A 288,358-nucleotide genomic window follows, 5' to 3' on the forward strand; every position below is an offset into this window, starting at 1 on the left:
TTGATGATAGCACACCTCCAATTTTATGTCAGTTGCCTTGTATCCTTTTTTGAAGTAGGTGGAGGTATAAATTAAAAATAAATAAAATAAAATTTCAATGTCAGGCTCCAGCTGTCCTCTGTTTGACATAAATTCAAGTGCTTAAAATTGCAAATTAACTTTACCTACATCTATACTAGGGAAACTGAAATGCCAAGTATCTTTTCAATTCATAAATACTTTAATCTCCCTGAACCCTTAATACTTTGGTATAATCTATTTTAAGTTTCACCACAAACTTACATTGACATAATAATACAATGGTTTATTATAACTTAATATATATTGAATGTTAATGGCATAGTAGATGCTGTCACTTGGGTTCACAGTCCAAGTTAATTACTCATGTTGATATTTGTGGCATCTAAATGATGTATAATTAGGGACAATCTAATTATTGATAGAAGGGACATGGCCAATTGGCTGGTGGCCCAGAAGGTCTGGGCTGAGGTGGAAGGGTATATTTATGCCAGGAACTGCCCAGGGATAGAGACAGTTCTGAGATGAAAATGCCAGGAATATAAATGAGAAAGACTAAGTGAAGGTCCCAGGAGAAAATAGAGGGAAAGGGAATAACTCAGCCTATTTTCTGCTTCTGTGCCTGAGGGATATTTAAAGATCAGGCTTTGTAGGGGGTGGGGTCTCATTCAACCTTTCTTGTGTGTTCTCTTCCCCTTGTCCCAGAGAAAGAGTTGACCTAAACAGTTTCATTATTTTTATTATTATTATTACAGCCAGCATAAAACTCTTTCTGTATCCCTGGAGAGCAAGGGTTAAGGTAAGATCTATTCTGGAAACTTCTTCCCCCACTCCATTCCCTCCCCCTCCCTGTGTATTGAATTGCCATGTTTCCCAGCTCCACTAATGTTTTACCCCGAGTCACATGTTTTTTTTTTTTCAGGACCTACTCCAGGGGGAACACACTTATACACAGTATCCACTTTGAGGCGCAATGAGTTCTAGAAGGACACATCGTAGAGCATCTGACCATAGGGCCAACTCCAATTTAAGCCTGTGCTGTTTCCTTCCATTCTTTGAACATCATCAGCGGAGACCTGAGAATCTGGTAAGAGCATCTAGAAACAAGGCTTTGGGTTTTATTAGGCTGTGACTAAGGGGCAGAAGAGTGGGAAATGTTGAATGTCTTAGTGTTGTGACTTTGTGCAGATCTAAATAGATGTACCGTGTTTGAGACTTTCTCTAAGGAACTCATACAAGTCCAAAGAATTCTGCCTTTGTGGGTGTGGGGGATTTGGGAGGTGGGATAAGATTGGGATTCCAAACAACTTTGACAAGCTGAAGTGGATAAAAATAAACAAGGCAAGTCTATTAAAGGCAAGCTCACTTAGGGAAGAATACCAGATTACAGAAATGAGTACAGGATGGTCCTGGATTGGTTATGTATAAGTATAGCAAATAATTGCCTTAGGACTGTGGGAGTCATAGGTCAAAAATGCCAGTAATAGAATGCCATATGGTTGAAAATGGTGAGCATTATCTCATAGATAGGTATAGATATATAGATATATTAATAGCATGAAGGGGCTGGGATGTAATCCTCTTGATATATTCTGCATTAGTTAGGTTTTAATCATGTCTTCCATGTGGAATAATATATTATTTCAGTTACTATGGCTTAAATGAGATGTGGAGTATTTAGAGAAGGACCAGGATAAGCTAGCCAAAGTGATTCCGTTGAAAGATTTAGAAAATGCCCCTGTAAAAAAATCATAAGAGAACTGAAGGGTTAGCTTAACCACAAGTCTTCAAATAGTTGGAAAGATATGATATGAGGAGTGGAAGGGGTGGATCAGGCAGCTGTTCAACATATCCACTCAAGTCAGACCAGAGGAGATGAGCTTTAATTACAGCCGGGCAAGTCAGAAGTTCGTTTTTACGTAACACTTCCCTTCACTCTACAGACTGAAAAAGTAGAATTCTTTGAAAATAAAGATAGATCAAAAAATTTTCCCTTTGAAATCTCTCTGAATAGGGCAAACAGCTAACTTTATGAAATGACTTTATTGCATATTGGCCATATGCCAAAGTGGATCTATAAGTAGACTTTTAGAAAACCTTTTAAGTAATAGAAGTCTGTGAAATAAGGTTCATTCACCTTGATATAAACAGTTTAAGGGGGAAAATTGTATTCGTAAACATCCATTTTGTTTCTCATTATAATTTTGATAGCATTTACCCTCAGGGGTGTTTTTAAACAGTTTCATAGACTTTAAGATTTCCCAGACCTCTTTTACATTTGTAAATATTTAACAACAACCTTTTTTCCGGTTCTCAATGTGGCTACACATTTGTCATTTGTTTATCCTGACTTTCTAGGCCATGTTCTAGCAACATAAAAATGATATATGTGAAAATATTTCTAGTTTGTCAGATTATTGTAGTTCTTTGTTTTCTACCTCTAGAATTTTTCTCCATGTCAAAAATAGATGTTTATGACAATTGGCTGAAATAAAGTGATCCACTAAGCTGACTCTCAATTCATTTTTTATTCTCTACTGACATAAATTCTCATAACATAAACTTATTTCAAGAGATAAAATGAGAAATTGGAGAAAAGTAAGAATTTTTAATGTGCTACTGATTCACTGAGTATATGTGATTGAGCACTGTGGTAAGCAGGGGATGTTTATTTTTCTTTATTCTAATTTCACCATAGCTGTATCTAAATGCACCAAGGCTGGATAACCAAACAACTGGTAATTTCAGGCAATTAACAACTCTTTGGGGCTTAAAGACACTCAATACTGGTTTTTAACTTTATTTTTCTCTCTGAAATTTTCAGTGGAAATTTCATCCAATTAGTTGCTTCACCCACAGTGAAGTGGAGGATTGGAGCAATTATCCACATGATTTAAACAAAAAGATGACCTCTTTGACCTCAATTATAGTAACTGAATATTTTAAGCAAAATGTAAGTTTTGCTTGAGAACTGGAAAGAATGCTGGTGTTAAATATTTACAAATGTAAAATTTCTTCGGAAAACTACCTAAATCCTCAGCTTCTGTGTTGGTTTATGTGTGTCTGAACATTAACTGCAATAGTGCTAATTAATGCAATGCGTAAAGTACTGATTCCTGATAAGAAAATCATTGTTTGAAAACAAATAGCAATTCTAAATTAGCCTTGTGAGAACAAGTTTGTTAGGAAAGGAGAAAAGATGACAGAGATTCTAAGCCGTCTCTTGTAGTTATCAGTATGATATTGTACCAAAAATGTATAATAAGATAAAAAGAAACTCTGAAATTAACATTTGAAATGGCAGCAAGTCAAATAATACAGAGCATACTAACAAGTGGTTACAAACAGTGGTGGCTGAATAATTAGAGGGTCTTTTCTCCATGACAAACATGCTTCTTTACTCCAACATCAGTTAATTGAAACTATTAGCAGAAACAAGGCAACAATAATCTTTTACTCCTGAACAGTGCTTTAAAGCAATAGAAAATGCAACATAGTTTATCATCATTACTTAGCAAATCAGGAAAACAAGAAAGCAATAACCCAGATAATGTGACTATCGAATAAGTTGTAGATTCAATGAATTTAGAATTTTGAAATTGAGGGTGTCTGTAGAACCACAAAAAACAGACCACACGACTATTTGAATTTTTGGCCCAGTGTGATCAATATAAATTGGTGACAGAATGGACATACATTTGCAATAATTAACTATTAATATGGCACCCTCCATTCCCATCTCCCCCCTTCCAAATGCTAGTAGGCATTTTCATACATTATCTTTTATAGTCCTCACAACAACTCTACAAGATAGGCTTAATTACATAAATTTAAAATTTTAGGAAATGGAAGTTAAGACAGCTTAAGTAACTGTCCCAAGGTCACAGAGCTAACATGTGGTACAAGCCATCATTTAAATCCAAGTCTGTCAGAAGCTACATCACGTTGCTACTTGTTGATGAGAGAAAGGATATTTAAATAGAGAAGTAGCCATTAAAACAACTGCCAGTGAATAGATGCCACCATTTACAAATATATTTATTATGTTATGAGGGTTTATTTGGAATCCAATTTGTAATATTTACTAGCTGTGTGACTTTGGGCGAATCTTTTAATCTGGGCCCAATTATCCTCATTTATAGAAAAAACATGTAAATCTGTGGAGCCTTTCTTTGGCACTTCCATCTATAGCATGTATGTAATTTCGTCAAAGCTTTTCTGCTTTCAAGATAGTATAAGAAATAGACATGTACACAGATAAGTGCAATAAAAGGGATATGTACAAAGTAAAGAGGTGACACAAGCGATCAACATTTATTCATCCAAAAATTAGTTACTGAGCCTTTACTATATGCGAGGCACTGTGCTGGATGATGGAGATATATAGTGGTGAGAAAAAGCAGACATGGCTCTGCTATCTTATAGCTTACATTTTAACAGGAGAATCAAACAGTAATAAAATAATCTCACAATAAATGTATGTATAATACAGAGTATAAGCGCCATGAAGGAAAGACACTTATACTTGATGTTATGAGAACAAAAAGGAGAGGAATTTGACCTAATCTGTTGAGTTAAGATGGCTTCAGTGAGGAGGGGTTGCTTGAACTAGGCTATGACAGAAATTTAGGAGTCATTTGAGTAGATAAGGAGGGGAAGGTAGAAGGTACAGAAATAGCTTATACAAGGACACATAAGCTTAAGTAACATGGCATAGGGAAATATAAGCTATAAAAGGGAAATTATCAGAAGATGAGGTTGGAGCAGTATAAACATAACAGTTCATAAAGGGGCTTGTATGCTACTGAGTTTAGATTTAATTCTGAATATAATACGCAGTCACTGAAGGTTTTTAATCCAGGCGATGGCGTGATCAGATATATGTGTTAGGAAGATCATCTTACCCTTCCTTCAAAGTCTAACTTAAATCTTAAATTCTATGAAGCCTTCTTTGATTTTCCCATCTTCTAGTAAGAATAAATCTTTTCCTCGTCCATACTGACAGCAAACAATCTGCTTTCTATCAATATTACTGACATATGAGTCTTTCTCCCACATTAGAATTTGAACTTCTGAAGGTTAGGAAATATCTTGGTCTCCTCTGTAGCACATCTGCAGGGGAAAGATGTGTATAAGGAGCCACAGAGATGAAACAAGAAAAGTCTCAGAGGCCTTACAAGCTAGACTCCCAGCGTAGTTCAAGAAAGCAAGTTAAGGAGACTACTTGGAGGCTCTTGAAATAGTCCAGGTAAGAAGTGATGAGTGACTAAACTGAGACCAGTAAAAGGAGAAATGGAAAAGAGAAAACAGATCTAAGAGATTCATTAATACATGCATTAATTCTTTCACAAATATTTATTAAGCACCTTCTATGTGCCAGGAATCAACTTAGCCGTTGAAGGTACAGCATTGAACAAGACAGATATAGTTTTTGTCCTAACGAAGTTGGATGCAGTATAATATGGTGGTTCAGAGCACTGGCTTTGGAATTCTTGGGATTTGAACCCAGGTTCTATCACTTGTTAGTTGTGTGACCAAGGACAAATTACTTAACCTTTAGAAGGCTCCCCATCTATTAAATAGAGATACAAATATCACCTGTTTCACAGTAAGTTCTCAACAAATATTAGTAAAAATTATTATTAATAAGTAATACAAAAGTAAAATAGACAGAGTGTGTTGATAGTACTTGACAGGAGAGTCTAATCTAGAGGAAGAAGTGGAGTCAGAAAAAGCTTTCCTAAGGAATGGAAGCGGGCAGTTACATTCGGCACTCATGGATGAGCAGGAATTAGCTAAACAAAATTTGAGGCATGTAGAAGAAGATGGGAAAAGGGTCAGTGTGGCTAGAATTTAGTAGTAAAATGAGGCTGAGGAGATACACAGAGCCTTATAGGCCATTGAAAGGAGTTTGGGTATTATTTTAGGCACATTGAAGGTCCAGTGAATATTTTCAAGAAAGGAGATCACATGGTCTCCTTTACACAGAACTGACTGAACTTGCCAACTGGATGTGGGAAATGAAGATGAAGGAGTTAAAGATAACTACAATATTTCTAGCACAAATGACTGTGTGCAAGATGATGTCATTAACAGAGCTAAAACACAAAAGACCAATAGTAGGATTTTTATGATGGGGAGAAATAAGGAATTTGGTTTGTGACACACTAAATTTGAGGTGACTTAGGAATTTCATCTAAAGATGTTTAGCAGGCATTCAGTGATTATATTTAGAGCCCAGGAGTGTGGTCTGACTGAAGGTATTGATTTAGGAGTTATCAGTGTATAATGGAATGGTTGAAGGTATAGGAGTAGATGATTAATGGGAGGAGAGAGAAAGAGAGAGAAATGAAAGGAAAAAAATGTCTGTAGCTTTAGAGGTGCTTAGAGAAAGAGGAGTCATTATAGAGGACTGAAGAAGGGTCAGAAAGTTGTGAGGGAACCTAAAGGGTACATTGGGAGAAAAGCTAAGATGAAATATAGTAAACCCCAAACATATTTTATAGTCTTTCAGACACAATCTGAAATGGATTATCCTGTTGAGTGCTTGATATGAACACTCTTGGCATAAACATTTATAGTACATTTTTCCCTGATGAAGTCTGTAATCTCCAATTGTCTGGAATCTTTCAAAAGTCAGTCCAGCTCCAAACTCACCTTTCATTTGTTCTATTCCGGGGAATGACTGTTCATCCTTGAGTAAATAATTTATCTCAATAGAGTGCTAAATATTGCTAATTTCTATCATTTAACTACCTGGATAATTACATGTGGATAGAAAAACACAGGGAAAGGGTAGAACAGGTGATCTACCAAAAGAAAATGGTCACATTGCCAGAGTAAATTCAATGGATGTGAGCAGAAGAGACAGCATTGTAAATCCATACTTTTCAGAAACATTATATATCACACATATAAAAGTGCACACACACATACACACAAACTCACCTTTGCTCCAACACAAAGAAACTATATTCAGTTCCCTCAAAGCAGCAGGCTTTCTCATGCCTCAGGACTTTTGCACATGCTGTTTCCTTACCTAGAATACCCTTATCTTCACTAACCTTCCTCTCTCTCTGCTTTCCCTCTCCTCGTCCTCAGGATGCACACGTACCATGTCAACCAAATTCCCATTTTCCCTTAAAGACTTATATCTGAGAAACTCTCCAAACGTATCTCTCACTCAGCCCATCCACTAATTGCCTCAACGCTGAGTATTGTGCCGTTTTCTGTACTCTTAAATCACTTTACACATACTATTTAGATTACAAAATTTATCACACAGATGTCCTTTAATTTATGCATTCTCCAGTATTCTTCTCCCACTAGACTCTTTCTTTTTTAATAAACTGTTTTAGTCTGAAACAATTTTAGATTTACAGAAAAATTGTGAAGATAACACAGAGTTCTCATATACCCCATACCAATTTCATCTATTGTTAACATTTTACATTAATAGGTAAATTTGTCACAACTGATATTGATACATAATTACTAACTAAACTCTGTAATTTATTCAAATTTCCTTAGCTTTTACCTAACATTCTTTTTTTTTCCAGGTTCCCATCCAGGATATCACATTACATTTACTAGACTGTTTATTGACATGAGCTACTATGTTTCGTCCATTTCACTATCACCACTACCTAGTAGAGGGCCTGTAGATGCTGAGGAAATATTTTTTGGATCGATAGAGGAATGAAAGAATACATAAACTGGTGAATAATATTATGGAAAATATCGTCAGGTATAGAGTGATTCTCTCTCTCTCTCTCTATATATATATATATATATACTTTATATATACACTTTCTCTATCTCTGTCTCTCTCTGTCTCTGTCTCTCTCTCTCTCTCTACCTCTCTACTACTTTAGAAAAGAGAGTCAAGAGGTAATATAGTCTCCATCAAGGACAACTTTTATCTCTCCTGATAGTGATATAATTAGAGCATAGATTTGTGACTTCAACTACACCAAGATAAAAAAAATGCAGATTTCATATTACACCACACATTATTAAATCTCCAATTACAAAATCATATATTCAAAATGACTATGAAGACCAATTAGAAAAATGATCTATTGAAACAGAAAATTAAATAATTAAATAGCATAATAATTTCTTGTATTTCTGTAATACTTAATTCTTTGCAAAGCTTTTACACATGTATTATTTTACCTGAGCTTCACAACAACGCTGTGAAATATCTGAATACTAAATATTTTAAAACACTGTTGCCAAGAACAGTGCTGTGGTGACACAGATTTAATAAAATTTACAACTGTCGGACTAACATAACACTGCCCAGTGGGAGCTAATTAGTATCAATTATGATAGAGAGGCTCAAGTGAATTGAGGTGAGACTCTTAAGGATTCCTCTACTTATGCACACTTAGGACATAGTGACAGGAAGATCTCGTAAATTGTGTGGCCAAAACAAGGCTTTTGGCAGCAAATTTCTATTTCTACACAGAATAACTGTGTAGTTATTGATGAGATGGATGAGACAGGCTTGCACCCAGGATGAGGGATAGAATCTTCCCTGTGGAATTGGTCCCAAGCTGTGTCAAGAAAGGGGATAACATAAATGAATAATCAAAAGTAGTAGGTTAGATAGAGATTAGGTCTGACAGACATTAGGTCTGGAGGGAACAAATAGTAAAGGAATCTTCTGTGGCAATAAGGTTTTGTGTAGGGAAATGGGCAGGAAGTGAAAGTAAAGAGATGAAGCATGGGGTTTGGCAGAGATATGACTGAGTTTTTTGCAGAAAGAGCAGCTGATCCTGGACCAAATGTTACAATGGGGGAATTTTCCGAATGGACTAGTTGTGCTGACAGAAGTTTGTAGCCAAATATTTTGGACAATGGGATAGTTAAGGCCTTTCCTCAACATACTATGCACAGCGTGAGCTATTCTGCCTTTAAAGACTCCTAGCCTTGGAGTTAGATCAAGATGGCAGAGTAGGAAAATCCTTAGCTCACTTCCTCCCGTAGATACACCAAAACTACAACTACATATAGAACAACTATCACTGAGAATGACTTGAAGACTAGCAGAACAGATTTTCCACAACTAAGGATATAAAGAAAAAGCCACATCGAGATGGTTTGGAGGGGTTGAGACATGGCCTAGTCAGGATCCACACCCCTGGCATGGCGACCCACAAGTGGGAGGGATATCACAACCTCAGAGGTCCTCCTGGACTAGTGAGGGGCCCCAGCCTTACATCTGGCTCTCAGCCTGGGAAACCTGCACCAGGAAGACAAGCCCCTATAATGTCTGGGTTTGAAAACCAGTGGGGTTTACATCCAGGAGAGCTAGAGGGCTGTAGGAAGCCGGGACTCCAGACTTAAAGGACATGCACACAAACTCACTCACTCTGAGTCCTAGTGCAGGGGCAATAGTTTGAAAAGTGCCTGGATTATACATGAAGAAGATTCATTGACTAATTTTAGAGCATGTGCCAAAGGGGCAGGGACCCAGTGGAAGTTTCCATGGGGACAGAAGCACCGGTGGGTGCCTTTTTTTAAATCTCTTTCTACCTAGCTGGCCTTGCCCTGGTGGGTGCCATTTCCAACACTCTCCATCTATGTTGCTAGCGCCACTTGCCTGGCTTCAGCATTCCCCTGAAGACTTGTCCCTGCCAACATCCTTCCAAAGTGGCTTCTACCCCACCCCACACGGCAGGTGGCCCCAGCCAGCACTGGAACCCCTCCAAAATGGCTCCCACCCTGGGGTGCCAGACGTGGACACCAGTGTGCCCACAGCAATTGCAACCCAGGCACAAGAGGAGAGTGCACAGCCTACACAGGGGACACACCTAGTGCCCCTGGCTCTGGTGACCTGGGGGAATTGTGCTACTAAGCCCCACAAGACACCTTCTATATAAGGTCACCCCTTCAAGACTGAGAGAAATAGCTGATCTACCTAACACATAGAAACAAACAGAGAGTTAGGCAAAATGAGGAGACAACGGAATATGTTACAAATGAAATAACAAGACAAAACCTCACAAAAAGAATCAAACAGAATGATGATAAGCAATCCACCAGATAAAGAGTTCAAAGTAATGGTCATAAAGATGCTCACTGAACTCAGGAGAAAAATGGATGAACACAGTGAGAAATTCAACAAAGAGAAAATATAAAACAGAACTAATCAGAGCTAAAGAATACAATAACTGAAATGAATAATATGCTAGAAGGAATCAATAGCAGATTAGATGATGAAGAAAAACAGAACAGTGATCTTGAAGAAAGGGTAGTGGAAATCACCCAATTGGAACAGCAAAAAGAAAAAAGAATTAAAAAAATGAGGATAGGTTGAGTGACCTCTGGGACAACATCAAGTTTATTAACATTCACATTATAGGGGTCCCAGAAGGAGAAGAAACAGAAAGAGACAGAAAACCTACTTGAAGAAATAATGGCTGAAAGCTTCCCCAGCTTGGCAAAGGAAGCAGACACCCAAGTCCAGGAAGCACAGAGAGTCTCAAATAAGAAGAAACCAAAGAGACTCACACCAAGACACAGTATAATTAAAATGTCAAGTTAAAGATAGAGAATCTCAAAAGCAGCAAGAGAAAAACAACTAGTTATGTACAAGGGAACCCCCCATAAGAACTGTCAGCTGATTTTTTAGCAGAAACTTTACAGGTAAGAAGGGACTGGCTCGATATATTCAAAGTGCTGAAAGGAAAAAACTTACAACTAAGAATACTCTATCCAGCGAGGTTATCATTCAGAATTGAGCGAGAGATAAAAAGTTTCCCAGACAAGCAAAAGCTAAAGCAGTCCATCTCCACTAAACCAGCTTTACAAAAAATGTTAAAGGAACTTTTTTAAACATAAAAGAAAAGGTCATAACTAGAAATAAGAAAATTATGAAAGAAGAAACCTCACTGGTAATTCTAAACATATAGTAAAGGTAATGGATCAACCATCTATATAGCTAGTTTGATGGTTAAAGGACAAAAGTAGTAAAATCATCTATTCCTACAATAATTAGTTAAGGGATACACAAGAAAAAGATGTAAAATTTGACATCAAAAACATAAAATATGGTGGGGGGAGTAAAAGTGTAGTGCTTTTAGAATGTGCTCAAACTTCATTGACCATCAACTTAAAATAGACTGCTACATATATAGGTTATTACATATGAAGCTCATGCTAACCACAAACAAAAAACCTATAATAGATACACAAAAAATAAAGAGAAAGGAATACAAACATAACACTAAGGAAAGGAATTCTATCAGAAGTGAAGAGAGCAAGAGAAGAACGCAACAGAGAACTACAAAAACAACCAGAAAACACAACGAAACGGCAGTAAGTACATACTTATCAATAATTACTTTAAATGTAAATGGACCAAATGCTCCAATCAAAAGACATAGGGAGGCTGAATGGATAAAACAACAATACATAATATATGCTGCCTACAAGAGATTCACTTCAGATCTAAAGAGACACACAGACTGAAAGTGAAGTGATGGAAAGAGACATTTTGTACAAATGGAAACAAAAAGAAAGCTGGAGTAGAAATAGTTATATCAGATGAAATAGACTTGAAAAGAAAAGCTGTAACAAGAGACAAAGAAGGTCATTATATAATGATAAAGGGATCAATCCAACAAGAGGATGTAACACTTTTAAATATCTATGCACCCAATATAGGAGCATCTAAATACATAAAGCAAGGGCCGGCTCTGTGGCTTAGCGGTTAAGTGCGCGCGGATGCTGGCGGCCCGGGTTCGGATCCCGGGAGCGCCCGGAGGCACCACTTCTCCGTCCAACGCGAGGCCGAGTCCCGCGTACAGCAGCTAGAGGGATGTGAACCTATGACATACGACTATCTACTGGGGCTTTGGGGGGAAAAAGCTGAATAAATAAAATCTTTAAAAAAAAAATAAATACATAAAGCAAATATTAATAGACATAAAAGGATAAATTAAAAGTAATACAATAATAGTAGGGAACTTAAAAATCCCACTTGCATTAATGGATAGACCATCCAGACAGAAAAACAAGGAAACATTGGCCTTAAATGACACATTAGACGAGATGGACTTAATAGATACGTATAGAACATTCCATCCAAAAACAGCACTATACACATTCTTTTCAAGTGCACATGAGACATTCTCTGGGATAGATTACATGTTAGGCCATAGATCAAGTCTCAATAAATTTAAGAAGATTGAAATCGTATTAAGCATCTTTTCTTATCATAACAGTTTGAAACTAGAGTTCAATTACAAGAAGAAAACTGGAAAAAACACAAACACCTACGTGGAGGCTAAACAACATGCTCCTAAAGAGCCAATGGATCAATGAAGAAATCAAAGAGGAAATCAAAAAATATGTTGAGACAAATGAAAATGGTAAACACATTTCAAAACCCATAGGACACAGCAAAAGCATTTCTAAGAGGAAAGTTTAATATAAAGAACTCATGCATCTCAACAACAAAAAAACTACCAACCCAATTAAAAAATGGGCAAAAGACCTGAACAGACATTTTTCCAAAGAAGATATACAGATGGCCAACAGACACATGAAAAGATGTTCAAAATCACTAACTATCAGGGAAATGCAAATCAAAACTACAATGAGATATCACCTCACGCCCGTCAGAATGGCTATAATTAACAAGACAGGAAACAACATGTGTTGGAGAGGTTGTGGAGAGAAGGGAACTCTCATACACTGCTGGTGGGAGTGCAAACTGGTGCAGCCACTATGGAAAACAGTATGGAGATTCCTCAAAAATCAAGGATAGAACTACCATATGATCCAGCTATTCCACTGTTGGGTATTTATCCAAAGAACTTGAAAACACCAATTTGCAAAGGTACATGCACCCCTGTGTTCATTGCAGCCTTATTCACAATAGCCAAGACTTGAAGCAACCTAAGTGCCCATCAAGGGACGAATGGATAAAAAAGCTGTGGTATATATACACAATGGAATACTACTCAGCCATAAGAAACGATGAAATCCAGCCATTTGTGACAACATGGATGGACATTGAGGGCATGATGCAAAGTGAAATAAGTCAGAGGGAGAAGGTCAAATACCGTATGATTTCCTTCAGTAAGTAGTAGATAATAACAACAATAAACAAACACATAGGGACAGAGATTGGATTGGTGGTTACCAGAGGGGAAGGGGGGAGGGAGGAGGGTGAAAGGGATAGTTGGGTACATGTGTGTGGTGATGGGTTGTAATTAGTGTTTTGGTGGTGAACATGATGTAATCTATGCAGAGATAGAGGTACAATGATGTACACCTGAAATTTTTACAATGTTATAAACCAATGTTACTGCAATAAACAAAAAATTAAAAAAAAAAAAAAAAATAAGAGGAAAGTTTATAGCAATGCAGACCTCTCTCAGGAAACAAGAAAAATCTCAAATAAGCAATCTAATCTTACACCTAAAGGAACTACAAAAGGAAGAACAAAGGCCAAAGTTAGTGGAAGGAAGGAAAGGAGAAAAAACAGAGTGAAAAATAAATCAAATAGAAACTAAACATAATAGAAAACAACTGGAAAACATTCAGCTGGATACATCAAGAAAAAAAAAAGAGAGTGCCCAAATAAATAAAATCAGAAATGAAAGAGGAGATGTTACAGCTGACACCACAGAAATACAAAGCGTCATAAGATATTACTACAAACAATTATAAACCAACAAATTGGACAACCTAGAAGAAATTCCTAGAAACATACCATCTTCCAAGACTGAATCAGGAGGAAATAGGAAATCTAAACAGACCAGTTAGTAGCAATGAAATTGAATCAGTAATTAAAAAACTCACGAAAAACAAAAGTCCAGGACCAGATGGCCTCACAGATGAATTCTACCAAACATTTCAAGAAGAGTTAATATCTATTCTTCTCAAATTCTTCCAAAAATTTGAAAAGGAAAGAATGCTTCCTAACTCATTCTACAAGGCCAGATACTAAAACCAGACAAAGACACTACAAAAAAACAAAATTACAGGCCAATACCCTTGATGAACATAGATGCAAAAACTCTTAACAAAATATTAGCAAATTGAATTCAACAATACATCAAAGGGATTATACACCAGGGTCAAGTGGGATTTATCCCAGGGATACAAGGATGGTTCAATATCTGCAAATCAATCAACATGATACACCACATTAAAAAAATGAAGGATAAAAATCATGTGATCATCTCAATAGCTGCAGAAAAATATTTGTTAAAATTCAACACCCATTTATGATAAAGACCCTCAAAAAGTGGGTATAGAGGGAACATACCTGAACATAATAAAGGCCGAATATGAAAAACCTGCAGCTAACATCATACTCAATGGTGAAAAGCTGAAAGCATTTCCTCTAAGATCAGAAACAAGACAGGGATGCCCAGTCTTGCCACCTTTATTCAACATAGTATTGACCTTCTCCCTCTGACTTATTTCACTTTGCATCATGCCCTCAATGTCCATCCATGTTGTCACAAATGGCTGGATTTCATCGTTTCTTATGGCTGAGTATACCGTATGATTTCCTTCATTAAGTAGTAGATAATAACAACAATAAACAAACACATAGGGACAGAGACTGGATTGGTGGTTACCAGAGGGGAAGGGGGGAGGGAGGAGGGTGAAAGGGATAATTGGGTACATGTGTGTGGTGATGGGTTGTAATTAGTATTTTGGTGGTGAACATGATGTAATCTATGCAGAAATAGAAGTACAATGATGTACACCTGAAATTTTTACAATGTTATAAACCAATGTTACTGCAATAAACAAAAAATTAAAAAAAAAAAAAACCAAAAAAAAAAAACATAGTATTGGAAGTTTTAACCACAGCAATCACACAAAAAAAAGAAATAAAAGGCATCCAAATTGGAAAGGAAGAAGTAAAACTGTCACTATTTGCAGATGACATGATACTATATATAGAAAACCCTAAAGACTCCAGCAAAAAAATATTATAACTAATAAATGAATTCAGTAAAGTTGCAGGATACAAAATTAATATACAGAAATCTGTTGCATTTCTGTAGCAATAACAATCAGAAAGTGAAATTAAGAAAAAAAAATCCCATTAGTAATTGCATCGAAAGGAATAAAATACCTAGGAATAAATTAAACCAAGAAGGTGAAAGACCTGTACTCTGAAAACTATAAGACAGTGATAAAAGAAATTGAAGATGACAGAAATAAATGGAAAGATACACCATGCTCATAGATTGGAAGAATTAATATTGTTAAAGTGTCCATACTACCCAAAGCAATCTATAGATTCAATGCAATCCCTATCAAAATTCCAATGGCATTTTTCACAGAACTAGAACAAAGAATCCTAAAATTCGTATGGATCCACAAAAGACCCTGAATTGCCAAAGCAATCTTGAGAAAGAAGACAAAGCTGGTGGTATCATGCTCCTGGATTCAAACTATACTATAAAGCTATAGTAATCAAAACTGTATGGTACTGGCACAAAAACAGAAATATAGATCAATGGAACAGAATAGAGAGATCAGAAATAAACCTACATTGATTTACAGCAAAGGAGGCAAGAATATACAATGTGGAAAAGACAGTCTCTTCAATAAATGGTGTTTGGAAAACAGGACAGCTACATGCAAAAGAATGAAACTGGACCACTTTCTTACACCACACACAAAAATAAACTCGAAATGGATTAAATAGTTGAATGTAAGATCTGAAACCATAAAATTCCTAGAAGAAAGCATAGGCAGTCAGTTCTTTGACATCGATCTTAGCAATATTTTTTTGGTTCTCTCTTCTCAGGCAAAGGCAACAAAAGCAAAAATAAACAAATGAAACTACATCACACTAAAAAGCTTTCGCACAGTGAAGGAAATAATCATCAACAAAACAAAAAGGCAACCTAGTAAATGGCAGAAGATATTTGCAAATGATATATTTGATAAGGGGTTTATATCCAGAATATATAAAGAACTCATACAACTCAATATCAAAAAAACAAACAATCTGATTAAAAAACGGTCAGAGGACCTGAGTAGAGATTTTTCCAAGGAAGATATACAGATGGCCAACAGATACATGAAAAGATGCTCAACATCACTAACCATTAGGGAAATGCAAATCGAAGCCACAATGTGATATCACCTCACACTTGTCAGAATGGCTATTATCAAAAAGACAAGTTTGGTGAGGACATGGAGAAAAGGGAACCCTCACGCTCTATCGGTGGAAGTGTAAAGTGGTGCAGCCACTGTGGAAAACAGAATCAAGCTTCCTCAAAAAATTAAAAATAGAACTACCATATGACCCAGCAATTCCCCTTCTGGATGTGTATCTGAAGAACACAAAGATACTAATTCGAAAAGATATATGCACATCTATGTTCATTGCAGCATTATTTACAATAGCCAAGATACGGAAACAACCTGTGTCCATTGATGGATGAATGGATAAAGAAGAAGTGGTATATATATGCAATGGAATACTACTCAGCCATAAAAAGATGAAATCTTGCCCTTTTTGACAACATGGATGGACCCTGAGCGTATTATGCCAAGTGAAGTAAGTCAGACAGAGAAAGTCAAATACCATATGATTTCACTCATATATGGAATCTAAAAAAAACGAAACAAATGAACAAACAAAACAAAATTAAAAAAAACTCATAGATAAAGAGAACAGATAAGTGGTTACCAGAGGGGAAGTGGGGAGGGTGGGTGGGAAAAATGGGTGAAGGGGGTCAACTGCATGGTGATGGATGGTAACTAGGCTTGTGGTCGTGATCACTTTGTCATGTATACAGATGTTGAATTATAAAGCTATACACCTGAAACATGAACGATACCAGAAATAAAATAAAGTAAATGCTTGATACCTAACAAAGTCATCACATGCTATTTACTGATGACAGATAATTACCTTAAAGCATCTTTATTTTTTAAAGGTGTATTTATAGATTTGTTAATTTTAGTTTTTTGTTTTTTTTTTAAATAATGACCATGGACTCTTCTTAGGCTTCTTTGCCTACTGCCTTTCTCATGATAAATAAAAATTTCTTGATGGTGGTCACCAGAGGGGAAGGGGTTGGGGAAATGGATGAAATAGGTGAGGAGGATTAAGAAGTACAAACTTCCAGTTACAAAATAAACAAGTCAAAGGGATGTAATATACAGCACAGAGAATATAGTCAATAATATTGTAATAACTTTGTGTGGTGACAGATGATTAGTTGACTTGTGGTAATCATTTTGTAATCTATATAAAAGTCGAATCACTATGTTATAATCTGAAGGTAATATAATATTGTATGTCAACTGTACCTCAATAAAATAAAATAATAAAAACAAAGACAAAAAACCTGCTTTTGAATACAATTCATTCCTGTTGTTTTTGCTAAATCAAATAAAGGCTTTAAGCCAAAAAAAAAAAAAAGACAAACATTTCTAGTCTATGCCTTCTTTAGTCTAGGAGTTCCTGCCTCCCTTCCCCCTCTCCAAATGTGTTTTAGTAAAAAAGCATTGTGGAGATTTTGACAGAGACTGGAAGGGAGTTGAAGGACCTGGGAGTTGTCACTCTCTGATTTGTCCTTTGGGGTCATGCAAACCTCCTTGCAGCACTGCATTTGACCATGATACTGACAATTCAGGCTCAATGGGGAAAAATACTGGTAATGTCAAACAAGTTTTATATTATGATATTTTACTCATGATTTTCTTTCTATAAATTATCTTTATTTATATTATTAATTTAGTTCTAAGACAGACTAAAGCAGGAAACAATAAGAAATATTTTAGCTATAAAGTTCTTTTTCCCAATGATTGAAAAAGAAGGCCTGCCATAACATGTGTCAGTGATGATACACAGTTCATTTTTATGATGGTTATAAGGTCAAGTTGATTAAATATTTTCTGGCAGCTTGATTTTTATCTCTGAAAGCAAGATTGAATTATTTATCATGATGAATGAATATTTCTAAATCAGCATCTTTATTCAAGTAAATGCGGTACACCATATACAATGTATCTAACTCTAATTTATCCATTAGGCATGTAATTCAAAATGCAGATTATTTTTAAAAGTACAAGTAGAAAAGTAAAAGTAATCTGCTTTTAAAATTGCAAGCATATTAGCTTCTATGCTAGATGGAGATGATCTAATCTAAGCAGAGCCCTGGCTTCTGATAAAGGTTTTAGTGCTGATTCTAATCAAGTTGAGATCAATAGCGCATTGTTCTCTTTCTATAGTACAGATGAAATAAATAGGTGACATTAATTCAGGCCTGGGTAGATGGATAGCCATATCAGAGCAAGACAATTAGGACTAAGAAGTATCATTATTTGAAGAGTTAACACGGATACAAGAACTGAATAGATAAATTCTAAAGACTCCACTTAACAATTTAGACATTTGTGTAGAGTTTACCAAAATAGCAACTGATTGAAATCTCTCTGTAGTAAGAGAGAGATTCAGCATGTAGGAAGAAAAGCATACTATGGGTAGGTAAATGAACTGAGCGTGCCCTTTGCCCATAGCAGATGGTAGCCATGGGTGGGCCATTAAGTAGGCCTAATAGTCTGACAGCCCCTGCTTATTTGCTGATGGCAGGATTAAAATTTGTACCAACTACATGTACTGTACGGACTCTTTAAGGTTACTAGAACTCAATATTGCAAATACAAATGATTTACTAGAGATTTTATGATAACCACTACATTTTCAGAGGTTTGAAGAGAGTGTGGCCCCAAGTTCTTTTTTGTTATTATTAAGACTTTATTTTTTTAGAGCAGTTTTAGATTTACAACAAAATTGAAACTCAGGTACAGAGATTTCTCATGTACCCCCTGCCCCCACACATACATAGCATTCCCCATTATCAACATCACTCACCAGATGGTACATTTTTTACCAAGGATGAACCTACATTGACACATCATAATCACCCAAAGTTCATAGTTTACCTTAGAGTTCACTCTTGGTGTTTTACATTCTATGGATTTGGAAAAATGTGTATGTATCCATCATTATAATACCATACAGAGTATTTTCTCTGCCCGAAAAATCTTCTGTGACCAAGTTCTTTTTCTGTTTACATAAATTATTGATGATCTCTATCTCTATTGAAGATTTCCATACGCAACTGGATATTGTATGAATCACTTCTTTATTGGAATTAAGAGTCTTATTGGGAGATGTGATACATTTTTCTTTCAAATTCCTTATATTAAAAGCATGTTTGTTGGTCAGCAAGGGAATATTATTTCTACCACCTTAATAAAATTGGAAATTGGATTATTTAACATACAATATGTTCTAAATAATCCGTTATCCATTTTATTAAACATACTCAGTTGTTCTAGCATCCCATGTTTATATTATGTTTTGTTGTAAGGAGAATAGCAATCGGAACATATGACTACCACTGTTTATGTCAGAATGAGAACTCAGTCAAAAGCATGATGGGCCATATGCCATGAGAAGTGAGTAACTGGAGTTTAACACGCCAAGTGGGATGGCCACTTTGCAATAAGTTTAGATGCAGATAATAAAAAGAGACACTAGAAGGCAGGTGAAAGTGTTCAGAGGGTATAGTGGCAACTAAGAGGTGGTAATCAAAGTAGTATTAGGGAGGTCATAGATGAGTGTTCCCCAATCAGATGAGGGCCTAAGAGGAGAAGGGCTGGAGGGCAGGAGATCAGGGAAGATACAAGGAGTGAGTGCGAAGGTGACAAAGGGTTAGGGGGCTGGGCCTGGTGAGAAGGGAATGAGGTAGTAAGAAGAGAATGCCAAGGAGAGGGAAAGGGTGGGTTCTTGAGGGAGAAAGAATGAAATAAGGGGGTAGAGAGAGCGCAAAGGGGCTGAGGGAGCCTGAACATAGAATGGGGTGAGAAGGAAGTGGGAAGGCAGAAGCAGTAGAGGATTGGGAAAGGAGGGAAGGTACATTGAAGGAGATGGGGTATCGTGGAGGCAATCAGCTGGTTATTACAAGTTTGATGTATTCCAAGCAAAGAGGATAGATGGCATCTGCACATAATTTAACTTCCATTAATGTGAGTCATTTATTTAATTCCCATTTCTTTGCTCTGGTGAATATAAACAAGGTGGCTCCTCAAATTGTTTTGGGGCATAGGCAGAGTAAATAAATTATATACATAAACAATGTATTAATAAATAATTCTGACTCTTCCACTGCTAATTTAACGTCCAAAAAAGAGGTACAATTAAGATTAAGCAATGGGATAATTAGCAATATAGCTGCCTGGTTGGGAGGGGTATAGTTACTGAACAGACTGGTATTATGGCTATCCTTTCTCTTCAAGAAGTTTAGTGTTGCTTTTTTTTCCTGAAATACTTCCATTTTGAATTTGTAATAATGGGAAAATAATTGAATTTGTAATAATTTGAAATAATGTGCTAATATGATAATGAGAGTTAGTAGCATAGGCCTAAATGGCCGTTAGAAACTACAAAAGGCAGTATGTAAGAAGTAGCATTTCTTTTATTTTCAATATTGGTATTTATTAAATCTGCACATATAGCATATTCATTTCTGTGATATTGAATATGAAAGTTACATTTGAAAGGTATTGTCTTTCTCAAATATACATTCTTAACCATGTATATTTCAAACACATTCCAAAGAAAATGAATCTAAGAGCACTCAAATAATGATTTCTCTTCCTCTTATATATGTTAACTTAATGTAAGTAAAATATATTTGAGAAAAGTAAGTCATTTCTCTGCCATTGAATAAAGCAATTTAAGCTCTACTGTGGTCACATTTAAAAAACACATATAAAGTTTAAAATATCTAAATTTGAATGTGCTCCTTTCTGAGGATATCTATCAAAATTTATTTAGGTAGAGCAAGTGACCCTAGGGTACAGCATATTAGCAATCCCTCTGGGTCTCCCATTTTAGGATGCTCTGCCCTATTGCAGGGAATATGTTGCTTGCACTGCACAGATACTCTAGAAGGACAGTGACTCAGTATGTTAGCGGGAGGGAAAATCAGGTGACATAACATGCTATTGCTAAAAAGGATTTGAGCTGTTCTTATATAATCAGCACATTAAACACTCACACCCACAACCAAGGTAACAAGGCTACATGGGTCACAAAGGTTTTCTGCCCTTTAAATACTCTCCTTGGGCCTCAAAATGCCCTTGTGCAAAATCTACTCTTTGTACTTCCCTACACAATCCTCAACCATCTTAACATTACCCTCCACTACTGTTCATATTTTGTGTCTATGTGTATTTCCTTTCTTTTGGCCTGTTTGATGCCCTTTTTTATAAGTCAGGTTTTTTGAAGAATACTTTTTATACAATAAAACACTATTTTTAAGGTACAGTTCTATAAATTTTGATAAACACATACAGTCACGTAACAACAACCACATAACATTTCTAGCACCCCCCAAAACTTCTGGCTCTTTGAACAAAACATTTCCCTTCACCTCCAGCCCCTGGCAACCACTAATCTGTTTTCTGCTCCTACGGTTTGCCTTTTCCAAGATGTCACACAAATGGAACAACAGAGTATGAAACTTTTTGAGGCTGTTTTTTTTTCACTTGAAATAATGTATTGGCAATTCATCCATGTTGTTGCAGGTACCAATAGTTCCTTTATTTTTGCTGCTGAGTAGTATTCTTTGTAATGGATGTACCACAGTCTGTTTATCCATTCTCTAGTTGAAGGGCATTTTGTTGGTTTCCAGTTTTTGGAGATTATGATTAAAGCTGCTGTAAACACTTACATACAGGTTACTGTGTAAACATATATTTTCATTTCCTTGAGTAAGGTCTGGAAGTATGGTGCTAGGTTATTTGATAAGTGTATATTTAACTTTATATGAAACAGCCAAAGTGGCTGTAAAATTTTGCATTCCATTTAACAAAGTAAGAGAGTTCCAGTTGTTGTACATTCTCTTTAACACTTGGTATTGTCAGGTTTGTCTTGTTTGTTTTTCAGTCATTCTAATAGATGCTGTCTTAGTGCGTTTGGGCTCTTATAACAAAATACCATAGACTGAGTGGCTTAAACAACAAACATTTTTCACAGTTCTTGAGGCTGGGAAGTCCAAGAGTAAGGTGCTGGCAGATCTGATGTCTGGTTAGGGCCCGCTTCCTGGTTTTTAGATGGCCATCTTCTCATTATATCCTCACATGGCAGAAAGAAGGAGAGAGAGCTCTCTGGAATCCCTTTTATAAGGACACTAATTCCATTCATGCGGGCTCCACACTCACGACCTAATTACCTCCCCAAAGCCCCACCTCTTAATACCATCACATTGGGTGTTAGGGTTTCAAATACGAATTTTGAGAGAAAAAAACATTTAGTCCATAATAGGTGTTCAGGGTATCTTATTGTGGTTTTCATGTGGATTTTCCCAATGTCTAATGGTGTTTAGCATTTTGTCATGTGCTTTTTTCAATCAGTGTATCTTCTTTCGTGATGTGTCAAATCGTTTGCACTTTTTAAAAATTGTTTTTCTTCTTATTACTGAATTTTGAGAGTTCCTTATGTATGCTGGATACAAGTCCTTTGTCAGATATATGATTTGCAAATATTTTCTCCCACCCTGTGACCTGTCTCTTCATCCTCTTAATAGTGTCTTACAAGAGCAGACATTTTAAATTTTGATGAAGTCAAAGTTTTTCTGTTATAGATTGTGCTTTTACCGTCAAATCTAAGAAACCTTAGCCTAATCAAAGGTTACAAAAATTTCCTTTGTTTTTACATTATTTTTTTTAGAAATTTTATGGTTTTAGGTTTTACATTTATGTTTATGATCCATTTTGAGTTACACTTTGTATGTGCTGCAAGGAATGGATCAAAGTTCATTTTCTTCCACATGGATACCCAATTTTTACACCACCAATTGTTGAAAAGTTTGTTCTTTCTCCACTGAATCGCCTTTCTAATTTTGTGAAAAGTCAGTTGACCATTTATGTATCTCTATTTCTGAGTCTCTATTGTGTTCCATTGATCTATTTGTCTAACTTTAATAATATATTTTCTTGATTACTGTATCGTTATAATAAGTCTTGAAGTCTGATACTGCAAATCCTTCAACTTTGTTGTTTTTAAGAATTGTTTTGGCTATTCTAGGTCCTTTGCCTTTCTGGAACAATTGTAGAATCAGCTTATCAATTTCTACAAAAATCTTACCGGGATTTTTATAGATGATATTTGCATTGAATCTATAGATCATGTTGGAGAGAGTTAACATTTTAATAATATTGAGTCTTTGAATTGGGATCCATGAATGCAGTACATCTCTTCATTTATATAGGTTTTCTTTGATTTCTTTCATCAGCATTTTGTAGTAGTTTCATCATACAAAGCCTGCACATATTTTGTAAGATTTATATTTAAGTATTTGATGTTCTTTCATGCTATTATAAATGGTACAGTTTATTTAATATTAATTTCCAATTGTTTGTTGGTAGTATATAGACTTAAAAAAAGATTTTCGCATATTGATCTTATAGCCTATGACCTTGCTAAACTCACATATTAGTTCTAGTAGATTTTTAGTATATATCTTTGGTTTTTCTATGTAGAAACTCATGTTTCCTACAAATAGAGAGTTTTATTTTTTTTCCTTTCCAATCTGTATGCCTTTCAATTATTTTTTATCCCATATTGCACTGGCTGGAACTTCCAGTGCAAGGTCAAGTAGCAGTTGTGAGAATGGACTTTCTTGTTCCTGATCTTAAGGGGAAAGCATTCAGTATTTTATCATAAAGTAAGATGTTAACTGCATGTTTTTTCGTGGATGTCCTTATTCAAGTTGAGGAAGTTTTTTCTGTTCCTAATTTGCTGAGAGTTTTTATCATGAATGGATGTTATATTTTGTCAAATGCTTTTTTCTGCATCTATTGAAACAATATATTTTTTTTCTTCTTTAGTTTCTTAATATAGTGAATTACATTGATTGTTTTTCCAATGTTGGACTAACCTTTTAATTCTCTTGAGAAATCTCTCTTGGTCATAATGCATTTTCTTTTTTTATCTATTTGTGGACATTGCTTATATTTTGGTGATGATATTTGCATCTATATTCCTGAACTATAGGTCTGTATTTTTCTTTTCTTGTAATTTCTTCATCTTTTTTTTGGTATTGCTAATATTGGAATTATAAATAACTTGGAAAGTGTTCCCTCCTTTTATTTTCTGGAAGCGCTTATGTAGAATTGGTATTATTTATTAATTAAATATTAGTTAGAATTCACCAGTCAAGCTATCTGGGCCTGAATTTTCTTCGTTGGAATGTTTTTAACTATGAATTCAATTTTTAATAGATATAGGACTATTCATGCTATTTATTGTTCTTATTGAGATATAACTCACATACTATAAAATTCACCCTTTTGAAGTGTAGAATTTAGTATATTTACGAGATTGTATCACCATCACCACTATATAATTCCACAACATTTTCTTCACCCCAAAAAGAAACCCAGTACCCGTTAGTAGTCACTCCTCATTTCCCCCTCCTCTGAGCCCCTGGAAATACTAATCTACTTTCTATCTTTATGGATTTTCTTATTCTGGACATTTTATATAAATGGAATCATACAATATGTGGTCTTTTGTGCTTGGCTTCTTTCATTTAGCATAACGTTTTCAAGGTTCATCCATATTGTAGCATGTGCCAGTACTTCATTCCTTTTTTGGCTGAATAATATTCCATTGAATATTTATTTAGTCTTGAGTGAGCTTTTGTTGTTTGTTTCGTTGAAGAAATTGGTCCATTTTATCTAAGTTATTGGATTTATGGTCATAAAGTTGTTTTTAATATCCTTTTCATATATGTAAAATTTGTAGTGATATTCCCTGTTTCATTTTTGATACCTGTAATTTGTGCCTTCTCTCTTTTTCTTGATTGGCGCAGATAGTGGTTTAGCAATTTGATTCATCATTTCAAGAAGCATCAGATTTTGGTTTTATTGATTTTCTTTATTGTTTTTTGTCTTAAATTTATTGATTTCCAGTCTTATTTTTTATTATTTCCTTCCTTCTGCTTGCTTTGAGTTTAATTTGCTCTTCTTTTACTATTTTCTTAAGATAGAATTTTAGGTTATTGATTTGAGACATTTCTTCTTTTCTAATATAGGCATTTAATGCTATCAGTTTCTAAGTACTAATCTAATTTTGAGGGGACAAAAACATTCATATCACAGCAATGTTTATCTTATTTTTTTAAATATACTTTTTAAAGAAAAATTTTAGGTTCACAACAAAATTGGGAGGAAGACACAAAGATTTCTCATATACCCCTGCCCATATATATGCACAGCCTCCCCCACTATCAACATCCTACACCAGAGTGCACATTTGTTGTGATTGATGGACTTACATTAAAATATCATCACCAAAGCCCATAGTTTATATTAGGGTTTACTCTTGGTGTTGTACATTCTATGGGTTTTGACAAACATATAATGGCCTGTATCCACCATTACAGTATCACAAAGAATAGTTTCATTGCCCTAAAAGTCCTCTGTGCTCCATCTGTTCATCCTTCCCTCCTCGCTAACCCCCGATGATCATTGCTCTTTTTACTGCATCTTTTACATTTGCCTGTTCCAGAATGTTATATAATTGGAATCATATAGGACATAACCTTTTCAGATTGGCTTCTTTCACTTAGTAATATATCTTTAAAGTTCTTCCATATTTTTTCATGGCTTGATAGCTCATTTCTTTTTAGCACTGAACAATATTACATTGTCTAGATGTACCACAGTTTATGTATCCATTCACTTACTGAAGGACATCTTGGTTGCTTCAAAGTTTTGGCAATTATTAATAAAGCTGCTATAAACATCCATGTGTATGTTTTTGTGTGGACATGTTTTCAATTCCTTTGGGTAAAAACCAAGGAGCACAATTTCTGGATCGTATGTTAAGATTATGTTTAGTTTTGTAAGGAACCACCAAACTGTCTTCCAAAGTGGCTGTACCATTTTGCATTCCCATCAGCATTGAATGAAAGTTCCTGTTGCTCTACATCCTTGCCAGCATTTGGTGTTGTCAATGTTGAATATCTTTTCATGTGCTTATTGGCACATATGTCCTGTTTGGTGGAGTGTTTGTTCCTGTATTTTTCCTATTTTTTTATTGGATTCTTTTTTTTTTTTTCTGTTGAGTTTATAGAATTCTTTACATATTCTGGATGCAAGTCCTCTGTCAGATATGTGATTTGCAGATCTTCTTCCAAGATTGTGGTTTATGTTTTAATGCTCTTAATAGGATCTTCTGCAGGACAAAATCTTTTAATTTTGATGAGGTCTCATTTATCATTTTGTTCTTCTATGGATCATGGCTTTGGTGTCTTACTTAAGAACTCTTCACCTAAGACTTGTGACACTAAGTAACAAAGATTTTTCATATGTTTTATTCTAAAAGTTTTACAGATTTTGTTTTATAATATGATCCATATTCAAGTAATTTGCTGTTGCTTGTTATTTGGTACATGCTAGTATGGTGGTGGGACAAGGAGGTTTTTCTGTTGTCCTGGTTTAGCATCAGTCTTAGGCCTATGTCTCTGGTTTTCCAGAGTGGAGTTTCCTCAGTGATATTACCTCTCCTCCGCATGGCAGCCAATTTCTGCCTTGTATCTTTGGTGGGCTTTTGAGGGAAAGAGTTTTCTGCTCCTTCCCATCAGTAGAAAGGCTCAAATTATCTGGGTCTAGGACAGCTTTCTGCTCCTGTCCTAAGGAATAGAGGGATTTTTTTCTTTTACCCTTCTTCAGAAACAGTGGGCGTTCACATGTTTCTTGTGGGGCAACAGCATGTGCTGCCCCCAACTTCCCCCACCACCCAGCATTTGGTGGCAGAACTTTTGCCTCTCCTGCAACAGTGGCTGTCCCCCTCTTGCAGACCTTTAATGTTCAGGGACGCTTTATCTGGTGTTCTGCCCTGCTACCCATCTTTCTTGTGATCACCAAATGTAAGTCTGTGGAGAACAGCCTGAGAATGGTTACCAACTTCCCTTGCCTCTGCAGCTCCAAGAAGTTCTATAATATCATGCTACTCCACATTTGGCCTTTAGAAATTCATTAAAAATTTAAACTCAATTCTCCTTACTGCTTTATGGCACCTTATGTCTCTTACCCCTGTGTTCTGCTATAGGTGAATCAATGCTTGCATTCTGTCTCTCCTTGGAAGACTTATCTTTGGATTTTAGGCTACTCTGTTGACCTGTGACCTCAGCTCTCTGATGGGTTCAAGAAATGTTGTGATTTTGTTACTTATTTGCCTTTTTTTTGTTGTTGTTAGAGTAGAAGTGATGCACTTTCCACCTTTTCTACATCCTAGGCTGAAGTAGAACTCTGGTTAATATCTTCTTAAAACATCAATTTGTTTAAAGGTCAATTTGTAGGATCTCTGGGTGGTCTGTGGTCTGCTTATCAAAAGCCCTAGGTTCATATTTCACACGCCCTTAGTGGGACCAATAATGAGTTGGTTTTTATCTCCACATGGGTCAGTTAGCTTTTTTTAGTTAAATTACATGGCCACCCACTTTCACCCATGACCCTGGTTGTCCAGTGTGTGCTATTTGTCACCAGCTAAAGAAGTCAGTGCAGAGGTTTAAATATACCCTTTCCCTAGTCCTGGAAATACTCAGAACACATGCTCTAATGGTGGTGGAGCCCATCTCATCATCTTTTATGATGAACAATTACTATTTAGAAATTAGATATAGTATATCCCAGTTCCAGAACCACCAAAATATTCCCAAATATTGTGTAAATTTTTAATGCTATGCTACAATAATTGGAAATCCAGAGATACATAGGCATATAGAAAATTTCAGGCTAAAAATATTCTGAAGAGTGAAGAGAAAGCAACAATCTCTGTTGTGTATACTTTGCAGAAGACTGAGAAATTTGAGTCTTCCTCAATACCTGCCTTTGTGCTTAAAGTCATCATGTTCTTTTTTTTAGCCAAGGAAGATTTGCCCTGAGCTAAGATCTGTGCTAATCTTCCTCTATTTTGTATGTGGGTCGCCACCACAGCATGGCCACTGATGAGTGGTGTAGGTTCACACCTGGGAATGAACCTGGGCCACCAAACCAGAGCATGCTGAACTTAACCACTAGGCCATGAGGCCAGCCCCATCATGTTTTTTACCAACAATCCAACAGCCTTCTGGGCTAGTAGAAATTAGATCTAATAGACCCTGGTTACTAGTAACTTATAAAGTCAGACAATATGTCTTTGACATAGGGAGTCAACACAGAACAAGTAAGCATTAAACTCCACAGAGTTAAGTACTGACATACATTTTTATATCAGCCCACAGCTTTAACAGTGTCTGGCTAGAGTAGAGAAGTGTTGTTTGTCTATACAACATATTTATCATGTTTACTGAGCACCAGCCATATGATGTGAATGCAGAGTTTAATTCACTAACATCAAAAAGCTCAAAGGTTGCTGGTAAAGAAAGACAAAGAAGTGCTGAAATAAAGATATGGAAAAGATGTTATGGAAGTACACAGGACTGGGTGACTAATTTTCCCCAGGAATGAGTGGAAGGAGGGTATGGAGAGGGGAAGGTAGGTTCAGAGAGGCTTCATAGAGCATCAGAGTGGGCTAGAATGTTTGACATCAGGCAGACCTGGTTTTAATTCTAGATTTTCCATTTAATATCTGTGAGTTCTTAGGAAAAATCACTGAATCTTTTCCAGGCTCAGCTTCCTCATCTGTAAAATACAGATAACATAAATTTTTACAAATTGTTATGAGGGCTAAATGAATTCATGAAGAGCATGTACCTGGAGCATAGTGGGCTCTCAATAAATAGTAGTTGTTAATATTAGTTGCTATTAAGAATAAGTTGTCTAGGGGCTGGCCCGGTGGCCTAGCAGTTAAGTTCGCACGCTCCTCTTCAGTGGTCCGGGGTTTGCCGGTTTGGATTCTGGGTGCAGACCTATGCACTGCTCATCAAGCCATGCTGAGGCAGCGTCCCACTTACAGCAACTTAGAAGGATGTGCAACTATGTTGTACAACTATCTAATGGGACTTTGGGGAGAAAAAGGAGGAAGGTTTGCAACAGATGTTAGCTCAGGGCCAATCGTCCTCAAAAAAAAGAAAAAGTTGTCTAGGAAGACTGATATAGGGAAAAGACAATAACATGTGCATAGATTTGACTGGAATATGAGGTGGTAGATGAAGCTGGAAAGATAGTCAGAGGACAGATGGTGAAAACATTTACATTCAAAGCTAAGGAGTTTGGGCCGGCCCCGTGGCTTAGCGGTTAAGTGCGCGTGCTCCGATGCTGGCGGCCCGGGTTCGGATCCTGGGCGCGCACTGATGCACCACTTCTCCGGCCATGCTGAGGCCGCGTCCCACATACAGCAACTAGAAGGATGTGCAGCTATGACATACAACTATCTACTGGGGCTTTGGGGGAAAAATAAATAAATAAAATCTTTAAAAAAAAAAAAAAAAAAAAAAAAACTAAGGAGTTTGGATACTTTATTGGAGATGATGGGAATCATTGAAGAATTTTGATCACTGGGCTGCCAGTGAGGAGGATGGGTTGGAGAGAGACAGTATAAATTTAGAGTCAGAAAGACCAGTTAAGAGGAATCATTAGTATCATTAGTTCAAGGAAATATTCTACAAGGTGAACTGAGGTAATGGCAATGGGGATGCACCAGACATTTCAAAAATACTTGAGATAGAAGTAAAAGGACTCGTTAACTGATTGAAAGATTTGAGAAACAGGAGTCTACTAAAACCACTGAATTGAGGAAGGGGTTTTGATTTTTTTTTTAAATGAGAGAGATGTATGCATGTTTATATGCTAAGGGGAATGTTGAATGTACGAACATATATGAAAGTTAAATTTTACATAAAAGCAAAGGAATGCATTCATAGTGAGGAAGCTTCTTAATATAGGTGATGTGGTGTATTTATCAAAAGCACAAAACAATAGCAAAGGATGAATTTATTCATTCAGAAAATATTTACTGAGCCTCATTATGTTCCAAGCATTATGGTAGGTACTGGGAGGAATAAATAAACAAATATATATCACATGTTGATTGGTGTTATGTAGAAAAAGCAGGGTGAGGCTAGAGAATTACAGAGATTGTGTTTTAGAAAGGATAGTCATAGAAGGACTCTGAAGTGATCTTTGAGCAGCAAACTAGGTGGATTGTGGAAGTCACTAACTGCCCTGGAGAAGACTAGGCAAGGAGCAGGTTGGTTGGGGTCAAATCAAGAATCAGTTTTGTATAGTGATGTAAAACAAATCAGTGGTTGCCTGGAGCTGGGGATTGGGGATGAGGGGCATGGATTCACTTCAGAGGGGCATGAGGAACTTGTTGGGATGATGTAAATGTTCTATATCATGACTGGGGTCGTGGTTACATGACTGTACATTTGTTAAAACTGATGGAATTGGACACTTAAAATTGGTGAATTTGCTCATATGTACATTATATCTCAATAAAGCTGATTTTTAAAAAGTAAAAAAAAAAAGAATTCAGTTTTGAATAGGTTAAGTTTGAGATACCTATTAGATATCCAAGTAGAATAGGCAATTGCATGTACAAGTCTTGACTTCAAGAAAGAGTTTGAGGTTGCAGACAAAATTTGAGAGTCCTCAGCATACGGATGGGATTTAAAGCCATGGAACTGGATGGGATATGGGAATACCTAGGATGTGGGGGAAATAGAGGTTGAGGACTTAACCCTGAAGTTCCAACTTTTTGAGATTGGGAAGATAAAAGATGATCCAGCAAAGGACACTGAGAAGAAACGGCTTAACGACGTGGGAGGAAAATGAAGTGTTTTTTGGGAGGCCACTCGAAGAAAATGTTTAAAGAAAGAGGGAGTCATGAACTGCATCAAATGCTAATGAGGGGTCTAGCCAGTTGAAGTCAGTAACAGATGCTTTTTGCTAATGGAAAAGGCCCAGTAGAGGGAGGAAAATAGATGCAAAAGAGAGGGGAGAGAATTGCAGAACAAAGCCTTTGAGTAGGCAAGAAGGGATGAGATCCAATGCTCAAAAGGGTTGGCCTTAGTTAAGAACACTGTCAGTTTGGCCAAACAGGAGTTTAGGCGCGTGTGCACACACTCACATGTTTTCACTGTTTATAGCCCCATACGCCCACTACTTTCAAAGCTTTCACTTTTATATAATCATGTTCATAAAGCTCACTTTCTCCCTGGGATTTTAAGCAGAGTAGGTAGGGCGCTATTAGTGATCCTTGTTTTCAGTTCATTGCCAACCTCCGTGGTCCGCTTTACTTCGCTAGTGCTGGGCGCCAGATGGTGAAATAAATAGAGGGCATAGTTCAGTGTTTTCCGCCAGCACAACACAACAGCCCTAGGTGTAGTAGAGGGGAGGGGGTGCTGTGCGTTTTACGTCTACCCTTAGAAATCTCTTTAAGATACTGAGCCAGCTTAGTCGGCTTAGTCGCTGTTACAGTTGCTTTTTACCGCCTCTTTGAAGCATCAAAGGTGGAATAACATTTTTACTTTGGGTTCTGAAGTGTTTCGATGAGAAGGATCTTGATCATCCCCCGTGCATGACACTGTATATCAGTTATATCGCTAGTGCCTAGTACGGTGTGTCGCTTAAAGTAGCGACACAGGTTTTAATTTGTACAGTACAGGTTTTAATTTGAAGAAGATAGAAAAATGATAATTACTGTCACTACAGGTCAAATATCCTCAGAGCGGAGTAGGGGTGAGGTTAGCTTCGTACATTCTGACTTCATTGCCACAAGTAGAGTCCAATAAGTGGCGTATGTGTGTGTGTGAACACTAGAAACGCTGTGTGTAGTCAACAGCATGAAGGCAACCTAACGGAAACACCAGCGAGAGGGACGGGGGAGGGGGAGTTAGGGAGCGCAGGTATACTAATTTATTTTAAATGCATTTTCTTCCTGCCTCTGGCTTCTAGGAGGCTAACGTATAATGCACTAAAATCCTCGCCCTAGTAGTCCTTACTAAGTACCAAAATGGGCGTGGATCGGTGTATAGGACACCTGCTTTTGTGAGCCTTGCAAGCAGATATTTCTGGAGTCGTCCCCTGACGCTGACTTCTGCAACACTCAGGAGGGTCCCCCAATCCCCGCATCGTTTTTGGGTATCCTCCCGCTAGCAAGGCTGCTTCGTAGACTGGAGAGGGCCTGCTGAGCATGTGTGAACAGCGCCGCGCATGCTCCGTGGAGTGGGCAGGTTTACCAAGGCGCTAGCAGTGGCTTTTACTACTCTTCTCCCGCCTCCCCCGCCCAGCACGCCCCCCCTTCCCTCTTTCCCACCCCCCACCACGCCGTCCCCCGCATCCACCCCCACCCCTCTTTCCCACCCCCCCTCCACCCCAGGCTGGGGAATCTCCATTGACGTTCGAGTGACGCCGCTGTGCCGCAGCCGTGGGGGGTTCCAGGCGCCGCACAGGTAACGCCGCCGCTGCCGCCATATTGACAGAGCTGGGAGCGGGGAGGGGGTCCGAGGAAGCGGGGTGGGGGGAGAGTCACCGCCGAGCGACAGTCGCGGCGGCGGCAGTGGTGAGCACGAGCCGAGCGGCAGCTTTCGGAGAGGCAGCACGGAGTTGTCTTCTCTATGGGGAGTAGTAGCTTGCGGCGACGGCACCCCCCCCGCTCCTAGCCTCTGAGGGACCCCGCGGCACGGGCAGCGGTCGCTGAAGGCGGGGCTGGGGGTCTTGGCGGCAGCGGCGGCGGCAGCAGGCAAGCTCAAAAGACAGGATGCGTGGCCGCCACAGCGGTTGGCAGCTCCTGTTCGAGTGCTCCTGAAGGGGCGATGCTACCGTTCGCTCCTCCGGAGGAGCCCTGGGACCGAGAAATGGAGGTGTTCGGCGGCGGCGCGAGCAGCGGCGAGGTTAGTGTGGTGGTTGGAGCCACCCCCTTCCTTCCCTCAGGACCCTGGCCGGGGGCCCGAGAGAGAAGGGGCATGGGGCTGGGGAGTGGGGTGCCCAGGCAAGCCCCCTTGAAGCTGCGGGGCGGCGAGTCACGAGCTTCCCCAACTGCGCTTTCGCTCAGGAGCGGGCGAGGATGAGACGGCGGGCTCGGGCGTGGGGAGTGAGTGCAGCCCGGGCTCGGCCTCGGGCAGAGCGCCTGCCTCGGGGGCCACGCCAGAGTTGTGACTAAGTTTCTTCACTTTGCGACCCGAAGTGGGACTGGGGGACGCGCCAGGTACCGCGCCCAGCTCTGCGCGTCCCTCTTTCTCAGCCGCGCCCCGTTTGCTCTCTGGGAACACTTTAGGGGACAGCTGCTGACTCCAGCTCTCTGTTGAACCCCGGGTGCTTTAGGAACCAAGCACAACAAAAACACACCAAGGTGATTAAGTAACTCTGGGGACATTTGCACATAGGGACGAGTGCTCCTTAATTACTTAGCTTTCTCGGTTCTCTGTGACTTGTGGTTCTTTGTAACAACCGAAGTGGAGATTGACTGGAGGCCAGATTTCTTTATCTACATTCAGGTGATGTTTTGCCTCCTTTGCTGTCCCCTCAATTCTACCGCCCTCTTCCTCCTGCTGGTTCTCCCTTCCCCAACTGCTGTCCCCGCCCCGTTGGTCCCTAAAAGAAGACGAAAAGTAAACCCCAGCTGTTATAAGAGGAATCTTTGGTAAGACAGCGAGGTTCAACCAAAATATTTTGGTTTGCCTCTCTTCCTGCTCTTCTTACTTCTAAAACTATTCTGGTTGGGCTTTGGTCAGCTGTGCAGTGAGAACTTAGATGTACACAGGTACTTTGTTTTTATTGTTGCTTTTTTGTTGTTAAAAGCGGGCAGCATTTAAACACAAAAACGAGCCTTTTCGGATAGAAAGTCGGATCCTTTCCTCATAACTTAATTGATTGACAGCCTAGTACTGCGGTAGAGGCCACTACAGACCTCCTAAAAATACTTGAATGCCAAATTGATTCACAGTAGGATATTTTGAGGTAGGACTCACAATCCTGGACATCTCAAGGTTCAAATTTGTCTTCAAATACTTGCTCTATCCTTAAAAATACACTTCGGACTGGTGTTTAACTCGTTCTTTTTTCTTTTCAAATTTCCAACTAAACTGGGGTTAAAATAACATTTAACAAGAAATGTGGAAATAAATTTAGAAAGTTTCAAGTTGAACCCTCTCTACTTATAAGAAATATTTTACTAGTAAACTGAGAAATGACAAGATACATTTTAATAATTTACATTTCTTAAGAACAGGATAAATGACGAGGGGTTCATTTCTTCTTGAAACATAGGAATGTTTCACGCTTGCAAGAATTTTCTAGCAAGACTAATTTAGAGGAGAGGAATTTTGTTTTATTCATGTATGTAATCTATTGACTTATAGTCCCAGGCATCTGGTTTATAAAAACAGTTAAATGCTTGGATATAAGGATGGGATGGGAGGTGGGGGAGGCTTTCGCATGCCTACTATTTTATTATTTTTGTTAGCTTTGAATGCAGAAATGTTTTAAATTGTAATTACCACATATGGTTTTTTTTTATTGTTTGCAGTATGTTTTAGGTATTATAGAGATTTAACAATGGGTCTCTCTATCTCAGCAATTTGGAAAAATACTCAAGTGGAAATTGTTAATCCCTGTGAAGTAAAATGAAAGGTGAAGGTAATGTGGTGAAGATAGTATTTCTGCCTTGTCTAAAACAGTTATGATTGGTTAGATTTAACCCTGCAAGTGACTTAATGAAAAATATTCTGGGTGAAAACTAAATGCTACCTCCGAACAGATCTGCTTAGTACTTAGAAGAGGTTTGTTGTTGTTGTTGTTGTTTGTTTATAATGGTATTCTTTTGATGAGAAGGAAACCATTTTACTTCCCTAAATTTATATTTATTCAAATTACATGTATGTTGATGTTGGCTTTAGAAATGTTAACCTTTGAGCATGGGCTTTGCAGTCCTCAATCATGATAGTTTTTAGGACTGGCGTGCTTTCATCATAGAATATATTTTTTGAAAATGTGTTGGAATCCTTAAAGAAAATGTAAGTAAGAATCTGTTAACTTTAATGTCAAAGGAAATAATTTCTGTCATTTCTGTGTGTGTTGAATCCTGGTAAAATGAAAGATTATATATACTCTTATATATTACAGAGTCTTGTTCAATATCTTTTACCTGTCTTGTTTCATGGGCAGTTGTTAACCTTTGAATTATCATTCAGAAGTATGAGAATTGGTTGGTTGAGACCCTTAACGTGTTTTCTCACAGGAAAAAGTTATTAAGGTAATTACATTTTTAGACCAGCTCACAATAGCAAGGTATAATGATGAAGAGCCTAAGCACTGTTTGTAAAATTGACCTATGGGAAAATGGGTCAGAGGTTTCAAATAAGAAGTAGCTTGGTTCCAGTGAGAGATGGAGAATGGACCTGAAAAAGGGAAATATAGATTCTGTTGGCTCCTGGGAAGAGGATTCTTGGGAGAGGGGAAATAGGATAAGCGAGAAGCTTTGATTCTGAGAGCTCTTGCAGGGATTGTCTCAATTAGGTCTACTGGGAATAGGGACTTCAAAGGGCGTCACCCCTCAGGCAGCTACAATATTAGCTCTTGCTTGGATGCTCTCAGGATCAGGGAAGAAGTGTTACTTGAGGTGTGATGGATATTGATCATTCCTGGGCAAGAGTCGTAAAGAACAGCCTGTTTAGTGAAGTGAACTTTTCATGAGTTAGCACCATGTACATTATAGTTCACGCACTTAGTTTTTGTTAGTTTGTTTTTTAGTGAGAGTGCTTGCTTCCTGATGGAAGAGTTGATTATAGAGTTGCCACATTGCATATTATATCATATATCATATCATCATATTATAATTGGTACTTTTATATTATTTCTTTAGCAATACTGCTTTTGTTTAAGGAAGTTAATTTTTTTTTATTTAGGTAACATTGATTTATAAGATTGTATAAATTTCAGGTATACATCATTATATTTCACCGTCTGTGTAGACTACATCCTATTCCCCATCAAGAGTCTAGTTGCCATCTGTCACCATACAAATGTGCCCTTTTACCCCTTTTGCACTCCCCCCACCCCCTTTCCCTCTCGTAACCACCAGTCTGTTCTCTATATCTTTGTGTTTATCTTCCACATATGAGTGAAATCATATGGTGTTTGACTTTCTCCATGTGACTTATTTCACTTAATATAATACCCTCAAAGCCCATTTATGTTGTCACAAATGGCAAGATTTCATCTGTTTTTATGGCTGAGTAGTATTTCATTATATATGTGTGTGTGTGTGTGTATATATATATATATACATATATATATGTATATATATATACACACACACATATATATACATACATATATGTATGTATATATATATATATATACATATATATACACACACACACACACACACCACATCTTCTTTCTCTCTTCATCTGTCGATGGGCACTTAGGTTGTTTCCAAGTTTTGCTGTTGTGAATAATGCTGCAGTGAACATAGGGGTGCATGTATCTTTTCTTTCTTTTTTTTTTTAATTTTTTGTTTATTGCAGTAACATTGGTTTATAACATTGTAAAAAGTTCAGGTGTACATCATTATACTTCTATTTCTGCATAGATTACATCATGTTCACCACCAAAATACTAATTACAACCCATCACCACACACATGTACCAAATTATCCCTTTCACCCTCCTCCCTCCCCCCTTCCCCTCTGGTAACCACCAATCCAATCTCTGTCCGTATGTGTTTGTTTATTGTTGTTATTATCTACTACTTAATGAAGGAAATCATACGGTATTTGACCTTCTCCCTCTGACTTATTTCACTTTGCATTATACCCTCAATGTCCATCCATGTTGTCACAAATGCCTGGATTTCATCATTTCTTATTAGGGTTTTTGTGTTCTTTGGATAAATACCCAGTAGTGGAATAGTTGGATCATATAGTAGATCTATTTTTAATTTTTTGAGGACTCGCCAAACTGTTTTCCACAGTGGCTATACCAATTTACATTCCCACTGGCAGTGTATGAGGGTTCCCTTTTCTCCACATTTTCTCCAACAATTGTCATTTCTTGTCTTTTTAATAATAGCCATTGTGATGGGTGTGAGGTAATATCTCACTGTGGTTTTGATTACATTTCCCTAATAATTAGTGATGTTGGACATCTTTTCTTGCGCCTGTTAGCCATCTGTGTATCTTCTTTGAAAAAATGTTCAGATCCTCTGCCCGTTTCTTAATCGGATTGTTTGTTTTTTTGTTGTTGAGTTGTATGAGTTCTTTATGTATTTTGGATATTAACCCCTTATCAGTTATATGGTTTGGAAATATCTTCTCTCAATCAGTAGGTTGTCTTTTCATTTTGTTGATGGTTTCCTTTGCTGTGCATAAGCTTTTTAGTTTGATGTAGTCCCATTTGTTTATTTTTTCTTTTGTTTCCCTTGCCTGAGGAGACATGATATTCAAAAAGATACTGCTAAAACAAATGTCAAAGAGCATACTGCCTATGTTTTCTTTATGGTTTCAGGTCCTACATTCAAGTCTTTAATCCATTTTGAGTTAACTTTTGTGTATGGTGTAAGGTAGTGGTCTACTTTCATTCTTTTGCATGTGGCTGTCCAGTTTTCCCAGCACCACTTATTGAAGAGACTTTCCTTTTTGCATTGTATGTTCTTGGCTCCTTTGTCAAAAATTAGCAGTCCATAAATGTGTGGGTTTATTTCTGGGCTTTCAGTTCTGTTCCATTGATCTGTGTGTCTGTTTTTCTGCCAGTACTGTACTGTTTTGATTACTGTAGCTTTGTAATATATTTTGAAATCAGGGAGTGTGATACCTCCAGCTTTGTTCTTTTTTCTCAGGATTGCTTTGGGTATACAGGGTCTTTTGTTATTCCATATAAATTTTAGGATTCTTTGTTCTATTTCCATGAAAAATGTCATTGGGATTTAGATAGGGATTGCATTGACTCTGTAGATTGCTTTAGGTAATATGGACATTTTAACTATGTTAATTCTTCCAATATATGAGCATGGAATATCTTTCCATTTCTTTGTCTCTTGTTCGATTTCTTTCAACGATGTCTTATAGTTTCAGTTTATGGGTGTTTCACCTTGATGAGTTTACTCCTAGGTATTTTATTCTTTATTTTTGTGATTAAAAGTGGGATTATATTCTTGATTTCTCTTTCTGCCAGTTGTAAATGTATAAAAACGCAACTTATATTTGAATGTTGATTTTGTAGCCTGCAACTTGGCTGTGCTCATGAGTTATTTCTAGTAGTTTTTTGGTGGTTTCTTTAGGGTTATATATATATAAAATCATGTCATCTGCAAATAGAGACAGTTTTACTTCTTCCTTTCCAATTTGGATGCTTTTTATTTCTTTTTTTTGCCTAATTGCTCTGGCTAGGTCTTCTAATACTATGTTGAATAAAAGGGCAAGAGTGGGCGGCCTTGTCTTGTTCCTGTTCTTACGGGGATAGCTTTCAGATTTTCACCATTGAGTATGAAGTTAGCTGTGGATTTGTTACATATGACCTTTATTATGTTGAGGTATTTTTATTCTGTACCCATTTTATTGAGAGTTTTTATCATAAATGGATGCTGAATCTTGTCAAATGCTTTCTCTGCATCTATTGAGATGATCATGTGATTTTTATTCCTCATTTTGTTAATGTGTTGTATAACGTTGATTGATTTGTGGATGTTGAACTATCCTTGCATCTCTGGAATAAATCCCACTTGATCATGGTTTATGATCCTTTTAATGTATTGTATTCAATTTGCTAATATTTTGTTGAGGATTTTTGCATCTATATTCATCAATGATATTGGCCTGTAATTTTTGTGTGTGTGGATGTGTCATCCTCATTTGGTTTTGGTATCAGGGTGATGTTGCCCTCGTAAAATGAGTTAGGAAGTATTCCCTCCTCAGTTTTTTGGAAGAGTTTGAGAAGGATAGGTATCAGATCTTCTTTGAGTGTTTGATAGAATTCAACAGAGAAGTTGTCTGGTCCTGGACTTTTGTTTTTGGGAAGGTTTTTGATTAATGTTTCAATCTCTTTACAAGTAATGGGTCTATTCAGATTCTCTATTTCTTCTTGATTCAGTTTTGGAAGGTTGTATGATTCTAGGAATTTATCCATTTCTTCTAGGTTATCTGATTTCTTGGCATGTACCTTTTCATAGTATTCTCTTATAATCCTTTGTATTTCTGTGGTATCCATTGTAATTTCTCCTCTTTCATTTCTAATTTTATTTCAGCCTTCTCTCTTTTTTTCTTAGTCTGGCTAAGGGTGTGTCAATTTTGTTTATCTTCTCAGAGAACCAGCTCTTAATTTCATTGATATTTTTAGTCTATTGTCTTGTTAGTCTTTATTTCATTTATGTGTGCTCTGATTTGTATTATTTCCTTCCTTCCACTGATTTTGGGCTTCATTTGTTCTTAGTTTTCTAGTTCCTTTAGGTGTAATGTTAGACTGTTTTGAGATTTTTCTTGTTCCTTGAGGTAGGCTTATATTGCTGTAAACTTCCCTCTTAGTACCACTTTTACTGCAACCCGTAGATTTTGGTATGTCTTGTTTTCATTTTCATTTGTTTCCAGGTTTTTTTTGATTTCTCCTTTTGTTTCTTCATTGATCCAGTAGTTGTTCAGTCTCCACCTATTTGAGACTTTTCCAGCTTTCTTCTTGTAGTTGATTTCTAGTTTCATACCATTGTGGTTAGAAAGAATGTTTGATATGATTTCAGTCTTTTCAAATTTATTGAGACTTGTTTTGTTTCTCAGCATATGGTCTGTCTTTGAGAGTGTTCCATGTGCACTTGAGATGAATGTGTATTCTGCTGCTTTTGGATGGAGTGCTCTATATATATCTATTAAGTTCATCTGGTCTAATGTTTCGTTTAAGGCCAACGTTTCCTTGTTGGCTTTCTGTCTAGATGATCTAACCGTTGACGTAAGTGGGATGTTCAGGTCCCCTACTATTAATGTGTTGCTGTCAATTTCTCCTTTAGTTCTGTTAATAATTGCTTTATATGCTTTGGTGCTCCTCTGTTAGGTGCATATATATTGATAAATGTTATGTCTATTTGATGGATTGTCCCTTTTATCATTATATCATGTCCATCTTTGTCTCTTGTTATCTTTTTTGGCTTGAAGTCTATTTTGCCTGATAGAAGTATGGCTACACCTGCTTTCTTTTGGTTGCCATTTGCTTGGAGTATCCATCTTCCATCCCTTCACTCTGAGCCTCTTGTTTGTCTTTAGAGCTGAGATGTGTTTCCTGGAGGCAGCATATTGTTGGTCTTATTTTTTAATCCATCCAGCTACTCCGTGTCTTTTGATTGTTGAATTCAATCCATTTCCTTTTAGGATGATTATTGATATTTGAAGACTTAATACTGCCATTTTTTTAAGTAATTTATTTTTTTGAGGTGCTTTTTTTTTGAGGAAGATTGACCCTGAGCTAACATCTGTTGCCAATCTTTCTCCCCAAAGCCCCAGTACATAGTATATCCTAGTTGTAGATCCTTCTAGTTCTTCTGTGTGGGATGCTGCCTCAGCATGGCTTGATGAGCAGTGAGTGGGTCCATGCCCAGGATCCGAACTGGCGAACCCTAGGCCACCAAAGTGGAACACATGAACTTAACCACTACACCACTGGGCTGGCCCCTAATACTGCCATTTTATCTTTTGTTTTTTGGTTATTCTATATTTCCATTGTTTCTTTTTCCTTGTATTTCTGTCTTCAATTTCAGTTTGATGTTTTTCTGTGATGTGTTTCTCAGTTTCCTCTTTTTTTATGTTTTGTGACTCTGTTCTGAGTTTTTGTTTTGTGGTTACCATGTGTTTGTATAAAACGTCTTACAGATAAGATAGTCCTTTTTCTGCTGATAGCCTCTTATCTTCATTTACCTATGCCGGTTCTCTCCTTTTCCTTTTCCCCCTCTATGTTTTTATTGTCAGATATTATCCCTTTTTGTATCGTGAGTTCATTACAAAATTGAAGTGGTTACAGTTATTTTTAATGCTTTCTTTCCCTCTTACCTTTGTTATAATTCAGTGTATGCTATCCTATTCTGATACAGATTTGCAATTTCTGATTCTGTCTGTCTATTTATCATCTTGCTCAAAGCTTTGTATACCTTTGCCTTTTTGTTTTAGGTAAGAGGGCTCCTTTCATGATTTCTTATAGGGCAGGTTTAGTGTCGGTGAACTCCCTCAGCTTTTGTTTGTCTGGGGAAGTCTTTACTTCTCTTTCATATCTGAAAGATAACTTTCCTGGATAGAGTATTCTTGGCTGACAGTTTTTATCTTTCAGTATTTTTTTTTTTTAAAGTTTCGCCCTGAGCTAACATATGTTGCCGATATTCCTCTTTTTTTTCCTTCCCCAAAGCGCCAGTGCATGGTTGTATATCCAGTTGTAAGTCCTTCTGGTTCTTCTATGGGAGCCACTGCCACAGCATGGCAACAGACAGGTGGTGTGCTTCTGCGACTGGGAAGCAAGCTCAGGCTGCTGAAGCGCTGAGAGCACTGAACTTGAACCACTAGGCCATGAGGGCTGGCTCTGTCTTTCAGTATTTTGAATGTATCTGTCCACTCTTTCCTGACCTGTAGGGTTTCTGCTGAGAAATCTGCTGATAGTCTGATGGGTATTCCTTTGTAGGTTATTTTCTTTTTCTCCCTGGCTACTTCTAATATTCTTTCTTTGTCATTTATTTCTGACAGTTTTATTATCATGCGTCTTAGAGAAAGTCTTTTTGCGTTGAGTTTATTGGGTGTTCTGTTAACTTTATGGGATTGTATATCCAGTTCCTTTTCCATGTTTGGGAAGTTATCAGCTATTATTTTTTTAAATAAGCTCTCTGCTCCCTTCTCTCTCTCTTCTCCTTCTGGGGTACCCATTACCCTTATGTTGCCATATAATTCTCATAGAATTGCTACCTTGTTTTTAAGTCTTAGTTCTCTCTCCTCTTCTACCTGCATCATTTCTAGGTTTCTATCTTTGAGCTCATTAATTATCTCTTTCATATAACCTGCTCTATTTCCAATGCTTTCTAATGCATTCTTCCTCTCATTTATTGAGTTCTTCAGCTCCAAAATTTCTGTTTGGCTCTTTTTTAGAATTTCAATTCAATTTTACTTTTTTGGTAAAGTTTTCCTTCATTCATTGATTTTATTCCTCAGCTCATTGAACTGCTTTTCTGAGTTTTCTTGTAGCTTGTTGATTTTTTTCATGACAGCTATTTTGAATTCTTTATCAGTTAGATCATAATCTTCCATGACTTTGTGTTTGCTTTCTGGAGAGTTGTTTTCTTTATGTAGTACCATGGTACTGTGGCTTCTTGTGGTGCTTGTTGAGTTATTCCTCTGCTGGCACATTTGTTGTAGCAAACACATTTTTTATTTAGGTAAAACTTGGATTGCTTGGAGATTAAATGACTTTCTTTTGTTTTTCAGTAGGTGGTGCTATAGCACTAGTTTTTGGTCTCTCTCACCTGTGCTGCCTCTGGCTATATTTAAGGATCTGCACATTCCACCCTCCACTGCCTCTATTTGGGGTGTTTCTGGTACTCTTGTCCTTGCCACCTGTGCTTCTGGGGGTCACTGATGCCTTGCTGTTGCTGGTGTTGCTGCAGTCACTGGCTTTGCCACCAGGGGCACAGGTATGGCTGGCGCCTCAGCCACGTCTATGATCACCTACTTTGGAAGCTCTGCTGCCATGGTTGGGGGAGGGAGAGGGGGAGGGAGCCTGGTACATGGGGCGCCAGCTCAGCTGTTGCCTGTTACTTTGTGGTCATAGGTGCTGCTGTGTTTGGGGTGTCAGAGTTCTCTGTGCACCTCTGCTGCTACTACCAGGCTCTGAGCTGAGGCCAGGGGGCCTGGGATCACGGGGCTCCACCTCTGCTGCTGCTCTGCTTCCCTTGGTTGTAGGTGCTGCCGTGGCTGGCTGGCTGGAGTTGCACATGTGCTTCTGCTGCTGCCCACAAAATTCTTGGGCTGGGGGTGGCTGGCTCAGCCTCTGCTGCCAGGATCCAGGATCCTGGGCTCTGCCTCTGCTGTTCCCCTGTTTGGCCTCTTCTGTGTGCTCCAGTTCACCCACTTTTTTTTTTTTTTTTTTTTTTGAGGAAGGTCGGCCCTGAGCTAACATCTGCCAATCCTCCTCTTTTTGCTGAGGAAGACTGGCCCTGGGCTAACATCCGTGCGCATCTTCCTCCACTTTATATGGGACGCCACCACAGCATGGCTTGACAACTGGTGCATCGGTGCGCGCCCGGGATCCGAACCAGCGAACCCCAGGCCACCGCAGCGGAGCGCGGGCACTTAACTGCCTGCGCCACCGGGCAGGCCCCCAGTTCACCCACTTTTGTATCTATTGATGTGTGGATATTTCCAGGGTCCTGGTGTGTTGTGCAGTGTAGCCTTTGTTGGTTATGAATGTTTTATTCTCTGTAGATTGAAGGGGAGAGACAAAAGGATCTTCTCAGGCTGCCATGATGATAATGTCTCAAGGAAGCTAGTTTTGAGAGTAATACAGCTCACTGATAAAAACAGTTTGGCATTAAAGCCACAGACTTAGAAAATTTAACCAGAGTGGCAAATATATGGCAGATTGGAAAAAACTGCTAGTTTCAATTAATTTCATGAGACCCTAAAGTAATAGAGGGAAGAACATGGGTTTTGGAGGCTGATTATTCTGGGTTCCAGTCTCAACTCCAACTCATACAAGCTGTGTGATCCAGTGCAAGTTACCTAACCTCTCTGAGTCTCAGTGTCTACATCTGTAAATGGGAGAAAAGACATCTTAAAGAGTTGTTATGTAAAAGAAAAAATGAACTACTGAGTTGAACACACTTAATAAAGTGATTTGCAGTTACAGGTCTCCAGTACACAGTAGTTCCTTCTCTTTTCCCACAATTGTCATCATACCCTTTTCCCTGCCACTAAAGTCTGAATTATTGTCACCTTTATTAAAACCTTGGGATTTAGATAGCCATGGTCATAGCCCTAGCTTTCCCTGTTATGAGCAGTTTTTCTTAAGACCTTCTTTCTAGATCTGATCATTTCATCTAAGTACAGTAATCACACCCTATCACACAGATAGGGTGATTCAGGGATAAAATATGAGGATATATTTAGGAACACTTTGAGGGATAAGAGACAAATAATTTCATTTGTTATAATTGACTAATGAGGTGTTTTATTGACATTTAATTTTTAGATTTTTATTCTGAACTTTTGGTAGGTAGGAATTGGTTCAGTTCATCAAATGTTTATTGGCTACAAGGCAGCACAGTACATAGTACTATAATGTGAAATGCCTAAAGATATACCCCGCTGAGTACCACCCCACCCTCATTGGCTTTCATTCAGGTAGGCAAGATAGACATGTGCAGAAACTGTTATGTAAGTCACAAGACCATGGACAGTGAGGTGGTTGTTGTGGTGTCTTAGGGATGGATCTGGTAAGGCCTTGTAAAAGAGCTGAAATTTTAGCAGGGCATTAGGGAGTGGATAATATTTTCACAGACAGAGATGAAAGGATTATATTTCTGGTGGATGGGGACAATATAAGCACAGGCATGAAGGTGTTCTTGGAGGAAGGAGGAATTTGATATTGCTGGGATATGAGTCTGTGATGTGAGAGTGGGGGTATAGTGTGAGATGAGATAGGGAATGCACTAAAGGTAGGCTAGACCCAGATAGTATGGGGCTTTTAAAGCCAGTTTAAGGGTTCAATGTTATTCTGTAAATGGAAGGTATTGAAGATTTTCGAGGACATGAGTGACATGATCAGATCTGTACTTTGAAAAATAACTGATGGCAGTGAGTAGCATGGATTGGACTTGGGGGAGAGACTGATGGTGGGAAATACCAGCTAGGAGGCTATTGTAGTAGTTATTGGAAGTAGTAGTGAGATTTTTGAAGTAGGACAGAAGGAGTAGAAAGGAGAGGACTGACAAGAGAGACCTTGCAGAGATAAAATAGAATTTGGTGTCTGATTAGATGTTGAGGATTAAGAGGGAAGAATAAAAAACAACAGAGATTAGGAATGTGTGGTAGGATTTAAATCAACAGATATTAATGCATGCCTGCCAGTGTAAGTGTCTTTTAGCCACAGGACTAATACAAAGATAGATTTTTGCAGCATAGGGAGATAGAAAGCTAAAATGAACTTCCCCCTCTCTTTATTGTCTTGAGCAAGAGCAGACCACTCCAGAGATTTCTGGTCATGCTTGGCATGCTTAAAATCTTTACTACCAAAGATGAATGCACTTATTTCTAGCTAAAAAGTGTTTCATGCTTTTTAAATGGCCCTTAGGCCTGTAATTCTTGCTTCATCAGTATTCATCTTAAATAGTCAGCACCCCTGGGTGCAGAGAGCTGTCCTGAAAATAGTGACTAGTGCTTCTTTCTGTAATGTGAAAAAGAAAACAGGGGCATCTGTATTTCTTATATGCTTTCACCAGGTTTATTTGGAATAGAAAGTAGGGGTCAGGCCAACAGGTCCCTGGCCCCTCCCCTCCTGGATGCCTTCCCAGTTCCTCCAAGACTATCTTCCTTTAAACCTGTCTGGTCCAAAAATATTCAGGTCAGTTTCTTCAGGGCAGGGCCTCTGTATTTCCCTACTTTGATTGTTTCGTCAAGAGAGCTAATCATTACCTCACCTTTCCATAATAAGGCGTGACTTGGTGCTGTTGCTTTCTTGGGCCATATTTTTCTTTCAATACCACCCTTCTCATAGTCTCCCTCCCTCTTCTATAATTTTGAGGAGGAAATACAATATTTTTTCCCTTCTTGTAATTTCTGTCTTGGTGGATGCTGTCATTGTCTTTAGCAGCAGCTCTGAAGATCTGGTAAGCACTTGGATTCTTGAGGTAAGCCTTTTAGTACTTTGGCAGAGTTTGCTATATAATGTTTACACTTTTATGTTATTTCCAAAGGTTATTTACAATTGTTGCTGATAGCTTTTTTTCTTTGTATATTTTGTTTTCTTCTGGTTTGTTTTTAGGTGGGAAAGGAGTTGGATGGGAGGGAGATATAGAGCTAAACTTAATCTGGCTTTTGTAGATAACAGAGATGTTTTCTGAATTGCCCTGGAGGCATTCTATGTAACTTATTTTGCTGCTAGATTTTAACCAATATCTGTACTTGTGAAGTAGTTTCTGCTGTGTGTATGAGTGTGCGCTTCTGTGTGTGTGTGTGTGTGAGAGAGAGAGAGAGAGAGAGAGAGAATGTTACTCTTGCCTTGCTTCATTTCACAAAATATTTGAGATGGTTTATAGGAAATACAATCCAGTAACAAAGTATTTTGATATTCAAGATAAGGGAAAAAATAAAGTAGGAGAGCTATGGAAAGGATGGAGGATGGGGTTGGAGGATGAAATAGAACACAAGGAAGCAGGCTTTAAGGATCTACTGCACATTTAAAATATAGTTGAATTGCAAATTTGGCCTTGAATTTCCTCGGGCTGCTAGTTCTCAACTCTCATTGTATATTAGATATACCTGGGTGTTTTAAAAAAAATTTCCCTGTTAGTGCCTCACTCACAGAGATTCATATTTAACTGATCTGGTAGGGGCCTGGGCATCATTCTCCAGATGGTTATGATGTATAGCCAAGGATAAAGAACCACAGCTCTAGACCAAAGTAAAAAGAGAAATAATCAAATAGTTGTCATTATCCAACAACAAAAAAACATATAAGTTCCTAAGCTAGCAATTATCTCTAAAATAAAATTTCTGTGAATTGGGATGTTTTTCTCTATATTTTATTCTGTTGTTTTAAGATATGACTGGGGCAAAGGAAGTATTTGAACTGTCTTGTATGTTCTTGTGGTGTAGTTTTGAGGAATTTGCTTTTCTATAAGAGTAAAAACAAAATTTTAATGTCCTAGCTGATTTTGATATAGTTTAGTCTTATAATTTGGAGATTAAATAGTCTGCATACCTTATTACTAGCTAAGTAAGGGGATAGTGACTCTGTTTTGAAAAAAAAATATCCCATAACATCTCTAACAAAAATTTCAAAGGGCACATATAATTATTATTAGAGGACCTATCTGCCTCTCCTATAATGCGGTTGGGGACAGACTTCAAGAGGAAATATAGTCATTTTAACACCCAGTGTAAATTTTTTACACAAAAAGACATTGGAATCCATATATCTAAACTTAAGGGAGAAAGATATGACATTTATTGAGCATGTATTATCTCTTCAGTTTTATTTACTCTTCAAAATAGCTTGGTAAGAAAAAGGTGTGTTTTTTTTTTAACAGGTGAGAAAGAGACATACAGGGCCGGCCTCGTGGCTTAGTGGTTAAGTGCACGCACTCCGCTACTGGCGGCCCGGGTTCGGATCCCGGGTGCGCACTGACGCACCGCTTCTCCGGCCATGCTGAGGCCGCATCCCACATACAGCAACTAGAAGGATGTGCAACTATGACATACAGCTATCTACTGGGCCTTTGGGGAAAAAAAAAGGAGGAGGATTAGCAATAGATATTAGCTCAGAGCCAGTCTTCCTCAGCAAAAAGAGGAGGATTAGCATGGATGTTAGCTCAGGGCTGATCTTCCTCACAAAAAAAAAAAAATGGGGCTTTTATAAAAAAAAGAAAGACATACAAATCAGTGGGAGGCACATCTGGAATTTGAGCCTAGATCATTTTAAGTTCATGCTTTTTGCTCTATACGTTGTTGTCTCCCCCATAAGAATGATATTGAAGATAAGGAGAGGGTATAGACAAGTTGTTAGCAACCATAACAGATCAGTAAATCAGATCTGCTGCTGATTCAATAGCCATGTCTACTCAAAATAAAGATCAACAAAAACCAACAGCTTTTTTTGTAGACATAGACAAGTTTATTCAAAAATTCATATGTAAAAGTACAGGGCCTAGACTATCTAAAACAGTTTTGAAAAAGAAGACAAAAATGCAAGGAATCACTCTACAGGATATTAAGGTTTACTGTGTTACTACAAGTAATTAAGACAGTGTGGTATTTGTAGAAGGATAGAATATATTCACACAAATATGTTCAGCTGATTTCTGAGAAAAGTGCAGAAGCATAATAAAGTCTTCAGTTTTCTCATATATAAAATGGAAATTAATGTGTTTATTTTGAGAAGTAAATAAAAGTTGTGCTTTGTGTGTAATGTTTGACAAGAATAATAAAGTTCTTGTTGTTTTCAAAAAAATAACTCTTAAGATTTAGGTGTCCTAGACAAAGTACTTATTTTACCCTGATAAATAAGTCAATGGACACTTTAAACTTATTTCACATTCCCCAAGGTAGTATTTTAATGAAATTACTTGGACCTCATAGCTCTAAGAGGTTACTACAGAGGGAAGAATTACTACTAAAGAATGTGATGTATGTACACATGTCATGTATATATGTGCATTCATCTGTACCACACATAATAATGGGTATCCTTTGAAAGTAAACTTTCCAAAGAATATGTTGTAGCTCATGTGAGACTGGCCAGATGGCCAGTGCCTTAGCACTGGGAACACTTTGGAGCTATTCAAAACCATTAAAGTCATTAGCTCTGATTTCAACCAAGCAGAGTGAACAAATCCTGCCTTAATAGTAACCAGGGAAGCTGCTTTTCGATCATTGAACCAAAGTTTTAAAAACTCAAATGTTCTGTGAATACCTTCTAATGTGTTATAATATTGATATGCTTAGTTCAACTCATAGTAACCTATCATTTGTACAACTACTAGTCCTTTTTAAAGCATGATGATGCTTTGATTGGTTTTAATTGGTTCTAAATATTGTATGCATTCATTTAACAAGTGATTATTAAATGGCTGCTTATGTGTAAGGTGTTGTGCTAGTTACTAGATAGGGTTAGTTTGATTATTGCTTCAGGTTTCTGCCTTGATAACTGAAAACCACTTAAGTGTATATCTATCCATTCTTCCATAGTCACAAGGAAATGTCTGAAAAGACAGTATATTATGTGACAAAGACCAACAGATTAAGGCTTATAGAAAGCTTTTTTCAAATTTTTATTGTTCTGGGGTATTAATGTTTTAATTCCATACTCCTGTGGCATTACTTGCAGATTCACTGATAGCTCCTTCCCACTCCTTTGCCTTTTAAAATTGTTAATAGATTTCCTCCTATTCAAATCAGCTGTCAAGAGTGGAACCTCAGTATGTATGGCAGTCCAATTTGTGCCTTATTCTTGCCTTACGTACCTCCCTTTACTCCTGGCGTTCAATTATGGCATTTGGAGAGGATTATTATGTTTGGGTATATGTCCCTCTAGCTTTTATTTAGTATTCTTCAATCATTTTTGCTACATGGGAAGGGGAACTTATTGTTACTAATGAATTGCCTTTGAATTTGGGTCTCAGTTCTTTGGACTTTCTGCATTGATGTTGAAATAATGAGGTTTCTAGAGGTTGGTTTTCTGGGTTAGCAAGTCACCCTTCAAGTTGCTAGTGGTAGTTCTCAATTCAGTAACATTTTATTTTGTATATTCCACCTCCAACTTGCTGAAGTGTATGCTAAAAATGATAGAGAACATAAATGGCTATTATAGCAATAGTAGTAAAATTTTGAAATTAGGTTTCTTCTCATTTTCATAATGAGATTATTCAGAACCTGGATAGCAGGATGAATAATAGCTTATGTGACCCATTTTAACAGATACATGTAAGCAGTCCCTGGGAAACATGGGTTTGACTAGATAACCTAGGGCTGACTTCAGCCCTTTTATTTAAACTATTGTACTCTATGTTGCAGAGAGATTATTAAGAGGGTGATGACATGGCTATTTTTCTATAAATAACAGCATCTCTGAACGTAGAGAGTGATCTTGAATTAAAGTATTGTTTTGGAGACTCATCCCAATGGAATAAATTTTGTAACTTGAGAGTCATTATCTCTTTTAATTTGAGAGAAACAAGTGTCATCATAATTATTTGTTTTTACATTCTTAGATGCTACATTTTTTTAAAGCAGTGTGCTTGACTTTCTTTGTATTAAATCCCTGTAACACTTAGTATGACACAAGTAAAATACTGAAAGTGATTTGGCTGAATTATGCCAGTTCCAAAAGTGAACTAAATATTCTTACCCATTAATCTCTTATTGGAATTAACAGCTTCTAAAATCTAATGTACTCTTCTTCCTGCCTTCAGGAAGGTGTATTTCACAAGTTTCTGCCAATACAGTTCTTGGTTTCAAAAAGCATGAAAAATAAGAATCTATTCTGCTGGCCTTTTTTTTATTTTAATTTACAAGATTACAAGGTACAAAGAATAAAAGTAAGTTGAAAATACAGGTTGAGTGTTATGAAATTATGAATATATTCTGGGTGAAGCAATATTTTGTGTGTACTGCGGCAATTATAATCACATAGAGTAGATAATTTTAGTTCTTTCATTGCTAGGCCACCTTGGTACTTTTTGTGTATTTTTAAAATTTATGCTTATAATTATTAAAAATTTATATAGTTTAGACCAAGGGATGGTAAATTTTTTCTGTAAAGAGCCAGATAAATATTTTAGAGTTTGTCGCATATAACCTCTGTCACATATTGTTTTTTCCCTAGCAACCCTTTGCAAGTGTAAAAATATATATATATTCTTAGCCCATGGGCCCCAGTTTACATAAATGGCTTTAGAATGTAGTTTGCGAAGTTAAGTTTGTACTAATCCTGCTGAAAAAATTGAGGGTTAGGAACCTAACTCTGATAAAAATATAACCCTTTGAAATAATTTCCATGCAATATATGAAATATCAAAAAGTTATAAGATACTTTTTTTGAAAACAGTCTTATGAATGACCCAAGCTATATATTTTTTTATGATTTTGAAAGAGCTGAATTTCTGTTCACTGTTAGAATTGAAAATTGAGTCAGAAATGATAAGCAAAATGACTAACTGGAAATATTTTATGAAATTAGGTTTCAAAGTTGCTTTTAAATGTTTTAAGTAAGAAAATTAATAGAAAATTAGTAAAATCTAAGGAAAACCTATGGCAGTTATTATTTTTTTTTTTTTTGTAAGGAACAGCCCTCAGCTAACATCCGATGCCAATCCTCCTCTTTTTTTGCTGAAGAAGATTGGCCCTGAGCTAACATCCATGCCCATCTCCCTCTACTTTATATGGGGCGTTGCCGCAGTGTGGCTTGACAAGCGGTGCGTCAGTGCGCGCCCAGGATCCGAACCTGGGAACCCCCGGCCACCGAAGCGGAGGGCACACACTTAACCGCTTGCGCCACCGGGCTGGCCCCTGGCACTTACTTATTGTTGAAGTTATTTTTACATTTAATTCATTAAGATTACAAATTAAATCATTCCATTCCACAAATATTTTTTCTAGGATCTCTTATGTTCCAGAGAATTTTCTATATACTGAGATTACAAATAGTCATAAGACGTGATCCCGTTCCTCAGGGGTGCTTACAGTCTGATAGAGGGATGGAACAGATACTAAATAAGTAAGACAGTGTTTATGGATAGAAGTCTGTATATGGAAAGGTAGAATGAAAAAGGGAAGGTATGACATTGAGTTTTGATAAAGATGAGTTGATGTTCAAAAGCATAGGTAATCCAGAATGGTAAATACTTCAAAGATCATCCATATTTAAATTTGGACTCTTTTTATGCTTTGATTTGAACATCGGTATGTTTTATCAGTGAATTTATTTTATAGCAGAGCCTCATAATTGTTTTTAAATACTTGACTAAAGGAATAGCTTGGAGACTCTATACTCTTGCCCATCCTAAGACTGTTTAAAAGACAATTCTTTCAGATCAATTTGAAACAGAATTGTCCTTTCTTAAATCTTCCCTGAAGCAGTGACAGTGGTTAGATGGGTATGTTTCAAAGGACTAACCTATTAGAGTGAAAACAATAGGAATATTGTATAATTAGAAAGCCAGAAATGATCAAAGCAAATCATTTTAAATGACTGTTGTAGGTGCTGTCAAATTTTCCGTGAGCAGACTATAGAATTCAATCTAAAAGATTAAAAAGATAAGAAGTCTGCTGGGGAAATTACCATAACTACTAATAAACCTTTGAAAATATTTAGTAGTTTAAAACTCAGGGTACGAATTAAACCTTCTATGTGGAATGCAAAACAAAAAGACCCTTATTTTTGGAAATGCCCAACTAAAGACTGTTAGTGAAATTGATAAAGTGTTGTGGTAAAAATATACAAAGATACTTTTCACTTCTCTTCGTTTTGTGATTCTTAAAGCGAAGCGTATATGCATGAGTATGTATGTATTTTTATACGTTGGTTTGGAAGATTTCTTTTCAAGTTGACCAAAAATAATTATATCATTATTTTAACAGTAATCTTTCCACAATAGTGTGACATGTTGAAATTAAAGTTATTATGCATATGATGCATATGATGATGTGGTACGTTTTGATTCACAGATGTATATTTTTGTATACAAGTAGCATTATTCACTTTTGGTGAATTATTAACTAAACTGTTTCATATACTTTTTTCCCTGTATTTTCTTTTTGGCAGGAAAACGTTCACACATCAGGCATTTATTGAGCACGTCAGACACTCTGCCAGCTGCTTTAAGAACATTATGTTAATCCTGATAATGTCCCTAAATTGCTTATTTTACAGATGAAGAAATAGAGAGTAAGACAGTTTAAGAAACTTTTCAAGGCAGTAAAAACAGAATTATGGAATTTAAATCTAGGTCGGCTTGACACCAAAGCATTGCTCTTTTCATGATACTACTACTTTGCCGGACCCATGAATAAAGCACAGTATCTGTCCTCAAGGAGCTTTAAGTCTAGATGCATATGACAAATTTATTTGATATGGTGGAATTATTATTATTTTTATAGCATTTAAAAATTGTTATACAACATAAAATTTACCATCTTAGCCATTTTTAAGTGTACAGTTAAATAGTGTTAAGTACATTCATGTTGTTGTACAACCAATCTCCAGGACTCTCTTCATCTTGCAAAACTGAAACTCTTTACTGATTAAACAGTAACTCGGCATTCTCCCCTCTCTTCAGCCCCAGGCAACCACCATTCTACTTTCTATCTCTGTGATTATGACTGTTCTAGATATCTCATATAAATGGAATCATAAAGTAGCTTATTTCATTTAACATAATGTCTTTAAGATTCATCCATGTTGTAGCATGTATCAGAATTTTATTCCTTTTTAAGGCTAGGTAATATTCCATTGTATGTTTATACCACATTTTGTTTATTCATCTGTCAATAGACACTTAGGTTGCTTACACCTTTTGGCTATTGTGAATAATGTTGCTTTGAATATTATGTACAAATATCTCTTTGAGATCTTGCTTTCAGTTCTTTTGGGCATATACCCAGAAGTGGAATTGCTTGATCCTATGGTAATTCTGTTTTTTTTTTTTTTTGAGGAACTACCGTACAGTTTTTCATAGCAGCTGTACCGTTTTACATTGCCACCAACAGTGCACAGAAGTTCCAATTTCTTCACATCCTCCTCTGAGGTGGAATTGTTTTGAACAAGGAAATCCCAAGATATGTTCTGGCCTCAGTATACGTTGGACTTTTGTTTTCACTTTTTTATTTATTTTTTTCATTGAAGTGTAGTTGACATACAGTATTGTATTAGTTTCAGGTGTACAACATAGTGATTTGAAATTTGTATACATTAAGAAATGATCACCATGGCAAATCTAGTAACTATCTGTCACCATACAAAGTTATTACAATATTGTTTACTGTATTCCCTATGCTGTACATTACATCCTCATGACTTACTTATTTTATAACTGGGAGTTTGTACCTCTTAATCCTCTTATGCTATTTCGCCCATCCACCCACCACCATCCTCTCTGGCGACCACCAGTTTGTTCTTTGTATCTATAAGTTTGTTTCTGTTTTGTTTAGTTTGTTCATTTGTTTTGTTTTTAGGTCCACATATAAGTGAAATTATACAGTATTTGCCTTTCTCTGTCTGACTCATTTCACTTAGCATAATACCCTCTAGATCCATCCATGTTGTTACAAATGGGAAGATTTAATTCTTTTTTATGGCTGAGTAATATTTCATAGCATATATATACCACATCTTCTTAATCCATTCATCCATTGATGGGCACTTGGATTGCTTCCATGTCTTGGCTGTTGTGCATAATGCTATTGTGCATATTGAACATAGGTGTACATATATCTTTTCGAATTAGTGTTTTTATTTTCATTGGGTGAATACCCAGAAATGGAATTGCTCGATTGTATGGTAGCTTTATTTTTAATTTTTAGAAGAACCTCCATGCAGTTTTCCATGGTGGCTGCACCAGTTTACATTCCCACCAACAGTGTATGAGAGTTCCCTTTTCTCCACATCCTTGCCAACGCTTGTTATTTGTTGTCTTTTTGGTAATAGCCATTCTGACAGGTGTGAGGTGATATCTCATTGTGGTTTTGATTTCCATTTCCCTGATGTTTAGTCATGCTGAGCATCTTTTCATGTGCCTGTTGGCCATCTGTGTGTCTTGTTTGGAAAAATGTCTATTCAGGTCCTCTGCTCATTATTTATTGGATTGATTTTTTTTAATATTGAGTTGTATGAGTTCTTTATATATTTTGGATATTAACCCCTTATCACCAAATATATAATTTGCAAATATCTTCTCCAGTAAATTGCCTTTTTGTTTCGTCGGTCCTATCCTTTGCTGTGCGAAAGCTTTTTAGTTTGATGTAGTCCTATTTGTTTATTTTTGCTTTTGTTGCCTTTGCCTGAGGAGACAAATTCAAAAAAATATTGCTAAGAAGGACGTCAAAGAGCTGACTACCTATGTTTTCTTCTAGGAATTTTATGGTTTCAGGTCTTACATTTAAGTCTTTAATCCATTTTTTTTTTTTTTGGAGGAAGATCAGCCCTGAGCTACCATCCATGCCAATCCTCCTCTTTTTGCTGGGGAAGACTGGCCCTGAGCTAACATCTGTGCCAATCTTCCTCCACTTTATGTGGGACGCCCCCACAGCATGGCCTGACAGGTGGTGCATCGGTGCGCTCCTGGGATCTGAACCCGGGCCAGCAGCGGAGCACGCGCACTTAACCACTATGCCATGGGGCTGGCCCCACTTTAATCCATTTTGAGTTTATTTTTTTGTGTAGTGTAAGAAAGTGGTCCAGTTTCATTCTTTTGCATGTAGCTGTCCAGTTTTCCCAAAACCTTTGAAGAGACTGTCTTTTCTCCATTGTATATTCTTGCCTCCTTTCTTGTGGATTAATGTGGGTTTATTTCTGGGCTTTCTCTTCTGTTCCATTGATCTATGTGTCTGTTTTTCTGCCAGCACCATGCAGTTTTAATTCTTTATAGTATAGTTTGAAATCAGGGAACGTGATACCTCCAGCTTTGTTCTTTTTCACGATTGCTTTGGCTATTTGGTGTCTTTTTTGGTTCCATACAAATTTTAGGATTCTTCGTTCTAGTTCTGTGAAAAATGCCATTGGAATTTTGATAGGGATTGCATTGAACCTGTAGATTGCTTTGGATACTATGGATATTTTAACAATATTAATTCTTTCGTCCATGAGCATAGGCTATCTTTCCATTTATTTGTGTGATCTTCAATTTGTTTCATCAGTGTCTTATGGTTTTCAAAGTACAGGTCTTTTACCTCCTTGGTTAAGTTTATTTTTACATATTTTTGATGCAATGGTAAATGGGACTGTTTTCTTAAATTCTCATTCTGATTGTTATTAGTGTATAGAAATACAACAGATTTCTGTATATTGATTTTGTAGCCTATAATTTTACTGAATTCATTTATTCTAATATTTTTTGATTGAGTCTTTAGGGTTTTCTATGTGTAGTATCATGTTATCTGCAAATAGTGACTGTTTTACTTCTTCTTTTCTGATTTGGATGTCATATATTTTTTTCTTGCCTAATTGCTATGGCAAAGACTCCAATACCATGTTGAATGAAAGTGGCGAGAGTGGGCATCCTTGTCTTGTTTCTGATCTTAGAATAAATGCTTTCAGCTCTTCACCGTTGAGTATGATATTAGCTGTGGGTTTGTCATATATGGCCTTTATTATGTTGAGATATGTTCCCTCTATACCCACTTTGTTGAGAGTTTTTATCATAAGTGGGTGTTGAATTTTGTCGAATGCTTTTTCTGCATCTATAGAGATGATCATGTGTTTTTTAATCCTTCATTTTGTTTATGTGGTTTATCATGTTGATTGATTTGCAGATGTTAAACCATCCTTGCATCCTTGGGATAAATCTCACTTGATTGTGGTATATGATCCTTTTAATGTATTGTTGAATTTGGTTTGGTAATATTTTGTTAATGATTTTTGCATCTGTGTTCATCAGGGATGTTGGCCTGTAATCTGGTTTTGGTATCAGGGTAATGCTGTTCTTGTAGAATGTGTTCCTTTCTCTTCACTTTTTTGAAATAATTTGAGAAGGATAGTTGTTAACTATTATTTAATGTAAAGTAGAATTCACCTGTGAAGGCATCTGGCCCTGGAATTTTGTTTGTTGGCAGTTTTTGATTACTGATTCCATCTCATTACTAGCACTTGGTCTGTTCAGATTTTCTATTTCTTCTTGATTCAGTCTTGGAAGATTATATGTTTTTATTTTTTATTTTTTAAATTAATTAATTAATTTTTGGTGAGGAAAATTGGCCCTGAGCTAACATCTGTTGCCAATCCTCTTTTTGTTTGAGGAAGATTGGCCCTGAGCTAACATCTGTGCCAGTCTTGCTCTATTTTTTGTACATGGGTCGCTGCCATAGCATGGTTTGAAGAGTGGTGTAGGTCCATGACCAGGATCTGAGCCCCCTAACCCAGGCAGCTGACGTGGAGCACGTGGCGCTTTATCCGCTATACCATTGGGCCAGCCCCAGAGTGTATGCTTTTAAGAATTCATCCATTTCTTCTTAGTTATCCAATTAGTTGGTGTATAATTGTTTTATCCATTCAGCCACCCTGTGTCTTTTGATTGGAGCATTTAGTCCATTTACATTTTATTGCCATTTTGTTAAGTGTTTTCTGGTTGTTTTTGTAGTTCTCTGTTTCTTCTTCTTCTCTTGCTCTCTTCCCTTGTGATTTAATTACTTTTTTTGGTGGTATGTTTGTATTCCTTTCTCTTCATTTTTTTGTGTATCTGTTATAGGTTTTTGGTATGTGGTTAGCATGAGCTTCATATATAACAACCTGTGTGTATAGCAGTCTAATATAAGTTTATGGTCACTGAAGTTCTAAAAGCACTACATTTTCACTCCCCCCACCATGTTTTCTGTTTTGATGTCTTATTTTACATCTTTTTATTTTATGTATCCTTTAATTATTGTAGATACAGATGATTTTACTACTTTTGTCTTTAACCTTCAAACTAGCTAAATAGATGGTTGATCCACTACCTTTACTGTATGTTTGGCATTACCAGTGAGAGTTTTTCTTTCACAATTTTCTTATTTCTAGTTATGGCCTTTTCTTTTCTCTTCAAAGAAGTCTCTTTAACATTTTTTGTAAGGCTGGTTTAGTGGTGATGAACTCCTTTAGCTTTTGCTTGTCAGGGAAACTCTTTATCTCTGCTTCAATTCTGAGTGATAACCTTGCTGGGTAGAGTATTCTTAGTTGTAAGCTTTTTCCTTTCAGCGCTTTGAATATATCGAGCCAGTCCCATTTTACCTGTAAGGTTTCTGCTGAAAAATCAGTTATAGTCTTATGGGACTGGGAAGTCCTTTGTGCATATCTAGTTGTTTTTCTCTTGCTGCTTTAAAGATTCTCTGTATTTAACTTTTGACATTTTAATTATACTGTGTCTTGGTGTGGGTCTCTTTGGTTTCATCTTATTTGAGACTCTCTGTGCTTCCTGGACTTGGTTGTCTGTTTACTTTGCCAGGTTGGGGAAATTTTCAGCCATTATTTCTTCAAATAAATGTTCTGTCCATTTCTCTCTCTCTCCTCCTTTTGAAACCTCTATAATGCAAATGTTAGTACGCTCGATGTTGTTAATATTGTCCCAGAGATCCTTTATGCTATCCTTTGCTTTTTTATTTTTTTTTTCCCACTGTTCTGATGGGTGATTTCCACTACCCTCTCTTCCAGGTTGCTGATCCATTCTTCTGTATCATCTAATCTGCTGTTGATTCCCTCTAGTGTATTTTTCATTTCAGTTATTGTATTCTTCACCTCTGATGGTTTTTTTTGTTTTTTTCTGTCTCTTTCTTGAGGCTCTTACTGTGTTCATCCATTCTTCTTCTGAGTTTGGTGAGCACCTTTATGACTATTTTTTGTTGTTGTTGAGGAAGACTGGCCCTGAGCTAACATCTATCCCAGTCTTCCTCTACTTTTTGTATATGGGATGCTGCCACAGCATGGCTTGACAAGCAGTGTGTAGGTCACCTGGGATCTGAACCCACGAACGCCAGGCTGCTGAAAAGGAGTGTGTGAACTTAACCACTATGCCACTGGGCCGTCCCCATTATGACCATTATTTTGAACTCTTAATTTGGAACATTGCTTATCTGAGGTTTTGTCTTGTTCTTTCATTGGGACCTGTTCCTCAGTCTCCTCATTTTGCCTAATTCTCTGTGTTTGTTTCTGTGTATTAGGAAGAGCAGCTGTGTCTCCCAGTCTTAAAGGGGTGAACTTATGTAGAAGGTGTCCTTTGGGGCCTAGTAGCACAATATACCCTGGTCAGCCAGAGCCAGGTGTGTCCCCTCTTGTAGGCTGCATTTGTCCTCTTATTGTGCCTGGGTCATGGTGGCTGTGGGTGTGCTGTTGTACAGGTCTGGACCCTCCATGGTGGGAACCACTTTGGAGGGGCTCCTGTGCTGACCAGGGCTGCCCACTGGATGAGGAGGAATGGGACCTGCTTTGTGCTGGCTAGGGTCGCCTGCCTGGTGGGACAGGCAAGAACTGCTTTGGAGGGTCTCCAGTGCCATTGGGCTTTCATTTTATCTTCTGCATCTTTCATAGCGACAAAGCTGCAACACTTATAATTTATGTTCAGAGGGATAGCTCTTATGACACTGAAATATCCCTGATTGTTAAAGGAATATGACATTATGTTCTCTATACTGTGGTTATTAAATTAGTAGTTGATTTTTCAGAAAGCAGAATTAAAGGAGAAAAACATAACTGCTCAATCTTAAGTTAATTAAAACCAAAATTAATTAGGTAGCCCTATTGGTCATATGTTTTGTTTAACAGAAATTTGATTCTACTTGATTATTTTTCCTGGATTATTTACCTGCATGTAATTGACAGTTTCATGACTACCAAATGAGAACAAAGACATGAGTTTAAAAGTAAAGATATATCCTAAAAGTATTAAACTGTAAAATTTTTCTCTACAAAGTCTGTTTTAGGGGAAATTTTAAATCACTGGCACTTTTGTCCAGTAGTAATATTGATTGTATTAATTATCTATTGTTACATAACGAATTACCATAAACTTAGCAGCTTAAAGGAAGATACGTTTATTATTTCACAGTTCCTACACATCAGGTGTCCAGGCATTGCTCAACTAGGTCTTCTCCTTAGGGTCTCACAGAGGTGTAATCAGAGATTCAGCTATCCTACATTCTTATCTGGAGGCCTGACCAGGGAAGAATCTGCTTCTAAACTCCCTCAGATTCTTGGCAGAATTACGTTCCTTGTGGTTGTAGGACTGAGGACACTGCTTCTTGCTGCATGTTAACTGGAGGCTGCTCTCAGCTCCTAGAGGCTGCCTTGCTATGTGGGCTTCCGCAACATGACCACTTACTTCAATCAAGCCAGCAAAGATAGTCTCTAAGTTCTTATATAACATAACATAGAAGTGAAATCCCATCACCTTTGCAATATTCTATTGATTGGAAGCAAGACAGAGGTCCTGTCCACACTCAGGGGGATGAGGATTATACAGTGGCATGAGCACCAAGAGGTGAGGATGTTGGGGGCCCGTCTTAAAGTGTGTCTGCCACATTTATCAATTGGGAGGTTTCTTTCTTTGTTTCAATTTGTCATGGGCTTAATTCAATATATAGACATAGATGTTTATTCTAGGCAAGTGTGGACCCACTTTTAAGTTTAGATCTAATTTGCTGCAGTTATTTAAATGAAGTGTAAAAAATTGAAGTAGTTTTCTTTCCAAATCTTTCAGTGAGTAACCTGTAAACATGAAGCTTCTTTGAGAGAGAATATTTTCTTTAAATGTGAACTTCTTAAACATTTTTAACATTAGGTACTATATAAATATAGTGCTTTGTTTACTAGGTGAACTTTGGGGATCCTGGAGACTACTTGAAAGTTAATAATAGTATCAAATTTGTTGTGAAGACTGATGTATGTTTTGTTAATCATTTACTTCGCCCATATTTCTTCTCACTCACTTTGTACCTTATTCTTCCTTACTTGGTTACCTCTCTACTTCCTTCTTCAGTATATCTTTTAGCACCAAGGCATGAGCTCTGTTAATTAGTCTTGAGTTTAACACTGAGGAACAGGTGTATGCTTAATACAGTTATCATGGCCAGATAACCATTTTACAAAACTATATGTCCTTATATATTCATTTTCCCACACCACCTCCAATTCTAAGGATCTGAATGAAAAATATTTTTTTCTCAGTTCAGTTTTCCATGATAAGCTGCTTTTGTCATTAATAGTGAGAAAATGATAGGTTTGAGATGACCCATGTGATTTTCTGAGATCAGGTGAGTATAGCTACTCAGTTTATTATTTCTGTTTGCCTAGAATCTTTTGAAGTGTGATCTATTTAAATATTTTCTGAGAAAATAAAAATAATTTTAAAGAATTATTCACTAGGCTCTAATATGAGAGTCTGTTCACTTGGGTTTTGGAGTATCTGAATAAATTATTACTACCTTTATAACTGTCAATAAGCTTTCCAGAGTCTTCTGTAAGAAATTGTTTCTTTCCTATTTGATGCTTAATTGAGGGAAACATGTCTGCTTGTCTTTGCAAATTACAATTTTTGTATTTTAAATAAAGGTTTGTTGTCCTAGAGAATTCTGAAAATATTTTTGATTTTATACAGGTGAAAATGACTTCAATTTAGTAAATATCAGTGAAAACTGAGATACTTCCTCTATGGGAATTAATATTTTTATATTTAAAACCTGATACCTTGTTGAAGGTAGATTAAGTGGGAGTAATGGAGTGTTCTGTTTTTAAAGGCCATTTCTGTAGACTGAAATGATTTGTGTGATATAGTGATCTCTTTGACTCATTCAGATTTATTTTATTTCTCATTCCTTCAGACCCACAGCTTCATGATAAATTAGTCATAAGATGGTGCAAATAGGAAGTAACCAGTAACTAAGGCAACAAAGGAAAGCAGTATTACCTTTTCTTATGAATATTTCTGAGAGTCATTTTGTAATAAAATTTCAGTTATCAGGATTCTGTATTAATATTGGTTTTTGGACTATTTTGCTGAATGTGCCTCTTCCTACATTTTAATAATAAACCCATCACAGTTTTTTTTTTCATCCTCCATAGTCTGTGTGTGCTTTTGAGGTAAGATGGTAGATGATGGTGCTATTTATTGAAATTGGGAACCCTGGGAGAAAGCAGATTTGTGTGTGTGTGGTGGTGGGGGATCACTAATTCCTTTTTGTCTTGGTTATTTTTGAGAGACATGTGATATAAGCAAGTGGAAATGTCAAGTAGGCAGTTGGATATATGGATCAAGAGCTCAGAAGAGTAGTCTCTGAGTGAATGTGAGTCATGTCAATAAATGAGCTGTCTGGGGGAAGAATGTGGAGTGAGATAAGAACGTGACCCAAGTTCATTTCCTGAGGATCTATGGTGTTTCAAGGATACTGAAAAAGAGCAAAGAAATTGGAGTGAAAGAGAATGAAAGTGTGATATCACAGAAGCCAAAGACTCAAATAGGAGAGAGTAGTCGACAGTGACATGCTGCAGCAAGAGCAAGTAAGATAAGGACTGATGTGTCTGTTAGCAAAATAGTCATCATTGGTGACTTTTATTTGATTCTCATTGAGTTTTTTAGAAGAAAGATGCTAGTCAAATAAATAATGCTGGGTAATTGTTAATAAGTTTATTTAAAAATTTACATATAGTAAAACTCACTCTTTTTCATGTATGGTTTTGAGGTTAGACAAATGCGTAGAGTTGTGTTACCACTGCTGCAATCGAGATACAGAATAGTTCCATCGCCCCCCCAAAATTCCTATTGTTGCCTCTTTCTAGTGCACCTCTACCCATAGGCCTAACCTTTGGCAACTGCTAATCCGTTCTCCATACCTTTTCCAGAATGTCATATAAATGGGATCATACAATATGTAGCCTTTTGAGGCTATCTTTTTTCCATTTATGATAATGTATTTGAGAGTTATCCATGATGTTGAGTATATAAATGGATCATTCCTTTTCATTGCTGAGTAGTAGTCCTGTTCTTCTACCTCCTTCCCCTGGAAGCTAATGATATACATTCTTTCTCTTATAGGTTTGCACTTTTCAGAGTGTCATATACATGTAGTCGTACAATATTTGGCCTTTTGGGTCTGGGTTATTTCAGTTAACAAAATCCATTTGAAATTTATCCATGTTGTTAAAAGTAACAATAGTCCTTTCCTTTTTATTGATGAGTAGTAGTCTGTTCTTTCTCCACTTACCAGTTGAGGGGATATCTGGAATTTTTCCAGTTTTTAACAATTATGAACAAAGTTGCTATACACGTTTATGTATAGATTTTTTTGTTTTTGGTCTGTTTTATTTTATTATTTTAATTTTTTGTTTACTGCAGTAACATTGGTTTATAACATTGTATAAATTTCAGGTGTACATCATTATACTTCTATTTCTGCATGGATTACATCATGTTGTCATGTTCACCACCCAAATACTAATTACAATCCATCACCACACACATGTGCCTAATTATCCCTTTTGCCCTCCTCCCTACCCCCTTCCCATCTGGTAACTACCAATCCAATCTCTGTCCCTATGTGTTAGTTTGTTGTTGTTATTATTTACTACTTAATGAGTGAGATCATATGGTGTTTGACTTTCTTCCTCTGACTTATTTCACTCTGTATAATACCCTCAATGTCCATCCATGTTGTCACAAATGGCTGGATTTCATTGTTTCTTATGGCTGAGTAGTATTCCATTGTTACACCCAGCAGTGGAATAGCTGGACTTTATGGTAGTTCTCTCCTTAGTTTTTTGAGGAATCTCCATAATGTTTCCCTAGTGGCTGCACCAGTTTGCACTCCTGCCAGCAGTGAATGAGAGTTCCCTTCTCTCCACATCCTCTCCAACACTTGTTGTTTCCTGTGTTGTTAATTATAGCCATTCTGACAGGCGAGATGTAATATCTCATTGTAGTTTTGATTTGCATTTCCCTGATAGTTAATGATTTTGAACATCTTTTCATGTGCCTGTTGGCCATCTGTATATCTTCTTTGGAGAAATGTCTGTTCAGGTCTTTTGTTCATTTTTTAATTGGGTTGTTAGTTTTTTTGTTGTTGAGGTGCATGAGTTCTTTATGTATTTTGGAGATTAACCCCTTATCAGATACATGGTTTGCAAATATCTTCTCCCAGTTGTTAGGTTGTCTTTTCATTTTGTTGGTGGTTTCCTTTTCTGTTCAGAAGCTTTTTAGTTTGATGTAGTCCCATTTGTTTATTTTTTCTATTGTTTCTCTTGCCTGGTCAGACATGATGCTTGAAAATATGTTGCTAAGACCGATGTCAAAGAGCGTATTGCCTATGTTTTCTTCTAGCAGTTTCATAGTTTCAGGCCTTCCATGAAAGTCTTTAATCCATTTTGAGTTAATTTTTGTGTATGGTGTAAAGGAATTGTCTACTTTCATTCTTTTGCATGTGGCTGTCCAGTTTTCCTGACGCCATTTGTTGAAGAGACTTTCCTTTCCCCATTGTATGTTCTTGGCTCCTTTGTCAAAGATTAGCTGTCCATAGATGTGTGGGTTTATTTCTGGGCTTTTGATTCTATTCCATTGATCAGTGTCTGTTTTTGTGCCAGTATCATGCTGTTTTGGTTACTATAGCTTTGTAGTATATTTTGAAATCAGGGAGTGTGATACCTCCAGCTTTGTTCTTTTTTCTCAGGATTCCTTTAGCTATTCGGGCTCTTTTGTTGATCCATATAAATTTTAGGATTCTTTGTTCTATTTCTGTGAAAAATGTCGTTGGAACTTTAATAGGGATTGCATTGAATCTATAGATGGCTTTAGGAAGTATGGACATCTTAACTATGTTAATTCTTCCAATCCAAGAGCACGGAATATCTTCCCATTTCTTTGTGTCTTCCTCAATTTCTTTCAGCAATATTTTATAGTTTTCAGTGGACAGATCTTTCACCTCTTTGGTTAAGTTTATTCCTAGGTACTTTATTCTTTTTGTTGCAATTGTAAATGGGATTGTATTCTTAGTTTCTCTTTCTGCTACTTCGTTGTTACTGTACAGAAATGCAGCTGATTTTTGTATGTTGATGTTGTATCCTGCAACTTTACTGTATTCGTTTATTATTTCTAAAAGTTTTTTTTTGGTGGATTCTTTAGGGTTTTCTATATATAAAATCATATCATCTGCAAATAGTGACAGTTTCACTTTTTCCTTTCCAATTTGGATCCCTTTTATTTCTTTCTCTTGCCTGATTGCTCTGGCTAGGACTTCCAGTACTATGTTAAATAGGAGTGGTGACAGTGGGCATCCTTGTCTGGTTCCTGTTCTTAGAGGGATAAATTTCAGTTTTTCACCATTGAGGATGATATTTGCTGTGGGTTTGTCATATATGGCCTTTATTATGTTGAGGTACTTTAAATCTATGCCCATTTTATTCAGAGTTTTTCTCGTAAATGGATGCTGTATCTTGTCAAATGCTTTCTCTGCATCTATTGAGATGATCATGGGATTCTTATTCTTCATTTTATTAATGTGGTGTATCACGTTGATTGATTTGTGAATGTTGAAACATCCCTGCATCCCTGGAATAAATTCCACTTGATCATGCTGTATAATCTTTTTAATGTATTGTTGTATGTGATTTGCTAGTATTTTGTTGAGAATTTTTGCATGGATGTTCATCAGTGATATTGGGCTGTAGTTTTCTTTTTTTGAGTTGTCCTTGTCTGGTTTTGGTATCAGGGTAATTTTGGCTTCATAGAATGAATTACGGAGCTTCCTCCCCACCTCAATTTTTTGGAAGAGTTTGAGAAGGATAAGTATTAAGTCTTCTTTGAATGTTTGGTAGAATTCACCAGGGAAGCCGTCTCGTCCTGGACTTTTATTTTTGGGGAGGTTTATGATTACTATTTCTATCCCCTTACTGGTGATTGGTCTATTCAAATTCTCTTCTTCATCCAGTTTTGGAAGGTTGTGTGATTCTAAGAATTTATCCATTTCTTCTAGATTGTCCAATTCTTTGGCATGTAGTTTTTCATAGTATTCTCTTATAATCTTTTGTATTTCTGAGGTGTCCGTTTAATTTCTCCTCTTTCATTTCTGATCTTACTTATTTGTGCCTTCTCTCTCTTTTTCTTAGTGAGTCTAGCTAAAGGTTTGTCAATTTTGTTTATTTTTTCAAAGAACCAGCTCTTGGTTTTATTAATTTTTTCTATTGATTTTTAGTCTCTATTTCATTTATTTCTGTTCTGATTTTTATTATTTCCCGTTTTCTACTGATTTTGGACTTTGTTCTTCTTTTTCTGGTTCCTTTAGCTGCATTGTTAGATTGTTCATTTGAGATTTTCTTGTTTGTTGAGATAGGCCTCTATTGCTACAAACTTCCGTCTTAGAACCACTTTTGCTGTATCCCATAAATTCTGGCGTTTTGTATTTTCATTTTAATTTGTCTCCAGGTATTTTTTGATTTATCCTTTGATTTCTTCATTGACTCAATCGTTGTTCAGTAACATTTTGTTTAATCTCTACATATTTATGGCTTTTCTGATTTTCTTCCTATAGTTGATTTCTAGTTTCGTACCGTGGTGGTCAGAAAAGATGCTTGGTATTATTACAATCGTCTTAAATTTATGGAGACTTGTTTTGTGGCCTAATAAGTGATCAATCCTAGAGAATGTTCCATGTGCATTTGAAAAGAACGTGTATTCTTTTGTTTGGATGGTATATTCTATATATCTCCTAGGTCCATCTGTTCTAGTGTGTCATTTAAGGCCAGTGTTTCCTTATTGATCTATCCGTTGGTGTAAGTGGAGTGTTAAAGTCCCCTACTATTATTTTGTTACTGTCTATTTCTCTTTTTATGTCTGTTAATATTTACTTTATATATTGAGGTGCTCCTATGTTGGGTGCATATACAAGTGTTATAACCTCTTGTTGGATTGTTCCCTTGATCATTATGTAATGCCCTTCTTTGTCTCTTTTTACAGTTTTTGTTTTAAAGTCTATTTTGTCTTATATGAGTATTGCTACCCCAGCTTTCTTTTCATTGCCATTTGCGTGGAGTATCTTTTTCCATCCCTTCACTTTCAGTTTGTGAGTGTCTTTAGGTCTGAAGTGTGTCTCTTGTATGCAGCATATATATGGGTCTTGTTGTTTTATGCAATCAGCCACCCAATGCCTTTTAATTGGAGCATTAATCCATTGATGTTTAGAGTAGCTATTGATAAGAATCTACTTAACTGCCATTTAAAAATTTTTTTTCTCAGTGTTTTCTTAGTCCTTCTCTATTCCTTTCTTCTTCTGTTGCTCTGTTCCCTTGTTGTTTGATGGCTTTCTATAGTATTACGTATGGGTTCCTTTCTCTTAGTTTTTTGTGTATTTATTGTAGGTTTCTGGTTTGTGATTACCATGGGGTCCATATACAGAGTTGGTGGTCTCTTTAGTTTGATCTCTGTCTGAAAGCTCTAGTCTTTAACTCCCCTCCTCCCAGATTTCATGTTTTTGATATCATATCTAACCTCTTTTTTGTGCATTTGTATCCATTACCCTCTTATCATGGAAATAGATAATTTTTCCTATTTGTGGTCTTCTCTTTTCTCCTTAGATAAGTCCCTTTAGCATTTCTTGTAGTACTGGTTTCTTGGTGACAAACTCCTTTAATTTTTGGTTGTCTGGGAAACTTTTCATCTCTCCTTCCATTTTGAATGATAACCTTGCCAGGTAGAGTATTCTTTGCTGTAAGTTTTTTCCTTTTACAACTTTAAATGTATCGTGCCACCTCTTCTAGCCTGTAAGGTTTCTGCTGAGAAGTCAGCTGTTAGCCTTATGGGGTTTCCTTTGTATGTAACTTGTCTTTCTCTTGCGGCTTTTAGGAATCTCTCTTTATCTTTAATCCTGGACATTTAATTATGATGTGTCTTGGTGTGTGCCTCTTTGTGTTTATCTTGTTTGGTGCTCTCTGTGCTTCCTGTACCTGGATGTCTGTTTCTTTCCTTAGGCTGGGGAAGTTTTCATCTATTATTTCATCAAATAGATTCTCTGCCACTTTGTCTTGCTCTTCTCCTTCTCGGACACGTATAACACGGATGTTAATGCGCTTGATGTTGTCCCAGAGGTCCCTTAGACTGTCCTCACTCTTTTTAATTCTTTTTTCTTTTACCTGTTCAGCTTGGGTGATTTCTCCTAGTCTTTCGTCCAGCTCGTAGATCGTTCTTCTGTATCCTCTACACTGCTTTTGAGTCCCTCTAGTGAATTTTTCATTTCCAGTATTGTATTCTTCATTTATGATTGGTTCTTTTTTATATCTTCCATTTCTTTGTTGACATTCTCTCTGAGTTCATCCATTCTTCTCCCCAGATCAGTGAGCATCCTTAACACTCTTTGTTTGAACTCTCTGTCAGGTAGGTTGCTCATTTCTGCTTCACTTAGTTCCTTTTCTGGGGTTTTGTCCTGTTCCCTTACTTGGAATGCATTCCTTTGCCTCTTTCTCTGTGCTTTTGTCAATGTATTAGGTGGGTCAGCTACGTCTCCTGCTCTTGGAGAGGTGACCTTATATAAGTGATGACTTATGAGGCTCGCAGTGTGCTTTCCTCAGTTCTGAATGTTGCAGGAGTGACCCCTATGTGGGCTACGTGTGTCCTTCTGTTGTGGTGTGGTTGTTCTCCCTGTAGGTGCCCAGGGAGGCTGAGTTATGCTCCTGGCGAGCTCTTGTAATGCTCAGCTGCTTGTAGATGTTGTGGGCCCTTCAGTCTCTTTATTAGGTGTGGGGTGCCCCAGCACAGTTGCCTGCAAGTTCTCATACTACATTTGTGTTGCAGTATTTCTTTTAAGTGAGTAGGCCCCCAGCATGGCAGGTTGTTAGGCTCAGGGGCTTACAATTGGTATAAGCCTCCAGCCTTTAGGTCTCTTCTCAGCTTCTGAGGATTGCAGCTGTGTGGGGCTGGCCTGAGGCACAGGAGCACCCAGTTGTTTCAGGCTTTGGAAGGTGGGGCCAACCCCCTATGCGGGTCTTTGAGAAGCACAAGTCTTCTGCAGCTGACAAGCCCTGCCATCCACAGGTCCACACACACAGTCAACACAGTCCTGCCCCCTGTGCGCACCCTGAACTCCTGAAGCGGAGCCAATCTCTCCATGGTCGAAGCCCCACACACTCCACCACAGCCCCAAACTCTTCACCCGCTCCTTGTGCACGTCCTGCCCCACTGAAGTAGGCCCACTTGCCAGGCTGCTGAGAATCCCGTCACCAGTCTGTGCAGGCCCACAAGTTGCCTGAGGGCTTGTTGTTGGGTGGGGCCAGTCCCTAGGGTGGTCTGCCTGCCCTGGCTAAGCTGGATTAAATCGGTGCTCTAGTGGTTGGGGCAGACCCTGGGCTAGCAGGCCCCAGGGAGAACTCCAATGGTGTCTGCCAGTGTCTGTGTCAGCATGCCAACACCAGGCCACAACAATGGCCGCCGCCAATGTCCCAGTCCCTGGAAAGGTCTCACCTCTCACTGAGATGCACTCAGAGCCTATGAGGTGAGTCTCTTTTCACCAAAGCACTGTGCACCTTTCTGTCTGGTGATTTTGGTTGCTTTCTGAACCGGGTTTATTTGTGTGTGGGCCCTTTAAGAGCCGGTTTTAATTTGTGAGCCAGCTTTTCTAGGGCTACTCCCCAATGTTTTAGTAGCAGTCAAAGTCAGATATTATGCCACTCGTGTTGATTGTGCTGGGTCCACAGAATGCCTACAGCGGATGCACTCCCCGGCTCAGGGCCCCGCTCCTCCAGGGAGGGCTGCGTACCTTTGAGCTGCTCCCAGGTGGCCGTGAAGCTGGCGGCTTGTGAAGGTGGCAGTTTTTTCTCTCCAGAAGGGAGTTTGTGCCTCTTCCACCTCAATTAGGATTTTCGTTTGTTGCAGGAGTTCCTCTTATCCAGTTTTCAGTTCTCTCTCAGGGGTAACTTTTCCATAAGTAATTGTAAATTGGCTGTGTCCGTGGGAGGAGGTGAGTTCAGAGTCTCCTTTCGCTGCCATCTTGACTTCTCCCTGCTATGTGTGGATTTTTGTGTTAACGTAAATTTCCATTTATCACAGGTAGATATTTTTCCACTGTTTTCTGACCTCTATGATAGCTCATGAGTAATCAGCAGTTATTTAATTTGATGTTTATGTAATGTGTTGTTTTTCTCTCACTGCTTTCAAGACTCCCCCCTCTTTTTTTTGGTTTAGAGTACTTTAAGATACCTCTTGGGTTGCTTTTTAAAATTTTATCCTTTTTGAGGTTCACTGAATTTCTTGAAACTGTAAATTTATATCTTTCACCAAATTTGGGAAATTCTCAGCCATTTTTTTAGAACAGTTTTATTGAAACATAATTCACATACCATATAATTCACCCCTTTAAAACGTACAACCTGGGGGCTGGCCTGGTGGTGTAGTGTTAAGTTTGCACAGTCTGCTTCAGCTGCCTGGGGTTCACAGGTTCGGATCCTGGACACGGACCTACGCAGTGCTCATCAGGCTGTGCTGTAGCAGGTGTCCCACATATAAAAAATGGAGGAAGATGGGCATGGATGTTAGCCCAGGGCCAATCTTCCTCAGCAAAAAAAAAAAAGTATAACCTAATGGTTTTTAGTATATTCACAGGTATGGACAGCCTTCACCACAGTCAATTTTAGAATGTTTTTATCACATCAAAATGAAACGTTTTACCCTTTAGCTGTCTAAGCAACGACTAACTTACTTTTTGTCTCTATGTATTTTCCTTTTCTCAACATTTTGTCTGAATAGAGTTGCCATTATTTAAGTAATTTTTTCTATACCTCTCACTTTCTTTTTCTGGGAAGTTAATGATATGGATTTTATGTCTTTTGATATTGTTCCACATGTGTCTGAGGCTCTGTTTATTTGCTTTTAATCACTTTTACTCTCTTTTTTATATTGCTCTATCTTCAAGTTTACATGTTCTCTGCCCTCTCCATTCTTTATTGAGTTCATACAGTATTTTAAGAAAAGGACATATTTTTATTTTTACTTCTAAAATTATTTACTTTTTTTTCATAATTTCTATTTTTCTGGTGATAACTTTTTATCGTTCCATTTAAGTCTGTTTATTTTTACCCAGAAGAGTGTGGTTATAATAGCTGCTTAAATTCCTTGTGAGATATTTCAACATTGGTGTTACCCTGGAATTGATAGCTGTTGATTTTGATTGTTTATTTCAGCAGACAGTCTGCCTGGTTAGGTTTAGACTTCCAAGTTCTATCTCACCGTCTCTGGATGGTGGTTTCACTGTTAATTATGTTTTCAGAGTGTTTGCATCAGCACCCTGCATGTGCCGCTCAGTGCATGTGCTGACTCAGTGGTTAGTCTGAGGCTTGAGCAGTGGTTAATATTGGCATTTAGTTTTCAAAGCCTTTTGTTAGGCTGTTTTGATTCTGTTCCACACACAAGCAGTTTGTTGTTGAGACCAGGACTTGTGTCTGTTTGTGCACAGAATTAGGGGATCTCCTTCTTCCATTCGGCCTTTTCCATGGGATTCTCCCATTCCCTTGGGCTCTTTATCCTGGTTCCTCTGATCAGAAATATGACTTTCTCTCAGAGTGTTAGCCAATCTTGGGGTCACACAGCTTTGCGCTATTGTGGCTGCCTTTGGGGTGAAGTGAAGGAGAGAGTGAAAAAAAATAAGAGATTACCACTACACTTTTCTTATCATATGGGCCTCTATTCCTGGTTTCTCTGACCAGAGAGATAGGTTTTTCTTTTGTTTGAGGCTTGCCTTGGAGCAGGACTGGGAGTCAAAAAATTTAAAAAGTGGGAAAAACAGAAAACTTGGGGTTCTCCTTATGCTCACCAGCTCAAAAGTGCATCTTTTCCTGGTCCTCGATCCAGAAAGTGGGACTTCTCTTGGAAATTTGTTCATGCTCACTGTGGAGTTCTATGACTCAGTCACTCCTTGGGTCAAAGTCAGGACATAAAGGTGGAAAATAAACCCAGGAAACTCAAGACAGTACTGTTATTCACATTTTGATCTCTCTCCTTAATCTGCTTGCTATTTAATTTTAGGAGTCCTCAGGTAGTTTATTGTTGTATTTTGTCCAAAGTTTTTAGTTTAATCAGAGGAGAAATAGACTTATTCCATCTTGGCTGTCACGAGAAGCTCTATTTAATTTACTTTTGTCTTCATCTTCCTCTTCCTTTTCCTCCTCTTCTTCCTTTTCCTCCTCTTCTTCTTTCTCCTCCTCCTCTTCTTCCTCTCTCTCCTTCCTCCTCCCTGTCTCGCGGCTTCTCATCCTTGTCCTTTCTAAGCTTTTCTCTTCTCCCTCCCCCTCCCCCTTTCCCTCCTCCACCTCCTCCATTTCTAAATAGGCAGTGGTAAATTTTTTTTTTTCCAGACCATCTTGCTGTTGCTTAATTTTCAAACATCTTAGATCAATGGTTGGCAGACTTTTTCTGTAAAGGACCTGATAGTAAATATTTTAGGCTTTGCAGGCATAGGGTCTCTGTCAACTGCTCAACTCTGCTGTTGCAGTGAGATGATAGCCATAGATAATATGAAAACAAATGAATGTGTCTGTGTTCCAGTAAAATTTTATTTATAAAAACAGACAGCAGGCCAGATTTGGCTCATGGGCCATAGCTTGCAGACCCTTGATCTAAGTCCTCTACACTTACTCTTTCCTGAAGCAGTGCTTGAAGAGTATTATTACCCACTGAGCTTTGTATGTTGAAATAATTTTCTTTCCATGGCCACTTATATTTTTCTCTTACAGTTTATTCTTTCTTCTGTAGAGTAACTCAAAATTTAACTGAACTGAATGAAAGGAAATGAATTCACAATAGTGCAATTATATAAAACTCTTCCCATCCAAGTTTGCTTTGAATATATCCCCACAATAGATTTCTCCTGTGGCATTTTTTTCCCCTGCTCATAAATATTTGGTTGGAGACAGTCTTAATGAAATTGCACAGGTCACATCTTTAGTATATATTCGCCCATCATAGCAAAGTTCTAAACAATATAAAATGAAACATGCAGCTCTGAAATTCAAAGATTCTCAAGGACAATCTGGAAACCGTATTAATAATGTTCCTTTTCTAAGTACCTTCTATGTGTCCTTTGTCCTTTTTTGTTTCAGTAAGTGTGGATCTTGTTGATTGTGAAGGAAATACCTAGGGTTATATTTTTCTCGGTTATTACTCTTATTCTAGTACTTTTGAACTTCAGTTTTTGAACAATATTTTTCAGGTGAATGGTCTTAAAATGGTTGATGAGCCAATGGAAGAAGGAGAAGCAGATTCTTGCCAAGTAAGTACTTGTGTTATCTTTTTAAGCTACATTTTTAGAATGTAAGGAAAGAGAATAATGAGAAAGGAGAAAATCTTCTGTCAATTAAAGAAATTTATTCAGGTAAGTTAATAATAAGCAAATCCAATTATTAATAATAAAATCAACTGTCTCTGCAGATAGTGATGATGTAACAATAATCTCAGTTTTGATTAACAAGATGAGAGAAAAATGACAGTTTAGCTTTTGCAATTAACTTAATACTAATAACTTATATGTTAACTTTGAGTATAATTAAATGTAAACTTCTATCAAAATGATCTAGAGCTTTATATACAGATCATATGGATGAAGATGCATAGTAATATTTATGTTGCTAGTTTATACAAGATAAAGAGTGTAAGGAAATACAAAAGGCAGTGGGGAAGGGTGTTTTTCAATATTAGTAAAGCTACAGGGAAATGCCATGCCCTACACACCATAGGAAGAAGAAAAAAACACATGCATGTATGTGTACATGTGTAGCCAACATAAATGCATAGACCTATACACAGGGTTATTGTCAAATATTTACCTTTCTAATTTTAATAAAAGATGAATCAGGAAGTACAATTTTAATGGAAAGATAGTAAAACTATACAGTGCTAGATACTATATGATTTATATTAGACAGTCACCTTCAGTGGCTAGAAAGGGGAGTCTGAAGTTTTTCAGAATAAGGGAGCTAGAATCACTTCCAAGGATTTGATTTAGTTTGTGGCCTGAGTTATCTGGACTTAAAACAGTGTACTTTTTCTGTGCAGTGGTTCATTTTCTGTCGATTAAATGATATGGGTGATAAGAAACATTAACCATGTAAGTTTATCATCCTTTTAATGTTTTCATATATAGGATTTTTTTTGGTTGTAGTTGCCTATTCCAATGTGATGCTAGCAGCGGTGTGTTTTTTTTATGCTTGGCTTTTTTTTTTTTAAAATAATGGAGGGTTGCAGAGACTGCTCTATGATGCATAGATTCTTTAAACAGTGTTCCTTAACTTTGAACTTTAGGTATTGCCTATGTGGCCTGATGCTGTTTTGTGATTGACTGATATAGACAGCCAATCCAGTCCATCTCAGTTATTGTAGCTTTAGATGCTCATGGTCATTTGGTCTCTTGTCTTCAGTTAAAACAAGCAAAATTAAATAAAATGCTTCCCATACACCATATATATCTAGCATGCAATTAGCAAAGCTGACTTATAGTTAGTATAATTTTAATATGTCTAGATTTGTTATGAGGCATTGTTGCATTTCTCAAGACAGCCTTCACATTTGGTGAGTATTAAGTAACAGGCCACTGATAAAAGATATCTCATATCACATTTCACTACCTAGTCCCCGCCTTCTCCCAACAATGTCCAGGTTAGAAAAAATATGTTATGATTTTTCTTTAGTAGATGACTGACGTGAGATAATTTTTTATGCTGTCAAAATAAGCATAGATGTCTTATATTTGCTAGTTTATGATACATTTATATTTACTTTTAAAGTTTGTATGAAATGGTTGTTATTTCCTGAAATAAAATACATCATATTTTTAATGCTACCAATATTTTAGGAATTTCAAAAGAAGATTCACTTAACAATTATATATTTTGTTGATTCCATTAGCACAAGGTCAGCAATAGGTTTAGTCTCTAAATTGATTTATATTTTTATTACCCAGAAATGTAAATGTCACACTTAACTGAAAATGTACCTTGAAAGAAACAAAACTGATTTCCTGAGTTTTTAAGCCCTAAGTTTTTAATTTTAGAAACCATTCTTGACATATGTCTCTCTTAAGAATCCTTTTAAAAATACTCTTTCACAAGTGTGTTTTACTTAAACTTGTGTGTAGCCTTAAGTAGGGAGTATTTTAAGCTGGAGGGCCTGCTTCATGTATGGTGGATTTTTCCTTCCTATATTTGTCTTTCCATTCTGATGGACATTTATCCTCGTTGTGCTTCAATATTTTTCTTCCCTTGCAAACTTGGTGCTTATCTCTGCTTTTTAATCGTTTACCTTTTTTTTTTAAATTTGGAGCCCTTGTACTACAGATATGCAAAACTCTTAGATAAACAGTTATTGTTCAACAAAATATTGATGTGCAACCACTGTAAGGCGGAATTGTATGCTACACTAGAGGGATGCAGAGATAAATAGTATAAATAAGTTCAATAACTTGAGTTTTTATTGATGTTTTGTGGTTTTCAAAATTCTAAGTTTACTCATAACTGAGATCTGAAATTGATAGGGCGGGTTTTATTCCCATTTTATAGATGAGGGAACTAAAGTGCTAAACCCTAGTAAGTAGAATAAACCAACCCAAGTGGGAACTAGTTTGCCACCCTTCTTTGACAGTTATAAATACAAATTGATACAATTTTGCAAGTTTAAATATTCTGCAATTCCTTTCTAATGTGTACATCATTTGGTGTGTTTAGTTAACCCTAGTGGTGTTTTGACATTTATATTATTATTACTGTTAGCCTTCTTGCAAAGTATGCTGATAGGTGGCTTGGTTTTCAGTGACCCTGGATTATTCACTGCATGCGAAGGGTACATCAAGCTGCTTTTCCAGATCTCTGCATGTACATTTTAACAAATCCACAACTAAATTCTTCTTGGAATTTCAGGGTGATCAAATTTGCCTATCTACCCACAAATAAAGCAAATGTTTGAACAGATGGATGTTGCGTTATTACATAAAAAACAAAAACTTAGGCTTTAAAAATCCCTCTTCTTTTGTTTTGACCTGTTTTCTAGAGATATCTATGCTTAGTTCCACAGTCCTATGAAGCTGCGATAATAGAGTTATATAGTACGGTTTCCTAATAGATTGTCATCAGCTCTTGCTCTTTCTGAGTAACAGGTGATTTCTTCCTCCTAATCAAATCAGTTGTCAAATGAATTGAGCAGTGGTATATTTGGCAGTTCGTTTTGTACTTTTACAGTATGTTTTTCCAGTGTTACAGCATTGTTGACCCCTGAATTAAAAAGATGATCACAGATTGTAGTGGTCAGAGCATACTATTTTGGTTGTGGTTGAACCTTCATAGTTTTTCTGTTTATCAACAATTACTATGACGTTCCAAAAAAAAAAAAAAAACCTCTAACTCAATCATTCTTGCCTCAGATTTGCTGTTTGATGTTGGAAAGAGTAGTGGTCCCTATTTCAAAGTTTGGTGAAACTAACTAGAATAGAGTACAGTTGTTTCCTAGCTCTGAACACTTTTAAAAAAACTGATGTCATTATGACCCATGTTTGTAATGATGATCTTAAACATGGCAGAAACTGAAGTGCCTTCTTAAACATAAAGATACTGTATTGTGTTCCCTATAGAATGATAGACTTGGAGGGGACCTTAAAGACCTATCTAACATAACTTGTTTGTCGTGTGAGAACACTGAAGTGTAGTGGTTTGTGATTTAGCCAAGGCTGCTTAGCTTATGCATGGCAGAGCTAGGAGCAAAACTTAGTCTGTTGACTCTTCTACCAGTGTTCTTTCCACTGGAGAAAATTTCCAATAAGTATGTTTTTGTTATATTCCATGTTTTAAAGACCAGTACTGTATTCATAATATGTGGTGAAAACTCAGTTAACTATCATATTAATAACAGTATACAATCTGATGTTGCTTTTGGTATACATATATTGCAAAGGTGCATACAGATATGCCGTACTTTAATGTAATTCCAAAATGTCAGCTACAAAGCATATGTATTTGCATTAAAAAAGTTCTTGACTTTTTAAGAAAAGATCCCTTCAAAAGGGGAAGCTAACTTTCATAGCTACTTAAAAGGGTCTGGTGAAATACTGTTTTGATGTATAAGAAACATCCACGAATATACTTTCAGAGCTGATTCTTCATTTCTGACTGATTAGTGATTGTTAAAACCTAAAGCTAAAATTTCTCTGCCTAGATATCCCTCTTGAGAGAGTGAATGTCTGACTACCTAATGTTGTAACGTGGAAGTTATTTTAGCTGCCATGAAGCCTAGCTTACTTGGGACTGTGTTTTTGCCCAATTTGGCCACAGTCACCATTTATTAATCAATTAAAAGGTGAATTGATTGAGAACCTTCTTGCCAAACCAGTATTAATATGGTATAATGGAAAGCTACCAAGACTTCTAGACATTGTGATTAACTAGTCATGTGAACTTAAACTCTGTGGGTCTCAGTTTTCTCCTTTATTAGTCAGAAGATTGGATGATATATCTCAGCTCTTGTTATTTTGTGATATGTAATACATCTGAGATTTTTTACATCCTGGCTGCTGTGCTTTTGTAGCATCTAGAATTACCGCTTACTTGAGTGTAGTCTTCACAGCTGAGTAGAGTCCTACATCAAGGAGCAGAAACACTTCCTGGGTGGCTACCTTTCTGCCTGACCCAGGTGGTAGGAAATCTAGTTCATAATTTATATACAAAGTTTCAATAAAAGTAGGGTCATGTCCTGGAAGCATTGATTGGGCTTCACAGATTTTGTTTGTCTATGCCAGTTTCTTTTTCAATTATGTGGCTAGTTGGACATTTAAAATATTTACTTATCACTGACTACTTAAAAGGGTATAGTGAAATACTATAAAGAACTCTTGAGGTTCACATTTTTTGCCGTGCCCTATAACTTACAAGGTTTTATCTATCTCTTGACTTTCTCTGCGTCCACCTCATAAGTCACACTCCACTGAGGATCTTAAGACTCTTGGTTGTTGATGTTTTTCTTCTTTCGCTACCTAGTTGGAAGAGAAGGCTGAAGCATGGATTTTATATGCTTCTATTTACTTGAACTTATATAATAGGGGTGATGGTGGTGGTATATCTCTGTGTGTTAGAAAACAGGGAAATGGGGATATTAGTAGCCTATAAAACTCTGTGCTAGTTTGAAGGAGGTGGATATTAAATTATTTCTGGTATGATTTTTGGTTCTAAATGCAGTTAATCCTAAGATACTGCAACTGGACTTGAGTATTGTTTGGATTTCTTTTTACAGGATGATGGAGTTGTTAAAGAAATCCCTATTACTCATCACGTTAAGGAAGGATATGAGAAAGCAGATCCTGCACAGTTTGAGTTGCTCAAGGTTCTTGGTCAGGGATCCTTTGGAAAGGTAATGAATTTTTTTTCTACATTTTTTTGTCTTCTAAACATTTAGCAAAAAGGTGTACACATGGAAATCTGATAAACGTGCCATTTCTAAACTTGTCAAAGGATACACACAAAGGTTAAGTCTCTAGTTTTACTCCTTTTATTTCTGTTGTACTTTTAGTCCCATTTCCTTATACTTCTCTATAATAATCAAGGTTTTCCGCTCCCCTGAGCTCATTGATTTCTCTAGGACAAAATATAGCATGCTGTTTATTAGCTGCCTAAATCAGGGTAGTTTGATTTTTGTAAAAAAGATCTTCCATGTTTCCCTGTTCACATGCTGGCATGATTACAGCTTGCTCTCTCCTGGTGATTGCATCTATATTCCTTACCTCTGTCACAGAAATCAGAATGTATGTAGCAATTCATGTATGAATGCATGATTTCATCTATTATCTGTTAAAGCACTATGTGTATAAAGTACAGCAAGGGTAGGTAGTGGGTGACATATGGATTATGTGAAACTGCTGCCTTCAAGGGGCTTAAATTTCAAGGGAGAAAGCAAGATTGAGAAAGATTAATTCTAACACCTACTAGTAAAACTGTTTATTAAGTATTTAATGGCATATGATTCTTGTAAAAGAAGTATATAGGTCTGGTTCCTGACTTTTGTACACCTAACATCTAGGACATGAAAATTATTACATACACATAGTAAGTAACAGCTTTAGGAAAGCAGAAACAATTTAAGGGTAGAAGGATAAGGAGAAACTACTAATTTCAGGGTGGCTGAGATTTAGTTTCAAAGGAGAAAAGTAAGTCAATTGAACAGTGATTATTTATTATGTTCTGAATCACTTTAAAAGAAAGACATTCATTGAACACTCAGTGAGTGCACAGCAGTTGTAAAAGCAGTATTGGTGACTATAAAATAGACGTTAATTGTTTTAAAGTAGGTCAGTGTCTGTGCTGTATAGAATATAACATGTAAAATATAGAGAAACATTTTCAGGACAATAAAAGGACAAACTAGGGTGGATTATGGTTTGGCAGTGAATTTGGTACAAGAGATATATGAAGACAAGGAGAAAGGACTTGAATAGTTGTGCTGGGGAGAGTAAAACTAGAAGGAGCTTTTAATAGATTGTTTTGGGGGCTGCTGTTTATAGAACTGACCTGTAGAGTAGGCATGTGCATTCTACACCTTTATTTTTTAAAGTTTCTAAAAGTTCTTTTAGAACAATATTCTTTTTTTTATTGCGGTAACGTTGGTTTATAACATGGTATAAATTTAAGGTGTACATCATTATACTTCTATTTATGCATAGATTACATCATGTTCACCACTCAAATACTAATTACAATCCATCACCATACACATGTGCCTAATCATCCCTTTCGCCCTCCTCCCTCCTCCCTCCCCCTCTGGTAACCACCAATCCATTCTCTGTGTGTTTATTCATTGTTGTTTTTATCTTCTGAGTGAGATCATACAGTATTTGACCTTCGCTCTCTGACTTATTTCACTTAGCATTATACCCTCAATGTCCATCTGTGTTGTCACAAATGACTGGATTTCATTGTTTCTTATGGCTGAGTAGTATTCCATTGTGTATATACACCACATCTTCGTTATCCATTTGTCCCTTGATGGGCGCTTAGGTTGCTTCCAAGTCTTGGCTATTGTAAATAATGTTGGAATGAACACAGGTGTGCATGTATCTACGCATTGGTGTTTTCATGTTCTTTGGATAAATACCCAGCAGTGGAATAGCTGGATTGTATGGTAGTTCTATACTTAATTTTTTGAGGTATCTCCATATTGTTTTCCATAGTGGCTGCACCAGTTTGCACCAGTGTATGAGAGTTCCCTTCTCTCTACATCCTCTCCAACACTTGTTGTTTCCTGTGTTGTTAATTATAGCCATTCTGATGGGTGTGAGGTGATGTCTCATTGTAGTTTTCAGTTGCATTTCTCTGATAGTTAATGATGTTGAACATCTTTTCATGTGCCTTTTGGCCATCTGTATATCTTCTTCGGAGAAACCTGTGTTCAGATCTTTTGCCCATTTTTTAATTGGGTTGTTAGTTTTTTTGTTGTTGAGATGTATGAGTTCTTTATATATTTTGGAGATTAATCCCTTATCAGATACAGGGTTTGCAAATATCTTCTCCCGGTTGTTAGGTTGTCTTTTTGTTTTGTTGATGGTTTCCTTTGCCGTGCAGAAGCTTTTTAGTTTGATGTAGTCTCATTTGTTTATTTTTTCTATTGTTTCTCTTGCATGGGCAGACATGGTACTTGAAAATATGTTGCTAAGACCAATGTTCAAGAGTGTACTTCCTATGTTTTCTTCTAGAAGTTTCATGGTTTCAGATCTTCCATTCAAGTCTTTAATCCATTTTGAGTTAATTTTTGTGTATGGTGTAAGATAATGGTCTACTTTCATTTTTTTGCATGTGGCTGCCCAGTTTTCCCAGCACCATTTGTTGAAGAGACTTTCCTTTCTCCATTGTATGTTCTTGGATCCTTTGTCAAAAATTAGCTGTCCATAGATGTGTGGGTTATTTCTGGGATCTTGATTCTGTTCCATTGATCTGTGTGTCTCTTTTTGTGCCAGTACCATGCTGTTTTGGTTACTAGAGCTTTGTGGTTTATTCTGAAATCAGGGAGTGTGATATCTCTAGCTTTGTTCTTTTTTCTCAGGATTCCTTTGGATATTTGGGGTCTTTTGTTGTTCCATATAAATTTTAGAATTCTTTGTTCTATTTCTGTGAAAAATGTCATTGAAACTTTGATGGGGATTGTGCTGGATCTGTAGATTGCTTTAGGAAGTATGGACATCTTAACTATGTTAATTCTTCCAATCCAAGAGCACGGAATATCTTTCCATTTCTTTGTGTCTTCTTTGGTTTCTTTCAACAATGTTTTATAGTTTTCAGTGGACAGATCTTTCACCTCTTTGGTTAAGTTTATTCTTAGATATTTTAGTCTTTTGTTGCAATTGTAAATGGGATTGTATTCTTAATTTCTCTTTCTGCTACTTCGTTGTTAGTGTTTAGAAATGCAACTGATTTTTCTATGATTTTTTATCCAGCAACTTTACCATATTCATTTATGATTTCTAAAAGTTTTTTGGTGGATTCTTTAGGGTTTTCTATGTATAAAATCATGTCATCTGCAAATAGTGACAGTTTCACTTCTTTCGTTGTAATATGGATCCCTTTTATTTCTTTTTCTTGCCTGATTGCTCTGGCTAGGACTTCCAATACTATGTTAAATAGGAGTGGTGAGAGTGGGCATCCTTGTCTGGTTCCTGTTCTTAGAGGAATAGCTTTCAGTTTTTCACCGTTGAGGATGATATTAGCTGTAGGTTTGTCATATATGGACTTTATTATGTTGAGGTACTTTAAATCTATGCCCATTTTATTCAGAGTTTTTCTCGTAAATGGATGCTGTGTCTTGTCAAATGCTTTCTCTGCATCTATTGAGATGATCATGTGATTTTTATTCTTCATTTTATTGATGTGTTGTGTCACGATTGATTTGTGGATGTTGAACCATCCCTGCATCCCTGGAATAATTCCCACTTGATCATGGTGTATGATCTTTTTATTGTATTGTTGTATGTGATTTGCTAGTATTTTGTTGAGAATTTTTGCATGGATGTTCATCAGCGATATTGGCTGGTAATTTTCATTTTTTGTGTTGTCCTTGTCTGGTTCTGGTATCAGGGTAATGTTGGCTTTGTAGAATGAGTTAGGAAGCTTCCCCTCCTCTTCGATTTTTTGGAAGAGTTTCAGAAGGCTAGGTATTAGGTCTTCTTTGAATGATTGGTAGAATTCACCAGCGAAGCTGTCTGGTCCTGGACTTCTATTTTTGCGGAGGTTTTTGATTACTGTTTTGACCTCCTTACTGGTGATTGGTCTATTGAAATTATTTATTTATTCTTGATTCAGTTTTGGAAGGTTGTATGATTCTAAGAATTTATCCATTTCTTCCAGATTATCCAATCTGTTGACATATAGCTTTTTGTAATATTCCAATGTTGGAGCACCTAAATATATAAAGCAATTATTAACAGACATAAAAGGATAAATATACAGTAACACAATAATAGTAGGGGACTTGAACATTCCATTTACACCAATAGATAGATCATCCAAACAGAAGATCAGTAAGGAAACATTGGTCTTAAACAACGTGCTAGAACAGATGGACTTAGTAGTTATATACAGAACATTCCATCCAAAAACCGAAGAATATACATTCTTTTCGAATGCACATGGAATATTCTCCAGGATTGATCACATATTAGGCCACAAAAAAAGTATCTATAAATTTAATAAGATTGAAATAATACCAAGCATCTTTTCTAGAACAATATTCTTTAACTACATTATATTTTTATGATGTTAATTTTAGCAGAACAATGATATTATTTTATATCCCAAATGTGTGCATGCTTATATATTAACTTAAATAAAATCTCATCAGGCAAACGTTTCAAGCCCTAAGTGTTTTTTTGTCATTTGATGTCTATATTTATTCATATACGTATTTATTTACATCCACCTTTGTTCCAGAAATGATTTAAGGCTTTCATAGATGAATACTAAATGAAATAAAATTTTAAAATAAGTGGAGAAGATGGTAGAATCAGAAAGCTTAGAGCAGGAAAGATTAGATGAAGCCAGGAAATCATTCTCTTGTTCGTAAATGCATGGCATAAGGACCTAAAAGTCTTCTAGAAGTGGGACAAAAATGAAGACTTAAATTTTCTTGCAGTCATTATAAAGAAGCTGATATATTTATTTGTTTGATTATTGGCAATATCTTTCTGGTAGAAGCAGATCAAACAGACCAGAGAAATTTTTCTCATGGGACTTGATAGAGAGAATACAGTATATCGTAATGAAATGTCTTCAATAACGTCTTCACATTGAAGATAGCAACATGCTGAAAAGTTGTCAGTGTAGTCCTTAAATTCAGGGAACACTCAGCTTTGTCTGTGCAGGATCTTTAGTTTAACAAGAATGTCATAGAAGCTTTTTTAAAATTCCTAATATTAAAATACAGAATAGTGATCTTTATGTAGTTTATCAACCAAAGAAATATTAAGGGAGGTGGCTTATTTTATTTTCTTCATAGGATATGAACATACTTGCTTGTCAGTATTACATCATTTGTGGAGGCGTTGTGTGGGTGTGACTTGTTATATACTGAACCTATTCAGGAGTTTGGCCAAGGCTGTGAATCAGATAAGTGTAGGAGCAATTCCAAGAAACTTTGGGCTGCAGTCTTATTTAAGTTTTTCTACAAAAGTTCTGTTGTTAAAATGCAATAAATGGAATTTTAGCTTATATAAAGCCTTATGACATTAAATATCTTTATAGTCTATTTAATAGGGGAAAATCCCTACTAAAGTCAGTTGTAAAATTGTGCTTTAAAGAAGCATGCATTATCATCATGAAAGATGCATATAAAATTCTGTACTTAAGCCCACCATGTATAATGCTATTAATGATCATTAATGTATGGATTGAAATGTAGTATACCAAAACACTTACATTAATTATTTTAAAAGACAGTCAAATAAAACACATGAAAACATGTTTGAAATAGACTAGCCTTTCTTGTATTTCACATGCCCGGTCATATTTACACAAAGCATACATTTTAACATTTATGGATTATAAAAATTTTTTTTGCTTTTGTGATAGTAAAGCCTTTAACTATAGAACTTAAAAATGAATTTTTGAAAATATTAAACCCTTGCCCTCTTAAGTAATTAACTACCAAGAGATAGTTTTAAAAATATATTTATGTCGTAAAATTTCTTGCAGTTGGTCCTTTCTCTTCAATCAGGGTTAAAGCGGTGTGATCTTTCAGTTCACTTCAACAAGCACTTATTGAATACTTCTCAATGGAAAATATAAAAGTCCATATGACCAAGAGAAAAGTATATGGAATAACTAATTCATTTCTCTTCTGGACAGTTTCTTAGAATTGGATTAGGGTGACTGAAAAGAAACCTCTCTGATCAGGATAGATATCTTTTTAGATACAGTAGTTTGAAGCCACCCAACTTCTTCTGTAGTTGATCATGGGAAGAAAGCAGAGTGAGATGATGTTTTCTTATGCTAGGAATGTTCACCCATAAAATCTGAATATCAGGTGATGAACAAATAAACAGTTACTTCTCTAGACGGTAAATGATGGTTTCTATTAGATGTCATATTGGGATGCTAGTGAGTATTAGAAGAGCTAGAGAAAAAGTGGCTGCTTTGTGCAAGTGTCTTCCTGAAAGCCTGAACTAACTTTTTCTTTCTTCCTTGATTCCTTCTTATTGTTCTCTATACTTCATTCTTTTAAACTCTATTAAGGGCAGTGTTCTAGAACAGTGGTTCTTAAAGTGTGGTCTGTTTACCCCTGGACATCCACAAGATGCTTTCAGAGGTTCCTCAAGGTCACAACTATTTCATAATAATACCAAGATACTATTTGTAAAACTTGTGGCACCTTGGCCCAATCAAGGCAGTGACTCCAAACTATGTCAGTAGTCATTGTATTCTTCACTGCCACACACTTGCGGTTTTTTTTTTTTTTTGCTGAGGTAGATTCAGCCTGAGCTACCCCACCTGTCGCCAATCTTTCTTTTTTTCACTTGAGGAAGATTGGCCCTGAGCTAACATCTGTACCAGTCTTCCTCTATTTTATGTGTAGGTCACTGCCACAGCATGGCTGATGAGCAGTGTAGGCCTGTGCCTGGGATCTGAACCCATGAAACCTGGGCAGCTGAAGTGGAGTGTGCTGAACTTAACCACTAGACCACTGGGCTGGCCCCACTTGCAGTTTAAAAAAAATGCAAATTTTACTTAAGAATGTCCTTTATGGGGCCAGACCAGTGGCATAGTGGTTAAGTTCACATGCTCTGCTTCAGTGGCCCGGGGTTTGCAGTGTCAGATCCTGGTCGTGGACCTACACACTGCTTATCAAACCATGCTGTAGCAGCGTCCCATATAAAGTAGAGGAAGATGGGCGTGGATGATAGCCAGGGCCCATCTTCCTCAGCAGAAAAGAGGAGGATTGGCAACAGATGTTAGCTCAGGGCTAATCTTCCTAAGGAAAAAATAAACAATGTCCTTGATGAGGTGTTAACAATGATTAAATTTATCAAATCTCAACCCTTGAGTATACTTCTTTTTAATAGTGTGTGGTGAAATGAGAAGTACACATATAAAGCACTTTAGCTGCATACTGAAAGAGGGTGCTTGTCTCAAGACAGAGCACTTGTGTGATCTTTTGAGTTGTGAACTGAACTAGCCATTTTTTCATGGGATACCATTTTTACTTGAAAGAATGATTGACAAGCTCTGATTACTTAAACTTGGGTATTAGGTAGATGTTTTGTCAAAAAGGAATGGAGTGAGCCTGTAATTTCATGGAAGACAACTGACAATATTTTTGTCAATCATAAAATTTGAGCTTTGAAGCAAAAAATTAAAATTTTCAAAAATTTTTATTTGCTACCATGAGCTTGACATCTTCTTAATACTTAAAAGACTTTTCTGATATGAGATTGCTACTGTCAACATGTGGAAGATCTGCATAACTCAGTGAACCAGTATTATTGAGATGACCAACACATGATGTTATCAAATCAAACATGAGTACAAAATCCATTCAAAGTGTAAAGTAGACCAATGGATTATTGCATAACAGAATATGGACAGTTAGTTTATATGGTTTCAGATTCTTCATTGTAACTAACCCTTAAAAAACTGCCAGTTGTCAAGTTCATGTGTTGTATCAAAGAAGAATAACACAATTATATGAAAAGGCTATTAAAATACTTCTTTCTTTTCCAAATTCATATCTGTGTGAAGCCTGATTTTCTTCCTGTACTTGAAGCAAAACAACTTAATTGCAGCAGATTGAATGTAAACGCAGATATGAGAATCAAACTATCTTCTGTTAAGCCAAATATTAGAGATTTGCAAAAATGTAAATCAGTGTCACGCTTTTCATTTATTTTTTTGTTTTAGAAAATAGAGTTATCTTTATAAAAATATTTATGCTCACATGTAACAGGCTTAATATTTTTTAATGAATCGATACATAGGTCATTTTTTTCTGTTTTAATTTCTAATATGGTAAATATCAATAGGTCTAATCCACAAAAACAAAAGCACTTTGGAGTCTTCAATAATTTTAACATTGTAAAGGATTCCTGAGACCAAAAAGATTGAGAAATGCTTTCCTGGAAGAGACTAATAAAGATAGTTCTCCTACTTGTGGTGGAGTCATCACTCATGAAATGACTTGATTCCTTTGTTGTCATCATCTTGGTCACATGATATTGATTAGGAAAAAGGAAATTGGTTGTCTGCATTTATTTGCCCTTATCAGTAAAATTGCATGGAGACTTTCAGTCTAGTGCTTGGGGTTAATGCCATTTGCTTAACTTTGACGCTTTTTTTTGTGTGTGTGTGTTGTGGCAATTCATTTAATCTACTCTTTAAAAGACTGATAAAGACTGCCTCTTAAATCAGCTATACAAATACATAGAAGTCCACTTGTTTGCCAACAACTGAAAATTTGAAAAAAAAGATGAGAAAATATGTATCTGGGGTCGTACCTTCTTTAGCTTAATCAATAGGTTTTATATGACATTTAGAGCCCCATGGTAATCTAGTTTGAGTGTGTATTCTGTCTGACCCAGGTTAAATGATATTCTTCAGTGATTAAAAAGCACTGTTCACTTATAAGATATTAATTTTATCTTTTAATGCTTCTATTTTATAAAGGACACTGAGGGTAGACTATAGGTGTGTAAAATTTGACACTCTTTGCTCAAATGCTTACCATTTTCATCAGTGAAAAATTATGGACTTTTAGGAATATCTTTTCCAAGTTTAAATCCAGTAAAAATAACTCCATGGAATGAAGCCACTGAAATCTTCTGTGGCAAGATGCACATTTTCTTAGGATTCTAAGTTGTTTGGGGAAATCTTGTTGGAGTTCAGACTAGATGTTAGACAGGCAAGTTACACAGGGTAGTAGTTTTAATTTGTTAGCTCTTTCAGTACAGAAATAATTGTGGTGATCTGCAAAATTTATGATTTGGTTCAACCCCTTCTTTTCTCCAAAGATAGTTTTATGTTGCAAAAACCTACCATTTTTTAATAAGTGGATGCTCTTGCTTAGTCTATGCCAAGCATGGTATAAACTGTTTGTTACTAGTTCACTGTGAGACACTGAGAGTAAGCATTAGAAACTTTTACGGAAATTTGACAGAGTAATTTTCTGTGTGGAATCTATTAGTTTAAAAAGGATTGTATGGAGGCTGGCTCAGTGGTATAGTGGTTAAGTTCACACACTCCTCTTCGGTGACCTGGGGTTCACAGGTTCAGATCCCGGGCACAGACCTATGTACTGCTCATCAAGCCGTGCTGTGGTGGTGTCACATATACAAACTAGAGGGAGATAGGCACACATGTTCGCTCATGACCAATCTCCCTCACCAAAAAAAAAATTAAAAAAAATAAAAAGGATTGTATTTTGTATGACATTTAGATTTCATTTTTCTAAATAATATGTTTTGATTATATTTTATAGAAAGTGTGGTCTGCAGTGGATTGGAGGAAAGAGAAAAAAAGACTGGTTTGTCTACATAGAAAGTGTGAGAAGCACTACCCTAGATCATTGTGAAAACTCTAAACTTGAGTGTAGATCTGATCTAAAGCTTTACTTTCAGAGTAGAAGAAAGCAGAGATTCCATGAAGTAAACACCCCTCCGAGTTGGCTGCTATATAGATATCACATAAAAAGATCTGGAATAAAGGGTTTTGAGCTATGCCTTGGAAAGAGGCAAAATAGAAATTACTCAATAGCTCTCCCATATGCAATTTTATGTGAACAAGTTAGTTAACTTGATCACATTTTTAATTTAAGCAACACTTGAATAGAACTTGTTAGGGATGGCAGGTTGAGGCACTGAACCAGTTTTACTAATTAAGTTTTAAAAATGAAACAGTCCTTTACTAATAAATAACTCATAAAACTGTAATCTATTCATATTTATCTTCATAACTGAGGCTTTTTAAGAACTTAGCTTTTAATGAGTCATAATCTTAGTTTGAAAATATGAAATATTATTACTTAAGCTTGCTTAGTAACTTTAAAGAGTTTAACTTTCATTTGTTTATTGAGATAATTTGCTGTCTTTTTTTTTTTTTTTTCTGTGAGGAAGATCAGCCCTGAGCTAACATCCGTGCTAATCCTCCTCTTTTTGCTGAGGAAGACCGGCTCTGAGCTAACATCTATTGCCAATCCTCCTCCTTTTTTGTTTTTTCCCCCAAAGCCCCAGTAGATAGTTCTATGTCATAGTTGCACATCCTTCTAGTTGCTGTATGTGGGACGCGGCCTCAGCATGACCGGAGAAGCGGTGTGTCGGTGCGCGCCCGGATCCGAACCCGGGCCGCCAGCAGCGGAGCGCGCGCACTTAACCGCTAAGCCACGGGGCTAGCCCTAATTTGCTGTCTTGATTCTTCTACCTGGCAGACAGATAAGAGTTGCCTCTGATTTCTTATTAGAAAATAAAATGCCTTGTAACTTCTAGAATGAACCAATAAGGAAGTAGAAATGAAGTTATCAAATTAACAACTGTCATCGCATGTTTTTGCTCTTTATTATGGTAACAAAAAGGAACTTGGATCTTAAAAGGAGCTCCCTTAGCTCAAGTTGTCTTTTGTTATGTTATTTATCTCTTACATCTTTATCTCTTGCATCACAAACTCCTCAAAGTCCATGACCATATCATCTATTTTTAAAATTTTGTTTTCCACAGTAGTATGTATGAGAGTGTGATTTACTATAAATGAATGAGAGTGAGAAAATATTAACTAAGTATAATTTATAGAGAAAGGTATATCTTTATAAAATTAGAGAAAATACTAGGACATATGTGTGTGCTACTGTGTGTGTATAGCAAGGATGGCTTGAAATGTGAATTTTACTTTTTTTTAATTCTCCTATTAGGTTTTTCTCGTTAGAAAGAAGACCGGTCCTGATGCTGGGCAGCTCTATGCAATGAAGGTGTTAAAAAAAGCTTCTTTAAAAGGTAGAAAATTAGATAGCTTATTAAAATAGGATTTTATACAGCTTGTTTTAAGAAATATGCTGTTTATTGCTTGTATAAGGTGAGTAGATTTAGTTTCCGTTTAACGTTAGTCATTGTTGCAGTTTTCTAGCCAGTAAGTGATATTTCTAGGTTTGATATTGGCATATGCCCTAATTTAGTGAGAATGTACCCTGGTAAAAATTTAATGGTATAAAAAGTGACACATTTTATTTAATTTAAAGTGAGCTTATTTTATTAAGCTGTGTTCTTTTATTTCAAGGTTCTTATTTTTTTCTGTTCTGTTTTTCTGTTCCATATTGAGAAAGCACAAACTCCTGCATACACTTATATACATCGTCTTCTAAGCTGTGACAACAATAACACTGTGCTCAGTTTTAATCATTGAACTCATTTGAGCAATTAGAGACTAATATATAATAAATGCATATTAGCCAAATACTTGTTTATGTCACTTTAACCCATCTCTAGATATAAACTGAATTTGTTGGCTTTCTGAGAATGTGGTAATTACTGTCTAGGAATATATAGATTCCAAATTTAGGCACTTATAAAGTTATATTTTATATTTTTATGTTTTTGGTGAATTATTGATGGTATCTCTACTGAAATTATATACAAGAGGAATATATTCTACCCTTCTGTAATTTTTAGTTCGAGACAGAGTTCGGACAAAGATGGAGAGGGATATACTGGTGGAAGTAAATCATCCGTTTATTGTTAAATTGCACTATGGTATGTAATCTTTTTTTAAAATTTATGGAATAAGAGAATTAAAAGATTTCCTTTCAAATAATAATATAACAAGGAATAAATATTTCAAGCTGATTTAATACATTCAACTATGTAAAATGTATTTATCTCAAATAAGAATCAATGTCTAGCTTTTAGTTGTATTTCCTGTATTTGTTGGTTAACTTGTCTTAGGTAACAAGATAGTGTCTTCTGATTACTTGTCTGGTAGTAGTTCTATAGTCTATTGGGCTATACCTCCAGTGATCTTAGGCTATAGACTACTATGATAATTTATTCAAAATATTCTGGTGTTTGGAAGTGCTCCTCTTACATGTTCATAATGAGCATATTAATCTTACTTCCTGGTTCTATTGAAGATAACCATGTAGTTATATTAATCTGTTTGAATTATTCTTTCTTATATTTAGGGGGAGAGGAATACCAGTGAGAAGTAGTAGGTATGATAGAAAGAACATGAATTTGGAGTTTGACAGTTCTGAGTTTGAATCATGGCTCCATTATTAATTTAATGTATGCATGAGATTGTGGAGTTTTGCTTCCCTGGGGAATTCAAAGGTATATACATCTTAAATCACTAATATGGTCTACTTTGTCATTTACAGTTTTTGAGTCTTAAAAAAGTAGCAGCTATTGATCGTATTCTTAGGTAATTTTGGCAAATAATGCCTTAAAATATGTACCCAATTATCTCTATAAAAAACCCTCAAGAAATTCCCACCCATTGTTCTTTCACTCTCTGTTACTCTAATGGAATGAAGGTAGTAGTATCTAAAGACCTCCTTCCTTGAATCTCTAGGATGTCATTAGATTAATCTGTAAACACCAATTGGGTGCAAAACACTGTATTTAAATTTTTTTGTGTGTGTGAGGAAGATCAGCCCTGTGCTAACATCTGCCAATCCTCCTCTTTTTTTTTGCTGAGGAAGACAGGCCCTGGGCTAACATCCATGCCCATCTTCCTCCACTTTATATGGGATGCCGCCACAGCATGGCTTGACAAGCGGTGCGTCGGTGCACCCGGGATCCGAACCGGCGAACACTGGGCCGCCGCAGCAGAGTGCGTGCACTTAACCGCTTGCGCCACCGGGCTGGCCCCAACAACACTGTATTAAATGCAGGTGAAACAGCCTCTGATCTCAAGAAATTTATAATCTGTAGGAAACACAGACATGTAAACAAATTAATTGTACAAATCAAAATGGAATAAGTACCATAAGAGAGACATAAAGTACAATGAGATCTCAAAAGTAGTGGCGAGAAATTCTGATAGGGAAGAGGGTAAGGATACTCTAGGGAAATGTGAAAAAGGGGAAATCCTTAGTAGAGGAAAGCTTAATAGAAGAGATGGTATTTTTGTTGAGCTTGAAAGAATTAGTAGATTTTCAATAGGTGGGGAGGCAGAGTTCAGGCAATTGCAGTAGAACATGATGATCCATAAATCAGGAAAATGATGGTTGTAGAAGTTTCTGTGTAAAGCCACAGGCGAGGTTGATTATGTTCTGGGAAGGGGTTTATAGCTGTTTCAACACTAGATTTAATTTTGAGATAATGTCATCCAATAATGGACCATGTGAGTAAATGCTTAATTGCTTAATAATGTTTAGTGATAAAATTCTAAATATACATATTAATTAAAAAGTATACTAAGCTTTTTAAGCCTTTAAGATTGTTCTATTATTACATTTTGATTTCTAATTAGCCTTTCAGACTGAAGGGAAGCTGTATTTAATATTGGATTTTCTCAGGGGAGGAGATGTCTTCACAAGATTATCCAAAGAGGTGAGTATCTGTAAATGTTTACTATATTTTATCAAAACAAAACTAAGAAAAATCTTTTTTGTTCCTTTGTTAATTACCTTTTTCCTATAGAAATTTTAAATGATAATTATTCTGTTTGTTTCATTGCATAGTATTTAATGGATGTGCCAGTTAATGACATTATCTGTCTAGCTGTCATTTAGATCATCTCAATGTGCTACTCGTTATTCTCTTAGGCGCAAGATCAATATAAATAGCTGGGTGAAGTAGATAGGGACAAGCCTAGCACTTTGGCTAGTCAAGCTACCAAAATGCTTCTGGGAGTAGTGTTTAATTTATTCATGTTTAAAACAGGTTTATGGAGGTATAATTGACATACAATAAACTGTACATATTAAACTATACACTTTGATAAATTTTGACATTTTGTATATACTAATGAAACCATCATCACAATCAGAATAATTAGCTTATCCAGCATCCCCAACAGTATTCTTGTGCCCCTTTGTAATGACCTCCCTCCTGCCCGCTCCTACTGAATCTGCTTTCTGTCACTGTTTGGTTTGCATTTTCCAGGACTTGATATAAATGGAGTCATATATTATGTATTCGTTTTTTATCTGGCTTATTTAACTCAGAGTAATTATTTTGAGATTCACCATGTTGTTGCATGTATCAATAGATCATTCATTTTTATTGCTGAGTAGTATTCCACTGTATGGATACACCACAATTTGTTTATTATTCACTTGTTGATGGATGTTTGAGTTTGCAGTTTTTGGATATTGCTAATAAAGCTGCTACAAACATTCAAGCACAAGTGATTGTATGGACATATGTTTTCATTTTTCATGGTTAAATACCTATGAGTGTAATGACTGGGTTATATAGTAGGTATATGTTTTAACTTATTTTAAAGGCACTGTCAAACTGTATTCCAAAGTGGTTATGTAATTTTTACATTCCCACCAGCAGCATATGAGAGTTTCATTTGCTCCACATCCTTGCTGACGCTTGGTATGGTCAGTCTTGTTTTAATTTTGGACATCTGATAAGTGTGTAGTGGTACCTTATTGTGGTTTTGAATTGTATTACCCTAATGACTAATGGTGTTGAACGTCTCTTCATGCACTTATTTGACATCTATCTATCTTCCTTGATAAAATGTCTGTTTAAATCTTTGGCCCATTTTTTATTGGGTTTTCTTTTTCTTACTGAGTTCTGAGAGTCTTCGTATATTTTGGATGGTAAGTCCTTTATCATATATGTTGTTTGCAGATATTTTCTTCTGATCTATGCTTTGTCTTTTTGTTCTCTTTAACGTCTTTCAAAAAGCAGTTCTTTATTTTGATAAAGTCTGATTTATAATATTTTTCCTTTTATATGAGTTGTGTTTTTGGTGCCCTATTTAAGGAATATTTGCCTAATCCCAGGTCACAAAGATTTTCTCCTATGTTTTGTAGAGGTTTTTTGGTTTTAGGTTTTACATTTAAGTTTATAGTCCATTTTGAGTTCATTTTAGTATATAGTGATAGATATGTGTTGAAGTCAAAGTCCTTTTGTTTTTGCGTATAGATATCCCACTGTTCTAGCATCATCATTGGAAAGACTACACTTTCTCCACTGAATTACCTTGCATTTTTTTTGAAAATCAATTGACCATATATGTGAAGATCTATTTCTGGACACTCTATTCTGTTCCGTTGATCTGTTTGTCTATCTTTATGCACACTTTCTTGAATACTGTACTTTTATAATGTATTTTCAAGTCAGATAGTGCACATCCTTGAACTTTGCACTTTTTCAAAATTGTTTTGCCTCTTCTAGGTCCTTTACATTTTCTTATCAATTTTTGTGTGTGTGTGTGTGTGTGTGTGTGAGGATCAGCCATGAGCTAACATCCATGCCAATCCTCCTCTTTTTGCTGAGGAAGACTGGCCCTGAGCTAACATCTATTGCCAATCCTCCTCCTTTTTTTTTCTCTTTTTCTCCTCAAAGCCCCAGTAGATAGTTGTATGTTATAGTTGCACAACCTGCTAGTTGCTGTATGCGGGACGCCGCCTCAGCATGGCCCGACAAGTGGTGCATCGGTGCGCACCGGGATCCGAACCCGGGCCGCCAGTGGTGGAATGTGCACACTTAACCGCTAAGCCACAGGGCCGGCCCCTCTTATCAATTTTAAAATCAGCTTTTCACTTTCTACAAAAAAAGCCTGCTGAGATTTTGATTGGAATTGCATTGAATCTATAAGTCAATTTGCAGATAATTGACATTTTCACAATATTGAGTCTTCTAATCCGTGAAAATGGTCTCTCTCTCCATTTATTTGAGGAGTCTTTAATTTCTCTCAGCAGTCTTGTGGTTTTTCAGTGTACAAGTCTTGCATATTTTTAGTCAGATTTATCTCTTTTTTTAAATGCCATTGTAAATGGAATTACTTTCTTAATTTCATTTTCGAATTAGATGGAAATACAATTGATTTTTTTATACTGAACTTGTATCCCACAATCTAACTAAACTTACTTATTACATTTAGCAGTTTTTTGTAGATTCCATAGAATTTTCTATTTGTAATCTGTAAATAAGGAGATTTTCTTCTTCTTTTCCATTATGGATGTCGTTTATTTCTTTTATTTTTCTTTGTTGCATGGGCTTGACCCTCAAGTCCAGTGTTGAATTGGTAAGAACAGACACTTCTTGGCTTGTTTCTGATCTTAGGGGGAAAGCATAATTTCACCATAAATTACAAAGTTAATTGTAGGTCTTTTCACATGTCTTTATCAGGTTGAGAAAGTTCCCTTCTGTTACTAGTTTTTTGGGAGTTTGTATTAGGAATGTATGTTAGGTTTTGTCAAATTCTTTTGCTGCACTTATTGAGATAATCATATATTTTTTCTTCTTTAATCGTTTGATATGGTGAATTACGTTGATTGATTATCAGATATTGAAGCAGCCTTGCATCTGTAGATGAACCCTATTTGGTTATGATGTTTCCTTTTTGCATATTGTTGGATGATATTTGCTAAAAGTTTAAGAATTTTTACATCTGTTTTCATGAGGGATATTTGACTGTAGTTTTCTTGTATTGTTTATGTCTAGTTTTAATGTCAGTGCAATTCTGGTTTCATAGAATGAGTTGGGTAGTGTTTTCTCCTCTTCAATTTTCTGGAAAAGTTCAATGTTAAATTGTCATTAAATGATTGGTAGAATTCACCAGTGAAGCCATATGGGCCTGGAGTTTTTCTTAATGGTAAGATGTTTAACTACAAATTTAATTTATTTAATAGACTGGGGCTATTCAGTTTATCTTTCTTTTTTGAATGAGGTTGGTATCTTGTGTCTTTTAAGTAATTTGTCCATTTCATCATAGTTATCAAATTCATTGGCATAAAGTTATTCATAATATTCCCTTATTATCCTTTTTATAGCTGTAGACTCATCAGTGATGTTGATACTGTCATTCCTGATGTTGGTATTTTGTGTCTTCTCTTGTTTTTGTCTTGCTTAGCCTTGCTAGAGGTTTATCAGTTTTATTGTTCTGCTTTAAAAAAAAATCAGCTTTTGGTTTCCCTGATTTTCTCTATTGTATTTGTTTTCTGTTTCATTATTTTTTACTTTAATCTTTATTACTTCATTTTTTCTTTTTTCTTTGTGTTTTTGTTTTCTAAGATGGAATTTGAAGTTATTGGTTTGAGACCTTTCTTCTTTTCTTTTTTTTCTTTTTTAATAAAGAGCTTGTGTTTTTTGTTGGGAAAGATTCGCCCTGAGCTAACATCTGTTGCCAGTCTTCCTCTCTTTTTTCTTTTTTCCTTTTTCCTTCCTCTCCAAAGCCCCAGTATGTAGTTGTATATTATAGTTGTAAGTCCTTCTGGTTCTTTTATGTGATCTGCCGCCCCATGACTACTGACAGGTGAGCGGCCTGGTTCTGCACCCAGGAACCAAACCCGGGCCGCCAAAGCAGAGCATGCTGAACTTTAACCACTAGGCCATCAGAGCTGGCTCCTTTCTTCTTTTCTAATATAGGTTTGTAGTAGTATAAATTTCCTCTAGATACTGCTGTAGTAGCATCCCCCAAATTTTGATATGTGATGTTTTTATTGTCTTTCAGTTCAACATACTTTCTAATTTCTTTTTTATTTCTTCTTTGACTCATGGGTTATTTAGAAGTATGTTATTGACAAATATGTGGGCGTTTTCCAGATAACTTTCTATTATTGATTTCTAATTTAATTTCACTGTGATCATAAAGCATACTTTGTATGACTTGAATTCTCTTAAATTCACTTATAATTGTTTTATGCTTCAGACTATAATGTATCTTGGTAAATGTTCCATATGCACTTGAGAAGAATGTGTATTCTGCTGTTGGGTAGTGGAAGGTTCTATAAATGTCAATTAGATTAAGTTGTGTGATAGTGGTATTAAGTCTACTATATTCTTCCTAATTTTTTGCCGTATGTTCTATAAATTTTTGAGAGAGATTGAAACCTTTGAGTATACTTATGGATTTTTCTATTCTTGAATTTCTGTCAGTTTTTGCTTCATGTATTTCAAAATTCTTTTATTAAGTTAAGCATAACATTAAGCATAAACATTTAGAATTATCATTCCCTCTTAATGAATTGACCCCTTTATCATTATGAAATGACTTATTTTATCCCTGCTAATGTTCTTTACTTTGAAATCTACTTTGATATTAATATAGTTACTCCAGCTTTTTTATTATTGTTAGCTTGGTATATTGTTTTTCATATTTTTATTTAATCTATTTCTGTCTTTATATTTAATGTGCAGTACTTAAGGCAGCATATAATTATCTTTGCTTTTTATCCAGTAAAAATCTATGGCTTTTAATTGGAGTGTCTGACCTATTGCATTTAATATGATTATTGATATCATTGGGTTTAAATCTCCCATCTTGCTATTTAGTGTTTTTTTTTTTTTGTCCCATCTGTTCTTTGTTCTTTTTCCTTTCTTATTATGCCTTATTTTTAATTAATTATTTTCCACAATTTAATTTTTATGTCTGCAATTGGCTTTTTATCTATAATACTTTGTTATGTTATTTTAATAGTTGCTTTAGGGTTCGTAGTATAAATCTTTAACTCAGGAGTCAGGAATCTATGGTCTCAGGCCAAATATGGCCAGTTGTTTGTTTTGGTAAATAAAGTTTTATTGGAAGACAGCCACACCCATTTGTTTAAGTATTGTCTATGGCTGCCTTTCATGCTTCAATGGCAGCATAATTGCCTAGTCATTTTTTATTGGATGGCAGGCATTGTGAATTTAAGTTTCTTGTGCTCTAGATACTTTTTTTTCTTATAAGTAGTATTTAGCTTTGTTCTGGGGTGCAGTTAACCTTTTGAGTCTTGCTTTTAAGCTTTGTTATGTGGAACCAGAGCAGAATTTAGTCTAGGATTAATTTTTCCCAATACTGATGCATGACCCTTCTTGGTACTCTTGCCAACACCCTGTGAATTGTAAGGTTTTTCACTCTCACTGTTGGGAACGGGACCTATCCTGCTCCTGTCTGAGTTCTTTGGGTTTTTTCTTTTAATCCTTTAGAGTTGTTCCTTTCCTGGGCTCAAGTAGTTTCCTCAGATCCAGGATTGGCAATTTTTTATTGGATAGCAAGCATTCTGAAATTTACCGTGTTAGGTGGTGAATATTTTTGTATTCTTATAAATATTGCTGAGCTTTGTTCCAGAATGTGGAACTGGTTTGATTCTTTCAGGTTGTTTAATCAAGGGTTAATTTTGCTCCACTCTGAAACCAACCCTTCTGATTACTCCACCCAATGTCCTGTGAATTATGAAGTTTTCTGCTCTGGCTGGAGGTAACAGGAACTGTTCCTAGCCCTGTGTGTGTTCCGTAGATTAGTCCCTATAATCCTTTCATTGGTTCTTTTCCTGGCTCAGATTGGTTTTCTCACTTACATGTGCTGAACATTTCTCTGCTGAATACTTGAGGGAGACCGTTTACATAGCTCTATAGTTCTTTCTCTGTGCACTTCTCCCGTCTGTATTCTATCTTGTGAATTCTATCCTTCTTGTCTCCCCAGACTCTCAGCTCCATCTCATCAACTCAGGGAGTCTTCCAGGCTCTGCCTGATTTATCCCTCCCTGCACTGCTGCTTGGAAACTCTTTCTAGGTAGTAAGCTAGGACAGTTGTAGTTGTTACTTCATTTGTTTCCCATCTCTCAGTATTCACTGTCCTTTGTTGCGTGATGTGCAGTGTCTTGAAAAGTGTCATTTCATATATTTTGTCCTATGTTACAGTTGTTTCATCGGGTGGGAGATTAAATCCTGTCCTTGTCTACTTCATTTTGTCTTGAAGTGGTAGTCTGGGAGTAGCATTTTAATTGGGTGATAGTGGTTCAGCATCTCACTTCCAGAATTAAAATGTTGAGTGTAGGGGAGCTACTGTTGATTCCCAGAGCTCTGGAACTTGCTGTGAAAAAGGAACAGTGTGCTTCTGGGATGCTAGCCAGTGCTTAACTGGCTAAGGTCTCTGGCTTATATCTGTCTACCTCCAGTGCAAAACATGCCATGCATGAACACAGACTGTGATCTTGGTATATTCTTTACTATAGAACAAAATTCAGTATGTGGTAGGGTCTGTCTAGGACCCCCTTCCAAGGAGGGTCTTTAAAGAATGTTGTTAAAAGCTGATCCCAAGACACAGAGGGACAACAGTATAACAAGCTTCCAGTATTCGTGATTTCTTTTGTTAGATTGTAGAAGTGTCAAGAATGTGTTTGAGAAGTTCTTACTTGTAGTCATTTCTAATTTTCTTTTAAACTCTTCAGACCTCCATTCTCGATGTGGGACTATCTAAACCCATACTAGCACAGAGATGCAGTCAGTAAGTTTTGATTCCTAAGTCTGGAATATTAGGTAAGAGCAAGAATTTTAAATGCATTTCCCAAAAGACAATAAATTAGTATATTCATTGAATAGGCTTTTAAAAAATGATTTAATGGTTACTTGTATAGATAGCTTATTAATAAGAAGTTGTTTATTGGTTATATGTAACTTGTGTGTACAAAAAAATCTGTTATATCATTCAAAATGAGGACTTATTCTTTATGCCTTAGAAAAAGACTTTAAAGAGTACATTATTTTATGTGTTAAATAATTTTATAATGTACATCATATATATTTTAAAGGGAATGATACCTCCCCAAATTTCTCTCTCCCAAAATAAACACATAACACATACACACACACAAACACACACAAAATTCTTAAACCATGCCCTTCTTTGCTAATATCAAGAAAATACAGTGGGATAAATGGCTGATAATTGTAAAACTGCCAATTCTTCCAGAATTTATTTATAGGGGTAAAAATATTCTGAACAAAGTCCCAGTAGGAATTTTTGTTTGTTTGAAGTTGACAGAATGATTTTACCAGCTTATCTGGAAAAGTAAACAAATGAATACAACTAAGACGTTTTGAAAATAACACCCTTTCCTTTCCCTACTTCTTATTTAAAACTTTATAAAACGACTGCTATAAGCAAAACATCAGTGTGTCAACACAAGATTAGACACATACTGTTATAGCCCAGGAATATTCTGGTATATATGACTTACCATATGTTATTATGATAGAGGAAGAATCACAAGTTCATGTCAAAGATATTGATTTTTCAGTAAACAGTATATGAGAAATTGGTTAGATATTTCAGAAAAAAATCATTTTAAATTGTCATCTCTACCACATACAAAGATAAATTTTACTTACATTGAAGAGCTAAATCTGGAAAAACAATCATCCTAACAGACAATTCAGCTGAACATATAGTCGACCATTGAATGGAGGTCTCTTTAATCATTAAAGTAATGAAGGAAAATCATACAGAAATAATACATAAATTTGACTAAAAAATTAGGAATTACTGAACATCAAAAACCAGCACAACAGGGAAAATATTTACAAGTAATATGGAGAACTGACATTTTTAATATTTAAAGGGCTACACCAATTGACAAAACAGTAAGTCAGTAATGGAAAATAAGCAAAAAACATTACTGATAATTCACAAAAAAATAGAAAAGCCACTAGACATGGAAAAAATGTTTAGCCTAAGAATCAAAATTTAAATTAAAACAATTGATGCCATTTTTGTATATCCAATTAGAAAAAATTTTGTAAAAGGTAATATTCAGTGCTATCATGGATGTGGTAAGACAAATGCTTTCATAAACTGCTGATGGGAGTGGAAATTATTGTAATCTTTTTGGAAAATAATTTTGTGTATATCAAGAATTGTGGAATATTTATGCTCCTTGACCCAGTATTTCCTGTTTTATTCCTTAGGAATCCATTTTGGGGAAATAATCATAAATATCAAAAACATATATGTATATTATAGAGTTATTTAAAATAGTGAAAAACTAGAAATAACCTAAATGAATATTTAGATAAATTATGGTAAATTAGTATGTTGATATTGTGCAGCTGTTGAAAACTCTTTGTAAATAAGTTTTACAGATATAGGAGAATGCTCATGATATAGTATTAAGTAGAGAAAAGGGAAGCCACTAAATAGTATATATAGTATGATCTCAAATATGTTAAAACACACACACTCATACACACACACATATACATACATACACGAACTATTTGAAGAGCAGTCAACAAAAGACTAGCAGTGCTTACCTTAGGGTGCTGGGGTTTTAGATGATTTTCATTTTGGGGGGGTATTTATGATAGGTTGATTAGTGAATAGGAAAGCATTAATGGTAGTGAATCTAAAACTAAAAAAACAGTTGTAACATGGCATATCACAGAAGTGGCTTCTGGGGAAGAGATAGTTCTTATGGACAGGTATTTCTGAGTTCAAATCCTGGGCCTGTTTCTTACTAGCTTTGTTATTCTGGGCAAGTTACTTTATCACTGAGTCTCTTTTTCCATACATAAGGTGGTGATAATACCTACCTCGTAGGCTTGTTTGGAAGACTGTAGTAACATAATGAATATATAGTGACTGGCGCATAATTGCTACTTGTACGTTTCTCATTTGCATCCATCATGAGGCTTTCCACAGATTCAGCTTCATGACAAGATAATATGCTTGCCATAAACTGTAACCTAGGCAAAGTTTCTTCTTTAAAGTTTGAAAGATTTTTGTTTAGGGTTTTCATATGTGTTAGGTTTCAGTGAACATTTGTGTGTGTGTGAGGAATATTAGCTCTGAGCTAACATCTGTTGCCAATCCTCCTCTTTTTGCTGAGAAAGATTGGCCCTGGGCTAACATCTGTGCCCATCTTCCTCCACTTTATATGTGGGACATCTGCCACAGCATGGCTTGATAAGCAGTGCATAGGTCCGTGCCCGGAATTGGAACCTGCGAACCCTGGGCCACCAAAGCAGAGTGCACAAACTTAACCACTACGCCACCAGGCTGGCCCTACAATGACAATGAACATTTTGATTAGCCTTCCTCAGAATTTAAACAAGTAACAAGTATTTTTATTCTTAATAAAATATCAAGTGAAAATGATGTTTTTCTACTTTTACCATTATATAATATTCAAGTGAACTCGTCTGAAACTTAAAATAATAAACAATCTTTGTTTGTCTATGGATTGTTTTTAGAAGTAGGTGGAGTATCAAAATTTATCTTCAACTGCTCATTCTCTGCAATTTTACTAGTAACCTGAGTCTGTGTTATGTAATTCAGTGGCTGTAATTCTAAATAGGCAAGCCAATTACAAGATTTTATGATATTTCATTCAAATTTTGAGTTTTTCTAATAATCCAGATATTTGTGTGTAAATTAGCACTCACTTATGAATGAATATAGACATAATAATAATATATGTAATAATTAATATTACAATAATATAATTGTAATTACATAATAATTATATATTAATTAATTATATAATATAATAATTATAATCTATATTATATATTAAAATATGTAATAATACCTCAGGGTTGCACACAAAACATTTTACAATTTACACAGCTTTTTTTCCACGTAAACTAATTTGACTCCCACAACAACCTTGTTAGGTAGATATAGCAGACATTATTATCCTTATTTTTCGGGGTTTAGAAACTGAAGCCTGGAGGGCTAAGTGACATCTCAAATGTTACACTGTGAATTCTGATTCCAAGTCCAGGGCTCTTTTCACTTCATCATAGCAGCTCTATTCCCAGGCACAAAAAGATCAAGGAATACAGTGCCATTAAACTCATGTACTTTACTAGCAGAAGAGGCCTGGAGCTACCCCTTAGGTCACAGATTGGATTTAGAACTATGTTCAGTATAAGAGTTACTAATTGAACAACTTGTGTTGGTATATTAGAAGCTTTGGGTTAGTAGAGCTGCTAAAGGTGAAATCTCTGAGAAGTGATAGTAGACAGTGAAAGAGAAAATAGTGGAATTACCAACACTAAATCAAAATATCCTATATACTTCAAATGCCTTCCTGAGGGCATACCTATGTTGTAGTAGAGTACTAAAATTAATAATCATATTATGACACTAAGTCATTAAGAAAATAAATCCTGTGCAGTATACTCAGTGTAATAAGATATGCAAACTACATGATATATTTTAGGAAGATTTAAATTAAAATGGTTAATATTGACGAGAAGGATTCTTAAACAGGTTAGTTTCACCTATCTACTTCTCTTATTTTCTTATTTGCCTAGAATTGTCTGTTTACTGGTTTTTAAAGAAGTAAATTAAAAACAATATTGCAAAAAGATCAAATGGTAAATTATTATTTTATTTTAGGTTCTGTTTACAGAGGAAGATGTGAAATTCTACCTTGCAGAACTGGCCCTTGCTTTGGATCATCTGCACCGATTAGGAATTGTATATAGAGACCTGAAGCCAGAAAAGTAAAGCTGTATTCTCCTTATGTATCCTATAACTACTTTTTTCTCCATTAAGTCTTTTATTTTCAAGATTATATGAAAAAATATATATATATATATATAAATTATGTAAGTATATGAAACTTACTAATAAAAAGTAATCTTCATAAGATGCCCTTTGATTTTCAATCATTTAAAAAATTTTCAGTATATCAGATACTTAGTATTTTAAGTTTATGATGATTTTTGTGTAAATGTTTTATATGAAAATATTTTATTCCATCTTGTTGAATGTGAATTTTGATTTACAGCATTTTGCTTGATGAAATAGGACATATCAAGTTAACAGGTATGCAAATTTTCTCATTTTACCCTAAGCCTATTTTATATTTTTCATGATTTTAATACATATTTGTCTAAGCCTGTTTTCTTTTTTCCTTCTTCTTGATTTAATTTGCATTTCGTTCATCTTTTTATGAACTAAAGTTCATTTAAAAGGTAGATAAGATAGCTCTAAATATGTTCTAATTGTAATACCAAAAAATTATACAATAAAGTTGATATCCTAATTAAGAAATGACATTTGGTTTTTTAGGTAAAAACACATTATCTTAGTTTCAGTCTAGACTGAAAGATTTATCATTAGTTATCACATTTGAAATTAGTGAATTATAAACTTAAGTGTTTCACAATCAGTGGTTCATTTTGTTCTATATTTGTTAAAACGTATGTTTTATTTTGAATATTGAGGGTTTACTATGTCTAACACACTATGCTAATCCTCACAGGACTCTTAGGCCTAAAGTATCCTTATTCTACCTTTTTAAAAAACTTTTTATTTTGAAATAATTATAGACTCAGAATAAGTTGCAAAAATAGTACTGAGAGGTCCTGTGTACCCATTACCCAGCTTCCCCCAATGGTGACATCTTACAAAACTGCAGTGCATTATCTAATTCAGGAAATTGATTGGTACAGTACAACTAACTGGACTATATACTTTACTTAGATTTCACTAGTTTTTGCATGCATTTGTTTTTCTGTTCGTGTATAATTCTATGACATTTTATTACATATATGGATTTGAATGCTACCACCATAATCAATATGCAAAACTGTTCTACAACCGCAAAAGAACTCTCTTGTGCTGCCCATTTATAGTCACACCCTCCCTCCCCCTTCCCTAACTCCTGGCAACCACTTATATGTTCTATGTCTCTAATTTTGTTATTTTGAGAATATGATATAAATAGAACCATACAGTTGTCACACTCCTGGGCATTTATCCTAAAGAAATAAAAACTTATTTGCACACAAAAACCTATACATGAATTTTCATAGCAGCTCTATTTGTAATAGCCCAAGACTGGAAATGTCCTTCAAAGAGTGAATGGATAAACAAACTGTGATACATCTATACAAAGGAATACTACCCAGCAATAAAAAGGAAAGAACTCTTGATGTATGCAACAACTTGGATGAACTCAAGGGCATTATGCTGAATGAGCCAATCTCAGAGGTTTCTTATATTTTAAATAGATAGTAAATTCTATATTTAATTATCAGAATGTTAAAACAGAGATAAAATGAAGATGTGTCTTTACAGAGAATTTTGGACCAGTACACTTTAAAGGTAAGTTGCTTTAAATTCCTAAGTATACTGCTTCAATGTAAAAATAAAGTATGAAGCTGTTAACTTGAAAGCTGAAGCAAATGTGACAAAGTTCAAATACAGTTCAGTGAATCTTATTGATTCATAGCCTGCTTCTCTTTTTCATATGTAAAAGAAGCAAAGTAGATTTAAAGGGGTTATAAAAGGAAAAGGAAAAAAAGTATGAAGAGAGAACATCAGAGTTTTGAAATTTTGTGTAGAATATAATTTTTATTTTACAGCAATAAAACTTGAGTTGCAAAGCTAATTAGAATTTAATTCTTTTCACTTTTCTTAATAAATTATACCTGTTTTATCAGAAGTGAGGAAGGGAGGTGGGAAACGAGTAGAATAAATCCTACCTATATCTCTCTTCTACATAAGTTAATAATGATGTCAAATTGTTTTATGTTTAGTTTTATAATGTGAATTCTGCTTTTACACCTTTTGAACTTAAACTAGATGAAGAGAGAAGAGTATTTAGAATCAATGTTAATTTATAAGCAAGGGACACAAGGCTTGCCACAGGAAGAAAATGTTATTTATATATATTTTTTAACAATTCAATCTATTTTCCTTAAAATGGCACCCATATTTCTTTAAAAAAAGTACAAAATAATAAATATTAAATAATTTATACTGTTTTATGATTATAACCTAATTGAGAGTTTTGTAATGAGTAATAAACTTATTGATTTAACCTCACAACATTCCAATAAGCTTGGTTAAAGTGTGGTCATTCACAGCAAGTACTTTAAAACTTTATTTTTCATTTTTTCCTTTATTTTATTTTTATTCTTTCCTTTCTTTTCTTCTTTTCTTTTTCTTCCTTACTTGGTTTCTTATCTTCTGTGTGTCTTTCCTCCCTCCTTCCCTCCCTCTTTTCCTCCTTCCTTTTCTATCTCCTTCCTTCCTTCCATTTTGAATACTATAGTCAAAAGTACCAGATTGATTGCTATTTGTCATTGATACCAGTGGTATGTCTAATATATCATCCCACCCCCTATCTCTCTCTATTCTCTTACCAGGTTTTCTTTTTCTTCTTAGCTCTTAGTACTTCCTGACATATTGTATATTCATGTGTGTAATTGTTTAGTAACCCCCCCAACTCCCAGAATGTAAGATCCATGAGAGTGGGGAATTTGTTTTTGTTTACTGCTGCCTCACCAGCACCTAGATCAGTGCCAACTCACAGTAATACTCTATAATTTTGTTGAATGAATTAATGACCTCAATAGCGCATATGAGATAAGGTATTTTATCCCCATTTTATGGATGAGAATACTGAGGATAAAAGAGGTTTGACAATTGGCAAGTGTTTTAGAGCTGAGAAGTGTAAAAGCCAGGCCCTTAACCTCAGACTTGACTCTGAGGCCAGCCTTCTTCCCACTCCAGGCACACTACCTAACCCCAGCACAAATTGGCATTGCAGGCAGAAGCTATGAATAAATATACTGAACAATTTACCATTGAAAGTGAACTCACAGATTTTTAACACTATCTACTGAGATTTTATTCTGTAAAATCCTGACTGATGTTTTATGTTCAAGGACCTTCATTTACGTGTGACACTTGCAATCAGTTATAATAGGCAGGGTCTTCCTCAGCATTCTAAGTTTCCCCAGAATAATCTTTGGAGAGGGGCAATACCTTTCTTTTTGCCTGTCCACTTTAAAAATTCTCCAGATATATAGAATGGACCTAATGTTTAACAGGTTACTCTGGAATGGCAGTAGACTAAAGAAAGGTTCCTTGGTAGGATTGTGCTTTGAGCTTGATTGACCTCATACTGAGGTTATGATTGTATAGTAGAAGATCAGGAGAATGAGAGTGGATACCCCCAAAATATCTATGTACTTGCTAATATATTATTATTATTTATACTGTCTTTATGTCTTAATTTTTTCTGGAACACCCCTCTGTAGTCTATATAAAAACTAACTATATGAGTTGTCTTGTTTAGAAAAAAATGTTTACTCATAATATCTCATTAAAAATTACAAATTGAGCACACAATTGATTTGCGTTATCTGTGGTTGCTGTAATGTGTTTTCTAAGGGACATAATTCAGGAGTAATTTCTATAAAGTGAGGGAAGAAAAAATATATAGTGTCAGAAGTTTAAATCACGCAGTACTTGAGGTGAATATTTAAGGAAAAAATGTGCACAAAATTTTATTAATTTTTATGATTATCTGCAAATTAGCCAATGAGATTACATATAGTAAATACTCATCAAATTATTGTGTTCTGGGTGTGCTTCTACAATTTGAAGTCTTATAAAAAAAGTCATTTAAGGTTACAAAGATATACTGCCCCTTATATAGCTGATTCCTACATTTTGTTTTCTTTTCAAATTAGTGGCTTGGAAAAACCACTGATTAACATATGTTTTATTGAATCTTGTAGCTAACTCTTATTATTGTAAAATCTTTGTCAATTTATTACTGGCAAATTCTAGTGTTAAATGTCAGTTTTGTCAGAAATAGTACAGCAAAGGACCTCTATGGAGTGGCATAAGTCTCTGAAAGGTAACAGAGGATAAGAAAATTCTCTTCCCTTCCTCCTCCTCTCTGGAATGGCCAAAGAAGCCAGTGTTCTTCTCTACAAGGTATGTTGTTATATTCAGCTGAACTGACCTCAAAGACTAGCTTTTATTACCTTTAATTTTTGAAATGGAATGTGTAAAGCTTAAAAGTCTCAAAATGTAGAGAAAGAACATAGCAATACATTGGAAAGATTTTTTAAAGTTATGCTGAAAATCATAATGCGTTTAGTTATTATACAAGGATAAGTGGTTTTTAGATGAAAATATTGAGCATGGTTAGAAATTCAGTTTTGAGGAGTTCTAAAATTAAGTATTAATGTTGGCATTTTATTTTAAAAGAGCAATATACGGCTTATAGCTCTTTTTCATTTATAGATTAAGGTATAATTTACACAGAGTAAAACTCATCCTTTGTGGTGATGGAACTATTCTGTATCTTGACTACATTATTGTCAATATTGTGGTTGTGATATTGTAATATAGTTGTTGTTTTTTTTTAATAATTTTATTTATTTATTTTTCCCTCAAAGCCCCAGTAGATAGTTGTATGTCATAGTTGCACATCCTTCTACTTGCTGTATGTGGGACGCGGCCTCAGCATGGCCGGAGAAACACTGCGTCGGTGCGCGCCCAGGATCCGAACCCGGGCCGCCAGCAGCGGAGCGCACGCACTTAACCGCTAAGCCACGGGGCCGGCCCAAAGCATTCTGCTTTTTTTTTTTTTTTAATTTTTATTTACTTATTTATTTTTCCCCCAAAGCCCCTGTAATATAGTTTTGTAAGATGTTACCATGAGGGAAACTGGGTAAAGGGTAAACAGGGCCTCTGTAGTATTACATATAACTGCATGTGAATATACAATAGTCTCAAAATATAAAGTTTATTTTTTTTAAAAATATCACTTTTTCCTATATAGTTCTGCAAGCTTTGACAGATGCATACAGTCTTATAATCACCACCAATATCAAGATATAAAACAGTTCCATCACCCCCCACTCCAAATTTTCCCATTATAAGTCAGTCTTCCCTTTACCCCTAGACAACCAGCAATCTGCTTTCTGGCCCCATGGTTTTACCTTTTCCATAATGTAATATAAACAGAGGCATACAGTATATAGCCTTTTGAATCTGGCTTCATTTACTTAGTATAGTGTATTTGAGATTCATCCATATTGTTGCATGTATCAATAATTTGTTTTTTTAATTGCTGAGGAGTGTTCCATTTTATGCTGGTACCATGGTTTCTTTATCCAATCCCCAATTAGGAGGCATTTGGGTTGTTTCTTGTTTTTGGCAGTAACGAATAAAGCCACTATAAATATTCATGTACAGGTTTTATGTGAAGATAAATTTTTATTTCACTTGACTAAATACCAAAGGAGTGGGATTGCTTGGTCATATGGTAAGTGTATGTTTAACTTTATGAGAAACCTCCAAACTGTTTTCCAAAGTGGTTGTACCATTTTGTATACCCACCAGCAATGTATGAGAGCTCCAGTTGCTCTGCATCCTCACCATTACTTGGTATTGTCAGTATTTTTTATTTTAGCTCTACTAAATTGTGATTTTAATTTACATTTCCCTAATAACTAATAACATTGAGCATCTTTTCATGTATTTATTTCTTTGGAGAAGTGTCTGTTCAGATATTTTGCCCATTTAAAAAAATTGGATTATTTTCTTGTTATTGAATTTTGAGTTTTCATACTCTGAATATAAGTTCTTTATCAGATATGAGATTTTCAAATATTTTCTCAAAGTGTGTAGCTTCTTTTTCATTTTCTGAACAGTATCTTTTGAAGAGCGGTTATTGATTTTGCTGAAGTCCAGTTATCAGCTTTTTTCTTCTATGGATTATAATTTTAGTGTTGTATCTAAGAAATCCTTCCCCAGCTCAAGATCACAAAGATTTTCTTCTATATTTCTTTTGGAATAATACAGTTTTAGGTTTTACATATAGTTCATTTTGAGTTAATGTTTGTTTATGGTATGAGAATGGATTTTTGTATGTCAGTATCCTATTGTTCTGGCACCATTTGTTGAAAAGACTGACCTTTCTCCATGGAATTGCTTTTACGCCTTTGTCAGAAATCAGTTTACAATATATAGCCAGTTCTGTTACTGCGACACATGTGATCTTAAAAATCACTGCACCATGCATAATTGCATAATAGAAAGCACGCAACTTATGGGGAAAATGGGGTTAGGGGCTTAACACTAAAGTATGTAACCAGTGTGACACATTAAAGAAAGATAAGAAGCTGATTAAAATGATAGTATTGTGTTACATGTTCTAAATGGTTAGGAATATATAAATACTACAAAAAATATGGTACTTTACCTTGAAAAAAATCCTGAAATTTGCTTGTAGAATTGGTGTCAGAAAGGTTGAAGTTTGTAAGTTATTGTGAAGTAGAGGAAGATAGATTATCTGGAATGGAGAGGAAAGTTTTAACACTACAGGTGGACCGGAGTGGCTCATAACACACATGATGAGCTAAAATAGCTGGCAGATGTCTGAGGTGTGTGCATGTATGTATTTCTACTTGGTTCGGTTCAGCTAGGTGCAGTTTTCTAGTGTTTTACGTGGTGTTTCTTGCAGACAAAATTACACATGAACCAACCTGACTTCACGTTATGCTCAAATTGTTTCCTAATGTATCAATTGCATTGGAACAAATTTGCATTTTCAAAACAAGCCTTAGAGTAGAACTGACTGTATGTGTCAGTCTAGAACACAGTCCTGTTGCATTGATATATATATATGTCTAGCCTTTCTTCAATACCACACTGTCTTGTTTACTAACTTTACAGTAAGTATTGAAGTCAGGTAGTGTAAGTCCTTCAGTTTTTTTCTTATTCAAAATTGTTTGGGCTATTCTATTTTCTTTGTCTTTTTGTATAAATTTTAAATTCAGCTTGTTGATTTTTACAAAAGAAATCTTGCTAGGATTTTAGTTTCATTGAATCTTTATGACATCTTTAACAGAATTGAATCTCCCAAACCATGAACATAGTATATCTCTCCATTTACTTAGATCTACTTTGATTTCTTTCAGTGGTGTTTCTACTTTTCAGCATATAGGTCTTGCATATACTTTGTATATTTATACCCGTGGATTTCATGGGGGTTTTTGGTGGTATTATAACTGATCCTTTTTTTTTTTTTTTTTTTTTTTTGTGAGGAGATGAGCCCTATGCTAAGATCTGCCAATCCTCCTCTTTTTGCTGAGGAAGACTGGCCCTGGGCTAACATCCATGCCCATCTTCCTCCACTTTACATGGGACGCTGCCACAGCATGGCCTGCCAAGCAGTGCGTTGGTGCACGCCCGGGATCCGAACTGGCGAGCCCTGGGCCGCCACAGTGGAGCGTGTGCACTCAACCGCCTGTGCCACCGGGCCAGCCCCTATAAATGACACTTTTTAAATTTCAACTTCCAATTTTTCATTGTTAGTACATAGAAATAAGATTGATTTTTATATAATGATACCTTTAGCTCTTTGAAGGCTGTAACAAAAATGGAAGCTCACCGAAGACAAAGCAAAATTTCCTTTTTAAACATTTAAAAAAGTGTAAGTTACTATCACTTTTTTGTCTTAATCTATTTTAAAACTTAGATCACTATGACAGCCTCGATTTAATTGTTGTCCTCTTAAAATTCTTGAACAATATTCTAGTATAGTCATGAAAACATGTATTTTGAGGATGAGATTTAACTGAGCAATCTTTAAATGCTCTTACACTATCATTATGAAATGCAGGCTGCTTTCCGTTATTGGTCTCACAGGAGCTTTCTTAAGAGTAATCATAGGCCATTGGCGAATAGTTTTCAAGTTTAATACATAATTTTGTTTCCTTTGGTATTTTCTATTTTCTGAAAATCTTCAGATATATTTTTGTGTAACATTTTTATTATAGATTTTGGACTCAGCAAGGAATCAGTAGATCAAGAAAAGAAGGCTTACTCATTTTGTGGTACAGTGGAGTATATGGCACCTGAAGTAGTAAATAGGAGAGGTCATTCCCAGAGTGCTGATTGGTGGTCATATGGTGTACTTATGGTAAGTAGTGTTATTTTTTTAAGTTATGCCAATATAAAGTTAATATTATTTAGAATTTTAATTTAAATTTTGGGATGTGTCAGGTGAAAGGGTTCTGATAATTCATGATTATCATTAAAAAAACTTGTGATTGGCTAGCTGTTATGCAATAAGAATTAGAGTTTTGGTGTTCTGATTTCTCTTCAAGTTGCTAGCTGAAAAGGTAAATGGCAGCATTCTTTTACAAACTATTCAAATTTAAAACTTAGAAAAAGGCCTACCAGATTTTACATTTCACTATACTGTATTTAGCAGTTATACGGTGTTGTAATTAGGTATCATAGGATTTAGCATCTTACGTATACTGTCTTATTGTCAAATTGTTTCAAGCAAGTCCCTAGTAAGATTGTAAACCTCTTGAGGAGAGCAATCGTGTCTTACACTACTTTTCATCTCCCACAGTACCTAGCATATGGGCATACGGAGTAATTTGGTATAAAATTAAGCATAGAATTTGCAGCATTAAATAGAATGATAAGTGCATAGCTATTGAATCAAATACAATTTTCTTTTGAAGCCTGATAATCTATTTTGCCTATTTATCACTGAATGACACACTATATGACACATCATGATATTAAGTGACTATTATAAGCCTGGCATTTGGGGAGGGCAGAAAGGTGGGAACAGACTAAAAGTAGAAATTTGGCATTTTCTATGACCTAAGAAGGCATATAATCTGGTTGGGGAAACAATCGGAATAGCTAAATAAACTGTCCGGAAATAACTTAGGAATTCAGGCAAGAATTCATATAAGTTGGTATAGGAAAAGTGGAGGAGGTGGAACTTAAATTAAGCCCTGAAGTATGGATAAAATTTAAATAGCTGCATGTCAAGAAGGATAGCATTGTGATCATATTAGCAAAGACGTGGATAACCAGTTTGACTAGAATAGTGGTGGAGAATGAAGGTGAAGGTGGAGGAAATGAGGCTATAAGCCTGTAAGCATTTGCATGTAATTTTCTAGGTAGGAGGAAACTTGTCGATTCTTAAACAGGATGGTAATTAGAGAAGAAATGTATTTAAGAAGATTAGCCTTGGCAGCATTATATAAATGGATTGCAAATGGAGGAAACTAGAAATAGGGAGACCAACAAGGTCTCCTTACAAGACAGTTGTAAGATTGTAGAATAAAAAAGAGGAAATCTTAAAGACATTTCAAAGGAAGAAGTGGCTGACCTTAGTAGCAGATTAAATGTCACAGATGAAGGGAGAAGGGAAGGGTCAAAGATAAAGATACCTCTAAAACTTAAGAACTTTAGGGGATTGAAAGAATGGTAGGTCAATAGAAAAGAGATGGGGGAAGGACAGCTGGTTTTGGAAGTGAGGAAAGAATTTATTTTGAACATGGTTCAGAGGTTACTGTAAGTTAGTTGTTAACTCCTTGGTGGTAATAAGTTAGGAGAGGGCAGTGGAGAGAGTATCAGAATCATCTGGAGACCTTTTTTTGGAAAAAAACTACCCAGCCAGTCAACATATAGTTTATTTGAGAGGAAAGTGTGATTCCGATATACTGTCCTTCTCTTTTTGTCCTTGCCATTCCCACCTCTACTCCTCCAGTCCCTAGTGGAGAGCTATTTAGGTTTGCAGCTTGAGAGATATGATCCCCATACACCGTAATTTCCTTCTTCCTCTTTCATTTTCATTTTCTATGACTCCTACCCCTATCTCTTCAGTCTCCAGTTGAGAACCATAACTGTAGATTTGCTAGGGAAAAGTGTGTCATGAGAGAGCTTGAGGCTGCAACAGATTTTAGAGTCATCAGGGTATAGCAGAGAGTTGAATGGATAAGCTAAGGTTGTGAGTTCAGATAAATGAACAGAGGACTGAGGCCAAAGCCATTATTGAATCTAAGTTTAAGGTTTAAATATTAGGGATATAAAAACTGTTCTCTTTAATGAACTATAAAGATCTTCATTTTTAGACCTAGTCTTTTTTAATACCATTATTTAATGTTCCCGTTATCTGCATTGCGATTAAATCTCTTAGAGAAAATGTTTTCCTTATGCTGTGTACAACTGTCTCAATTTTTTTTTAAAAGATATTGGGGGGTGTGTGTGTAGCTTCTCCTTTTTGGTTCCTGTTTTTAGAGGAGTGAGGGAAATGAGAATGGTTAAATCTTTCTTGAGTATGTATGAATTTGAAATGGTTCAGTGATTATTTTTTAATTTCCTTTCATTGTTAAATGTTTGCTTTAAAAGCATATCTTTGTTTTAAAAGAAAATGCCTTGTGTCTATTTCCAAATTGGTTTGGTTTTAGGAACTTAGCCAAATTAGACAGGACTGAAAAAAATTGGTTGGTTTCATTTGCTACAGGTCACTTATCTGGGCTATATCTAGTGGGGTACCAGAAGTGTATTTCCTTAAGTGACCTAGTTTTCTGGTCCTATTTTGACCTACTGTCATGTATATCCTGCATGATTTGATGATCATGTATTACAAGTCTCAATTTTTTTTCCTAAGACTTTCATTGTATATTCTAAGTTGTACTCAACTGACTGTGTGTTGTTTTTTGTTTGTTTTAGTTTGAGATGCTTACTGGTACTCTGCCATTTCAAGGTAAAGACAGAAATGAGACCATGAATATGATATTAAAGTAAGTGTCAACACTGTGTTTTTGTTTTGGGAAAAATTCCTTGCTTTCAGTTTTGGGAAACTTGTTGTGGTTTTAAATTGACACAAAAGAACATTTTTCACACTGTGTTGTTCCCTTCTCCTACCATACAGTGGACGTTATTTGCTGTTGTGAAAGCATTCTTTAAAATTCCTTTTGAGATTTGTCAATTTAGAAGTATTGCTAGATTTGAATGAAATTTTCTAAAATCCTCTTTTCCAGAGCAAAACTTGGAATGCCTCAGTTTCTTAGTGCTGAAGCACAAAGTCTTCTAAGGATGTTATTCAAAAGGAATCCAGCAAATAGATTAGGTATTGTTTATTTTCTTAGCTTTCATAACAATATACTGCATGCTTTGAGAGGATAATTATAACTTTATGTTTTATGGCTTAAGTTCATATACTGCTGCTATGTATTTATACCTAGAACTTTGCATTTTGTATATGCAAAGATTCCAGTAAACTGTTAGGTCCATGATTAAAAACTGGAGTAGTCTAGTTATGCAAAACTTCTAATATATATCATTATGTATATCATATGGATCACCTCTTTTGAAATAATTTACGGAATTCTCCCTTGTATAGGTAATTCTTTTATCTCCAAATATCTATTATCTTTTATCTCCAAATATCTATCTGAAGATAATTATTTTGTCCCTTCCAGTATTCTTCAAGGTAAATATTATGTTTCCGTAACTGCTCATTATTTGACTGCTTTCTGATAGCCTTTCCCTAGATCCAGATGTAATCCTGTTATCCTATTTGTGTCCTTGTGTTAAAATTTCAATGTCACTTTATTCCATTGTACTTTTTAATTTGGCAAGTAGATATGAGGTCATAAGTTGAATTATGAAGAAAAGAGAATGTACTTAAATTTTAATATGTTCAACATGATTTTGATTTGATTCAGAAGATATTTCAGTATTTCATGATACTCCATGTGCTTCAATATGAATATCAGTTATTTTTTATCATATTAAATTGAAAGGACCAATTAATAAAATACCAGATAAGAAAGCATAAACTTTTCACTGCAAGGAATCTTTGAAATGTGTGTACTCCTGTTTATAGATAGCAGCTTGGAAACCAGGTAGAAAGATTAAAAACTCATATCAGTAAAAAAATTCTTTCCATTTTTATAGGTTCAGAAGGAGTTGAGGAAATCAAAAGACATCTTTTTTTTGCAAATATTGACTGGAATGTAAGTTCAGTAGAAAGTTTGTTACTGAGTAACTTTGATATGAGCAAAAACTGAAGAGTAAATGGTAATATATGGACTTTACTGATAAACTTAATCCATTTGTTTTATATTTAGTATGAGATGTTTATTTACAGGTGTAGACTATCATGGCAATTACCTTGAACCAGCAGATGTGTGGATAATATTTAGTAAATCTTTGCTTCTCCTTTGTTTTACTTTAAGTATGGTTAATAGTCTCCCCTATTGTAGGTTGGAGAATGTGAAGGCAGAAGGAAAAGGGAAAGAGGATGAGTGACAGGGCATATTCTTATAGAAAATGAATTCTAAAGAATCTAAGATGTTATTTAATTTCAAATGGTTCTTTGTCATATATTAGAAGAAATTAAATTTGTTAAGAAGTGAATATCTTTGTATTGGTATTTCACTAAATTTTGAGAGGACATGAAAACAGAAACATTGTGAAATTCTGCTGTTATGTATAGAATTTTAAGTTGCAACTCCCAGACTAATAAGCTTTTCTTAGAAAAGCTAACTTTTTGTTGTTTGTTTTATAATACAGTTTTATGTATTTTATGTACTATTAATCATCATAAGTAAGCATTTTTGATTGTCTAGTTCTGGCATTGGTACTGAAAATTTTTTCAAAAGAGAAAGTGTCTTTTTCGATTTCTAGGGCAGGAGTAGAGAGCCACTATTCACTGACCAAATCAACATTTCACCTGGCTTGTATAACAAGTTTCAAAGGCAGTATTTTGATTTATTTTTATAATTGTAAAACTGCAACATAATATAAGCCATTAGTATTAAATATCCTAAAAGACCACTCAGTGGACATGCTACATGGGAGTCTGCCCTTTGGCATATATGTGTGCATCCTTCTATTGGTGTCCTTTTATCTCCTTGTCATTTTTTTCTAAAACTTCTCTACTCTTCCTTTCTCCTTAACTAGACAAACTGGAAGGCTTTTTTTCTATCATTCTTATATTTAAACAGTTAATATTCATTGCTCTTAATTTAAATAACAAGAGTAAAATGTTCACATATTTAAATAAATGAAAATTACTTTAAAGTAATTCTCTATTAATTTTCCCCCACTATGGCACTGTGAGCTTTTAAAAAAGTAGATTTCCAAAAAAAGTAGATTTTCATATATTGTAAGATATTTTATGTCTTTAAAAAACATAATTTTTAGGAAGTTAGATTGTTAGACAAGATGAAATTTTTGAATTCCATAATAAGAGCCCTAAACAGTACATTTAATGCATATTTTTATGTGAAAAGTAAATATTTTAGGTGAAATATGTACTTCTTTAAGATAGTCTAATTATTAATTTTGAAGTTCCTGAATGTGATTAGTTATTTCTACATGGTAACATTGTGATATATTCTCTATGGTTATTTTACCAGTGAGAATTCAAGACTGTTTTTGATATCCAAAGCTGAATATTCTTATTCCTTGTGAATGCAACCTGTAGCATCACTGCTATGTTCCCACGTCTCATTTGATTCTGTACATTATCTCTGAAATTTTTAGAATTTGGTTAATAGGTCTGAAGCCTGTTGAAATTTCATTTTTGAAATTGTGAGTCTTCTGATAAGGACTAGTGAATACTATGTTCTGCTTTCCCTTACAAAGTATAATAATTTTAAAGTGTTAATATGTTTTTGTGTTATCCTATTGTGTCTTCTAGAAATTATATAAAAGAGAAGTTCAACCTCCTTTCAAACCTGCGTCTGGAAAACCAGATGATACTTTTTGTTTTGATCCTGAATATACTGCAAAAACTCCTAAAGGTGATGCATGTTTATGTGTAGCATCAGGGCTTTTATTTTATTAGATGGTTAAAATAAACTAATTTCTTAGGTAAAAACTAAAAGAATTGTAAGTGTGCATAGGATTGGTTTGCCCTTTATAGAAGTGTAGATCCTGTATACAGCATTGCTTGGATACCTTTCAAGTAGAGGCTTTAAATGGGAAATATTTATCAGGGAAGCTGGGACTAGAGCAAAGGGTACAAGTTTTTTTTCTCTTCTTTTAAAGTCCTTTGACATTGCTAATGCATTAGAGAGTAGGGGGTAGGAGGTAAGACAGAGATATATCACTCTGACTCTTATGGTTTAGTATTTAATGAGGTTTACTTTTAGTGGCATCTGTTTCATACATTCGTTCAACAAATATTGAATACTTAGTATGTAGTAAGCAGTGAGGATGCAGCAATGAATAGGATGAAAATTCCAACCCACATGGTGCTTGTGTACTAGTGTTGGGAGACAGATAATATACAATAAATCAAATACATAATATAGTATGTCTGAGGGTAACATTTAATGGTTTCCTTTGTTTTCAAAGAAATGCTGACATTTTATATCATAGAATTCTGTGTAGTTCTAATTAAATACGATTATTTGGACATTAGATTCTCCTGGTTTGCCAGCCAGTGCTAATGCTCATCAGCTCTTCAAAGGATTCAGCTTTGTTGCAACTTCTATTGCAGAAGAATATAAAATCACTCCTATTACGAGTGCAAATGTATTACCAATCATTCAGGTAAATTCCACTTAATCTGATTATTCAGTTTAGGCATAATTATTTCTTTCAGTTATTGCTAATGGATTTACAATAATTTTTAAGTGATTTTGAACTTCTTCATTTATCTCTGTATAATAATGAATTAAAGTTGTCCCCATATGTTTTGGAAAAAAGCAGACTGTAGTAACCTTTGATTATATTTATGTAATCTCTTTTGGCAAGAAAATGTCATGGTGATGTATAAGCTAGTTGATTTATTGTATTGGCTTTGGGGGATCAAGAAAGCCTGCAGTTTAGGATCATCTCAGTCTGCTTAAGCCATCTATAAATATTGATAAAACTTCTCTAGAATGAGTTATTCTTGATTTTTTTAAAGATTCAAGATGGATGTATATTTAAGAGAGAACATAAAACATGTGGAAATATTTCATTCTTCTTAGTATTTTACTTTTTTGAAAAAAACAGATAAATGGAAATGCTACACAATTTGGTGACGTTTATGAATTGAAAGAGGATATTGGTATTGGCTCCTATTCTGTTTGCAAGCGGTGCATACATATAGCTACCAACATGGAATTTGCAGTGAAGGTATCGTCTCTGAGCCTAACTTTTTTGTTTGTTTTATATATGTAAGTTAAATTATAGGTTAACTACACACATTTTTCAGTGGAGCAAGTGGAGATAGCAAGAATAAGATGGTGAAAAAGAACTCTTAAGACTTAATATTTTCATTTTGAATTTATTTTCAAGACTTTATTTTGGAGGAATAGTGTATTTCATGAATGTCTTGCTTTTGAATGTTTTATTTTAATGTAGTATGTTAAGATTGAGCAATTGTGACAATTACTATCACATTTGGATCACATTATCAGTATATTTTCAGTTAAATGAAATATAATGTTAAAGTGCTCTTCTTTCTATGTTGTTAAGTTTCAGTTATAGGAAATTTTTAAATGTTGAAATAATATGAGACAAGCATCACTCTTGAGTTTTAAGTATATTGATTCATTCATTTTTAGACAAAATAATTTGTTTTCCTTTGAGATTTTTATTGTCTTATTTCTTAGATCATTGACAAAAGTAAGAGAGACCCCTCAGAAGAAATTGAAATTTTGATGCGCTATGGACAACACCCCAATATTATCACTTTAAAGGATGTGGGTATTTAAAATCTATGTATCAGCTATGCTAGTGAGTCATGACTTGGCATTTTATTTTCTTATTGAAACTTTTCATGTCTATGGTGTATTTACTTTCATGCCACAAAATCTCAAGACTCTTAAATTTGCCACTTCAATTCTTTATTTTTTCCCCGGGATTCTATACTCCTACACTTCTTAGAGAACATCAAAAAGGAACTATGATGGTTGGTAAATGAAAGTGTGCTGATTACTTGAATATATTTTGGCTGGTTAACTAGTTAACATTATAACCAGCACCATTTATTTTTCTGTAGTACTATAAATATAGAAGATATAGGACATTGGGAATTTTCCAAATTCTAGGAGATTTTACTTTGATTGTATAGCAGTAGGCTGTAGCATTATGGATTGTTTCTTGAGTGAAATGGCATGTCTATAGTTTTGTAATATGAACATGTAACTCATATTAATAGATGTTACTGAATGCTGACTCTTCACATAAGAAAATAACGCTACATGGGCCGGCCCCGTGGCTTAGCGGTTAAGCGCGCACGCTCTGCTACTGGTGGCCTGGGTTTGGATCCCAGGCGCACACTGACGCACCACTTCTCTGGTCATGCTGAGGCCGCGTCCCACATACAGCAACTAGAAGGATGTGCAACTATGACATACAACTATCTACTGGGGCTTTGGGGAAAAAAAAGGAGGAGGATTGGCAATAGATGTTAGCTCAGAGCTGGTCTTCCTCAGCAAAAAAGAGGAGGATTAGCATGGATGTTAGCTCAGGGCTGATCTTCCTCACACACACAGAAAAAGAAAATAATGCTCTTTTCTCTGTAGAGAAGACAGATAAATAAGCCATCACCTTGATCAGTTTGTTTCAGATAATATGCATTTTGATTCATAATCTTTAAACAGTAGTTTATATATATGTGTGTATATATATCTTTCTCACATGCCATGAGTGAAAGAGTATATATTTTTATCTTATTTATTCTCTCATAATAGCATTTGAATTCAACAGATATTTAGGACACCATGTCAGATAATGGACTGTGGGGAGGATATTAAAAAACAAATAATATATTTACTGCCAGAAGGAAGCTTACTATTAGTAGGGAAGAGAAGTGGCTATAATACAGTAAAAAATGAGATAGATGCCGTTTGAGAGGTACAGAGTTCTGTTTTTCCATTTATATCTTTGACAAAGTGTAACGTACAACTTCAAACATTAAAATTATATGTTTAACATGATCTCACAGGACTGTGTAACAGGTTGTTTATCCAGTTTAATCTTCATTGCAGCCTATATTATATTAATAGTAAAGGAATAATGTCTTTTTTAACACTAGAGGTTTACTAAAAAAGCAAAGTAAATAAATTTAAGCATTTCAGAATTATAATTATAAATAATAACATTTTTAAAATATGTTCTCTTTTAGGTTTATGATGATGGTAGATATGTTTACCTTGTTACGGATTTGATGAAAGGAGGAGAGCTACTTGACCGTATTCTCAAGCAAAAATGTTTCTCAGAACGAGAAGCTAGTGATGTACTATTCATAATAACCAAGACAGTTGACTATCTTCATTGTCAAGGAGTAAGCTGTAGTTATATTCTTTCCTTCAATTCTGGGACTTTTATCTTCGTAAAATTATGTATAGGACATGCCACCTAAAATGAATTACTTTTTCTATCACATATATTTTTATAGAGAATATCCTAATAAAACTCATAATGTAGTGAAGTTTATAGATTTAGGAAATTGGGTGATGCTTTATTAATTCTCTTCACTCTGCCTGTTGGCCCTGATTTAATAGCATATTAGTTTTAAAAATGATTTGAATTATATAAATGTATCTAACCTTGACTTTGAAATAATTAAACCTAATCAAACTTAAAAGTGAAGCAAGGACATGTTGTGACTATTATTCAAATTATACTATATCTAACATATAAAGTTCAAGCAGTAAGAGAAGTGTACATCTTGACCCTTGCCAACCTCTCTCCCAAATATAGTAAGAAATTTGGATTCTAAGTATTTAAAGTATTAATATATTAAAATTGGTAATGTAGGGGCAGGCCTGTTATTTGGCTTCCTGTCTCTTTATAAAGAAATCAAACGAATTAAGTTATCAACAAAAGGTCAATATTTATTATATATAGCTATACAAGGAAATAAAGTCTCAATTTAAAAATTTAAATTTGAATCAGTTGTAGTAGTGGATATGTGCCCAGTTAAGTATAAACAGTAAAATAATGGATAATTCAGAATTGGCACAGTGAAAATTCTACATGGAATCCTTTTATAATTAAGAAAAATAAGCTAGTACTCTGTGTGTGGTTTAATAGAATACATTTTCAATATTTTGAACGATAAACTGTATAATGCTAAAGGAGTAGTTCTGTTATAATTTAATTCCTTGATTATCTTTGTCAACACTCTCTAAAGGCCAGCCAGAATTTTTGAGAAGAGGAAAATGATAAGCAGCTTTTCTTTAGTGTATTATTTTAGAAACCTTCAGGTTCTTACATCAATTAAATAAATTAATGACAGACATGTATTGATCATTTCTACATGCCAGGCATTGTAAAAGGTGTTGCAGATTGAAACATGAGTAAGACTTGGTCCTTGTCTTGAAAGAGCTTTCAGTGTGGCAACTGCTGATTAAAGATAGGACTAGATTAAACGAAGTAGATAGTATCAGTAGGAAATCATCATATAGAGAATTTTAGAATATTTTCCATTTCTAGCATTTCAGTTGGCTCTTATTCATTGTTTCTTTTTCTGCTGCGAGTTTCATTCATTGAAAGCACGTTTTGTTTTACTTCATTCAGGATAGTTATAAGAGCCACTTTATTTTTAAAACTTTTTATATTTATTTAGTCTTGTGAATTTTGAATAATACATTTTTGTTGAGGTATGATTGACATATTACATTGTGTAAGTTTAAGGTGTACAAAATGTTGATTTGATACATTTATATGTTGCGATACGATTACCACCATAGCATTAGCTATCACCTCCATCATGTTACATATAATAATAGCCACTTTAGAATCCTTGTCTGTTAGGTCCAACGTGGTTCATCTTAGAGTCGGAGTTGATTGATTTTTCTTTTTTCTTAAAACTGTGTTCCATTTTCTTGGTTCTTTGTATATCAGATAATTTTGGATTTTATACTGCGCATTTGAATATTAAGTTATGGAGATTTTTTTTGTATTCTGTTATTTTTCTCCACTGATTATTATTGTTTTGTTTTTTTTTTTTTGTTTTAGTGGATAATTTTCTTGGCAGGGTTTGCACTGAAAACTCTGCTTTTTGGGCAACAGCTCTGGTCTCTGTTTATATCTTTTGTCTTTATATAAACTACTTTGAGCCTCTTCTATACATTTTTGGCACAGGGGTCAGTTCTGGCTCTTTCCCACACAGCATTCCTCCACTCAGCATTCATGGTTTCCCAGAATCTCTTTTCTGATCCTCCAGGCCAGAAAGGCTGTGGGCTTTTCCATGTGTCTCTTCACCACCACTGTGTGCCTTAAGGACTGCAATTAACCCTAGGCTAAAAGCCACAGATATGGGAAACTACTCATAAAGCTTCCTGTATTCCCTCCTTCATCTAAGTGTGTACTCCCCACCAGAGTCTGTCTGCTTCTGTTCACTCTCTAGTACCTCAGGTAGTTGATATTATGTTCAGATTTTATAGTTTTTGCTGTGGAGAGGGGTGTGAGGAGTAGGGTCTTACTCCGTGATATCCAGAAGTGGAACTGAGAATTGAGTTTTGATACTTTGAGTTTGGAAGTGGTTAACAAAACTGGTGGCTTGAGTAGAAACTGGATCATCTATCTGATAGAGATAATTTCCCCTGTGTACTTCAGACTCTTAAGGCTATTAAGGTTGGAGAAAGTGTCATTTTCAAAATTTTATGATTGAGAAAGTTCATTTTCCTGGAAATATATTAACTTAAAATGTTTTATTTTCACAGATATTTAGTTAGCTAAAGAAATGTAATGCTTTTTTTTTCTTTTATAATCAAGGTTGTTCATCGTGATCTTAAACCTAGTAATATTTTGTACATGGATGAATCAGCCAATGCAGACTCCATTAGGATCTGTGATTTTGGGTTTGCAAAACAACTTCGAGGAGAAAATGGACTTCTCTTAACTCCATGCTACACTGCAAACTTTGTAGCACCTGAGGTATTCTTTAAAACTTCCAGTATTTGCCTTCATTCTTTTCCTTTAGTTGAATGTATATGATGTCATGTATGTGTTATGGTAGGTAGGTAAAAGCTGAATTATCTTGTCCTTTCCCAACTATAAAGCTCTTTATATCAGAGAATTCTGATAACCCCTAATGTAAATATTCAGACTTGTAACTAGCATCTGAAACCAACCTGAATGTAGTGATCAGATTATTCTATTCTGTTGGGTTATGTACTAGTTTCAGAATCATACCTTTTTAGAGCTGAGAGGGAGAGTAAGATAACCCCACCTTCAACATATTAAATATTCTAAATGGAGAAACTCAGGCTCAAAGTACTTAATTAACTTTCTCAGGATCCAGCATTCACTTAGTAACAAAGTCAGGATAGATTTTTAGATATTTTGGTTTGTGCCAAACATGAGGTAGTTTATATTTTTTAGCATTGCACATAACGTATAAGGGCAGTGCCATCCCTGATTGTGTTTAAGATCTAATTCCTGGAGAAAACAGCTTCACAGGGGTTTTTATAAGGAATGGGGTTTTTCTTGACAAATATCATTCATACATAGATCTTAGAGGGAAGAGTCAGGAAAGGTGAGACTGGGGAGGTTAAGGGGTCCAAGTTTCACATTTGGCAAGCTCCAACAGACAGTCCTGATGATAGGGATGGGAGCTTTGACAGTAGGAACTCCCACAGCAGTGAAAGTATGGTTGATAAAAAATGAATCAGGGGTGGTCTTGGCCATATAGATTCTTTGTAAGCTTTGTTTGTAAGTCAGGAACTGTTATTATATGTTATAAATAATGCTAACCTGTATGAATTATCATATGTTCAGTATAAATCAAAATACACACAAGTCCTCAGGTTTGAAAAATTGAATTTTCCAAGTCAGGAAAGAAGAGTAAAATAATTTGAGGATGAATTCCTATCTCATGTGCATGTTTTCTGATTTTATTTTTATATCAAATACTAGCTCTTTCAGGATAATATTGCACATCAGATATAACATAAGCCAATTGTATTTAAACATCAACAAATATGTATTTTAATGTATCTATTAGAAAAATATTTCTAATAATGAAAATAGAAATGTAGAAAATAGAAAAATAACTTTCTAATAATGAAAAATTCCCATGTTAAAATTTATTAAATCTTCCTTTAAGATGTTGATGTTGAGGAAGAAGCATAACACCTACTTTACAGTAGTCCTATGATAAGAGATTTGCCCTATAAGAAATTAAGTACATATCCAGAGAATGTACTTTAATCTATATTTTAATTAAATTCATAGAATAATCAGTATACAAATTTTTATCACACTACAATATATAGATACAATATTTCCCAAAATAAAAATTGGAACGCATGCATGATCCCAGAAGGAGTTATTGTACTGCCCCCAGGTGTAAAAGATATAACTTAGACATAAAAAAAATTAGCCTTTCTAGGACATTTCAATGGTTTTATGGGATGGGAGGACAGAATATTTGAGACTAGGGCTCTTCTGTTAAATATAGGATATATAGTCGTAAATATTCAAACGTTTCTGCAGTAGACACGACGGAAGAGCATAGAATAACCATTTTAATGGCCGAATTCTTAATATTGACTTAATCTTGTGGACCTGGACCCTTGGTATGATGGAAACTTCTCACTGGAAAAGGGTTAGGAGTGAATGTGTCCAAAATGAACATCTCACAAACAGGCATTAAAGTGAAAAATATACAGTATATCTGTGTTTAGATTAATGGTTAGGTAAACATTTTTAAATGATCCACAGAGTAGAATACAGCCCATTGATGCTTTTTATTCTAACTGACTTCCGTTGTAGTAAGATACTCTCACCATTGTAATAGTGAAGATTTTCAAGTGGGCATGCAGAGACCACTTTTCTGTAACTACTGCCTAACTACCTTTGGCTAGTATTTGTATTTTTAAAATGCTTTGAAAAGTTTTATCAAGTGCTGAAGCCTCTGCTAGCAATCAATGAATATTTGTAAGTTGTTGTGAATGAAACAGAGGTTTTGCCTAAGACTTTTATCTAAAATTTCAGACCCTTTCAGAAATTAGTAATGAAGTAAGTATATGAAATGCATTACCTTTTAAACTAGAATCAGAAAGATTCAAGTATCCATGCAGATATTTGAATAAATAATAGCATTTATGGGGGTATAAGTTCATTATTTTATCACAGTCCATAAATAGTCCTTGTTTTCCAAGAGATAAACTAATTAGTACAATTTCAGCTTAATAAGGAAGGAATATTCATTCACTTTTTTGGTGTGCATCAGTTCGATCAGCCTCTTAAGGTTTACTTAATTACATGTGCTTTTCTACTATACTTATGTCACAAAAATTAATATATCTCCAAATATATTTCATTCTTTTATATCCATTATATTATTAGATCCATTATATTGGATCCATTATATTATTCAACTGATATTTAATGCCTTCTGAGGTCTAAGAATGATCCTGAATTAAAGGAACTTATAATAAATTGGATGGATCCTGTGCCTGCAGCTCTTTATAAAGTAATTGTGAAATTACCCTACTTTGCTCTGGCTCCGGGCTGTCGTATGTTTTGCTTCAAATATGAATTGATTTGAACTTTAGAGCAAAGGTAATGAGAATCTCTATCTATGTTACTTTTTGCTGATTTGGGAAGCCAAATGGGAGAAGCTAATGGCATTAACTACTTTAATTCTGACTTCTATCTTCTTTATGTTTCACTTGATGCAAGTAAGAAGGCATGAAACACACCTTCTGCACTGTACTCTTTCATTCATTCCACCACCTTGCCTTGTTTCTTTTATTGCTAGTTATTCTTAACTGTTATAGGGCATTGAGACCTGCTCTAGAACAAAAGACTGCCTCTTCTTTACCCATACAAAATGGGTTTAAGTGTGTGGTAAATCTAAAACAAGTTTTTCATGGTGGGTCCTGATTAGGTTAAGCGATGTGACACCTTCTGTGCCCTTCTTCTTATTAACTAGGAAAGATATGGGAGTATGAAATACCTATAGTTGACTCACGGATTAACCTTCACCTGTCCAGCTAGTTCCTGAGCAGTCCCTCAACCTTCACTGTGCTTTGGATTATCTGGAAAGCTTTAAAAATACTGTCCTAAAGGAACCAGGAAAAACATGGTGATGCCCAGAACTATAAGAGATGATGAGAAAAGGAAAGAGATGGGGGATAAAAACAGGAGAGGTTTGTGTTTTACTAGAGGGTGCCAACTTAGGTTTACTGTGATGTGAGTGGTTTAGCTGCACCTCATTATTTATTAGGGCTTTTGTAGTCCCTACTTGTGTTATTACATAAGCCAGTTACATAGGTGTTTTTATAACCTCTTCAACTTCTCAAGTTTGCACATATGTGTGTGCTTATAAATACACTTTGACTAGGAAGAAAACATCTTGAATTTTAAGTTAGTTAGGTACTCATTATTCATGTCTGGCAGTGGTCAAAGCCAAACATTAATATTTTTAGCCTTTTATAAATGAAATGTCCATGCTGGTGGTTATGCAATCCCCAGTGTTAATGCATTAATAATGTTTCTATTTTGTTTCTATGCCTAAAGGCTTTAGCAGTGGGCTTGTTTTTCTAAATGAAAAAAAAGGGCTCATTTCATCTCTCTGTTTTTGTAACAAACTATTTATTAACTTCATAGAGAAAATTCACATGAATATATAATAAATACATTATTTGATTTTTATTAATACTGGCCCCAAAAGAAAAAAACTACCTAAATTAGTATATGAAAAATTAATGAAACCATTCAGAATTTATCAAATGTGTATTTGTGATCCAGAAATATACTGATCTTTTCAAGACATGAGCTTTGTATGTAAAATATAAATTCATCTTGATTTCATAAGATCATATATTATCATCTCTTGTGTAGTAAGGAGGCAGTTATCATAGATACTAAGAGCACAGGCTCTAGAGTAAGAAGACCTACTCCACTACTTAACTAGTTTTGTGATATTGGGCAAATTACTTAACATTTGCCTCAGTTTCCGCGTCTTTGAAGTGGAAATAATAATATCTACCTCATAGAGGCAGTGTCAGGATTAAAAAACAGTACTGTGTGTAGTATATATTAAATTCTGTGTACGTATTAATCTTAAATTTTGATGTCGATGTCTGGTTTTCCTAAAAGGAGGAGTGAAAGCTCATTGAGATCAGGAATCATATCTTACTTACAAGGTTGTTTTTGTATGGCCCATGTTACTTAATCACCTTATTAATAGCCATTATTCAGTGCTTGCTAATTGCAGAAGACTTTGCCTTTAGCATTAAGTGAATCTGTTTTTGAAAAGATTAAAATGATCTAAGTTTTTAAATTGTGAACATTTGTAAGATTATTAGAAGCACAACAACTTTCTTTTGGATGGGAAAACTGAGTTGATACTAAATAATACCAGATAATGAGTATTTCTTTCTCAGGTTCTTATGCAACAGGGCTATGATGCTGCTTGTGATATTTGGAGTCTGGGAGTCCTATTTTACACGATGTTGGCTGGGTAAGAAACTTATATACTCAAAATAATTCACATTATTATTTGAATTTCACCTCTATATTTTTATCTAGAAAGAGGACAGATGAAAGTAACCTTAAGGAAAATGCTATCAACATTTCAAAGTATTATATATTGTTTACGTATAAAATTAAAAAACATAAAGTAAGGCACTTAATAAGGCACTACTCAGATATATAGTTAAAAGAGTTTTCAACTGGAACTAAAACTTTTTAAAGCATATGTTTTTATTTAGATATTTTACATTGCATGCATTAGTTTTTGAAAATGTTTACTTGAGCATAAAATAATTTCATGTTTCAACAGGTACTTGCCCTCTGAACTTATTGATATTGAGTTAATTTTTTAAAAAAATACTTGAATTCTGGCTCTCCTGGCAATACAGATATAGTAAGATGGAACTTTATAACAAATCTAAATAGTAACAGAATACCAAACTACAGAAAAATACACTGCTGCCTTCCCTTAAAAGAATAAAGAAATACTAAAGAAAAGTAATAATTGGATTATGTTAATGTTGATAATTTACAGATAGTGCAAGTACTGTTGTACTCTTGATAATGAGTAGCAATTTCGTTTAGGAGTAAAAATTTATGGCTGTAGAAAAAGACTAGGTTTAACAAAGTCTAATGCATAGAATAGAATTTGAATAATTATAATGTAATTATAATGTACTTAGGTGTTACTTTTTAAAGTATTTAGTGTAATTGAAATATGCTTGACATAACAGGAGCTTTTTAAATATGTTATGAAAATGGTGACTCTAAGTTATTTATTGGCTTGGTGATAATTACATATGTCAGTGTGTTACACGTTCTTTTATTTCTTTTAGATATATTGTAAATGTATCCAAGATATTTACAGACCACAGCAAGTGCTAAAGTTAAGGGTAGCTAAAGTTTACATAGGACCAGCAATGCAGCACTATTGGTTTCAAACCATGTGATACCAGTTCTAGATTGGTGCTTTCAAATATTTACTTTTATGATTAAACAAAACATGATTGAGTGTGTGTGTTTTTAGTGTTATCTCAACTCAGTTGTTACATGAGGGATTTAAGACATTAACATATTAAGACATGTTCCTCATACTTTTAACCATAAGTCTTTCCATTCCCAAATTTGAATACCATTTTCTGTTCCATCTGTTAAAATGGTACAAAACTGATCACTTTTTGTCATCTATAATTAATTTTAAACTGTATTAATTTTATACAATGTATTTGTCTTCCTATCCATGAATATTGAGTCACATAATAATGTTAATGGTTAGAGGTTTTTTTTTTGTTATATTGATATATTTAACTAATTTTTCATAGACATTAATTAAAAATATTCTTAATCTGTTTCCACTGATAATAATGGTAAAATGCTAATGAATAAATTTGAACCAATGTAATACTTACGAATATATAAAAGTATAATTTGTTTTAGTAGGAATATTTGGCTTGCTAGCTTATGCTTGGGAGAATACAAAATTTGTGTGTTTTACTCTGGTCTGATTTTAAGACTGTAGCTCTACCTGAAAAGCCACCTTTGTTTTATTTTACATTGATTAACAGATCAAAGACAAAACTATTGATGTAGGCCAGACTCTGCATTTACTAAATAATTTGTTAGGATTAAGTTCATTGTTTGAAATATAAAATTTGATATGAACAGTGAAGGGAAATATTAGATGATATTCTTAATTTTCTATAGTAAATATTTGCATGTAGTCTTATACTCATCACTTTCATTCAGATTTAATATGTATGTTAGGCCCTTATGTCTATTAAAATCTATTTTATTAATAGCTACACTCCATTTGCTAATGGCCCCAATGACACTCCTGAGGAGATACTGCTGCGTATAGGCAATGGAAAGTTCTCTTTGAGTGGTGGAAACTGGGACAATATTTCAGATGGAGCAAAGGTATAAATTATAAATGTTTTGTTTTGTTACATTCATGTTAAATTGCTGAAATCTTTAAGTTATAGCCTAGTCTGTATTTTCAGAGTACATGATGGTGTTATATGTCAATATTTGTTTTTAAGTCAATGCACATGTATGTGTGGATTGAATAAGACAAAGGCTGGCATTTTTTTCTGCCATGCTTCTGAGCCACATTCCTCTCTAATCAGTGCATATGTGTTCAGTAATATAAACTAGTTTCAGTATTAACTAAAACTAAAAGTGTAAATCTACTGAGAAAAAAATACATATTTAAAGCCAACTAAAGTTGATTTCTGCATTTAGTGTGTTTTTACACATCATTTCTTCTTTAGCACAGACATTGACTAGTGATTATGTAAGCAATTTTTATAATGTTAACTTATTCTTAGAGAATATATGAATTTTTTATCAGTAGCACCTAGATATTTATTATTGATGGCTTAGAGCTGTCCAATAGAATATAATGGAAGCCACATATGTAATTTTAAAATTTCTAGTAGCCACATTAAAAAACAAAAAGAAACAAAAAGAAACAGGTGAAATTAATTTTAATAATATATTTTATTTAACCTGGTATATTATATCCAAAATATTTCAACATCTAATAATATAAAAAAATTAATGAGATATTTTACATTCTTTTTTCATATTAAAAATTTTGAAATCTGATGTATATTTTATGCTTTCAGCTCATGTGAATTTGGATTACCCACATGTTTAAAGTGCTTAATAGCCACGTGTGGCTAGTGGGTGCTCTATTAGATAGTGTAGTTTCAGAGTAACTGGCCTTACTTTAGGAAAAAAAATAATTGATCAATCCTTGACTACTAATTCTTACATTTATAATTTAAAAATTTTAAGTTTTAAAACAGAAGCCTAAAAGTTGTCAGCATGTGGCTTATAGGGCCCTGAAGCTTTTAAACTTCAATTTGAAGTAGAAAACATTTTAAGAAAAAAGGAATTGCTTATATTTAATATCTGCTAATGATAAAGCCTAATTGTCTCAAGAAGACTAGCTAATCTGTAGGGTATATTATGGAATAAATCTCGTATCCTGATGATTGTAGAATAAATAAATCAGGGATTTGATTGTCATTACTTTTTTTTTTTTATTGAGGTCATATTGGCTTTTAACATTGTGTAAATTTCAGGTGTACATTATATTTCAATTTCTGTATAGGTTTCATTGTGTTCACCACCAATAGTCTAGTTTTTATCCATCACCATACACATGTATGGTGTACATCACCCTTTTCCTCTGGCATCCACTAATCTGTTCTCCTTATCTATGTGTGTGTTTATCTTCCATGTATGAGTGAAATCATATGGTATTTGTCTTTCTTTGTCTTATTTTGTTTAGCATAATACCCCTCAAAGTCCACCTGTGTTGTCACTAATGGCATGATTTTGTCTTTTTTATGGCTGAGTAGTATTCCATTGTGTGTGTGTGTGTGTGTGTGTGTGTGTGTGTGTGTGTATGGTGCATATATCTTTTTGAATTATTGATTTCATGTTCTTTGGAGAAATACCCATACCCAGTAGTGGAATAGCTGAATCATAGGGTAGTTCTATTTTTAGTTTTTTGAGAAATTCCATACTGTTTTCCATAGTGACTGCACCAGTTTGCATTCCCACCAGCAGTGTATGAGGGTTCCCTTTTTTCCACATCCTCTCCAACACTTATTTCTTGTCTTGTTAATTATAGCCACTCTGACGGGCGTGAGGTAATATCTCATTGTAGTTTCGATTTGCATTTCACTAATAGTTAGTGATGTGGAACATCTTTGCATGTGCCTGTTGGCCATCTGTATATCTTCTTTGGAAAAATGTCCGTTTGTATCCTCTGCCCATTTCATTTTTTGGTCGGGTTGTTCATGTTTTTGTTGTTGAGTTATATGAGTTCTTTATATACTTTGGAAATTAACTCCTTGTCAGATATGTGATTGGAAAATATTTTATCCCAGTTGGTGGATTGTCTTTTCATTTTGTTAATGGTTTCCTTTGCTTTGCAGAAGATTTTTAATATGATGTAATCCCATTTGTTTATTTTTTCTTTTGTTTTTCTTGCCTGAGTAGACATAGTATGCAAAAAGATACTACTAAGACCGATGTCAAAGAGTGTACTGCCTATGTTTTCTTCTAGGAGATTTATGGTTTCAGGTCTTACATTCAAGGCTTTAATCCATTTTCAGTTAATTTTTGTGTATGGTGTAAGATAATGGTCTACTTTCATTGTCATTACCTTTTAAACTTGTGTTTGGATCTTAGCCATAACACAGGTGTGCTGTGTGGTATAGTAGAAGAAATAGCTGATTGGAAGCCAGGAAAACTGAGTGCTCATTTTTGATCTACTAAGTGGCTATGTCAGTTTTCTCTTCTGTAAAATTTGGAAACTAAATTCTCCCTTTGGTTCCTTCCAACTCCAAAATTCAGTTTCTATGCAATTGGGTTTATTTATAGTTTGTCTGATTTCTCCTTGTAAAATGGTTGAAACTACTAGTATTATTCATTAAATATATGTACTTTATTGTCAGCCTGTTTGTGCGTCAGAAAATACATTTTCCCAAGGAGCAATTCCAATGTTTAAAGCTATACATCTGATCCTCTTGCATTCCTTTAAAAAAATAACTGGCAACAGCGAATCTAACAGTGAAATAGATATTTATATGCCAGTTGTGCTTAGATTTTTGTTTTCTATGTTCCATGTGTTTTATGTTTTGAGTCCATCTAGTGCTTAAGCAATAATACACATTAAAGTTCAGTTTTATTCTCATCTTCTCTTTTAGTCTGATATTCTGGAGAAATTAACATAGGAAAAGATATTGGGGGATATTGTCGAAATATTTCACAAGGTCTTGCGTGTATTCCCTTTTTATGAATTAAGTTACTTTAGCTTGTCTTTGAACCTTTTCTGAGAATGTGGCAGATTACTGAGCAGAAGAGCGATACGAACCTTTTAAAAAACTATCTCCTGTACATTTTAACGGTATGATTTTTTTGTCTGTTTTAAATTAGTGATGAAGGTAAACTATTGTTCAGTTGTCCATAACCTCTTAAACTAGTTCCCTTTAGTTGTGAGAACTGTGGTATTTGCTGTCACCTCATGACAATTGTTTTACCTCATTATAGTTCCTTACAAGCTACTTTTCCCTTTTAAATGCTTTTCTTACTATTGGTGAGTACCATCACCAGAAGCATATAGAAGAAATTCTGTTTGCCTCCTGTCCGTGCAGAGTTGCTAGACTTTGTTCATTCAGTTAAATGATGGTGGGGGTGGGAGTGATAGTGGAAGTCATGTTAGCTTTGTGTGACTTATTGCTGCAATAGTTTCAGCCAACTCCTCACCTCCAAACCTTAAGCTTTGAGAGCACTGGCCTTGTCGCTCCCCTTTTGTAAAACAGGGGAGACAAGAAGAAGAATCTGGCAAACTAAGAAAAAGTAGAAGAGGCAAGAGAGTAATGAAAATTTCATGGTGTTACTCCATATTAAAAATAAACACAATAATAGCAGATTAATTAGAAAGCTGTTCTATCTAAATTTTAGAGTATTTTAAATAAATTAAGTGTTACTTATTTCAAATACATATATCCTTGGTCAATAAAGAATTGCCCAGTAGAAGTTCCTATGGGACAATTATTTATGACCTCTTCCCTTGCCTCCTTTAAAAAGAGCAACTACTTTTCCCCTACTGTGTTTTCATTACTACATTGTGTGTATTTTTATTAGAGCGCTTTTCACATTCTCCTTTATCATATATTCGTTTGTGTACATTTTTATTCTTTCCACTCAGGGAGCTTTAAATGTTATCTTCATTTTTGCATTTCCATTCACACCCGGCATAATAAATATTTTAATTGAATACTTTTTCATAAGCTGTTTAATCTTTAAGTATACCTTGCATTAATTTACACTGTAAACTTTTTTTGTCCATTGTATTAAGATAGATGTCCTATTGTAAATGAATATAAATTTGAAGTAAGTTGCCAGGTTTTACACAAATATTTCTTTTCCATTTTGGCTTCAAGTTGCTTTTAATAAAAGAGTCTTTTGTTCATGTATTTACAAGTCATAGATTTCTAGAGCTAGAAGGCATCTGGTCCATCATTTTGCAGATAGGTAAACCAAGATGTGTAGAATTTATCTTCTCCATGGTCACACCCTAATGAGTGGCAGAACTGGAACTGATTTTCAGTCCAGTACTCTTTTCAGTCTACCACATGTTAGAGAAGACTTTTCTGGAGGAAGAAAGGCTTTATTAGCTTGGCTTATGTGGATGGAACAGAGGAAAAAGAGGTCTTAATTCTTTAATAATAGAAGTCTCAAAGGAAAGGTGTTATTGTTCACCTACTTCTTTTCTATAATATGGAAATTAAGTATACTGATGCTTATTACCCTTTATATAATCTATATTGCAGAGCAATTTTACGGTTAAAACATTATATTGAAAACCTTCTAGAACTTCTAGTACCATAGCTTTCAAACACTTTATGCCAAATTATACTAGAGAAAGACTACAATGTCTAAACAAAGCTAGGAAGATACACTAGCAAATTCAATAATTAGAATTCTGCTCTTAGTTTTATTCTGAGGGATAATTGTTGTTACCTGTAATCAAGGCAGAAAGTGTTACTTAAGTATGTATGGAATTCAGTCTTTTATACTGAGGAAGTATGAATTGTAACACTTTAACCAAATTAAAATGCTTGCAGTATGATTAGTAACAACTGTGGTTAAAAAAATGGTTTATCTCACATGATTAAAGTTGAAATAGAAGTGATGAATTATTAATGAATAGTTTCCGAACTTTAATAAATTTGCCACCTGAGCCCTGTGAGAAGAATAGGAAGATTGCTGTTCTCCTGTATTCATGTACGCTCACAGAATTTGGAGTTTTGCTGGCTTTTACTTATAATGGATATAAAAAAATAGAAATCTTTGAGGTCTAGGTTAGATTGTTAATAATTTTTATTAGTAATGGTTTTCTTCCAATTAGGTTATCTAACTAAATACCCAACTGATTGTATATGAGTGATCATTCTTGTCATGGCTCAGTATCTTTTTTTTTTAAACTGGCCAGCACTACTATATCCACTTAGAAAAAATGGAAAATTACTCATATGGAAGTGACAGATTTTTATGAACTGTGGGTGAGCTCATTTTCCTCTTAATTATCAAGAAAATTCATTGCATATTACTTAAGATAATGACACTTTTGCTCTTTCATTTGTCATCTATCCTCTGCTTATCATTCTGTCAAGGAGATATTCCTGCTTATTTCTGAGGGAAGTTAAAAAGAAATAAGGTAAATTAAGTCCTATTGAAACTACTTCAAGGTCTTTAAAAGAAAGTAGCAAAATGTTAATACTTCTGCTATGAAGCCATTTGATAGCATAAACTAATGAGCATTCTGTTCATATCTTTCCTAGGATACAATTATAATGTTTTGTAAACATTTAGGAAATGGCCCCATTTACCGCATTTTCATTTTATGCGAATCCACTTTGCTTTTGGAAATCAGTCTTTGTTTCCAAATTAATTGACCATTTTGTATGCTTAAGCACCTGTGAAACATTTATAAAAGTACCTTAGTCTTATATAACTTAGCTGACTTTTACCCCAGAAGTAATTATATCCTTTTTGCTTTGACTAGGTTGAACATACCTAACAGTTTGCCTGGGACAGTCCTGGTTTATGCCTTTCACTCTCAAGTGTCCTGGTTTGGATAACAAATTATATGGCCATCCTAGCTTTAATTGTCCTTAATTTCAGTTAATTTTTTTCAATGAATATATAATAAAACTTAATATTGTTACACTTAATTATGGAAAACTGAATTTTTTTTCTGAAACAAAGGTTTTGATATTTTCCACAAATGCTTACTTAATGCTATAAATATTAATACTTACTGTGTGTACATGATAGTTATTATATTAAAAAGAAAGCAATAATTATATGAAGTTTAGGCATCAATATTGAGTTTAATGGAGAAGAATGAGAGGTAGTATAGTTTAGTACTTATGAACCAGAGTCTGACTGACTGCCTAGATGCATGTACTTACTTACTATCTCTATAACACATACTCACTAGCTGTGTGACCTTGGGAATGATGCTTAATCTCTTTGTGCCTCAGATAGTAATAGTACTTACCTCAGGGTTGTTACGAAGATTAAACAGGTTAATATATGTGGCAAAGAGTAAGTGTTCAATAAGTGTTAGTTGATGTCATTAAGAACGTATAAAGCACTCTGACAGTCTAATGTTAATCTTTGAACTTCCCATTGGCAACAAAGACCCTCATGAGTAAAATTTAAGGCATAGCAGTGTGTTTCAATATCTGTAGAGGCTCATCTCCTAAAATTCTTTTTCATTCTCTCACCATCACTACTTGTACCTTTCAGTAATCCCTCAGAATTCTCAGGAAAGTTCAAAAGGTCAGATAAGTGTAATGATGAGCAGAGTAGTGTTTTTTTTTTTTCTTATTAAATTTTAGTATGTATAGTTGGTTTATATGTTGAAACATACTTTGGTGAGTGGGAGTAGAGAGACATAGTCTTTTGGGCTAGACCATTGATTTTTTTTAAACAATTTTACTGAGGTATAACTGATACACAATAAAATGCATGTATTTAAAGTATATAATTTAATGTTATGACATATTTACACACCAGTGAAACCATCACCAAAATCAAAGTAATAAGCATATCATCCATAACCCCTAAAAGTGTCCTCATGCTTCTTTATAATCCTTTCCTGCTGCCCCACATCCCCAAATCACAATCCCCCACCTCCTTATTCTCTGGCAACCTGTTATCTGACACTACGGGTTAGTTTACATTTTCTAGAAATGTGTATAAATGGAATCATACAGTATGTACTCTTTTTTTGGTCTCTTTCACCCATCATAATTATTTTGAAATATATCCATGTTGTTGGAATGTAGCAATAGTTTGTTTCTTTACATAACTGAATAATATTCCATTGTATGGATACACGACAGTTTGTTTATCCATTTGCCTGTTGATGGACATTTGGGTTGTTGGCAGTTTTGTAGTATTACCAGTAAAGCTGCAATGAATATACATGTGCAAGTATTTGTATGGATGCATGCCTCTTATTTTTTGTATAAATACTCAGGAGTGGAATGATTGGGTCATATATTTAACTTGTTAAGAAACCACCAAACTGTTTTTCAAGGTGCCTGTATCATTTTACATTTCCACCAACAGTGTATGAGAGATTTAGTTCTTCCATATCCTTGTCAACACTTCATATGATCATTTATTTATAATTTTAGCTATTTTTAAAGGTATATAATAGTAACTCATAGTATTTTTAATTTGCATTTCCCTAGTAACTAATGATGTTGAGCATTTTTCACATGCTTATTTGCCATCCACTTATCTTTTTTGAATTGTCTATTGAAATCTTTTGCCCCTTCTTTTTTTGGGGGTCATTTTCTTGAGTTTTGAGAATTCCTAATACAGTCTAGATTCAAGTCCTTTATCAGAGCTATGCTTTGCAAATGTTTTCTTTCAGTCTGTGGATTGTCTTTTAATTCTCTTAAGTATCTTTTGAAGGGCAGAAGTTTCTAATGTTGATAAAGATCAATGTCCTTTTATTTTTCTTCTGTGTATCATGGTTTTGGTGTTATAGCTAAGAAATCTTTGCCTTACCCAAGGTTTCAAGTGTTTTCCCCTGTATTCTAGAAGTTTTATAGGTTAAGGTTTTACCTTTAGGTCTGTGGTTCATTTTGATTTGATATTTGTATATGGGTCAAAATTCATTTTTCCATATGGATACCCAATTGTTTCAGCACCATTTGTTGAAAATACTAGCCTTTCTGCACTGAATTGCATTTGTATCTTGATCGAAAATCAACTTCAGATATGCATGGTTCTATTTCTGTACTCTCTTTTCTGTTCCATTGAACCTACTTGTCTAACTTTACTCCATTACCACACTGTCTTGATGATTGTTTCTTTATAAATAAGTTTTGAAATTACAGTACTGCTAGTCTTCCAACTGTTTCCTTCTTATTCAGAGTTGTTTTGGCTATTCTGGGTCCTTTGCATTTCCATGTGAATTTTAGAGTCAGCTTTTCAGTTTCCACCAAAAAAGCTTGCTAGGATTTTGATAAGATGGTGTTGGATCTATAGATCAATTTGGGGAGAATTGACACTTGAACAACATTGAGTCTTCTGAACCAATTAGTTAGGGCTTCTTTAGTTTCTCTCAGCAATGTTTTATGCTTTTCAATGTGTAGGTCTTGCACATCTTTTATGGTATATTTTACCTAAGTGTTTCCTATTTTTCATACTCATGTAAAGGGCATTGTTTTTTAATTTCATGTTCCTATTTTTTGTTACTAGTATGTAGAAATATGATTGTTTTTTATAGTGATCTTATAAACTACAATTTTGCTAAAATAACTTAATTCTGGTAGCTTTTTTGTAGATTCCATCAGTTTTTCTACATTGACAATCATGTCATTTGTGAATAAAGACAGTTTTAATTCTTTCTCATATGAATGTATTTTCTTTATTTCAGTGGCTAAAGCTTGTAGTATAGTGTTTTAGAAGTGGAGAGGGTGGACATTCTTGTTTTGTTCCTGATCTGGAGGGAAATCATTCATTTTTCACCATTAACTATAATGTTAGCTGTAGCTTTAATGAAGATGCTTTTAATTAGGTTCGGGAAGTTCCATTCTGTTCCCAGTTTGAGGAACATTTTTATTAAGGATGGTTGTTGGACTTTTGTCAAATGCCGTCTTTATATCTATTGAGCTAAATCACATGGTTTTTATTTTTTGGTTTGTTGTTATGCTGAATTACATTGATTTTCAATTGTTAACCCACCCTTGTATTCCCAGGATAAACAATACTTAGTCATGGTATATTATCCTTTTTATATATACATATAACTGAATTTGATTTGCTAAAATTTTGTTTACAATTTTTACATTTGTTTTTGTGATGGATATTGGTTTGTAGTTTTTTTGTATATCTTTTTCTGATTTTGTTATCAAGGTAACACTGACCTCATTAAATGAGTTGGGAAACGTTACCTCTTCTTCAGTTTTCTGGAAGAGTTATTTAGAACCGAGTTACTTCCTAGTGTTTGTTATAATTCGCCAGTGACTCCATCTGGGCTTGGAGTTTTTTTTTGTTGGAAGTTTTTAAGTATAGATACAATATTTTAAATAGCTGTATGGCTATTTAGGTTATCTGTTTCTTGTTGAGTGAACATTGGCATTCTTTTTCTTTCAAGGAATTTGTCCATTGTCAAATATAGCGGCATAAAGTTTTTCATAAAATTTCCTTACTATCCTGTTAATATCTGTAGGCTCTTGTGATGTCTACTTTCTCATTTCAACCATACTTATGGATTGGTCTTTTTCTTTTTGCAGTTATATCAGTTTTTGCTTCATGTATTTTGAAGCACTCTTTTTAGGTGCATAAAATTGTTTATGTTTGTCTTCTTGATTATTTGTTATGAAATAATCTTCTTTACCCCTGGTAATTTTCCCCATTGATTTTGCAGGATATATTCACTCAATATAAAATGCTAAGTTTCCATATTTTTTTTTGTTTCCGTACTTTAAAGATATTTTTCCAGCGTTTTCTTTATTTTTCCAGCTTTATTGAGGTGGAATTGACATATGGCATTGTGTAAGCATAGGGTATACAATATGATGATTTGATACACATATATATTATGGAATAATTACCACAATAAGATTAGTTAACACCTCTGTCACCTCATATAATTACCATTTTCTTTGTCATGAAAACATTATCTACTCTCTTAGCAACTTTCAAGTATATGATAAAGTATTGTTAACTAGAGTCATCATGCTCCTGCACATTAGATCCCCAGAACTTATTCATGTTATTACTGGAAATTTGTACATTTTCACCAACATCTCCCCATTCCCCCACCACCTAAGCCACTGGTGACTACCATTCTACTCACTGTTTCTGTGAGGTCGGCTTTTTTAGATTCCACATATAAGTGACACAATACAGGATTTGTCTTTCTGTGTCTGACTTATTTCACTTAGTATAATGCCCTCAAGGATAATCCATGTTGTCGCAAATGACAGAATTTCCCTCTTTTTTTAAGGTTGTGTAATATTATATTCTGTGTGTGTGTGTGTGCGCGTGTGTGTGTGTGAGTGAGAATATCTCTCATACATCTCACATTTTCTTTATGCATCCGTCTGTCCACGAACACTTAAATTATTTCCATATCTTGGTTATCGTGAATAATACTGCAGTGAACATGAAGGTGTAGATATCTCTTTGAAATAGTGCTTTATTTCCTTCGAATATATACCCAGAACTGGGATTGTTGGATTATATGGTAGTTCTATTTTTAATTTTTTGAGGAACTTCCGTAATGTTTTCTATAATGGCTGTACCAATTCACATTCCCACCAACAGTGCACAGAGTCCCTTTTTCTCCACATCCTCGCTAACACTTATTATCTCTTATTTTTTTGATAATAGCCATTCTAACAGGTGTGAGGTGATATCTCATTGTGCTTTTGAATTGTATTTGCCTGATGATTAGTGTGTTTAGCATCTTTTCATGTACCTGTTGGCCATTTGTATGTCCCTTTGGAAAAATGTTTATTCAGGTCTTCCGCCCATTTTTAATTGGATTATTTGTTTTTTTTTTTTTGCTGTCGTATGAGTTTCTTATATATTTTAAATGTTAACACCATATCAAAGATATGGTTTGCAAATATTTCCCCCCATTCTATAAGTTACTTTTTGTTTTTTTTTAATTTAAGATGTACAGTGTGTTAATATGATATATATATATTTTTTTTTGGTGAGGAAGATCAGCCCTGTGCTAACATCTGCTAATTCTCCTCTTTTTTTGCTGAGGAAGACTGGCCATGGGCTAACATCCGTGCCCATCTTCCTCCACTTTATATGGGACGCCGCCACAGCATGGTGCGCGCCCGGGATCCAAACCAGCAAACCCTGGGCCGCTGCAGTGGAGCGCACACACTTAACCGCTTGTGCCACCGGCCCGGCCCACTATGATATGTTTATATATTATAATATTGCTGTTGTAGTGATATTTATCATATTATATAATTATAGCACAGTATTGTCTATATTCATTATACTGTGCATTAGAGATCAATGGATTATTTACTACTTGTTACAAGTTTGTACCCTTAAACACTATTCATCTTTTCCTCTACCCTCCATGCCCTAGTAACTACCATTTTACTCTCTGTTTTTTACAGGTTTGATTTTTTTAGATTCCACAAATAAGTGATATACAATACTTGTCTTTTTCTGTCAGACTTATCGTGCTTGACATAATATGCTAAAGGTCCATCCATGTTGTCACAAATTGCTGGATGTCCTCCTTTCTCATGGCTGAATAATATTCTGTTGTGTATATATACCACATTTTTTTTATCCATTCACCCGTTGATGAGCATTTGGGTTGTTTCCATTATTTTGGCTATTGTGAATAATGCTGCAATAAACATGGGAGTGCATATATCTCATTGAAATCCTGTTTTCATTTCCTTTGGGTATATACCTAGAAGTAGAATTGCTGAATCATATGGTAGATCTGTTTTTAACTTTTTGAGGAAGTACCATACTGTTTTCCATAGTGGCTGTAGCTATTTACATTCCCACCAACAGTGCACAATGGTTCCCTTTTCTCCACATCCTTGCCAACACTTGTTATCTCTTGTCTTTTTGATAATAGCCATTTGAACAGGTGTGAAACCAGCCCTGGTGGTCTAGTGGTTAAAATTTCACGCTTTCACCACCGTGGCCCAGGTTCATTTCCTGGTCAGGGAACCACACCACCCATCTGTTGGATGTCATACTGTGGCAGCTGCATGTCGCCGTGATGCTGAAAGCTATGCCACTGGGGCTATACCATCAGGGTTGCGCACGGTGGACAGACTTCAGTGGAGCTTTCAGACTGAGACAGACTAGGAAGGAGGATCTGGCCACTCATTTCTGAAAAAGTTGGTCATGAAAATCCTATGAATAGCAGCGGAGCATTGTCTGATATAGCGCCAGAAGATAAGAGGATGGTGCAAAGACCAGGCAGGGTTCCACACTGCTGTACACAGTGTTGCTGGGAATCGTAATTGACTTGACGGCACTAACAACAGGTGTGAGGTGATATCTCATTTTTATGCACCAGTTGACCATTTCTATGTCTTTTTTGGAAAAATGTCCATTTAGATCCTCTGCCTATTTTTCAGTCGAGTTATTTGAGGTTTTTTAGCAGTTGAATTGTATGAGATTCTTATGTGTTTTGGATATTAACCCCGTATCAGATACATGGTTTGTAAATATTTTCTGCTATTCCATAGGTTGCCTTTTCGTTTTGTTGATTGTTTCTTTTGCTGTGCAGAAGCTTTTTTTTTTTTTTTTTGTGAGATCAGCCCTGTGCTGACATCTGCCAATCCTCCTCTTTTTTTTTTTTTTTTTGCCGAGGAAGACTGGCCCTGGGCTAACATCGGTGCCCATCTTCCTCCACTTTATATGGGTTGCCGCCACAGCATGGCTTGCCAAGCAGTGCGTCGGTGCATGCCTGGGATCCAAACTGGTGAATCCTGGGCTGCCGCAGTGGAGCACGTGCACCTAACCGCTTGCACCACCGGGCTGGCCCCCAGAAGCTTTTAAGTTTGATGTAGTCCCACTAGGTTTTTGGTTTTTGTTTTTTTTGCCTTTATTGCTTGTGCTTTTGGTATCATATCCAAAAAAGTCCTTGCCAAGACCAGTGTCGAGGAGCTTTTTCTCTAAGAGTTTTATGGTTTCATGTCTTACATTTAAGTCTTTAATACATTTCCGGTTAATTCTTGTGTGTGGTATAAGAGAGTGGTCCAATTTCATTTTTTTGCATGTGAATATCCACTTTTCCCAGCACCGTTTATTAAAGAGACTATTCTTATCCCTTTGAGTATTGGCTCTCTCGTCAAATATTACTTGACCATAGATGAGTGAGTTTATTTTTGGGCTCTTGATTCTATTCCTTTGGGCTGTGTGTCTATTTTTATGCCAGTACCATACTGTTTTGATTATGACACTTTGTAATATAGTTTGAAATCAGGAAATGTGATGCCTCCACTTTGTTTTTTTCTCAGAATTGTTTCAGCTTCTTGGGGCCCTTTGTGGCTCCATACGAATTTTAAGATTATTATTATTGTTAGTATTATTTTTTTTTTTCTATTTTAATAGGGATTGCATTGAATTTAAAGATGGCTTTGGGTAGTATGGACATTTTAACAGTACAGTCATGCATCAGAGAATGACATTTTGGTCAACGACAGGCTGCATATATGACAGTGGTCCTATAAGATTATAATAGACCTGAAAAATTCCTATTGCCTAGTGATGTCATAGCAGTTGTGATGTCATAATGCAACACGTTATTCACATGTTTGTGGTGATGCCGGTATAAACAAACCTACTGCACTGCCAGTCATATAAAAGTATAGCACATAAAATTATGTACAGTACATAATACTTGATAATGATAGTAAGTGACTATGTTACTCGTTTATGTATTTACTATACTATACTTGTTTTTGTTATTTTAGAGTGTACTCTTTCTACTTATGAAAGATAGAGTTTACTCTAAAACAGTATGCTGTATTACACTGGGAGCAGCCTTACACATCTCGTGCATCATTTTCTCTTGTGCTTGATTTAATTTCATTTTGTTCTGTTCAACATGAACATGGGCCCTACACATACAAGATTCACTGATAATGTTGCCAATGAGAGTCCGTGTCAGGTGATTGACCTGGAAATGAAATTAAAAGTGATTAAGGACTACAAAGGTGGAAAATCAGTGATGGTTATTGTTTGCCAGTCAGGCATGTCCCATTCCACCATAGCTATGATCTTGAAGAACAAGATCAATGTGATGAAAGCTGTTAAAGGATCTGCTTCATTGAAGGCAATGAAACTAACAGAAATTCGAGAAGGGCATACATCAGACATGGAGAAACTTCTAATGACCTGGATGAAGACCAGACATGGAAGCATATCCCTCTCAGCACCATGACAATCACAGCCAGAGCAAAAAGTTTGTTTGAGATGTTGAACGAAAAGGCTGAACCTGACTACAATGTTGAGTTTACTGCTAGCTCTGGGTGGTTTAAATGATTGAAGAATTTTTATTCATTACGTAATGTGAAAGTGAATGGTGAGTCTGAGAGTACTGATGTGAAGGCAGCTGAAAAATTTTTTGAAACTCTAGATAAACTGATTGTGGAGGAAAATTACTTGCCAGAGCAAATATTCAATATGGATGAAACCTTCCTATTCTGGAACGAGCTGCCTGAAAGGACTTTCATTCATAAGGAGGCCAAGTCAATGCCAGGTTTCAAGGCTTTTAAGGACAGGATAACAGTCTTCCTTAAGGGCAATGTTGCAGGCTACAAATTGAAACCCTTTGTGATCTGGCACAGTGAGAACCCCAGGGCCTTCAAGCATATCAGCATACACTGCCACTGTACTGCAGGAGCAATAAGAAGTCATGGATGACCCAGCTCCTCTTCCAAGATGCCCTCCTGAATTCCCATGCCAGCGAAATGGAGAAGTACTGTTTGGAGAATAACGTACTTTTCAAGATTTTGCTTATTTTTGATAATACTCCCAGACATCCTCCTTTTATTGGTGATCTTCGTCCCAATATCAAAGTGGTATTTCTCCCTCCAAACACCACTTCTTTGATCCAACCAATGGATCAAGGAATTATAGCAGCTTTTAAGGCCTACTACCTGATGAGGACCTTTGCCAGCCAAGGTTATTGCTGCAACTGAGGAAGACACTGATGCAATTCTGGAATGATCGCATCCATGACTGCATCAAGAACCTTGCTTGGGCTTGGGGTGATATCACCAAGGAGTGTATGACTGACATCTGGAAGAAGACACTCAAGAGTTTCGTCCATGACTTCAAAGGATTTCTAAGGAGGAGGTTACAAAAATCAACAAGGTTGTGGTTGAGATGGCAAACACCTTTAACCTGGATGTGAGTGAGGATGACATTGAGGAGCTCCTAGACAGTTCCTGAGGAATTGACTAATGAGGAGTTGTTGGGACTGGAACAAGAATGCATAGCTGAAGAAGAGATAAGAGAAAAGGAAACTGCAGGAGAAGAAAAAGAAGAACCCCCCCCCCAAGAAAAATCACAGTGAAGCATTTAGAAGAAGCTTTTGCAGGCCTCAACATGCTCCTTAAAAAGTTTGAAAACATGGACCCCAACACCAAAATGTTTTCCTTAATAGAGAGGAATGTTCATGATGCATTATCTGCTTACAAGCAAATCTATAATGGGAAAAAAACAAAACCAAACTACCATGGACGTGTTTCTGAAAAGACACACCTCCTCAAGAAGAGCCACAGGCAGGTCCTTCAGGAGGTATGCCAGAAGAAGGCATTGTTACCATAGGATACGACAGCTCCATGCATGTTATCGCCCCTGAAGACCTTCCAGTGGGACAAGATGTGGACGTGGAGGACAGTGATATCGATGACCCTGACCCTGTGTGGGCCTAGGCTAATATGTGTGTTTGTGTCTTACTTTTTAAACTTTTTTGTTAAAAACTAAAAAAAAAAAAAATTAAAAATAGAAAAAAGCTTATAGAATAATGGTATAAAGAAGGAAAATATTTTTGTACAGCTGTACAATGTGTTGTTTGTGTTTTAAGCTAAGTGTTATTACAACAAAGTCAAAAATTTTTAAAAAATTAAAAAGTTTATAAAGTAAAAAAGTTACAGTAAGCTAAGGTTAACTTGTTATTAAAGAAAGAAAAATATTTTTTCTAGATTTGATGTAGCTTAAGTGTACAGTGCTTATAAAGTCTACAGTAGTGTACAGTAATGTCCTAGGCCTTCACATTTACTCACCACTCACTCACTGATTTGCCCAGAGTCACTTCCAGTCCTGCAAGCTCCATTCTTGGTAAGTGCCCTACACAGGTGTACCATTTTTTATCTTTTATACCATATTTATACTGTACCTTTTCTATGTTTAGATGCACAAATACTTACAATTGCAATTGTGTTACAGTTGCCTACAGTATTCTGTACAGTAACATGCTGTACAGGTTTCTAGCCTAGGAGCAGTGGAGGTACCATATAGCTTAGGTATGTAGTAGGCTATACCATGTAGGTTTGTGTAAGTACACTCTATAATGTTTACACAATGGCAAAATCTCCTAACAACACATTTCTCAGAACATAACTCCATTGTTAAGTGACATATGACTGTATTAATTCTTCCAGTCCATGAAAACACTGTATCTTTTCAGTTATTTGTATCATCTTCAGTTTCTTTCATCAATATTTTATAATTTTAGTGTACTGATCTTTCACTTCCTTGGTTAATTTATTCCTAAATATTTTATTTTTTTTTTTTTGCTGCTATTATAAATGGGATTGTTTTATTTCTTTTTCAGATAGTTAATTGTTAGTGCACAGAAATGGAAGTGATTTTTGTATGTTGATTTTATATTTTGCAACTGAATTCATTAGTTTATTAGTTTTAATAGTTTTTTAAATTAGTTTTTAAATTTTTAAAATTTTTTTTAATTTTTTGTTTATTGCAGTAACATTGGTTTATAACATTGTATAAATTTCAGGTGTACATCATTATACTTCTAATTCTGCATAGATTACATCATGTTCACCACCCAAATACTAATTACAACCCATCATCACACACATGTGCCGAATTATCCCTTTCACCCTCCTCCTTCCCCCCTTCCCCTCTGGTAACCACCAATCCAATCTCTGTCCCTATGTGTTTGTTTATTGTTGTTATTATCTACTACTTAATGAGGGAAATCATACGGTATTTGACCTTCTCCCTCTGACTTATTTCACTTTGCATTATGCCGTCGATGTCCATCCATGTTGTCACAAATGGCTGGATTTCATCGTTTCTTATGGCTGAGTAGTATTCCATTGTGTATATATACCACATCTTCTTTATCCATTCGTCCCTTGATGGGCATTTAGCTTGCTTCCAAGTCTTGGCTATTGTGAATAATGCTGCAATGAACACAGGGGTGCATGTATCAGTTTTTTGGTGGAGTCTTCAGGGTTGTCTATATATAAGAATATGTCATCTGCAAATGGAGATAATTTTACTTCTTCCTTTCCAATTTGGATGCCTTTTATTTCTTTTTCTTGCCTAATTGCTCTGGCTAGGACTTCCCATACTATGTTGAATAGGAGGTATGAGAGTGGGCATCCTTGTCTTGTTCTTGATCTCAGAGGAAAAGCTTCAGCCTTTCACCACTGAGTATAAGGTTTGCTGTGGGCTTGTCATATATGACCTGTATTATGTTAAGGTACATTCATTCTATAAACAATTTGTTGAGAGTTTTTATCATGAAAGGATGTTGAATTTTGTCAAATGCTTTTTCTACATTTATTGGGAGGATTATATGGTTTTTATCTTTCATTCTATTAATGTGGTATATCAAATTTATTGATTTGTGTATGTTGAACCATTCTTGCTTCCCAGGGATAAATTCCACTTGATCATAGTGTAGGTTCCTTTCAATGTGCTGTTGAATTCGGTTTGCTAGTGTTTTGTTGAGAATTTTTTTTGTCTATATTCATCAGGGATATTGGCCTGTATTTTCTTTTCTTGTAGTATCCTTTTCTGGCTTTGGTATCAGGGTAATGCTGGCTTCGTAAAAAGAGTTTGGGAGTGTTTCCTCCTCTTAAGTTTTTTGGAAGAGTTTTAGAAGGATTGGCATTAATTCTTCTTTACATGTTTGGTAAAATTCACCAGTGAAACTGTCTTGGCCTGGGCTTATCTTTGTTGGGAGGTCTTTGATTACTGCTTCAATCTCCTTACACGTTATTGTTCTGTTCAGTTTTTCTGTTTCTTCATGATTCAGCCTTGCTAGGTTGTGTGTTTCTAAGAATTTACCTGTTTCTTTTAGGCTATCTAGTTGGTTGGCATATGATTTTTCATAGTAGTCTTTTATGATCCTTTGTATTTATGTGGTATCAGTTGTAATGTCTCCTCTTTCATTTCTAATTTTATTTGAGTCGTCTCTCTTTTTCTCTTAGTCTAACTAAACTTTTGTCAATTTTATCTTTTGAAAAAGCCAACTCTTAGTTTTGTTAGGCTTTTCTATTTTTCTTGTCTCTCTTTCATTTATTTCTGCTTTGATATTTATTGTCTCCTATCTTCTGCTATTTTTGGCCTTTGTTTTTCTTTTTCTAGTTTCTTGAGGTGTAAGGTTAGGTTGTTTATTCGAGATCTTTTCTTTTTCTTAATGTAAGCATTCATTGCTATAAATTTCCCTCATAGACCTGCTTTTGCTGCATCCCATAAGTTTTGGTATGTTGTATTTCCATTTTCATTTATTAAGGTATTTTTTTATTTCCCTTTTGATTTCTTCTTTGACCCATTGATTGTTCGGGAGTTCTATTATCTTGTCGTTTGAAATTTTTTCTGACAAATCTGCTGTTATCCTTATCTTTGTTTCACTATATGTAGCATGCCTTTTTTTCCTCTAGTTGCTTTTAAATTTTTCTCTATCTTGAGTTTTGAGCAATTTGGTTTCACTTGCCTTGATATAATTTTCTTTATTTTTCTTGTATTTGGGGTTCATTGAGCTTCTTGGATCTATGGGTTTATGGTTTCCATTAAATTTGCCAATTTTGGAGGCATTATTTCTTCAAACATTTTTTTCCTCTCTTTCCTTCTGGGCCACCAATTGCACTTGTGTATTATGTCACTTAAAGTTATCCTGCAGCTTACTGATGCTCTGTTCTTTTGCTTGTTTGTTTTACACTCTGTGTTTCTTTTTACTAGTATCTATTGCTGTCTTCACCAATCTTTTTACCTGCCATATCAAATTTGTTGTAAATCCTATGCGGTTTGTTTTTTTTGTCTCTCATTTTTAGTTTTCATCTCTAGAACTTTGATTTGTGTCTTTTTATATCTTTGTCTCTATTTAACTTTTGAACATATAGAATGGAGTTATAATAACTGTTTAATGTCCTTGTGTGCTAATTCTAACATATGTGTCAATCGTGGGTTGATTTTGATTCATTGATTTTTTTATCCTCATTATGCATTGTATTTTCCTTCTGTTTGTATGCCTGGTAATTTTTAATAAGAAATTAGACATAGTGAATTTTACCTTGGTGGGTGCTGGATGCTTTTTTATTCCTATAAATATTCTTGACCTTTATTCTGGGCCACAATTAAGTTAGGTACAATTTGATACTTCTGTGTCTTACTTTTAATACTTTCTAGGTAGGACCAGAATAGTGTTTAGTCTAGGGCTGCTCACTACTCAGGCAGGTTTCTTTCAAGTACTCTACCAAATACTACATGAATTATGAGATTTTACAGTCTGGCTGTATCCTTCACCCTATATAAGCTCTGATTTCCCTCTAATCCTTTCAGATAGTTCTTCTCATGGCCTTTGGCATTTTTTTCACATATGTGGAGTTAATCAGTAATCAGCTGAATACTTGTGGGAGACCCTCTACAGATCTCTGTAGTTCTCTTTTTGCTCCTCTCACCTCTCTGGTAGTTTGTCCTGTTAATTCTATCTGCTTTGGTCTCCCCTGACTCTCAATTCTCCTCAACTCAAGGAATCTGCCCAGGCTCTGCCTAGGTTCCCCTTACCTGCACAATAGCCTAAAAACACTCTCAAGGTGGCAAGCTGGGGCAGTCATAGGGATTACTTGATTTGTTTCCCATCTCTTAGGAATCACTCTCATTGCCTAATATCTGATCTCTTGAAAACTCTTATTTCCTGTATTTTAGAGTCTTTTTTTGGGGGCGGGGGGGGGGCGTTGTTTCAAGCGAGTGGGTGAATCCAGTCCCTGGCATTCCATGTTGGCCAGAGGCAGAAGTCCTTGAACTTTTGAACTTTTATCGTTTTTTATGATTGTTATTTAAGTCTATTTTATTGAAGTAATTCACTGTTTTTTTGTTTTTTTAATATTATTTTCCCTGTATTTCTGAACATCTGTTCTTTTTCTAATAGATTTTTTTTTTGATGAGGAAGACTAGCCCTGAGGTAACATCCATTGCCAAGCCTCCTCTTTGCTGTGGAAGATTGGCCCTGGGCTAATATCCATGCCCATCTTCCTCTACTTTATATGTGGGACGCCTACCACAGCATGGCTTGATCAGCGGTGCGTAGGTCCGTGCCCAGCATCTGAACCTGTGAACCCCGGACCGCTGAAGCGGAGCACGTGAACTTAACTACTATGCCACCCGGCCAGCCTCTGATAGATTTTTTTTGGTTGGTTATTCTATTCCCCTGCGTAGTTTCAACCAATTACATTATTCTTCAAATTCTGATGTTACTACTTAGAGTCTTCAGTTTCAGTGCTTCTGCTATTGAGGAAAAGTTCGCAAATGATGATTTTGTTTCTATTTTAGAAGATGCTTATTAAGGGGCATTTACTTCTTTCTGTAAAAGATGCTTGGTAGAGATAGTTTATTTAAAATTGTTGCAACATTTAATATATTTAAAATTGTGTTTTACTATGAGGTTATATTACATTTACAACTTGTTGTTATAACACAGATAAAATAAGATATTCACAGTTACTCTGATTTAAAACTTATGATACTCTGACCACTACTATGCTAGCAGTTAGCTGCTAACCTTGGATTTATGTTTTGCTATCTTTAGTATTTTATATAGTAAACCCCAAGTTATTGAGTGAATTAACAACATAGAACCCTCCCTTCTCTGTTGTATCTGTATGCAGATACACTTATACTTTGGGGCCAAGCTTACCAGCAAAGATCGATAGCTCCTTTCTCCTCTTGATCAATTAGCACATCCCAGGATAACTCCTGCTACTCTAGTTTTTCTTCCTCCATCTTTGATCACATTCCATTTCCACAGATTTGGTATCCCCTAAGTTAAAAATGATAAATGAGTATTTATTGTATGTTGAAAAAATCTGTTTCAAGCTTCTCTTTTGGCAGTTAACTGTGCAGAATATAGGTTTTGTTTTCCCTAAAGGCAGGTCAAAATAAAACAGATCACGAAGCTACTGATGCTTGCATAATTTAAGAAAATGTGAAATGATGTATTTCACCAAAACCTTTACTGATATATAGTTTCATATATGTATATTTTTCATTTTAATTTAGGATTTACTTTCCCATATGCTACATATGGACCCACATCAGCGGTACACTACAGAACAAGTATTAAAACACTCATGGATAATCCACAGAGACCAGTTGCCGAATGATCAGCCAAATAGAAATGATACATCCCATGTCATTAAGGTAAAACAAACATACTTTTATACACCTTCTAAATGCTTGATGCTTGTCACAGCTGCACCTCCCAGCAGGGCCAGGAGCCAGCCTTGCCCACCAACATACCACAGTAGTTGTGGCTGCGCCTCCCAGCAGGGATGGACACCAGCCCTGCCAGTCAACACACTGCAGCAGTTGTGGCCACACCCTGAAGCAGGGCCAGGTGCCAACTCCACCCACCAGTGTACCCCAGCAGTCGCAGGTGCCCTGCCCCTCCTCACGCCAGAGCTGCGGCCCAACCACAACAGGAGGATGCCTGCAGCCCACATAGGGGACACCCCTTGGGCACCTAGCTCTGGTAGCCAGAGGGGATTGTGCCTTTGGGCCCCACAGGACATCTCCTACATAAGGCCACTCATTCAAGACTGGGAAAGGTAGCTGATTTACCTAATACATAGAAACAAACACAGAGAGTTAGGCAAAAATGAGGAGATAAAGGAATATGTTTCAAACAAAAGAATAAGACAAATCCTCAAGAAAAGAATTAAATGGAATGGAGGTAAACAGTCTACCTGATAAGGAGTTTAAAGTAATGATCATAAAGTAATGATCATAAAGATGCTTGCCAAACTCGGGAGAAGAATGGATGAACATGGTGAGAACTTCAAAGAGATACAAAATATAAGAAAGTGCCAAACAGAAGTCATAACTGAACTGAAAAATACACCAGAGGGGTTCAACAGCAGACTGGATAAAGTAGAATCAGCAAGCTGGAAAACAAAACAATGGAATTTACCCAGTCAGTGCAACAAAATGGAAAAAGAATTTGAAAAAGTGAAAAACCTTAAGGATCTCTGGGACAACATCAAGCAGAATAACATTCGCACTATCGGGTCTCAGAAGGAGAAGAGAGAAAGAAAGGGCCAGAAAAATTATTCGAAGAAATAATAGCTGAAAACTTCCCTAATCTGGGGAGGGAAACAGACAGCCAAGTCCAGGGAGCCCAGCGAGTTCTCAATAAGATGAACCCAAAGGGATGCACACCAAGACACATTATAATTAGAACATTAAAAGTTAAGGACAAAGAGAGAATCCTAAAAGCAGCAAGAGAAAAACAGCTAGTTGCATACAAGGGAAACCCCATATGGCTATCAGTAGATTTTTCAGCAAAAATCTTCACAGGCCGGAAGAGAGTGACATGACATATTGAAAGTACTGAAAGGGGAAAACCCTTCAACCTAGAATTCTCTTCAGAATTATCATTCAGAATTGAAGGTGAGATTGAGTTTTCCAGATAGGCGAAAGCTAGAGGAGTTCATCACTACTAAACTGGCCCTACAAGAAATGTTAAAGGAACTTCTTTAAGTGAAAAGCAATAGCACTAATCAATAGTAAGAAAACAGGAAAGTAAAAATCTCCCTGGAAAGAGTAAATATATAATAAAGGTGGATCAGTCTATATAAACAAAGCATGAAGGTTAAAAGACAAAAGTAGTAAAATTAACTAAAATTGCAATCAAGAGTGAAGAGCTGCATAAAATAAAAATATGTAAAATGTGATATCAAAAATACAAATTGTGGGAGCAGGGAGTAAAAAGGTAAAGCTTTGGAATGTGTTCAAATGTAAGTTGCTATCAACTTGAAACAGACTGCCATTTACACAGGAAGTCATATGTGAACCACACGGAAACCACAAGGGAAAAACTTGTAGTAAATACACAAAATAAAATGAGAAAGGAATCTAAACATAAAAATAAGAAGACATAAAGTCACAAGGAAAGAGAAGTAAAAAGAAACAGAGAGGAACTACAAAAAGGTAGGCAGCAATTAACAAAATGGCAATAAGTACATACCTATCACTAACTACTTTAAATGTGAATGGAGTAAATTCACCAATCACAAGACGTACAGTGACTGAATAGATTTAAAAAACTAGACTTAGCTATATGCTGCCTACAAGAGGCTCACTTCAGAAGTAAGGGCACACACAGACTGAGAGTGAAGAGATGGAAAAAGATATTCCATGCAAATGGAAATGAAAAGGCTGAATTAGCTATATTCATATCAGACAAAATAGACTTTAAAACAAAGACTGTAATAAAAGACAAAGCCATTACATGATGATAAAAGGGTCAATCCACCAAGAAGGAATGACATTTATAAATATATACGCACCCAACGTAAGAGCACCAAAATATATAAAACAAAGATTAACGTAACTAAAGGGAGAAGTTGAAAGCGATACAATAATAGTAGGGGAATTTAAAACCCCACTTGCATCAATGGATAGATTATCCAGACAGAAAATCAGTAAGGAAACATTGGCCTTAAGCAACACATTGACCAAATGGACTTAATAGACGTATACAGAACATTCCATCCAAAAGCAGCACCATACAATTCTCAGATGTATGTGGAACATTCTCCAGGGTAGAGCACATGCTAGGCCACAAAACAAGTGTCAGTAAATTCAAGAAGATTGAAATCATATCAAGCATCTTTTCCGACCACAATAGTATGAAACTAGAAATCAATTACAAGAATAAAATGGGGAAAACTACAAAAACGTGGAGAATAAACAACATGCCATTAAACAACCAGTGAGTGATCAGAGAAATCAAAGGAGAAATCAGAAATTACCTAGTGGCAAATGAAAGCAAAACTACAACATACCATAATCTATGGGATGCAGCAAAAGCACTTGTAAGAGGGAAGTTCGTTCACAATACAGGCCTATCTCAAGAAACAAGAAAAATCTCAATCTAACTTTACACCTAAAGTAACTAGAAAAACAAGAAGCAAAGGAAGCCGAAAATTAGTAGAAGGATGGAAATAATAAGTCAGAACAGAGATAAATGAAACAGAGACTAAAAAAACCAATAGAAAAGATCAGTGAAACTAAAAGCTGGTTCTTTGAAAAGATAAACAAAATCGACAGACCTTTTAGCTAGACTCACCAAAAAAAGAGAGGGCTCAAATAAATAAAATCAGAAATGAAAGAGGAGAAGTTACAGCAGATACCACAGAAATACAAATGATTGTAAGAGACTACTACAAACAATTAAATGCCAACAAACTGGACAATCTAGAAGAAATTGATAAATTCCTAGAAACATAACTATTTTCCAAGATTGAATCATGAAGAAGTAGAAAATCTAAATAGACTGATCACTAATAAGGACATTGAAACAGTAATCAAAAACTACAAACAAACACAAGTCCAGGACCAGAAGGCTTCCACAGCGAGTTCTACAAAACATTCAGAGATTTAATACGTATTGTACTCAAACTATTCCAAAAAATTGAAGAGGAGGGAAAGCTCCCAAAACCAGTTTTACAAAGCTAGCATTACCCTGATACCAAAACTAGACAAGGACAGCACGAAAAAAGAAAATTACAGGCCAATATCCTTGATGAACACAGATGCAAAAATCCTCAACAAAATATTAGCACATAGAACTCAACAATACATTAAAAGGATCGTACACCATGATTAAGTAGGATTTATTCCTGGGATGCAAGGGTGGTTCCACATCTGCAAATCAACATGATACACAATATTAATGAAACAAAATAAAAATTGTATGATCATCTCAGTAGATGCAGAAAAAGCACTTGACATAATTCAGCATCCATTTGTGATAAAAATTCTCAACTAAATAGGCAAAGAGGGAATGTACTTCAACATAATAAAGGCCATATGTGACAAACCCATAGGTAACATCATACTCAATGTTGAAAAGAGGAAAGCTTTTCCTCTAAGATCAGGAAAAAGACAAGGATGACCACTCCAGTCATTTTTATTCAACATTACAGTATTGGAAGTCTTAGCCACAGCAGTTGGGCAAGAAAAAGAAATAAAAGTAATCCAAATTGGAAAGGAAGAATTAAAACTGTCACTTTTTGTAGATGACATGGTACTATATATAGAAAACCCTAAATACTCCCCAAAAAACTATTAGAACTAATGAATGAATTCAGTAAAGTTGCAGGATACAAAATTAATATTCATAAATCTGTTGCATTTCTATAGACTAATAATAAACTGTCAGAGGAATTAACAATCCCATTTAACATCCGAAATTAACATCCCATCAAAAAGAATAAAATACCTAGGAATAAATTTAACCAAAAAGGTGGAAGACCTGTACTCCCAAAACTATAAGACATTGATGAAAGAAATTGAAGATGTCATAAATAAATGGAAATATATACCATGCTCTTGGATAGGAAGAGTTGATATTGTATTAACATACATACATTTAACATACATTGAATGTCCATATTACCCAAAGCAATCTACAGATTCAGTGCACTCCCTATCAAAATACCACTGGCATTTTTTCAAAGAACTAGAACAAGTGACCGTAAAATTTGTGTGGAACCATGCAAGACCCAGAATAGCCAAGACAATCCTATGAAAGAAGAACAAAGCTAGAGGAATCATGCTCCCTGATTTCAAACTATACTACAAAGCTATAGTGATCAAAACAGTATGGTACTGGCACAAAAACAGACACATAGATCAATGGAACAGAATAGAAAGCCCAGAAATAAACCCACACCAATATGGCCAATTAGTCTACAACAGAGGAGGCAAGAATATATGATGGGGAAAGATAGTCTCTTCAATAAATGGTGTTGGGAAAACTAGACAGCTCCATGCAAACGAATGAAACTGGACCATTATTATTATTTTTTTTTGTGAGGAAGATCAGCCCTGAGCTAACATCTGTGCTAATCCTCCTCTTTTTTGCTGAGGAAGACCAGCTCTGAACTAATATCTATTGCCAATCCTCCTCCTTTTTTTGTTTTGTTCCCCAAAGCCCCAGTAGATAGTTGTATGTCATAGTTGCACATCCTTCTAGTTGTTGTATGTGGGATGCGGCCTCAGCATGGCCGGAGAAGCGGTGCGTCAGCTGCACCCGGGATCCGAACCCGGGCCGCCAGTAGCGGAGCGTGCGCACTTAACCGCTAAGCCATGGGGCCGGCCATGAACCATTATTTTATACCATATACAAAAATAAACTAAAAATAGATTAAAGACTTGAATGTAAGACCTGAAACCATAAAATTCCTAGAAGAAAACATAGTAAGCTCTTTGACATAGGTCTTAGCAATATTTTTTTGATCTGTCTCCTTAGGCAAAGGCAGCAAAAGCAAGAATAAACAAATGGGATTAAATCAAACTAAAAAGCTTTTGCACAGTGAAAGAAACCATCAAAAAGATGAAAAGGCGACCTACTGAGTGGGAGAAGATATTTGCAAATGATAGATCTGATAAGGGGTTATTTTCCAAAATATATAAAAAATTCATCTCAATAAGAAAATAATCCAATTAAAAAATTGAGGACTTAAATAGACATATTTCCAAAGAAGACATACATATGGCCAACAGGCACATGAAAAGATGTTTAACATCACTAATTATTAAGGAAATGGAAATCAAAACTGCAATGAAATATCACCTCACACCTGTCAGAATAGCTATTATCAAAAAGACAAGAAATAACAAGTTTTGGCAAGGATGTGGAGAAAAGGGAACCCTTGTGCACTGTTGGTGGGAATATAAAGTGGTGCAGCCACTATGGAAAACAGTATGGAGGTTCCTCAAAAAATTAAGAATACAACTACCATATCATCCATCCATCTAGCTAGTCCACTTCTGAGTATTTATTTGTAAAATACAAAAACACTAATTTGAAAAGATATGTGCACTCCAATGTTCACTGCAGCATTATTTACAGTAGCCAAGATATGGAAACAACCTAAGTGTCCATTGGCAGATGAATGGATAAAGAAGATGGTGGTGTGTATGTATCTCTCTCTCTCTCTCTCCCTCTCTCTCCCTCTCCCTCTCTTTCTCTCTCTCACACACACACACACACACACACACACACACACACGAATCTCTCTCTCTCTCTCTCACACACACACACACACACACACGAATACTATTAAGCCATAAAAAGAATGAAATCTTGCCATTTCCAGCAACATACCTTGAGGGTATTATGCTAAGTGAAATAAATCAGACGGAGAAAGTCAAATACCATATGATTTTACTCCTGTGGAATCTAAAAATACAAAGCAAATGAACAAACAAAACAAAATCAAACTCATAGATACAGAGAATAGATTAGTGGTTAGCAGGGGGTTGGGGATGGGTGAAATGGGTGAAGGGGGTCAACTGTATGGTGATGGATGGTAACTAGGCTCGTGGTAGTGATCACTATTTAATGTATACAGATATCAAATTATAACACTATACACCCGAAACTTATACAATTAAAAAAAGTAAAATAAATGCTTGATACCTAATAAAGCCATTGTATGCCATTCACTGATGATACTTACATAATTACCTTAAAGTATATTTTTTAAAGGTATATTTATAGATATTTTTTTGTTTTTCTCTTTTTTTTTTTAAATAACAACCATGGACTCTTCCTAACTTTCCTTACCTACTGCCTTTCTGATAATAAATAAAAATTTCTTGATTATATTTAACTTGCTCTTAAGAGACGCTGGGGCTAGAAGTGGACTAAATGCAAGTTTTATATGGAAACAAAAGATTGCAATTGGTTTCTAAATTAATAACCATTGGTGCAAGTTCCCATATTTATAGATGTTGAACCTAGATTTTAAATTTTGGTGTGTTTATGCATTCATCTGTTGATAAACACTTAGGTTGTTTCCATATCTTGGCTACTGGGACTAATGCTGCAAAGAACATAGGAGCGAGCACAGATATCTCTTTGAGGATAAAGAATGTGTGATGTGTATATATATATCCAATGAACTATTATTCAGCTTTAAAAAATGAGATCCTGCCATTTGCAACAACATGGGTGAACCTGGAAGACATTATGCTAAGTGAAATAAGCCAGACACAGAAAGAAAAAAACTACATGATCTCTAAAATGGATCTAAAAATGTTGATTATGTAGAAGCAGAGAAAACGGTAGTTACCAGAGGCAGGGAGGAGGGCGAAAAGGGGAGATGTTGGTCAAAGTGTACAAAGTTGCATTATGTAGGATGAATAAGTCTAGAGATCTAATGTATAGCATGATGACTATAGTTAATAATACTCTGTTGAATACTGGAAATTTTCTAAGAGTGGATTTCAGGTGCTCTCATCACAAAAAAAAATGATAACTGTGAGGAGAAGATATGTTAATGAGCTTGACTGTAGTAGTCATTTTACTATATATATCAAAATACCATGTTGTGTACCTTAAATGTATGTAATTCCTATTAAAAATAAAATTGAAAAAATATTTAAAAACATTGATGAAAGACTGATAGAAATAATACATTTTAGTATTTTAAACATTTGTAAGAAGCATAGTTATTGAAAAATATATATACAAGCAATCATATTAATTCATCAAGGGAGCATCAATGTACAGATCAAGTATACTCAATCGTTTTCCTGGGAAACAAAGTTGCATTCTAGTTAAATCTCTCATGATATAATGTGAAAATTTTTTCACCTTTAGAGATTGTTATTCAATTTGTGATGTTTCTCATTATTTTAGGGAGCAGTAGTTGCCACATATTCTGCCCTGACTCACAAGACCTTTCAACCAGTCCTAGAGCCTGTTGCTGCTTCAAGCTTAGCTCAGCGACGGAGCATGAAAAAGCGAACATCAACTGGCCTGTAAGATTTCCAGTGTTCCTCAGCCAAACTGGATGAAGAGAAAATTAAATGTGTGGCTTTTTGCCTAATCTTATATCAGAGGCATAGTTTTCTGCTACATTACTTGAATATTCTGTTTAAGCCTCCTTTTTTAGGGGGAGTGAGATAAAAAAAAACATACACAGGTCCACAATATTCATACTATGTTTTCCAGTAGTGTCCAAATGTTTAAGTATATATAATTGGTGTCCACAAGGTCCTGACAACTTCTCTGCATACTAACTTCTAAAGTTCCTTTCAAATCAAGTTACTTTAATAGTTTTTCTGGTTTCATACAATAATGCTTTGGAGAATCATTACCAACAATCAAGATGCAAATATAATGGTGTAATGCTAAGCAATGTCAGTATTTTTTAACATCAGATCCTGAAGGATAGGCTTTTTTTTAAGAAAGCAAAACAGACAAAAGATGTATTGTAGGAACCTGTTATTGTGTACAGCCAAAGGACTCCATTCATTTGACTCTGTAGTTACTAAAATATAGACATAGTAGTTTGGTGCCAGAGCAAAATTCATTTGTGCTAATATGTGAACTCCTGAAATGGTTGGTGCCAAATTTTTATAGAATTAAATCACAGATAATATATGCAGACAGACCTGTATAGTATCCATAAGTGGCCTCATGTAGAAATAAAGATTTCCATAAGGCTTCTGTAACTTTTACATCTAATGGAATTGTAGTACAAGTGAAGAATTTTTTAGTCAAAGGCTTTATGTTGATGTTGTAATCTGCTAAATAGGTCATAGCTAAGCCTTTGAAAATAAAGTACATGGTGTTGATACTACGTTGGTGTTATGTAAGCTGACTTTCAAGTTAACCAATTTGATTTTATCATCTATTCCTTTTATAATGAACTACGCTGTTATTTTTTGGACTTCCATGTGGTTTGAATCACAGTGTAGCATATTAATCTACCTTGAATCCTATGGTAATATAATTGAAATTTTACTGTACTGGGCTTTGCATACATGATATGACGTGTTTCAGTAAACTTTAGATAATGCTACATCAAGAAGATAAACTAACATTTTAAATAGGAAGTAATATTAATGATCTACATAAAATTTGAACACATTTTGAAATCATATTTATTAAAAAAAAGATCTGGCCGAATTGGTCTTATTATTAAATTTATGATTCAGAACCACTGTGTAGGATGTATTATTTTCTCTAAATGATGAGATTTTAAAGAATCTTTTTGTGTTGAAGAAAATATCATTACTACTACTACTACTATTGCTACTACTACCACTACTACTGACAGAAAGAACTCATGAATGTAAACTGGAGGATATTACAGTTTTGTTTAGTGAATATAAGTGACCTACTTGTGTGTGCTAGGTGTACTGTTTGCTGTGTATTTTATTTTGCTTAGTTCAGAGAGAGAGTTGATTACTGAGTGCTGAAGTATACAATTTAGACTAGGAGACTTGTAACTTCGGTATTTAATAAAAGAAACTATATATATTCTCTTTATAATGTAAGTGATATATATTCCATGCACAAAGATCTGATCTGTTTCTTGGATGTGATTTATAAAAGTACATGTACTTATTTTGAGGTGTCGTTTTGCAATAATTGAAAGACATTAAAGAACATCTAATGCTACATGGAAAACATATGGCACTAAGAAAATGACTGATATCGTCATCTTGTGGCTTTTATGTCCCAATTTGGCTTTTTATTTCTTCATTTTGCTTTATTACTAGAAGTACTTGCATGTAACAATTTGTGTCTGTATATTCCAGCTTATTTTCCTTGTCGTTATCTTATTTGTGCTGTTATGCCTTCTTATCAGAATTGATATGACAAACTCAGAGGTATGATTTTGGTGTTGAACTTTTCAGAACAGAGATACTATTTTCGTGTATGCTTTTCTAGCAATAGAATTAGGGTAAGTGAAATTGGAAAATGAAAAATGATCACAAAATAACTTTCAACCTTTTCATATTCAATAGTTTTTAAAAGTAGATGGTCTTAATTTTTTAATGAGTTTTCTCAGAAGGGTCATGTCATACAGTCCTTTCATGAAAGGAACACGACCAGAATTATGCAATGAACAGCATGATTCCTCATCACTCAGTGAGGATTGACAATGTGTAAAAGACGCAGATATGCTAGTAGATTTTCCCAATCATTGTGCGAGAGTTTTCTGCTGGAAAATTCAAACACGGTAGCTTAACAGCAGTAGTGGAGGGCAGCCTTATTATAAGGGAGAGCTTCAAACTATATCCTCATTTTGTAGAAGGAACCCAGGTAGGGATGCCTAATGATTTCCATTTTGGCTAGAACTCTAGAGCAACAAATGCAGTTGTGAATGGGACATTTTTTTGATGGGGTTTCTGTAAATACTTCACCAGTAAAAACTAATCCTTTCTATGAGACTTTAGGATACTGTGGTTTCTGAGATTCGTGAACAATTATTTTGCATTGCTTTTCTTTCTAGTTGATGGTTCTTGGTAGTATTTAATGATAGCACAGTTTGGGATTTATCTTGTTGTTTTGGAAGGGAGAAGATATTGTGCTTTTTTTTTCCTCAAAGGGAAAACACCAGGTTTGCCCAGATAGACTAACAATCTCTTGTCCTAAAGCACATATTATCATGAATAAACTCAGGAAACCATTTGAAAGAAAATTAAAATGTAGTACTGGTGGATGGTGATTTTGTGAAAAAAGTGGTTTCAATTCTTTCATAAAAATCAAACTATAGCCCATTTTGTTAGACCCAGGAATGCCTAAACATTGATTTTTGTAATTTATCACCATTGGTAATTAAACATAGTAAAACATTTTGATAACACTTCTGGTTATCCCAAAGGGATTTCATATGTGTAGGCAACCCACAAACTTAAGAACAGATGCTTGGTGTTTATGCTGCCTCATTGAAACATCATGTTAAAATAGTATTGCCCACAGAAACTTATTCATACTGATTGAATAATATTTTCCTGACAGTAAGAGGCCCTTTATATATGAAGAACGAAAAGAACTGCTTACCTTGGCCTTAAGGTTAACTAGAAAACATAGGCTTAAACTAGGCAAAGTATGTTTTTGGCATTCTCTACATTCTCTTTCTCCTGGCTTTCCAGCTCCCACATGCTGTCCTACTTGAGTACCTCACCAAGAGGACTCCATGATTAAAGCTTACTCCAGAAGCCTTCTGTGCCCCCAAAGGACCTCACAAATCCCCTTCTCCAAATCAAAACTTCTATTCTCACCAAACAGCTATTTTCAGCTAAAAAGGTGAAAGGAGCGGTATCTCTAAATTAATTCACATTTTTCTGTAAGTAGCTAGTAGATAATTGGCGTTTTTCAAGTTCCATTAATTGAATGAGTTTCTAGTTGCTGGATTTTCAGGCAATCTAACCAGATGAGAATAATTTTAAATTCATTTTTTATCAGGGAAGATATGTTTGGGCAAGGGATTTTCACAGTATGCACCAGGGTCAGATTATCCAATAAACTGTTTCTTTTTTGCACAGCTCCTTCTTTTCTACTTCTCAATCTACATTTTCTCTTAAAAACTTGCAAGCTTTTTAATCAGTGAACTTCTATGATAGCATGGTGTGAAGGGAGGCAGTTGTTGTTAAGCCCATATTTATCTGTATTCTTGTTCCTCATACTATATGATCTGTAACATAAGGAGTCTTCCTTCCCCAGCCCCTATTCCTGTTGTACTGATAAAGAAACAAGAGCACAGAAAGGTTGAATGCAAACTATCAGTGGAGTCCAATTCTCCAGGTCCTTTGTCTAGATTTCAGGACACAGAGATCCTATTTATCACAATGTTACTTCTCAGCAAGAATGCAAGCCATATTAAGTATAGATTGGTCAACTGCAATTAAATTCCCTTAGAACAGTTTCTTATGTTTCAAAGCTTATTCAGGTATTTTTGGCATGTATCTCAAAATGAATGATTGCTGAAATTAACAATACAATTCAGTAGTGTGCTATCTGCCTTCCTATGAAAGAGCAGAGTGGCATTGATAGTGATTATTCACAAATACATTATACTCATGGTTCCACTGTTCCTGGTTTTAGTCTTACAATATAGTGAAGTCTGTTGTATAATTTGAATAAAATAATAATGCTTGATCACCTGAAATTCAATTTGGTTGCTAACACTTGAAGGTATAGTAAGTCCTAAATTATAGGCATAAGTTTCTTTGAAATATGGAAAAAAAACACAAAAGGAAAAGTAATACAGAAATTCAAGCTTGCTCACTTACATTATACATGTATTCCACAAATTATGTACCTTTTAGTTTATTGACCAGCAAGAAATCTTAGCTAAATTCTTAGAAATAAATATGTATGTGATTGCCAAGTTAGGATTTTTTCTGTATTCACATTTCTAAACCTTAGACAATAGAACTTCTTTGGATGACTGTTTTGCTTTCATTCTGTTTGTCTAATTATGTGAACTAATTTATTTTTCAAAAGGTATTTATTAAGCATCTAATTTTATGTGGGTCAGTTCTAGAGAATGTACTAAGTGCATTAATTTCTTAATAAATTCTCATAATGTGACCAATTAGATTTATTTGCTTTTTTCTTTCCTATCAACTAATATTGCTTAGGTCACATTTGAGTTCTCTTTTCAAGTTCACTCTGTCTGAAATTGCTACCACTTATAGCAAAAAATGTAAGTTCGTTTTTGAGTATGATAAAATTATTTTTGACATCATGAAAGCAGTCTAGCAGGAAACAGCCATTTTAAAAGTTATACAAGAAACCTTAATTAAATATCCAAATGCCAACATGGTTTGGAAATGAGAATTTATCTTGCAGTAATTTCCACAGTGCAAAACAAGGAGAATGGTGGTTTTTCTGTGTTTGATTTTTTTTTAACAGTAAGTAGTGTTGGTAGTTGTTACATAGGATTTATGTAGAGTGAGCATAATTCGATATAGCCACAATAAAAAAAAATGTCTTGCCAGCACTTCCCAAGTACTTTGGGATTCCTCAACTTATTTCTTGATCTAGAAAATATTATATTTACTGGCATTTTATTGCACTTCTCAATAAAGAAATGGCGTTAAATAGAAGTTGTGTATAAATTTGATTCACATGTACTTAAACACTTAAAAGCTGCAATTGGAAAAAAAGGTCCCCACTATTCGGATAACTGTATTTTCTTTTTCTGACTACATTATGGAGTTTATACCATCGTTTATTTTATGAATGTTTTCTTTAAAGCGCTGTTCCTTTTGACATTAAAATTTTCATTGTACTACATTTTTCATGTAAGATCAAAGCTAGTAGTGCATTTTACAGTGTTTTTTCCCTCACAGTGCTGCTTAAAGAAATGGCTGTCATTTTGAATTTACAACATGCCAAAGATGACATAGAAATTATATTTATTTTTGTTTTTGTTAAATCTCTGTGAGCAACATTTATCAAGATATCATGTTAAATTGCTGGCATTCTCTGGGTACTAAATAAAAAGGCTGCAACTTTCTAACATTTTACCTTGCTTGATCATTTATGGATATAAAACTGTGTCTGCTTTTATAAACACATACATGCAGATTTCATTGAAAGTTGCTATACATTGTTCAGGAGCCAATTGTAAAAAAAAAAAAAAGTTTCAAGATATTATTTATTTATGCATATACCTTGATATTTCCTGAACTGTAATATTTTCCCACTTTAGCATTACTCTTCTAATGTTCTTACAAGGCAAGGAAATTCAAGAAAATGAAGATGAAAACTTAAAATATTATTAGGACTTATCAGGAGAATGCATTTGTCTGTAACTTAGTTAAGGTGACAACCTTTTCTGCAGTAAGGAAAAATTAAAATCTTAGTCTCCAAATGTTGGAAAAATTATCGTAACCTTGGAATCAAGTAGAATAAGAAATTCTGCACCCCCAAAAAGTCATACTTTGTAGGCCATATTAGACTATAGCAGCTATGCATACACTTATAAAAACTTGATTTCATATGAGGTTCAGAAATGGATTTGAAGCCTGCCAATTAAAATCTCCATGTACCTCTTCCATTCTTTTCGACTTCTTAAAGGTAAACAGGATAGATCCTAGGACAAGTTTGTGAAGTCTGCAAAAATTGCTTTCCCACTGACCACCTCTTTTTCATCTCTCTTCTGCTTTTGCTTCTTTCCTGCCTCGCATCCCCCCAATCCCTTAGTAAAATATCTGATCATCATTTATACATCATAATACTTTAAGCAACTTATTCCCACTAAAGTATTACTTCATTCTGCGTTTGTCTTTTAAGCATTAGCTGTCAAGATAAGAAATGCATCTTTTGGTCAGTGGAGCCCTGAAATAATTTAGGCCTACCGGGCTAAACCTGATTTAATCTTCTTAGGTTGACTTGGAGGGTAGGATGAGGGGTAGAATGAAGCAGACCACAATTTGTTTCTCCCATGATTCGCCGAGTGCCCTCCTTTTTACTTGGAGAGAGAGAGTGACTGAAAATGTTGGGGACCTATTTTTGAATGTAGAATTTACATCCTTTTACTACTGGCTTCTTCTAGAATTAGAACCTGCTCTACTCAAGCCTACGGTAGCCTCTCTATATCTCTCCTTCCCTCATCCCTGTGCCCCACCTCCCTGCCTAAGCACAGGTTAGGACCCAGGCCTTACCTTTCTCCTTCTGCTTCTGAACATAAATGTTATATATATATATATATATATATATATATATATTTTTTAGTATTTTAAAGTAAGCCACTGTATTTGACCACCTCTGATTATTCAGATTCTGACAAAAACACATTCTCTTTGTTAATAGATGCATTTTTTACTTAACAGATGTATATTCTGTGTCTGTGCCAGACACTATTACTGATTTTATTCTCCCTTCTTCTAAAAGAGATTCAAGGTTGTTGATAGTAACAGGCATGTATGCAATAAGGCTGTTAAAATTGAAACACACACATACAAAAACGTGAAAATGAGAAGAAAAGCATGCCCACGGCCAGGCCTAACAGGTAGTTTAATTGATCATTAAATTTTGGGCTGAGCTTCCTGACAGGAAAGGCAGGAAGAGAAACTCAGCAGGTTACATAATAATTACGTGACGAGAAACATGCCAATTCTGCAAGATATACTTTTTGCTGATACTGTATTAAAAGTGTTAAAAGTATTTGACATAGGATAACCTTATACAAGGGGCATTCAACTGAATAATGTCTTTAACCATGGTTCTGCAGCAAATCCATTAAGACCTTTTTAGTTGCAAGTGCTAATACCTAACTCAAACTGGCTTAAACAAGCAAAGGGTATTTATTGACTGGATTCGTATCTTAGGCAATAGCATGGGGACACTTTTTCTCCAGCTTTCTGATCTGTTTTCAATTCTGGCTCATTCTCAGGCTCTGCATGATGGCAATATGGCAGTAACAGGTCCAAACCTTACCTCCTCTCCCATGTTTAGCTCCTGGGAGGTAGAGTCAACTTCATAAGAAATACTTCAACAGAAAATGGGAAGAGGAGTGATCCGTCTGATGGAAATTGATGTAACCATAAGAATGGCAAATTGCTTCCACATAGCAAATCATGTCTGCTGTTCTCTTCCTTTTGGCTACCCAATATCCTTCCCATACTTACACTTTTAAAAATGCCTATGCCTACATAAGCTGTATATACCACTTCCCCCAGCAGAATACCTAAAATCTCATCCACTTAAATAATGTACGTTTAGGAATGTACCAGGAACTCGAGGCGATGTGCAGTTCCCTCCATCAGATAGGGATGCGAGGTGACTTATGGCTAAGTTTTCTTGTTGTTTCTCTTCAGTGTGGTTATGTTTTTCATTTGAAATTCGATTGGGTTTATTTGTTTCAAATTTAGCCCTCCTTTTCCCATTCTTATTTAATTTTTTTTTAAAAATTGAGATATAATTCACATGTAACATATTAGTTTTAGGTGTTACAACATAATGATTTGATATACGTATATATTGCAAAATGATTACCAGAATAAGTTTAGTTAACATCCATCACCACACATAGTTACAAATTTTTTTATTGTGATGAGAACTTTTAAGATCTACTCTCTTAGCAACTTTCAAATAAACAATACAGTATACTTAACTATAGTCACCATGCTGTACATTACATCACCATAACTTATTTATGTTATAGCTGGAAGTTTATACCTTTTGACCACTTTCACCCATTATATTAACTTTAGTTTTGAATATGTAGAACTTCAACATTTTTCCAAAAGTCAAAATCATACAAAAAGGTAACTCAGAAAACTGTCATTCCCTTCAGTATCCTCTCTACCTCATTTTTCCACAGCCCTTGTAGGTAACCAACTTCATTGTTTTCCGGTTCATCCTTTCTGTATTTCTTTATGTAAAGAAAAACAGATATATGTATGCTTTCTTATTTTCCCTTTTTCTTACACAAAAGGTAGCATACTCTGTGTTCTCTTGCACTTTGCTTTGTCACTTAATATATTTTGGAAATCCCCTATCAATTCATAGATATCCTCCATATTCCCTTTTACAGCTGCATAGTACTTTGTCATGTATGTGTTCTATAGTCTAGTCAACCAAACTCCTATGCTTTGACATTTACGTAGTTTCCAATATGATTAACAGATGTTTTGTCCTGTCCAAAACATCCATGGAGACATAGGGTCCACGCCAAAAGGTGCTTGACATTTGGTCCTGTCCAAAACCATTTGGCATGGAGACCAAATATGCTCATGGACATTATGGCATGGACCTTTTGTCAAAGACCTTTTGTCATGGACCATATGTCTTATAGACCAAATGTCTTACGGATGTTTTGGACAGGACCAAATATCAAGGACCTTTGTCATGGACCAAATGTCTTATGGACATTTTGGACAAGACCAAATGTCCTGCAAGCTCCAATAAATTACAATAACAAGCAGTGCTGCCATAAATAACCCTATACATTTTCATATTGTTAAAGCTGTATGGTCAGGGTAAGTTTCTGAAAGTGAGATCGCTTGATTGAAGGATAAGTACATATGTAGTTTTATTAGATATTGCCAAAATCCCCTCCATAGGTGTAACGCTATTTTGCATTCTCCCCAGCAATGTATGAGAGCACCTGTTTTTCCATAACCTCACCAACAGAATGTATTAATAGGCTTTGGTATTCTGCCAAGCTGAGTAGTGAGAAATGATACCTTAGTATAGTTTTAGTTTGCATTTATCTTATTATGGGTGAAGTTTAATATATTTTCATATGTTTGTGTCTGTAGGATTTTGGTCTTTCTATTCCTCTACTTTTAAAAGTTCTTTATATAAATTAGGGCTGTTAACCCTTTATCTGTGATATATATTGCAAATATTTTCTCCCAGTTAGTCATCTGTTTTTGACTTTGCTTATGGTATTTATTTCCATGCAGAATTTTTAAAAACATTTAGAATCAAAATGATCATATTTTTCTTTTATTGTATCAGGATTTTTAGTCATAGTTAGGAAGCCTTTCCCAAAACCCAAGTTATAGAGTAACACATGTTTTTTTCTAGTACCTGTGTAATTTTATATATCTAGTTTTCCCAACACCAGTTATAAAAACACTAACTTTGCCAAAGTAATTTGAAATTTGAAACAACCTTTATTATACACTACACTTTTTATGTACTTGGGTCTTTTCTGGTCTTGCTGTTCTATCCCATTGATTTGTCTGTTCAATGCTTCAGTGCTACAGTGTTTTACTTGTGGAAGCTTCATGGTAGAATGTTTGATATCTGATGGAGCTAGTTCTTCCCTGTCTTAATATTTTCCTTTTCAGTGTTTTCTTAGCCATTCTTGTGTGTTTATTTTTCTGTATGAACTTTAGAAAAGTTTATGATTCGTTAGAATGTAGCTAAATTTTAACTATACCAACATATGGTGTTGGAGATAGAACAGGATTGATTATTGCAATAAAAATCCTCATTTGGATGATTAGAGAATGGGAAATAATACTGTGGTCCTCAGTCCATAGAACATAACACGCTTCTGGACTGGAATAAGGATTTCCTGCCCTAACAGTGTAGTGAGGCCCTCAGTCAGTTGATATTTGAGCACCTGTTTTGCTCTTTTGGAGTATGTTCATTGTCGTCCATGGCCACATCTGAAATAGGCATTTAGATGACCTTAATGAAGATTCTGTCATTAGCAGCCTACTTTCTTTCAGTGCTCCTAGGCACTGGAGATTGACTTAGGCCACTGGTTCTCAAAGTGTGGCCTCTGGACCAGCAGCATCAGTATCATCTAGGAACTTGTTAGAATTGCAGATTCTCCGGCCCACCTCAGCTGTAGTGAAGCAGAAACTCTGGAGGTAGGATCCAGTGATTGGTGGTTTAACAAAATGATCCTTCAGGCGATTTGATACATGCTCAAGTTTGAGAACTACTGGTTTAGGAGTTGAATAAGCACAGGATATTATTTATCAGGCTTGGGAACTCTGGTAATCTGGCACCTTTAAAAGTTGAGCATACTTTCAATTATTTTCATTTGCTAAATGCCATGAATTAGTAACGAAACCCAGCGAGTTTGCTAAGTCATAATCTTTGAACATAGAATATATCCTGGGAATTTCTATTTCACAGCAAAAACCTGCTCATCCCTCTAGCTGTCAATTCACTATCTTCCATTTTGACCTCTGACCATTCAAAACAACCACCATGGTGGAGAGGCATAATAGGGGTAATTGTTGCCTTTTTCAGAAAGGGAACTCAAGAGCTCGGGAACAGGAGACATTTGAGAGAGGCCTAGGGATTTTGTTTTTCTGATATCCCAATTTTATCTCCGATTTTGTTTCCAACACCCTGCCTTTTTGATCATTAATTTAACCTTGAGCAGGGGATTTGGCTATCCCAGCCTTACCAGGATCTAATATTACCTGATACTTAGCCATTCCAATTTCTGGTTAAAGGCAGAAAGGCCTTCTTTTAGCAAGGTTGTGTTTTCTTTCCTCCCTGCTTTCAAATGAGCCAGTTTCAGCCTTCTCTTTGTTATAGGACCTTACCTAGAGCCAAAAGAAGTAACCAGCATGCTCCAAAATCCTAAACTTTTCATATCAAGTTCCTTAACTTTACAGGCTTGATAGATTTATGTTCTGAGTCTTAAGTTAAAACAGGTGACATTTTAGCCATCTCTTTCACTACTACATAACAAAGATTGCCAACTTCCTACATAATGATAGAGGGATCCTTAGCCCTACACCTTTGCTCAAGTCAGCCAATTCTATATTTTAGGGTTCTGTCACCTGTAAACTCGTTTGTTAACAATTTTGATTACAACTGACAGAAAACTCAAACTGGCTTAAGTAAACAAAAGATATTTATTGTGTCATATAACTAAAAATTCCAGAGGTAGACCAGTTTCAGGAATTGCTGGATATAAAGTTCAAACAATGTCATCAGAACTTGTTTTCTCCCCATCTGTTGACTCTGCTTTCTTTCATGTGGGCTAATTTTCAGTTTCCACATGAGGACAAATTGTTTAGAGAGACTCCAAGCTTCTCGTTAACATCCAATAGGAGAGAGCAGGAGTGGTCGAAGTTCTGGCAGAAGTAGGGTCACTAGATTAGATACAGGATACCTAGTTAAATTTGAATTTCAGATTAGCAATGAGTATTTTTTGTGTATGTCCCAAATATTACAGGAGACACCTCTCATACTAAAAATTAACTGGGCATCCTATATTTTATTTGCTAAATCTGGCAAGCCTAAACAGAAATTTAATTTCCTATCATTGGCTGTAAGTTACTTGCTGAACTCTAAATTAGTATTGTGGCCTAGTGAATGTAATAATCTGAATGACCAGGCCTGATTCATACAACTGCCTCTGGGGCCAGGAGAAACTCCACCAGAAATACGTAGACTGAAAGTGGAAAAAGCACGGTCTAGAAGCAGATCAAAGTCAAGGTATGGTTACCAAAAGAAAGGTGAATGGTATTAGGCAGCAAAAACAACAGATGTTATTCATAGGGGTGTTTCTTTTATCAACCTGTAAAAAAAAATGACAAAAATATAACACAACAGTGACCTTTAGTGAAGTAATTGTGTGGGGACAAACCTAATATACTCAGGTATAAAATGTTCGGGTACAAAAAAAGCATGTATATCATGTCCTTTATCCTCTCTTCCTTAAATATTATTTCTCTTAACCAGGCTTTTGATAGGAGCTAGACATCAGATAATTCAAGAATACACTCTCAGAAGAAATTAGGGAGTTCTGATATTCTTTGTTGCTAATTGTGGAGAGTTAATACTCAGCCAATTTTTGCCTTAATTGTGTTGCAAAATGGGAAAATATGCCAGCTATTTAAAACTTTTCCAAATATTGATTAAGCAACTTTAAGGCTAAAATGCACAGAAAAGTCACTTCTATCTTTTTTCCTAACTTTCATTGGGTTGTTTGTTTGCTCTTTTCAATGATTAGCTCTAGCAGAAAGTATCTTAATCTCTCACCCAAATTCTTGTTTTGTCCTTCTGCCAGTCACTAAACTTCCAATCTCTAAGCCCATACTGCTGTCATCAACTAAGTCCACCTTAGCTAAGGTGTGAGCTTCTCTGTGCACACTGTTTATCCCATACCTTATGTAACTGATGATAGGTGGTGGTGACTTGGAACTTAACTGCCTCAAATGATGGTATGTTTCATTTTCAGGCAGCTGTAGTTATTAGAAGGTTTTCATTATATGGAGTTAAATAATGCTTCCCTATAACTATTCTGCACATTATTCTTCTGGGTAAAATTAGGATCAACAGAAAATAACTATGCTTCCTCTTTCAAATCACAATCCTTTCAAGTATTTAAAAACAATGTTTTCATTGTTCTCCTCCTCTCTTAGGTCTTTACTTTCCTTGCTACATATTATAATTCTTTAGACTGTTCCTTATATGACAGTTTATTTTCAGATTCTTCACCATCCCAATCACTCTTTCTTGACTTTCTTAAAGCATCCATTTCAGGAGTAAGTACCTCAGATGTAGTTCACTAATAATTTTGTCTACATCCTGCACTTTATAATGTAGAGTAGAATCACGTTAGATATTTTACTGGCCAGGTCAGATTTTTAGCTTATAGTTGGCAATGGTGGGATGGTTTTTCCTCTCACAAACTATCTTCTAGCCAGGTTGCCTCCTCTTCCTCCTCAGTCTTTACTTATACAAATGATAAGTCCAAAACTTTACTTTGCAGTATACTTCTATACTTCCTCCAGGTTCACATTAACCCTTGGATTTTTTTTTTAACTAGTTGTAAAACTACATAATAAAACTATCATTCAACACATAGTTCTACATTTTTTCACTAAGTTGTGGCAACTTTGTCAAACACCGTGCTGAAAGGAAGATCCACTATTTCTACAACACTGATTTCCCAGTCTAATAACCCTATTAATAAAGTAAATTGGCATGAATTGTTCTTAGTCACTTTTTTATTAAGTATATTTTTGTTAAATTATTTTTTGAACATCGCTAGGTCTTTAAAGTGTACTACTAGCTTATAGTTTCTGGAATCCATTTCCTCACACCTTTTTTAATACTCAGACACCATATTGACAACTCTTGGCTTCTGTTAATTTTTCTTGTTTTCAATAATTTCTCACAGATGATGATTTTGTGGTCACATCTGCAAGTTATTTCAGGGCCAAGGAATGTAAATCACTAGAGGCTTAAGATTTACATTCATTTAGGTACTTTTACTTATCTTTCATTTTTTTTCATGTGTCTAGAACTATGTTTAACTTCAGCTTTCCAATGTGAAGCTTATTCTCTTTGGTAGACAAAATGGAAGGAAGATTTGAGTTAAGCATTTCTGTTTTCTCACCACCATTTCTTAAAATCACAATTTTCCATTAGCAATGTGTCTATCCATTTTCTACTTTTTCTTTTAGTTTTAAAACAAACCAAAGTAAAAGAAGACCCCCATTGTTGTCACTAACATTTTTATAAACTTTGGTTTGTTCTCATATATAGCCTGTCTAGACAATATTTCTACAGATTTGTACCACTCAAAAAGTTAATCCTTGATTATTTTCTTTAATTTTTGGATGTCATTTTGTTTGTATTTAAGCTCATCAGCAAGCTCCCTCTCAGCAATCAAATCCTTTTTTATTTTGGATTATTTTAGATGGCTCTCCCCTATGTTGTTATTGCATTGTGTATGTTACATTCTTTTTCTTTCATACTCTTTGGATTACACATATATAATTTGTGAATTTTTCCAATTTGACTCTTCTTAAGTCCAGGATATGTGCATGACTATCCCTATCACTCTCTTCTTTCATTAACACAAGCTTCAACATAATATGATTCCTTTTTCTCAAGATTCCTATCACTTTTATATCACCAAGCCGCTTATCCCTGTTCATCAAAATTTAATTTAGAGTGGCAGTTTTCATGTTTTTCTGTCTTCCAAAAGATGAAATTTTCAGCAGGGCAAGTAAAGAATTTTTAGCAGCACTATTCTTATCAAAATGAGATTTCATGTTTGAAGTCTCCATGAGAGGTGACATTCTGTCAGGATTCTATCTTTTCTTTGTATCTATTGTGTAATCTATTTTAAAGATGTTAGAAAAGCAGAACCAATGCTTTTGGTTAGCATTGCTATTCTCTAGTAGATTACTAAAACTTCGTTTAGGATTCTCTCTCCTTTGATTATCATCCATGTATTTTATATCATGACTGTCCTCATTTTTTTTCCCAAAGCTGTCCAAAATATAACAGATAAGCCTGCTGAGATTAGTTTTCGATTACTAAAGATAGTCGAGTGAAAGTTGGTGACCACTTGTCTTTCAAATTTTAAGGCGAGGGTCAAGCATTGGATAGGGATTCGGAATGATGCTTAAGGTCTTTTCCAAAACGAAGTATATGATGCTGAGCATAAATGTAGTACTAATATCACTATTTCTCCCAATATTTTTGTGTGTGTGAGGAAGAGCAGCCCTGAGCTAACATCTGCCAATCCTCCTCTTTTTGCTGAGGAAGACTGGCCCTGGGCTAACATCCACGCCCATCTTCCTCCACTTTATATGGGATGCCGCCACAGCATGGCTTGCCAAGCAGTGCATCGGTGCACGCCCAGGATCTGAACCGGCGAACCCCGGGCCGCCACGGCGGAGTGCGCGCACTTAACTTGCTTGCGCCACCTGGCTGGCCCCCCTTCCAATTTTTAATCTCATATTTTTATTTTAATCTGCTCTATTTTTAATATGATGTAATCTTATAGTTTTATACGGGGTCCTAATTCCTTTATTATATAAATTAAGTTTACGACTCATAACTCATATAGAATTATAAATATATTTGTCTAATTCCAAATTCTACAGCCTTATAATAAAAATTACTTGGAATTCACTTTCAATATCTTCTGTTATTCAATTTTAATTGCAGTATTTTCTCTCTTTCTCAAATTTCAATTTGAAGGAATTTTGATCAGATTTGTAAGTCTCCTACTAAATGGACTCTTCCTAGTATGTACTCAGTCCCTGGTCCATCTATTTGTCATTGTAGATTATGATCCAATAACTAAAATACTGTTTATTGATACCCTCAATGTATGCAGTTGGAGCTGTCCCAAATCTGCTTTCTGTTCCAATATTACAGTCTTTAACTGGAAGAATAAATAAAAGGTAAACCCCTACTCCCCTCTCTAAGCCACTTAATTTATTTACTCAGCCCTTCAAAGTAAAATAAGAGAAAAGAGTCAGAAAAAAATTGGAATACATTTCCTACCAGATATTGAAAATATAAATTTCAGAAGGAAAAAATCTGCACTGGTAGTTGATTTTTCATTAACATCAGAGTGTTGATAGAGGATTAAAATCTTCTATGGTACCATACAGAAGTTAAAGCACTTTCTGGAAATAAGTCATAAAATAGAAATCTAAAAAAGTAGATCAACATGTCCTCTCATCCAGCTTTCTCAGGAAAGCATAATGATACCTCCCCTCCCTTTAAAAAAAATGACACCTGAGTCTTCAGCTAAACTAAATGTGAAAGGTATATTCAAGAGAGATTTCCACTTCTGGTAAGATTGAGTAGATGTACTTTTCCCTATTCCTCTTACTAAGTACGACTGAAAACACTGACATTATATATAAGACAAAGATAAGATGACTCTAAAATGTAGAGAGAAGACAAATCAGCTAGGGAGGGACCTTGGAACTTGAAGAAAAACATGGTGGTGAGTTCTCTGGATTTTCTTTTTGCCTCATGTATCCCAGACTGGGTGCTGAAGAAGCTAGTAACCCACAAATGCCCAAGGTTTCAGAAGAATAAAAGCCCCAACAAAAAGCCTGCTCTTTATAGCTAAAGTACCACAAAAGAGGTAGCTTAGCAAGATAGAAAAATTTTAGACAATAACTGCTCTACTCCAGCCAAACACCACAGAAACAGCTGTATCCATCCTCATCCCTGCCAGCAAAAGCCAAGTAGAGAACCTAGATTTCCACTCTCTCCAAGATGTAATGAAGCACCCCAAAATCCCCTCCAGGGTGGTTTCAGAGAAGGTGGGGTAGAGAGACGACTTTCATCCCTGCTGAGTGGTAATGAACATCTCCCACCTGCACTGTTAGAGGAGACCACAAGGGGCAATGAGGAGGCTGGACTTCTACTCACATCTGGCTGTGAAGAGGCATCCCTCACCCTCCACGCTGGGGTAGTGTCAGCGGAGACAACATAATGGAGAGTCAGGACTTTCACCATCAGCCAGCAGTAATAAGGCAACCCCACCTCCCTTTCGGTGTCAGTGAAGGCCATGTGGGGAGTACTAATGAGGCACTCTACCGCAGTCAGCAAGGGAGGTATGAAAGGAGGCCTAGCAGAGAAGCTGTAATATCCCCAACCAGAAGTAATAAGGATTACCCTCCGTTGGGTGCCAACAGAGGCTTTTTGTATCTATATATTCAAGAAGCTGAGCAAACCCAACACAGAATAAACTTAAAAAAATTCAAGACACATCATAATTAAACTTCTGAAAACTAAAGACAAAAATAACTTGAAAGCAGCCAGAGGAAAATGACAACTGGCCTATAGGGGAAAAACAATTCAAATGACAAGGGTATCTCATCAGAAACCATGATGCCAGAGGAAAGCATCCAATTATTCAAGTGCCAAAAGAAAAGAACTGTCAATTCAGAATCCTATACCCAGTGAAATAGCCTTTATGAATAAAGGGGGAAATCAAGACATTCTAAGATAAGGAAAACTAAGAGAATTTGTTGCTGCCAGACTTACTCTAAGAGTCTTTAAATAAGGCTATTCTAAGTAGAAAGGAAAAGATATAAGAAGCAAACTTGTAACATCAGAAAGGAAGAAAGGATATAGCAAAATATAGATAAATACAATAGACATTTCTTTTCCTTTTGAGTTTTTAAAATTGTGTTTGATGGTTGAAGCAGAAATTATAACATTGTTAGATGTGATTCTAAATAGGTAGAGGAAATACTTAAGACAATTATATTACAAATGGGGGAGGATAAAGGAATATAGAAGGAGGTTAGTTTTCTATACTTCATGAAAACTGTTAAAATGAGACCAGTAGATTGTCATAGATTATGTACAAATAATGTAATACCTAGAGAAGCTACTAAAAAAGCCATACAAAGAGTACACTCAATCATGCTATAGATAAACTAAAATGGAATTATAAGAGAGATACAAGAAACCCCAGGAATACAAGTAAAAGAAAACAGAGAAACACAGAAAGAAAGAACAAAGAGAAAACAAAAAGTAAAATGGCAATCTTAAGCCCTAACGTATCACAAATTACATAAAACTAAATGGTCTAAATACACCAACTATAAAACAGAGATTGACAAAGTGGATTAAAAAATTACCCAACCACACACTTTCTACAAGAAACTCACTTCAAATATAATGATATAGGCAGTTGAAAGCAAAAGGATGGAAAAATATATATGATGTAAACATTAATCAAAGGAAAGCAGGAATGGCTACATTAATGTCAGATCAAGTAGACTTCAGAGCAAAGAAATAGAGAGGGAATTATATGATGATAAAAGGAGCAACCCACCAAGAAGACATAGAAATCTTAAATGTCTATGCCCCAAATATCAGAGCTGCAAAATATGTGAAGCAAAAACTGATAGAACTTAGAAATAGAAAAACGCACAACTATAGTTGGAGACTTCAACACATCTCTATCAACGATTAATAGACCAACTAAAGAGAAAATTAGCAAGGATATAGAAGAACTCAACAACGCCTTCAACCAATAGGATCGAATTTACGTTTATGCCACACTCCATCCAACAACTGCAGAATACACATTTAAGTGTCCGTAGAACATATACCAAAATAGACCATATCTTGAAACAAGCGTTAACACATTTAAAAGAACTGAAATTATGCAGAGTGTGTTTTCTGACCACAGTAGAATCAAACTAGAAATCAATAAGAGAAAGGTACAAAAAAATCTCCAAACACTTATAAATTAAACAACATATTTCTAAACAATTCATGAATCAAAGAAGATGTCTCAAGGGAAATAGAAAAAAATGTTGAACTGAATGAAAATGAAAATACAACATATCAAAATTTTGGGGACACAGCTAAAGAAGTGCTCAGAGGGAAATGAATAGGACTAAATGCATGCATTGGAATAGAGAAAAAGTCTCAAATAAACATCTAAGCTCCCACCCTAATAACCTGGAGAAAGAGGAGCATAAACCTAGGCCAAACAGAAGGAAGGAAATAATAAAAAGACAAGATCAGAAATAAATGAAATGAAATTGGAACAGAGAAAAAATAGAGAAAATCAGTGAAACCAATAGTAGGCTCTTTGAAAAGATCAATAAAATTGGCACACCTCTAGCAAGACTGCCAAAGAAAAAAGAGAGAAGACACAAATTAACAATATCAGAAATGAGAGAGAATACAAATACAGACCTTGTGGACATCAAAAAGATAATCAGGGAATATTGCAAACAACTCTACACACATAAATTTGACAACTTCGATAAAATGGACTGATTCCTTGAAAAACACACACTACCACCTAAGAAATAGATAGTTTAAATACTCCTAAAACTATTCACCCAATATGGAGTAGTTTCAGTAGTCCTATAACTATTTAGTGAATTAAATTGGTAATTAAAAAACACTTCTCAAGCCAGCCCTGATGACTTAGCTGTTAAAGTTTTGCACACTCTACTTCTGAGGCCCAGGTTCAGTTCCTGGGTGTGGAACCACACCACTCATCTGTCAGTAGCCATGCTGTGGTGGTGGCTTACATAGAAGAACCAGAAGAACTTACAACTATATACAACTATATACTTGGGGTCTGGCAGGTATAAAGGAAGAAAAAAAGGAGGAAGATTGGCAACAGATGTTAGCTTAGGACAAATCTTTCCCTGCAAAAAAAAAAAAAAAACACTTCTAAATTCATTTTATGAAGATAGAATTACTATGATAACTAAGAAGGCAGTAAAAAAAAAAACTATGTACCAAAATCCCTTATTAATATACTTGCAAAAATCTTTAACAAAATATTAGAAAATAAAATTCAGCAACATATCAAAAGAATTATGACATCTGACCAGTGATTATGACATCATGACCAGTGCAGTTCATTTCAGGGATGCAAGGCTGGTTCAATATTCAAAAATCAATGTAATTCACCATATTAAGAGGCTAAAGAAGAAAAATTACATGATTATATAAATTGGTGCAGAAAGTGATTTGACCAGATTCAACACCTATTCATGATAAAAATTCTCAGAAAAACAGAAATTGAGGGGGACTTTCTCAACTTGATAAAGAATAGCTACAAAAATGCTAGCATACTCAATAGTGATATATCTGTGCTTTTCCCTTAAGATTGAGAACAAGACAAGAATGTCCACTGTCATTGCCCTTATTCAGTATAGTGAGAGAAGTTCTAATTAGTGGAATAAAGCAAGAAAGGGAAATAAAACTGTTTGAAGATGACATAATTGTCTACATAGTAAATCCCAAGGAATATAACTCCCCAAACAAAATCTCCTAGAAGTGATAAGTGAGTCAACACTATGGCAAGATACAAAATCAACATACACAAATCCATTGTATTTCTATATACTGGAAATGAACATATGGACACCAAAATTAAAAATACAATACCATTTACAATATCTCAAAAAAATGAAATACTTAGGTGAAAATCTAACATGTATAGGACTTGTATGCTGAAAACTACAAAAAGCTAATGAAAGAAATCATAAAGATCTAAATAAATAGAAATATAGTGTTCATGAATTGGAAGAACCAATATAGTAAAGATGTTAATTCTCCCCAAGTTGGTATACAGATTTGATGACACTCCTGTCAAAATCCCAGGAAGATCTTTATAAGTACAGATAAAATTATTCTAAAATTTATATAAAAAAGCAAACAAAATAGAATAGCTAAAAACATTTTGAAAAGGAAGAATAAAGCAAGAAGGACCCATATACCTAATTTCAAGAATTATGATATAGCTACAGTAGTCAAAACTGTGTGGTATTGGTGGAGGAACAGATACACAGATCAATGGAATACAATAGAGAATCCAGAAATAGAACCACACGAATATCTCCAACTGATTTTTTTACAAAGGTGCAAAAGCCATTAAATGGGGGAATTACTGCCTTCTCAACAAATGATGCTGGGACTATTGGACTTCCATAGGCAAAAGAAAAAAAGGAAAAGAAAAGAAAGATCCTCAACCTAAACCTCACATATTATATTAAGTTAATTCATAATGGATCATGGACTTAAGTATAAAACATAAAACTATAAAACTTTTTGAAAAAAACATAGGAGAAAATATTCAGATTGTAGGGCTGGGCAGTCTTAGGCTTTTCACCAAAAGCGTGATCCTTAAAAGAAAATATATATAAATTGGACTTTCTCAAAATTAAAAAATTTTGCTCTGCAAAAGACTCGGTTAAGAAGAAGAAAAGATGAGCTACAGAGTAGGAACAAATATTTGCAAACCACATATACGACAAAGGTCCAGAGTATAGAATATATAAAGAACTCTCAAAACGCAACCAAAACAATCCAATTAGAGAATGAGCAAAAGACGTGAAGACACAGTTTAATGAAGAGGACATACAGATGGCAAATAAACATATGAAAAAGTATTCAACATCATTAGCCATCAGGGAAATGCAAGTTAAAATTGTAATGACATATTACAATTTTACACAATTGTAATTTTACACAATTACAATGACTACACACACCCATGAGAATGGCTGAAATAAAAAAAGCGTCACATGCAGAAACTATCTCTCATACATTGCTGGTGGGAATGTAAAAAGGTACAGACACTCTTAAAACAGTTTGGCAGTTTCTTAAAACACATGCAACTACCATGCAACCCAGCAATTTCACTCCTGGGGATTTATCCCAGGGAAATAAAAATTTATATTCACACAAAGTCTGTACACAAATGTTTATAGCAACTTTATTTATAATAGCCAAAAATTGGAAACAACCCAGATGTACTTCAATGAGTGAATGGTTAAACTGTGGTCCATCCATACCACTGAATACTACTCAGCAATAAAAAGGAATGAACAGATAGATACAACAGCCTGGTTGAATTTCCAAAAAATTATGCTGAGTAAAAAATGCCAATTCAAAAAGGTTACTTACTGTATTATTTTATTTGTATAACATTCTTGAAAGGACAAAATTATACATATGGAGAATGAATTAGTGCTTGCCAGGGTTTAGAGATGGGGGCAGGAAGAAGGTAAGTGTGGCTATAAAAGAGCAACATGAGGGATCCTCTGGTGATGAAAGCATTCTGTATCTTGATTTTATCAATCTCAAGATCCTAGTTGTGATATTGTCTTATAATTTTGCAAGATGTTACTATTTGGGGAAAGTGGTAAAGGGTACATGGAATCCCTCTGCATTATTTCTTGTAACTGCATGTGAATATACAATTTTAAAAATTGGCCTGGCAGAGCTAGGGAGCTGTACATCTTATAAAATCAAAATTAGAAATTATTTTTATAAGTGGTATGATCCTTGGAGAGTTTATATTGGATAAGTTTTCCATTGAGAACTTTCTTATAAAATTCCAGTTAAATAGTTTGTAGCAAGTAACAAAGCAAGGAAAAACTGCCGTAAGATTGTGTGCCAGAGTACCTCTTATGTTCCCAGGGTGCTGTGGCCATAGAGGGATTAGTTTAACGTAATTGCTAATGAAAAAAGACCTTGATATTTCTGCTTAATAAGCAATAACCCTACAGTTCACTAGAACACTCAATGGTCAGTGTGGAGGAATGATTCATGGCTATAATCACATTTTTTGACTGCACTTTTTTTTTCTCCTTCCCACAGGAAAAATCAAAACAACAAGAAAAGAAAAATTCAAGAAATTAGGAAAAAAAAGAAATGGACGTGACATTAAAAAAATCGAGCCTTTTCTTGAGCAAATAATATCTGCTTTACATGTAGGTGGAGTACATTCCACTCTGGTTCAGAAGCAAAATTATTCATTCTTATCCACCAGTGAAATGGGAAGGCCCTGCAAAGTGGAGATTGGCTCAGGACACGGAGTTTTGGAGGGCTAGAAGTTCCTCATTAGCCTAATGAGCAAGATAGTAGCTTGTGTGGGGTAAGGAAGGGAAAATTTTCTTTAATTCTTTCTCTGAAGAGCTAAACTACTAAGCAGAGCTTCCCCTTAGGTAGTAATTCCCTTTACTACATCTTCTGTGTGTGTTACTGATTTCTGAAAAAAGGCTGCATTTCAGAAACAATCCCCTCTAGCTTGTTTTTATACTTGTGAAATAAATGATAATGTTAATGGTAACTCAAGTAGAATTAAACCCTCCTTACCTCATTTGATTTAACTTTCGCACTGAAACATAGGCTGGGGTGAGGTTTGAGGGTGCAGTGGTGTGCATGAAAGCTCTGTACACACCGGGGAACTGTTTTGTCAGTTATTTCTGAGGTGTACTCTTTTTTTTTTTTAAAGATTTTATTTATTTATTTTTCCCCCAAAAGCCCCAGTAGATAGTTGTATGTCATAGCTGCACATCCTTCTAGTTGCTGTACATGGGACACGGCCTCAGCATGGCCGGAGAAGCGGTGCGTCAGTGCGCGCCCGGGATCCGAACCCGGGTCGCCAGCAGCGGAGCGCGGGCACTTAACCGCTAAGCCACGGGGCCGGCCCTGAGGTGTATTCTTTAGCTTTCCAATCCCAAACAGCAGAATGTTGGCATCCCTGGAGTTTCTCCCTTTTCTTTTTCACCATCCTATACTTTCCACATTTTCTTCCCCTTCCTTCAGGGCCTTGTCCCCAAAACCTCGCCTTGGGCTATTGTGTCATACAGAAGGAAAGTGGTTGAATTGTTACTTTTTTTCTAAAGGAGACTAGTTTATCTCCTTTGTAGGAGATTTTTGGAATGTTCCTGGTAAGAGGCTTAATATCAGATCAAAGTAAGTGCCCTTCGCTGTAAGTTACAGATATTGAAATAAGACAAAGTTCCTAAGAGAAATGTACTTGTACCGTTAGAAAAGGGTACTGCATGGCTTTCAAAGTTGGCTTCAGTCATCCCCAGCCTTGTTTCCCATACCTTTTAGAGACAATAAGGGATATATAGTTCCTATCTCTTACAGATCAATGTTGAGTCCTTGCCTTAAAATGTGAAAATCTTGTATTTTTTATTACAAAAGAATGCATGCTTATTGTAACAAATTCAAATAATACTGAACTGTTTTAGTAAGAAGTCAAATCCCACCTACCCCTGTTTTTTCTCCATTCCACCCCTCAGAGGTAATCTGCATTAATAGTTTAGAATGTATCTTCCCAAATATTTTCTTATGCATATAAAAATAACTTTGTGCACATTTTTCTCTGCAAATATAAGATTATACTATACATATTTTATACCTGAATTTTTTAAAAACTTAACAAGATTTTATTTACTTAACAATATTTCTTTCCATGACAGTACATACCTCATTCTGTTCAATGACTAGCTAACGTTCTATTGTGTGGATGTACAATAATGGATTTAATTAGTCTGTTATTGATAACGTTTTGAAATGCATCCAATTTTCCCATGTTAAAAACAATACTAGAAAGAATAACCATGTGAATTTATACAAGTATTCACATATGAAAGATTCCTAGAAGTGGGATTTCTGGGTCATAGGGTCATCAAGTATATACATTAAAATTTGGATAGTACTGCCAATTTATCCTCTAGAAAGTTATCAATTTTTACTCCCACAAATTATGTATCTGTAAGTGCCAAGTCTTCAATGTTGAAGAACTTGAACTGTATATTTTAAATACCAATAGCTATGGTATTCAATTTCTGAGAGCTTGGGACATGTGCATTTTCACCTTAGCTCAAGACTTCTAGGATTCTCTACAGCCTGGGGACCAGAGTGAAAAATGAGGTCATGTGGATTTACCTGAGGTCAAAAAATAATAAATCTTGCATGCTGTTGAGTACACTACTGAAGTGGTATACTTTGAGATCTAGGCTGGATAAGAGGGAAAGCAAGACAAGAAGGGAGTAATCTAGTAGGAAAATAAGGAGTGCACAAGGCACTGGATATAAATATCAGAGTGGAGTGGGAGTAGGGGTGGTTGAGGAAGAAGGGTAGGAGGTAGTGGACAGAGTGTGGAAATCACAAGTTGGGTATCTTGGAGGTGTAATGTGACTGCTTCAAAGTTACTTCACAGATGGAGGGAGGCTAGTTTAACATAAGACTCTGACTTGGGATTCTTGTGATTCCTAATTATGTTATCTTCACTAGGCAAGTGAACTGTGGGATTTTATTTTCAGAGTAATAAGTTCTGAACAAGATCATAAGGACCAACTCTTGGTAGAATTGTGAGTTGGTTTTCAATGGCCTTCCTAGACTGTGCCTTTCACCTTAAGAGGACTCCACCCCTTCAAACCCAGTGCCCTCAGCTACTAGAACTGTCTTCCTAGGGATTCCATCTGTCTACCAATCTCCTCAAGCCAGGCCTAGACTTTTATCTCCTTCTAGTCCTTCAACTAAACCACCAGTTCCCTGTTCTAGTCTCATTAAACAACTGATTAACCTGATAAATGCATCTACTGTAATTTGTTTCTCTCCAGCGCTCACTTCTACTTCAACCTTAATAATGTTTGCATTTCAAGCACCTGGTCTGGCCAGTGTTTTTTAATCAAGGAATGATCTTTCCTTCTCCCTGTCATTCCATGACACCATTTAAGCAGTCATTGCTTATGAATAAGGCTGTCTGAAAGTCATTATCTAAGACTTCCAGGTACCATAAAAAGTAGCAAAACTATTTATCTGACCCCAAGGACCCATATGCCTTCAGCAAACCTCAGTAGTCAATAATTATACTAAATCTTCTTCTCCAAATCTTTTTGTCCTGCTCCTCCTTTCCCCAGGATGTTTGCAAAGTTCGAGCTGTTGGAGCCTTAATGAAGTAAGGATGTCTGGCAGGTAAATGCAGTCTTTTAATTTCAAGACCAGGTATACACATAAAAACAGCACTTACCTTGCTATAGCTATTACCCTGTCAGTATTGTGTTATTTTCTTTGTTCAGACAGAGTCTGTAAAATTTCGTTCCCAGATATTCTTTGGTGAAGGCCTTAAAGCCATTGGATTGTTGCCAGGCCAGAAAACAGGCATTAATCACTAATTTCTAGGTTTTCCCAAGAAGATTTCACATCAGAGGAAAGAAATCACATAGAGGAAACTTGTCCAGAATTTTGTCGTTGGATATGGGCTTACAATACGAAATTGTACTTTCTTGGATGTGTCAGAACTAAAAGCCCTATCACAACTTCATCTAGAAAATATTTTTGTTTTGTTTTGTTTTACATTTAACATAGGAAACAGAAGATGATGCAAGACAGAAGATATAAAAAATGTTTGGAACTGCAAAAATTGTAAACAGGATGTCTGGATGAGCAGAAACCTTCAAACAAAAACAGTACACCTATAACTTGATATGAGTAACAATAATGATGACCATTTGTTAAGTGCTTTCTATATGCCAGATATTGATCTAAGTGATTTTTATGCTCATTACCTCACTTAAACCACGACATCCCTATAAATTAGGTACTGTTATTATCCCTATTTTTTTCTGATGTGGAAATTCAATCTCAGAGAGGTCAAGTAAATCACCTAGGGTCACACAGCTAAGGATGAACTGAGCTGGGATTTGAACTCAGCTTTCTTTGATACCAATGCCATTGTGCCCAACCACTATCCCATATGACCACCCACATGTGGGCCTTTGACAAGATATAAAAGACAGGTAAGGGTTTTACAAACAGAGAGAATATGAACAATTCCCTGAAGGCATAAAGGAATATAAGTATGTGTGTGTGTGTGTGTGTGTGTGCGTGTAGTGAGTGAGTTGTGAAGAGACCCAGCCTACGTGACATGGTTGTGGGTACTGGTCCCTTTGGGTGGGACAGTTCTCAAGAACTGCATAGGAAACTCTGCAAAAGCTGCCTTTTCTTTGTTTTCCTTCCACAAGAAGTGAGTAAGGCTGCTGTTTAAGTTTATACTAGCAAAGAGGTAACGCTAATAAAGTGGTAGAGCTTGATTTTTAGGCTGATGGTCTAGGGCTAAAGGAAACTCTAGGTTCTCACTACATCAGGACTCTGTTAAATTAAAAGCAAGATTAAAATGTACAGAGTCAAAACCTGAATTAGTCAATTTCCTTTTAACTGATTTGAAAAATGCTATTATAGAGCAAAAGAAAAAAAAATTGATGTTAGGTGGTACACTTATTTTTTCTAATTAAATTATAACCAATATTCTCTCTCTATTCATAGCCTGCTCACAGCTAGGTGCTTTTTATTTATTTATTTATTTATTTAGCGGAAGACTGGCCCTGAGCTAACATCTGTTGCCAATCTTCTTCTTTTTTCTTTTTTCTCCCCAAAGCCCCAGTACATAGTTGTATATCCCAGTTGTAGGTTGTTCTAGTTCTTCTATGTGGGACTCCACCTCAGCATGGCTTTATGAGGGATAAGTAGGTCTGCATCTAGGATCCAAACTGGTGAGCCCCGGGCTGCCAAAGCAGAGCACGTGATCTTAACCCCTACAGCACCAGGCTGGCCCCCATAGCTAGGCTTTTTTAAGAAGGCTGGTTTCATTTATAATTCCAGAAATTTGTAATAAATCAACTTAAGCCCTCTCTTCCATATACTCAATTAATTCATTGCTGAAACTGAAACAAAGTACATTTAGAATTCCAGTGTAATAAGGGCCTTTTTACTCACTAACTTACATGATAACCACAAGGAAAGACCCCTTAGCTTCCTAGTTTTCTAAAGAGCTAGCTCCCTTCACTGAAATGACCTGAAGAAATCTTTACAACGCTTAACCTGCCTCCTGTAAGTTTTGGTCTAGAGCAGACTCTAGGCTTAGCTCTTTTGCTCTCAGGTTTGTTTCTCAAGTTTAGTGTGATTGATTGATTTGGCCAAACTTGCCCTTTTAGGAATAAAGATATGTAACAATGCCATTGCCTCACTCAGTTTCAGTTAAGCTAATAAATTAGATGATCTATAATGTCCTTTCTGTCTTGAAAGTTCTGAGATGCTCTCACATGACTATAATTTGACTGCTAGATAGCCACACTAATTCCAACAACTTTATGCAATATAGAATATTGATTAAATATTTAGATCCTGGCTACTCAAGTTCAAATCCTGTCTTCACCATTTACTAGCAGTGTGGCGTTAGGTAAATAGCTTAAGATCTCTTTGCCTTTGCTTTCTTCATCTGTAAATGGGGCTTCCTCAAAAGGCTATTGTGAAGCTTGAGCGAAATGATGCAAGTAAAATACTTAAACAGTACCTGAACATAGTATAAATTTAATAAATGTTAGCTATTGTTTGGAAAATTAAACATATCTAATAGATTTCTTTCCAATGGTGCTCTCTAGCCATGTGTTATAAAGATTCTAGTTTACAATGACAAGGCTTTTGTCCTAGTGTGGGATCAAATCCTACTGTCAAATCTAAGGAAATTAAGCAGATCTTATATGTTGTCAGTTAAGGGCAGAACCATCTGCTCAATCAATAAACTAAGCTGAAGGTAGAGTCACTTATTAAGCTATAGAACACATATGCACATATAAAGGTTGACATATCCATATTGCTTGCTGCCAGTAATATCAGGAGGCAATGTGAATAACTGTGAAAGGGTTAGTAAAACATTTAATGAGAAATTCAGTTTAAAAGAAGCACATCTTGAAGAAGACTTGAACAATATTATAACCAACTAGACCTAAGAGACATCTATAGAACACTCTACGCAACAACAGCATAATGCACATTCTTTTCAAGTGCACATAGAACATTCCCCAGTATAGAATATATATTAGGTTGTAAAATAAATCTCAGTAAATTTTAAAACAGAAATTATACAAAGTATGTTTTTGGACTATAATAGAATAAAATTTGAAATCAATAACAGAAGGAAATTTGGGAAATTCACAAATATTGTGGAAATTAACTAACACCTAAATAATCAATGGGTTAAAAAATAAATCACAATAGAAATTTGTAAATACTTTAAGATGAATGAACATGAAAACACAACACATCAAAACTTATGATATGCAGTGAAAGCAGTGCTTAGCGGGAAATTTATAGCTTTAAATTAAAACACCCATATTAAAAAGAAGAAAGATCCCAAATCAGTAACTTAATCTTCTATCTTAAGACACTGGAAAAATAAGAGCAAACGACTAACCCCAAAGCAAACAGAAAGAAAGAAATAATAAAGATGAGAGCAGAAATAAGTGAAATAGAGAATTTTTTAAAAAACAATGGAGAGGGCCAGCCCCGTGGCTTAGCGGTTAAGTGCACGTGCTCCGCTACTAGCAGCCCGGGTTCGGATCCCAGGCGCGCACTGACGCACCGCTTCTCCAGCCATGCTGAGACCGTGTCCCACAAACAGCAACTAGAAGGATGTGCAACTATGACATACAACTATCTACTGGGGCTTTGGGGGAAAAAAAGGAGGAGGATTCACAATAGACGTTAGCTCAGAGCCGGTCTTCCTCTGCAAAAAGAGGAGGATTAGCATGGATGTTAGCTCAGGGCTGATATTCCTCACCAAAAAAAAAAAAAAAAAAAAAAAAAAGAAGAAAAAATAATGAAACCAAAAACTAGTTTTTGGAGAAATTCAACAAAATTGACAAACCTTTAGCTATACTGACCAAGAAAAAAGAGAAAACACCATAACTTCTTTATTTTAAAATAACTTGCTTTATTTTTTAATATAGAGATGTATAAAGAAAAAAATGAATATTGATTCTATCACTGAGAAAACTTCTGTTGACACTTTTAACAATGAGAAATAAATAACATTCACATGGAACATTAAAACAGAATGGACAGCTATAAAATAAAAAAAGAAAGAAAATTCAAATTAGTAATATCAAGAATGAAAGAGAAGATATTATTTTTGATTTTACCAGAATAAAAAGGATAATAAGGGAATACTATGAATATGTACATTCTTATAAAATAGATAACATAGATAAAATGAACAAATTCCTTGAAAAACACAAACTACTGAAACTTGCTAAAGAAAAAACTAAATAAACTATAACAAGTATAGAGACTGAATTAGTAATCAAAACAACTACCCACAAAGGAAAGCCCAGACCCAATGGATGCACTGGTGAATTCTAGCAGACATTTAAAGAAGAATTAATACTGGAGTGATGTCACCAAGATGGCAACAGGTTATTCCTGACTTTAGTGCCCCTCACAAGAAGAACAACTAACAATTATTGATGGACAAGACACCACTGAGAGAATCCTAGAACATGGGTGAGAGCCTGAAGCACCCTCATGCACCACAGAGACCAAGACAGACTGCATTGGAAGGGTGAGAGGACTGGCTACATGCTGAGTACATTGCTCCTCCCCCAGGCTGGCTCAGCAGTGCACTGAGAAGACTCCCCTGAGCTTAAGGTTCCTCCAGTGAGAAAAGAGAGCCTAGGGTGGACATCCAGATCCCCCAACATTGTGGTCACTTCTTGGGAGCCCACACTTTGTTGTTACCCCACAGGGACTGTGAGAGAATCTGCAGTGCTTGACCACTGGGAATCTGATTGTGACAGAGAAGGGGGAGGGACTTGCAACAACCAGCACTTGGATCTTGGCAGACCCAGTTCCTACCTGCAGCATCCAAGAAGTAGTAATAACCAGCAGCTTTGCTCACCTGCAGAGCCAAGACAGTGGCACAGTCTGACCAGGGAACTCAGAGGAGTACAGGTCTGCCTGTTACAGGTCTTCAAATGAAGAGCGTTATCAACTCTGGAACCTGGTCAGCCCCCACCCAGGCAGGGGAGCTGAATCATAGCCTGGCCCACTGCTGAGTGTAGCTTCCAGCCCTGCCTGACCAAAAAAGCTGGACAGAACACCTGGAAGCTGTGTAGCCCTGCAACACTTGAGCAAAGTATGGCGGGCAGAACTGATTGTCTGCAGAGCAAAACCAGTGGCCCAGTTTGGCCAGGGAACTTGAGGTGTAGGCCAGCTTGAGTCAAGACCATAAACAAAGAGCTTTGCCAGCCTTGGAGCTGGTTCTTCCCCTCCACCCTGGCAGGAAAAGTAATTCGTAGCCTCTCCCATTGGTGAACATAGCCTTCAGCCTGCCTGGCAAGGGAACCTAACTGAAGCACACAGGAAGCTGTGTAGCTCATCCAACAGTCCTGCTTTCAGCGGCACTTGAACAGAAAGTACAAAAAGTGGCTTTCCCCATCTGCAGGGAAAAGCTGGTGGCCCCATCTGGCCAGGGAATTCAGTGCACAATCCCGCCTAATTCTGGCCCCCAAACAATGAGCCATGCAGGCCCTGGCGTCCATCATAGCCCTGCCCACCTCTAGGTATAGTTAGTACCCGGTCCCAACAGTCCAGGAAGCCTGACCAGAGAACCCAGACAACCACGGAACCCATCCTACAGCCTCACTTGGGCAAGGAACCAAGCCAACAGCCCTATCCAACTGTTCTCAGCCAGTGGCACACACTCCAGACCTCAGAGCTTGGGCAGTTGCCTCACCAAAAAATAGGCCATGATAGCAAGCCCCACCTGCCCAAGGACATTACCAGCAAATCCAAAATGAGGTGAATGGGAAGAACTATCTCTGCCAAAGGGAACTTGTAAAGTCTGTTAGAGGAGACCCCTTACTCAAATGCGCAGATACCAACATAAAGAATCAAGGATCATAAAATATCAGATAAAAATGACACTACCAAAGAAAACTAATAAAGTTCCAATAACTGATCATTAAAGAAATGGAGGTCTATGAACTGTCAGACAAAGAATTTAGCATAATCCTCTTAAAGAAGTTTAGTGAACTACAAGAACACACAGACAGACAATCAAATGAAATTAGGAAAACCATGCATGAACAAAATGAGAAGTTCAACAAAGAGATAGAAACCATCAAAAAAACCAAACAAATTCTAGAGCTGAAAAATACAATGATTGAACTGAAGAATTCAATAGAGAGCTTCAAAAGCAGACTCAGACATGCAAAAATAAAAATCAATGACCTAGAAGACAGGATATTTGAAATTATCCAGTGAGAGTAGCAAAAAAAAAAAAAAATGGTAAAGACTAAAGAAAGCCTTTGGGACTTATGGAAGACAATCAAAAGAAACAATATCCACATTATGGGAATTCCAGAAGAAGAAAAAGAGAATGGGACAGAAAATATATTTAAAACAATAATGGCTGAAAACTTCCCAAATCTGGGAAGAAAAATGATTATCAAGATTCATGAGGCTCAAAAGACCCCAAATAGGTTGAACCCAAATAGGGCTACACTGAGACACATTATAATTAAATCATCAAAACTCAGTGACAAAGAATTCTTGAAAGCAGAGAGAGAAAAGAGACAAGTACATTCAAGGGAACACCCATAAGACTATTGGCAGATTTCTCAACACAAACTTTTCAGGCCAGGAGAGAATGGGATGATATATTCAAAATATTGGGGGAAAAAAGTCAACCAACAATTCTATACCTGGCAAACCTGTTCTTCAGAAATGGGGCCGGCCCCGTGGCTTAGCGGTTAAGTGCGTGCGCTCCGATGCAGGCTGCCCGGGTTCGGATCCCAGGCGCACACAGACGCACTGCTTCTCCGGCCATGCTGAGGCCGCGTCCCACATACAGCAACTAGAAGAATGTGCAACTATGACATACAACTATCGCCTGGGGCTTTAGGGGAAAAATAAATAAAATTAAAAAAAAAAAAAAAAAAAAAAAGAAATGAAGGAGATAAAGATTTTCCCAAACAAAAGCCGAGAGAGTTTACCACCACTACACCTGCCTTACAAGAAATACGAAAGGTAATTCTTTGAGTGAAAGTAAAAGGATGCTTATTAACATCATAAAACTCACCGGTAATGGTAAATATAAAGTCAAAGTTAGATTCTGTAATATGGTAATGGTGGTGCATAATTTACTTACAACTGTAGTTTAAAAGTTAAAAAACAAATGTGGTAAAAACAACCATGAATACAATAATCTGTTATTGGTCACACAATATAAAAATATGTAAACTGTAACATCAATAACCTAAAATGTGAGGGGGAGGAGAAGTAAAAGTGTAAAGTTTAGTAATACTATTGAAGTCAAGTTGTTATCAATTTAAAATAGAGTGTTATAATTTTAAGATATTTTATGTAAGCCTCATGGTAACCACAAAGGAAAAACCTGTAGTAATTATACAAAAGAATATGGTAAAAAATTCAAAGCATATTGATACCACAAGACATCAAAACACAAAAAAAGACAGCAGCAAGGAACAAGAGATCTACAAAACAGCCAGAAAACAATTAACAAATGGCAATAGTAAGTCTTTACCTATAAATAATTACTTTGAATGGAAACAGATTAAATTCTCCAATCAAAAGACATAGAGTAGCTGAAAGAATGAAAAAACCAAGATCCGACAATATGCTGCCTACAAGAGACTCACTTCAGCCTAAAGATACACGTAAACTAAGAGTGAAGGGATGGAAGAAGATATTTCAAGCAAATGGTAACCAAAAAAAGCAGGGGTAGCTACTCTTATATCAGACAAAATAGACTTTAAACTAAAAGTATTAAAATGAGGGAAAAAAGTCATTATATAACGATAAATGGGTCAATACATCAAGAAGATATAGTAATTGTAAATATTTATGCACTCAACATTGGGAGACTTGAATGTATAAGGCAAAAGCTAACAGAGGTAAAAGGAAAAGTAAACAGCAATATAATAATAGTTGGAGACTCTAATACTCCAATCTCAACAATGGATAGATCATTCAGAGAATCAATAAGAAAACAGCAGATTCGAACAACACTATAGATCAAATGGACCTAACAAACATAAACAGAACATTTTAACTGACAACAGCAGAATACACATCTTCCCAAGTGCACATGGAATGTTTTCTAGAATAGACCATATGTTAGGCCACAAAATAAGTCTTAGAAAATCCACAAAGATTGAAATCATACCAAGTAACTTCTCTGACCACAATTGTATGAAACTAGAAATCACTAACAGGGGAATTAATGCCAACTTTTCATACATTCTTCCAAAAAGAAGAATTATGCACCATGACCAAATGGGATTTATCCTTGGATTGCATGTTCGGTTCAACCTATGAAAATAAATTAATGAAATATATTATATAATTATAACAAAGGATAAAAGCCATATTATCATCCTAGTAGACACAGAAAAAGCAGTTGTCAAAATTCAATACCCTTTAATGGTAAAAACCCTCAACATACTAGGAATAGAAGGGAACTTGCTCGACCTAATAGGGCACATGTACAAAAAACCCACAGCTAACACAATATTTAATGGTAAAATACTGAATGTTTTCCCCATAAGATCAGAAACAAGACAAGGATGAGCACTCTCAACACTTTTATTTAACATTGTACTGGGGATTCTAACTAAGACTATTAGAAAAAAAATAAAATAAAAGTAATCCATGATTGGAATGGAAGAAGTAAAAGTATCTCTATTTGCAGATGGCATGAAGTTATATACAGAAAAGATTATAAGAATCAACTAAAAAACTATTAGAGCTAATAAATGAGTTCATCAAGGTTGCAGGATATAAGATCAGTACAGGCATACCTCAGAGATATTGCATGTTTGGTTCCAGCATACTGTAATAAAGGTAATATTGCAATAAAGTGAGTCATACAAATTTTTTGGTTTCCCAATGCATATAAAAGTATGTTTACACTATACTGTAGTCTATAAAGTGTGCCATAGCATTATCTCTAAAAAAAAAAAGTACATACCTTAGTTAAAAAATACTTTATTGCTAAACAATGCCAGCTATCATCTGAGGCTTCAGTGAATTGTAATCTTTTTGCTGGTAAAGGGTCTTGCCTCAACGTTGATGGCTGTTGACTGATCAGGGTGGTGGTTGCTGAATGCTGGGGTGGCTGTGGCAACGTCTTAAAATAAGACAACATTGAAGTTTGCCACATCAATTTACTCTTCCTTTCATGAACGATTTTTCTGTAGCATGTGATGCTACTTGATAGCGTTTTACCCGCAATAGAACTTTCAAAATAGGAGTCAATCGTCTCAACCCTGCTGCTGCTTTATCAATTAAGTTTATGTAATATTCTAAATCCTTTGTTGTCATTTCAACAAACTTCACACCATCTTCACTGGGAATAGGTTCCAGCTCAAGAAACCACTTTCTTTGCTCATCCATAAGAAGCAACTGCTCATCTGTTAAAATTTGTTCATGAGGTTGTAGCAATTCAGCTGCACTTCTAATTCTAGTTCTCTTGCTATTTCTACCACATCTGCCAGTTACTGCTTCCACTGAAGTCTTGAACCCCTCAAAGTCATCCATGAGGGTTGGAATCAACTTCTTCCAAACTCCTGCTAATGTTGATATTTTGACCTCTTCCTATGAATCAAAAATGTTCTCAATGGCATCTGCAATGGTGAATCCTTCCCAGAAAGTTTTCAATTTATTTTGCATAGATCTATCAGAGGAATCACAATCTATGGGAACTATAGCCTTATGAAATGTATTTCTTAAATAATTAGACTTGAAAGTTGAAATTACCCCTTGATCCATGGGCTGCAGAATGGATGTCGTGTTAGTAGGCATGAAAACATCATTAATCTCATTGTACATCTCTATCAGGGCTCGTGGGTGACCAGGTGCATTTTCAATGAGCAGTAATATTTTGAAAGGAATCTTTCTTTCTGAGAAGTAAGTCTCAATAGTGGGCTTAAAATATTCAGTAAACCATGTTGTAAACAGATGTGCTGTCATCCGGGCTTTGTTGTTCCATTTATAAAGCACAGGCAGAGTAGATTTAGCATAATTCTTAAGGGCCATAGGATTTTTGGAATGGTAAATGAGCATTGGCTTCAACTTAAATTCTTGGCTTAAATTCTTGGCCCCTATCAAGAGAGTCAGCCTGTCCTTTGAAGCTTTGAAGCCGGGCATTGACTTCTCCTCTCTAGCTATGAAAGTCCTAGATGACATCTTCTTCCAATATAAGGCTGTTTTGTCTACATTGAAAATCTGTTGTTTAGTGTAGCCACCTTCATTAAATATCTTAGCTAGATCTTTTGGATAACTTGCTGCAGCTTCTACATCAGCACTTGCTGCTTCACCTTGCACTTTTATGTTATAAAGACAGCTTCTTTTCTTAACAACTCATGAACAAACCTCTGCTAGCTTTAAACTCTTCTTCTGCAGCTTCCTCATCTCTCTCAGCCTTCATAGAATTGAAGAGAGTTAGGGCCTTTCTCTGGATTAGGCTTTGGCTTAAGGGAATGTTGTGGCTGGTTTGATATTCTGTCCAGACCACTAAAACTTTCACCATATCAGAAATAAGGCTTTTGTGCTTTCTTATCATTTGTGTGTTCACTAGAGTAGCACTTGTATCAATTTCCTTCAAGAACTTTTCCTTTGCATTCACAACTTGGCTAACTGGCATAAGAGGCCCAGCTTTTGGCTTTTGATGTGTTTTCCTCACTAAGCTTAATCATTTCTAGATTTTGATTTAAAGTGAGAGACATGGGACTCTTCCTTTCACTTGAACACTTGCAGGCCATTATAGGGTTATTAATTGGCCCAATTTCAATACTGTTGTGTCTCAGGGAATAGGGAGACTTGAGAAAAGAGAGAGAGATAGAGGAATGGCCAGGCGGTGGAGCAGTAAGAACACACACGTTTATCTATTAAGTTCATCTTATATAAGGCCACATTTCCAAGATTGGGAGATGTAGCTTATCTACCTAATACATAGAAATAAGTGCAGAAAAGTAGGCAAAATTAGGAGACAAAGGAATATATTCCAAATAAGGGAACAGGACAAATCCTCAGAAAAAGAACTAAATGAAACAGAGATAATCAATCTACTTGATAAAGAGTACAAACTCATAGTCATAAGGATGCTCACTGATCTTGAGAGAAGAATAGATGTACACAGTGAGAACTTCAACAAAGAATTGGAAAATATAAAAAAGAACCAATCAGAACTGAAGACTACAATAATGGAAATGAAAAATTCACTAGAGGGAATTAACAGCAGAGAACATGACACAGAAGAACGGATCAGCAATCTGGACAACCGAAGTAGAGGAAATCAGCCAAGCTGAATAGAAAAAAAAGAGTTAAAAAGAATGAGGACAGTCTGAGGGACTGCTGGGACAACATCAAATGTACCATCTGCATTATAGGTGTCCCAGAAGGAGAAGAGAGAGGGACAGTGGGGCAGAGGACTTATTTGAAGAAATAATAGCTGAAAACTTCCCTAACCTGGGGAAGGAGGCAGACATCCAGATACAGGAAGCATAGAGAGCACCAAACAAGATGAACCCAAAGAGGCCCACACCAAGACACATTATAATTAAAATGTGAAGAATTAAAGATAAAGAGAGAATCCTAAGAGCTGCAAGAGAAAAGCAACAAGTTACGCAGGAAACCCCATAAGGCTATCAGCTGACTTCTCAGCAGAAAACTTCAGGCTAGAAGGGAGTGGTGTGTTATATTCAAAGTGCTTAAAGGAAAAAACCTACAGCCAAGAATACTCTACCTGGCAAGGTTATCATTCAGAATGGAAGGGGAGATAAATAATTTTCCAGACAAGCAAAAACTAAAGGAGTTCATCACCACTAAACCAGCCTTACAAGAAATGTTAAAGGGACTTATTTAAGTGGAAAAGAAAAGATCACAAATAGGAATTAAACTTGGGTAGCAAACATAATGTAGTCTACACAGCAATTGAAATATAATGATGTACACCTGAAATTTATATAATGTTACAAACCAATGTTACCTAAAAAAATAGATATATAGATCAATGGAATAGAATTAAGAGTACAGAAATAAACCTGTGTATTTGTGGTCAGTTGACTTTTAATCAGGATACCAAAATAATTCAATGGAAGAATGAATAGTCTTTCAACAAATGGTGCTCGGGCAAGTGGGTAGAAAGTACAAGTTCATGTTACAATGAGGATGAACCTTGAAAGCATGCTAAGTGAACACAGCCAGACATAAAAGGCCACATAATGTATGATTTCATTTATGTGCAATGTCCACAATAGAAAATTCCATAGAGAAAGAAAGTAGATTGGTAGTTGCTAGGGGCTGGGTGAAAGGAAGAATAGGGAATGACTGCTAGTGGGTATGGGGTTTCTTTTGGGGGTGATGAAAATGATCTCAAATTAGATAGTGGTGGTGGTTGCACAACATTGTGAATATACTAAAACCCACTAAAATTTACACTTTAAATGGATAAATTATATAATACTAGAATTATATTTCAATGAAAAAAAAATGTTTTATGCAGCCAATCCATGCCAGGCACTGCACTAGATTGTGCCTATAAGGATTGTCTAAGTGGAGTGTGTATCACAATTGCCTAGGGAGTTTATTGACATGCAGATTATCAAGCCCTAGCCTGAGAATTTCTAATTCAATAGGACTGAGTGAGAACCAGGTTGTGGAATTTGTATTTTTTTATAAATGTCTCAGGTCATTCTCATGCAGTTTCTTCCTTTGAGAAAATCCTTTTTCTACGTTCTGGAGCTATTTTAATAGTATGCAATGAAAACAAGGGAAGATATCACACCTTAAGACATATCTTCCTATATATAGTATACATTCATACATGCTTATAACATGCCCAAAAATACCCCTAGGAGGATACTCAAGAAATGGGTAACAGTGGTTGTGTCTGGATAGAAGAGCAGGGTAGAGCCAGGGCTATATGAAAGATGTATTTTTCATTGTATACCCTTTTGAACTATATAAAAATATTTTACCATGTTTGTGTATTTTTAGAAAGTTTTTCTATTAAATTCACTTGAGGCATTCATTATTGTTACCATGTATAGACTTAGCTAGGGAGGCTGTTAAAATGCAGTTTTGACAGCACTACTGCTAGAGATTTCAATTCAGTAGGTCTGGGGTGGGACCTGTGGCATTTCATTTTTGACATGCTCCTAGATAATTTTGATGCATGTGATCCTAAGACCACACTTTGAGAAGGACTTTTATAATGAATACCCAGAGTATAAAAGATTCTTTGCCCTGTGAACAGGGGGCAGAATGACAAGGCACACAAAGATTTCTGAATGGCTGTTAATTTTAGAGAAATCTGCTTTTTATTGAGCTGTATATTATGCTTTCCTTTGGGTTTTATCTCTACCTTCACAAAGAAGAAAAACACTTGGAAAAAGCATCTGAAATGCCAAAAAGTTAACAGTGGGTGTGCTAAGGCAGTGGGTTGTTTTATTCTTTTCTTCAGTTTCCATAATGTGGTACTATTACTTGTGAAATAAAAATACATTTATAAGGAAAAGAAACACACACCCACCCACAACCACACATATTGGAGAAAACAAATCTGTTTATTCTGAGCCTTATAGGGAAAAAAATGGCCTGAAATTCAGTTTCAAAAAATGAAGTGTTTAAAACAGTAGATTGACCTACCAGCTGCACACCCCCCCCAATCACCCATACATGCATGAACGCACGCACGCACACACACACACACACACACACACGGCAGCTGATATGTTCATTCAGCTAAAAGAGCATTTTAATTTGCAATAGCAGCAGGTTTGACTCACTCTATTAGAAACTAAATTTAAGAGGAGGGAAGGCTGAATGAGGGCAGTTTCGGAGTGGCAACAACCAGATAGCTTCCTCGTGATTCTAAAAGTGCTGCTGAGCATACTAATAAGAATACCTTACATTTCCATTGTGCATTATAGTTTTGCAAAGTACATTTACATTCTTGTCCATTTTGCTCTGCAGCACTTCCAACAACTTTGTAAGTAAGGTGAGAAAACTGAGGCCTGGAGATGTTGGATGACTTGACCAGAGTCACATAACTAGTTGATATCTTCTGACTCCTAGATGCTGTGTTCTTTGCATCTCCTGAAAAGGGCAGAAAGAAGAGAACTTGTAGTTGTTGCATACACACTGTCTTCCATGCACTTTGTATTTATAATGTCATCGAATTTTCAAAATAATTCTATGAAGCAAGGTTGATTACTCTCTCCATTTTGCAGGTTGGGAGTAGGAAAATGAGTAAGTTACCCACTGCCACAGAGCTAGTAAGTGACAGAGCCAGGTTTAAAATCTTCATTAATGTGATTCCAAAGCCAAAGCTGTCTCTTTCATGCTGTCTTCCAGAAGCAAAGGGCTTAAGGAATGGAGACCATTTGTCCCAATGATTTTAGAAGGAGCAGATTAATGTAACTTGAATAATTCGTAGCATTTATGATGAGACACTGGTGCACATCAAACAGTGGTCTGTGGTCAGCCTAGTAGTCCCATTAGCTTGACCAGGCTTGCTTTTTCCCTTTATCTTAAATCTTTCACTATATATAGCTGGTTATAGCTGTGAGTGTTTTGCTATTTGTGCACAGGGGCTGCATATGCTATTTCAAAAGTTCCTCAAAGTGCTTGACACATTGTTAGTCACCTTGTAGCTGTGCCATAAATACTCTTGACTGGTTCATAAGATATAAAATTCCTAGAAATGAAACACCTTCTTTGGAGAGGAATTATTTGTATAAAAATTTATTTAGTAACTTATTATAATGAATCAAACTATCAGATGTATAGGAAAACTGGTCAGTTGGGCTTTTATAAAAAGATGTCTGTGACTAAAAGCTGTGCAATATATGGTAGTGTATTTTTCCTATTGATTCTCATTTTAAAATTTTCCTCAAAGGAAGAGGAAAAATATAGACAACAAATATAATGAATTCAGATTTAAAAATGAAAACAACAACAAAAAGAAGTAAAATGCCCAAATGCTACCCCCAACCATTTTTGCACCAATTCAGAAAAAAATTGACAAGAAAATATGTAGTCAAAAGGATTACAAATGCCAGAAAGTCCACAAATGCCAATTGGAGATGCTCTTCTGGAGCTGCCACAGTGAGCTATGGGGTAGCAGGAAAGAACTTTATGACTTGCTTCACTCTGTGAGTAAGCTCCAGTCCAGTGGCCCCTGCTTCTCTTGGCCTCTCAGAACACACACTCTTTATGCTGTCTGGCTAGTATCATTGTTATTTATGTAGCTACCGCCACTCCCAGACTGTGAGCTCCCTTGTCTCCCCTACAGGCCAAGCACAGTTCTCCACATAATAGTCACTCAGTAAAGGTTTGTTGAATAGAACAAATGAATGAATAAAAGATGAATGAGTGATTCAGGCTAAGCTACTAGGGTGGGAGGAAGGAGGAAATTCGGTGGTTTTCTCTGTATCTGGGCATCTCAATTAAGTTTTTGTTTTGTGTTTGTTTTACTCCCTTTAACTCTATTGCACCTTTATAAAACTTTTGGCAAGTTTTTTTTTAACCCATCCTTGCCTGCTCACTTGCTCTCCCTCCCTTTTTCTTATCCTGACAAATGAGTTGAAACACATGGGTCTGAGAAACTTTAAGCTCTTAGAACCAAAGACTATACTTACACCGGAAACACCTTACATATACATAGTGGCTCCATAATAAACATTTTTGATGAAATAAATACAATTTCTAAATTCTCAGTAAGCTTTCTATCTTCTTCTTCCTAGAATGTGCTCAATAGCCACCTACTTTCCACCAAAAAAATGTAATATTGGAATTCTGAGAAACAAGCCCAGAAATTAGTCTTCTTTCTAGCATTTTAGTTGTAAATACCAGGACTTCAATTTAACAAGTTGATATTGAGCACCTACTGGGTGCTTAGCACTGGAGGCTAAAGGAGACAAGGTCCCTGCCTTAAGCAGCTTATTGTCCCATGGAGGATAGCACAAGTATACAAAGTGCTGCAATTTGGCTTCAGGAGAGGCACTAAGCACATCCATTCATTCAAGGGACAAGAAACCTTGCTTGGATCAGATAACATTTGGGTCAGGCTTGCATGAATTTTGCTAGATAGAGATGGAATGAAAGGCATTTCATGCAAAAAGAATAGCATGAGTGTCTTAGTCATCTTGGGTTGCCATAACAAAATACTATAGACTGGGTGGCTTAAACAACAGACATTTATTTCTCACAGTTCTGAAGGTTAGCAATTCTAAGATCAAGGTGCCAGTCAGTTTTGGTTCCTGGTTAGAGCCCTTTTCCTGGCTTGCAGGTGGCTGTAATCTCACATACTGGAGAGAGAGAAAGCTCTGGTGTCTCGTCCTCTTCTTATAAGGGTACTAATACAATCATAGGGGCTCTACCCTGTTACTTCATTTACCCTGAATTACCTCCCAAAGGCCCACTTCCTAATACCATCACACTGGGGGTTACTTCTTCAACATATCAATTTTGGGGGGACACAATTGTTCACTCCATAACAATAAGTGTGTGGAGGAGTGAAAGTGATGAGCACATTCACCGAACAGCAAGGGGTCTAGGTTAGGGAAGAATCACTGATGTAGAGAAGGCTGGAAAAATAATTTGGAATCCCAGAGTGGAAAGCTATAAAATGCTAGGCTGGGTTTGGACTTAATTTAGTAGGTGATGGGGAAACAGTGAAGGTTTTTGAGCAGAGATGGATAAATATCATGAACAAAGCTGTCCTTTGGTAGTCTAGAAGTAGTATAGAAGATGGAATAGGGATGGAAAGTGATTTGGAAACGCGAGGTCACAGTTTTGGTGAGAAGTAGGAATACCTAACATTGATTGAGCCATTACTGTATATCTGGAGCTTTAAAAAGTGCTTTGTAAGTATAAGTCATTTAATCATTACCAAAACCTTTTGAGGTAGACATTCTTATTGTCTTCATGATATAGATGACATAATGGAGGCTCAGAGAAGTTAATTAACTCACTCAAGTTCACAAAGTTAGTGGTAGAGTCAGAATTCAAAACAGATCTATTTGACTTGAGAGTCCAAAGTTTGTTTAATCTTTTTTAAATACAGAATTCATACAAATCAATAAGAGAAACTCTAAGACTCAAAATGTATATATATTCACATACATACATTTATATATAATATACTTTGGAAAAATTATAATCACAATCAAATGAATTCAACTTACAACAATGAGATACTACAGTGGTAAATTTAATCTTTTAATATAGAGTTTTTAAAACTATAATAATAGCTAGAGCTGACATTTATTGAGTGCTTACTCTACATCAGGCAATGTTTAAGGATCAATGTATTAATCCTTACAACAACCCCATGAGGTCTATTATTATTAGCTCCATTTTACAAATGAGAAAACTATGATGTAGAGAGATCAAGTAACTTACCTAAGGTCACACAGCAATAAATTGGCAGAGGAGGGAGTGCACACCCAGGTAGACTGGCTCCAAAGTACACTTTTAGCTATTAAACTACATCATAACAAAGAGGGGTGAGATAGCTACTATCTGACAGACTGTTGATGAGATTTTGTTCATTCATTTAAAAAAATGTATTAACCACCAAATATGTGACAGGCACTGTCTTAGGTGATGGAAATATAGTGATACAGTGAGCAAGATAGACATGATTCCTGCCTGCCTAACTTTTACAAGCTTGTAAAATGATACATCCTTTCTAATAAGATATTTGGCAACTTATATTAACAGCCTTGTAATGTTGATATCCTGTAACTTAGTAATTCCACTCTTAAGAATCTATGCAAGAGAGATATTGAGAAATGGCAGATATAAGTTTATTCCCCAAATTTTTTTGCAGCATTATTTATTGTAAATTATAATAAATTTTATTTATTTAATCATCATGAAGGCTACACACACATACATGTGCACATACACATACAAACACATATATATCTGCTATAGTCCCAGTGACATTTACAGTGCCTGGAATATGGTAAATGCTCATTAAATATTTGTTGAATGAATGAATCAAGAGCAAATACTAAGAAGAAAGAAAATATTCAACAAGAAGTCTTGAATTACAGTATATTCACATAATGAAGACAACCATTAAAATAACTATCAAAAGTTTAAAGTTTGAGGGGAGACATTTCTAATATAAAACTTGAGAAGGAGGATATGGAATTGTATTTATGCTATAATCTCGACTACAATACATCAAAAAGAAGAAAGACAAATTATAGAAGAGTACACAGTATGGTATATTCATTATAAAATACAATAAACATGCTTGTATATGCATAGACCATTTATTGAAGGATACACAATAAAATGCTCAAAGTGATTACTTCTGGAATAAGAGAATAGTGAGGGAGACTTTACACATTTAATTTTCTGTACTTTTTGAAGTTTTACTATGTGCATGCATTCATTTTGTACTTAAAAAATAAAGCATCTATAAAAATTTTGCAGAACACACAGAAATGTTCATCGTTATTGCATTTTCAGTGTTTGGGCCCTAATTTTTTGTAATCTTTTAAGAAGATGACTGATTTTTAAAATAGTAAAATAAAATAAAATTGAAAAAATGTATAATGGATCCTTTCTGGCTTGTAAAGAGCTTGGAAGTTGTCACTCCTGTCCTCACAACAAGCAAAAAGCTGAACATACTGAAAATCAAAAACTCTTTTGAGATTCATCATAGAATTGAGGTCCTAGGGCAAATCACCACCTTGATAACTGGAGAGACAGGTGAATACAGAGAATCATCTCTTCTTGGGAACAAAAACTCTCTGAAGCTTAGAGGTAACACTTAAAGGGTAATTAACTACTTGCTGGAGATTGAGCATGGACTAACTTGAGAGATTAAAAATTCTTCAGGGCCAAGCATTAGGGGGCCCTCACACTTTCATGACTTTACATACAGGAATTCCACCTACTGCTCAGGGTGAAGCTTTGGAAAAAATCCCTTTGGTCAGGGGGAGAGGAAAAGTAACCATTTTGATGTATACCCAGAGCATTCTATTCTGCTTATAAAAGGTCTACTCTCAAGGAAATTATTCCACCAAAGCCTAACCAATGTGGGTTTTGCCAGAGCCTAACTGATACGGGGAAAGGACAATATCCAAATCCAGCTCCGTTTAGCCTTCTTGTCTTGCCTAATGGGGGAAAAAGCTAAGAAGCACTTGTGAAGTTAACAGCCTGGGTACACAAGGCTAACTAAAAGATGGAGATTTAGTCATAGATATATAAAACAGTTCCACTACCCTACACCTTACCACCATATCAATAGGGCTCCTGTATGATAATAGGGGATTATAGATGAAAGAACTGTAAGGCTCAAATGCTAATTATTAATGATTCCCTAGGAAGACCCAAAGACAAAAGGAGAGGCAAAAACAAGGACACCAGAGGAAATTTTAGCCTCTGACACCTCTAGCTACAGCAAACATTAAACACAGCCTTACTTTGGCAAGATAAACATAAAATCTCTCACTATAACCCTATTTGCCTCAGTGCCTTTTACTCAATGTATCATGTCTAGATTTCAACAAAAAATTACAAGGCATGCTAAAAGATAGGAAAAAACACAGTTTGAACAGATAAAGAAAGCATCAGAACCAGTTTGAGATGTGGCCGAGATTTTGTAATTAACAGTCTGGGAAATTAAAGTAACTATGATTAATATGCTAAGGCTTCTAATTGAAAAAGTGGACACCATGCAAGAACATATGGGTAATGTGAGCAGAGAGATGGAAACACTAAGAAAGAATCAAAAGGAAATGTTACAGACTGGGAGACAATGTTTGTAAAAGATATATCTGATAAAGGACTGTTATCCAAAATACACAAAGAACTCTTAAAATTCAACATAAGAAAATGAACAACCCTATTAAAAATAGGCAACATATTTGAACAGACACCTCACCAAAGAAGATATACAGGTGGCAAATATGCATATGAAAAGATATGCAATATCATATATCATTAGGGAATTACAAATTAAAACAACAATGAGATACCACTACACACCTATTAGAATGGCCCAAATCCAGAACAATGACAAGACCAAATGCTGATGAGGATGTGAAGCAATGGGGACTCTCATTCATTGCTGGTAGGAATACAAAATGGTACAGCCAATTTGGAAGACAGTTTGGCAGTTTCTTACAAGACTATGCATACTCTTACCATATAATCTAGCAATTGTGTTCCTTTGTATATACTCAAAGGAGTTGAAAACTTATGTCCACACAAAAATGTGCATGTGAATGTTTATAGCAGATTTATTCATAATTGTCCAAACTTGGAAACAACCAATACGTCTTTTAGTAAGTGAAAGGATATATAGATTGTAGTACATCCATATAAAGGATTATTATTCAGCACTAAAAAGAAGTCAGTTATCGAGGGCAAAAAGACATAGTGGAACCTTAAATGTATATTATTAAGTAAAACAAGCCAATCTGAAAATGCTACATACTGTATTATTGAAAATATATGACATTCTGGAAAAGGCAAATTTGTAGGGAAAGTAAAAAGATCAATGGTTGCTAGGGGTTTGGAAGTATGGAGGGACAAATAGATGGAGCACATAGGATTTTTAGGGCAGTGAAAATACTCTGTATGATAATATATAATGATGGATACATTTTATTATACATTTGTCTAAATCCATAGAATGTAAAACACCAATAGTGAGCCCTACTGTAAACTAGAGACTTTGGGTGATAACGTGTCAATGTTGGTTCATCTCTTATAACAAATGTACCACTCTGGTACAGGATGTTGATGATGATGTCTCTTTGTGCATGTTCAGGAAAGGGGGCAACTGGGGATTTTCTGTATTTCTAATCAAATTTACTGTGAACCTAAAATTGCTCTAAAAAATAAATTCTATATCAAAAACTAAACTAAACACACACAGAATAAATGCTAGAAATCACAAACACTATAGCAGAAATGGAGAATGCCTTTTATGGGCTTATCCATAGACTGGACACACTAAGGAAATAATCAGTGAGGTTGAAGATCTGTGAATAGAAACTTCCCAATCTGAACAGTGAAGAGAAAAAAGAAAGGAAAAAAAAAAAAAAAACAATAGGATATCTAAGAGCTGTAAGACAATTATAAAAGAGGTAACATACATGTAATGGGGATACCAGGGGAGAAGAAAGAGAGAAAGACAAGAAATTTTTGAAGTACTTATGGCTAAAAATTTTCTAAAATTAATGACAGACAAAAAAACCCACAGATCCATGAAGCAGAATAAATACCAAGAAATAAAACATAGGCACATCATATGTAAACTGTAAAAAATCAAAGACAAAGAAGAAATCCTGAAAGAAGCCAGAGGGAAAAAACACCTTACCTATAGACGAACAAGGATTAAAATTACATTGGATTTCTCTTCAGAAACCATTCAGGCAAGAAGAGAGTGTAGTGAAATATTTAAAGTGTGGAAAGAAAAAATCCCACCAACCTAGAATTCTTTATCCAGTGAAATTATCCTTCAAAAGAGAAGGAGAAACAAAGACTTTCTCAGACAAACAAAAATTGCGGGAATTTGTTGCCAGTAGATCTATCTTGTAAGAAATGTTAAAAGAAATTCTTCAGAGAGAAGGAAAATTATACAGGTCAGAAACTCAGATCTACACAAAGAAAGAACATTAGAGAAGAATTAAATGAAGGTAAAAGAAAGTATTTTATTTTCCTTATTATTAACTGATCTAACAGGTGGCAGTTTATCAAAATAATAATAGCAACAAAATATTGGCTAATTATAACTTATGGTAAGTGAAAGAAATGACAGCAATATTATAAGGGATGGGAGGGAGTAATTGGAAATAATCCATTATAAGGAACCCGCACTACCTGTGAAGCAATATGGTGTCACTTGTGTTGGTTGTAAGTGTATATTGCAAACTCTAGGGCAACCACTTAAAAATGCTAAAAAGAAGTATAATTGATATACTATGAGGAGAAAATGGAATCACATAAAATACACAATTAAAATCAGTAAAAAAGGTGGAAGACAAAAAAACACAACAAGGGCGACAAACAGAGAACAGTTTAAAATGTGACAGATATTAATCCACATATATCAGTAATCACCTTATATGCAAATGGTCTAAATATGTCAATTAAAATACAGAGACTATCAGAATGTGTAAAAAAATAAGACCCAACAATATGTGTTTACAAGAAACCTACTTTAAATATAAAGACACAGAGAGATTAAAAGTAAATGGTTGGAGAAACAAATGCCATGCTAATACTAATAAAAGAAAGCTGGAGTAGCTATATTAATTTCAGAGAAAACAGATTTTAGAGCAAGGAAAATTATCAGGGGTAAAGACAGGCATTACGTAATGATAAAGGGGTCAATTCTCCATGAAGACATAACAATTTTTATATATGAATGTACCTATCAACAGAGCCTCAAAACATGTTAACAGAAACTGATAGAATTACAAGGAGAAATATACAAAATCAACTATTACAAATGAAGACTTTAATACTCCTCTATCAGTAATTGACAAATCCAGCAGGCAGAAGATCAGTAAGGATATAGTTGAACTGAATAGCAGCATCAATCAGTTGGATATAACTAGCATTTACAGAGTATGTCATCCAACAGCAGCAGAATACACATTCTTCTCAAGCTTTCATGGAACATTCACCAAGGTAGACCACATCCTGGGCCATAAACACACCTTGAAAATTTGAAAGGATAGAAATCATTGGGGCCAGCCCAGTGGCATAGCAGTTAAGTTCACACACTCTGCTTTGGTGGCCCAGGGTTGGCGGGTTCGGATCCTGGGCATGGACCTACACACCGCTTGTCAAGCCATGCTGTGGTGTCATCCCATAGAAAGTAGAGGAAGATGGGTACGGATGTTAGCCCAGGGCCAATCTTCCTCCACAAAAAAAAAAAGAGGAGGATTGGCATCGGATGTTAGCTCAGGGCTAATCTTCCTCACAAAAAAAAAAAAGAGAGAGAGAGAGAAATCATACAAAATATGTTCTCCAACCAAATAAATTACAGAAATATAGCTGGAAAATCCCCAAATATTTGGAGATTAAGCACATTTCCTTTTTTGTGTGTGTGAGGAAGATCAGCCCTGAGATAACATCCATGCCAATCCTCCTCTTTTTGCTGAGGAAGACCAGCCCTGAGCTAACTTCTATTGCTAATCCTCCTCCTTTTTTTCCTTTTTATCCCCAAAAGCCCCAGTAGATAATTGTATGTTTTAGTTGCACATCCTGCTAGTTGCTGTATGTGGGACGCCACCTCAGCATGGCCAGACAAGCGGTGCGTCGGTGTGTGCCCAGGATCCAAACCTGGGGCTGCCCGTAGCAGAGCACATGTACTTAAATGCTAAGCCATGGGGCTGGCCACAAATACATTTCTAATTAACACATGGGTTGGAGAGAAATTCTCAAAAGATATTAAAAAATATTTTGAGCTAAATGAAAATATAACATCAAAATTGGTAGGATGCAGTGAAAGCAGTGCTTAGAGGGAAATTTATAGCGTTAAATATATATGTTAGAAAACAAGAAATATTTACAATTAATAATCTACATTTCCACCTTAGGAAAATAGGAAAAGAAGAACAAAATAAATCCAAGGTGAGCAGAAGAAAGAAATGGTAAAAATTAGAACAGAAATTGATGGAATTGAAAAACAGGAAAACAATAGAGAAAATCAATGCAAACAAAAGCTGGTTTTAGAAAAGGTCAATAAAACTTATAAAGCTCTAGCCAAGCTAACCAAGAAAAAAAGAGAGAAGACACAAATTGCTAATATCAGAAATGAAGGAGTAGCTTTCACTACTGATCCTATGGACATTAAAAGGATAATAAAGGAATATTATGGACATCTCTATGCCCATTAGCATTTATTATTAATATTAAACCTCCAAACCCAGCCCTGTTCCCATGACTTACAGCAGATGACCTCCTCTTTGCCAACTCAAGTCTTCCCTGTATGTTCTCAAATCCTAACCGTCCATCAAGCACCTCCTCTTTCTCTTGCATCTCTCTCTTTCATTAGATTCTTGTCCTTGGTGTACAAACATGCAAATGTTTCATTTAGTCTATATTTTTTCTTATTTTTCAAAAATATTACCCCTTTTATCTTCCATTTACTCCCCCTTTTTTGAGAATAGTCTAAGCTTTCTGCCATTACCTCTTTATCCTTTAATCTCCATACTTTGGATTCTGCCTTTACCACTCCAATGTGATCAGTGACCTCCTTCCAGAAATTCATCTTTTTGGTTTCCATGACACAGTATTGCCTGGGTTTGGGACTCTCTCAGACTTCTCGTTCTTAATTTTCATCACTGTATTATCTATCTCCTTCTTACTTCCAAATGTCGGGGGAGATGGAGAATCTCCCTCTGCCCTTTTCCTTAAGGTTCTTATGGCTGGCCAAATAATCAACAAGACAGGTTAGCAGGAGAAAATAATACCAAGTTTAATAACATGTATACATGGGAGAAACTCAGAAATGAGCAACTTGTCCCTCTGTCTAAGCTGCTTGCTTAAGTATTGCAGCTAAAGGCGAGGAACGTGTTGGGGGTGGGTAGTGGTCTGGGACTTCGGAGGCCAGGAAGACAGTTCTTTTCAGGGTCATCTATAGATAATGTGGTCAGGGAGAGACAGAGTTTTTGATAAAAGAGGCTCGGTGCCTTTCCTATTGTAACCTCTATCTTACATTATCTTTACAGCCATCATGATAATAACTCCTTCCTGAAACAGATCTTTTGTTTTAAATTCTTTAGGCAGTTTGGGAGGGGAAACTCGAATATTCTTCCTGAGTTCTCTGAGTCCTTATTGTCTTCAGCTCGAAATAATCCGCATACCAGAGTGGTGCCTCCTGGGGTAGCTTGCCCTGAGCACCATCACAAACAAACCACATTCCCCAGGCTTCTGTTCTTGGCCACTTCTTATAAGTGTCTGCTAAGTGATAAGTACACATTCTGCTATTGCTATTAATATCAACATATTTGCTGCAAATAAATTTTTTTCAACTTGTTTGCCATAGACTTTTCTATTTAAAAAAATTGTGGATTCTTTAGGATTTTCTATATATAGAATCATGTCATCCACAAATAGTGAGAGTGACATGGAAGTAACCCAAGTGCCCATCAATGGATGAATGGATAAAGAAAATGTGGTATATATATATATATATATATATGGAATGGAATACTACTCGGCCATAAAAAAAGACAAAATCATGCCATTTGCAGCAACATGGATGGACCTTGACAGTATTATGTTAAGCAAAATAAGTTAGAGAAAGACAAATGCTGTATGATTTCACTCATATGTGGAAGATAAACAAGCACATAGATAAGGAGAACAGATTAGTAGTTACCAGAGGAGGAGGGTGTGGGTGGAGGACAAAAGGGATAAAGGGGTACACATGTATGATGATGGATAGAAAAAAGTCTCTTGGTGGTGAACACAATGCAGTCTATACAGAAACTGAAATATAATAATGTACACCTGAAATTTACACAATGTTATAAGCCAATATGACCTCAATAAAAAATTGTTGTAAAATGTACATGACAAAAAATTTACCATTTTAACCATTCTTAAATGTTAAATTCAGCTATATTAAGGAAATTCTCAATGTTGTACAACCATCACTACTATCCATTTCCAGAATTTTTTCATCGTTCTAAGTAGAAACTCTATACTCATTAAACAATAACTCCCCATTTCCCCTCAGCCCCCCATCATAGCCCCTGCCATGGATCCTTTCTAAAAACTACAAGGGGTGAAGCCAAGAATCTTGGGCTTGGAGCTTCAAAATCCATTCCCTATTAGAAGCAGATTATTTCTTTGCCTCCCTGAGTAGGATTCTGATGATTGTATGTGGTGCTGTATGGCTGCCTTTCTGCTTCATCCGCTTACCTCTTAGGGTTTGCCATCCACTTGACTCTTTAGTCACTGCCTGCAAGACCTATTTCCCTGTTCTCTGGAGACTGTTTCTCTGAAGTTGCTCTTGGCCACAGTTCCAGGAGCAAATACCAGTTTCCTAAAGATTATGATCCCCTCTTTGTTCCACATAGCCCTGTCATTAAGCGCCAGAGACCATTTCACCAATTATGCCTTGACAGTGTTACCATTGGGTGGTCATGCCCAAATGGGCATCCAGCTAAAGACTAAATTCCCCACTAGACCACATACCAGTGGGCTGTTACATGAGAAAAAAAGCCTTTTATCTTGTTTAAGCCACTTGTTTTGAGTCCCTTTGTTACAGCAATGTAGTCTGTACCCTAACAAGAGACGTAGAAACATTTTTAAGAATTTATACACACACATTAACAGAAAGCTTTGTACTTATTTATACTCCCATTTATTTCTATCCCACAGTAGAGAAGATGTCCTACTCACTCTTAACTTGAGTATTGGTATTAAAAAAAATTGCAAATGTGATAGAAAAGAATAGGTTTTTATTTTATTTGTTTCTTTTGAATTACTAATAAGATGGAAGAGTTTTTTAATGCATTTATAAGTCATTTGTATTTTCTCTCCTAGGAACTATCTGGGAGAAAGTAAGGTCAAGTTTGAGAACCTCTGCAAGCTCATAAAAGAAATCTTGGATATATTGAGAAGGTAACAATTTCCAAGGGGCTTGTGTCTTCACCCTACTGTATTGTGACTAACACATATGGGTGAATAGCTAACATGGAGCGAATCATGAGAATGTAGACACTTCAGGACAAGTCGACAATGGGATACATGATGGCCAAAAGGCACCTGGAGATCAACCCTGACCACTCCATCGTGGAGATGCTGTGGCAGTAGGTAGAGGCAGAGAAGAACAACAAGGCTGTTAAGGACCTGATGGTGCTTCTGTTTGCAACTCCACTATATTTTCATTGGGGGTATTAATGTTATTACTATTGGTTTAAATTTCTTTTTAAAAATTTTATAATTGACCTTTGAACTTTATTTATGCTTTTCTGATAGAAAAATTGATCATTTAAATTTTAGTTGTTAATGTTGCATAGGTTCAAGTATTTACACACTTAAATTTCAGAAAGAACAAAAGTGTATATTTTGAAAAGTCGCCCTTCCATCCAGTTCCAAACCATCCATTTTCCCTTTCCACAGGCATCCAATGTTATCAATTTGTCAAGATTCCTTTTACATACAGTGCGCATACATTTGCATACATATTATATATACATATATGTACATAATACATATATACATATCCTTCCTCCCCGTTTTCTTTTGTAAAAATTCTCTGCACCTTAAATTGTTCACTGGACAATATATTTTGGAGACCACTCCATGTCATTCATTTTTATGTGTGCTCAGGATTCCAGTGTATGGATGTGCCATAATTTATTTATTTTACTGAAAATTTTTATTGATATAATTCACATATCATCAAAATTCACCCTTTAGAAATATAAATCAAAACCACAGTGAGATACCACTTCACATCTGTTAGAATGGTTATCATGAAAAAGACAAGAGGTAACAAGTGTTGGTGAGGATGTGGAGAAAAGGAAACCCTTGTGCACTGTTGATGGGAATGTAAACTGGTGAGGCCACTATGGAAAATTGTGTGGAGGTTCCTCAAAAAATTAAAAATAGAACTACCATATGATCCAGCAATTCCACTTCTGGGTATATATCTGAAAGAAATGGAATCACTCTCAAAGGGATATATGCACCCCTTCATGTTCATTGGAGCGTTATTCACAATAGCCAAGATATGGAAACAACTTAAGTGTCCATTAACAGATGAGTCAATAAAAATATATATATATGCAATGGATGAGAAAGAAGGAAATCTTGTCATTTGCAACAACGTAGATAGACCTTGAGGGCATTATGCTGAGTGAAATAAGTCAGAGAAAGACAAATACTATATGATCTCACTTATACATGGAGTCTAAAGCAAATCTCAGAAACAGAACAGATTGGTGGTTGCCAGAGGTGGAGGGTGGGGAGTGGGAGAAATGGGTGAAGGTAGTCAAAAGGACAAACTTCCAGTTTAAGATAAGTTCTGGGGATGTAATGTACAGCATTATGACTATAGTTAACAATACTGTATTGTACATTTGAAAGTTGCTAAAAGAGTAGATCTTAAAAGTTCTCATCATAGGAAAAAAATTTTGTAACTATGTGAAGTGATGGATGTTAACTAAACTTGTTCTGGTAATCATTTTGCAATATATACATATATCAAATCATTATGTTGTATACCTTAAGCCAATACAATGTTATATGTCAGTTATAGCTCAATAAAACTGGAAAAAATAAAATTCATCCTTTAAAACGGTATGAATCAGTGGTTTTTAGTATATTTACAAAGTTGTGCTACCATCACCACTAATTCCAGAACATTTTCATCACCCTTCAAGAGAAACTCCCTATCATTAGCATTTGCTCCCCATTCCCCTCTCTCCCCAACCCCTGGCAACCATTAATCTACTTTCTGTCTCTATAAATTTATCTATTCTGAACATTTCATATAAATGAAACCATGCGACATATGGCCATTTCTGTTTTTTTTCACTTAGCATAAACCTCGGCCATAACTAAATCTGGTGAAGGAATCTATGACCCTCTATTACGAGGTTGGTCTGTGTCCCTTCAGGCTGACATAAAGCCTAATGAATTTCAAAGACTAGGAATCTTTGAATATATTTCATGGTTCTTGTGTTGATGAAAGGAATGTGGAACCTTACCACAATTACCCAGATTTCTTGGTAAAAATCTGTATCCACAGAAAATCTGACCAAACGCCCTCTTCACTGGGTTTGCATGGAGATGGTGGCTACGCTGGTTGCTTAGGACAGTTTTACTAGAGGTTTATGCAAGACCAGGTATATACGTGGAATATATTAGTGTATCATCCAGATGTAAAACTTCTTCCTCAATTGGCAAGACAAATGAGATGTCATTAATTGCAAAGGCTAAAAGGCATGAGGCAATACTGAACAGGCATTGCCAAAGTTTGAAGGAAATCATCCATCCACCTAACATGAAATTCCACAGCTCTTTTTTTCAATTATTTTACTGAGATCATAATGGTTTATAACATTGTGTAATTTCAGGTGTACATTATTATTTATGAATTTCTATATTGCCTGCGTTGTGCTACCAGTAGTCTAATTTTTATCCATTACCATACCTATGTACCCCTTTACCCCTTTTGCCCACCTCCCAGCCCCCTTCCCCTCTGGTAACCACAAATCTGTTGTCTTTATCCATGAGTTTACCTTTCACATGTGAGTGAAATCTCACAATATTTGTCTTTCTCTGTCTGGCTTATTTTGCTTAACATCATACCCTCAAGGTCCATCCATGTTGTCATAAATGGCATGATTTTGTCTTTTTTTATGGCTGAGTAGTATTCCATTGTGTGTGTATATATATATTTTATATATATATATAAAATTTTTCTTCTTTTTCCTATCTTTGCCTGGTTTTGGTATCAGGGTAATGTTCGCCTCGTAGAATGAGTTAGAAGTGTTCCATATTCTTCATTTTCCTGGAATAGTTTGAGAAGGATAGGTATTAAATCTTCTTTGAATGTTTGGTAGAATTCTCCGGAGAAGCCATCTGGTCCTGGACTTTTGTTTTTTTGGAGGTTTTTCATTACTGTTTCTATCTCTTTACTTGTGATTGGTATATTCAGATTCTCTATTCCTTCTTAATTCAATTTTGGCAGGTTATATGAGTCTAAGAATTTATCCATTTTCTAGGTTACCCAATTTGCGGGCATATAGTTTTTCATAGTATTCTCTTATAATCCTTTGTATTTCTGTGGTATCCATTGTAATTTCTCCTCTGTCATTTCTAATTTTATTTATTTCAGCCTTCTTTTTTCTCTTAGTGAGTCTGGCTAAGGATTTGTCAATTTTGTTTATCTTATCAAAGAACCAGCTTTTAGTTTCATTGATCCTTTCTCCTGTTTTTTTTTTTGTGTGTGTGTGTGTGTGTATCTATTTTATTTATTTCTGCTCTAATTTTTATTATTTATCTACTTCTGCTGACTTTGGTCTTCATTTGTTCTTCTTTTCCTAGTTCTGTTAGGTGTAGTTTAAGATTACTTATTTGAGATTTTTCTTATTTGTTGAGGTGGGCCTGTACTGCTATGAATTTCCCTCTTGTAACCCATTTTGCTGCATCCCATGAGAGTTCGTATGTTGTATATTCATTTTCATTTATCTCCAGGCATTTTTGAATTTCTCCTTTGATTTCATCATTGATCCAATGGTTGTTCAGTAGCATGTTGTTTAGTCTTCACATATTTGTGACTTTCCCAGATTTTTTCTTGTAGTTGATTTCTAGTTTCATAGCATTGTGGTTGTAAAAGATGCTTGATATGATTTCAATCTTCTTAAATTTATTGAGGCTTGCCTTGTTTCCCAACATATAGTCTATCTTTGAGAATGTTCCATGTGCACTAGAGGAGAATGTGTATTCTACTGTTTTTGAATTATTGTGTTACTGTTAATTTCTCCCTTTAGGTCAGTTAATAGTTGCTTTATATATTCTGATGCTCCTGTGTTAGGTGCATACATATATTCATAAGTGTTATGTCCTTTTTGTCGAAAGTCCCTTTTCTCATTATACACTGCTCCATTTCTCTCATTCTCTTCTTTATCTGGAAGTCTGCTTTGTCTGATATAAGTATAGCAACACCTGCTTTCTTTTGTTTGCCATTTTCTTGAGTATCATCTTTGATCCCTTAACTCTGAGCCCATGTTTTTCTTTAGAGCTGAGGTGTGTTTCCTGGTGGCAGCATATTGTTGGGTCTTGTTTTTCAATCCATCCAGCCACTCTGAGTCTTTTGATTGGAGAATTCAATCCATTTACATTTAGAGTGATAATTGATATATAAGGGCTTTGCTATTGCCATTTTATCTCTTGTTTTCTGGTTGTTCTATATTTTCATTGTTTCTCTTCCTTTGTATTTCTGACTGCCATTTCCGTTTGGTGGTTTTCTCTTTTTTATGATTTTTGGCTTTGCTCTAATTTTTTGTTTAGTGGCTACCTTGCAGTTTGTATAAAAGGTCTCATAGATGTGATGGTCCATTTTCTGATAGCCTCTTATGTCCTTTAGCCTGAGCAGGTTCCATCTCTTCCCTCTTCCCCTTCTGACTTATTATTGTCACAAATTATTCTGTTTTGTGTTGTTAGTTTGTGACTTAGTTGAAGTGTTTCTAGTTACTTTTGATGCTTTGCTTCCATTTATCTTTTAAGTTATAATTAAATATTTGCTATCCTGTTCTCAAAGAGAGCTGCAGTTTTCTGATTTTGTCTGTTCATCTCCTTGTTCAAGGCTTTGTAGACCTTTGTCATTTTGTTTCAGGTATGAAGGCATCCTTGATCATTTCTTTTAGGGTAGGTCTGGTGGCAATGAACTCCTTCAACTTTTGTTTATCTAGGAAGGCTTTTATTTCTCCATTGCATCTGAAGGATAGTTTTACTGGATAGAGTATTCTTGGCTGAAAGTTTTTGGTTTTTAGTTTTGAATATATCATGCCATTCTCTCCTAGCCTGTAAGATTTCTGCCAAAAAATCCAGTGAAAGCCTCATAGGGGTTCCTTTGTAGGTCATTTTCTTCTGCCTTGCTGCCCTTAATTTTTTTTGTTGTTGTCATTGACTTTTGCCAGTTTTACTATTATATGCCTAGGAAAATGTCTTTTAGCATTGATGTAATTATGAGTTCTATTGGCTTCTTATATTTATAAGTCTGGCACCTCCACCAAATTTTGTAAGTTCTCAGCTATTTTTTCCTTGAACAAGCTCTCTGCTCCTTTCTCCCCCTCTTCTCCTTCTGTAATACCTATAATCTTCATGTTGCATTTCCTAACTGAGTCAGATATTTCTTGAAGAACTCCTTCATTTGCTAAAAATCTTATTTCTCTCTCTCCTCCTCCACCTGAAGCATTTCTATATTTCTATCCTTGAAATCAATAATTCTTTCCTCCATAACATTAGCTCTGTTTTTTAAGGATTCTAGATTATTTTTTATTTCATTAATTGTGTTCTTAATATCCAGAATTTCTGCTTGTTTTTTTTTTGTTGTTGTTTCTATCTCTTTGGTGAAGTATTCCTTCTTCTCATTAGTTTTATTCCTGAGCTCATTGAACTGTCTCACTGAGTTTTCTTGTAACTGTTTGAGTTTCTTTATAACAGCTATTTTGAATTCTCTGTCATTTAGATAATAAATTTCTGTGACTTCAGGGTTGGATTCTAGAGATTTGTCATTTTCCTTCTGCTCTGAATTGTTGCTGTAGTTTCTCATGGTGTTTGATGAACTAATCCTTTGCTGGCACATTTGTGGTGGTATCTGTTTGCAGATTCTACCTGCTACCACTGGGGGGAAACAGGAGCTGTGTTTCCGATCTCACCCCATTTGGAGGCAGTGTAGGGGTACCATGGATGCTCCCGCTAGCTAAGAAAGTGCTTGTGTGTGTGTGTAGATCTGCCACCACATCTTCTTGCAGTCATGCCAACTGCTGTGCTTGGTGGTCAGGTCTTCTTACAGGGTCCAAGCATGTGCAACTCTTTGGGACCATAGTGGCACAGTTGGCTGTCCTGCCAGCTGGGAATGTGTTTGTGTGTGGGCTCAGGGCTGCTGCTGCTTCTTCTTACAGTCATGCTGAGGCCCATTCCCACTTGTGGGGCCTCAGCAGTACAATGGGAACTCCCACTGGCCAAGAAAGCATTCATGCCTGTGCATAGATTTGCTGCGGCCTGTGCTTATGGTTGCAACAGCTGCTGTGCTTGGTTGGGGGGGCTTCTTCATGGGGTCCGAGCCTGGACCACTCATTGGGACTTCAGTGGCCTGGAGGCTCTCCTGCTGGCCAGGAGAGCATTTGCACGTGTGCTCAGGGCTGCCTCCACCTCTTCTTACAATTGTGCCGAGGCGATTCCCACTTGCGGGACTGCAGCTGCACTGTGGCTGCCTCTGGCGAGGAAAGTGTTTGTGCACATGCACAGGGCTACTGGGGAAGGGTCAGGGAGTGCTCACATGTCTCCACTACTTCCTGGAGGCCCAGTCCATCCACCTTCAGATGTATAGCTGTGTGGGTCTCTCAGATGTCCTGTTGTGCTGTGTGGATAGCCTCCATTGGTCAATGAACATCCATTTACTTGTAGTTCAAGTGGGTAGAGATAAAGGGAACAGCTCACTCTGTCATGTTGCTGAAGTCATCTCAACACCAGATTTTGAAACCCAGAGGCCCATGAGGTAGATACAATAGGTCAGGATAATGGTAAATGGGAGTTGGTATCACATTATCATCATACTCTACCAGGGTAATTGTGACAGAGCTCCCTTCAGCTGCATTTGCTTTTATAACAGTATACAGGTCATCTTAGGGAGCATTGGGAGATAGATACAGTTGGCAATGGGTTTTGAAAAGGCCCATGTTGCAGTTCCAGGAGGGATTGTGCTTATTTGGCTAGAATCTGTGCCCTGGTGATAGAGGTAATTGTCTAGTCACATTGTTGTGGGAAACAGCAACTCAGCATACTCAAAGTTTTGCTCCTTGTTGGCTGCATATGTTTTTATATTATGGAAGGTCAAATAAGTCCATGGACAGTGATGTTGACAGCTAACCCAGGTAAAGATCATTGTTTGCTAATTCCCTGTCATCACAGAGACTTGGATCTTAAGCTAGATTGGACCTAGGACAAGTAGCTAACAAAGGAAATGGATCCTGTAAACATGGTAGCTCCAAGTTGGCCCCCAAACAAACTTCTAGGGGCAGAGGTAATTATGTTCACATCCGCCCCTCATCAACCCATACACCATGTGCTTTAATACCAGTCAAATTGTCTTAGACTACCTTGATTTTGTCCAACTATTTCAGTTTCAATCCAGCCTCATTCCTGACTCTAGGCTTGATATTCCATTTTAACCTAGTGACTATCATTTGGATTTGTGAACAGATCATTATGTATGTGACTTGACTCCCAGTACATGAGCAATGAGTGGACTGATGTCCACATAAAACAGCACTTAGCCAAGATCCAGAGGCAGCCAAAAGTTCCTAAAGAGGCTAAATATAGAGAGGTTCATACATTTATGAATCATTGCCCTAGAAATCTATTCACATGTCTTGTACTTCTTCCCTTATACTACCTTTACAGGCCAATATGATGTATTAAATACATTTTATATGCCCCCATGGGACTTCTGGAAGATTACAATGTAACATGTGGCCCAACTGTAGTCCCAACATGTTAGTACACCCACTTTTGACTCCTTATGCTCATTGGAGGGCATTACAATTAATTTCAAAAAGGACATTGCTTCTAACAAGGGCACCATAGTGATGGTAAGATGGCATATTTTATTCTTTGCACTGGACTTCCTACCCTAGCTCCCAACATTGACCAACTTGGTTGACAACCCAATAGCATTGAGTACTGTGACACCTAAGAGCCTCCTGTTTAGCACTTAGAAGAGCTATAAGAAATGCAGTAATCTCAACAGGACATCCTTCAAATCACCAAAGATCACGTCAAAACATGTATCATGGAGGTACAAAATATTTAGTAAAAGAAGTGAGATTGATGTACTGAAAACTCCAAGAACGCTTCCTAGATTCATTTACCTGAATTTACCATATTTCCTGTCACTCCCTATTTCGTAAATATCTATACCTCATCGTATATCCTCATGTCCAGCCCCTAAAGGTATAAATCTGTTACTATCAACCTTTAATTAGCGTCACAGCCTATTCTAATACCTGTTGTGGTAACATGTACACAAGAAGAGCAGCCACAGAAATGTCTCCCACCTTGAGAATGTTTCAGAATGATAATGTTTATAATTTGAATGGTTGTCTTTTATTGAATTTATGTTATGCATTACACATATCATTTCATTTAATTCTCATAGTATACTTTTGTGGAATGAAGGATAGATATTATCTGCAAATGAGGAATTGTTACCTAGCTAGTTAGTATAAGTGTATTGAATGTCTGAGTAATCCTCAGTGCTGTCATTAACCGAGGAAGGGGTCATAGGAGGAGGATGTTTCGTTTGGTTTTAGGTGATTAGAGATTAAGAGCTCCATTTGAACATATTAAATTTGACATGCCTATTAAGCATCCAAGAAGAGTTGCTTAGTAACCATTTGGATATAATTTATGGACTGATGCTCCATGGAATACATGTTAGGAAATTTAAAAGTCATGCTCTGTTCTAGTACAGTAGATAGACTTTTCCTGTAGTTTGTAGGTTATATAGCAATGAAAGTATTACTCCTCTATAATCCCATTTTAAAAAAAATCTGTTCAATCGCCTGTTAGTTTGGGGTGCTATAGAGATAAACCTGAATGCAAAGGGCATTGAATAGGCTTTTCCAGAACTGAAATATAACCTAAGCACAGTGTCTGATATCAAGAAACTTTTGTAGTCCATATTGTTGAAAGATGTCCTTGGTGAACATAGTGATAGGTTGGTGTGAAAAATGAACCAATAAATTGGAATCATGTGTATTGCACCCACCACCACCAGGAAGAAACCATGACTATGGGAAGGGACCATGTTCATAATTAGATCTGGAGTGAAGGTGTCCAAAAGAGTTTGGGGATCAGGATTCAGTGATGTATTCCTTTAGGCATTCTTTTTTTTTTTTTGTTTTTAAACTTTATTTTTTTTTTTTTATTTTTTGTTTATTGCAGTGACATTGGTTTATAACATTGTAAAAATTTCAGGTGTACATCATTGTACTTCTATTTCTGCATGGACTACATCATGTTCACCACCAAAATACTAATTACAACCCATCACCACACACATGTACCGAATTATCCCTTTTACCCTCCTCCCTCCCCCCTTCCCCTCTGGTAACCACCAATCCAATCTCTGTCCCTATGTGTTTGTTTATTGTTGTTATTATCTACTACTTAATGAAGGAAATCATACGGTATTTGACCTTCTCCCTCTGACTTATTTCACTTTGCATTATACCCTCAATGTCCATCCATGTTGTCACAAATGGCTGGATTTCGTCGTTTCTTATGGCTGAGTAGTATTCCATTGGAATACTACTCAGCCTTTAGGCATTCTGAGGTTGCTCTTGGGCAAGGCACACTTGGTTACAAGGACCTATGATGGGGACGGCATTGAGTTATACTTTTCAGTGGTGCTGTTTGACATGCCATGTTATGGTAGAACTGAGATATCCAGCCATTGCCTCTGCTGAGATATATGTTAGACTTTGTTATAGAAAGAACACTGCACTTCCTTAACATACTGAAATATATCTCTCTTGTATTAGTGGATAAAATGTAATCCCCCTCCTACAAACTGTCTTGTTATCAGCAAAGGGAGAGGGATACGGTGACACTCTAGTAGAGGAGAGGAGACATTGTGATACTCAGCAGGAGAGGAGAGAACATGCAAGATGGCCCAATAAAACACCCCTCACTCTTATCCCCCCCTCAACAACAATAATTTGGCATCCATGCATGGACAAAAGTGCCTTTGTGGGAACTTTCAGATCCAGATAGGAGATTGTGAAACCTTGATGCAGTCCATGACTGAGCAGAGCCATTTTGAGTAAGCAATCCTGCTGGCACAGGAACCAGGCAGAAGACACCCACATATGCACCTCAGGAGATGCTGAATGGGCCCTATACTAGACTTCAACCCCTCTAGGCATGGTCAAAGACCAGTCCAGCCCTCCCCTCTCAGGACCCTGGTGGGAGATATACCCCTCCATGCCTCCAGAGCCAGGCCTACAGATCTCAATCTTGGCTGTGGAACCTGAAACATCCCTGAGGCTTGGTTGCAGCCCCTCTCAACCATGGCCCAGGGCCAGTCCAACCCAACCAGGGACCCACCCAGTGACCAGGCAGCAGCTGTCCCAGGGGCCTGGCAGGAGCCACACCTGTCCATGCACCTGGTAATAGGCTCACTGTCTGAGGGCCCAACAGTGGACCCTGAGGTGGACCATTGTTACAGTGCCACCATACTGAACAAGGTACTGGAGGAGGTCCCATTCACTCAGAGACCAGATAGGATTCATGTCTATCCAAGCCCCTGGTAACAAACCTGCCAACCACAGACCCCACTGCAAACTCAGTGACAGCCTTGTAACCAGCTCCAGCCCAGCACAACTGTGATTCTGTAAGTAATCCCAATAGCCTAGGGAACAGACAGAAGAAAGTCTTTACCTGCCGAAACTACTCAGTAAAGACTGGAAGAGGTGTTTGCTCCTTCAAATGCACAGACATCAACATGATGCTACATTGATCACAAAAAATCAAGCAAATGTAACCTCACCAAAGGAAACTAATAAAGCTCCAGTAACAATCCCCAAAGAAATGGAGATCAGTGATTTTCCTGACATAAAATGAAAAATAATTATCTTAAAGAAACAGTGAAATACAAGAGAACACAAAAAACAAAGCAAAATCAGGAAAGCAATGTATGAATGAAATGAAAATTTAATAAAGAGGTAGAAACCATAAAAAATAACCAAACAGAGTCCCTGGAGCTGAAGAATACAGTGACAGAACCAAAAAATTCAATAGAGAGCTTCAATAACAGACTTGATCTTGCAGAAGAAAGAATTAGGAAACTCAAAGACAGATCATTTAAAATTGGTTAGAGGAACAGAAAGAAAAAAGAATGAAAAAGAGTGAAAAAGCCTACATAAATGATGGGATACCATCAAATGAATGAGCACTCACATCATGGAAGTCTTAGAAGGAGAAAAGGGAGAGAAAGGGATGGAAAACTTACTTATTTAAATAAATAGTAGCTGAAAACATCCCAAATCTTGGGATAGAGATAGACATCTAGGTACAGGAAGCTCAAAGGGCCCCAAGCAAGACCAACCCAAAGAAGAGTATCCCAGACACGCTATAATAAAAATATCAAAAGTCAAAGACAAAGACAGAATTTAGAAAGCAGCAAGAGAAAAATGACTCATCACTTACAAGGGAACTCGTACAAGGCTATCAGGGGATTACTCTGCAGAAAGCTTTCAGGTCAGGAGAGAGCAGTGTTATATAATAAAGGTACTGAAAGAAAAAAAATGCCCATCAAAAATACTGTACTCAGCAAAACTGTCCACCAGAAATGAAGGAGAGATAAAGACATTCCCAAACAAAAACTAAAGGAGTTCATCATGACTAAGTTTGCTTTACAAGAATTGCTAAAGTCAATTCTTCAAGGTGAAATGAAAGGACACTAAGTAACAATATGAAAACATAAAAGTATAAAACTGACTGGTAAAAGTAAATATATAGTCAAATTCAGTATATCCTCATACTGTAAGTGTGGAGCATAAATCAATTTTACCTCTAGTATAAAAGTTAAAAACAAAAATATTAAAAGAATAACTATAGCTAAAATAATTTGTTAATAGATGCACAATATAAAAAGATGTAAAGTGCGACATCAATTGCATAAAATGTGAGGGAAGAAAAAATAAAAATGTAGAGTTTTTATATGAAATTGAAGGTAAGTTGTTATCAGATTAAAATAGATTGTTATATCTATAAGTTGTTTTATGTAAGCCTCATGGCAACCAAAAAGAAAAAAACCCTATAATAGACTCACAAGAGAAAGAAAGGAATTAAAGCATACCATTACAAAAAATAAATCAAAGAGAAATACAGCAGAGAGGAAGAAAGGAACAAACAAACAAAAGTGAGAAAACAAATACTAAAACGACAATAGTAAGTCCTTACCTATCAATAATTACGTAAATGAAAATGGACTAAATTCTCCAATCAAAAGACATAAAATGATTGAATCATAAAGAAACAAGATCCAATAATATGCTGCCTATAAGAGACTCACTTTAGCTTTAAGAACACATATTGAAAGTGAAAGGATGGTAAAAGATATTTCATGCAAATGGTAACAACAACAACAAAAAAGTGCAGGAGTAGCTATATTTAAATTAGATAAAATCGACCTTTAGTCAAAATTGGTCAGAAGAGACCAAGAAGTTCACTATATAACGATAAAGGGATCAATTTATCAAGACAATGTAACAGTTATTAATATACGTGGACTCAACATTGGAGCACCTAAGTATTTAAAGTAGATATTAACAGAGTGAAGTGAGAAATAAACAGAAATACAATAAAAGCGGAGAACTTCAGTACTCCACCTTCAACATTGGATAGACCACACAGACAGAAAATTAACAAGAAAACAGCAGAAATGAATAACACTATAGACAAAATGAACCTAATAGACATAAGAACACTCCATCCAACAGCACCAAAATACACATTATTCTCAAGCACACATGGAACATTCTCTGGGATAGACCATATGTTGGGACACAAAGTAAGCCTTAACAAATTTAAGAATATGGAAATCATATTTACTATCTTTTAAGACCACAATAGTACAAAACCAAAAATCAACAACAGGAGGAAAACTAAAAAAGCCACAAAATAAGTGGAAATTAAACAATACACTCCTGAACAATGAGTCAAAGAAGAAATCAAAAGAGACATCAGAAAGTACGTAGAGACAAATGAAAATAAAAACACAACATATTAAAACTTATGGGATTCAGCAAAAGCAGTTCTAAGAAGGAAGTTTAAAGTGAGAAATGCCTACATGAAGAAAAAGAAAGACCTCAGATAAACAAGCTAACTTTACACTTCAAGGAATTTAAAAAGAACAAATCCCAAAGTTAGCGGAAGAAAGGAAATAATAAAGATTAGCACAGAAATAAATGAAATAAGGTCAAGAAAGACAATAGAAAAAATCACTGAAACTAAAACTTGTTTTTTTTTGTGAAGAAAAACCAAACTGACAAATCGTGAGCCAGACTAACCAAGAAAAAAACAGAGTGGACTCCAACAAAAGTATAAATGAAAGTGGGGACATTATAACTGACACCACAGAAATACAAAGGATCATAAGAGGCTACCATCAATAATTATGCACCAAAAAATTGGATGACCTAGAAGAAATGGATAAATTCTTAGACTGAAACACAAACAAATATGAAGTCTGAAGAGACCAATAAAAACTAAGGATATTGAAGCAGCAATCAAAACTCTCCCAAAAAGAAAAGCCCAGGACCAGATTGTTTCACTGGTGAATTCTACCAAATACTTAAAGAAGAATTAATGGCTATCCTCAAATTCTTCCACAAAATTGAACAAGAAGGAACACTCCCAAACTCATTTTACAAGGCCAGTATTACCCTGATACCAAAGCCAGATAAGGATACTATGAAAAAAGAAAAATACAGGGCAATAAACCTGATGAATATAGATACAAATTTTTTCAACAAAATTCTGACAAACTGAATTTAACAGAACATTAAATGGATCATACACCATGAAGATATGAGATTTATTCCAGAGATGCCAGAATAGTTCAACATATGCAAATCAATAAACATGATACACCACATTAATAGAATGAAAGATAAAAATTGTATGATCCCCTCAATAGACGCAGAAAAAGCATTTGATAAAATTCAACAGCCTTTCATGATACAAGCTCTCAACAACATGGGTATAGAAGGAACATACTTCAGCATAATAAAGGCCATATACGACAAACCCACAGCTAACATCATACTCAATGGTGAAAAGCTTAAAGCTTTCCTTCTAAAATTAGGAATAAGAAAATGGGCCCACTCTCACCACTCCTATTCAGCATAGTACTGGAAGTCCTAGCCAGAGCAATTAGGTAACAAAAAGAAATTAAATTCACCCAAATCAGAAAGGAAGAAGTAAAATTGTCTCTGTTTGCACACGGCATGATCTTACATATAGAAATCCTCAAAGATGCCACCAAAAACTGTTAGAACTAATCAATGAATTCAGTAATGTTGCTGGATACAAAATTAGCATGGAAAAATCAGTTGCATTTCTGTACACTCACAAGGAAATATCTGAAATAGAAATAAAGAAAATAACTCCATTTACAAGAGCATCAAAAACAATAAAATACTTAGGAATAAATTTAACCAAGGGGGTGAAGGATCTGTTCACTGAAAACTATAAGACATTGATGAAATAAATTGAAGAAGATACAAATAAATGGAATTATATCCATGTTCATGGATTGGAAGAATTAATATAGTTAAAATGTCCATACTACCCAAAGCCATCTATAGATTTGATGCAATCCCTGTCAAAATTCCAATGGCATTTTGCACGTAAATAGAAAAAAAAAATCCTAAAATTTGTATGGAATCACAAAATATCCCAAATAGCCAAAGCAGTCTTGAGAAAGAAGAACTAAGCTGGAGACATTACACTTCCTGGTTTCAAACTATATTACAAAGCTATAGTAATAAAAACAGTATGGTACTGGCATAAAAACAGAAACAGAGACCCATGGAATAGAATAGAGTCCAGAAATAAACCAATGCATCTACAGTCAACTAATATTTGACAAGGAAGCCAAGAATACTCAATAGGGAAAAGATAACATCAATAAATGATGGGAAAATTGCATATTCACATGCAAAAGAATGAAACTGGACCACTATTGTACAACACTCACAAAAATTAACTTGGAATGGATTAAAGACTTATATGTAAGCCTTGAAACCATAAAATTCCTAGAAGAAAACATAGAGAAAGAGCTTTTGACATTGGTCTTGGCAAAGATTTTTTGGATTTGACACCAAAAGCAAAGGCAACAAAAGCAAAAATCAACAAATGTGACTACATCACACTAAAAAGTTTCTGTACAGCAAAAGTAACAATCAATAAAATGAAAAACAATCTATGGAATGGGAGAAAAATATTTGCAAATAAAATATTTGTTATGGGGTTAATATTCAAAATATATAAGAAACTCCTACAAATCCATAGCAAAAAACCCACATAATCCAATTAAAAAGTAGGCAGAAGTCTTGAACGTTTTTCCAAAGAAAACATACAAATGGCTAACAGGTACATGAAAAGATGCTCATCATCACAATCATCAGGGAAATGCAAATCAAAACCTAATGAGATATGACCTCAAACCTGTTAGAATGGCTATCACTGTTCTCAAAAAGACAAGAGATAACAAGTGTTGGTGAATATATGGAGAAAAGACATCTCATTTTGATGAGAATGTAAATTGGTACAACCACTATGGAAAACAGTGTGAAGATTCCTCAAAAAATTAAAAATAGAGCTATCATATTATCCAGCAATCCCACTTCTGAGCAAATATCCAAAGGAAATGAAATCATTTCAAAGTGTTACTTACACCCCATGTTCATTGCAGCATTATTCACAGCAACCAAGATGTGGAAACAACTTAAATATCCATTGAGGGATGAATTAATAAAGAAAATGTGACATATATATATATATATATGTATATATGTATATAGATAGATAGATAGATACATATATGTATATGCTATGGAATATTATTCAGCCATAAAAAGTAAGAAATCCTGCCATTTATGATAACATGGATGGACCTTGAGGGCATTTTGTTGTTATTAGTGCTGTGAAGTAAATTCCGACTTCTAACGACCCTGTGTACAGCAGAGCAGAACCCTGCCTGGTCTTTTTGTGCCATCCTCTCAGCTTCTGGCGCTATATCAGACAATGCTCCACTGCTATTCATGGGGTTTTCATGGTCATTTTTTTCTGAAGTGGATGGCAGGTCCTTCTTCCTAGACTGTCTTAGTCTGGAAGCTCTGCTGAAATCTGTCCACCATGAGTGACACTGCTGGTATTTAAAATACTTGTGGCATAGCTTTCAGCATCACAGCAACATTCAGCCACCACAGTATGATAACTGACAGTTAAGTGGTGTGGTTTTCTTACCGGGAAACAAACCCAGGCCACAGCAGTGAGAGCACCGAATCTTAACCACTAGACCACCAGGATTGGCCTTGAGGGCATTATGTTAAGTGAAATAAGTTAGACAGTGAAAGACAAATACAGTATGATCTCACTGTTATGTGGAATCTAAAAAAACCCACCCAAACTCATAGAAACCGAGTAGAATGATGGTTTTCAGGGGTTGGGGGTTATGGGAAATGTAGAGGTGTTGGCCAAATACTACAAACTTCTAGTTAAAAGATGAATATTTTCTGGGAATCTAATGTTCAGCATGGTGACTGTCATTAACAATACTGCATTATATACTTGAAAGTTGCTAAGAGACTAGATCTTAAATGTAAAAAAAAAATGTAATTATGTGAGGTGATGGAAGTACTAACGTTATTGTAGTAATCATTTCACAATATATATGTGTATCTTAAATTATCATGTTGTACACCTTAAACTTACACACTGTTATATGTCAATTATATCTCAACAAACCTGGGTGGGGAGGGGAGAGGCCAGACCCTGTAGCAAGCTTTAATGTGACTTTTTAAAAGGGGTGCTAATAAAATACACTTGTAGAGGGGCACAACAATAGAATAATAACACATCGAGTTTCTACCGTTTTATTGCTACTAACTTTCTTTAACTACTCATATGTAGTGCTGTTATATTAGGGACATGTTGATTTCATCGTTAGCATTCCAGCTTGAAGTTTCATAAAAACCAAGTTAAAGAGACAATAATTAGGGAATGGGAAAATATTCATACAAAAAACAACGAAGAGAAGAAGAGATGTTAAAATGTTTATAAAATTAATGACACAATGAAACAGAGGGTATTTGGTTTGTGGACTACATGGAAATGTTTTCATTATATAAAATATGCTTAATATTTCAATATATAATATGAGAGTGTGAAGCAGCTACTGAAATGAACTGAAAAGAGGTTGTCATTTTAATAATCATTTAGGCCTTTTTTGAAATGGAGTATGGTACAAATAAGATGTATACTCTAGACAGATTGGGGGTTTCAGGGCCAAGAACAGTGTATGCAGTTTTAGAAATAAAGTGAGCTTCCTCTCTGTACATATGTGAATGGTGACTGCTTAATCGAACATGTCAAATTTTGATCATCTTGTCAGAGATTTCCAAAAATCATTGCACAGCTTAAAACTGTACACAGGCTAGTCAATATATTTGTATACAAAAATGGAATTACTACTTTGAAATCACAGCAGCATAAAAAATTTAGGGCTGTTATGACCCCTAGTGGACATAGAGAAGAATGCCACCAAATCTCCCAAATAAAGGAATTGAACTCTGAGCCATATTTTAAAAAGTACAGAATGCAGGAAAGAGACCTCACAGATGTGTTATTGTGTTTTGCAAGAGCTAGTGCAAGCTTTATTTCAGAGATGGTCCACTGCTGAGAGCAAAATCTTTTAGGCATCCCAACAGAAGTGTTTGTTAAGAGGAGACATTCCAAAGATTGGGGCCCCCAATAGACCCACTCATAATATTTAAGGGTGTCTCAATGAAGGAGCAACTGGGATCTTATTCCTTGGTGAATGTCTGAGAACTCTAGTACAAGTAGACCAAGTTTTGAGAAATGACATTAGGGCAAAGTGACATCGTTAATTGAAAGAAGGCAAAAATTTCACCCCCATAGTTTCCTGTGGGTATGAGATAAGCATAAGAGACATTACTCAGTTTTCCATGAGTCTAAGCCAGGTTGCAGGAAGAGGGCCAGGTAGAATCAACTTGGCTTAACAGGTGGAGCTATGCACTGGCAACTGGGAGACATGTGGAAAGAGACCACCGGAAATAAGCCCTGAAAGTGGCACTTTCCTTTGAAGGATCCTAAATGTAAAAACGCTGTGGAGATTAGACAAGTAGACTAACAAGGCAGAATAGATCAAAAGAAGACTTATTCACATATGAACACTTGTGGCAGAGGTGACACCTACATTGCAAGGGAAAAACGTTCTTTGTTAATTAATGATGCTTGATCAGTTGGATATCCATGTAGTAAAAAAAAATTGAATCTTGACTTCTACTTTGCACATACATCAAAGTCCTTCCCAAGCGGGTTAACCTGAGAGAGTATATTTATGACCTTGTGGGTAGGCAATGAACTTTTATTACCAATAGCTGTTTTAATATCCTTGTCGGCTATTTTTATTATCTGTATAAATTTGGGGACTGTTTCTATTGATTGAATTTTCTCCTCATTGAGTTATATTTTCCTCCTTCTTCGCATGCCTGGTACTTTTTGATTGGATGCCAGACATCGTGAATTTTACATTGTGGGTGCTTGATTTTTTTTTTATTCCTTTTTTATTAAGCTCTGTTCTCAAACACAGTTAAGATACTTGGAAACAGTTTGATCATTTTGAGGTTTGCTTTTAACAGTTTTTAGGTGACACCAGAAGCTACCAAGATATTTTGGTCTAGGGATAATTTGTCCTCTCCACTGAGGTAATAGCCCTCTGAGTACTTTATCTGATGTCTCACTCAGATTTCTTGATTTTGGTTTTTGGGTTGTGAACTATTTACAACCTTGTTTAAGCACCAAGAATTGTTCTGCCTGCTCTTTTCTGATGGTCTGAGAGCAGTTTCCTCATTTACATGATCAGAACTTAGTAGAAGACTGGAGGGGGAAGCCTCTTCATGTCTCCAGAGCTCTAACTCTGTGCAAACTTCTCCTCTCTAGTACTTTGCCATGTACATTCTTACACTGCCTCCTCAAATCCTCCACTCTGTCTCCTCAACTTAGTGAGAATACCAGACTCTTTTTGGATTGTCTCTTGCATTATGTCCTGCAAACTCTTTCCTGGCAGTAAGCTAGGGCAATTGTAGGGCTCACCTTATTTATTTCCCTTCTCTCAGGGATCCTGTGAGGCCTTGTTGTCCAATGTTTAAAAATCATTGTTTCATATATTTTGTCTGTTTTTTTTTAAAGTTGTTTAAGATGGGAGGGACAATCCAGTCCTTGTTACTTTATCAAGGCTGGAACTGAAAGTCCACATTTAATTTTTGACCCAGCAATCCCAGTTCTAAAAATATATTTAAAAAGATACACAGCAAAAATATGAAAATACTTTCATACAAAAGGCTGTTTGTTGTAAGATTATTTGTTATAAAAAGACTGGAAATACAAGGGGACTGTAGAAGAAATTATGGAACATTCACATAATGGAGTACCAAATGGGTGTAAAAGAAATCAGGAAGACCTCTATATATAGTGATGGAAAGATCTTCTGGATATATTAAGTGAAAAAAGTAAGATGTAGAATTCTGTATTTTTATGCTGCCTTTTGTAATAACACAGGGGATATAAATATAACTATATATTTTTAGATATTTTTAAAATGAAACAATTAAAGGATAACCAAAAACTAATACAAATGTTTATCTATAGGAGAGGGATGCAATAGGGATAGAAGTAAGATTTTGTGAATATACTTTGTTACATGGATTTGACTTTGGAACCATGTAAATATTTTTACATAATTAAAAATAAAATTTAGAAAGTAATCCCTAAAAATTAAGTCAAATGTGACAAATAATCTAAGCTGTATATTAGATTTGTGACTACTACACATAGCAATCTATGCTCGCTTCCCCATCATCCTAGTCGCACCCTACACAGCAGCCATGTCCCTTATCCATAATAGCATCTCCAAATATAAAAATAAACAAAAAACCTGTATATTAACTATGGCGTAACCACATAGAGAAAACGATTATTTCAATTGACTTTCTTTTTTTAGTTTAAAAATTTTAGTGAAGAGCGAAATAAATATGTATCTAGCAACAAGATCAAGAAACAAAACTTTATTGGAATGCTTTTAATTATATTTCCCTGATGGTTATTGAGTTTGAGCATCTTTCATTTTGTTTATTGGAGATTTGAATATCTTCTATTGTGAGGTGCATATTCAAGCATTTTGCCAATTTTAGTTGTTGGGTTCCAATCATTTTCTTATAGATTTGTAGGAGTTCTTTATATATTCTAGACTCAATCCTTTTTAGCTACTTGAAAAGGAAATGTCTTCTCGCAGTCTGTGGCTTACTTTTCCATTCTCTTTATGGAGTCTATTGCTGGAAGAAATTGTTAGTCTTAATTTAGTCCAATTTGCCAAACTTTTAAACTTATGGCCAGCAGTAATTTTTACTGTTTAAGAAATCTTTGCCTACTCAATGTCATGAAATACATTCTTCCATATTTTCTCCTAAACGTGATTGTTTTACCTTTCATATATAGGTCTGCAGTCCATATGAAATTTATTTTGTCTATTGTGTAAGTATGGAGTCAGGATATACTTTTTTATATGGATATCCAATTAAAGCAGCAACATTTATTGATCACACCAGCTGTGGTAGATCAAATTATTTACCTCAATTCTTCATTTCTCCTTGCATCCGTTTCCTCTGTCATGTAACTTTTCAGTTCTGTTTACAATGGAGATATTTATTTCCCCACCCTTGATTTTGGCTTGCTTTGGCCAATGGGATGTTAGCAGATGTGATGCAAGATAAGACTTAAAATATGCTTGTCTAGTGCACCTTGATTTTCTTGTACTCTGCTATTGCCATGAGAAGAATATGATTTGTCTAACACACAGGAAGAGGAAGAGAATCATGTAGTTGAGCCACTCCCAGATGACCTACAGAGTTTTTCCAATTGCTAAAGCCTGAAACAGAGCTCCACCAGCTGGCCATGAAACTTACAGGTGAGAAACAAATGCCTATTTTTGCATGCTGCTGCGATTTTAAGACCGTTTGCTTTCCTCAAGAACATGGCATATACATTGAATCTGCAGCTGTTATGTGGTGTTGGCTCTCAATAGTTAGAATATATGGGTTCAGTAATCAAGGAGTATAGGTAAAAATACTCCCTCTCGCCATTATTACCAATGACCCAGTGAAGAATTTCTGCTTTCTATTTCTGAAACTTTAGGTCTTACTTCATTAGAAGTCCTGATTCCTGAAGGGGAAGGGAGGATGCTTCCACCAGGGAACCCGGTAAGGTTTCTATTGAATCTGAGGCAACAATTGCTGCCTGGTCTCTTTGAGTTGTTTCATGTTAGTGTACCAGCAGGCAAATAAAAGAGTTACCATTGATACTGAAGCTCTTAATCTGAAGTTCATGTGCCTGATGCACAGTAAGCCAATCACTGAGACATTGGTACTTGGAGATGGAGAAAGGTTTATTTGAATTGGCCAAAATGGGAAGGTGGGAGGATAGGTTCTCTCAAATCTGCCTTAACAAGAGTAGAAAGCAGGGGGGTTTATAGAGCTAAAGGGCTTAGCAGGAGGAGTTTCAGAGAAACAAATGGGTAATCCGTGAAGCTATTTTAAGTTTTCTTTCACTCCAGATAAGCCCTTGGGCAATCTGACATCTGGGCTCAACAGCAGCTGGGGGCTGGTTATCTGGTGATCATAACTTCCTTGAAGGTATTCTTTTTCTTCTGTAAAATAAAGCTCATAAATCTTTCTGACCCTTGAGTCACCCCTCAGGTTAAAGAAGAAAACAGCAAATTGACAAGATTAACTCCTTTTCATAACAAGGTTGAAAGGTAATCTTATTGTATATTTACAGTAACCTTCAAGTACCCGGCTTTACTATGCTGGTGGGGTCAATTGGCCCTAAATACCATGATGAGCCAGGGTTGTTGGTACATAATGAAGGTAAAGAAGGAACTTTTAAGTGATTCATTTTGATATCTTTTCATGCTTTCATGCCTGTTTGTAGTTAGTGAATGGATAATTGCAGCAACGATGGCCTGACAAGGACGAGATAACCAAGAAGCAGATCCCTCAAGGGAACTAACTGAAGTGCCGGAATATGGTGAGGGAAATCTAGAATATGTAGTGGACTTCTATTTTCCATTCTGATATGTAAAGGGCTTAGAAGTCATCATTCCCATCTTTGCAGCAATAAAAAAGCTGAAAAACTGAAAATTAATAACTCTTCTTAGATCATCCAGAGAATTGAGGTCACAGGAAGAATGACTGCCCTGAAAACTGGAGAAACAGGTGAATGCAGAGAATCGTAGCTTACATGGAACAAAGCCACAGCTGGAGCTAGCAACTGATAAGAACACTTAAATGATAACTGATGAATCATTGGAGGCTGAACGTGAGAGTTAAAAACTCCTGGGGGTCCAGTCTTAGGGCCGAGTTTCCAGAGTTTTACCATCAGGAGTCCAATCAGGTTCTCACAATGAATATTGTAGAAAAATTGCCTGTGTTTGAGAGGAGAAGGGGGAAAGCAACCATTTTGAAATATGCTCAGAGGAAAAGTATTCACTTTGAAATATTCCCAGAGTGTCGTGTTCTCCCCTGCAGAGGCCTGCCCTTAGGGGAAACTACTTTACCAGAGCCTTGTCTGATCTAGGAAAAAGGCAATTGGATGGTGTGATGGTTAATTTGTTTTGTCAACTTAGCTAGGCCTTAGTACCCAGATATTTGTTCAAACACTATTCTAGATATTTTTGTGAAGGTATTTTTTAGATAAGGTTAACATTTAAATCAGTAGACATTGAGTAAAGCAGATTACCTTCCTTAGTGTGGGTGGGCTTCATCCAATCAGTTGAAACCCTTAAGAGAAAAAAGACTGACCTTCCCCGAGGAAGAGGGAGTTCTGCCAGCAGACTGCCTTAGGACTTAAATTGCAACATCAACTCTTCCCTGGATCTCCAGCCTGCCAACCTACCTTTCAGATTTTGAACTTGTCACCCTCCACAATTGCATAAGACAATTCCTTAAAATCTCTCTGCCTCTATCTTTGTTTCTCTCTCTTTCTCTGTATATGTATATATATGTATGTATATATGAAAAGTATATATATTGGGAGGTTAGGTATATATATTGGTTCCTATTGATTCTCCTACTGATTCTCTAAAGAGAATCCTACTGGTTCTCTTTATCTAGAGAACCCTGACAAACACAAATTTTGCTGCCAAGAGTGGTACAGACTTTTAAGAAATAGAATTTTAAGGATAAGTTTTATGAATTGGTTCTGGAGTTTCTAGAATTAGTTTGTTAATCTGATTAGATATAAAGGCACTAATGACTATTTCTGGTAGTAAAGAGAGCACTGATAGTCCATGGTGTGATGTAGCAATAAAGATATGCAAAATATCACCATTGGATACTCCTAATTAAATACTTATAAGATGCAAGGTTCAGGGTGACCATGTGTATGATACTTTCAAATATTTTTGTCAAACTAATGAGTATAATGAGATTGGTTGGTTGCTCTTAATTTCACTGGACAAATTGGAGAAAGAAAAGGATAAGGTTAGAGATTCAAATTCCCAGCTCAAGCACCACATAAATGACTTGAAAGCTTCTATGTCTGCCCTGAAAGATATTCTCATCTCCTGTAGCCACAGATCTGAGATTGCTGATGACCAAACACAGAATCTTATTTTGCTAATGGCTGAGTTACATTGCAAATTGCATTTCCAACTTCATAAGGTGTCTACTGTTAAAGTGAGGGCATTTATTGGGAAGAAATGGGACCCTGAAAATTAGAATGGGGACATATGGAAAGACCCTGTGAAGCTGGGGACATTGAACATCTAAATTCTAATGTCTTCTTTGCTAATAGAAATAGCTGCTCTACCTCCATCTGAGGAGATCAACCCTCTTTGCCTGAGGAAACTATAATGGCCTCACCTGAGGTAGTTGCCTTGCAAGACACTGCTGGTTCTCCTCAGGACTCACTTTAAACACCCCTTTTTTTATAGGTTTCTAGACCTATAACTAGACTCAAGAACCAGCAAGCTTCTAAATCTGAGGTACACAGTGTGACCCATGAGGAAGTATGCTACATTCCAAAAGAACTACATGATTTTTTCAATTTATATGAACAGAAATCTGAGGAGTAGGTGTGGGAATAGGTATTAAATGTGTGGGAAGGGGCCGACCCCGTGGCTTAGTGGTTAAGTGCGTGCGCTCCGCTGCTGGCGGCCCGGGTTCGGATCCCGGGCGCGCACCGACGCACCGCTTCTCCGGCCATGCTGAGGCCGTGTCCCACATACAGCAACTAGAAAGATGTGCAGCTATGACATACAACTATCTACTGGGGCTTTGGGGGAAAAAAATAAATAAATAAAATTATAAAAAAAAAAAAATGTGTGGGAAAATGGCAGAAGGAATGTAAAGTTGGATCAGGCTGAGTTTATTGATATGGGCCCACTAAATAGTTATTCTGGATTTAATGTTGCAGCTTGGGAGGTTAGAAAAAACTCTAGCAGTTTAATTGGTTGGCTGAAGCGTGGACTAAAAGGTGGCCCACAGTAAATAAGGTTGAAATACCCGACTTGCCTTGGTATACTCTAGATGAAGGGATTCAAAAGCTTAGGTGATTGGAATGCTGGAGTGGATTTGTCACTTAAGACATGCTCACTCACCATGGGAAGGTCAAGAAGAAAAACCTTTCACCATGGTTGTGAGAAATCAATTTATAAGGGGAGCCCCAGCATCCTTGAACAGCTCTGTGATTACTCTTCTCTGTAAGTCAGACATTACAGTGGGAACTGTTGCCACTGAATTGGGAAACTGAAAAACAATGGGGGTAATTGGATCCCAGGTGGCACTCAATCGCTAAAGTCAAGATGGGTGTGGTTACCGTAATGGACAGCAGAGTCAAAGCAGCAGTGGAATAGTCTGACTCACAGAGATCTATGGCATTGGCTAGTCAGTCATGGGGTTCCTAGAAGTGAAATAGATGGGAAGCCTACTAAATTCTTACTTGATCTGTACAAGCAGAAGAATTCTAGGTTAAATGAACAAATTCTAACTTGAATCATAAAAACAGAGACATGGCCCCTCAATCAATTCCCAGACTTAAGCCAATTTACAGACCCAGAAACTCTTAAATCAAGAGGAGGCCAGGTCCCCTTGAGGAAGGCCCCACTACACTGGCAATATTTATACTGTTAATCTTTCTCCCAACCTTCCCCAAATAGACTCATGACTTTTAATCAGGGTGACTGTTCATTGGGAAAAAAGAAATAATTAGACCTTTTGGAGATTACTGGACACTGGCTCTCAGCTGACACTAATCCCAGTAAACCCAAAACATCACTGTGGTCCACCAATCAGAGTAGGGGCTTATAGTGGTCAGGTGACTAATGGAGTTTTAGCTCAGGTCCATCTCACAGGGGATCCAGTGGGTCTCCAAACCCATCTGTGGTTACTTCTCCAGTGCCAGAATGCATCTTGGAATTGACATACTCAGCAACTGGCAGAATCCCCACAATGGCTCATTGACCTGGGGAGTGAGGGCTATATGGTGGGATCGGCCAAGTGGAAGCCACTAGAACTTCCTCTACCTAGGAAAATAGTAAACCAAAAGAAATATTGCATTTGTGGATGGATTTCAAAGATAAGAGCCACCATCAAGGACTTGAAGGATGCAGAGGTGGTCATTCCTACCACATTTCCATTCAACTAACCTATTTGGCCTGTGCAGAAGATTTAGGTATATGGATCTTGGAGAACGACAGTGGATTATTCTAAGTTTATTGTAACTAGGTGGTGATTTCAACTGCAGCTACTATACCAGATGTGATTTCATTGCTTGTTATCTGGTATGCAGCTATTGAGCTGGCAAATGTTTTTCGCTCCATATCTGTTAGTAAAGACTCCCTGAAGCAGTTCACCTTCAGCAATACACCTTCATTGTCCTACCTCAGTTATATATCAACTCTCTAGCCCTATTTCATAATTCAGTTCTCAGAGTTCTTCATGTTTTCCTTTCACAAGACATCACACTGGTCCATTGAATTGATGACATTATGCTGATTAGACTTATTGAGCAAGAAGCATCAACTACTCTAGAGTTATTGGTAATACATTGGCATGTCAGAGGGTGGAAAATTAATCTGACAAAAATTAAGGGGCCTTCTATCTTGGTGAAATTTCTAGGAGTCAAATGTTGTGGGGTTTGCGGATATATCCCTTCTAAGGTGAAGGATAATTTATTGCATCTGGCCCTTCCTACAACCAAAAGGAGGCTTAATGGCTAGTGGCCTCTTTTGGATTTTGGAGGCAGCATATTTCTCATTTGGGTCTGTTACTCTGGCCCATTTACTGAGTAACCCAAAAGGCTTCTAGTTTTGAGTGGGGCCCAGAACAAGAGATGGCTATGCAAGAGGTATAGGTTGTGGTAGAGATTACTTTGCCACTTGGGCCATATGATCCAGCAGATACAGTAGTGCTTGAAGTGTCCGTGGCAGATAGGAATGCTGTTTGGAACCTTTGGAAGGCTCTTATAGTTAAATAATAACTCAAGTCCTTAGGATTTTTTGAGCAAACCCCAGCCATCCTCTGTAGATAACTACTTCCCTTTAAGAAACAGCTCTGGGCCTACTACTGGGCCCTAGTAGGGACTAAATGCTTAATAATGGGCCATCAAATTACCATGAGACCTGAGCTGTTCATGATGAACTTAGTGTTGTCTGACTCATCAAGCCATAAAGTTGGGCCTGCACAGCAGCACTCCACCATCAAATGGAAGTAGTATATATGAGAATGGACTTGAGCAGACCCTGAAGATTCGAGTAAGTTACATGAAAAATTGACCCAAATGCCTGTGGTCTCCACTCCTGTTACACTATCTTCTCTCTCCCAGCCTGCACCTAAGGCCTCATGGGGAGTTCCCTATGATTAGTTGACAGATAAAGAGAAAACTCAGGCCAAGTTTACAGATGGGTTCTGTGCAATATATAGGCACCACTCAGAAGTGGAGAGCTGTAGCACTATAGCTCCTTTCAGAGCTATCACTGAAAGACAGTGGTGATGGGAAATGTTCTCAGTGGGCAGACCTTTGAGCAGTTCACCTGACTGTTCAATTTTCTAGGAAGGAGAAATGCCCAGATATGCAATTATATACTGATTCAGGGGCTGTGGCCAATGGTTTGGCTGGATGCTCAGAGACTTAGAAGGAACATGATTGGAAAATTGGTGATATGGAGGTCTGGGGAATAGAGATGTGGGTAGACCTCTCTGAATGGGTGAAAAATGTGAAGATACTTGTGTCCCATGTGAATGGTGAATTAAGAGTGACTTCAACTGAGGATCATGTTAATAATCAACTGAATAGAATGACCTGTTTTGTGGGTACCAGCCTCTTTCCCCATGACCCTGTTATTGTCTAGTGGGCTCATGAACAACATGATCATGGTGGCAGAGATAGAGGTTATGCATGGGCTCGGCAATATGAACTTCCAGTCACTAAGGTCAAGCTGGCTACAGCCACTGCTGAGTGCCCAACATGCAGGCAGCAGAGAACAACACTGAGTCTCTGATATGGTACTATTCACCAGGGTGATCAGCCAGCTAGCTGCCCAGGGGCAGATTGATTACATTGAACCCCTTCCTTCACAGAAGGATCAACTTTTTGTTCCTACTGGAATAGACACTTTGCATACAGATTTGCCTTCCCTGCATGCAAAGCTTCTGCACAAATTACTATCCATAAACTTGCAGAATGCCTTATCCACCACCATGGTACTCCACACAGCATTGCTTTTGATCAAGGAACTCAGTGAAGGGTGGCAATGGGCCCATGCTCATGGACTTCATTGCATTTACTATGTTCCCTACCATCCTGAAGTAGCTGGCTTGAGATAATGGTGGAATGTCCTTTGGAAGACTCGGTTACAGTGCCAGGTGGGTGGCAATACTTTGCAGGGCTGGGGCAAGGTTTCCAGGGTATGCTCTGAATCAGCATCCAATATATGGTGCTAATTCTTCCATAGCTAGGATTCATGGGTCCAGTAATCAAGGACTGGAAATGAGAGTGGCACTATTCACTATTACCTGTAGTGACCCACTAGAAAGTTTTTGCTTCCTGTCTCCATGACCTTGGACTCTGCTAGCCTAGAGATCTTAGTTCCAAAGTGAAGAATTTTTCTACCGGGAGACACAACAATGATTCTATTGAACTGGAAGTTAAGGCTGACACCTCTCCACCTTTGGGTCAACATGATTCTAAAGGAAGGAAGGCAAGGAAAGTAGTTATTTTGCTGGCTGGGTAATTATTCCTGATTACCAAGGGGAAATTGGACTGCTACTCTATAATAGAGATAAGGAAGGATATGTCTAGAATACAGGAGATATCTTAGGGTATCTCTTAGTATTCCCATGCCCTGTGATTAAAGTCAATGGAAAACTACAACCCAATTCAAGCAGGACTACTAATGGCTCAGATCTTTTATGAATGAAGGTTTGGGTTATCCCACCAGGTAAAGAGATATGACCAGCTGAGGTACTTGCTGAGAACAAAGGGAATATGGAATGTGTAGTAGAAGAAGGTAGTTATAAATACCAGCCACGACCACATAATGACTTACAGAACTGACAACTATAATTGTCATAAGTATTTCTTCCTTAGTTTGTTACGAATATTTATGTGTGAGTGTGTGTGTGTATATTACATACAAACATGTCAAACATTCTTTTGGTCTTGTTCCTCTGGAGAACCATGACTACTACAACTTGCTACAAAGCTATAGTAAACAAAGTAGTGTGGTACTGGCATAAAGATAGACACATAGAACAATGGAATAGAATAGAAAACCCAGAAATAAACTCTTACATATATGATCAAATCATTTTTGAAAAGGATTCCAAGACCTTTCAATGAGGGAAGGCAGTCTATTCAGCAAATGGTGCTGGAAAAACTGGATATCCACATGCAAAAAATAAAGCTGCACCCTTACCTAACACCATGTACAAAAATTAAATCAAAATTGATCAAATGCATAGAGGTAAAAGCTAAAACTAGAGAACTGTTGGAAGAAAACATAGGGGAAAGCTTAATGACATTGGATTTGGCAATACTTTCTTGTCTGTGACATGAAAAGCACATGCAACAAAGAAAAAAATAAATTTGACTACATCAAAATTAAAAACTTTTGTACATCAAAGGACACTATCAACAGAGTGAAAATGCCTCTCTTTATAAACTTTAGAATCAGTTTGTCGATGTCCACAAAATAACTTGCTGGGATTTTGATTAGGATTGCATTGAATCTACAGATCAATTTGACATCTTGACAATATTGAGTCTCCCTATCTGTGAAAATGGAATATCTCTATTTATTTAGTTCTTTAATTTTGTTTATCAAAGTTTTGTAGTTTTTCTCATATAGACCTTGCACATATTTTGCTAGATTTAAACTTAAGTATTTCTTTTTCTGCAAATGGCATATTTTTAATTTCAATCTCCACTTGTTCATTGGTGGTACATAGGAAAGGGATTGACTTTTGTATATTAACTTTGTATCCTGCAACCTTGCTATAATCACTCATTAGTTTCAGGAGGTCTTTTTTTTGTTGTTGATTCTTTTGGATTTTCTGCATAGATGATCATGTCATCTGTGAGCAAACACAGTTTTATTCCTTCCATCTCAATCTATATACCTTTTATTTCTTTTTCTTGACTTGTATTAGCAAGGACCTCAGTAAAATGTTGAGAAGAAGTGGTGAGAGACAATATCCTTGCCTTGTACCTGAACTTAGTGGGGAAGATTTAAGTTTCTCAGTATTAAGTATAACATTAGCTGTAGGTTTTTTGTAGATATTTTTATCAAGTTGAGAAAGTTTCCCTCTATTTCTAGTTTACTGAGAGTTTTTATCATGAAAGGCTGTTGGATTTTGCCAAATGCTTTTTCTGCATCTATTGATATGATCATGTGATTTTTCTTATTTAGTCTGTTGATGTGATGGATTACGTTAATTTATTTTCAAATGTGGAACCAGCCTTGCATACCTGGGATAAACCCACTTGCTCATGGTGCATAATTTGTTTTATACGTTGTTGGATTCAACTCGCTAATATTTTGTTGAGGATTTTTTCATCTATATTCATGAGAGATATGGTCTGTAGTCTTTTTTTCCTGTAATGTGTTTTTCTGGTTTTGGTATTAGGATAATGCTGGCTTCATAAGATGAGTTAGTAAACATACGTAATCAAATACATTGTTGGTATTATTAGTTTTAACAAACTGTTATCTGTTAGATCAAATGAGAATAAGAAAAATAAAAGACTATTCTACCTGTGTTTAATCCTCCTTTGATGGTCTTCCTTTTCTGTGTAGACCTGAGTTTCTGACCTGTATTATTTTCCTTCTCTCTAAGGACTTTTTAGCATTTCTTGCTAGGCAGGTCTACTGGTAACACATTCCCTTAATTTTTTCCTGAGAGAGTCTTAATTTCTCCTTCACTTCTGAAAGACAATTTTGCATGGTACATAATTCCAGGTAGATTTTTTTTCTCTCAACACTTTATTTCACTCCCCTCTCTTCTTGTTTGTATGGTTTCTGAAGAGAAGTTGGATGTAACTCTTATTTTTGGTCTTCTATAGGTAAGGTTTTTTTCCTCTGGCTTCTTTTGAGATTTTTTCTTTATCTTTGGTTTTCTATAATTTGAAAATGATACTCACAGGTGTAGTTTTTTTGACATTTATTCTGCTCAGTATTCTTTGATCTTCCTGGATTTGTGGTTTGGTGTCTGACATTAATTGGGGGAAATTCTTAGTCATTTTTTTTTTTAAAATAGTTCTTCTGTTCATTTCTCTCTTTTTTCCCCTTTCATGTATGTTACACCTTTTTCAGTTGTCACACAGTCCTTGAAGACTCCGTTCTGTTTTTTTCCATCTTTATTTTCTTTGCTTTTCATATTCTATTGATATATCCTGTAGCTCAGAGATTTTTTCCTTAGCCATGTCCAGTCTACTAATAAGACCATCAAAGCCATTTTTAATTTCTGTTACAGTGTTTTTTATCTCTAACGTTTCCTTTTGGTTCTTTATTAAGATTTTCATCTCTATGCTTGTATTGTCAATCTGTTCATGCATGAAGTCTATTGTATCATTAGAATCCTGTAATGTAAGTCTTGACAGTTTTTCTTTTTTTGTAATGCAAGTGCCTAACTTAAGCTTTGATTGCTGAGGCATCCACTTCAAAGAGGCATTCACTTCAAAGATGGCTATCTGAATAAAAACATTGCCTGCCACATGACTATATAAAGAACCAGGCTGCTCCCGCCATCTCCCTGAAGCTACTCTGTTTTAGAGATCTTGGTTGATTTTGATAACTGACTATTTGAGCCACTTGTTTTTTTCTCTTCCTACACTTTGAATTCTTGATCTTATGTTTTAACTTCACCAATAAAGAGTGAGCTCATGAAACCCTACATCCACCCTTGACCCCAATAAAAGCAGAACCCAGGCCCATGTTATCTCTTTCCCCATCATCATAGTGTGGCCCCAGATGTGCTGTGTAATTTCCAAGACTTGTAAGTAATAAACCTTGTCTCTTTCAAAGTTTCCTGATGCTTATTGCAGAGGGCATCTTTCAATCATAATAATAACTACAGTGGCCAGCCCAGCCACAACATTGGTTATTGATAGACTGAGCCTGGCACAAAACAATTGGCATAGCTGGCAGGATTGTATGGCTGTCCTTGCAGTTAAACAAGGGGAATGCCCTTTAGCTGAAATTTGCTTGCTAACCACCTAACTCAGTTGGATAACACCATCCAGGAAAGAAGCACCACTTGCTGGGGGTCTGTCACACTGTCATGTGCTTTTACATATTGCCCCTGCCATGTGTTGGCTGTGATATCCAACCCAAAAGGTCACAACTTCCATAATAACCCAACAATCTCCCCAGAGCTTGTGATCAAGGCCATATGGTCTAATGAGATAATTAGACCACTAATTGTAAAGGCCTTAGTTGACTATTAATGTTTGTGACTGTCCTCCATGCCTCAAGGCCAAGGAGAGCTAAATAGGATGCACTGGATCACAAGGCTATAGTCACCACCCAAGGGGAGGCTCTGGGCTAAAAGTGTGAAGAAAGGATATTCCCATAGTTAAGGAGGATGACAGACTTCTGCCTACAGCTACTGAGTTGGTGGGTCATGCCTGGACTACATGTCCTAACTCAGAAGAGTGAAATAGCCTTGAAACTAGAAACCAATGGCACCACCAGAAGGAAAATACAACAGAGGCCTGCAGTCTCTATGTCACTACTTAACTCACTACTGTTGCTCTTCATCCCCTGACTTGATGGGATATCGTGGGTCCAATCCCTGGCATGATATTGCTAAAAAAATTAATGGACAAATATAAATTTCCTTAACATCTGGTGCCATCACCTCCTAAGAAGCCTGTGGAGGTGCACCAGCTCCTTGATAAATGCAAAGCCCCAGGGAAGCTTCCTGGGTGTTGCTCAGTGCCATGCATATCAAACTGCCAAGGCTTTGTTATTATGCTCCAGAGGCCTGAGGGTTTTCCTTAAGACCTTATGTATATCACACTGGTGGAGGGAAACCCCAATGCCAAAGAGGTCAATTGGGATACTCGGAAAGGAAAGTGGCCACCTACACAGAGCTTACAGTGACATCATCCAAAATTTTCTGATAACAACATGTAAGATTAAGGAAACAGGAGGAAATCAAAAAATAAAAACTGAGTTTAGAAACTATACCTTAGATAAAATTCAAACCTTTCTAAAGATTTTATGCAGCAGGAAGGAGAGAGGGGAGCTAATTAGCTATTGCAGGTTTTATTTTTTTTGGAATGGCCTCTAAATTGTTACTCATGGCTAATGAAATGTGTCAACTGGCTGGTATCTCTAAATACTCTAAAATCCATAATTTTCTTAAAGATTCATCCAGGCTATGTGCTCACTTCCTCTGAGATACTACAGATCCTGAGCCCCCTCAGCTTTCCTCTGAATGGGGCAGAACTAAGAAACATGCTTCAAAAGGCATCCCTGCCACTTAGGGAAAAGCTGACAAGGTTTTTGAGGCCTCTAGTGAGGAGGAAGAGGGAAAAGGGAAGGCAAAGGCCCTAGAGCCACCAATATGCATACCAGGGCCCTCCCTCTCCTCAATTGGATATTTATTGCCCGGAGCCATGCCTATCCTTCCATCACAGTGATCACTGCTAAGGCTCACAGTGAATGGAAAATATTAAATAAGGCCCATTTCCTGCTATGCAAAATTGGCATGGTCCAATGGATTTACAATTTCCTTGACCATAGTGACCCAAATGACCCCTTCTTTATTGCCAACCCTAAAGAGGCCCCATTTAACCCTGAGTCCACAGAATTCTTTTTACAGGGCACTCCCCCTAGTTACAGGGTGGTGTTACTGCATTTTATTGGGACTGCTGAAACCATTCAAAAAACAATAAAACTCCTAGGAAGAAAGATTACATTTTCTTTTTCTGTCCCTTGAAGACGTAAATCTTACCATGTCTTTGAAATGTAAACACCTCAGGAGGTAACTAAAACACTACCCACAATTGCCTGAGACTAAAGGAAAAAAAATGGTGAAAGAGGCCTTTTAAAATACAAACTGCTATGATAGCTCTCTTGTCCAAAATCTAGCCCACAGCCTCCTTAAGATTACTTGTCAAGAACAAATACAAATCTTAAAAGTCTTCTCCACAAATATTAGTATAAAGCTTTAGCCACTGGAGCAGGTAACCTTAACTTGTTTCATCTGCCAGAGATGCAATTTGGATTTAACCGTTTATAAATATAAACTAGTGAGTTTTGCGTTGTTGTATCTGATTCAAAGCTACAATTTTGAAACAAAAGATATAGGGTGTCTGTGTCTGTGTGTTTACGTATGTCTACGAATGTATGTCATGTATATGCAATATTTTTCTCTACCTTTGGATAGTATTGCCAAAATTAACTTGTAAAAAAGCTCTATTAATTGACTTAAAAAATAAGTCCTTATCAAATTAAATATTTCTAAACTCTCAGAAATATAGTAGAAACTAACTCAATGCTTTTCAACTTCATATGGTCTGGGATAATCTTTGGTAAATAAAAGATAGTTAAAGTTCTTTGGTTTATTGAAATGTCTTCAGAGTTATCAGCATTAAATATAATGCAGACACACAATTTATATTCTACCCGGGTTTTCATCAAATAAGCTTGATTTATCTCTGTTATAAAATTTGTCATGGTGGTTAGCTATTTTAATGTCTCATACCATTTTCATGTGTAGTCTAAATATGATTAAGAACCAGTAAATTAAATAAATGTAAATGGGATAAAAGTTTTGAGGTGAACATGTCAACAACAATTATGTTTTATGATATGTCCACTTAAGTAGTTTTCAAAATCTCTTCGGTACCTTACACCCTTAGAGTTTTGCTAAGTTAAGTTAAATGATGGAAATTCATTGAATATCTAGATCATTTCTAAATAAGATAAAATACTAAAACATTAATTACTGAACACAGGTTTATCTAATTTCCGCTTATTACAGAGAAACTAAAGATATTTGGATGTGTTAGTAAACATATCCAGTGCTACATTACAAATTGTACTAAAAAAAGACATGCTTCTAGAAATTATGAAATGTATTCAAAAATTTGCCAATCTTCAAGATGTTGTAACAGACAGATCACAGTTGCTTCTTAGTTTTTGCTAGATATTAAGGTTGCTAAGAGTTAGGAATTCTAATATATGCAATTAAAACTACTAGAAATAATATGGGAAACAACTTTGCATGCAAAGAAAGCAGGATATATTTTTGGATAGCAAAGGTATGAGGTATGGAGATATTTTTGTCAAGGGAGGGAAATGAAAAAACTTTTGTCCTAAGTAAAGCTGGTTATTTCAGAATGAGAAAGAGGAGAATAAATGGCAAACTAAATGGACATAGAAAGTTGAGGAGAGGGCAATATAGAGAAAAAATTTTACCTTGTGCAGTCAAACTACCTAAAATTGAATGAGTTTATTATAAGTTTTAAAAATAAGCTTTAATATCAATAGCATACTTACATAAAACTAAAATTTAATTTTCTTTCATCTGCTAAAAAGACAAAATTTTCTTAGACTATTGGTCTGCTCTTCATAAGATTGTGAAAGATTTTTCTATAACTTTTAAGTAATCTGCCTAGAAAACAAAAATTTTGTGTTTTTTTTCAAAATAATTTCCTGTGCCTCATGTTGTCTTTATCATGTCTTTGATTACTTAATAAAACTGAGTCTTCTCTATTAAAAGAGCTAGACTTATTTTTACAGCTACGTAACTTTCTGTATTTGGGTGAAAAGTCTTTAATTGTCACGTTGGTTAATGGATAACTAAGTACTGTTTTACAGTGATCTATTTTCCTATTTAATCAAGTATTTTAAAACCTTTGGATATTTTTGATAAACATCCCAAAAATCAAATTCTAAGTGAAGTCTTTTTAACCTCAAACTAACTTTGGGATTTTCCATACGGCCCCTGGAGCATCTCAAATGGTATGTTCTCTCTCCTTATAAAAAGAGATGATAAACTATTTAGACTTAGTTGATATGTTTAATTACTTGGGAAGCATTATTAAATAAGAAGTGATGATAAACCTTATTTAGGTTGTATTTGTGTGAGTATATGTTATAAATATATGTGTTCCAGAAATTGTGTAAAAATTCTAAAATTCTGATATGTAATATAATCAGTCATACTTCCAGGTATCATCTTAAAATGTTGTGTGTTACAGAAATAACTAAATTTCCTTTTCAATTGCATTATAATGAACTCTAATCAGATCTTTAACCATGGCCATTTTTAAGTCTTTTGTTATTTACAGACAGTTACTATTTTACTCTGATGCTTTTGGAAAAGTGCTTATCTGCAAGGAGATTCATGGAAAGGACTCTAACAAGTATAGGTTTATGATGACTTTCAGATCATACCACTGAACTAGGTAAGAATTTATAGGACACTAATGGAGAAAAGTATGGCTTCATAAAACTGCTAACAAGATCAAGATCAACAAGAATTAATTACATGGGATTGAATGAACTGATGTGGATGATTATAATTTTTATGACTTTTTGTTTGAAACATTATTGGTTCTTTAATGTTTTGTTTTTTCCAGATTTAAGGAAACCTCTTTTCTTAAGCTATCTAAGACTTACAGCAATTTGGTAAAGTATATCTTTGCAAACAAAGATGAAACAATTACTTTTTCTCCCTACCTGATCTCTCCAGAATTTGGAGACTCTCAGTGAGTATTCTTATTTTCATGGCAATATAGTTATTTGCAAAAGTTCAATGAGAATCTGTTCTCCTCATAACAGGATACAATTGGAAACATTGGTTACATTACCAAGGCTTTGACTGGAATGTCATATTTGAGAGAGATATGCAAAGACTCAGATATGACCAGACAACTTGAAGGAACTAAGGTTGACTTAATGGAGCCAATAAAGCCCCTTGGAAAAATCAGCCTGGAACCTTGCTTATAGGGTTCCTAGCAGCCTTACCAGGTGAGTAAGAAAGATCTCTTCCTGGCAGGCCCAAGAACCTCAGGATTTTTAGGGACCTTGAGAAAAAGAGGAATTTACCCATATCCATAGGTATTGCAGGCAAAGTCTGATGGTGAGTCTTTGGCTTGGCTTCCTAGCCTCAAGAGGCTTTTAAGAGGCCCATCTGAGCTTTCTTATGAAAAGGTCCAGCAATGTAGACTTAAAAAAGCCTATGTGATCAATAACCATTCTTGCTGCACTTATGTATATAATCAGGCCAAGTTTAATGAGACTAAACTTGTTTTGTGAACAAATTAGTCTTACTTTGATTATCTCTGATATAAATGGGGGTGATTGTAGAGAGAAAAATTATGTTTCAAGGGAAAACTTACAGTACACTCTTGTGGATATCAGATTCTAGTTCTCTTAATTGTCTTTAAGGTTTTGTTTCCTGCTTGTAAACTGGACTGGATCCTGAATTCTAGTTTCTTCCAATATCCAGTTACAAATCTCCAAACTAACAATTCCGATTTTTCTCCCACCCTTCTGACTTGGAAGCATTGAGAAATAAAACCATCCTTTTCCTTAAGCTATGCAGGCTAAATTTGAGCAACTTGATATACACTTCAGAGATATCACTATAACAGCTCATGTATGGACAATCTTCATGCATGTTACTATGTACCACTTAGAAAGAATACCAGAGATATTCAAATTCAAATATTCTTGTAAACCAGAAAAATCTGTCAGATTGCCACTGCCTGCCCTCATTCCATCTGAAGATGCTTTGAATCTGACATCTAGAAATCTCAACTGGCCATCCTCAAGACTCAGACTGGATTTATAGTCTGCTCCAACCATTAGTCATTATTTTACTTTTGTTTCCATAGAAATGTTTCCTATTAAATACCTGATGTGAGTACTTGTATCATATAGGCCTAACTTTGGGAGCCCACCTGCATCACTGCCTCCTGATATGAGACACAACTGTTTAACTGACCTGACCTATTCTCAGGACTAAGAGACTGGTTCAATGAAATATGGAGCAATCCACCAACTCAGGACAGGTTCAAACCTGCTTACACCAGATGGCCCAAGATGGTAAATATTCCACAATCTTACCCAAATCTTTGAACAGATTCCTAAAGTCTCTGAGATCATTGACCTCTTTTCATGGCTGGAAACTTCAAGTTTAGGACAATGACTATGGACTGGATTTCAAACTATTGCCTGTATAATTATCATAGTATTTCCTACTATAATCCTATTTAGAAGTGTACTTTCTTGGTTACAGTATGTTCTACCCCTGACTTTTAGCATATCTGCTACCCAGGCGATTAAAAGTCTTACCATTAAGTCTGATATCTTGGCATCACAGGGTGGATTGTAGTGTAAATCCTGACAGTTGGTTTTTCTTTTTTGCAACACAAGTGCCTCACTTAAGCTTTGATTGCTGAGGCATCCACTTCAAAGATGGTTATCTGAATAAACACATCACCAGCTACAAAACTAGATAAAGAGCCAGGCCACCCCCCAGGCACCTTTGTTTTAGAGATCTTGGTTGATTTCAATAATTGACCACTTGGGCCACTTGCTTTTTTTCTTTTCCTGTGCTTTAAATTCTCACTCTTATATTTTGTTTTATTTTATTTTAGTTTTTGGATAATGAATGCATGTTTTATTTTTATATAAGGTTTTTTTTTTGAAATATAATTGACATACAATATCCTATTAGTTTCAGGTCTACATCATAGTGATTTGATATTTATATACATTACAAAATGATCACCATGATAAGTCTAGTTTTTATCTGTCACTAACCAAAGTTATTACAATATTATTGACTATATTCCCCATGCTGTACACTACATCCCCATGACTTATTTTATTAAAGGAAATTTGTATCTCTTAATCTCCTTCACCTACTTTGCCTGCCTCCCAACATTTCCCGCCTCTGGTAACCACCAGTTTGTTTCCTGTATCCATGAGTCTGTTTTTGTTTTTTTTAGTTTGTTCTTGTTTTTTGGTTTTTAGATTTCACATAAAAGTGAAACAATACGGTATTTGTCTTTCTCTGACTGACGTATTTCACTTAGCATAATACCCTCTAGGTCCATCCATGTTGTTGGAAATGGCAAGATTTTATTCTTTCTTTATGGCTGGGTAATAATTCATTGTATATATATGCCACATCTTCTCTATACATTCATGTATCAGTGCACACTTAGTTTGTTTCCATAGCTTGGCTATTGTAAGTAATGCAGCAATGAACATAGGAGTGCATATATCTCTTCAAATTAGTGTTTTTATTTTCTTTGGATAAATACCAAGAAGTTGAATTGCTGGATTGTATGGTAGTTTTATTTTAAATTCTTTGAGGAACCTCAATACTATTTTCCATAGTGGCTGCACCAATTTACATTCCACCAACAGCATTCCCTTTTTTCTACATCCTCGCCAATGCTTGTTATTTTTTGTCTTTCTAATAGCCATTCTGACAAGTGTGAGGTGGTATCTTATCGTGATTTTTATTTGCATTTCTCTGATGATTAGTGATGTTGAGCATCTTTTCATGTGGCTGTTGTCCATCTATATGTCTTCTTTGGAAAAATATCTATTTAACTCCTCTGCTTATTTTTTAATTGGGTTGTTTGTTTTTTTGATATTAAGTTGTATGTTACTTATATATTTGAGATATTAACCCTTTATAAGATGTGTGATTTGCAAATATCTTCTCCCATTCGGTAGGTTGCCTTTTCATTTTGTTGATGATTTCCTTCACTGTGCAAAATCTTTTTAGTCTGATGTAATCCCATTTGTTTACTTTTGCTTCCATTGTCTTTGCCTGAGGAGACTAGACCAAAAAAAATATTTCTAAGCTCCTTGGTCAAAGATTACCTGTCAATAAATGTGTGGTTTTATTTCTTGGCTTTCAATTCTGTTGCATTGATCTGTGTGTCTGTTTTTCTGCAAGTACCATGCTGTTTTGATTATTATAGCTGTTTAGTATATTTTGAAGTCAGGGAGTGTGATATCTCCAACTTGGTTCTTTTCACTCAGGATTGCTTTGGCTATTCAGGATCTTTTGTTGTTCCATATAAATTTCAGGATTCTTTATTCTATTTCCATGAAGAATGTTAATTGGGATTCTCATTGGGATTGCATTGAATCCATAGATTGCTTTATGAAATATGGACATGTTAACTATGTTTGTTCTTCCAATCCACAGCCATGAAATATCTTGCCATTTCTTTATACCTTCTTCAATTTCTTTCAATAATGTCATATAGTTTTCAATGTCTAGGTCTTTGACCTTCTTGGTTAAATTTACTCTTAGGCATTTTATTCTTTTTGTTGCAATTGTAAATGGGATTGCATTCTTGATTTCTAAAAAGATTCTGCACAGCAAAGGAAAGCATCAGCAAAATGAAAAGACAATGCACCAACTGGGAGAAAATAATTGCAAATCTTATATCTGATAAGGGGTTAATTTCTAAAATACATAAAGAACACATACACCTCAACAACAAAAAAACAAACAACCTGATCATAAAATGGGCAGAGGATATGAATAGACATTTTTCCAAAGAAGATATACAGATGGCCAACAGGTACATGAAAAGATGTTCAACATCACGAATTATTAGGGAAATGCAAATAAAAACTGCAATAAGATGTCACCTCACACCAGTCAGAATATCTATAATTAAGAAATAATAAGCGTTAGAGAGGATGTGGAGAGAAGGGAACCCTCATACACTCTGGTGGGAATGCAGACTGGTGCAGCCACTATGGAAAACAGTATGCAGATTTCTTAAAAACTTAAAAATAGTAATACCATATGATCCATCTATTCCACTACTGAGTATTTATCCAAAGAACATGAAATCAATAATTCAAAAAGATATATGCAAGCCTATGTTCATCACAGCATTATTCATGATAGTCAAGACGTGGAAGCAACCCAAGTGCCCATCAACAGATGAATGGATAAAGAAGAGGTGGTATATATATACAATGGAATACTAATCAGCTATTAAAAAAATACAAAATGGTGCCATTTGTGACATTTGTGGTAGACCTTGAGGGTATTATACTGAGCAAAGTAAGTCAGACAGAGAAAGACAAATACTGCATGATTTCACTCATATGTGGAAGATAAACATAGAAACACCTAGATTAGGAGAATAGATTAGTGGTTACCAGAGGAGAAGGCAGTGGGGGGAAGGCAAAAGGGGTAAAGGGACACATATGTATGGTGATGGATAAAAACTGGACTGTTGGTGGTGAACACAATGCAGTCTATACAGAAACTGAAACATAGTGATGTACACCTGAAATGTACACAATGTTGTAAGCCAATATGACATCAATAAAATCATTAAAAAATTTATAAGACCAATGTAAATGAGCTGACTCCCTATGTTTTCTTCCATGAGTTTTATGGTTTCAGGTCATACATTCAAGTCTTTAATCCATTTTGAATTTGCTTTTGTATATGGTATAAGACAGTGGTCCAGTTTCATTCTTTTGCATGGAGCTGTCAAGTTTTCCCAGCATCTTTTATTAAGGAGACTGTCTTTTCCCCATTGTATATTCCTGTCTCTTTGGTTATATATTAATTGACCATATAAGCATGGGTTTATTTCAGGGCTCTCTACTCTATTATATTGATCTATGTGTTTATTTTTGTGCCAGTACCATATTGTTTTGATTACTGTAGTTCTGTAGTACAGTTTGAAATCAGAGTACGTGATTCCTCCAACTTAGTTTTTTCTCAAGATTGCTTTGGCTATTTGGGGTCTTTCATGGTTCCATATAAATTTTAGGATTATTTGTTATAGTTCTATGAAAAATGCCATTGATATTATAAAGGGGATTGCATGAATCTACAGATTGCTTTGGGTAGTATGAACTTTTAACAATAATAATTTTTCTAATCCATGAGCATGCTGTATCTTTCCATTTATTTCTGTTGCCTTCAGTTTCTTTCATCAATGTCTAATAGTTTTTGGAGTACAGGTCTTTCACCTCCTTGGCTAAATTTATTCCTAGATATTTTATTCTTTTCGATGCAGTTGTAAATGATACTGTCTTCTTTCTTTTTTTTTTTGTGAGGAAGATCGGCCCAGAGCTAACATCTGCCAATCCTCCTCTTTTTGCTGAGGAAGACTGGCTGTGGGCTAACATCCATGCCCATCTTCCTCCACTTTATATGGGACGCCGCCACAGCATGGCTTGCCAAGCGGTGCATCGGTGCGTGCCCTGGGATCCGAACCGGTGAACCCCGGGCCACGGCAGCGGAGCGCGCACACTTAACTGCTTGTGCCACCGGGCCGCCCCGAGACTGTTTTCTTAATTTCTTTTTCAGATAGCTCATTATTATTGTGTAGAAATGCAACTGATTTCTGTATATTAATTTTGTATTCTTCCACTTTACTGAATTCATTTATAAGTTCTAATAGTTTTTTGATGGAGTCTTTATAGTTTTCTTTGTATCTATATACAAATGTATCTATCCAAATATTCCAATTTGGATTTCTTTTATTTCTTTTTCTTACCTACTTGCTGTGGCTTGGACTTCCAATGCTATGTTGAATAAAAGTGGCAAGAGTGGGAATCCCTGTCTTGTCCCTGATCTTAGAGAAAATGCTTTTAGATTTTCACTGTTGAGTATGATGTTAGTTGTGGGTTTGTCATATATGGCCTTTGATATTGAGGTATGTTCCTTCTATACCCAATTTGTTGAGAGTTATCATGAATGAAAGGCAAATATTGTCAAATGCTTTTTCTGCATTTATTGAGATGATCATATATTTTTACCCTTCATTTTGTTAATGTAGTGTATCCTGTTGATTGATTTGCAGATGTGGAACCATTGTTGCATCCCTGGGATAAATCCCACTTGATCGTGGTGTATGATCTCTTTAATTCATTGTTGAATTTGGTTTGCTAATATTCTGTTGATTTTTGCATCTATGTTCATCAAAGATATTGGCTTGTAATTTTCTTTTTTTATAGATAGTGTCTAGGTAGTGTCTTTGTCTGATTTAGTATCAAGGTAATTCTTGCCTTGTAAAATGAGTTTTGAATCATTCCTTCCTCTAATTTTTTGGAATAACTTGAGAAGGATAGGTATTAACTTTTCTTTAAATGTTTGGTAGAATTAACATGTGAAGCCATCCGATCCTGGACTTTTATCTTTTGGCAGTTTTTAAATTACTGACGCAATTTCTTTACGTTCAGTCACTCTACTCAGATTTTCTATTTCTTCATGACTCAGTCTTGAAAGGTTATGTGTTTCTAGAAATTTATTCATTTTTTCTAGATTTTCCAATTTGTTGGCATATAATTATTTTTAGTAGTCTCCTATGATCCTTTGTATTTCTGTGGTGTCAGTTGTAAATCTTTTATTTCTGATTTTATTTGGGCCCTCTTTCTTTTCTTCTTGATGAGTCTGGCTAAAGGTTTGTTGATTTTGTTTATCTTTTCAAAGAACCAGCTTTTAGTTTCATTTATCATTGCTATTGTTTTTTCAAATCTGTATTTCAGGGAAGATCCTCATCCAGGGCGGCGGTGGTGGCAGTTGCCGTGATGCCTGCGGGTCTGGGTGGCTGACCGCGAGGTAGGAGCGGGCTCCGTGCCCAGAATCTCGGCGGCCGCTGCTAGAGTGCGGCCTGCGCCATGGACACCTCGCCGCCTCCTCTGAGCATTTCGAGAAACTGTACGAGATCTTCCGCGGCCTCCATGAAGACCTATGAGGGGTGCCGGAGTGGCACCTGGGGACTGCCAGGACAGAAGAGAAGAAGTTGATCAGAGATTTTGATGAAAAGCAACAGGAAGCAAATGAAATGCTGGCAGGGATGGAAGAGGAACTACGTTATGCGCCCCTATCTTTCCATAACCCTATGATGTCTAAGCTTGGAACCTACCTAAATAACCTTGCCAGACTCCCCTGGGAAGTGAGAAGCACACCTTTAACAGCCACACCTGGGGGCCGAGGAGTCATGAAATATGGCACATATGCTGTAGAGAATGAGCACATGAATCGACTACAGTCTCAAAGGGCATTGCTTCTGTAAGGCACTGACAGCCTGAACCAGGCCACCCAGAGTATTGAGCACTCTCATCAGATTGCCACAGAGACTGACCAGATTGGCTCAGAAATCATAGAAGAGCTGGGGGAGCAATGTGACCAGCTGGAATGTACCAAGAGTAGACTTGTACACACAAGTGAGAACTTGAGCAAAAGTTGAAAGATTCTCTGTTCAATGTCCAGAAAAGTGACAACCAACAAGTTGCTGCTTTCCATTGTCATCTTACTGGAGCTAGCCATCCTGGGAGGACTGGTTTATTACAAATTCTTTCGCAAGCATTGAACTTCCTACAGGGAAGGGTTTGTGGACCAGAACTTCGACCCTGTGAATGAATGGCGTTAAACATGTGGAATAAGTGTGTTGCTGCTGTGAGCTAGTGGTTCAAGGATGCACTGTGTAGCCAGACTGTGGGAGGAGAGAGGGAAGACCGAAAACCACTTAAATGTGAAGGAACAGCAGCAAGACCAGTATGCTATACCAAGGTAATAAATACTGTTTATGACTTTAAAAATAAAATAAATCTGTATTTCATTTATTTCTACTTTGATCTTTATTTTCTTTATTCTACTAACTTTGGGCTTTATTTGTTCTTCTTATTCTAGTCCCTTTAGGTTACAGTTAGATTGTTTGTTGAGATTTTTCTTTTTTTTTTGAGGTAGGCATATATCAGTATGAACTTCCCTCTTAGAACTGCATTTGCAGCATCCTATAGATTTTGGAAAGTTGTGTTTCCATTTCCATTTGTCTCAAGGTAATTTTTTTTCCTCCCCAAAGCCCTAGTACATAGTTATATATCATAGTTGTAGAATTGTAGCTCTTCTATGTGGGACACTGCCTCAGCATGGCTTGATGAACGGTGAGGAGGTCCACACCAAGGATCTGAACCAGCAAACCCCAGGCTGCAAAAGCAGAAAGCACGAACTTAACAGTTACACCTCTTGGCCGGCCCCTTAAGGTATTTTTTTATTTCCTCTTTGATTACTTTATTGACCCATTAGTTGTTTAATAGCATGTTGTTTAGTCTCCATGTGTTTGTTTTTTTCCAGATTTCTTCTTGTAATTGATTTCTAGTTTTATAGTGTTGTGGTTAGAAAAGATGCTCAATATAATTTCAATCTTCTTAAATTTATTAAGACTCTTTGTGGTCTAACATGTGATCTATCCTGGGGAATTTTCCATTTACACTTCAAAGCAACACGTATTCTACAGTTTTTGGATGGAATGTTCTGTATATATCTATTAAGTTCATGTCATTTAAGCCCAATGTTTCCTTGTTGATTTTCTGTCTGGATGATCTGTCCACTGATGTAAGTGGGTTATTAAAGTCCACTACTATTATTGTACTACTGTTGGTTTCTCCCTGTATGTCTGTTATTATTTGCTTTATGTATTTAGCTGCGACTATGAAGGGTGCATAAATATTTAGGAATGTTACATCCTCTTCCTGGATTGACTCCTTTGTCACTGTGTAATGCCCTTCTTTGTCTTTTGTTACAGTCTTTGTTTTAAAGTTTATTTTGTCCGATATGAGTATTGGTAACCCAGTTTTCTTTTCATTTCCATTCACATAGAGTATCTTTTTCTCTCCCTTCATTTTCATTCTGTGTGTTTCTTTAGATCTGAAATGAGATTCTTGTAGACAGCATATGTATTGGTCTTGTTTTTTCATCCATTCAGCCATCCTACATCTTTTGATTGGAGCATTTAGTCCATTTACATTTAAAGTAATTATTGATAGGTATGTATTTACTGCCATTTTTTTAGTTGTTTTCTGTTGTTTTTATAGTTTTTCTCTGTTCTTTCTTCTTTTCTTGGTCTCTTCCCTTGTGGTTTGATGGTTTTCTTTAGTGTTATGTTTACCTTCCTTGCTCTTTAATTTTTGAGAATCTATTGTAGATTTTTGGTTTGTGGTTACCATGAGGTTCATATACATTGATCCACATATACAGCAGTCTATTTTAAGGCGATAATCACTTAAGTTCAAATGTATTCTAAAAGCCTTACATTTTTACCCCCCCCACATTTTATGTTTTTTGACATCATATTTTACATCTTTTTATTTTATTTACCCCTTAACTACCTATTGTAGTTTTAGTGGTTTTACTACTGTTTTTGTTTTTTGAGATCATAATTGTTTATAACATTGTGTAGTTTCAGTTGTACATTATTATTTATCAATTTCTGTATAGACTTCATCATACTCACCACCAGTAGTCTAATTTTTATCTGTCACCATAAATATGTGCCCCTTTACCCCTTGTGCCCACCCCGTAGCCCCCTTCACCTCTGGAAACCACTAATCTGTTCTCTTTAGCCATGTGTTTGTTTACTTCCACATATGATTGAAATAATGTAGCATTTGTCTTTCTCTGTCTAGATTATTTTGCTTAACTTCATACCCTCAGGTCCTTCCATGTTGTTGCAAATGGGACGATTTTGTCTTCTTTATAGCTGAATAGTATTCCATTGTATATATATATACCACACCTTCTTTATCCATTCATCCAGGGGTGCATAAATCTCTTTGGGTTGTTGATTTCGAGTTCTTTGGGTAAACACCCAGTAGCAGGATAGCTGGATCATATGGTATTTCTATTTTTAATTGTTTGAGGAATCTTCATACTGTTTTCCATAGTGGCTGCACCAGTTTGCATTCCCACCAGCAGTATGTGAGGGTTCCCTTTTCTCCATATCCTCTTCAACATTTGCTACTTTTTGTCTTGGTGATTATAGCCATTCTAACGGTGTAAGGTGATATCTATTTGTAGTTTTGATTTGCATTTACCTAATAACCTGTGATGTTGAACATCTTTTCATGTGCCTGTTAGCCATCTGTATATCTTCTTTGGAAAAATATCTGTGCATATCCTCTGCCCACTTTCTGATCGGGTTATTTGTTTTTCTGTTGTTGAGTTGTATGAGTTCTTTATATATTTAGGAAATTAACCCCTTATTCAGATATATGATTTGCAAATATTTTCTCCAAGTTGGTGGGCTGTCTTTTCATTTTGTCCCTTGTTTGCTTTGCTGTGCAGAAGGTCCTTAGTCTCATGTAGTCCCATTTGTTTATTTTTTTCTTTGTTTCCTTTGTCCGAGGAGACATGGTATTCAAAAATGTGCTGCTAAGACCAATGTCACAGAGTGTGCTGCTTATGTTTTCGTCTAGGAGTTTTGTGGTTTCAGGTCTTATATTCAAGTCTTTAATCCATTTGGAGTTAATTTTTGTGTATGGTGTAAGATAATGGTCTACTTTCATTCTTTTGCATGCATGTGGCTGTCCAGATTTCCCAACACAATTCATTGAAGAGACTTTCCCTTTCCATTGTGTCTTCTTTGCTTCTTTGTCAACGATTAGTTGTCCATAGATGTGTGGTTTTATTTTGGGGCTTTCAGTTCTGTTCCATTGATCTGTGTGTCTCTTTTTGTGCTAGTATCATGCTGTTTCGATTACCATAGAGGTGTAGTATATTTTGAAATCAGGGATTGTGATGCCTCCAGCTTTGTTCTTTTTTCTCAGAAATGCTTTGGCTATTCAAGGTCTTTTTTTTTTTTAATTTTTTGTTTATTGCAGTAACATTGGTTTATAACATTGTAAAAGTTTCAGGTGTACATCATTGTACTTCTATTTCTGCATAGATTACATCATGTTCACCACCAAAATGCTAATTGTTGGGTATTTATCCAAAGAACTTGAAAACACCAATTTGTAAAGATACATGCACCCCTGTGTTCATTGCAGCGTTATTCACAATAGCCAAGACTTGGAAGCAACCTAAGTGCCCATCAAGGGACAAATGGATAAAGAAGCTGTGGTATATATACACAATGGAATACTACTCAGCCATAAGAAACGATGAAATCCAGCCATTTGTGACAACATGGATGGACATTGAGGGTATAATGCAAAGTGAAATAAGTCAGAGGGAGAAGGTCAAATACGGTATTCAAGGTCTTTTGATGTTTCATATAAATTTTAGGATTCTTTGTTCTATTTCTGTGAAGAATGTCATTGGGATTCTGATTGGAATTGCATTGAATCTGTAGATTGCTTTAGGTAATATGGACATTTTAACTAGGTTTATTCTTCCAATCCATGAGCATGGAATATCTTGCCATTTCTTTATGTTTTCTTCAATTTCTTTCAATAATGTCTTATAGTTTTCAGTGTAAAGTGTTTCATCTCTTTGGTTAAATTTATTCCTAGATATCTTATTCTTTTTTTCGCAATTGTAAATGGGATTGTTTTCTTTTTTTTTTTTTTTAAATTTTTTTATTGATGTTTTAATGGTTTTTAACATTGTGAAACTTTGGGTTGTGCATTTTTGTTTGTCCATCACCGTATATATGACTCCCTTCACCCTTGTGCCCACCCCCCACCCCCACCCCCCACCCCCACTTCCCCTTGTAACCACAGTACAGTTTTCTCTGTCCATGTGTTGGTATGTATTCCACATATGAGTGAGATCATACAGTGTTTGTCTTTCTCTTCCTGGCTTATTTCACTTAACATAATACTCTCCAGGCCCATCCATGTTGTTGCAAATGGGACTATTTTGTCTTTTTTTATGGCTGAGTAGTGTTCCATTGTATATATATACCACTTTCTTAATCCAATCGTCAGTCGAGGGACACTTAGGTTGCTTCCACTTCTTGGTTATGGTGAATAATGCTGCAATGAACATAGGGGCGCATAAGCCTCTTTGGATTGTTGATTTCAGGTTCGTTGGATAGATTCCCAATAGTGGGATGGCTGGGTCATAGGGCATCTCTATTTTTAATTCTTTGAGGAATCTCCATACCGTTTTCCATAGAGGCTGCACCAGTTTGCATTCCCACCAGCTGTGTATGAGGGTTCCTGTTTCTCCACATCCTCTCCAACACTTGTTGTTTTTTGTCTTGGTGATTATAGCCATTCTAACGGGCGTGAGGTGGTATCTTAGTGTTGTTTTGATTTGCATTTCCCTGATGATTAGTGATGTTGAACATCTTTTCATGTGCCTATTGGCCATCTGTATATCTTCTTTGGAGAAGTGTCTGTTCATTTCCTCCGCCCATTTTTTGATCGGGCTGTTTGTTTATTTGTTGTTCAGTTGTGTCAGTTCTTTATATATTATGGAGATCAACCCCTTGTCAGATGTATGTTTTGCAAATATTCTCTCCCAGCTGGTTGGTTGTCTGTTAATCTTGATTCTGGTTTCATTTGTCTTATAAAAGCTCTTTAATCTGATAAAGTCCCACTTGTTTATTTTTTCTTTAGTTTCCCTAGTCTGGGTAGGCATGTAAATATTTAAAGTGTATAATGTGATGATATTATATATATACATATTTATGTATATTGTGAAATGATTGCCACAACTAAGTTAATTAACACATCCATCACCTGACATAGGTACGTTTTTTTTTGTATGTGGTAAGAATGCTTAAGATCTACTATCTTAGCAAATTTCAAGCATAAGATACAGTACTAACTGTAGTCACTGCAATGTATATTAGCTTCTCAGAACTTATTCATCTTATAAATGAAAATTTGTACACTTTGTCCAACGATCCATTTCCCCCATCCCCCAGCCCCAAGAAATGACCATTCTATTAACTGTTTCTATGAGTTCAACTTTTTTTTTAGATTCCACACATAAGTGAGGTCATACAGAATTTGTCTTTCTCTGTTGAGCTTATTTCACTTAGCATGAGGTCTTCCAGGTTATTCATGTTGTTGCAAATGGAAGAATTTCCTTCTTTTTATGTCTGAATGATATTCCATTTTATATATATATATATACATACCACATTTTCTTTATTCATTCATCTGTCAGTCGACGCTCAGGTCTTTCTGATAGCTTGTGTATTGTGGATAATGCTGTAATGAACATGTGAGTGCAGATGTCACTTCAAGATAGTGTTGCATTTCCTTTGAATATATACTGATAAGAGGGATTGCTGAATCCTATGGTAGTTCTATTTTTAATTTTTTTGAGGTACCTCCATACTGTTTTCCACAATGACTGCACCCATTTACATTCACAGTAATGATGTACAAATGTTCTCTTTTCTCCACATCCCCACCAATATTTGTTATCAATTGACTTTTTATAATAGCCCTCTTAAGTGTGAGGTGATATCTCAGTGTGGTTTTGATTTGCATTTCCCTTATGATTAGTAACGTTAGGCATCTTTTCATGTACCTGTTGACCATTTGTATGTCTTCCTTGGAAAAATGTCTATTCAGGTCCTCTAGTCATTTTTTTTTTTTTGAAAGAAAAGGTAATACTTTCATTTCATTCTTTTTTTTTTAATTTTTGTTTATTGCAGTAACATTGGTTCATAACATTGTAAAAATTTCACGTGTACATCATTATACTTCTATTTCTGCGTAGATTACATCATGTTCACCACCAAAACACTAATTACAACCCATCACCACACACATGTACCGAATTATCCCTTTCACCCTCCTCCCTCCCCCCTTCCCCTCTGGTAACCACCAATCCAATCTCTGTCCCTTTTTTCTGGTGAGGAAGATTAGCCCTGAGCTAACATTTGTTGCTGATCCTCCTCTTTTTTGCTGAGGAAGATTGGCCCTGGGCTAACATCTTCCTCTACCTTATATATGGGATGCCTGCCACAGCATGGCTTGATAAGCGGTGTGTAGGTCCATGCCTGGGATCTGAACCTGTGAACCCAGGGGCCCTGAATCAGCGCATGCTAACTTAACTACTAGACCACTAAGCCAACCCCTCTGCTTATGTTTTAATCAGATTATTTGGAGTATTTTTGCTGTTGAGTTGTATGAGTTTCTTATATATTTTCGAAGCTAACCTCATATCAGATATATGGTTTGCAAATATTTTCTCCCACTCCATAGGTTGCCTTTTCATTTTGTTGATTGTTTTCTTTGCTGTGCAGAAGCATTTTAGTTTGATGTAGTCCCACTTGTTTATTTTTGATTTTGTTGCCTGTGCTTTTAGTGTCATATCCAAGGATTCATTACCAAGACCAATGTCAAGGATTTTTTTCCCTTTGTTTTCTTCTAGGAATTTTATGTTTTCAGTCTTACACTTAACTCTTTAATCCTTTTCAAATTAATTTTGTGGGTAGCATAAGGTAGGGGTCCAGTCTCATTTTTTTGCATGTGAATGTCCAGTTTTTCCAATGCCATTTATTCACGAGACAACATTTTCCCCATTGTATATTCTTGGTGCCCTTGTCAAAGATCAGTTGATTGTATATGTGTGAGCTTATTTCTGGACTCTCCATTCTGTTCCATTGGTCTATATGTTGTCTCTGCTTTTATGCTGATACCATACTGTTTTGATTACTATAGCTAGATACTAATAAAGTTGGAAATCAGGAAATGTGATACTACCAGTTTTATTCTTCTTTATCAAGATTGTTTTGGCTATTTGGAGTCTTTGGTTGTTCCATATAAATTTTAGGATTGCTTTTTCTATTTCTGTGAAAAATGACATTGGAATCTTGATGGGGACTGCATTGAATCTATAGATTGCTTTGGGTAGTATGGAAATTTTAACAATATTAATTATTACGGAGTGATGTCATCAAGATGGTGACATAGGTCATTCCTGACTTAAGTCCCCCTCACAAGAAGACCCACTAGCAACTAGTCATAGACAAGACATCATTGTGAAAATCCTAGAACATAGAGATGAGGCTGAAACACCTCCCTGGAACACAGAGACCAAGAAAGACTGCATTAGAAGAGTAAATGGAGTGGCTACACTCTGACCACATCACCCCTCCTCTAGGCTGGTACAGCACCACAGTTTCCCTACTGGGAAAAAGAGTGCCCAAGGTGGACATCCAGCTACCCTAGCATTGTGGGTTGCTTCCTGGGAGGCCTAATTGTGTCTCACCTCATGAAGATTGCAGGGGAAGTCTGGGGGCTTGACTACCGGAGATCAGATTGTGACGGAGAAGGTGGGCAAGGTTTATAGCAACCAGTGCTTGGATCTTGGAAGATTGAGTTCCTACTCACAGCAGCAACCAAGTATAAATCCAAACTAGTGGCTTTGCCCATCTTCAGAGCCAACATGTTGGCCCTGTCTGACCAGGAAACTTGGTATGTAGTTCTGCTTGATCTGGGACCACAAACAGCAAGCCTTGCTGGCCTTGGAGCCTGTTACGACACCACTTCCTTGGCCAGTGACACCAATTCATAGCCCTGCTTACTGTTGAGTATTTCCCCCCAAACCTGCCCCAAAATGAAGCCTGGCCAGAGCGTGTGGGAAGCTGTGTATCCCAGCAACACTTGAGCAGACAGCCTGGCTGGCAACTCTGTCCTTCTGCAGAGCCAAGCCAGTGGCCCCATCTGGTCAAGGAGTTTGGTGCAAAGTTCTACTGATTCAAGACCCCAAACAATGAGCCTTTCTGGCCTTGGAGTCTGTTCTGCTACCTTGCCATACAGGAAAGCCAATTCATAGCCCTGCCTACTGCTGAGTGCCACCCCTAGCCCCATGCAACCAGGAAATCTGTATAGCCCAGCAGAACTTGAACAGAGAGCCTGGCAGGTAGCTCTATCTGTCTGCAGAACCAAGCTGATGGTCCCATTTGACCAGAGAACTTGGTTTGCAGTTGTGGCTGATTTTGAAATACCAAACAACAATCCTTGCCAGCCTTGCAGCCTCTTCTGCCACCCTTCCTGGTTAGGGAATTTAATTCATAGCCCTGACTACTGGCTGCTGAGAGTATTCCCCAGCACTGCCTGACTAGGAAGCCTGGCTGGAGTACTTGGGAAGCTGTGTAGCTCAGCAGCACTTGAACAGATAGCCCGGCCAGAGGCTCTGCCCTTCTACAGAGCCAAGCCAGCATCCTCATCTGGTCAGAGGGCTTGATGCAAAGTTCTGCCTAATTCAAGATCTCAAACAACAAACCTTGCTGGCCTTGAAGCCTGTTATGCCACCCTGCTTAGGCAGGGTAGCTAATTAGGCACTCAGCTAATATTGCTGAGTGTCAACCCCAGCTCTGCCTGACCAGGAAACCTAGCTGGAGCACCTGGAAAGCTAAATAGCCCAAAAGCACTTGAGCAGAGCGCCCTACTAGTGGCTCTGCTCATCTGCAGAGCCAAGCCAGCAACCCTGACGGCCCAGGGAGCATGGTGTGCAGTACTGCCTTATTTGGTCCCCAAACAAGGAGACTTGCCAGCCTTGAAGACTATCTCCTTCCCCACCCATGCAAGGAAGCTAATTCATAGATCTGCCCATTGCTGAATATAGCCTATAGCTTCTCTAACGAGGAAACCTAACTACAGCACCTGGGAATCTGTGTAGCCCATCCTAAAGTGCCACAAACAGTAGCATGTGAGCAGAAAGCCCAGCCAGCAGCTCTGCCTTTCTGAAGAGCAAGGCTGATGGCCTAACCGTCCAGGGAACTCAGTGTGCAGTTTTGCCAGACTCAGATCCCAAAACAATGAGCCATGCTAGGCTTGGGACATCTTCTGCTGCCTTGTCTGGGCAGTAAAGCTAATTCATGGCCTTGCCTGCTGCTGAGTACAGTATCCAGTCCTGCCTGACAAGGAAGCCGGACCAGAGAATCCAGGCAACTCCAGATCCCACCCTATAGCCCCGAATGTGAAGAGAATCAAGCCAGAAGTTCAATCCAACTGTTCCCAGCCAACAGTACCCACAATCCCTCAGCATTCAGGCAGTAGCTTCACCAAAAAATAGACCCTTATAGCAAACCCCACCTGCCCAAGGACTCTACCAGCTGACCCCACCAAACCCCAAGATGAGCTGACTTGTGAAGTACTGTCTCTGCCAAAACACACTTATAAAGTCTGAAAGAGGAGATCACTTACTCAAATGCACAGACACCAATGTAAGGAATCAAGGATCATGAAAAATCAGACAAAATAGACTTTAAGCTAAAATTGTTCAAAAGAGACAAGGAAGGTCATTATATAATGATAAAAGGATTAATCCATCTAGAAGACATAACAATTGTAAATATTTATCCACACAACATGGAGCACCTAAATATATAAAGCAAACACTAGCAGAACTAAAATGAGAAATAAACAGCAAAGCAATAGTAGTTGGGGACTTTAAACCCTGATTGTTATAGTGGATAGATCATCCAGACAGAGAATCAATAATGAAACAGCAGATTTGAAGAACACTACAGAACAGATGGACATAACAGACATAAACAGAACATTCTATCCAACAACAGCAGAATGCACATATTTCTCAACAGCACATGGGACATTTGCTAGGATAGATCATATGTTACGCTACAAAGAAAGCTTATAGCTATAAAAGCATACATCAAAAAAATAGAAAGATCTCAAATAAATAACCTCGCTTTACACTTCAAGGAACTAGAAAAAGAAGAACAGACTCAGCCCAAAGGTTAGCAGAAGGAAGGAAATAAAGATGAGTGTAGAAATAAATGAAATAAAGAACAGAAAAACAATAAAAAATATTAACAAAACAAAGAGTTGGTCCTTTGAAGAGAAAAACAAAGTTGATGAATCCTTAGCTAGACCAACCAAGAAAAAACAGAGGGCTCAAATCAATAAATAAAAGACAAGACGTTACAACTGATACTACAGAAATACAAAGGATGATGAGAGACTACTTTAAATGATTATACTCCAACAAACTGGACAAACTAGAAGAAATGTATAAATTCCTAGAAACATACAACCTATGAAGACTGAATCAGGAAGAAATGGAAAATATGAACACTGAGTAATGAGTAAGGATATTGAATCAGTAATCAAAATCTTCCACAGTAAAGCTCAGAACCAGTTGGCTTTACTGGAGAATTCTACCAAACATGTAAAGCAGAATTAATGCCAATCTTTTTCAAACTATTCCAAAAAATTGAAAAGGAAGAAGAACTTCCAAACTCATTTACCATGCCATCATTACTCTTATCCCAAAGCCAAATAAGGACACTAGAAGAAAAGAAAACTATAAGGCAATATCCGTGATGAATATAGATTCAAAAATTCTCAACAAATTGAATTCAACAGCACATTAAAAGGATCATTCACTATCATCAAGTGGGATTTATTCCTGGACTGCATGAATAGTTCAACATATGGAAATCAAAAAATGTGATACGCCGTGTTAATAGAATGAAAGATAAACATCATATGATCATCTCAGTAGATGCAGAAAAAGCATTTGGCAAGTACTATATCCTTGCACTGTAAAAACTCTCAATAAATTGTGTATAGAAAGAACATACCTAAACACAATAAAGACCACAGTGACAAACCCACAACCAACATCATACTCAACTGTGAGAGGCTGAAAGTTTTTCCTGTAAGATCAGGAACAGGACAAGGGTGCCTACTCTCACCACTCCTAATCAACATAGTACTAGAAGTCCTCGCCAAACCAATCAGGCAAGAAAAAGAAATAAAGGGAATCAGAACTAGAGTGGAAGAAGTAAAATAGTCTGTATTTGCAGATGACGTGATTTTACATATAGAAGATCCTAAAGACTCCACCAAAAAATTGTTAGATCTCATCAACAAATTTAGTAAACTTGCAGGATACCAAATCAACATAGAAAAATCAGTAGTGTTTCTATCCACTAACAATAAAGGTTTTGAAAAAGAAATAAAGCAAACAACCACATTCACAATAGCATTGAAAACAATAAGATACTTAGAGATAAATTTAACCAAGGGGGTAAAAGATCTATATATTGAAACTTAAAAGACTCTGATGAAAGAAATTGAAGAAGACATGAACAAATGGAAATATATACCATGTTCACAGGTTGGAGGAATTAATATTGTTAAAATGTCCATACTACCCAAAGCCATCTATATATTCAATGCAATTTCTATCAAAATTTCAATGGTATTTTTTTACAGAAATAGAAAAACAATTCTAAAATTCATATGAAACCACGAAAGACCCCAAATAACCAAAGCAATCCTGAGAAAGAAGAACAAAGCTAGAGGCATCAAACATCCTGGTTTCAAACTTTATTACAAAGCGATAGTAATCAGAACAGTATGGCAATGACATAAAAACAGACACATAGACCAATGGAACAGAAGTGAGAGCTCAGAAATAAACCAATGTATATATGATCAACTAATATTTGACAAGGCAGCCAAAAATACTCAATGGAGAAAAGACAGTCTGTTCAATAAATGGAGCTGGGAAAATTGGATATTCATAAGAAAAAGAATGAAACTAGAAACCTACCTTACATCACTCAAAAAAATAACTCAAAATGGATTAAAGAATTAAATATAAGACCTGAAACCATAAAAATTCAAGAAGAAAACATTGGAAAAAGGCTTCTTGACTTGGGTCTTGGCAATAATTATTTTTGGATATAACACCTAAAACATAAGCAACAAAATAAAAAATAAACAAGTGAGGCTATATCAAACTAAAAAGCTTCTGCACAGCAAAAGAACTAATCAACAAAATGAAAAGGCAACCTATGGAATGGGAGAAAATATTTGCAAACCACATATCTGATAGAGGTTAATATACAAAATATATAAGAAACTGATACATCTGAATAGAAAAACAACCACCAGATAATCCAATTAAAAAATGGGCAGAGGACCTGAATAGACTTTTTTCCAAATAAGATATTCAAATGGCCAACAGGTACATAAAAAGGTGCTCAATATCACTAATTATTATGGAAATGCAAATCAAAAGCACAATGATATATCACCTCACATCTTTTAGAATGGCTATCATCAAATAGACAAGAAATAACAAGTGTTGGAGAGGATGTGGAGAAAAGGGAACCCTTGTGTACTGGTGGTGAGAAGGTAAATTGGTAGAGCCACTATGGAAAACAGAATGGAAGTCTCTCAAATAATTAAAAATAGAACATGGAAGACATGGAAACGACCTAAGTGTCCATTGATGGATGAATGAATAAAGAAATTTTGGCATATAGATATTTTATATATAAATATAAATATATATATATGAATACTATTCAGCCATAAAAGAAGGAAGTCCTGCTATTTATGACAACATGAATGGATCTTGAGGTCATTATGCCAAGTGAAATGAGTCAGACATAGAAAGATACTGTATGATTACACATATATGGGAAATCTGAAAAAATGAGACTCATAGAAACAGAGATCAGATTTGTGGTTGCCAGAGGTGAGGGTTGCGGGTTGGGAAATTAGGTGAAGGTGGTCAAAAGGTACAAACTTCCTGTTATAAAATAAATAAGTTCTGGGGATATACTATGCAACATGATGACTATAGTTAATGTTATATTGTACATTTGAAAGTTGCTAAGACATCTTAAAAGTTCTCATCACAAGGAAAAAATTGTAGCTATATGAGGTGATAAATGTTAACTAATTTTATTTATTGTGGTAATCATTTCACAATATATACATATATCAAATCATTATATTGTACTAATACAGTGTTACATGTCAATTATATCTCAATAAAAATGGAAGAAAAAACAATATTAATTATTCCAATCCATGAACATGAGATAACTTTCCATTTCTTTGAGTCTTCCTCATTTTCTTTCATCAATATCTTATAGTTTTCAGTGTATAAGAGTTTCACCTCTTGGTTAAATTTATTCTTAAGTATTGTTTTTGATGCTATTGTAAAATTGTTACTGTATAGAAACCCAACTAATTTTTTATCTTGAATTTATACCTTGCAAATTTGCTGAATTCTTTTATTAGTTTTAACAGGTTTTGGTGAATTTTTTAGGGTTTTACATATTTACGAATAGATCATCTGCAAATGGAGATAATTTTACCACTTTGTTTCTGATTTTGATGTGTTAATTTCTATTTCTTGCCTAATTGTTCTGTTAGGACTTCCACTCTATGTTGAACAAGAGTGTTGAGAGTTGGTAACCTTGTCTTATTCATGATCTTATGGGAAAAGCTATCAGCTTTTCACCACTGAGTATGATGTTAGCTGTGTTTTTTAAATTAATTAATTAATTAACTATTTTTATTGAGATAACATTGGTTTATAACATTATATAAATTTCAGATGTACATCATTATATTTCTATTTCTGTATAGACCACATCATGTTCACCACTAAAAGTTTAGTTGCCGTCCATAACCATACAACTGTACCCCTTTTGTCCTACACTACCCCCCTTCCCCTCTGGTAACCAACAATCTATTTTCTGTTTCTATGTGTTTGTTTGTTGCTGTTGCTGTTTTTTATCTTCCACATATTTCATTTTGCTTAGCATAATACCCTCAAGGTCCATCTATGTTGTCACAAATGGCAAAATTTCATCTTTTTATGGCTGAGTAGTATTCCATTGCATGTAATTTTTATTTATTTATTTATTTTCCCCCCAAAGCCCCAATAGATAATTGTATGTCATAGCTGCACATCCTTCTAGTTGCTGCATGTGGGACGCAGCCTCAGCATAGCCGGAGAAGCGGTGCGTCGGTGCGCACCCGGGATCCGAACCCAGGCCGCCAGCAGCAGAGCACACGCACTTAACCACCAAGCCACGGGGCCGGCCCCCATTGCATGTATATACCACATCTTCTTTATCCATTCATCTGTCACTGGGTACTTAGGTTGTTTCCAAGTCTTTGTTATTGTGAATCATGCTGCAATGAACATAGGGGTGCATATATCTTTTCAAATTAGTGGTTTTGTGTTCTTTGGATAAATACACAGAATTGAAATATCTGGATCACATGGCATTTTGATTTTTAATTTTTTGAGAAATTTCCACACTGTTTTCCATAGTGGTTGCACCACTTTGCATTCCCACCAGGAATGCATGAGGGTTCTCTGTTCTCCACATCTTCTCCAACACTCATTACTCCTTGTCTTTTTATTAATAGCCATTCTGATGAGCATGAGGTGATAGCTCATTTTGGTTGTGATTCGGATTTCCCTAATAATTAGTGATGTTGAACATCTTTTCATGTGCCTGTTGGCCATCTACATATCCTCTTTGGAAAAATATTTGTTCAGATCCTCTGACCATTTTTTAATTGGGTTGTTTGTTTTTTGTTGTTGTTGAGTTGTATGAGTTCTTTATTTAGTTTGGATATTAACCCCTTATCTGACACATAATTTGCAAATATCTTCACCCAATTGATAGATTGTCTTTTTGTTTTGTTGATGGTTTCTTTTGCTATGTAGAAGCTTTTTAGTTTGATGTAGTCCCATTAGTTTATTTGTTCTTTGGTTTCCCTTGTCTGAGGAGACATTCAAAAAGATACAGATAAGACCATTGTCAAAAAGCATATTGCCTATGTTTTCTCATAGGAATTTTATGTTTCAGGTCTTACATTCAAGTCTTAATCCATTTTGAGTTAATTTTTGTGTGTGGTGCAAGATAGCGGTCTAATTTCATTCTTTTCCATGTGGCTGTCCAATTTTCCTAACACCATTATTGAAGAGACTGTTCTTTCTTCATTGGTGTGTTCTTGGGTCCTTTGTCGAAAATTAAATGCCCATAAATGGGTGGATTTCTTTCTGGGCTCTCACTTCTGTTACATTGATCTGTGTGTCTGTTTTTCTGCCAGTACTATGCTGTTTGTAGTATACTTTGAAATCAGGGAGTGTGATGATTCCAGCTTTGTTCTTTATTCTCACAGTTGTTTTGGCTACTTGGAGTCTTTTGTTGTCCCATATAAATTTTAGAATTCTTTGTTCTATTTCCATGAAAAATATCTTTAGGACTTTGAATGGGATTGCACTGAATCTCTAGATTACTTTAGGTAGTATGAACATTTTTACTCTGTTAATTCTTCCAATCCATGAGCACTGAATATCTTTCCATTTCTTTTTGTCTTCTTTGATTTCTTTCAACAATAGTTTTATAGTTTCAGTGTACAGGTCTTTTAACTCCTTGGTTTAATTTATTCCTAGGTATTTTATTATTTTTGTTGTGATTGTAAGTGGGATTGTATTCTTGATTTCTCTTTCTCCTATTTCACTGTTAGTGTATAGATATGCAACTGATTTTTGTATGTTGATTTTATACCCTGCCAATTTACTGAATTCATTATTATTTCTAATAGTTTCTGGGTGGATTCTTTAGGGTTTTATATATATAAAATCATGTCATCTGCAAATAGGGAGTTTTACTTCTTCCTTTCCAATTTGGATACTTTTTTTCCTTTTTCTTGACTAATTGATCTGGCTAGGACTTCCAATACTATTTTAAATAAGAGTAGCAAAAGTGTGATTCTTTGTCTTGTTTTTGTTCTTAGAGGGATACCTTTTAGTTTTTCACTGTTGAGTATGACGTTAGCTGTGAGTTTGTCATATGTAGCCTTTTTTATTTTGAGGTACTTTCCTTCTATATCCATTTAATTCAAAGTTTTTTTTTTATCATAAATGGATGCTGAATCTTGTCAAATGCTTTCTCTGCATCTATTGAGATGGTTATGTGATTTTTATTCTTCGTTTTGTTAATGTGGTGTATCACGATTGATTTTCCGATGTTAACTATCCTTACATCCCTGGACCATATCTCACTTGATTGTGACATATGATCCTTGCAGTGTATTGTACTTGATTTTAGCCACTATCTTATTGAAGATGCTTGAATCGATGTTCATCAGTGATATTGGCCTGTAATATTCTTTTTTTGTGTAGTCTTTGTCTGGTTTTGGTATCAGGATAACGTTAGCCTCATAAAATGAGTCAGAAAGCATTCCCTCCGCTTTAATTTTTTGGAAGAGTTTGAGAGATTAGCTATTAAATTTTCTTGGAATATTTGGTAGAATTCACTGGGGAAGCCATCTGGTCCTGGACTTTTGTTTTTTGGGAGAATTTTGATTACTGTTTCCATCTCCTTACTAGTTATCAGTCTATTCAGATTCTCTATTTCTTCATGATTCAGTTTTGGAAGGTTGTATGATTCTAAGAATTTATCCATTTCTTCTAGATTATCTAATTTGTTTGTGTATAGCTTTTCATAGAATTCTCTTATAATCCTTTATATTTATGTAGTGTCTCTTGTAACTTCTCCTCTTTCGTTTGTGATTTTACTTATTGAGTCTTCTCTCTTTTTTTTCTTGGTGACTCTAGCTAAAGTTTTGTCAATTTTGTTTATCTTTTCAAAGAACTAGCACTTAGTTTCACTGATCTTTTCTATTGTCTTTTTAGTCTCTATTTCGTTTATTTCTCCTCTGATTTTTAATATTTCTTTCCTTCTACTGATTTGAAGCTTTGTTGGTCTTTTTTTAGTTACTTCAGGTGTAACGTTAGATTGTTTATATGAGATTTTTCTTGTTTTTGGAGGGAGGTCTGTATTACTATGAACTTTCCTCTTAGTACCAATTTTATTGTAGCCCATAGATTCTGGTAAGTTGTATTTTCATTTTCATTTGTTTCCAGGTATTTTTTGATTTCTCCTTTGATTTCTTCATTGACCTAACAATTGTTGAGTATCATTTTGTTTAATCTCCACATATTTGCGACTTTTCCAGTTTTTCTCTTGTAGTTGATTTCTATTTTCATATCATTGTGGTTGGAAAATATGCTTGATGTGATTTCAATCTTCTTAAATTTATTGAGACTTGTATTATGGCATAAGATGTGATCTATCCTGGAGAATGTTCCATGTGCACTCAAAAACTATGTGTATTCTGCTCTTTTTGGATAGAATGTTCTCTACATATCTATTAAATCCATCTGGTCTAATATGTCATATAAGACCAATGTTTCTTTATCTTCTATCTGGATGGTATATCCATTGATGTAAGTGGGGTGTTACAGTCCCCTACTATCATTGTGTTACTGTCAATTTCTTTTTTATGACTGTTAATATTTGCTTTATGTATTTAGGTGCTCCTATGTTGGGTGCATGGACATTTACAAATGTTATATCCTTTTGCTTGATTGTTCCCTTTATTATTATATAATGCCCTTCTTTGTCTCTTGTTGCAGTTTTTGTTTAAAGTCTATTTTGTCTGATGTAAGTATTGACACTTCTACAGATTTCTTTTTTGTTTCCATTTGCATAAAATATCTTTTTCCATCCCTTTACTTCCAGTCTTTCAGTGTCTTTAGATCTGAAGTGTGTCTCTTGTATGCAGCATATATATGGGTCTTGTTTTTTATCCATTAAGTCACCCTATGTATTTTTATTGGAGCATTTAGTCCACTTACATTTAAAATAATTATTGATAGGTATTTACTTATTGCCATTTTGTTAGTTGTTTTCTGGTTGTTTTAGTAGTTCTTCTCTCTTCCCTTCTTCCTCTCTTGCTCTCTTTCCTTGTGATTTGATGACATTCTTTAGTGTTATGTTTGGCTTCCTTTCTCTTTATTTTTTGGTGTATTTATTATAGGTTTTTGGTTTGTGGTTACCATGAAGCTCATATAATAACCTATGTATATAGCAATCTATATTAAGCTAATGGTCTTTTAAGTTTGACCTCATACTAAAAGTCCTACACTTTTACTCCACCCCCACATTTTATGTTCTTGACATCATAGTTTACCTCATTTGATTTTGTGTATCTCTTACACTTTTATTGTAGGTATATATGATTTTAGTACTTTTGTCTTTTGACTTTCATAATAGCTTTATAGGTGATCGATTCACTACCCTCACTGTATATGTGCATTTACCAGTGATACTTTTTCTTTGATAATTTTCTTATTTCTATTTGTAATCTTTTCTTTTACACTTAAATAAGTCCCTTTAACATTTCTTGTAAGGCCAGTTTAGTGGTTATGAACTCCTTTAGTTCTTGCTTGTCTGGAGATTCTTTTTCTTAAAAAAATTATTTCATTGAAGTCATATTGGCTTATATCATTGTGTAAATTTTAGGTATACATCATTATACATCAGTTTCCATATAGACTGCATTGTGTTCACCACCAATAGTGTAGCTTTTATCCATCACCATATATATGTGCCCCTTTATCCCTTGCACTCTATCCCATCCCCTTTCCATCTGGTAACCACTAATCTGTTCTCCTTATTCCTGTGTTTACCTTCCACATATGAGTGAAATCATAAAGTGTTTGTTTTTCTCTGTCTGCCTTATTTCACTTAGTGTAATATCCTCGAGGTCCATCCATGTTGTCCCAAATGACACGATGTCTTTTTTATGACTGAGTAGTATCCATTGTATATATGTACCATATCTTCTTTATCTTTCATCCATTGATGGGCACTTGGGTTGCTTCCACATCTTGGCTATTGTGAATAAAGCTGCAGTGAACATAGGGATGCATAAATCTCTTTGAATGGGTGATTTCATGGTCTTTGGATAAATAACAGTAGTGGAATAGCTAGACCATACGGTATTTCAATTTTTAATGTTTTGAGAAATCTCAATACTATTTCTCATGGTGGCTGCACCAGCTTCCATTCCTGTCAGCAGTTTATGAGTGTTCCCTCTGATAAACTCTCCCACATCCTCTCCAACATTTGTTATTCCTTTTCTGGTTAATTATAGCCATTCTGATGGGTGCGAGGTGATATCTCATTGTAGTTTTGATTTGCATTTTCCTAATAATTAGTGACTTTCAACATCTTTTCATGTTCCTGTTGACCATCTGTATATATTTTTTAGAAAAATATATGTTCACATCCTCTGCCCATTTGTTTAATCAGGTTGTTTCTTTTTTGTTGTTGAGTTGTATGAGTTCCTTACATATTTTGGAATTTAACCCATTGTTCAATATATAATTTGCAAATATTTTCTCCCAGTTGGTGGGCTGTCTTTTCATTTTCTTCATTGTTTCTCTTGCTTTGAAGAGCTTTTAGTCTGATATAGTCCCATTTGTTTACTTTTTTCTTTTGTTTCCCTTGCCTGATTACACATGGTATTCAAAAAGATGCTAGTAAGACTGATGTCAAAGAGTGTACTGCCTGTATTTTCCTCCAGTAGTTTTATGGTTTCAGGTCTTACATTCAAGTCTAATCCATCTTGAGTTAATTTTTGCATATGGTGTAAGATATTGGTCTATTTTCATTCTTTTGCATGTGGCTGTCCAGTTTTTCAAACACCACCTATTGAAGAGACTTTCCTTTCTGCATTGTATGTTCTTGGATCCTTTGTCAAAGATTAGCTGTCCATAGATGTATGGTTTTATTTCTGGGCTTTCAATTCTGTTGCATCGGTCTGTGTGTCTGTTTTTGTGCCAGTACCATACTGTCTTGATTACTTTAGGTTTTTAGTATATTTTGAAGTCAGGGATTGTGAGGCCTCCTGTGTTGTTCTTTTTTCTCAGGGTTGCTTTGGCTATTCGGGGTCTTTTGTTGTTCCACATAAATTTTAGGATTCTTTGTTCTATTTCCATGAAGAATATCTTTGGGATTCTGATTGGGATTGCATTGAATCTGTAGACTGCTTTAGGTAATATGATATTTTAACTATATTTATTCTTTTAATCTATGAGCATGGAATATCTTGCCATTTCTTTATAACTTCTTCAATTTCTTTCAATAATGTCATAGGTTTCAGTATATAGATCTTTCTTCTCTTTGGGTAAATTTATTCCTAGATATTTTATTCTTTTTGTTGTGATTGTAAATCAAATTGTATTCTTGACTTCTCTTTCCACTAGTTTCTTATTAGTGTATAGAAATGCAACTGATTTTTGCAAGTTGATTTTTCACCCTGGAACTTTGCTGTAGTTGTTGATTACTACTAATAGTTTTCTGATGGATTCTTTAGAGTTTTCTACATATAGAATCATGTCGTCCGCCAACAGTGAGAGTTTCACTTCTTCTTTTCCATTTTGGCTTCCTTTTAAACCTCCAGTAATATGTTGAATAGGAGTGCTGAGAGTGGGCACTCTTGTCTTATTCCTGTTCTCAGAGGGATGACTTTCAGTTTTTCACTGTTGAGTATGATGTTGACTGTGGGTTTGTCTTATATGGCCTTTCTTATATTGATGTACTTTCCTTCTAAACCCAATTTATTGAGAGTTTTTATCATAAGTGGATTTTGGATCATGTCAAATGCTTTCTCTGCATCTATTGAGATGATCATGTGATTTTATTCCTCATTTTGTTAATGTGGTGTATCACATTGATTGATTTGCAGATGTTGAACCATCTCTATGTCTCTGGTATAAATCCCACTCTATCATGGTGTATGATCTTTTTAACGTATTGCTGTATTCACTTTGCCATTATTTTGTTGAGGATTTTTGCGTCTGTGTTCATCAGTGATATTGGCTTGTAATTTTCCTTCTTTGTGATGTCCTTGCCTGGTTTTGGTATCAGGGTAATGTTGGCTTCGTAGAATGAGTTAGGGACCTTCCTCCTCACCTCAATTTTTTGGAAGAGTTTGAGAAGGATAAGTATTAAGTCTTCTTTGAGTTATCATGGTAATGTTGGCCTCATGGAATGAGTTTAGAAGCATTCCACCTACTTCAATCTTTTGGAATAGTTTTAGAAGGATAGGTATTACATCTTCTTTGAATGTTTGCTAGAATTCTCCAGTCTGGTCCTGGACTTTAGTTTTTTGATTACTGTTTCAATCTCTCTATTTGTGATTGGTCTATTCTGATTTCTATTTCTTCTTGATTCAGATTCAGGACATGGTATGAGTCTAAGAATTTATCCATTTTATCTAGGTTATCCAATTTGTTGGCATATAGATTTTCATAGTATTCTCCTATAATCTTTTGTGTTTCTGTGGTGTCTGGTGTAATTTCTCCTTTTTCACTTATAATTTTATTTATTGGAGCCTTATCTCTTTTTTTCTTAGTGAGTCTGGCTAAAGGTTTGTCAATTTTGTTTATCTTCTCAAAGAACCAGCTGTAAGGTTCATTGATTCTTTCTACTGTTTTTATTTTTTTCTCTTTTTTTTTCCTGAGGAATATTAGCCCTGAGCTAACATCTGTTGCCAATCCTCCTCTTTTTTGCTTCAGGGAGATTAGCCCTGAGCTAACATCTGTGCCAATCTTCCTTCACTTTATATGTGGGTCACTGGCAGAGCATAGCTGAAGAGTGGTATAGGTTTGCACCTGGGATGCGAACCCATGATCCTGGGCTGCTGAAGTGAAGTGCACCAAACTTAAGAATTATGGAATGGACTGGCCCCTCTACTGTTCTTTTAGTCTCTATTTTATTTCTGCTCTAATTTTTATTATTTCCATCGTTATGCTGACTTTGGGCTTTGTACTTTATTTTCTATCTCTGTTAGGTGTAATTCAAGATTATTTATTTGAGATTTTTCTTGTTTGTGGAGGTGGGCCTGTATTGTTGTGAATTTCCCTCTTATAACCACACTTGCTGCATCCCATAAGAATTGGTATGATGTATTTTCATTTTCATTTATCTCCAGGTATTTTTGAATTTCTCCTTTGATTTCTTCATTGAACCAATGGTTGTTCAGTAGCATGTTGTTTAGTCTCCACATATTTGTGACTTTCCCAGCCTTTTTCTTGTAGTTGATATCTAGTTTCATAGCACTGTGGTCATAAAAGATACTTGATATGATTTCAGTCTTCTTAAATTTATTGAGGATTGCCTTGTTTCCCAACATATGGTCTATCTTTGAGAATGTTCCACGTGCACTTGAGAAGAATGTGTATTCTGCTGTTTTTGGATAGAATGATCTCTATTTATCTATTAGTGCATCTGATCAGAAGTTTCATGTAAATCCATTATTTCCTGGTTGGCTTTTTATGTGGATTATCTATCCATTGATGTAAGTGGGGTGTTGAGGTCCCCTGTTATTATTGTGTTGCTGTTAATTTCTCACTTTAGGTCAGTTAATAGTTGCTTTATATACTTTGGTGCTCCTGTGTTAGATTCATATATATTCAAAAGTGTTGTGTCCTCTTAGTGGAATGTCCCTTTTATCATTATATAAAATATCTTTGTCTCTCGTTGTCTTTTTTACCTTGAAGTCTGCTTTGTGTAAGTATGGCAACACCTGCTTTCTTTTGTTTGCCAATTGCTTGGAGTATTGCCTTCCATCCTTCATTCTGAACCTATGTTTGTCTTTAAAGCTAAGATATGTTTCCGGAGGCAACATATTCTTGGGTCTTCTTTTTAATCCATCCAGCTACTCAGTGTCCTTTGATTGGAGAATTAAATCTATTTACATTTATAGTGATTATTGATGTATGAGGGCTTAATGCTGCCATTTTATCTCTTGTTTTCCAGCTGTTCTGTATTTCCATCGTTTCTCTTCCCTTGTTTTTCTGACTGCCATTTCATTTTGGTGGTTTTCTGTGATGATTTTCTCAGTTTTCTCTTTATTTATTAATTGTGGCTCTGCTCTGATTTTTTTGTTTGGTGGTTACCCTGAGGTTTGTATAAAAGATCTTCTAGGGTGCCCCCCCAGTGGTGTAACTGTTAAGTTTACATGCTCTGCTTTGGTGGCCTGGGGTTTGCAGGTTCAGATCCCAGGCACTGACTGACACACCACTTGTCAGGCCATGCTTTGGTGGCATCCCATATAAAAAAAAAGTAGAGGAAGATGGGCACAGATGTTAGCCCAGGGCCAATCTTCCTCAGCAAAAAGAGGAGGATTGGCAACAGATGTTAGCTCACGGGGCTAATCTTCCTCACAACAACAAAAAAAAGATCTTGTAGATGAGATAGTGCATTTTCTGATAGCCTCTTATCTCCATTAGTCTAATCTGGTTCCATTCCTTTCCTCTTCCCTTTCTGAGCTATTGTTGTCACAAATTATTCTGTTTTGTGTTGTGAGTTTGTGACTAAATCAAACTGTTTATACTTGTTTTTGGTGCCATCCTACCCTTTATTTTTTATGTTATATTTAAGTTTTTGCTAACCTGTTCTGATGATAGAAAGCTGCAGTTTTCTGATTTTGTCTGTCTATTTATATCGTTGCTTAAAGCTTTGTAGACCTTTGCCTTTTTGTTTCAGTTATGAGGGCTTCATTCATCATTTCTTGTAAGGGAGGTCTAGTGGCGATGAACTCCCTCAGCTTTTATCTAGCAATGCTTTTATTTCTCCATCATATCTGAAGGATAGTTTCACTGAATAGAGTATTCTTGGCTGAAAGTTTTTGTCTTTCAGCATTTTGAATATATCATTCCATTCTCTCCTAGCCCATAAGTTTTCTCCTGAGAAATCCACTGAAAGCCTACAGTTGCTCCTTTGTAGGTTATTTTCCTCTGCCTTGCTGTCTTTAGTATTTTTTCTTTGTCATTGGCTTTTGCCATTTTTACTACTATATGCCTCAGAGAAGATCTTTTTGCATTGATGTAATTAAAAGTTCTATTGGCTTCATGTACTTGTAAGTCCAGTTCCTTCCCCAGGTTTGGGAAGTTCTCAGCTATTATTTCTTTGAACTAGCTCTCTGCTCCCTTCTCCACCTCTTCTCGTCAGACTACCTATATTCCTCATGTTGCTTTTCCTAAGTGAGTCAGATATTTCTCGAAGACTTCCTTCATTTGTTAAAAATCTTATTTCTCTATCTTCCTCCACCTGAAGCATTTCTATATATCTATCCTTGAAATCATAATTCTTTCCTCCATAACATCAGATCTATTTTTTAAGGATTCTAGATTATTTTTTATCTCATTAATTATGTTGATCATATCCAGATTTTCTCTCTCTCTCTTTTTTTTTTATAGTTTCAATCTCTTTGGTGAAGTATTCCTCTTGCTGATTAATTTTATTCCTGAGTTCATTGAACTGTCTTTCTGAGTGTTCTTGTAACTCATTGAGTTTATTTATGACAGCTATTTTGAATTCTCTGTCATTTAGATTGTGAATTTCTGTGACTTCAGAGTGGGTTTCTGGAGACTCATCATTTTCTTTCTGCTCTGAATTGTTACTGTGGTTTTTCATGGTGTTTGATGAACTGATCCTTTGATAGCACATTTGTGGTAGTATATGGTTGCAGATTCTACCTACCACTGCTGGGTGGAAGCAGGGGCTGTGTTGCTGATCCCACTCTGTCTGCTGGAATTTTTGTGGGTACAGTGGGCACTACTGAAGGCTGGGATAGTGTTTGTGTGCATGCCAGGCTGCCATTGACTCTGTTTACAGTCATGCTGTCTGCTGTGCTTGGTGGGCCATTCTCCTTTGTGAGTTCTAATCCAGGGCCACTCGTTGGGACCGTGGTGGCACAATAGGTGCTTCCCAGACCAGGATAGCATTTGTGCATGCACACAGGGCTGCTGCCACCTCCTCTTACAGTCGTGCTGGGGCACATTCCCACTTTCAGGGCTGCCACATCATGGTGGGTGCTCCTCATGTTGGCTGGGATAGCATTGGTGCATATGCCTGACTGCCACCACCTCCACTTACAGTCATGCCTGCCACTGTGCTTGGTGGGTGGGGCTCTTCTTGGGGGTTGAGCTGTGGCCACTCAGTGGGACCTCGGCAGCACCGTGGGTGCTCCCACAGGCCAAGATAGTGTTCAAGTATGCACACAGGGCTGCTGTTGCCTCCTATTATAGTCGTCTTGGGGTGCATTCCCAATGGTGGGATCAGCGAAGCACAGTGGGTGCTCCCACAGGCTGGAATAGCATTTGCATGGGGGCCTGGCTGTCTCCGCCTCCTCTTACAAATAGCACCAGCTGCTGTGTGAGGATCCTCAAATTGGCCTTCTGCTGCCAGGGAAGGTTAGGGGAGCACTTACCTATCTCTACTGCTTCCTGGGGATCCAGTCCATCCACTTTCAGCTGTATAGCTGCATGGGTTTCTCAGGTGTCTTATTGTGCTGTGTGGGTATCCTCCATTGGTCAATGAATGTCTGTTTAGTTGTAATTCAGACTGGGAGAGACAAGGGGAACAGCTTAAGCTGCCATGTTGCGGATGTCACTCAGATCTTTTTTGTTTTTTTTTAATTCATTCAGCCAATCTATGTCTTTTGATTAGAGAATTTAGTCCATTTATATTTAAAATAATTATTGATAGGTATGTACTTATTGCCATTTTGTTCATTTTTTTATGGCTGTTTTGTAGTTCTGATCCTTTCTTCTTCTCTTCCTCTGGATTTGATGATTTTCTGTAGTGGTATGTTTAGATTACTTTCTTTTGTGTGTATGTGTTTATCTACAATAAGTTTTTGCTTTGTGGTTTCCATGAGGCTTATATTTAACAACTTACATTTATGACAGTGTGTTTTAAGTTGATAACTTAAATTTGAATGCATTCTAAAGTTCTATATTTTTACTCTCCCCACACACATTTCATGCTTTATATCACAATTTACATGTTTTTATCTTGTGTATCTCTTTAAAAATTATTGTACTATAGTTATTTCTACTATTTTTATCTTTTGTCCTTCATACTAGATTTATGTGATTAACCCACCACCCGTATAATATCTGATTCTTCTGAATTTTATTATATATTTACCTTTGTCAGTTATATTTGTACTTCCATGTTTTATGTTACTAATTAGCACCCTTTTGTTTCAGCTTAAACAAGTTTTTTTTTTTTAGACATATTTTGTACATCCAGTCTAGTGGTGATGAACTCAGCTTTTGCTTGTCTGGAAAACTCTTTATCTCTCTTTCAATTCTGAAAAACATCTTTGCTGGGTACAGTATTATTGGTTGCCAGTTTTACTTTTAGCACTTTGAATATATCATGACACTGCCATCTGGCCTGCAAAGTTTCTCTTGCAAAGTTTCTCCTGCAAAATCTTCTTATAGTCTTATGGGGGTTACCTTGTACATAACAAGTTGTTTTCCTCTGGCTGCTTTTAAGATTCTCTCCTTGTTTTTAACTTTTGATACTTTAATTATAATGTGTCTTGGTGTGGATCTCTTTGGGTTGATCTTATTTTAAACTTTCTGGGCTTCCTGGATCTGGATGTCTATTTCTTTCCCTAGGTTAGAAAAAATTTCAGCTATTATTTCTTCAAATAAGTTTTCTGCCCCTTTCTTTCTCTCTCTTCTCTTTATGGGACCCCTATAATGCAAATGTTGGTCTTCTTGATGTTGCCCCATAAGTCACTTAAGCTATCTTCACTTTTTTTCATTCTTTATTCTTTTTGCTGCTTGATTGAGTGAGCTCCAATGCCCTGTCTTTGAGTTCACTTATCCTTTCGTTTGCTTCATCTAGTCTATTGTTGAACTCCTGTAATATGTTTTTCAGTTCATTTACTGTATTCTTTAGCTCTGTGGCTTCCAATAGGTACTCTCATATTTTTTATCTCTTTTGAAGTTCTCATGGTGTTCAGTAACTTTTCTCCTGAGCTGGGTGAGCACCTTTATGACCATTATTTTGAACTTTTATCAGGTAAATCACTTGGCTCCATTTCATTAAGGACTTTTTCTGAGGTTTTTTCATGTTCTTTTCTTTTGGAACATATTCCTCTTTTCCTTCATTTTCCTTGACTCTCTGTGTTTGTTTGTATGCATAAGATAAAACAGCCACCTCTTCTCAGTCTTGAGGAAATGGCCTTGTGTAAGAGACAAACCTTATTGTTCAACCATGCTCTAGCTCTTTATTGTCTCTAAAATCTTTGTGATTGTCCAAACAATCTATTTTATTTTTAGTGGCTCCCAGTAGATGAGGGTGTGCCAAGATCTATCAGTATCCTAAAGAGGAGAATCTTAGCACCTAGAATCAGGCTTATTGGAAGCCAGAACCTCAGGCAGCAGCAATAAAATATGCAAATATATACAGTTCTGTGGGACTGCAAGCGTAAATTCCACTAGCCAACAGAGATGGGCAACCTAGAAGTGTCTTATGGGCAGAAGTCACAAAAATTAGGGCATCAGATGAGTGTACAAGTTCCTTTCTGGGAGATGCCAGTAACCTGAAGAGAGGTAGATGGAGAGTGTGAAGATGGTGTCTATTGGTCTTGTCCCCAGAAAGCACCTAATGAGGCTTTTGGAAGCATGCTAAACCTGAAGCTCCAGGATAAGCAAATAGTCCTTTTTCACAGAAAAACTGAATATGTGATTCAGTCTGTTGTCTGCACTGTTCCTTGGTAATGGTAGCTCACCAAGAACTATCTCTGCAATTGTTACAGTCCTGTGGGACACAGGAATTCAAGCCCTCCTGATCACCAGAGCCACATGATCAAGGGGTGCCCCTGGGTAGCAGCCACAAAAACTTGGTACCAGACTCATGTAAAAGCTCCCCTCTGGGATATACTGGTGCTCTGGAGTCCAGCAGAGGGAGGGCACAAAGATGTCACCTCCCAGAACAAAAAAACCTAGAATTAAAAAAAGATTTCACCTCCTGGCTAGAGTGAAGTAGACAGAGAGTGAAATAATGGTGCCCACTGGCCTCCATCCCTGGAGAGGCCTTTTCCTCTAGCAGGCCCATAAATGTGTGTTAAATTGGATGCCTGCCCTTTAGGCTGGTACTTTAAGGTAAGAAAATTATTCTTTTTTGCATAAAGTCTGGCACTTTTTAAATGGCTTCCTATGCACTGGGCCCTGGGGTGAGTGATTCTGAGTGTGCAAGCCCTTTAATAGCCATTTCTCAGTTTTCTGTAGTTTTGTGGGTCTTGTGGACAGGAGCCCCATTGACTTTCAAAACGATGTTTTGAGGACTCATCTCTCATGTGCAGATCTCAAACGTTGGAGTGCCCAATGTGGGATTCACATGCTTTGCTTCTCCAGGAAACAGAAGGAGAAGCCCCAGGTTTCGCATTCCCTCATGATTGTGGATTGCCATGCCAGGGGTGGGGTTTATGGTGAGTTTGTGTCTCAGTCTTTCCTACCTGCTTTCATATGTGATTTTTCTTGTTTGCCTGATGTATAGGACTGGCTCAGCTAGTTTTTAGTTTTTTTCATAGGAAATTGTTTTGTGTGTAGTTGTAGATTTGGTGTGTCATGGGAGAAGGTGAATTCAGGATCTTCCTATGTCACCATCTTCATCAGTTAATAGTTTTATAGATTAAGAATAACTATCTAAAATAGGTCAGAAGAGCCAGGACTTTGAGCTGTTGCCATGGTTAAATAAGATGTCTGTGGTGTTTTGTGGAGGGAGTGAATATACGTGGCATGTGAAGAGAAAATGAATAATTATGCCCAAGAGTGAAAACTGTGGTAGCTGGATTGTTGTTATTACTTCATAAAATATTTCCCTGTAATGAAATTATACACTCACACCTTTTGTTATGTAATTTTGCAGAGCCTCCAAATAGAGATGATGGAATATATCTCCCTGTGTCACTGATTCCAAGCTTAGCTATATGACTTGCTTTGACCAATGGAGTGCTAGTAGGTGTGATTGAGCAGAGATTTTAAATATGCTGTGTGGTTTGACTTGTGCTCTTGCACTTCTGCCATCTACCGTGGTTAAGAACATGCCTGTTACAGCTGGTTTTAAAATGAATAACATGGGGAGTAGACCCAAACCTACCAGAAACATGAAACAGAGCCATCGCAAGCTTAGTGACAGGGCTTTGAGAAAGAAAAATAACTTAGTTGTTGCAAGACATTGAGATTTGTTTTTATTTTTATGTAGCATTATCACAGCACAACTGACTAAAATGCCTGGAATTGTACATTTAGGCAGAGAGGGCTTGAAACAACCTGAGAAATTTACCAGCAGTCTCTGGATAGAGTGGGTGAGTAATAAAACATTTCCTCAAGAGGATTACAGAGTAGCTACAACAGAGTTGGATTTGGAGAACTCTTGATAAGGTGAGAGATGATATAGCTGTGACTTGTGCAAGTAGACAGAGAACCAAATGAGTAAATGTACACTGTAACAGAGGTCAATGTGTTTCAGTGACAGAAGAACAGATACTGCCAGACTTCTTTGATTCTGTGACTTCATAATAACCCCTTTCCCAGAATTTAGATATAACCCTGGGCAAAGGGAGCAGTAGAGTGGGTGGTGTCATGAATTAAGAGAAACATATCAAATTAACTGAGATTAAGGTTCTGCCAACAAGAAGAAGAGGAATTTGAGTTTGAAATTAAGTTCAATTATAAAAAAGATAAAGTTAAATTCCTTGCTCAACTGTGTTATTGTCCTGGGGCTCATAAAACATAGCTGTATTAAATTAAATTAAATTGAAGAAGGGAGTTGAAACAATAAAGACAGTATAATAAAATGAAAATACCCCCATACTGAAGGACAACAATATGAGGTGGAGGTGTTGAGATTTCAGTGAAGATGGAAACAGTAACATAAACTTAAAACTTATTGGAACCATGCAAGAAAACACTGTTTGATGAGGGAAAGAAAGTATTTTGATACAATATGGAGTAGGTAGTTTAGTGCTTTGTACTGCAAGAAACACAGGTAATTACCTCAACTTCTTATCAGTAAAAGTGAGACTGTTATGGACCTTGGGTTACAGCAATAGCACTGGTTGACTCTTGGACTGCACACTATTTCCATTACTGTTTTCATTGTTACTCCCAGTCTTTTGATTGTGTTATGTCCATGTTGATGAGACCTGGGCATGTGGGTTATGCTTCTTTTTCATTCTCACTCCCATTGCCCTAGTCCAGACATTCATGAATTTAACTATTTTGCCTCCTATGTCTTACTTCTACAACCTATTTCTCACATAGTCACCGGAGCTAACTTCCTGTCAGTTTCACCAGAAACTGAATTTAATATATGATTTTCCATCGTCAGCCCCAAACTGTTTTGGCAATCTCATTACCAGTTTTGTTTTCATGAAAAAGTCTATTTTTTTAAGCCAAAGAACAGCCTGTGTACACCTGGAAATGGTATCTGCTAGTGGAAAATATAAGGAAAATTTAGAACCATTAGATTTATGGTTGGAATTTTCCTCATAGATGTCAAAAACATGATTAATTCTGTTTCTAATTAATGAATGCAAATAAATATATTTGCTGCTAGAGGCCAAATGAAAATTTTCTAATACTTTAACATTTAGTACTAAGCTTATTTTTTTTTAATAAAAACACACTGTATGCCTTAGGGAGAAAAAATAGTGACATTTTTAAAGGTACTGTAGAAAATTAGAAAATGTGTTTTAAGCAAAAAGGAGTAACTAATAAGTGCCATAAGTGATTTATTTTATAAAACATATACTGTTCTTTACTCCATTTCGTTTATAACAGGGTCCTAACTCATTTTGGATGTAATAACAAAATGACTCAACCAAAGATTTGATTAAATCTTATTAAATAATTAATGGATTTATGACTTCATTGAAATCTCTGCACTAGTGGCAAGTGGACAGTAAGCTCCTCCTTGTTTTGAAGAAAAGTTGTCTAGGCTAAGAAATAGATTTCTATGTATTCCAAGGCATATAGTGCTTAATTCTCTTTCTTTCTTTTTCTTTCTTTCTTTTCTTTCTCTTTCTTTCTTTCTTTTTCTTTCTTTCTCTTTCTTTCTTTCTTTTTCTTTTTCTTTCTTTCCTTCTTCCTTCCTTCCTTCCTTCCTTCCTTCCTTCCTTCCTTCCTTCCTTCCTTCCTTCCTTCCTTCCTTCCTTCCTTCCTTCCTTCCTTCCTTTCTTTCTTTCTTTCTTTCTTTCTTTCTTTCTTTCTTCCTTCCTTCCTTCCTTCCTTCCTTCCTTCCTTCCTTCCTTCTTTCCTTCCTTCCTTCCTTTCTTTCTTTCTTTCTTTCTTTCTTCTTCTTCCTTCCTTCCTCTCGCTCTCTCTCTCCCCTTCCTTTCCTTTCCTTTCCTTTCCTTCCTTTCTCTCTTTCTCTCCCTCCCTCCCTTTCTTCTTTCTTTCCTTCCTTGCATCCATTTCCCTCCACTTCCTCCCTCCATTTCCTTTCCTTTCTTTTCCTTTCTTCTCTCTCTCTTTTTCCCTTCTAATCACTTCCCTCACAACATCAATGTGATCTCTCCCTCCCTACCTCTTTCTTCCCTCCCTCCCACCTTCCTTTCCTTTCTTCCCTCTCAAGGTGATACCTTGGGTGAAAATGGTTTTTATCCTATGATGCAGAACAAAACAATATCTGACAAAATTCTCGGGTACACTAGAGAGAGAGGAGTGAATGTCTCATTCTCTGTTTTTCGTGTATGCAAAGAAGATGAGAAACAATGCTCCACAAACGGCACTTCAGAGGCTGAGATCCCTAACACTTTTCATTTTCCTACAAAGATAACTTTTGACATCTGACACTATGTTATGTTAATTCAGTTTAATTAAAATGCTTTCTATGATTTACTTTTACAACCCCCCAGAGTTGACCAACTACCTCTGCTGCTCTTCTACCTTGCACTTACTTTGTATATCATACTTACTATATTGTAAATATTTTTTACATTTTTTCTTCTACAAGCCTATCAACTTCTTGAAGGCAAAGATTTTTTTTTATTGACATCAGTATCAATAGTACTTAGCATAGTGCTTACCACATTGTTGGAGCACAGTGAATATTTTTTGAAAGAATGAATTAAATAATATGTATAAGACATGGCTTTTCATTGATTGATTCATTAGTTCATTCACTCTCATTCAAGTAACCAAGCAACCCATAAATATTGATTAAATACCAAGTATATACCAGGCACAAATTATGTGGTGGAGAAACATAAATTAATAAGGCATCATCCTTTCCCTCTAAAATTCTCAATGTATTTCAGAGATAACACATACAGATATCAAATATTAGACAATGATTTAGTAAAGCTATACAAGAGATGTTACAAAAACTGGATATTTGGTATAGGTTCTGAGTGCTGCAAAATCTCTCTGGAGAGAAAGGACAATATGGACTCTCCTAGCCATGGAGAATTTAATGAATGAGGTGAGGCTTTATTGGCGCCCTGAAATATGGTCTGGGTATCTTTTCCAGGTGCTAGAACAATGTTATGAGCAAAGTAAAAGAGGAGAGGATGAGCATGAAGTGGATATGGAAGGGAAGAAAAGGACTGTGGTAGACTGAATAATAGCCCCAAGCTATGTCCATGTCCTAATTCCCAGAACCTGTCAATATTACCTTACATGGCAAAAGGGACATTGAAGATGTGATTGAAGACATTAAGATGAAGAAATGATCCTGAATTATGTGGATAGACCCTATATAATCACAAAGGTCCTTAAAGAGGGATGCAGGGGGAGTCAGATGCAGACAAAAGGCAATTTGACAATGGAGGCAGAGGAGCAGAGATAGAAGAGAAGACGCAGCACTACTAAGTTTGAGGATGGGTTTAGGAAGCCACAAGCTAAGGACTATAGGTAGCCACTAGAAGTTGAAAAAGACAAGTAAACGGATTCTCCCCTAAAACCTTCAAAGTGAATGCATTCCTGCTGAAACTTTAATTTTAACCCAGTGAAACCCATTTTGGTCTTCTGACTTCAAAAACTTTAAGATTGTAAATTTGTCACTAAGTTTGTGATTAATTTGTTAGAGCGGTAATAGGAAACTCATGCAAATATTTACCAACTAAGAAAACTCCAAGTCCAAGTACTTCACTGGTGAATTACACCAAACATGTAAAAAAGAAACAATTCCAATTCTAGGCAAAATGTTCCAGGAAATAGTAGAGGAACACTTCCTCATAATTCTATGAGGCCAGCATTACCCTGAAACCAAAAATCAGACAGAGACATTACAAGAAAATTACACATAGATATCCCTTATGTATATAGACCCAAAAATTATTCACAAAATTTTGGCAAGCAATCTATCAGTATGTAAACGTATGGTACATCATATCAAGTGAGGAAGTTTGTAGCAGTAGAGTGGGAATTCTGGAAAATTAGCTGAGAAAGGTAGATTTGATTCAGAATGTGGAGCCTTTGAAAAAAAATTAAGGAGTTTGGATCTTTTGCTTTGATAATGTTGATCCTCTTCTTTTAAGGCATCGTAATACACACACCTGCTCATCCAAATAACAACATATTACTTCATTTGTTTACTCTAACTGTAAATACAAATGTTTGTTGGACTCTATGTTAAAAAAAAAAAACAAGAACTTCTGCTTCTGCCAAAAAAGGAGTAACAGAGACTAGAATTACTGAAAACATTGGGTATTATGCAACAAAGAACAGTGAACCCTAAGAGATGGGAAACAAATGAGGTGAGCCCTATGGTTGCACAGCTTATTGACTTGATTTTCCTGACCATTGTTCTGGGAGGATACACTCAGGTGGAGCCTGGAAGTCTCCCTAATGTGAGGAGATGTCTCTGAGTGTCTAGGAATACTAAAGCAGCCAGAATTCATAGGACACATAATTCTCACAGAGAAGAGAGAACTACCCTGAGCAAGAACAAGAGATCATCTTAAAGTTTTCCTTAAGCATTCAGTTGAATACTAATTAGAACAACGTGTAAGAAAACTAACCAAGGCTGGGGAAAGAATAATTCACCAGTATTAGAGGGAAGAATCATTGGAGCTCATATAGGATTAGGAATAGTGCCTGTTCTCACTAGCCAGAGCATAAAACCTCATAACTCATGGGACAGGAGAGAAAATACTCAGAAGAGTTTTACTTCAGTGGTGGGAAAAAATGATTCCTAGATTAAATGATGCTCTAATCACACTGAAAAAATCTCAAAAGCACAATCCAAAGTGATTAAAACTCTTCAAGTAACTTCATTGCATTCCAGAACAAAGCTCAATAATGTTTATAAAAATATGAATGCTCAGCACCCAACAAGGTGAAATTCACAAATTTGAAATTCAATAAAAAATAATCGTAAATGCAAAGAAGAAATCAGAAATGCAAAAAATACTACCCATAATGAGGAAAAATTCAATCAATAGATCCTGATCCAAAATTGATACAGATGATAGAATTAGTAGACAAGGCCATTGAAACCATTATTGTAACTGTATTCCATATGTTCATGAAGCTAGAAGAAAGATATAGCATGATAAGTAGTGACCTGGAAAGGGAAGCATAAAAAATATTTGAAGACATTATAGTTAATTTTTTCCCAAATCTGATAAGCATAAACCAACAAGTCCAATAATGTCAATAATCCCAAGGGAAGAAAAAACAACAGAAACTACTCTAAGGTACAGAATAATAAAGCTGTTTAAAACCAGAGATAGAGAAAAGCTGAGAAGTGGTCAGAATAAAGAGTATATTAGACACAGAGTACAAAAGCAAAGTGTAAGGTAGATTTCTTATCATAAACAACACAACCTACAATACATTGCAGCAACATATTTAAATTTTTGAAATTAAAAAAAAACCTGTTAACCTAGAATTCTTTGCTCCATAAAAATATATTTTAAAAATGAATGGAAGGGGCTGGCCCTGTGGCCTAGTGGTTAAGTTTGGTGCACTCCACTTCAGCAGCCCGGGTTCAGTTCCTGGGCATGGATCTACACCACTCATCAGCAGCTGTGCTGTGGCAGTGACCCATATACAAATTAGAAGAAGATTGGCACAGATATTATCTCAGGGTGAATCTTCCTCAAGCAAAAAGAGGAAGATCTGCACAGATGTTAGCTCAGGGTGAATCTTCCTCAAG

The 288,358-nt window shown here is 35.9% G+C and overlaps 1 protein-coding gene and 1 pseudogene across 5 annotated transcripts; both read left to right on the forward strand.

Moving 5' to 3' along the window:
• The first annotated feature begins 976 nt into the window (after positions 1-976).
• On the forward strand, positions 977-181,461 carry RPS6KA6 (ribosomal protein S6 kinase A6). Of its 5 annotated transcripts, none has more exons than XM_087427031.1 (22): positions 977-1,105; positions 72,570-72,629; positions 77,627-77,743; positions 88,763-88,844; positions 89,517-89,597; positions 91,318-91,397; positions 102,139-102,245; positions 102,533-102,570; positions 110,340-110,482; positions 113,047-113,117; positions 113,358-113,446; positions 114,277-114,335; positions 116,027-116,129; positions 116,753-116,883; positions 117,331-117,453; positions 117,933-118,022; positions 119,450-119,608; positions 122,047-122,208; positions 126,669-126,745; positions 128,556-128,673; positions 149,857-149,997; positions 157,511-163,136. In XM_087427031.1, exons 1-22 carry the CDS (start codon positions 992-994, stop codon positions 157,634-157,636), a joined length of 2,271 nt encoding a protein of 756 aa, XP_087283157.1. In that variant the 5' UTR covers positions 977-991; the 3' UTR covers positions 157,637-163,136. The 5 variants fall into 5 exon arrangements, with proteins under 5 accessions (XP_087283157.1, XP_087283154.1, XP_004436812.1 ...); XM_087427028.1 differs by lacking the exon at positions 977-1,105 and adding an exon at positions 32,320-32,441; XM_004436755.3 differs by lacking the exon at positions 977-1,105 and adding an exon at positions 32,524-32,882.
• A 38,313-nt stretch (positions 181,462-219,774) lies between these two features.
• Positions 219,775-253,493, forward strand: LOC101400812 (vesicle transport through interaction with t-SNAREs homolog 1B pseudogene; annotated as a pseudogene).
• Positions 253,494-288,358: the final 34,865 nt, after the last annotated feature.

This window comes from Ceratotherium simum, chromosome X (assembly GCF_057802395.1).
Source record: "Ceratotherium simum simum isolate JZ-2026a chromosome X, ASM5780239v1, whole genome shotgun sequence".
Taxonomy (NCBI): Eukaryota; Metazoa; Chordata; class Mammalia; order Perissodactyla; family Rhinocerotidae; genus Ceratotherium; species Ceratotherium simum.

Coding starts and splice junctions, on each gene's coding strand:
- RPS6KA6 (XM_087427031.1), top strand. CDS start 992: ATGAGTTCTAGAAGGACACATCGTAGAGCATCTGACCATAGGGCCAAC. Junction 102,246..102,532: donor AGAGACCTGAAGCCAGAAAA/GTAAAGCTGTAT, acceptor TTTGATTTACAG/CATTTTGCTTGATGAAATAG. Junction 128,674..149,856: donor ATATTTCAGATGGAGCAAAG/GTATAAATTATA, acceptor ATTTTAATTTAG/GATTTACTTTCCCATATGCT.